The 288,358-nt window shown below is 37.4% G+C and overlaps 1 non-coding gene and 1 pseudogene across 1 annotated transcript; one reads left to right on the top strand and one right to left on the bottom strand.

The window, feature by feature from the left end:
• Positions 1-116,545: 116,545 nt before the first annotated feature.
• LOC113879593 lies at positions 116,546-252,328 on the bottom strand (annotated as a pseudogene).
• On the top strand, positions 251,057-251,158 carry LOC113880251. Its single transcript, XR_003507703.1, has one exon. It is a non-coding gene; the product is annotated as a U6 spliceosomal RNA (small nuclear RNA).
• Positions 252,329-288,358: the final 36,030 nt, after the last annotated feature.

Here is a 288,358-nt window from a genome sequence, read left to right as displayed (position 1 = left end):
ATATCACAGTAATCCAAGTCTATGCCCCAACCAGTAATGCTGAAAAAGCTGAAGTTGAACGGTTCTATGAAGACCTACAAGACCTTTTAGAACTAACACCCAAAAAAGATGTCCTTTTCATTATAGGAGACCGGAATGTAAAAGTAGGAAGTCAAGAAACACCTGGAGTAACAGGCAAATTTGGCCTTGGAATACAGAATGAAGTAGGGCAAGGACTAATCGAGTTTTGCCAAGAAAATGCACTGGTCATAACAAACACCCTCTTGCAACAATATAAGAGAAGACTCTACACATGGACATCACCAGATGGTCAACACTGAAATCAGATTGATTATATTCTTTGAACCAAAGATGGAGAAGCTCTCTACAATCAGCAAAAACAAGAATAGGAGCTGATGTGGCTCAGATCATGAACTCCTTATTGCCAAATTCAGACTTAAATTGAAGAAAGGAGGGAAAACCACTAGACCATTCAGTTATGACCTAAATCAAATCCCTTATGATTATACAGTGGAAGTGAGAAATATATTTTAGGGCCTAGATCTGATAGTTAGAGTGCCTGATGAACTGTGGAATGAGGTTCGTGACATTGTATAGGAGACAGGGATCAAGAACATTCCCATAGAAAAGAAATGCAAAAAAGCAAAATGGCTGTCTGGGGAGGCCTTACAAATAGCTGTGAAAAGAAGAGAAGTGAAAAGCAAAAGAGAAAAGGAAAGATATAAACATCTGAATGCAGAGTTCCAAAGAATAGCAAGAAGAGATAAGAAAGCCTTCTTCAGAGATTAATGCAAAGAAATAGAAGAAAACAATAGAATGGGAAAGACTAGGGATCTCTTCAAGAAAATCAGAGATACCAAAGGAATATTTCATGCAAAGATGAGCTCGATAAAGGACAGAAATGGTATGGACCTAACAGAAGCAGAAGATATTAAGAAGAGATGGCAAGAATACACAGAAGAACTGTACAAAAAGGTCTTTACGACCCAGATAATCACGATGGTGTATTCACTCACCTAGAGCAAGACCTCCTGGAATGTGAAGTCAAGTGGGCCTTAGAAAGCATCACTATGAACAAAGCTAGTGGAGGTGATGGAATTCCAGTTGAGCTATTCCAAATCCTTAAAGATGATGCTGTGAAAGTGCTACACTCAATATGCCAGCAAATTTGGAAAACTCAGCAGTGGCTACAAGACTGGAAAAGGTCAGTTTTCATTCCAATCCCAAAGAAAGGCAATGCCAAAGAATGCTCAAACTACCGCACAATTGCACTCATCTCACACGCTAGTAAAGTAATGCTCAAAATTCTTCAAGCCAGGCTTCAGCAATATGTGAACCGTGAACTTCCTGCTGTTCAAGCTGGTTTTACAAAAGGCAGAGGAACCAGAGATCAAATTGCCAACATCCACTGGATCATGGAAAAAGCAAAAGAGTTCCAGAAAAACATCTATTTCTGCTTTATTGACTATGCCAAAGCCTTTGACTATGTGGATCACAATCAACTGGAAAATTCTTCAAGAGATGGGAATACCAGACCACCTGATCTGCCTCTTGAGAAATTTGTATGCAGGTCAGGAAGCAACAGTTAGAACTGGACATGGGACAACAGACTGGTTCCAAATAGGAAAAGGAGTACGTCAAGGCTGTATATTATCACCCTGTTTATTTAACTTATATGCAGAGTACATCATGAGAAACGCTGGACTGGAAGAAACACAAGCTAGAATCAAGATTGCTGGGAGAAATATCAATAACCTCAGATATGCAGATGACACCACCCTTATGGCAGAAAGTGAAGAGGAACTCAAAAGCCTCTTGATGAAAGTGAAAGAGGAGAGTGAAAAGGTTGGCTTAAAGCTCAACATTCAGAAAACAAAGATCATGGCATCCGGTCCCACCACTTCATGGGAAATAGATGGGGAAACAGTGGAAACAGTGTCAGACTTTATTTTTCTGGGCTCCAAAATCACTACAGATGGTGACTGCAGCCATGAAATTAAAAGACACTTACTCCTTGGAAGGAAAGTTATGACCAACCTAGATAGCATATTCAAAAGCAGAGACATTACTTTGCCAACAAAGGTCTGTTTAGTCAAGGCTATGGTTTTTCCTGTGGTCATGTATGGATGTGAGAGTTGGACTGTGAAGAAGGCTGAGCGCTGAAGAATTGATGCTTTTGAACTGTGGTGTTGGAGAAGACTCTTGAGAGTCCCTTGGACTGCAAGGAGATCCAACCAGTCCGTTCTGAAGGAGATCAGCCCTGGGATTTCTTTGGAAGGAAAGATGCTGAAGCTGAAACTCCAGTACTTTGGCCACCTCATGTGAAGAGTTGACTCATCGGAAAAGACTCTGATGCTGGGAGGGATTGGGGGCAGGAAGAGAAGTGGACAACAGAGGATGAGATGGCTGGATGGCATCACTGACTCAATGGACGTGAGTCTGAGTGAACACTGGGAGTTGGTGATGGACAGGGAGGCCTGGCGTGCTGGGATTCATGGGGTAGCAAAGAGTTGGACATGACTGAGCGACTGATCTGATCTGATCTAATCTGATCACGTTGGTCAGAATCGCCATCATCAAAATGTCTACAAACAATGAATGCTGGAGAGGGCATGGAGAAAAGGGAATGCTCTTACACTGTTGGTGGGAATGTAAATTGATACAGCCACTATGGAAGATGGTATGGAGATTCCTTTAAAAACTAGGAATAAAACCACCATCAGTTCAATTCAGTTCAGTTCAGTCGCTCACTCATGTCTCTTTGCGACCCCATGAATCGCAGCAGCCCAGGCCTCCCTGTCCATCACCATCTCCTGGAGTTCACTCAAACTCACTTCCATTGAGTCGGTGATGCCATCCTGCCATCTCATCCTCTGTTGTCCCCTATCCATCTGCCCCCAATCCCTCCCAGCATCAAAGTCTTTTCCAATGAGTCAACACTTCGCGTGAGTTGGCCAAAGTACTGAAGTTTCAGCTTTAGCATCATTCCTTCCTAAGAACACCCATGGCTGATCTCCTTTAGAATGGACTGGTTGGATCTCCTTGCAGTCCAAGGGACTCTCAAGAGTCTTCTCCAACACCACAGTTCAAAAGCATCAATTCTTCAGCACTCAGCTTTCTTCACATGCATACATGACCAGTGGAAAAACCATAGCCTTAACTAGATGGACCTTTGTTGGCAAAGTAATGTCTCTGCTTTTGAATATGCCGTCTAGGTTGGTCATAACTTTTCTTCCAAGGAGTAAGCATCATTTAATTTCATGGCTGCAGTCACCATCTGCAGTGATTCTGGAGCCCCAAAAAATAAAGTCTGACACTGTTTCCACATCTATTTCCCATGAAGTGATGGGACCAGATGCCATGATCTTAGTTTCTGAATGTTGAGCTTTAAGCCAACCTTTTCACTCTCCACTTTTACTTTCATTAAGAGGCTTTTTAGTTCCTGTTTACTTTCTGCCATAAGGATGGTGTCATCTGCATCTGTGAGGTTATTGATATTTCTCTTGGCAATCTTGAATCCAGCTTGTGCTTCTTCCAGCCCAGCATTTCTCATGATGTACTCTGCACATAAGTTAAATAAGCAGAGTGACAATATACAGCCTTGAGGTACTCCTTTTCCTATTGCTGCTGCTGCAGCTAAGTCACGTCAGTCGTGTCTGACTCTGTTCGATCCGATAGACAGCAGCCCACCAGGCTCCAGTCCCTGGGATTCTCCAGGCAAGAACACTGGAGCAGGTTGCCATTTCCTTCTCCAATGCAGGAAAGTGAAAAGTGAAAGTGAAGTCATGCAGTCGTGTCCGACTTTTAGCGACCCCATGGACTGAAGTTGACCAGGCTCCTCCATCCATGGGATTTTCCAGGCAAGAGTACTGAAGTGGGGTGCCATTGCCTTCTCCGCCTTTTCCTATTATAACCCAGCAATTCCACTCCTAGGCATATACCCTGAGGAAACCAAAACTGAAAGAGGCACATGTATCCCAATGTTCACTGCAGCACTATTTACAATAGCTAGAACATGGAAGCAACCTAGATGTCCATCAACAAATGACTGGATAAAGAAGTTGTGGTACATATTCACAGTGGAATATTACTCACCCATAAAAAGGAACTCATTTGAATCAGTTCTAATAAGGTGATGAACATAGAACCTATTATACAGAGTGAAGTAAGTCAGAAAGAGAAAGATAAATATCGTATTCTAATGCATATATACAGAATCTAGAAAAATGGTACTGAAGAATGTATTTACAGGGCAAGAATGGAGAAACAGACAGAGAACAGACTTATGGACATAGGGAGAGGGGAGGAGAGGGTGAGATGTATAGAAAGAGTAACATGGAAACTTACATTACCATATGTAAAATAGATAGCCAATGGGAATTTGCTGTATGGCTTAGGAAACTCAAACAGGTGCTCTGTAACCACCTAGAGGGGTGGGATGGGGAGGGAGTTGGGAGGGAGGTTCAGGAGGAAGGGGATATATGTATACCTATTGCTGATTCATGTTGAGGTTTGACAGTAAACAACAAAATTTTGTAAAGCAATTATTCTTCAATAAAAATAAATAAATTTAAAAAAAGAATACACACATGGTTATTGTGAAAATGAAATATAAACAGGGGAAAAGTAAAGAATGAATCATTCACAACAGACCTCATTTGTTTCCGAAGGAAAGGTACAATCCATTTTGAAGTTAAAATCCTAAAATCTTCTGCAGGCTTTTTTTTGTTGTTGTTGTTGTTGCTAAACTCTATCTCAACCAAGCTGAGTGTATTCCAAATATGGATTCCAGAGATATGGGACTGAGGTGAGAAACGACAGTGGGAAGCCTCCAAATCAGCCCTATGTACAGATCATCAAACTACCACTTCCGAGAGCTTGTGATTCCTTTCAGTTATTGCTGCCATAAAGGTTGTGTGGCACGGGAATCACATGGCATGTGGATGACTGAGACAGTGTCCAACACAGCAGCCATCTATATTATTTCAAACTATTTATGCAAGACATGTCTCCTTGATAATGGACCAGACTTATGCTTCTCCCTTTTCCCTGGAATGTCAAAATGGATAAGCCAATATTTTCCAAGTTCTCTGAAATTATGAAACATTTTTTCTAGTCATATCCTTCACTTTAAAGAGAACACATGTATTTGAAAACAGTATTAATATTTTAGTTATTTAAAACTTTTCTCCCAATCCAAACTGATTATGGAAATTTACAATTAACAGACAAGAAATGGAAAAGATTTAGGCAATTTCCGACTTTCTGACAGCTCATTCTAAATTGACCCCAAATTGTTGTTTTTTTAACATATATTTATCACTTTTAAATGTGTTAATTGTGTTGCAAGCACTGCAGCTGGGATTAATTTAAGGCCTTTGAATTGCCTTCTCTGCAGCTGGTGAACACTGAAGCAAAACTGTGAAATAAGCTTTGCTAAAGAATTAGATAGTTTTCAGTGTTAATTATTCAATCCTTTCTTTCAGAATTCTTTCTAAGAAGTCTAATTCTAAATTATAAAATGAATTGTACTTTTCTCATACTATGATCAGGAATATGACATTTGGTTGCTGATGATGCTAATGTGTATCCTTCTCCTAGTTTAATGTCTAAAACTTGCAAGTATTTTGAAACAGTGCACTCCAGTAACAAAGTGACACAACAGAAAATCATCTATTATTTAAACATGACCCAAAAAAGAGGGGTTAGAACATTTTCAATATTTATTTACTTGTTTATTTATTAAAGACTCTTTTTTATGTTCATCTCTTTCCATAAGAGACACTATTCTGGAAATAATTATTTTAAAGCCTCGATCTTCTTCCTTTTACTCTGTTCCTATATATGTCTATGGATATATAAAGAGCATCACATTCTTGCTCCCTGAGCATAGATAAGTGTGATTAACTAGGTCAATTAATATTTCCTCTCTGTTTATATATATACATATACACAAATGAATATGTACATACATACATATATATATATAAGACACATATTTGTGTATACACTTCGAGTATAAATATAAATAAAGGAAAAACAGAAGGTAATTCTTACCTTAAAGGGCTCTTAAAGGATGGTCTTCTTTAAGTTAGAAATTGACCTCACAAGTAGTCTCTTCTGAAATTAAGTATTAATGACCCAGAGGAAAAATAGTCTATAAATACATCATTAGGTCTGGTCTAATCTCTTATTATCTCTTTTAATGGTTAGCAGTCCCAAAGAAATGCAATGCCGAAGAATGCTCAAACTACCACACAATTGCACTCATCTCGCACGCTAGTAAAGTAATGCTCAAAATTCTCCAAGCCAGGCTTCAGAAATACACGGACCGTGAACTTCCAGATGTTCAATCTGGTTTTAGAAAAGTCAGGGGAACCAGAGATCGAATTGCCAACATCCACTGGATCATGGAAAAAGCAAGAGAGTTCCAGAAAAACATCTATTTCTGCTTTATTGACTATGCCAAAGCATTTGACTGTGTGGATCATAATAAACCGTGGAAAATTCTGAATGAGATGGGAATACCAGACCACCTGACCTGCCTCTTGAGAAACCTACATGCAGGTCAGGAAGCAACAGTTAGAACTGGACATGGAACAACAGACTGGTTCCAAATAGGAATAGGAGTACGTCACTGCATATTGTCACTGTGCTTATTTAACTTCTATGCAGAGTACATCATGAGAAATGCTGGGCTGGAAGAACCACAAGCTGGAATCAAGATTGCCGGGAGAAATATCAATAACCTCAAATATGCATATAACACCACCCCTATGGCAGAAAGTGAAGAGGAATTGAAAAGCCTCTTGATAAAAGTGAAAGAGGAGAGTGAAAAAGTTGGCTTAAAGCTCAACATTCAGAAAATTAAGATCATGGCATCTGGCCCCATCACTTCATGGGAAATAGATGGGGAAACAGTGGAAACAGTGTCAGACTTTATTTTTGGGGGCTCCCAAATCACTGCAGATGGTGATTGCAGCTATGAAATTAAAAGATGCTTAGTCCTTGGATGGAAAGTTATGACTAACCTAGATAGCATATTGAAAAGCAGAGACATTACTTTGCCAACAAAGGTCTGTCTACTCAAGGCTATGGTTTTTCCTGTGGTCATGTATGGATGTGAGAGTTGGACTGTGAAGAAAGCTGAGCACCGAAGAATTGATGCTTTTATTTTTTTTTTATTTTTATTTTTTTTATAGATTTAAAAAAATACCAACACCACAGTTCAAAAGCATCAATTCTTCAGCGCTCAGCTTTTTTATAGTCCAACTCTCACATCTATACATGACTACTGAAAAAACCATAGCCTTGAGTAGATGGACCTTTGTTGACAAAGGAATGTCTCTGCTTTTTTTTTTTTTTTTCTTTTTTGTTCTTTAATAGAAAATTATTTAATTAGTATACATGTGTTCCCCATCCTGAACCCTCCTCCATCCTCCCTCCCCATACCATCCCTCTGGGTCGTCCCAGTGCACCAGCCCCAAGCATCCAGCATCGTGCATTGAACCTGGACTGGCATCTCGTTTCATACATGACGTTTCACATGTTTCACTGCCATTCTCCCAAATCTTCCCACCCTCTCCCTCTCCCACAGAGTCCATAAGACTATTCTATACATCAGTGTCTCTTTTGCTGTCTCGTATACAGGGTTATCGTTACCATCTTTCTAAATTCCATATATATGCGTTAGTATACTGTATTGGTTTTTTCCTTCTGGCTTACTTCACTCTGTATAATAGGCTCCAGTTTCATCCACCTCATTAGAACTGATTCAAATGTATTCTTTTTAATGGCTGAGTAATACTCCATTGTATATATGTACCACAGCTGTCTTATCCATTCATCTGCTGATGGACATCTAGGTTGCTTCCATGTCCTGGCTATTATAAACAGTGCTTCGATGAACATTGGGGTACACGTGTCTGTTTCCCTTCTGGTTTCCTCAGTGTGTATGCCCAGCAGTAGGATTGCTGGATCATAAGGCAGTTCTATTTCCAGTTTTTTAAGGAATCTCCACACTGTTCTCCATAGTGGCTGTGCTAGTTTTCATTCCCACCAACAGTGTAAGAGGGTTCCCTTTTCTCCACACCCTCTCCAGCATTTATTATTTGTAGACTTTTGGATCGTAGCCATTCTGACTGGTGTGAAATGGTACCTCATAGTGGTTTTGATTTGCATTTCTCTGATAATGAGTGATGTTGAGCATCTTTTCATGTGTTTGTTAGCCATCTGTATGTCTTCTTTGGAGAAATGTCTATTTAGATCTTTGGCCCATTTTTTGATTGGGTCATTTATTTTTCTGGAGTTGAGCTGTAGGAGTTGCTTGTATATTTTTGAGATTAGTTGTTTGTCGGTTGCTTCATTTGCTATTATTTTCTCCCATTCTGAAGGCTGTCTTTTCACCTTGCTAATAGTTTCCTTTGTTGTGAAGAAGCTTTTAAGTTTAATTAGGTCCCATTTGTTTATTTTTGCTTTTAAACTGTGGTGTTGGAGAAGACTCTTGAGAGTCCCTTGGACTGCAAGGAGATTCAACCAGTCCATTCTAATGGAGATCAGCCCTGGGTGTTCATTGAAAGAACTGATGCTAAAGCTGAAACTCCAATTCTTTGGCCACCTCATGCAAAGAGTTGACTCATTGGAAAAGACTGATACTGGGAGGGATTGGGGACAGGAGGAGAAGGGGACAACAGAGGATGAGATGGCTGGATGGCATGACTGACTGTTGGTGATGGACAGGGAGGCCTCATATTCTGTGATTCATGGGGTTGCAAAGAGTCGGACACGACTGAGCGACTGAACTGAACTGAACTGAACTGAGTGTAGTTGCTCAGTTGTGTCCAACTCTTCACAACTCCATGTACTGTAGCCCTCCAGGCTCCTCTGTCCATGGGATTCTCCAGATAAGAATACTGGAGTGTATTGCCATTCCCTTCTCCAGAGGATCTTCCCAACCTAGGGATCGAAATTGGGTCTCCTGCATTACGCTGTATTAGCTGTGACCACAGGCAATAACTTAATTATTTGAAATTGAAGAAAAAATACCTAAATTACAAGATAGTTTAATGATACAGTATACAAAGCCTGCTTTGCCAATAGCTTTGCCACAGACTCTTAATACATGCCTACTATTTTATATGTATATTTTTAAAATTTTTGCTGAGAAAAATTTCAAACAACCAAGAAGAGACATTAGCATAATTAACCATTATCCATCTTCAAAATCTACCAACTACTTTATTGGTAGATATAAAAGTAAGCCAATTACTTTTAAACTATATAAATTCTTTCCATCTCTTATTTTTCGTTACAAATTTTTTGTTGAAGATAATAAGTCCTTCAGCAAGTGGTTCTCTATAATCTGTATTTTGCTGGTGGCATAAATAAGATGATATTTAATATGTTTCTCTGTCCCACAGATTTTCTATAAATTGAAAGCTATAAATGGAGATGTGATACAAATACATATTTTAAAATATCTGACTCCCTACAGCTATGTGGTTTATGTGTTCTTATTCTACCAATCCTGTTTCTCCCTTTGCTTCAGTGACTTATTTCTGAAGTCTTCTCAAAATTACAGATTCTAATGATACATAAATCAAGGGGAGATGTACAGTTTTCATCAGAAATATTTGAACATTTTTTCAGTTTAAAGTTCAATTTAGGATTCATTATTTGGCTGGATTAGAATCTCAAAGGCTAGCTGATTAATTAGTGGTTTTTTTATGACCATTTGTAATAACTCAGAGATTCCACAAATAAGTATTAAGATTTTGTATATGGTGGCCATTGTTTAAATTGTTGGAGTTTTTAAAATGATGTATAATGAAAGTTCAAGGAGCTTACATTCTAGTGATACTCATGAGCTATCTTTAATTATCTGTCACTACTCACCAGGAGAAATATGTGGTATATAGACTAGCCTAAGTTAGAAGTGAAAACCAGGACTTCCCTGGTTGCTCAGTGGTAATTCAATGTAGGTTCAATCCCTGGGTTAGGAACAGCCCCTGGAGTAGGAAATGGCACCCACTCTAGTATTCTCGCCTGGAAAATCCCATGGACAGAGAAGTTTGGCAGGCTACATGGGGTTGCAAAAAATAGTTGGATACAACTTAGTCACTGAACAACAACTCACCAGGAAGAAAATCTGCTATATGGGCCTGCCTAAGTGAGAAGCAGTTAATAGGAAACCACACATGCAAATTCTAGATTCTAGCCTTAGGAATATTCAATTTGGAGTTTGTACGTAAATGTCTGACCTAGATATATTTGTTTCTTCTGATTAGTCAATTTGTCTATATTTAGGCAAGGGCTTCCCCTCATAGCTCAGTTGGTAAAGAATTTGCCTTCAGTGCACGATACCTGGTTTGATTCCTGGGTCACGAAGATGCCCTGGAGAAGGGATAGGCTACCTACACCAGTATTCTGGCCTGGATAATTCCATGGACTGTATAGTTCATGGGGTCCCAAAGAGTCGGACGCAACTGAGTCACTTTCATTTTCACTTCACAGGCAAGAAATAACTTCTGAGAACCAGCTCTTGGCTTTTTTGATAAACTCAATTGAATCTCTATGCTCAGTATTTTGGGGCTTTCCTGGTAGCTCAGAGGGCAAAGAATCTGCCTGCAGTGCAGAAGACGCAGGTTTGATGCCTAAGTTGGAAAGATCCCCTGGAGAAGGGGATGGCTGCCCACTCCAGTATTCTTGGCTAGAGAATCCCATGGACAGAGAAGCCTGGTGGGCTACACAGTCCACGGTGTTGCAGAGAGTCAAATACAACAGAGTGACTAACATTTTCATTTTCACTCATTATTTTTCTGCTTTATCAGTCTGACTTTTTTCCATTTCTATTATAATAAAATCACATAACATAAAATTACAAATGTAAAGTTTTACTTATTTCATTTTAATTTTTCTAGCCTATTGAGGTATAATTGACAAATAACATTGTAGTATCCTTAAAGTGTATGATGTGAATGTTTGATGTATGTATACATTGTGAAAGGAGATCTGCCATCAAGTTAATACATTAGTTGGTAAAGAATCTACCTGCAAAATTGCAGGTGACCTGGCTTTGATCCTTGGGTGAGGAAGATCTCTTGAAGAAGGAAGTGGCAATCCACTTAGCAGTCTTGCTTGGGAAATTCCATAGTCAAAGGAGCTTGGCAGGCTAAGTCCATGGGGTCACAAGAGTCAGACATGACTTAGTGACTAAACCACCACCATCTTATACAGTTTTCATTTATCTATGTTGAGAATGCTTTAAATCTATTCTCTTAGCAAATTTCTGCTATATAATACAGTATGATAAAAGAAATGTTCACATGTTGACTAAGGGGAACTCATTCTGTCTTAAATATTTTTTAATCTAAACTTTATGCTAGCTAGAGCCACAAGTCAGTTTTGTGGCCTATTAAATTTACACTGTACTTCTACTTTAACCACTAAAGAAGAGAATACATTTAAAAACAAGGTGGAGTACCTGGGATTCAGGCATCCGCTATGGAGCCAGGTGGCCACTGTGAAGGTGTTCTCAGACACATTCCTGCATCACTGAGAACTTAAATCTTCTGGACTGTATCACACTCAAGGATAGCACTAGCAGTTCTCAAAACAGTATCTACTAGCTGATTTGCTGCAACCTTATGGCCTCAAAGTTTCTTGTAACTGTATAACCATTTTGGACCTCACTCAATCCTTGCTGAACAATCACCCTTACTTCTAGCCAGCCCCAATCCTAATTCTTAACAATTAATATAATTATGTGGAGATATATATATATACACACACACATATATGCTGCTAAGTCACGTCAGTCGTGTCTGACTCTGTGCAACCCCATAGAGAGGAGCCCACCAGGCTCACATCCCTGGGATTCTCCAGGCAACAATACTGGTGTGGGTTGCCATTTTCTTCTCCAGTGCATGAAAGTGAAAAGTGAAAGTGAAGTCGCTCAGTCAAGTCTGACTCTTCGTGACCCCATGGACTGTAGCCTACCAGGCTCCTCCATCCATGGGATTTCCCATATGCACACAATTTCTTTATCAATTCAGATACACACACACACACACACACACACACACACACACACACATACACACATACACACACACACACGAACACCAGTATTCTTACCTGGAGAATTCCATGGACAGAGGAGCCTGGCGGGTTATAGTCCATATGGTCGCAAATAGTTGGACATGACTGAACAACTAAACAGCAGCAGCTTTTTAATACTCTATCTGGATTTGTCATAGCTTTTCTTCCAATGAGAAAGTGTCTTTTAATTTCAGGCCTGCATCACCATCTGCAGTGATTTTGGAACCCAAGAAAATAAAATCTATCACTTTTCCATTTTGTCCCTATCTATTTGCCATGAAATAGATGGGGAAACAGTGGAAACTGTGTCAGACTTTATTTTTCTGGGCTCCAAAATCACTACAGATGGTGACTGCAGCCATGAAATTAAAAGACGCTTACTCCTTGGAAGGAAAGTTATGACCAACCTAGACAGCATATTCAAAAGCAGAGACATTACTTTGCCAACAAAGGTTCGTCTTGTCAAGGCTATGGTTTTTCCTGTGGTCATGTATGGATGTGAGAGTTGGACTTCGAAGAAGGCTGAATGCTGAAGAATTGTTGCTTTTGAACTGTGGTGTTGGAGAAGACTCTTGAGAGTCCCTTGGACTGCAAGGAGATCCAACCAGTCCATTCTGAAGGATATCAGCCTTGGGATTTCTTTGGAAGGAATGATGCTAAAGCTGAAACTCCAGTACTTCGGCCACCTCATGCGAAGAGTTGACTCATTGGAAAAGACTCTGATGCTGGGAGAGATTGGGGGCAGGAGGAGAAGGGGACGACAGAGGATGAGATGGCTGGATGGCATCACTGACTCGATGGACGTGAGTCTGAGTGAACTCCAGGAGTTGGTGATGGACAGGGAGGCCTGGCATGCTGTGATTCATGGGGTCACAAAGAATCGGACACGACTGAGTGACTGATCTGATCTGATCTGATTTGCCATGAAGTGATGGGGCCAGATGCCATGAATTTAGTTTTCTCAAAACTTGAGTTTCAAGTCAGTTTTTCACTCTTTTCTGTCACCTTCTTCAAGAAGTTCTTTAGTTCTTCTATGCTTTCTGCCATTAGGCTAGTATCATCTGCATATCTGAGGTTTTTTATATTTTTCCCAGCAATCTTGATTCTGGTTTCTGATTCACCCAGTCCAGCATTTTGCATGATGTACTCTGTATATAAGTTAAATAATCAAGGTGACAATAAACAGCCTTGATGTACTCCTTTCCCAATTTGAAACCAGTCCCTTATTCTATGTCCAATTCTAACTGTTGCTTCTTGACCTGCATACAGGTTTCTCAGGAGGCAGATAGGATGGTCTGGTATTCCCATCTCTTCAAGAATTTTCTACAGTTTGCTGTGATCTACCCTGACAAACACAGATAAAGGAAGCACAGTTCAGACTCCTAGAGTACTATAGCTAAGATGATCATGCATTATTTGACAGAGAACAACCCTTGTACAAAGGGGAGCTCCTATGTTACTGTGCCCCAATAGAAACTACATGCATGGTCATAGGACATCAAGTAGATATATTAGTGGACCATCCTAGCATATATAACTTATTATCTGATGTGCCAAGTCATAAGGTCCAATATGCATAATGGCAATTTAGCACATGATTGAAGTGGTGCAGTCAGAAGAGAGCTCAAACAGATTTAGAGGATATGAATGAGTTACAAGAACAGATTGTCTTGATTTCTCTGCTACCTATGCCTATTATACCAAATTACTTCCCTCAGTCCATAACAATGGCCTTGAATAGGGAGGGGTGTTTCTACTTAACCAAATGATATATAAGGAAAAATTCTAGGCCTAGTTCAACTAAGGTACTAAACTAGGATGTTCAACTACAATATAAACAAGAAAAAAATGAATAACGGTATTATGCATTCTAAGTCACTTCAGCCATGTCTGACTCTTTGCAACCCCGGGGAATGTAGCCCACCAGGCTCCTCTGCCCCATGGGATTCTCAGCCAAAAATACTGGAAGGGGTTGCCATTATAAATAACAATAAAAACACAAACTGAGGTGGAAATGAAAATAATTCACCTCGGTAAAGTTGAAAATGTGATTTGGCCACTTTATCTAAGATGAAAGCCAAAACAAAAGACTATACACAAATACTGTGCCCTAGTTAGCAAATTTGTTTTTCATTAAGGTATAGGCTAGCAATTCTGAAATTAATTTATGTGTATTCTAGGACAGATTTTTGCAATAAGGAGTTCATGATCTGAGCCATAGTAAGCTCCTGGTCTGGTTTTTGTTGACCATATAGGGCTTCTCCATCTTCGGCTGCAAAGAATATAATCAATTTGATTTCGGTACGGATCATCTGGTGATGTTCATGTGTAGAGTCATCTCTTGTGTTGCTGGAAGAGTGTGTTTGCTATGATCCATGTGTTCTCTTGGCAAAACTCTGTTAGCTTTTGCCCTGCTTCATTTTGTACTCCAAGGCCAAATTTGCTTGTTACTTCAGATATCTCTTGACTTCCTACTTTGGCATTCCAGTCCCCTGTAATGAAAAGCACATCTTTTTTGGGATGTTAGTTCTAACAGGTCTTGTATGTCTTTATACAACCATTCAACTTCAGCTTCTTCGGCATTAGCAACTGGGGCATAGACTTGGATTACTGTGGTATTGAATGCTTTGCCTTAGAAACAGAGATCATTCTCATTTTTTAGATTGCACCCAAGTACTGCATTTAGGACTCTTTTATGACTATAAGGGCTACTCCATTTCTTCTAAGGGATTCTTGCCCACAGTAATAGATATAATAGTCTTCTGAATTAAATTCACCCATTCCAATCCATTTTAGATCACTGTTTTCTATAATATCAATGTTCACTCTTGTCATCTCCTATTTGACCACTTCCAAATTACCTTAATTCATGGACCTAACATTCCAGGTTCCTATACAATACTGTTCTCTACAGCATCAGACTTTATTTCCATCATTAGTCACATCCACAACTGGGCACTGTTTTCACTTTGGCTTTGGCTCCATCTCTTTATTCTTTCTGTAGTTATTTCTCTACTCTTCTCCAGTAGCACTGTGGGCACCTATCCATCATGGGAGTTCATCTTTCAGTGGCATACCTTTTTGCCTTTTCATACTGTTCATGGTTCTCAAGGCAAGAATACAAAGTGGTTTGCCATTCCCTTCTCCGGTGGACCGTGTTCTGTCAGATCTCTCCAATATGACCCATCCCTCTTGGGTGGCACCCATCATATGGCATGGCTCATAGTTTCATTGAGTTAGGCTGTGGTCCGTGTGGTCAGTTGGGTTAGTTTTCTGTGATTGTGATTTTAAAAAGCTAACTTATCCACCATACATTTACCATATCAGCGATTTGGCCTAATATAAACTTATTAACAGGTATACTGTTTACCAGGTATAAGATAAACTTATTATAAATAAATAACATATAAATATGAGTATATATTTATATGTAAATATAATATACACAAAATATAATATAAACTGATTAACAGGTATACTTTCTGAAATTGAAAAAAGTAGGGAAAAATAATAGATGATTCAGGTATGACCTAAATCAAATCCTTTACAATTATATAGTGGAAATGGCAAATGGAAATGACAAATAGATTTGAGGGATTAGATTTCATAGAGTACCTGAAGAACTATGGACAGAGGTTCCTGACTTTGTACAGCAGGCAGGGATCAAGACTATCCCCAAACAGAAGGAAATGAAAAATGACAAAATGCTTGTCTGAGGAGGCCTTACAAATAGCTGAGAAAAGAGAGAAGCCAAAGGCAAAGGAGAAAAGGAAATACATACCCATTTGAATGCAGAGTTCCAAAGAATAACAAGGAGAGATAAGAAAGCTTTCCTCAGTGATCAATGCAAATAAATAGAGGGAAACAATAGAATGGGAAAGACTAGAGATCTCTTCAAGAAAATTAGAGATATCAAGGGAACATATAATGAAAAGATGGCCACAATAAAGGACAGAAACAGTATGAACCAAAGAGAAGCAGAATATCTTAAGAAGAGGTGGCAAGAATATACAGAAAAACCATACAAAAAAAGATCTTAATAACCTACATACTTATGATGGTGCAATCACTCACTTAGAGCCAGACATTCTGGAATGTGAAGCCAAGTGGACCTTAGGAAGCATCACTACGGAACAAAGCTATTGGAGTTGATGGAATTCCAGTTGAGCTATTTCAAATCCTAAAAGATAATGCTGTGAAAGTGCCGCACTCAATACGCCAGCAAGTTTTGAAAACGCAACAGTGGCCACAGGACTGGAAAAGGTCAGTTTTCATCCTAATCCCAAAGAAAGGCAACACCAAAGAATGTTCAAACTACTGCACAACTACACTCATCTCACACGCTAGCAAGTGAAAGTTGCTCAGTCATGTCTAACTCTTCCATGGAATTCTCCAGGCCAGAATACTAGAGTGGGTAGCCTTTCCCTTCTCCAGAGGATCTTCCCAACCTAAAGATTGAACCCAGGTCTCCTACACTGTGGGTAGATTCTTTACCAGGTGAGACAGCAAAGTAATGTTCAAATGTCTCTAAGCAAGGCTTCATGAGTACGTGACCCAAGAACATCCAGATGTTCAAGCTAGAGTTAGAAAAGTCAAAGGAACCAGAGATCAAATTGTCAACATCTGTTGGATCACTGAAAACGCAAGAGAATTCCAGAAAAACATCTACCTCTTTTTATTAACTATGTCAAAGCCTTTGACTGTGTGGATCACAACAAACTGGAAAATTCTTCAAGAGATGGGAATACCAGAACACCTTACCCGCCTCCTGAGAAACCTGCACGCAGGTCAAGAAGCAACAGTTAGAACTAGACATGGAACAAGAGACTAGTTCCAAATTGGTAAAGGAGGACATCAAAGCTGTATATTTTCACCCTGCTTATTTAATCTGTATGCAGAGTACATCATGTGAAATGCCTGGCTGCATGAAGCACAAGCTGGAGTCAAGATTTCTGGGAGAAATATCAATAACCTCAGATATGCAGATGACACCACCTTTATGGTAGAAAGAGAAGAAGAACTAAAGAGCCTCTTGATGAAAGTGAAAGAGGAGAGTGAAAAAGCTGGTTTAAAACTCAACATTCAAAAAACAAAGACCATGGTAGCTGGTCCCATCACTTCATGGCAAATAGATGGGGAAACATTGGAAACAGTGACAGACTTTATTTTCTTGAGCTCCAAAATCACTGTAGATGGTGACTGCAGCCATGAAATTAAAAGACACTTGCTCCTTTCAAGAAAAGCTATGACTAACCTAGACAGCATATTAAAAAGCAGAGACATTACTTTGCCGACAAAGGTCAGTCTAGTCAAAGCTATGGTTTTTCCATTATGTGAAAGTTGCACTACAAAGAAGGCTGAGCACTGAAGAATTCATGCTTTTGAACTGTGGTGGTGGGGAAGACTCTTGAGAGTCCCTTGGACTGCAAGTAGATCAAACCAGTATATCCTAAAGGAAATCAGTCCTGAGTATTTATTGAAAGGACTGATGCTGAAGCTGAAGCCCTAATACTTTGGCTACCTGATGAGAAGAATTGACTCATTGGAAAAGACCCTGATGCTGGTAAAGATTGAATACAAGAGGATAAGCACGTGACCAATGATGAGATGGTTGGATGGCATCATCAACTCAATGGACATGAATCTGAGCAAGCTCCGGGAGTTGATGATTTCAGGGAGGCCTGGCATGCTGCAGTCCATGAGGTTGCAAAGAATCAGACACAACTGAGTGACTGATCTGAACTGATTCCAGGACTGAGCATGTAAGTAAATAAAATAAGCAAAAGGAGATGTGATTTTTTTTTCACTGTCAAAGAAAAGCTACAAATAGAAAAATAAGACAATCTAGAATGAACCTTATAGTGTTTGTTTAGAATTGGAGATCAGTACGATTTAATGGTTTTATGCATAAATACACACAAGCATACAAACTTAAAAGTAGGTGCAGAAACCTCCTTCTCTCCATATGTATGTTGTGTTCGTATATGTATGTGTGTGTGACAATAAATACATTAATTTTTGGAAGCTTTCAAACAGAATTTCAATTACTAGATACAGAAAACTTATGGAAATAGAAAACTGAAGCAAATCCTAGAGCCAATGTGCTAATGGAAGAAGGGGTTGGGTCCCAGGTCAAATGGGTTAAAAGCTTGCATAAGATGAACCCACTTTCCACTGTTTCTATTCTCTCAACATAAGATAGTTCTTTTAAGTCTCAGACAACTTTGTAACAAAAGAGGGGGAAAGATTAAATGACACAGAGGATACAAATAATCTACTTGCTCTGAAGCTATTTAAATCGATAAATTTAGGAAAAGTAGGTTCATCCAGTACAGTTAAGTGTCCCAAAGGTCACTAGAGTAGGACTTCATGACAAAGAATAAAGTGTTTCCCCTTTGCATCAATGTTTGTAACCTTACTGTCTCTGAATAGTTCATGAGGAGAAGCGATTGCTTTGTGGGCAGATTGCATCCCAATATATGCTAACTGAAAATATCTGGTATTCTTAGATGGTTGTTTTCAAGCTACCTAGGGTACATCAACAAATGAGTATATTTTTCCAGGCTGCATTGTTAGCACTAACATTGTTGACCCATGATTAGAAATAGGATTAAAAAAAAAAACACACAGAATTACATAGCTAATTTTCAAATTTTTATTTTTCTATTTGTTTTCCATAGTCTACTCATTACATTTTATTCTGATATATTTTTTATGGTTGTTAAAGATGACTAGTTCTGGGGTCAAGTAGATGTGGGCTTGAATCCAAGATGTTCCACTTATTTTTGATGTCCTATTTCTGCTTTATTGACTATGCCAAAGCCTTTGACTGTGTTCGGTTCAGTTCAGTTCAGTCACTCAGTTGTGTTCGACTCTTTACGACCCCATGAACTGCAGCACGCCAGGCCTCCCTGTCCATCACCAACTACCGGAGTTCACTCAGACTCATGTCCATCGAGTCAGTGATGCCATCCAGCCATCTCATCCTCTGTCATCCCCTTCTCCTCCTGCCCCCAATCCCTCCCAGCATCAGAGTCTTTTCCAATGAGTCAACTCTCCGCATGAGGTGGCCAAAGTACTGGAGTTTCAGCTTTAGCAGCATTCCTTCCAAAGAAATCCCAGGGTTGATCTCCTTCAGAACGGACTGGTTGGATCTCCTTGCAGTCCAAGGGTCTCTCAAGAGTCTTATTCAACACCACAGTTCAAAAGCATCAATTCTTCGGTGCTCAGCCTTCTTCACAGTCCAACTCTCACATCCATATGTGACAACTGGAAAAACCATAGCCTTGACTAGACGGACCTTTGTTGGCAAAGTAATGTCTCTGCTTTTGAATCTGCTATCTAGGTTGGACATAACTTTCCTTGTGGATCACAATAAACTGTGGAAAATTCTGAAAGAGACAGGAATACCAGACCACCTGACCTGCCTCTGGAGAAACCTATATGCAGGTCAGGAAGCAACAGTTCGAACTGGACATGGAACAACAGACTGGTTCCAAATAGGAAAAGGAGTATGTCAAGGCTGTGTATTGTCACCCTGCTTATTTAGCTTCTATGCAGAGTACATCATGAGAAATGCTGGGCTGGAAGAAGCACAAGCTGGAATCAAGATTGCCAGGAGAAATATCAATAACCTCAGATATGCAGAAGACACCACCCTTATGTCAGAAAGTGAAGAGGAACTAAAAAGCCTCTTGATGAAAGTGAATGAGGAGAGTGAAAAAGTTGGCTTAAAACTCAAGATTCAGAAAACTAAGAACATGGCATCTGGTCCCATGGGGAACAGTGGAAACAGTGTCAGACTTTATTTTTCTGGGCTCCAAAATCACTGCAGATGGTGATTGCAGCTGTGAAATTAAAAGACGCTTACTCCTTGGAAGAAAAGTTATGACCAACCTAGATAGCATATTAAAAAGCAGAGACATTACTTTGCCAACAAAGGTCCATCTAGTCAAGGCTATGGTTTTTCCACTGGTCATGTGTGCATGTGAGAGTTGGACTGTGAAGAAAGCTGAGCACCGAAGAATTGATGCTTTTGAACTGTGGTGTTGGAGAAGACTCTTGAGAGTCCCTTGGACTGCAAGGAGATCCAACCAGTCCATTCTGAAGGAGAACAGTCCTGAGTGTTCATTGGAAGGACTGATGCTAAAGCTGAAACTCCAATACTTTGGCCACCTCATGCGAAGAGTTGACTCATTGGAAAAGACTCTGGTGCTGGGAGGGATTGGGAGCAGGAGGAGAAGAGGACGACAGAGCATGAGATGGCTGGATGGCATCACCGACTTGATGGACTTGAGTTCGAGTGAACTCCGGAAGTTGGTGATGGACAGGGAGGCCTGGCGTGCTGCGATTCATGGGGTCGCAAAGAGTCGGACATGACTGAGCGACTGAACTGAACTGAACTGAAAGTTATTTGGAAAGAAAGAATTATTTCTCCTATTGTAATGATCAATGTGAAAAAGGGAGACCAATTTAGATTACTTCTATAATTGCTTTCAAATAAGAGCTAATATTTATTGAAATGTATTGTATGAAAGATATTTTGCTAATAATTTTAAGAGAAAAATTGCCCATAAATCCTAAAAGTACTCTAAACTAAATACTACTTTTAACCTCATTTAGCATAAAATGCTGATTATTAGAAACTGATGTAACTTACACAATGCCACATGCCTTGAAATTATAATGGAGTGTAGTTATGATTTTTTATCTAGGCCAGCGATGTATGTCCATACTTATTAATTTATTCATGCATTTGTTTACACTTGGAAAGAATATTATGTGTTAGAGCTGAAATGGATACCTTCCACAGACACATAGGACTTAGATTTGTGAGAGTATTCACCCTAGTAATAAACAAGAAAAGTTGTAACAATGTAAACTTAACATTACTAATTTGTATAAAGGTGAACTTACAAAGAAAAAACTAAAAGTGAATACCTTCTTCCTCATTCTTCAAATTTCAAATGACCCAGTGGTTAAAGTCAAAGACTTTTTTGCTTTTCAGCTTTGATGAAAGCATTACATGATTCCTTAAAAAATCAAATCAAAGAGTAAGTTGAGGAAATGACAAAATACACACACACACACACGTATATTATAATATTTCTTTAATGCTTCAAGCTTTGCAAATTCAATTTTAGATATTAGGTGATTAAAAAGAAAGCTAACTGCTGTTAGTGTCGCAAATGCAGAGAGGTCAAGATGACATTCTTTATAATTTTTGAAACAAATTTGAACACTGTGTATTCCCATGATCACCAAAAAGTTATTTCACTCATGCTTGTATATCTGAGATAATATATTCCTGTAATATGTCTTCTGTAATTCTGCTATTGACAAAATCATGGATTTTATGATATAGTAAAATGTGGATATTACTTGCTCAATAACTAAGTCAGCACGTTGTTCTATTGAGGGATAATGACCCACAATGAAAATAAGAACACCCACAAAGAACACATAAAAAGAAACTTTTAAACACTTTACAGCAAGCTCAACAAACAAATGAGGGCAATACTGAAGAGAGAAAGTTACTGCTTGTCCGAATAAAGAATATTTTAAAGTAGATTTCTAACATTTATTTATGAGAAAGGATGAATGAATTTTTTAAAATATCTAGATGTGAGGTGTGAAAATAAAAGATAAATATATAACATATATAATATGTATTAAATGATAATATATATGATCAGCTACCCAGGCTGACGTCCACCTGTGAGGCGTCACTTCAATTGCTCAGTCATGTCTGACTCTGCAATCCCACAGACTGCAGTACGGCAGACTTCCCAATCCATCACCAGCTCCCAAAGCTTACCTAAACTCATGTGCATTGAATCAGTGATGCCATCCAACCATCTCATCCTCTATGGTTCCCTTCTCCTCCTGCATTCAATCTTTCCCAGCATCAGGGTCTTTTCCAATGAGTCACTTCTTCGCATCAGGTGGTCAGGGTATTGGAGTTTCAGCTTCAGCATCAGTACTTCCAATGAATATTCAGGACTGATTTCCTTTAGGATGGACTGGTTGGATCTCCTTGCAGTCCAAGGGACTCTCAGGAGTCTTCTCCAACACCACAGTTCAAAAGCATCAATTCTTTGGTCCTCAGCTTTCTTAATGGCCCAACACTCACATTCATACATAAATACTGGAAAAACCACATCTTTGACTAGACAGACCTTTGTTGGCAAAGTCATGTCTCTGCTTTTTAATATGCTGTATAGGTTGGTCATAGCTTTTCTTCCAAGGAGCAAGTCTTTTAATTTCATGGCTGCAGTCATTATTTGCAGTAATTTTGGAGCCCCCAAAAATAAAGTCAGCCACTGTTTCCACCTTTTCCCCATCTATTTGCCATGAAGTGATGGGAATGGATACCATGATCCTAGTTTTCTGAATGTTGAGCTTTAAGCCAACTTTTTCACTCTCCTCTTTAATTTTCATTAACAGGCTCTTTAGTTCGTCTGCACATTCTGCCATAAGAGGTGGTGTCAACTGTGTATCTGAGGTTATTGATATTTCTCCCAGAAATCTTGATTCCAGCTTGTGCCTCATCCAGCCTGGCATTTCGCATGATGTACTCTGCATAGAGATTAAATAAGAAGGGTGAGGATATATAGCCTTGATGTATTTCGTTCCCAATTTGGAACTAGTCTGTTGTTCCATGTCCAGTTCTAACTGTTGCTTCTTGATTTGCATACAGGTTTCTCAGGAGGCAGGTAAGGTGTTCTGGTATTCCCATCTCTTGAAGAATTTTCCACAGTTTGTTGTGATCCACACAGTCAAAGGCTTTGATATAGTCAATAAAGCAGAAGTAGATACTTTTCTGGAACTCTCTTGATTTTTTGATGATTGAATGGATTTTGGCAATTTGATCTCTGGTTCCTTTGCCTTTTCAAAATCCAGCTCGAACATATGGAAGTTCACGGTTCATGTACTGTCAAAGCCTGGTTTGGAGAATTTTAAGTATTAACTTTCCTAGCGTGTGAGATGAGTGCAACTGTGCAGTAGTTTGAACATTCTTTAGCATTGCTTTTCTTTGGGACTGAAATTAAAACTGACCTTTTCCAGTCCTGTAGCCACTGCTGAGATTTTCAAGTTTCCTGGCATATTGAACACAGCACTTTCACAGCATTATCTTTTAGCATTTGAAATAGCTCAACTGGAATGTCATCACCTCCACTAGCTTTGTTCAATAGTGATGCTTCCTAAGGCCCACTTGATGTCACACTCCAGGATTTCTCACTCCAGGTGGGTAATCACACCATTGTGGTTATCTGAGTCATAAAGATCTTTTTTGCATAGTTCTTCTGTGTATTCTTGCCACCTCTTCTTAATATCTCTGCTTTTGTTAGGTCCATACCATTTCTGTTTTTTATTATGCCAATCTTTGCATGAAATGTTCCCTTGGTATCTCTAATTTTCTTGAAGACATCTCTAGTCTTTCCCATTCTATTATTTTCCTCTATTTCTTTGCATTGATCACTGAGGAAGACTTTCTTATCTGTCCTTGCTATTCTTTGGAACTCTGCATTCAAATGGGTGTATCTTTCCTTTTCTCCTTTGACTTTAGCTTCTCTTCTTTTTTCAGCTATTTATATTAATATGATTATATATATTTTCAGCTATCATATATGATACATAATCATACATAATATGATGTATAATCATATATATTACTCTGTGTATATATATATGAGTAAATGAAAATGAAACGTTTATAATTTTTCCCAATGAAAATTCAAAATTTCCTGAAATAATTTATGTAAGCAAAAATAAAGGGGTGCTAATGCTGATTGACATTTGTCTCTGCAACACAGGTTCTAAATGAACTTTGACCTCTTCTAAAATTCACCAACTGATGAAGCTTCATGGACTTTTAATAAATACCAAGGCTCAAGTGGCAGTATATCTGTGTATCCATCAAGTTTAAACATAGTATTCCTTATTATCTTAGGAAAGAAGCTCAATATACAATAGAGAAGAAATAGGGATGATCACTTCTACTATAGCTTTGCCTAAATTGCCATACACATTGCATACACATTGCCCTAAAATATCCTATGGTGAGCATAAACACTTGAGCACAGTGAGTAGTAAAACCAAACTAATTTAAGTCTTCAAAGACTCGATAAATTGGCTTGATAAAATAGAACCCCATAAACTTCCAGTTAAGATACTTAACATATCCCAATTTCAGTTCAATTCAGTTCAGTTCAGTTGCTCAGTCATGTTCGACTCTTTGCAATCCCATGAATTGCAGCATGCCAGGCCTCCCTGTCCATCACCAACTCCCGGAGTTCACTCAAACTCAAGTCCATCAAGTCGGTGATGCCATCCAGCCATCTCATCCTCTGTCGTTCCCATCTCCTCCTGCCGCCAACCCCTCCCAGCATCAGAGTCTTTTCCAAAGAGTCACTCTTCGCATGAGGTGGCCAAAGTACTGGAGTTTCAGCTTTAGCATCAGTCCTTCCAATGAACACCCAGGACTGATCTCCTTTGGACTGGTTGGATCTCCTTGCAGTCCAAGGGACTCTCAAGAGTCTTCTCCAACACCACAGTTCAAAACCATCAATTCTTCAGCTCTCAGCTTTCTTCACAGTCCAACTCTCACATGCATACATGAACACAGGAAAAACCATAGCCTTGACTAGACGGACCTTTGTTGGCAAAGTAATGTCTCTGCTTTTGAATATGCTGTCTAGGTTGGTCAAAACTTTCTTTCCAAAGAGTAAGCGTCTTTTAATTTCATGGCTGCAGTCACCATCTGCAGTGATTTTGAAGCCCCAACAAATAAAGTCTGACACTGTTTCCACTGTTTCCCCATCTACTTCCCATGAAGTGATGGGACCAGATGCCATGTTCTTAGTTTTCTGAATGTTGAGCTTTAAGCCAACTTTTTCACTCTCCACTTTCACTTGTATCAAGAAGTTTTTTAGTTCCTCTTCACTTTCTGACATAAAGGTGGTGTCATCTACATATCTGAGGTTATTGATATTTGTCCCAGCAATCTTGATTCCAGCTTGTGCTTCTTCCAGCCCAGGGTTTCTCATGATGTCCTCTGCATAGAACTTAAATAAGCAGGGTGATAATATACAGCCTTGATGTACTTCTTTTCCTATTTGGATCCAGCCTGTTGCTCCATGTCCAGTTCTAACTGTTGCTTCCTGATCTGCATATAGGTTTCTTAAGAGGCAGGTCAGGTGGTCTGGTATTCCCATCTCTTCAAAAATTTTCCACAGTTTATTGTGATCCACAGAGTCAAAGGCTTTGGCATAGTCAATAAAGAAGAAATAGATGTTTTTCTGGAACTCTCTTGCTTTTTCCATGATCCAGCGGATGTTGGCAATTCGATCTCTGGTTCCTCTGCCTTTTCTAAAACCACCTTGAACATCTGGAAGTTCATGGTTCATGTATTGCTGAAGCCTAGCTTGGAGAATTTTACTAGCGTGTGAGATGAGTGCAATTGTGTGGTAGTTTGAGCATTCTTTGTCATTGCCTTTCTTTGGGATTGGAATGAAAACTGACCTTTTGCAGTCCTGTGGCCACTGCTGAGTTTTCCAAATGTGCTGGCATATTGAGTGCAGCACTTTCACAGCATCATCTTTCAGGATTTGAAATAACTCAACTGGAATTCCATCACTTCCACTAGCTTTGTTCATAGTGATGCTTTCTAAGGCCCACTTGACTTCACATTCCAGGATGTCTGGCTCTAGGTGAGTGATCACACCATTGTTATTATCTGGGTCATGAAGATCTTTTTGTACAGTTCTTCTGTGTAATTTAAGTTAAATAAGCTAAAATATGGCTGCAAGTACTGGAATCTATTATGTGAGATCTAACTAGTAAGTAGGTGATTATCCCCACTGCTTCTCCACTTGATACCCCATTTTTTTCTGTTCTTACACATGGGAAGAATACATGGCACCTGATGGTGAGTTACTAAATGATATGGTCTTATTCATTGAATCCATTCCCTTCTCCAGGGGTCTTCCTGACCCAGAGATTGAACACAGTTCTCCTGCATTGCAGGTAGATTTTTTACCATCTGCACTACCAGAAAAGCCCCAAATCCTCTACATCTAATATCACATATTATTAAAAGTATCTACTCTATCCAAATGATAACTGCCAAATGTTTCACTATTACAGATTTGGCTAATATGTTCTTTCCAGTGCCTGTTTCAAAAGCTTCCCAGTTGCAGGTTTATCTTCACCCCCAAAGGACAGCGTACATTTTTCCAGGCTACCTATAGGAAACTTCAACAGTTTTGTCATTACAACCGATCTTTGAAGACAAGAAATTATTTGTATCCACCTTTCTCCGAAAGTACAGGTTTTGCATTAAAATGATGACCTCTCCCTTCTCCAAGGAGACTTGCTTGACACACTCAATAAAGATATAAAAATCCAATATAGTGTTGTCCTTTTTGAGTTCTGGTGGCAACATATTCCTCATTTATAAATTTTATTTAATTTCACAGATGCTGTGACTTTCAAATCAGTGTATCTTAAATGAGGGCCCCTCCAACCAAAGGCCATTCAATGTGTAAAACTTAAAATCAAGACACAATCCTATTATTGTCCTCAGAGACTTCACTCTAGAGATTTTGACAACCTCCTCTCAGGCATCCTGGAGACACTGGGCATATCTATATGGCTGTAAATCGTCCAAGGGCTTCATATGCAAGATTTTTGCCTCTCTCTTATCCTGTGCACCATTAAAAACAACAAAAATCTGGCTGACTGCATCCTAGGCTTTCTTGGAAACAGGCTCTCATAGACCTTGAACCTGTGACTCTTTATAACCAGCTGTTCATGCCTTCGATCATGGAAACAAGCTCAGCATGGTTAATAAAGCCTCCTTAATATAGAATGGAGATAAAACCTAGGCCCTCTGGCATAGTCTACCTACAGGAGATGGCCTCCCTTTCCTCAGTCTTTTGACAGATACCATAGTGTTAGAGGAGACTACCCGCTCCAGAGCCTTTGTCCACCTAAGGGCCCCTTTGTGATAAGATGAGTAAACAAAGGGAATCTCACAGTTTGTACTGATGGCATCAGCACCATTATTTACGCTGGAGCTCAGTGGAATGGTGTTGCTTTCTACCACTCAGCCAGGATGTCCCTAGTAAAGGATGAGACACAAAGCTCAACACAATTGCCCAAACTTCAGGCTGTCACCTTAGCTCTCGATGCTCTGATTAACAGATAGATGATCTTCACATTATTCTAAACGGTTGCTCCATTATCTAAGAGTATATTTTGCTTTAGGATAAAGAACTCACCAATCTCATGGGTCAGAGACAATTGTGAACTTAAATGTCTTCTTTTATTTTCTAAATTTATTTATTTTTAATTGGAAGATAACTCCAACTTACTGTAAATTGATTCATTTATCAACATGAATCGGCATAGGTATATATATTTCCCCTCCCTCCCACTTCCCACTCCATCCCACCCCTCTAGATTGTCACAGAGCACTGAGTTTGAGTTCCCTGCATCATACATATACAGCAAATTTCCACTGGCTATCTATTTTACATATGGTAATGTATATGTTTCAATGCTACTCTCTCGATTTGTCTTAACTTCTCCTTCCCCTACCATGTCCATAAGTCTGTTCTCTATGTCTGCGGCTCCACTGCTGCCCTGCAAACAGGTTCATCAGTACCATTTTCTAGATTCCATATATATGCATTAATATATGATATTTGTTTTTTATTTCTGACTTAATCCTGTATAATAGGCTCTAGGCTCAACCACATTAGAACTGACTCAAATGTGTTCCTTTTTATGGCCAAGTAATATTCCATTGTATATATGTAACCCTTCTTTATCCATTCATATGTCAGTGGAATTTAGGTTGCTTCCATGCCCTAGCTATTATAAAATATCTCCTTTTTAAACTGTCAAATGAACCCCTTAATGGATCTCTACCTTGCTCCAGGCCTTAATCTCTTTTAATTTAAGGCCCTTTGCGGACTTACACCTCATACCAACTTTAAAAATCTTTTCCACAGCCCTTTCCTACCTGTATTTAAAAGGAACATGCCTCCCCTACGTGCATGTGAAGGCTAATTATATATGAGATCCTTTAAAAATGTTTCCCCCAAAATTTCCCTCTTGCCCTTAACCTATAAGGGTTAGAGGCCACATCAAGTGCAAAAACTCCTGGGACTCTTAACCATAGCCTGTCACACAGCCTTGCAGCTGCCTATCTGATGTGGGGCCCTAAAGTTTCACTGTCCAAAAAACCTTCCTAATATTTTCATTATGAGAGGTGAATAATTAATATAGGTTCTCCCTCTAATTCCTTCCAGAAAATTAAAATGGTACTATAGAGCCATTCCCATAGACTGGGTGGGCTAACAAAAAGAGAGACAGAACTCTACTCAGTAAATAAAAATCATATTCAAAGATAATAAAAATCAATACTGTATCCCGTAATGATGAAAACAGACAATGTCTCCTTGGTAATAATAGATGCAGAAGGAAAATCAAAAGTAAACAGCAAAAGCCTACCAAGTACAGCTGCACACCATTCTACTGTGGGCTTCCCTTATCACTCAGTTGGTACAGAAACTGCCTGCAATGCAGGAGACCAGGCTTTGATCCCTGGGTCAGGCAGATCCCCTGGAGAAGGAAAGGGCAATCCACTCTGGTATTCTTGCCTGAAGAATCCCATGGACAGAGGAGCCTAGCAGGCTACAGTCCATGGGGTTTCAAGAGTAGGACACGACTTAGTGGCTAAACCACCATTCTACTGTCTCTCTTCTTGTTACTATCAGTGTGAGAGGCTTTACTGGCTTCCAATCAAGAGGTCCTAATCCTTTGAGTAAGCTACTGTTTCAACCAAAAATGGCAACTGTTGAGACCCTTGTGCCACCAAGTTTGGCTAATATAAGCCCTATAATCCAAAGAACTCTCTGGCTTGCCATCACCAATGAGGCAAAAGGGCCCTTCAGTTCAGTTCAGTCGCTCAGTCATGTCCAACTCTTTGTGACCCCATGAATCACAGCACTCTAGGCCTCCCTCTCCATCACCAACTACCGGAGTTCACTCAGACTCACATCCATCGAGTCAGTGATGCCATCCAACCATCTCATCCTCTGTTGTCCCCTTCTCCTCCTGCCCCCAATCCCTTCCAGCATCAGAGTCTTTTCCAATGAGTCAACTCTTTGCATGAGGTGGCCAAAGTACTGGAGTTTCAGCTTTAGCAGCATTCCTTCCAAAGAAATCCCAGGGCTGATCTTCTTCAGAATGAACTGGTTGGATCTCCTTGCAGTCCAAGGGACTCTCAAGAGTCTTCTCCAACGCCACAGTTCAAAAGCATCAATTCTTCGGTGCTCAGCTTTCTTCATAGTCCAACTCTCACATCCATACATGACCACTGGAAAAACCACAGCCTTGACTAGACGGACCTTTGTTGGCAAAGTAATGTCTCTGCTTTTGAATATGCTATCTAGGTTGGTCATAGCTTTCCTTCCAAGGAGTAAGCGTCTTTTAATTTCATGGCTGCACTCACCATCTGCAATGATTTTGGAGCCCCCAAAAATAAAGTCTGACACTGTTTCCACTGTTTCCCCATCTATTTGCCATGACGTGATGGGACCAGATGCCATGATCTTCATTTTCTGAATGTTGAAAAGGGCCCTTAGTATTTGGCTAAATTAGTGGGCCTGCCAACAACCTAATACAGGAGTTCTGACCTCGGCCTCATGGTACCAGAGCCATAAAAAAAAGACCCACCTCAATTTGAGTGGGTACTCACTTAGAAAGGATTCCTCAGTCCCATATGCTAGAAGACACTGCTCAGCCCGTGACTTTGAGATCTACCATTGGAAATGACTATCTTTTGTGTCAAAGACAACTTCACCCCAGACACTAAACCTTTCTCCCCAGTCACAGCCACAGGCTGACTCCCCAGAGATGGGGACAAATTGGACATGAGACAGTTACTGCTACTCTTCCTTTGATGTTAGGAAGACTTTTCTTGAGGTTGAGGTCTGCTTATCTAGTTGACCATGTTATACTTCTTGTTCTCACCAAAATTAACAACCCTATTCCTCTATGTTTTGTTGCGGTTCAGTCACTCAGTCATGTCCAACTCTCTGCAGCATGCCAGGCTTTCCTGTCCTTCACCATCTCCCAAGAGCTTGATCAAATTCATATCCATTGAATCAGTGATGCCATCCAACCACCTCATCCTGTCATCCCCTTCTCCTCCTGTCCTCAATCTTTCCCAACAATAGGGTCTTTTCTAATGAGTCAGTTCTTCACATCAGGTGGCCAAAGTATTAGTTTCAGCTTCAACATCAGTCCTTCCAGTGAACACCCAGGACTGATCTCCTTTAGGATTGACTGGTTGGATCTCCTTGCAGTCCAAGGGACTCTCAAGAGTCTTCTCCAACAGCACAATTCAAAAACATCAATTCTTCTGGAATCAGCTTTCTTCAATGTCCAACTCTCACATCCACACATGACTTCAGGAAAAATCATAGCCCCTACCTACAGAGAAATCTTGTAGAGGTTACTACTATCAGTCGCATTCTATAAAACAATGGAGATATACGGCTTTCCCCAGGAGGCACCCACCCCCATAGTCACCCTAGGAAGAGAATCATTCCCCAGGGCTTCCTCCTACTCACCCCACCTTCAGCTTTTCAGCCCAGTCTCCTGTCTGGGTCTCATCCACGGACATAATAATGAACCCCCCTTCAATTCTACACAAATACCACTAAGCTTTACATATACCTTACTAAACCATTAGTTTATCTCTTCCAACAACATGACTACAGGACCTACCAACTTGACTCAAGAAATATATCAAGATTTTGCTGTTAGCAAGGTGGACAGGAAGATAGGTAGGTAGGTGAATAGATAGACAGACAGATATAGGTATTATACTCTTAACACATTTTCCAACTCTGTATTATTAAAGATCCTGGAAATTTCAGATCTGTTTTCATGGCTAACATTATATAAATGAGAAATCACTTATGGGCCAGCCTATAACGATTCCTTAAAATTCTACCCATGTTTCTCTTTATTACTCTCATAATGAAATGTTTATTCTGTTTAGGCAACTAATGGCCTACTAAATAAAACTCTTTTACTATTCAGGCCACTCAGCTATTCCAAATAATCAAGCCTAAAAGTGATGTAAATGCATCAAGGGGTCAACTATAATATAATTTTTTAAAACATGCTATTTTCCATCCTTGGATAAAGTTATTTGCCTTTCTTGAAAAGCTTATTAAGTCCACAGGCTCAGTCATCTCCCTCCCGGGGCTTTCATGCTCTGGGTCTCTATATACCAATCCTAACTGTCCCAGAGTCAGTTACGGACAACCAGGAATAGTCCTTAAGCCCCAGAGTACACTGAAATGATTCAAATTAGCCAATCTTAATTCTACTTACCCTGCCTTGTCCTTTTTCCCTGCAGAAACCACAATAAAGGTGCTTGCCCACATTTCTCCCTTCTCTCTCTGGCTCATCATGGCCTAGATGCTCTCCTTGACTGGTCCTGCACAGCTCCAGAAATTCCTGAGCCTAGCAGCCAGAAAACCTGAGACCCACCTCAACCCACCAGTATGCCAGCACTAGCCCCAGGGTTCTGAAGCTAGCCTCATGATACAGCCTACCAACCAGCAACTGGAAGCCTCTACTCAAGGTAGAACCTGACAACCTATTGGACTAAGAGTCAGTCACACCTACCAGACCACCCACATTAGCCAGCCAGCCACAACAGAAGGAGCCACACAGCTCACAGAAGGGGCACCCGTAAAGTATACAGCTCTGTTAACCAAGGAGGGGTGTGGTGCTAAAAGATATAGGACATCTATATAAGGGCCATCGATACACAGAACATCTATATACAGGACATCTCCTACAAAGACCATTACTCCCAGACCAGAAAACCCAGAAAGATAGATAGAAATTTCAGATAGACAGAAATAAAAGCAGAAAATTAAGCAAAATGAGGCAACAGAGAAATATGTTTCGAACATGGATACATAAAACCCCAGGAGAAGAACTATGAACTGGAAATAGGCAATCTTCCCAATAAAGAGTTCAAAGTGATGATCTTAAAGATGATCAAAGAACTCAGGACAAGAATGGATGAACACAGTGGGAAGTTTAACAATCTTCTGGAATACTACTCAGTCATGAAAAATCATCAAAATTTGCCATTGTCAACAACATAAATGAACTTAGAAAGTATTATGCCAGGTGAAATAAGTCAGAAAGAGAAAGGAGAATACTGTATATTATCACTTATATGTGGATGCTAAAAAACAAAATAAACTAGTAAATATAACAAAAAAGAAATAGGCTCATGACTATGGAGAACAAACTAGTGGTTACTAGTGGGAAAGAAAAGAGGAAGAATGGCAAAATAGGGGCTGGAGATTAAGAGGTACAAACTACTATGCATAAAATAAATAAGCTACAAAAATATATTTTACAACACAGGGACCGTAGCCATTATTTCATAACTTTAAATGGAGAATAATCTATCAAAATTTTGAATCACTATGTTGTACACCTATAATGAATATAACACTGTAAATCAACTAGATTTCAATTAAAAATTAAAAAGAAAATGTGGCAGTGGGGATGATATTGCTTATAAAACAAAACACACTGTAAATCTAATTAAAATTATATATTGGTATAAAAACTGGGAAATCAATCACTGAAGAAATAGGCAATAATAAAGACCCACAAAAGTTCTGAAATGTAGCCTGCAATAAAATTGAAGATTTAAAGTAATTCAGAAAAGGAAACATTTTAAATAAATGGCATTGTGGCATCTGAACAGACATAATGAACAAAGTTTTAAATGGATATGTTCCCTCACCATCACACTGCAGGATTAATCCAGTTAGAACAGAATTCTAAAATTTAAATAGTGACATCTTTCAGGGTCTTAAATAAAGTATGAATAAATCCCTAGATTTCTTTAACAACTTCAGAATAGGTAAAACTTTCCTAATTATGACCTAGAATTTATAACCAGTAAAAGAAATAATCGATCAATTTGATTATATAATCTTAAGAGAAAGAAGAAAATACCTCTGTATATGGTAAATACATGAATGTACAACAATACATTCAGTATATAAATTCAAAAGAAAAAGGCCCACCTGGGGAAAATAGGCATCGTATTTTAGACAATGTCTACCATTCCTATTCTATGAAGATATTACAAAAAAAAAAAAAGTTAAAAAAAAAGAACAAAAACCACATGAAAAATAGCACAAACTATATAAACATATCACTGAGAAAATGCTAATATACTTTATGGGCATTTTCTAGTTCATTAATAATAAGAAAAACACAAATTTAAATATCACAATATCATTTTTTACCTATCCAAATGGCAAAGAATTCAGAAGCTTAACACCAAATTCTGTGGTTAAAACTGTAGTGAAATAGACACTTGTACAGTACTGGTAAGAATAAAAAATGGTGAAATCCTTGTCAAGAAGACTATGGGATTTTCTTGGAAACCTGCATATAGGTTTATCTTCTCACCATAACAATCTCACTAAGATTATTCCAAACATAACCTGTATAAAATTCAAAATGACATATGATAAACACTATTCACTGTAGTATCACTTGTAAACATGATTTCAGAAACAACCCAAAGGTCCACCATCAATGAATTGGTTAAACATAATCTCGTGAGCATCTCCTTTGCCCATTTTCTGTTTGTTCATCCCTGTTTTCCTTAGACTTTAATCATAAAGATGACTTCATTAGGCAAGATTTAACTTGACTCCTGATTTCTGCTTTTCTAAATAAATACAACACTTTACCTAACCTTTTGATTTCTTTCCTGAGTTAAAAGGAATAAGAATGAATTAAGTAGTTAAAGAATGACTCTACTCCTAGCTTTCCCTTAGTAAATCTGCAGGTAGACCCCACAGACCTAGGCAAACTATGTGAGCAAGAGAATTTCCAATTGTAGGTGGATCAGAGCAGCAAGACAGCATCCAAAGAAGATCGAGAGAAGTCAGCAGGCCTGTACATAAAGGAAAAATGACAAAGAATTTGACCTCCTGCCTTAATGATTAACTGAAATTATTTCCTCTTTTTCCATTTAAAAATTAATGGCTTGAGCAGAATATTTGGATATGGTCTCTGGATATAAATCCACCTTGTCACTAGATCGCCGGCTTTTCTGAATAAATTACCTTTCTTCTCGACTGAAGCTTGCCCCTCTATTTATTGACTTTTGGGGGCAAAGCTGTGAAACCTACATTCACTTACAATCCAGAATATATGCAGTATAAAACTGAATGAGACAGGATTGCTAGATACAACTATGCAGTGATCTCCAGCATACATATTTTAGATAGGAAGAATAAGGGTGAAAAAACTGTTTATGAGATCTCAATAATCTGAGAGGCGAATTTGTGGATCTTTGAGCAATCTGACATCATATCTTTTAAGTAGCTACTTTTCAAATAGGTATCTTCTCTGTTTCTCAGGTGCTTCCAGCAGAATTGAGCTCCTATATCCTATAGCTATGATCATAATAATACACCATCATATTGGCTTTCTTCTTTCCTTGTCACAGTCTTTCTACTTCCTCTTTCCAACTTCCTCGGTTCATCTCATAAATAATCAGTCCAAACCCAAGTCTTTGCCTCTGGCTCTGCTGTTGAGGATACTCAAATAAACTGCAACACCAAGCAACTGCAAAATCTCAGAAGTCTTTGGACATTTCTCCATAGTGGCTAATTCATATTAGTTCTCCATAAACAGTCTGTCGGTGAGGAATGTTTCTAAATCATGTCATCCATGATGGTCCTCTGTAGGACACATGGCCTTCCTAAGGTATAAAATGTTCACACTCATAGACCTGATTTTTGTGGCAAATCAAACCTTAATATTCTTACTTTACATTCATGTTGTATTACACCTGAAAGAGGATTATTATATGTTTTATAATTATAAAATCTCCAAACTACTAGCAGATATTATTTGCATTTTAAAAATATAAATAATCTTTAGCTGAAAATTTTAAATGACAGATGAAGAGATATATTTGGATGAAATTTAAACCAGTTATTTTCTAGAGTACTATTTGATTTTATTGTATTTTGTTTTCAAAGCAGTTTTAGGACTTCTTTTTTACACTCTATGATTTTATAGCAAACTTGAGACATCAGAAACAAGACAGTGTATACAAAATGTATATAATATGCAACTATGGACTGGGACATAATTTTTTTTTAATTAGCTACCCCAATTTATAGATGAAAAACCATGACTAGGATCTATGTCATGACCACTACCATGTACATAATTGATAGCTGAATGAATACTTGAATTATATTTCACAAATTGAAGTCCAAATCACTGTCCATTACACAGGCCAGAGATAACTATGTAAGAATTTGTGTATTTCTTGTTTAATGCAAAAATGTTAGCAGAATTACATAAGTACAGTCTTAATCTACTTTAGCATAAGATGACTGCATACGAAGAGCTGTTTTTCTAACAATTATTCTTCTCTTGAGTCATACATTTAGCTCTCATTTACTTCATTTCTTATTAATCATCTTATTTGCAGAAATACTTCTTTTATTAGAAAAGATCTTTGAAAATATTTATTCATATTTTCTGTGCCAGCAGGAATTAATTCTCTATTCCTTATTTTGAAAAATTATCCAATTTTTAGGCTGGACTATTGATAAATTTTGTTTCCCATAATGAGAAACACCCAGAGTTCCAATATTTTGTACCATCAAATAGGGTTTTTATTTATTTATCATTTTCCTTATGTGTAATCTTCATGCTCAATATTTTAGTCATTAAATAAACAGCAAAATTATACTCTACAATGTCATGAAAATGAGGTTAGTCTATGTACAAGTCAAGTAAAAAGACCATCTCTCATCTCAAATGAATTTGTGAACTAATAAATAATGTAAGAGGGAAAAGACTGGCTGATGAAAATCAATTTCACTATCTAAAGTATATCAATAAGTTGAGAATATATAGAAACTGTAATAACACAAGTCACTGCAGAAGTGGGAGGAAAAAGACTGTAGCAAGTTGCAAAGTAGAATTTTATTATATAAAATATTACCTACATCAAATTTGGTCAAAACATCAAGATCCAAGTAAAACTTCCTAAAACAAGACATGAATCTCTAGGAAGCATTGTTATAAATAAACCTGTCAAGTAAGATTTGCTGCTGCTGCTGCTGCTAAGTTGCTTCAGTGGTGTCTGACTCTGTGCGACCCCATGGACTGCAGCCCACCAGGCTCCTCCGTCCATGGGATTTTCCAGGCAAGAACACTGGAGTGGGTTGCCATTTCCTTCTCCAAAGTAAGATTTGAGGAGTCTTTAAAGATTGAATACAAACCCTCTTTAATTTTGTGTTTGAGTAGTCTATCTAACTGTAATTTTATGACATATTCTTATTAGAGTGACTCTCAAATGAAAAAAAAATTATGTTGTAATATTCTCAATGAAAAATGGATTCCATTATCTAATATTACCAAAATTACTTAAGAGGAACAAAAGTATCCGTATTTTGTCACAAAGCAAAATTGAAGTTTTTTAACATCTAATTGGTATCTGTGACAACAACCTGCCTCAGAATTAAAAGTAATGCCTCCTTCTTTGTTTTTTTCTCTCCTCTTAGGTTATGTTTGGCTATTCAGGGTCTTTTGTGGTTCCATATAAATTTTAGGTTTGTTTTATCTATTTCTTAAAAAAATGCCTTTGAAAACAGAGTCTTTTCAATAAATGGTGCTGGAATAATTGGATATTGACAAGTAGAAGAATAAAACTGAACCTATATCTTATGCCACCTACAAAATTTAACCCAAATGGATTAAAGATTTAAATTTAAGACTTAAAACTATGAAACTCCTAGAGAAAACATAGAACAGAGTTCCTTGATGTGGGTCTTGGTAATGAATTTTTAGATATGACACTTAAGAGTATAAACAACAAAATAAAAAATAAACAAGGAGTACATCAAACTTAAAAGCACTTACACAGCAAAAGAAACCATCAACAAAGTGAAAAGACAACCTAAAGATTGGAAAATACTTGAAAATCACATTTCTGAGAAGGGGTTAATTTCAAAATATAAAAATAAGTCATACAACTCAATAGCTATAAACCAAATAATTCAATTTAAAAATGGGCAAAGGGCCTGGATAGCCATTTCTCCAAAGAATGTACATGAAAGGTGAAAAGTTATCTAAAAAGATGCTCAACATCACTAGTCTTTAGGAAAATGCAATTTAGAATGACAATGAGCTGTCACCACACTCCTGTTAGACTGGCCATTATCAAAATGATAAGAGATAACAAATACTGGAGTAGATGCAGAGAAAAGGGAACCCTTGTATCTTGTTGGAAGGACTGTAAATTGGTACAACCACTATGGAAAAGAATATGGAGGATTTTCAAAAAATTAAAAGTGAAACTCTTCTATTATTCAGCAATTCCACTTCTGGAAATAAACACAAATGAAATGAAAACACTAACGGGGAAAAATATCTTTACGCCAATGTTCATAACAACTTATTTATAGTAGTCAAGACATGAAAACAATCTAAGCGTCCATTGATGGATGAATGGATAAAAAAGGTGTGAGATAATAAATATTCTACATGCTACCATTTGCAATAACATGAATGAACCCTGAAGGCATCAAATGAAATAAATCAGACAGAAAAAGGTAAATACGTATGAGCTCACTTATATGTGGGGGAAAAAGAACACCCAAATTCATAGAAAAAGAAATCAGATTTTCAGTTACCAGAGATGGAGGATCAGTTCAGTTCAGTTCAGTCCCTCAGTCGAGTCCGACTCTTTGCAACCCCATGGACTGCAGCACACCAGGCCTCCCTGTCCATCACCAACTCCTGGAGTTTGCTTAAACTCATGTCCATCGAGTCGGTGATGCCATCCAACCATCTCATCCTCTGTCAACCCCTTCTCCTGCTGCCTTTAATCTTTCCCAGTATCAGTGTTATTTCCAATGAGTCAGTTCTTCACATCAGGTGGCCAAAGTATTGGAGCTTCAGCTTCAGTATCAGTCCTTTCAATGAGTATTCAGAGTTGAGTTCCTTTAGGATTGACTGGTTTGATCTCTTACTGTTCAAGGGACCCTCGAGTCTTCTCCAGCACCACCATTCAAAAGCATCAATTCTTCAGCACTTAGGCTTCTTAATGGTTCAACTCTCACATCTGTATACAACTACTAGAAAAACCATAGCTTTGACTAGACAGACCTTTGTTGGCAAAGTGATGTCTAATTAAGTAGTTTGTATATATTTTGCATTTGAATTATTTCTTAGGATGAGGCTTACCTTCTCATACTATTGATGGTATCCTTTTATAAACAAAACTTCTTAATTATAATGTTACCCAATTTATCGATTTTTCCTTTGTAGTTAAATATTTTGTCTTTTTTTTTTGACTTCCAGAGCTGTAAAGATATTATCTTCCTTTATTTTTTATATTAGGTCTACAATATATATTGAAATTGATTTCTGTTCATGGCATGAGGCAGAAGTAAAGATATATTTTTTCAAATAAATATCCAAATAATCCAGCTTTTTTCATTTATGAAAAAATATTTTATCACTATACTGCAGTGTCATATTTATAATTCTAATTATACATATGTGTGGACTCTATACACTTCCATTGGTGAATTTATGTATCCTTACACAAATATAATCATTGGACTTGTGTGATGGGTATTTGGAGGTAGGGCCTTTTAGAGTTAATTAGCTTTAGATGACATCATCTGGGTGGAGCCCCAGTGATGTGATATCCTTATGCTGAATTTCCTTGAGCACTGAGCAAAAATCTGCTTATGCCTTATCCTGTGGGAGAGGGGAATGAGGGAGAGTAGCAAGAAATGAAAATCTCAATGAGTCCTTTTGTTTGTCTGATATAATGTAAATCCTTAGGATGCTATTCACATTAATTTCTAATATGGTACCATGATACTTTTTCATTAATATTTCTCACTCTATACCACTCAAGACTTAAAATTTTTGAGCAGCAGTATGCTATTTATTTTCCTATATTATGCACGAATTTTCATACGTCTATGCTTCTGCTGACACTATTACTATTGTCTCACATATTCTTTTAAAAACTTCTGAATCTAAAAAATTGTTTCCTTGCAACATCAAAGATATGATTCATGAAAAGAAACTGACAAGCTGGACTTCACTAAAATTAAAAATTTCTGCTCTGAAAGAGACACTGTCAAGAAGATGAAAATATAAGCCACAGACTGGAAGAAAATATTTTCAAAGGACATATCTGATAAAGGGCTGTCATCCAAAATATATAAAAACACTTTAAGTTTTCAATAAGAAAAAACAACCTGATTAAAAAATAGTCATATTATCTGAATAGTCTCTTCATCCAAGAAGATATATAAACAAAATAGATGTGTAAAAATATGCTGTACATCATGTCATCAGGGAAACTGCCAAAACTTGGAAGCAACCAAGATGTCATTCAGAAGATGAATGGATAAATAAACTGTGGTACTCCTAGACAACAGAATATTATTCAGTGCTTAAAAAAAGAGAGCTATAAAACCATGAAAAAACATAGAGGAGACTTAAATGCATATTTAAACTGAAATAAGCCAATCTGAAAAGGTTACATTCTGTATTATTCCAATTATATGACATTCTGGTAAAGGCAAAGATATGGGGACAGTTAAAAAGATCAGGGGTTAGAATGAAGGTGGGCTTCCCTGGTGGCTCAGATGATAAAAAATCTCCTGGAACACAGGAGGCCCAGGTTCAATACCTGGGTTGGGAAGATCTTCTGGAAAAGGGAATGGCAACCCACTCCAGTATTCTTGCATGGAGAATCCCATGGACAGACGAGCAGGGTGGGTTATAGCCCATGGCATCACAAAGAGCTGGACACAACTGAGCAACTAACATGCACCCATATAGATGGAAGGCAGAGATGAGTTGATAGAGCACATATTTTTAGAACAGTGAAAATATTATTTATGATAATGTAATTTTGGATACTTATCACTGTACATTTATCAAAACCCAGAGAATGCATAATACTAAGAGTGGACCCTAATACAAACTATGATCTTTGGGTAATACTGATTTTTCAATGTAGTTTCATCACTTGTAACAAGTGCACCTACTCTGGTGGGAGATGTTGATTCTTGCATATGTGAAGACATGCAATAACTTTCTGGACATTCTTTTGTATTACTTCAAGTAATTACAAAGTCCAGTTTCAGAAAAAAGTAGAAATCGCTTTCTCAGAGGAACTATAGTTTTATTGTTGTGTAACTAATTTCCTTTAAAATTTAATAATTATGTATGAAAGTAATTTTATATTCAGTAGAATGTGAAGAAAGTTGAGGTTTGGATCCTTTTTTCTACATCCAGCTGTGAAGTTTTTTTTTTACCTATTATGCCTTCCTGTATGATTTTTTAAAATTGTGGCTGTGGTTTTGCTTTGGGAAATTAAACAAGTGCTTGAACTGTGAGCAGTGGTTTTATCACAGAATTTTTAGAAGTGCGCAGCATAACACAGGAGCAGAGAGAATGCTGAATCTTGCTCTCTCCAAAAAACACTTTCTAAGAAATTAATATAAGAGACAAAAATTTAAAACAAACTGTAAAGCCTTGGCCTATGGGTGACCAGGATAATTCAAATGGCTAGAGCAGAAATAATATCTGATTGAATATCAGTGGCATGTAACTATAATAGCTGTGACCTTATAGACACCTCAATTGTTTTAAACATAAACAGTGATACTAATTTTGCTGAAGTTTATGATCCATTCATATGACTTTGCTTAAGAACAAAAAGCCAATAAAAAGGTCTCCAAGGGACATCGCAGAATCCAATCTATGAAAGAAAAAATAAATAGCATCTTGGGCCATGTATGAAATTTCTATCCAGGTAGTGTATACTGCCAGTGACAACTATAGGTCATAAGAAATGTTAAGTTAAAAATTCAAACATATTACCTAAACCAAAAACAACATTATACTCTTATATTTCAACATAGATTTATATGCTGAATATGTAAGCTTGAATGGAGAGGTACTGTCTTAATATGTCTGTAGTCACTGATCATATTGGATTAAATATTATTGTGAGGTTAAAAAATCTGCAATAATTTTCTCAAGTACTAAACTGTCAATTGTATACATATATGAAAATTCTGAAAGAGATGGGAATACCAGACCACCTGATCTGCCTCTTGAGAAATTTGTATGCAGGTCAGGAAGCAACAGTTAGAACTGGACATGGAACAACAGACTGGTTCCAAATAGGAAAAGGAGTTCATCAAGGCTCTATACTGTCACCCTGTTTATTTAACTTATATGCAGAGTACATCATGAGAAACGCTGGACTGGAAGAAACACAAGCTGGAATCAAGATTGCTGGGAGAAATATCAATAACCTCAGATATGCAGATGACACCACCCTTATGGCAGAAAGTGAAGAGGAACTCAAAAACCTCTTGATGAAAGTGAAAGTGGAGAGTGAAAAGGTTGGCTTAAAGCTCAACATTCAGAAAACGAAGATCATGGCATCCGGTCCCACCACTTCATGGGAAATAGATGGAGAAACAGTGGAAACAGTGTCAGACTTTATTTTTCTGGGCTCCAAAATCACTACAGATGGTGACTGCAGCCATGAAATTAAAAGACACTTACTCCTTGGAAGGAAAGTTATGACCAACCTAGATAGCATATTCAAAAGCAGAGACATTACTTTGCCAACAAAGGTCCGTCTAGTCAAGGCTATGGTTTTTCCTGTGGTCATGTATGGATGTGAGAGTTGGACTGTGAAGAAGGCTGAGCACTGAAGAATTGATGCTTTTGAACTGTGGTGTTGGAAAAGATTGTTGAGAGTCCCTTGGACTGCAAGGAGATCCAACCAGTCCATTCTGAAGAAGATCAGCCTTGGGATTTCTTTGGAAGGAATGATGCTATAGCTGAAACTCCAATACTTTGGCCACGTCATGCGAAGAGTTGACTCATTGGAAAAGACTCTGATGCTGCGAGGGATTGAGGGAAGGAGGAGAAGGGGACGACAGAGGATGAGATGGCTGGATGGCATCACTGACTCGATGGACGTGAGTCTGGGTGAACTCCGGGAGTTGGTGATGGACAGGGAGGCCTGGCGTCCTGTGATTCATGGGGTCACAAAGAGTCAGACACGACTGAGTGACTGATCTGATCTGATCTGATGATATTATTCTTATCAAAACACTGAATTTCAAAGTTACTAGCTAAAAGCACTTTCATCCTTGATTGATTATGGCTTATATTTAGTGCTGATAAATTTAACAAAAATATTTACAATACAGAAAAAAGAAAATATATTTGTAACACAACCAAAACTAGGTAGATTTTTTTAATAACTATTTCAGGATCTAAATTTTGCCAGACATTTAATAAATGTTCTGGGTAATTATAGTTAACTAATCATTTTGATGCTATTAAATTATTTGATTATAGAAAGCATCCCAGTTGTAAGAAAACTATATTTATATTATTAACAATATCAATAGACCATCCAAGATTTAACAGACAAATTTTTAAAAATTCAAACACATCTCTTGTATAAACAGCTGAAAAAATTTGGAAACATATTCAAAGGAGACTCAGTTTAGTTCAACAATTTAAAGTATGCTTTACTGGAAATACTGTGGAGAAGTATTTACTATTTTATGACAAAAAATTTTTTACTTTGTAAGTCAAACTTGCTCTAGAGTCTAGAACTTATGTATATTTTGAGTCAAAACTTGAATATACCTGTTTATGTGTATGTGTGTGTGTATATATATATATATATAATATATATATATATACACCTTAGCATTGATATATATCTATATGGCTTTATAACTCTATCTGCATCAGTATTTATATACAGAGCTCTCAAAACTCAATAGTTAAAAAAAATTAAAAATGAGCAAATAATTTGAAGAGACATTTCTCCAAATAAGACAAACAACTAAAAAAAAAAAAAAAAGACAAACAACTGCCAATAGGTGTATGAAAAAGTACTTAAAATCACTAATCATTGAAATGTAAGTCAAAACAAAAAATGGTTTTGCTAGGATGGTTATTATGAAAAAGACACAAGATAACAAGAGTGTGTGGATAAATAAAAGCCCTTGTACGATGTTGGTAGAAATGAAAAATTGTATAGCCACTATAGAAATCTGTATGGACTTTACTCAAAAAATTCAAAATAGAATAATCACATGATCAATCGATTCTGTTTCTGGGTATGCATCTAAGAGAACTGGTATTTGGATCCTGAAGAGATATATGCATTCTCATGCCCACTGCAGTATTATTCAAAATAGCCAAGACACAGAAATAACCTAAATATCCACTGAGAAATGAATGGATAAAGACATACATACACACAGAGGATGATTTTTTAACCTTAAAAAAAGGAGTTATTTCCATATGCAACAGCATTAATGAACTTGGAGTACATTATCCTAAGTGAAATAAGCCAGTCTTAAAGGAACAAATGGTACATGATCCCACTACATGAGGTATATTAAACAGTCAAACTCACAGACACATGGTGTGGAATGATGGTCGCTAAAGAGTGAAGAGAGGTGATTGCTTTTGAAAAGGTATAAAATTTCAGTTACACAAGATGAATATAGAGATCTGCTATACAACATTAGGCCTAAAGTTAACGACATTGTGTTGAGGACTTAGGTAGAGCTCAAGTTCAATGGTCTTATCACAGTAATTTTTAAATACTCAAGTTATGGTTAAGTATTATTCTATTACTGTCAAACAAAATAGTATTATGTGGGAAAATAAGAAAAAAATGTTACTGAAGATAAAAACACATGGGTGATATACCTGTGACTTTTAATGTGTATAATCATCACTTTGAAGTACATAAGCAAAGTTGAAATAATCAAACACATAAATCATATTTGAAAAATTTAACACACTCCTCTCAGAAATCAGTAAAACAAATGAGAAAAAATTAAGTATATAGAGAAACTGAATAAATCACATATAAATAGGCTTAATCTAATAGACAAATAATGAATACTGTACTCCACTTACATGGGTTACTCATTTTTAAGTAAAAACCTGTGCAGTATTAGTAATAGTGATCACATATAAATTCATAAAGATATTAACAAATTTCAAAGAGCAGCTTGTGTAACATTATATTCTCTAAATGCAATAAAACCAATTAGAAAATACTGAAGTAGTAATCAAAACATAAGCCTTTCAGTTAAATTTGAAGACAGACTCTACTAAATAACTTATTTGCAAATGAGACAATCTTATACTGTTTGTAAATAAGATTTACAAAAATTACGGATCTAAATATGTATAATAGTGATATATGGAACTGAAGTTTTTCAGGTAACAGTACTGAGTAGTATAAACAAAAGAAGGCAACTTTCAAATAATCATTCAAGACTCATGGGGGCTATGCTATTTTTTGCATGTGCTGAAGGTTTTTACTGATCAGCCCTGGATGTGGCACAAAAGCCTCTGCTCACACAGGGCCACCCTTGGAAGAAAAAAGACTATGAAAGCAGTTCCTGGCTGGCTGCCCACTCCAGTGTGAATTCTTTACCAATGGAAAAAATGGGGCCTGTTTTTCACTTGGTAAACTAGCCATCTCTTTTCAGAATACACTGGAAAACCCAGAACATAAACATTCCTGAGAGGCAACGCTATTTGTTTTCTGTGAAAAATAAGATCTTGCACTGACAACTCCATTAGAAAACAAAGATTTAACTGAATATATTAAACATTAAACTCAGTAATCTAAAAGAAGAGCAATGAGATAAACCTAAAGAATGTGGAGGAGAGGACTTAATATAACTAAAAGCAAAATTAATGACAGAAAACAAACAGTTAAAAATAGATGCTTGAGTTTCCAGTTCTAGGATAAAAAATACATCATTAATTTCTTCTGTTCCATGTTTCTGAATTCAACAAAATACCCTAGAAAAAATTCAGAAGGCAATCATAAAAAAGATTCTGCAAAGCAGACAGAAAGAAAGTAGACCGACTAGAGTCTACAAGACTAAAGGGACACCTGTGAGTTTCCTGGGCTTTACTTTTATATTCCATACTTGCTAAATAGGATGTCAGGGAGCCCTCCAACCTTGAACAGAAAGACTGATCAAAAATAAATAAATAAATAAAAAACAATGAACACAATGATGTTAATAACAACAAAAACAAAATATAAAATTTAAGAAAAGCCTGATCTCTCTGACCAAGGTTACCTGGAAAGAGGATGAATAGCACAAACCTGGCATTCAAACCCATATGTTATGATATTCTAGGCCAGCTTTTCTGTGGAATTATCACCAGTGAGGCCTTGACAGGCCAAACCAGCTCCTCCTGCACCTCCCCACAGCCACACCTTGTCTACTCACTGACAGAACTCAGTGCATCTTGTGACGGCCACCAGAGCCTGCAGACTAGACCTAAACAGGGCACTTGCTTGCTTGATACTTAAGGAGTATCAAGCACCTCCTAATATAACATCCAACATGTCCAGGATACAGTTGAAAATTGCTCATCAAACCAAGAATCAGGAAAAACAACTTGAATAAGAAGTGAAAATTGACACATCATCACTGAGATAAATCAGATTTGGGAATTCTCTATCAAATATTTTAGAGCAGTCATCAGAAACTTACTTCAAAATAGGTACTTTGACCTTTGTAAGACCAATAAATCTATAAAAGAGTATATTTTATTTATAGACACAAATATCCTTCACAAACACATTATACTAAGTGAAATTAATCAGGCAGAGAAAGACAAATGCTATATAATCTCTGATATATATATATATATATATATATATATATATATATGTATATATATATTATATATATATGGAATGTTTTACAAAATGGAGATAGAACAGACTGGTGGCTGCAAGAGGTGAGCGTGGATACAGAGAAATATTTGAAGTTCTTCTTTATTTTAAATAAATAAAAATTTTAAATGAGTATACAGCATCATCCAATATTTGTGTAATGATCAAATTATTTAATGAAAATAAGGTATTTATATATAACCTTCTATGTGTGTAAAGTCAAGAGTACGTAAAGAAAAACAACTGTACAGAAATATACCAAATCATGACCACACTGGATTGTAACTGAGAGGAACAGATAATGGATTTTATTTTACTCTTTATTAATTCTGCATTTTGAAATTTCAACTATATATATAAAGCTTGAGGAGGTTACTTAACAAAAGCAAGGTAAAAAGAGACAACCTACCTAGCTACCACAACCTACCTAGCTAACTGAGTTGAGCCAACAGCTCATGAGAAATAGGAAGATAGATATTTCTGGAACTCATTTCATGTAATAAGCTCTCTACTAAGTGGTAGATCTCATGGTGGGACTGTGGGATCAGTACTGTTCAATGATTAAGATTATATAAACTCACCATTACTTGATTCAAAGTGCAATATGTTATTCATTCCCTTAGTTTTCAAATGTCTCATTTTAAATTGAATACTGATGATAATAAACTCATAGGGCTATGAAGGGGATTTATAAGTTAATACATCAAAAAATTTCAGACATTTGCCTGCCATGTTTTACATGCTCAGTAATACTATTAGTCTCTCCATTTTATAGATAAGGAAATTGAGGTTAGAGAAGTTATCTTTTGCCAAAATAATTTGCAAATAATGATCTTTAAAAATGAAAGACAGGTTATAAACTCAGAGAGGAAATGATTGGTAATATTCTATTACACAAATAACAGTGTATCAACACAGTCATTTGTAAAAAGGAAAAATTATATAAAATTGTATGTGTTTGAATGAGGATCTGTGTCTTAATTGGCATTTGATGCAAATTATGCAAGTAGAGTAATCATGATGAGACATATTTTAACTAAAGAACAAATATAAACTAAGGGAGCTTTATATATCAGAAATTATTTTACAGTAAGAATATTAAATACTGTAACTACTTAATAATTAAAAGCAGTATTGACTCCTTATAACAGTTGTGGAAGTATTTGTAATAAACTTAGAATTATAAATATATCAAGAAATTGACAAGAGACATTTGTCAAATGGAGCAAAGGTTTCTGATACAAGAAGACAGCCCACATGGTTGCCCTTTTCCATTAGCCATTGCTCTAGCTCTAGGATTAATAAATACTTCCTACTATTTTATTTATGGATAATATCTGCCACTTCAATAGGCTTGATTTTAATATAATACTATAATAAACATTTAATTTATTAAATATAACTGCACCTTTTAAAATAACTTTTAAAAATTTCCTGTGTTAATCATCCATTGTCATAAAACATAATAAATATATGTTTTACAAATAAATGATGTAATTAAATATTTTGGTGTTCATATTAGGTTTTCTGGTTGATTTTAAAGTATTCTTACCCTGAGAGAGATGTTATACTTCTCTAGGAGAATGTGCTTGTCTCAATCTTGATTTCAATTTCAACTTTCTACAAAATATTTTTTCTTGGCATAAAAAATAGTTTATTTTGGTAATTCTCCTGTAAATTAACTTAAACAATGCAGAAAAAGAACAGGAGAGTGTATTAAGAAAAGTTCTGGCATGACATGCATATGTATGTGTGTGTGTTTAGCCAGCTTTTGTATGAAATGGTAACTACAAAGAGAGCCTTTATATATAGATGGAAAAAAAGTTGAGTGCATTGTATTGTGTAAGGAGCAACCATGTTGTGCCTATCAGAAGGCATCTTAATAAACCTTAACTGTTTTTGCTTTCTTAAATAATAATCTTATTTATCACAACATAGACTTTCCTTTTAGAAGGAAATGGCAACCCACTCCAGTATTCTGGCCTGGAAAATTCCATGGACAGAGGAACCTGGCATGCTACAGTCCATGGGGTCGCAAAGAGTCGGACACGACTGAGCGACTTCACTTTCACTTTTCACTTTCATGCATTGGAGAAGGAAATGGCAACCCATTCCAGTGTTCTTGCCTGGAGAATCCCAGGGACAGGGGAGCCTGGTGGGCTGCCATCCATGGGGCCACATAAAGTCGGACACGACTGAAGCAATTTAGTAGCACCAGCAGCAGCAGCAGACGTTCCTTATTTTCATATCCCTTCTTATCCATCTCAGATTCCTTTGACCATTAATACTATGCTTCCAATCTGTTACCTTTTGTTATCATTTAGCATATACCTGATAAAAACCCAATAGTATAGCAACATAAGTATATTAATCTATTGATTATATGCCAATATGAATGAACTATTGGAAAAGTTATACAATTACAGTCAAACTGGTGCCATTCTAAATCTGTGATAATAAATGTAGGACTCTCTTTTCATTTTATGGATTGTTTACCCATAGTGCTTACAATGACAATATCTGGTAAATAAAAGGTATATGAAATTATTTGCCAAATCAATGATGAAACTGACACATGAACAAATCCATCCCTTATCTACACCCTCTTAACAAAATCAATAAAAGGAGAAAAATTTCAAAGTCCATTCTCTTAGTCTTTCAAGCAGCTTGGTCTATATTCAATTTAATTAATCCCACATGCCAATGACAGACAGATCTCTCCAGCACATACCTCTGAGTTGCAATCCTATAAATCTAGTACATTATATTTTCACTTGCCTATATCAAAAATACTGCTACTAATTTAAAGTTCGAACTATAGTCCTCTCCTTACAACCTCTCAGTTTTTTCCAGTCTAGTTCCTTTCTAGAATTTCTTATTTCAGTGAATGTAGGAAAAGGAGTACTTCAAGGCTGTATATTGTCACCCTGCTTATTTAACTTATATGTAGAGTACATCATGAGAAACGCTGGACTGGAAGAAGCACAAGCTGGAATTAAGACTGCCAGGAGAAATATCAATAACCTCAGATATGCAGATGACACCACCCTTATGGCAGAAAGTAAAGAGGAACTCAAAAGCCTCTTGATGAAAGTGAAAGAGGAGAGTGAAAATATTGGCTTAAAGCTCAACATTCAGAAAATGAAGATCATGGCATCTGGTCCCACCACTTCATGGGAAATAGATGGGGAAACAGTGGAAACAGTGTCAGACTTTATTTTGGGGGGCTCCAAAATCACTGCAGATGGTGACTGCAGCCATGAAATTAAAAGACGCTTACTCCTTGGAAGGAAAGTTATGACCAACCTAGATAGCATATTCAAAAGCAGAGACATTACTTTGCCAACAAAGGTCCGTCTAGTCAAGGCTGTGGTTTTCCCAGTGGTCATGTATGGATGTGGGAGTTGGACTGTGAAGAAAGCTGAGTGCTGAAGAATTGATGCTTTTGAACTGTGGTGTTGGAGAAGACTCTTGAGAGCCCCTTGGAAAAGGAGATCCAACCAGTCCATTCTGAAGGAGATCAGCCCTGGGATTTCTTTGGAAGGAATGATGCTAAAGCTGAAACTCCAGTACTTTGGCCACCTGATGCAAAGATTTGACTCATTGGAAAAGACTCTGAAGCTGGGAGGGATTGGGGGAAGGAAGAGAAGGGAATGACAGAGGATGAGATGGCTGGATGGCATCACTGACTCGATGGATGTGAGTCTGAGTGAACTCTGGGAGTTGGTGATGGACAGGGAGGCCTGGCGTGCAGCAATTCATGGGGTCGCAAAGAGTCGGACACCATTGAGCAACTGAACTGAACTGAACTGATGCTTATTCAACCCAAGAAACAGAGTCACTCTTGAAATCTTCCTATCTCTCCTCTTTCACTTTTATTTCTATCACTAATTCCTGCCTGTTTTAACCACCTAAAGTTTCTAAATTCAAATTCTTCATTCCATCTCTATAAGCCTTCACACTGGTCTAAGCTACCTTTTATTAAAAAAATGTATTTAAGGTTAATTTACAGGCTGTGGGGTCACCAGTTCAACAAGATAAAATTCTCCATCATTCTAAAAAGATCTTTCATGGACCTTAGTGTTCAATTTCCCCACCCCACCCCCTAGGCAACAACCAATCTAATTTCTATCACTACGGGGTTTCTCTTTGTTTGTTCGTTTTTTGTTTGTTTTTAGAATTTCACATGACTGGAATGATAGAGCTTCTACTTTTTTGTTTGAAAAAAAAATTTTTTTTTTTTTTACAGCAGAATGTTTTTGAAATTCTTCCATGTAACATGTATCAGTGGTATGTCCTTATATTGACAGTTATCATCCTTTATGGGCTTCCCTGTTGGCTCAGATGGTAAAGCATCTGCCTGCAATGCGGGAGACCCGGGTTCGATCCCTGGGTGGGGAAGATTCCCTGGAAAAGGAAATGGCAACCCACTCCAGTACTATTGCCTGGAAAATTCCAGGGACAGAGGAGCCTTGTAGGCTACAGTCCATGGGGTTGGAAAGAGTCGGACACGGCTGAGTGACTTCACTTCTTCTTCATCATCCTTTATATAAATATATGAAAGTTTCTTAATCCAATCAAGATTTTAAATAATCCAAAAGCCTAACAAACTTATCTGTTATAAATAAAGATGCTATGACTATTTGTGTATAGATTGCTTTATAGACGTGATTTAATTTCTTTTTGGTAAATGTCCAGGTGTAGAATTGCTATTTTATATGTTAAGTGTGAAAGTGTTAGTCACTCAGTCATGTCTGATTCTGTGACCTCAATGACCTGTAGCCGGCCAGGATCCTCCATCCAAGGGATTCTCCAAGCAGGAAAATTGGAGAGGGTGGCCATTACTTTCTCTAGGGGATCTTCTCAACTCAGGGATCAAACCCAGGTCTCCTGCATTGTAGGCAGACTCTTTACCATCTGAACCACCAGGGAGGCCATTTTATATGTTAAGCTTATGTTTAATTTCATAAGAAACTAGCAACCTGATTTCAGTTTTGGCTCATGAAGAAATGCCTACCAAGAGAGTGATTGTCCTGCTCTAAACAACTAAAAAACAAGAGGAGAAGAAAAAATGAAACAACGGTTACAGACACCGGACAATAGGCAGTACAGGACTGTGATTCCTGAGAGAAAAGAATACAAATGAGATGAGCCCGAAAGTTATGCCATTTCCTGCTACTGGAATGGTCTCCAGGTCTCAGCATTGGAAATGAACTCCAATCCTCTGGCTTTTACTGAGTTCAGGAGGCAAAGTTCAGAATTTAGGGAAACTGAGGTGACCAAAATTTGTAGCATAGAGCAGCACTTGGGTGGGGAGGGGTTACTAAGAGATGAAGAAGAGTCTCTTCGAGACTTTAGTTGTATTCAATTTGTACATAGGTGGATTAAAATTCCACAAGGCTAATATTAGAACTAAAGAAAAATGTCAAACAATTCCCAGAGCCTATAGCAACCACCTTGGAAAGACCTTTTATTTAGGATAATGAGTAGTGCCCTCAAAGAGTCTTGACTAAGACTGAAGCCTTCTCTGTAACAACTCTAGAAATGCTAGAAAACAAACTCTACATGGACCAATCTATTTGGTGAAAATTTAACTGAGTGCCAGGACAAAAATCTTTTGCTTTTCAAAATAGTACAGTTGATTAATAATGAATGAAGGAAGAATACTGAAACAATTCTGTATTTTTCTCTTCCATTAGAAATAAGATACAATACATAAATTAAGCCAATGAGGAATTATACAAATCAAAGGGAATCCCTAGAAGTCAGAGTGAGTAACTACCCTTGTGATATCACAGGACATTAAACACACACACACATACATGTGAGATTATAATTATTTAGCAAAGAAGACACTAAGAACCTCAAATGGAGGAGTTATACACCACTCTCCTACATCAAATGATCTCGTGTGTGTGTGTGTGTGCATGCACATGGGCATGTGCTCAATTGCATCTGACTCTTTGGGACCCATGGGCAGTAGCCTGCCAGATTCCTCTGTGCATGGAATTTTCAAGGCAAGAATACTGGAGTGGGTTGCATTTCCTACTCCAGACAATCTTCCTAACTCAGAAATCAAACCTTTGTCTCTTATGTCTCTTGGATTGGCAGGCAGATTCTTTACCACTGAGCCACCTGGAAAGCTCCAAAGAAGCTCTTACTTCCTGCCCAATTAACTGACATTGAGGAAAATGAGTTATTTGAAGAATTTCAGCAGCTCTGATCATAAATTGTTATACTGACTGAAATCTATCAGTGCTAATCATATTTTCAAGGATAATTTATCCACAATGCATAGCTTGTAAAAATTCTACTGATGGACTTATTGTGACTTGACAAGATGGGTCAAGCACTTCCCAAATATGTGTAACAAAGGAAGTATAAAGTCAAACCAACTCAAGAATCTTAAATATAAATTATAAAAAGATACAGTAATTGATAGCATAACAGTAAGAAAATTTTGTGAAATTTAGATTTTTTTTCCTTAAAGTTTGCCTCTTGATTTATTTTTATGAAGATAATGTACTAAAATTCACATTAGAAATGTGGAGAACTTGAATTTGCAAAGAGAATTAAAAGAAAAAGTTTTGAAGATGGATGAATTCAAAGACTTGCAACTTTTTTCTCCACAGGCATTAAAATTCTTCTATTTCTAATTAAATATTTCACATATGCAACAAAGTATATAATATGAAAATGACAATGTATATATTGTGTTCACATTTAATTTAAATCAAAATTAAATTTGATTTGAAAATTACATTTCCTCCAGTTCAGATTACAGACTTCTTATTTTCTAAACTTAATACGCCAGTCAGATAACTTGTTCTAAAGGACAAGTACTTGTTTTCTTCTACTTTTTTAGTTTAAAACTTTTAATTCACTTTCTGTATAGTACTCAACAACTCTGAAGTAGCAGAAAATTTAAAGTTAGTTCTCCTTAGAGAGAACATTAAGCACAGCTTTCTGACTTCACAGATAGCAAGTTCCTAACTAAACCAATATTTTAATTCACCATTAAGAGAGTGCACTGCTCTACAGGAAGGTATGCTGAATCAGTTCTCTAGACTATAATATTTATCTGTTTCTGCTGTGCATTTGTAACCCATTCTTGGCAGCAATTCCAAGACAAAAGTTCTAAATAAGTCCTTGAACAAGTCATTTGATGAAGTTTATGGAAAAATCTTTCCCAACTACCAAATTAGAACCAGGTTACACAGTTAGAGCTCCACTGGTCAAAAGCTAAATGTGGATGATAAATGTATGCATGTGTCCCTGTGCAAATGTGTTTCTCTGGGTGTACATAGCTCGATGGAAAAGACAAGGAAAGAGGATCTCCAGGAAACATAAGATTCAGTATTATTCAGTGTCTATTGTATGTTAGGCACTGTGAAATGCTCCATATTTATTATATAATTTGATTTTTCTACAACACTTAGGAATTATTATTATTATTAATTTACAGATAAGAGAACTGAGTTGAAGTTAATTAAACAATGCCCAATCTCAGCAACACAATGGAGTAAGAGAATTGAATGCCGGTAACCTAACTTTGGAGTCCATTTCCTTAGCTTTTTTTTTTACTGCACTTCAAAACTAAAGATGAACATTTTTAGTTAATAGTATCTCAACACTATTTTCTCTCACTTCTCCTACTTAGTGGAAAGAAAAATAAAAACACCTCTGTACACAATTTTGAATAATACTGAAACTTAAAAATACTATTTATGAGACTAATATTTTATTATTCAGTTCAGTTCAGTCACTCAGTCATGTCTGACTCTATGCGACCCCATGAATTGCAGCACGCCAGGCCTCCCTGTCCATCACCAACTCCCGGAGTTCACCCAAACTCATGTCCATTGAGTCGGTGATGCCATCCAGCCATCTCATCCTCTGTCATCCCCTTCTCCTGCCCTAAATCCATCCCAGCATCAGAGTCTTTTCCAATGAGTCAACTCTTCGCATGACATGGCCAAAGTATTAGAGTTTCAGCTTTAGCCATCAGTCCTTCCAATGAACACCCAGAACTGATCTCCTTTAGGACTGGTTGGATCTCCTTGCAGTCCAAGGGATTCTCAAGAGTCTTCTCCAACACCACAGTTCAAAAGCATCAATTCTTTGGCACTCAGCTTTGTTCACAGTCCAACTCTCACATCTATACATGACCACTGGAAAAACCATAGCCTTGACTAGACAGACCTTTGTTGGCAAAGTAATGTCTCTGCTTTTGAATATGCTATCTAGGTTGGTCATAACTTTCCTTACAAGGAGTAAGTGTCTTTTAATTTTATTATTAATATTATGGAAATAATAAATATTCATATAACAAATGTAGAGGCAGAAAAGTTCTAAATCTGTGTCTTTATTTATATCATCAATACCTATATCTGTATCATGTCAAGGGATATCTGGCTAGAATACAACTCAAGACTATGTAATAGCTCATTTTAATAAAATAACAAGAATGATATTTACAACACTAAAAGTACATCTGCACTAAGCCCAGAGAAGTTCTGCATCCAAATTAGTAGCTTTACTCCAAAGAAAACATTCCTCATTTGTGCAAATTGAAACAACTTGGGGAGTCAGGAAAGTCAATAGATATTTAACTCAGGGTTTTACATTTGTTGGGGAAATGAAAGAACAGAAACACAAGGACTTTTGAGACATGTTTCCTTGTATACCAATTTCTACAAGATTTTGGATTTTAAATACACAGCTTCATTTATTAAGAAAAGGAAGCCAAAATATCAGCTATACCCCCAAACAATGGAATGCAGAAGTCTAAGCAATGCTTCATAATGAAATCACAAAAATCCTGTCATCTGCAATTGTTCTTCAGTTGCTGAGTCATGTCCAACTCTTTGCAATCCCATGGACTGCAGCACACCAGCCCTCCCTGTTCTTCACCATCTCCCGGAGCTTGTTCAAATTCATGTTCATTGAGTCAGTGATGCCATCCAACCATCTCATCCTCTGTTGTCCCTTTCTCCTCCTGCCTTCAATCTTTCCCAGCATCACAGTCTTTACTAATGAGTCAGCTCTTCGCATCAGGTGACCAAAGTATTGGAGCTTCAGTTTCAGCATCACTTGTTCCAATAAATATTCAGGATTTATTTCCTTTAGGATTGACTGGTTTGATGCCCCTGCTGTCCAAGGGACTCGCAAAAGTCTTGTCCAACACCACAGTTCAAAAGCATCAATGCTTCGATGCTCAGCCTTCTTTATGTTCCAACTCTCACATCCATACATGACTACTGAAAAACCGTAGCTTGCTATACAGACCTATTTCTGCAAAGTGATGTCTCTGCTTTTTAATATGCTGTCTAGGTTAGTCACAGCTTTTCTTCCAGGAACAAGTGTCTTTTAATTTCATGGCGGCAGTTACCATCTGCAGTGATTTGGGAGCCCAAGAAAATAAAGTCTGTCACTGTTTCCATTGTTTCCCCATCTATTTGCCATGAAGAGATGGGATTCAATGCCATGATCTTAGTTTCTTGATTGTTGGGTTTTAAGCCAGCTTTTTCACTCTCCTCTTTCACTTTAATCAAGAGGCTCTTTAGTTCCTCTTTGCTTTCTGCCATAAAGGTGGTGTCATCTGCATAACTGAGGTTATTCATATTTCTCCCTGCAATCTTAATTCCAGTTTATGCTTCATCCAGCCTGACATTTCACATGAAGGATTCTGCATATAAATTAAAAGAGCAAGATTACAATATATATCCCTGATGTACTCCTTTCCCAATCTGCAACCAGTCCATTGTTCCATGTCCAGTTCTAACTATTGCTTCTTGACCTGTATATAGATTTCTCAGGAGACATGTCAGGTGGTCTGATATTCCATCTCTTTAAGAATTTTTCACGTTTTGTTGTGATCCACACAGTCAAAGGCTTTAGCATACTCAATGAGGAAGAAGTAGATATTCTTCTGGAATTCTCTTACTTTTTCTATGATCCAGTGGATGTGGGCAACTTATCTCTGGTTCCTCTGCCTTTTCTAAATCCAGCTTGAACATCTAGAAGTCTTGGTTCACATACTGTTCAAGCCTGGCTTAGAGAATTTTGAGCATTACTTTACTAGTGTGAGAGATGAATGCAATTGTGCGGTAGTTTGAACATTCTTTGGCATTGCCTTTCTTTGGGATTGGAACAAAAACTGACCTCCAGTCCTGTGGCCCCTGCTGAGTTTTCCAAATTTGCTGGCATATTGAGTGCAGCACTTTCACAGCATCATATTTTAGGATTTGAAATAGGTCAACTGGAATTCCATCTCCTCCACTAGCTTTGTTCATAGTGATGCTTCCTAAGGTCCACTTGACTTCACATTCCAGGATGTCTGGCTCTAGGAGAGTGATCACACCATTGTGATAATCTGAGTCATGAAGATCTTTTTTTGTACAATTCTTCTGTGTATTCTTGCCACCTCTTCTTAATATCTTCTGCTTCTGTTAGGTCCATACCATTTCTGTCCTTTAATGAACCCATCTTTGCATGAAATGTTCCCTTGGTATATAATCATGATGGTGTGATCACTCACCTAGAGCCAGACACCCTGGAATGTGAAGTCAAATGGGCCTGAGGAAGCATCACTACAAACAAAGCTAGTGGAGGTGATGGAATTTCAGTTGAGCTATCAAATCCTAAAAGATGATGCTGTGAAAGTGTTGCACTCAATATGCCAGCAAATTTGGAAAACTCAGCAGTGGCCACAGGACTGGAAAAAATCAGTTTTCATTCCAATCCCAAAGATAGGCAATGCCAAAGAATGCTCAAACTACTGCACGATTGCACCTATGATGAAAAGGATATCTTTTTCGGATGTTAGTTCTTGAAGGTCTTATAGGTCACAACAGAACCATTCAACTTCAGCTTCTTCAGCATTAGTGTTTGGGGCATCGACTTGGATACTGTGATATTGAATTGTTTGACTTGGAAACGAACAGTGATCATTCTGTCATTTTTGAGATTGCATCCAAGTACTGCATAGCTAATTTCATGGATGTTTTACATTTATTACACTTCCTCAGTGTTTGAATTTTTCTTTAGGACACCAAGAAATAGAATTGGGACCATGACCTTAGGGTCACTATTACAAAACCAATACACTTTCCGTCCTTTTGCTGAACAATTCTGAGACAAAACAGATGTACTCTTCCCTAGGCTAAGCAAGGCTGGTAAAGATTCCACCTACAATGCAGGAGACCCCAGTTTGATTCCTGCATCTAGAAGATCCCCTGGAGAAGGGATAGGCTACCCACTCCAGTATTCATGGGCTTCCCTGGTGGCTCAGATGTTGAAGAATCTGCCTGAAATGCAGGAGACCTGGGTTCAATCCCTGGGTTGGGAAGATCCTCTGAAGGAGGTATGGTAACCCAATCTAGTATTCATGCCTGGAGAATTCCCATGGACAGACAAGCCTGGTGGGCTACAGTCCATGGTGTTGCAAAGAGTTGGACATGACCGTCCGACTAAGCACCCACTCACGTGCTAAGCAAGGCTGTGAACCAAAGTAAATATCTTGCTTATTAGGACAATACTTTGCTGATTAAGGGTCTCTTCAAGACCATCACTATATCCGGCCTACCAAGACAAAGAAAACTTGTAATAAACCCTGTCCATTCTACCTGTTCACCATCCTAAAATCACTGAATCCATGTCCTAAAACACTATAGACATCCCCTCACTACTCTTCCTATTTTGAGACAATGTTAAAATGTTCTCAAGGTTGGTTCACCCTTCCTGGAGTTAGTCTAATAAATTCAGCTTTGCCACATCCACAAGTTTTTTTTCCTGGTGATCTTTAAGAGAACTGACTATCAGCAATAAAGCTTTCTATCTACTAATTACACAGGTTGCTCTCTTTTCTACACATTTCAGTTTGTTAGTGTCCCTTGTAAAGAACACAGTGAGAAAAAAATACACACAATATTGCAGGTACAGCACAAATTCAAAAGAATCAAATGAATCGCAGAACAGAACCAACAACCTTCCTAGTCTCAAATTATGTTTTCAAAGTAAATTTTCTAATACTGAAATATATTCTCTAAATTTATAATTTTGAAATAGAAGTAAAAATTGACTACTAAATTTATTTCTAGTATAATTTTATTTATTAACACCTATAATCATAGGAATAAGGTAATTTTCTATTGATATAAAAGTTCCTTTACACATAGTAGATAGCTAATAAATGTCTCTATAATCAAACAACAAAATGAAAATACAATAGTAGCAAGTAAAATACAAAGATGTATTTTATAAGAAGAACTGAATTCACTAGCCCTAAGGAATGCTGTCAATAAATTACATGTTGATTTTTCATTTTATTCCATTTTCTATGAAAAGAAACTATCTTAACCATTATATGTTGTTCATATGCTTTGACTTAAGTGAATATTCTGTTTTATGGATTCTAAGAGCTTCTGCTCATCTAGAAGATATGCCCATGTTTTAAACATTTTTATTGTATTAAGATTTATCACTGCTGACCCCTGTGTATCAGTTTGTAGCATACTGAAAGAACAAATGATATTTGGTAATATTTTCTTCCATTATTATACTAAAAAATTATATGCTTGAAATACTATCCAGTAAATCATTTTTACTGTGATGTTTTGAAGATTATCTCTATACATTCAATATGCAGTAAACTATGAGTCATGATTCAATTCCTAGCCTTAATTTTAAAAATGTGTACATTTACTGGGTGTCTCCTTTGTTCCAGGAATGGTACTAGATTCTAGGATATAAAGAAAACATATAATAAAAAAAAAATAGGTTCATTCACTTGATTCAAAAAAATAGGTTCATTCACTTAATTCAAAATTCAAAAGGAGAGGACTTCCCTGGTAATCCAGTGGATAAGACTCCCCTTTTCCACTGCAGTGGGTATTGGTTAGATCCTTGGTTAGGGAACTAAGATCCCACATGCCACATCACACTACCAAAAAAAAAAAAAAACCAAAATGCATACTATATAAAATGACCCTCTTAAAACATTGCCCTCTACAGGAAGAGACAGTGTTTGCAATTTCTCGGTATAAACAGAAACAATAGTTGCATATGCAAATAAAATACACATTACACATCCTCTTTTTAAAGTTAAATGTACTGAGGTATAACTTACAAATAATATACTCATCTAGTTAAGTATAAACTTCAAATGAACATGACAAATGTACACAGTATGGCCATACTAACAAAAATCAAGATATAGAATATTTCCATCATCACCAAAAGTTCATTTTGTACCACTTTACAATCAGCACCTGTACCCTCTTGTCAAAGCAAGAAATCACTGATTTTTTTCTGCCATATAAACTTTTCCATTTCTAGAATTTGATGTGTAAGGAATCATACAGTTCATATACTGTTTATGTCTGATTATTTTCTCCTTTCATAATATTTCTGACTTTTATCCATATAGTTTTTATGCATTGGTATTAATAGTTTATTGCTTTTTACTGCTAACTATATCATATTGATATAGTACATTTTATTTATCTGTTCACCTATTGATACAAATTAACATTCTTTCTAGTTTTTGGTTCATATGAGTAAAGCTGCTATGAACATTTATATATAAGTTTTACCTGTCCACATGCTTTTATTTTCCTTGAATACATTTTAAGTAATAGAATTTCTAAATCACAGAATAAGTATATAATATTTTCTATAAGAAACTGCCAAGCATTTTCCAAAGTAGCCATATTATTTAAGTTCACAAAGGCAATAAATGAAGCTAAAAGTTATATATTTTCTTCATCACTTGATATTGTTAATATTTGTAAAGCTGTTTTAGTGGTTATTTATCAGTATCTCATTGTAGTATGAATTTACATTTCCTTAACTAACAATTGTTCACAATCTTTTCAAATTCTAGCTGGCCATTTGTTTGTTTTGTTTCATCTTCGAAACAGAAGTGCCTGTGTCCAAATTTTTTTACCCTTTTCAGGGTTTCTTATTGAGTCATTGGGGTTCTTTGAAAGTGAAAGAGAAAGTCGCTCAGTTGTGTCCAATTCTTTGCTACCCCGCGGACTGTAGTTTACGGAATTCTCCAGGCCAGAATAGTGCAGTGGGTAGCCTTTCCCTTCTCCAGGGGATCTTTCCAACCCAGGGACTGAATCCAGGTCTCCCGCATTACAGGCAGATTCTTTACCAGCTGAGCCACAAGGGAAGCCCAAGAATACTAGAGTGGCCTATCCCTTCTCCAGGGGATCCTCCCAAACCAGGAATCAAATGGGTTCGAGGAATAGAACCGGGGTCTCTTGCATTGTAGGCAAATTTTTTACCAACTGAGCTATCAGGGAAACCCTTTATTCTGGATATAATTCCTGTGTCATCTGATTAGCCACCTCAGCTGTTACAACAAAACACTACAGACCGCATGGTTTAAACTACAGGATTTTATTTTCTCACAGTTAGAGAGGCTGGGAAGTCCAAGATCAAGTTGCTGGCTGACTGGATTCCTAGTGACTTCTTGGCTTGCAGATGACTGCCTTCTTGTTTTGTCTTCATATAGCAGAGAGAGAAAGAGTGAATTCCTGGTATCTCTTCTTGTAAAATACTAATCCTATACTGGATCAAGGCCTAAACTCTATGACCTCATTTAACTATAACTACTTCCTTATTGCTCAGTTGGTAAAGAATCCGTCTGCAATGCAAGAGACCCCTGTTTGATTCCTGGGTCAGGAAGATCCCCTGGAGGAGGGATAGCCTACCCACTCCAGTGTTCTTGAGCTTCCCTTGTGGCTCAGCTGGTAAAGAATCCAGCTGCAGTGCAGAAGACCTGGATTTGATCCCTGGGTTGGGAAGATCCCCTGGAGAAGGGACAGGCTACCCACTGCATGCCACAAGACCCAGGACAGCAAAATAAATAAAAATATTAAACAATAAAAATACCTTTTAGTTGAACTTTGTATTATATTAGCTATTATGCTTTTTTCTAGAGGATGCAAAAATAATATATTCTTGTTCTTATAAAACAGAAGCTATGTATTAAGTAAACTATTCATTTAGGGAGACATTCATTTATATTTTTAAAACCTGTACCCACTGATTAAGTGGTTCTTTGAATTTTCTGGAACTAGATATTTTCCCATAAAGGAATAGGTTCAAACTCTCTATTACTTCAAACTAATTAGAAATAAATTGGTAAACTTAGTAAAATGTTCTTGGAATTATCAGAATAGAAATGTTGAAAACACTCAAGAAAATATAGTTTGGAAACACCAACTGCTAACCAATAATATGCCCAATTCTAAGCTATATTTGTTTATTTATGTTATCATTAATCATAGATCCAAACACTATACCTCAAAAAGTGAATCTTTGTTGGTATTTTGTGTGTGTATCTGAGAAGATACCGTAATGATTGATTTCATTTCTACTGTGAACATGCTTTATTTTACTCCATGTCTGGCATTAAGTTAGTTTTTCTCAGATTCTTCAAAAATAAGTTGGAGGTGGGGTCAATAATACTTTCTCATTCCCACTTTATAGTAGATTGCAAATACAAAAAAATAGTTGCTTTTTTTATTCAGTCGCTAAGTCATGTCCAATTCTTTGAGACCCTATGGACTTCAGTGCATCAGATTTCCTTGTCCTTCACTATCTCCCAGAGTTTGTTCACACTCATGTACACTGCATTGCCGATGCTATCCAACCATCTTATCTTCTGTCTCACCCTTCTCCTCCTGTTCTCAATCTTTCCCAGCATCAGGGTCTTTTCCAATGAGTCAGCTCTTTGCATCAGGTGGCCAAAACATTGGAGCTTCAGTCTAAGCATTAGTCCCTCCAATAAATATTCAGGGTTGATTTCCTTTAGAATTGACTGGTTTGATCTCCTTGTAGTCCAGGGGATTCTCAAGAGCCTTTGGGGATAAATATCCAAGGAAAGTCTAAAAGAATAACTCTCAAGTTCTTTTCATATATAATTAAAATGTATATGCAGGTGTACTTAAATATAAGCTATGTGAAGAAGAGGAAGAGTAATGAAGCCACTCTCATTTATGTACTCTACTTAGACAAGTAAGGGATCATATAGTTTATATATATAAACATCCTAGTTATAAAGAGAGGCTAAATTACAAGCCTTATGAAGGGTCTATCATCGTGAGAACACACTTCTTTTGATTCACTTAGTTATGGAGAGGAGATGATCAAAGTTAGAAGGAAGAAGTTGTAAAAATTGTCTTTTCTTCCTGATTCATTCAAAAGTTTAAGAATTTGCTATAGATTACACATGTGTTTGTGGAGAAGGCAATGGCACCCCACTCCGGTACTCCTGCCTGGAAAATCCCATGGATGGAGGAGCCTGGTAGGCTTCAGACCCTGGGGTCGCGAAGAGTCGGACATGACTGAGCGACTTCTCTTTCACTTTTCACTTTCATGCATTGGAGAAGGAAATGGCAACCCGCTCCAGTGTTCTTGCCTGGAGAATCCCAGGGACGGGGGAGCCTGGCGGGCTGCCGTCTATGGGGTCACATAGAGTCGGACACAACTGAAGTGACGCAGCAGCAGCAGCAACACATGTGTTTGAGGGCTGACTCTAGCATTGTTCAACAGTATGATCTTACTACACATCTGTCCTTAAAAGTTATGAAACTCATTACATAATGAGCAACAAAGTAACCATCTGGAAGTTTGAGACAAATGCACATGATAATGATTTTTACTTTAACTTCTACACTTTACTTTTTTCCTAATTTACTTTTCATGTAATTTCTATTTCACTTTAACATTATAAGACCACGGTGAGTAGATAGTAGTTGTAATTGTTTTATTATTGATAAAATCACTAGGATTTAGTGATCATCAGAAAATATATATATTTTTAATTAATTTATTTATTTTAATTCAAGGCTAATTACTTTACAATACATGTATCAGCCATGGGTATACCTGTGCTCCCCATTCTGAACCCCTCTCCCACCTCCCTCCCCATCCCATCCCTCAGGGTCATCCCAGTGCACCAGCCCTGAGCACCCTGTCTCATGCATCAAACCTGGACTGGCAATTCATTTCACATATGATATTTTACATGTTTCAATGCCATTCTCCCATATCATCCCACCCTCATCGAGCCTGGACTGGCGATCTATTTCACATATGGTAATATACATGTTTCAATGCTATTCTCTCAAATCAATGTATTTTGAACATCTGATATATGTAAGATACTGTAAGGATGGGATAGAGGATAATATATATTCAAAACAGAATGCTTGTTCCAAAGGTGCATATGATATTCTAAGATACAAGATATTCTATGAATATCAAAATATAATAAATAAGTATACGAGTGACATGAGCAAGGTATAGAAAAATCTCTCTAGAGTTCAGCAAATTAAAATCATTTTAGCTATAATTATATGTGAATATTTTATAGACAATCTAGAATTTGAGCTAAGATTTGATGATAAAATTTGTGCTGGAATAGGAATAACTAAGAAAAGATATGACATCTCATTATAATCCTGCAGTAGTTACTATTTGTTTAGCACTTACTCTATGCCAAGTCTTGTGCTAAGTATTTTTACTGTACTAATTAGTATATTAATAATCACATCAGCTCTATGAGATGGACAGTATATTCCCTTTATTTAGATGTGGGAACTATGTTAGGTCTTTTATAATATACCTAAGCCACAGAGCTGATAAGCCACAAATTCAGGATTTAAGTTCACCTTGACTACAGAGCCTCCAGACTATAGTCAACAGAATCAGGCTCCCTCTTAGTGAATCAAGTTTGAACAATTAGGAAAGCATATGATACATCATCACTTAAAAGATATTAAAGTTTTAAAAACATTTAGATTGGTGTTTCTTGAGTAACCCAAAACAGAGTTTACTTTCATACCATGATAGTTTATAGCAAACATTACCAAACAAGTGAATTCCATCTTCAGAAAGATAGAAAAAACAATTGCTATATAGAAAGGAAATCAATTAAAAAGAACAATGAATAAGTTTTTAGTATCATATATATAAAAGGAAAGCAGAAAATAATGAATAAGAGGCATTAATTTGTTCCTAGAGATTGATATCTATCAATTATCCGATTTTAATTCCAGCTCAATATTTCTCAGTTAGCATATGGTGGGTCCAACAGAAAGGAAAGAGATGATATTCTGAAGATGATGCAAGTATTGGCTAGCAAGCACAGGTAAGAGCCTGGGGAGTATCTATGTGTAAGACAGAATTCTGTTTCATCAAAGAGGGCAGAGAGTAAGACTGAATATTTATAATGTTATTAATGGGGAGGTACCTTCTAAAGATATGGGGCTTCACTGAGGTGACTCAGTGGTAAAGAATCCCCCTACCAATGCAGGAGACACAGGAGATGCAGGTTCAATCTCTGGGTTGGAAAGATACACTGGAGGAGGATATAGCAACGCACTCCAGTATCCTTGCCTGAAAAATCCCATGGACAGAATAGCCTGGCAGGCTACAGTCCATGGGGTTACTAAAATCAGAAATGACTGAGCACAGACTAATAATTCTAAAGATATGAGATGTAATACCTAACAAGGACCCCAACCGATAGGGCAAGCTTGCTGCTAGGATGAATCTAGAAGCTGAAGTAAGAATTGCCTATACGAAGTAAAACTGAAATACTTAATTTTTCCTCTAAGAAGATAGAAAAAAAAATAGGGTTCAGGCAGGTGGGCATATGGAAAGGACATCGATGGTAAGGCCAGAAGACCCAGGGTTATGTTCCACAGGAGAGTCCAGGGGACACATCATCCACCTGAAGCAGTCAGTACTGTGCTGCCGAGAGGGACACTTGCATCAGTAAGAAATTCAGAGGTCACTCTCCTCTGCGGCCCAGCAGTAACTCAGCCACAAAAGAGCTGGTCTCAATGGGGGAATGGGGACCATGGGACACAGAAATGATAAAGACTAAGTGGTGGTGCTTCAACCTAAGACTCCAGGAGACTGCAATTAGTATAAGGACAGGAGGGCACAGATGGAAGGGTGGGCAATAGGAGTGAACCCTGAGGGAGATAGAAGCATGGTAATACTGGGGGAAAATAGATAGCCAATGAGGGTGCTCCCTAATCTCCACAATAAAAAGGCACAAATGGAATTACAGGAAGCTGAGTTTGAGTGCATGGATAAAATACAACGACACATTGCTCAGCTCTAGGATCTGAGTCGATATGAAATCTGGAACAAACTGAAAAAAGAAGTGGACCCTGCAATACCATGGAAAGTATATGCTTCGACAATTCCCCTGTCCATTCCCAGGGTTACTCAGTAACTGTGTAGTGGGTATATGTGTGCTAAGTCGCTTCAGTTATGTTTGACTCTTTGTGACCCTATGGACTGTAGCCCGCCAGGGTCCTCTCTCCATGGGATTCTCCAGGCAATTTAATCCAGGGATTAAACCTGTATCTCTTATGTCTCTTTAGACTTCCCTGGTGGCTCAGATGGTAAAGCGTCTGCCTACAGTACGGGAGACTGGGGTTCAATCCCTGGGTCAGGCAGATCCCCTGGAGAAGGAAATGGCAACCCACCCCAGTATTCTTGCCTGGAAAATCCCATGGACGGAAGAGCCTGGTAGGCTACAGTCCATGGGGTCGCAAAGAGTCGGACACGACTGAGTGACTTTGTTCTTCTTTTCTTTCTTATGTCTCTTGCATTGGTAGGTGGGTTCTTTACTACTAGCGCCACCTGTGAGGACTACTGGGCACAGCAACTGAGTTGATACTGACACCTAGACACCTGAGTATCATTATGGCTCCCAGTGGGAATGAAGCACATGTTGGGGCATAAAGATCTAGTGGTAATACAAGGAACAGGTCCTAAGCACCACTTGGCTAAGGTCTGGTTTAAAATGCATCCACGGGGTCTACAAGCTTTCCCAGTGGACATTTTTCCAGTCTGTGAGGGAAATTCTGAAGGACATACATAGTTGTTGGAGTAACCCCCAAACTGAGTAAAGGCCTGGGACATCAGAGTTAGTATAGTAAGGGGAAGCCAGTAGAGTTCTCTGAAACAGCCCTATTTTCCTACCAATAATACAATAAATTGGCTCTACAACTCCATTTATTTAGGTGAGAAAAATAGCATGTTCTGCACTGAATGCTAGACAAATAACTGGAATCCCACAACTCAAATGGCATTCTCTATCAAGCTACAGATTCAGGGAATTTCTCACTGGTAGCACTTGTATAATTTTTTAAAAAAAGCAACTTGTGAACTTGGTTCTTTGTTCCTATTCTGCCATTGATCCAATAAAACTCAGATTTATAATACACTACATGAGCAAATTAATCATCAAATATGGCAACAGTAATTTATTGCTCCCCTCAGGGTCAGAGACAACACAGATAAATGAAATATATAATAATGTTTAAATATCACTTTAATAATTCCATTAACATTGCTGGTAGTACTAATAATACTATCACTGTGAATGTCATCATTGATATGATGACACACACATATATATATGAACACACTCAGTGTGTTCTAGGTAGTCAATAAATGTCAACATGTGAATTCTCCCAGCAGTACTCATACACAGGTACTATTATTTGTCCCCAATTTAAAGAAACAGCCTCAGAGAAATCAAGATTCCTGTCTAAAGATACACAACTATCAATGGAAGACCAATTTTAAACTCATGCCAAGATTTTTAGATGTTTTTTTTTTTTTTCCTCTTCTATTTCAGGGCTAAGACATTGGTTCTCTCAATGCTTGATCCATTTAATATGTGTTTTAGGTACTGTCTGTGGGAAGAAGAGCTTCTAAGGTAACAACTTCCATGACCAAATAAATATGCAAAACACTGTGTACTATTACTCTTTGCTTAGGGAATTCAAAATGTATCTTACCAGAGTAAAGGCTTAGTAAAGTTTTGCAGTAAACAAACAAAAAAATTAAAACTAACTCTCTAAACAAGCAGGATTATTTAATATTGTTAAATATAGTGTTTTCTAGAGTTAGAATATTCTATCAGTTAGGACACTTTGGCTTAAAAGTAACAGCAATTTCAAGTCAAAGTCATTTAACCAATATGGCCACTTATCATCTTGCATAATAAGAAATCATAAGTAAATTAGCTTCTGAATTGGGTAATTCAATGGATTGACTCAATTAGGAAACATTCAGAATCTTTCTTCTTTTCACTTTGCCAGCAGCAACTTTTAAATTATTTTTCAATTTTATACCATAAAATCTTGTATTGAAATATGCTTGGAAATACTTTCTCCTGACATGCGAATTGACCTATGCAATTCTGTAAAGTGGTATTAAGGGGAATTTCCCATTTAAAAAAAAAAATAGATTTCACTTAGATGCATCTTAATTTTCAAACTTTTAATTTGATGTCTAATCTCTCCTAATTCAAGTAAATATAAAGTTAATTTTCTTTAAGAATTTTAAAATACACTGTGTCAGCTGTACATGAAATGAATAAGGTTTCTAAATGACCAGGGGCAAGCATTACTTAAACATTTAGTAATAGGATTTATCTCGTATCCTGATTAAAAATTTACAACTACTTTTGCATTTCTTAGAAAACAGCAGAATCATGAAATTAGAATTTCATAATTAATATCTATATTTTGAGGATTTTATCATAACTGACAGTTTTTAGTTCTCTTTAATTTCTCCCAGAAGTTGAAGAATGATGGAATTCTGGCCATATCATTTACAATTACATTAATGGTTCCCAATAACACTGACTTAAATTGCCATTTATTTTTCTACAAGTAGTTCAGTTATTCTATGATGCCATAGGAATCTAGGCTTTTTTCTTTCTAAGTCACCAACTTCGAATATAGGGCATTCTAAAATCGTCTTTTCTTTCATAATAATGGCAAGATGGCCACTGTAGCTCCAGCCATCATGAAGGCTCAATGTGGACATAAGGGGAAGACATGAGACAGAGATAGTGCAAATCACATTGGTCTCTTAATTGGGAAGGAAACATTTTCCAGAGAGATTCATAGCAAACCTGTACCTCATTCATTGTCCAGAGTCAGACCACGCATATCTGGAAGTGATGCTGGAGGAGTGAGGAATCGAATTGTGATATTTGTATTAGATCAATTACAATTGAATGCCTAGATGTGTGCACATCTGTACCACAAAAATAACCGAGGTTCTATTAATAAAGGAGTTTTTTTTTTTTTTTAATCTTTTCTTGGCAATATTGTCTTTAATACCTGCCTACACTTGGGTGCTACAATGTTCACAGGAAAAACATACCAATGCTGCTGCTGCTGCTGCATCGCTTCAGTCATGTCCGACTCTGCACGACCCCATAGACGGCAGCCCACCAGGCTTCCCGTCTCTGGGATTCTCCAGGCAAGAACACTGGAGTGGGTTGCCATTTCCTTCTCCAATGCATGAAAGTGAAAAGTGAAAGGGAAGTCGCTCAGTCGTGTCCAACTCTAGCGACCCCATGGACTACAGCCTACCAGGCTCCTCCATCCATGGGATTTTCTAGGCAAAAGTACTAGAGTGGGGTGCCATTGCCTTCTCCTAAAACATACAATAGATTCCTGCAATTTAATCTGTTTCTTCCCTTTATGAGTGATGTGACCTTGAACAAATTATTAAAAATACAGTACTCCAGAAACTGAAAAAATTAAAAGAAAGCTTTCAAGATTCCCACCACTAAATACTCTCACCTATTCTCATTCAAAATGTGGTCCACTGGAGAAGGGAATGGCAAACCATTTCAGTATTCTTGCCTTGAGAACCCCATGAACAGTATGAAAAGGCAAAATGACAGGATACTGAAAGAGGAATTCCCCAGGTCGGTAGGAACCCAATATGCTACTGGAGTTCAGTGGAGAAATAACTCCAGAAAGAATGAAGGGATGGAACCAAAGCAAAAACAATACCTGGTTGTGGATGTGACCAGTGACAGAAGTCCAATGCTGTGAAGAGCAATATTGCATAGGAACCTGGAATGTCAGGTCCATGAATCAAGGCAAATTAGAAGTGGTCAAACAGAAGAGGGCAAGAGTGAATGTCGACATTCTAGGAATCAGCGAACTGAAATGGACTGGAATGGGTGAATTTAACTCAGATGACCATTATATCTACTACTGTGGGCAGGAATCCCTTAGAAGAAATGGAGGAGCCATCATGGACAACAAAAGAGTCTTAAATGCAGTACTTGGATGCAATCTCAAAAACGACAGAATGATTTCTGTTCATTTCCAAGGCAAACCATTCAATATCAGAGTAATCCAAGCCTATGCCCCAACCAGTAAAACTGAAGAAGCTGAAGTTGAACTGTTCTATGAAGACCTACAAGACCTTTTAGAACTAACACCCCAAAAAGATGTCCTTTTCATTATAGGAGCCTGGAATGCAAAAGTAGGAAGTCAAGAAACACCTGGAGTAACAGGCAAATTTGGCCTTGGAATATGGAATGAAGCAGGGCAAACACTAATAGAGTTTTGCCAAGAAAACGCACTGGTCATAGCAAAGACCCTCTTCCAACAACACAAGAGAAGACTCTACACATGGACATCACCAGATGGTCAACACCGAAATCAGATTGATTATATTCTTTGCAGCCAAAGATGGAGAAGCTCTGTACAGTCAGCAAAAACAAGACTGGGATCTGACTGTGGCTCAGATCATGAGCTCCTTATTGCCAAATTCCAACTTAAATTGAAGAAAGTAGGGAAAACCACTAGCCCATTCAAGTATGACCTAAATCAAATCCTTTAGGATTATACAGTAGAAGTGTGAAATAGATATAAGGAACTAGATCTGATAGATAGAATGCCTGATGAACAGGAGACAGGGATCAAGACCATCCCCATGGAAAAGAAATGCAAAAAAGCAAAATGGCTGTCTGAGGAGGCCTTACAAATAGCTGTGAAAAGAAGAGAAGCGAAAAGCAAAGGAGAAAAGGAAAGATATAAGCATCTGAATGCAGAGTTTCAAAGAATAGCAAGGAGAGATAAGAAAGGCTTCCTCAGCTATCAGTGTAAAGAAATAGAGAAAAACAATAGAATGGGAAAGACTAGAGATCTCTTCAAGAAAATGAGAGATACCAAGGGAACATTTCATGCAAAGATGGGCTTGATAAAGGAAAGAAACGGTATGGACCTAACAGAAGCAGAAGGTATTAAGAAGAGGTGGCAGGAATACAAGAAAAACTGTACAAAAAAGATCTTCACAACCCAGATAATCACGATGGTGTAATCACTTACCTAGAGCCAGACATCCTGGAATGTGAAGTCAAGTGAGCCTTAGAAAGTATCACTACGAACAAAGCTAGTGGAGGTGATGGAATTCCAGTTGAGTTATTTCAAATCCTGAAAGATGGTGCTGTGAAAGTGCTGCGCTCAATATGCCAGCAAAGTTGGAAAACTCAGCAGTGGCCACAGGACTGGAAAAGGTCAGTTTTCATTCCAATCCCAAAAATAGGCACTGCCAAAGAATGCTCAACTACCACACAATTGCACTCATCTCACACACTAGTAAAGTAATGCTCAAAATTCTCCAAGCCAGGCTTTCACAATACGTGAACCATGAACTCCCAGCTGTTCAAGCTGGTTTTAGAAAAAGCAGAGGAACCAGAGATCAAATCATCAACCACTGCTGCATCATCGAAAAAGCAAGAGAGTTCCAGAAAAACATTTATTTCTGCTTTATTGACTATGCCAAAGCCTTTGACTGTGTGGATCACAATAAACTGTGGAAAATTCTGAAAGAGATGGGAATACCAGACCACCTGACTTGCCTCTGGAGAAACCTGTATGCAGGTCAGGAAGCACCAGTTAGAATTTGACATGGAACAACAGACTGGTTCCAAATAGGAAAAGGAGTATGTCAAGGCTGTATACTGTTACCCTGCTTATTTAGCTTCTATGCAGAGTACATCATGAGAAATGCTGGACTGGAAGAAGCACAAACTGGAATCAAGATTTCTGGGAGAAATATCAATAATCTCAGAGATGCAGATGACACCACCCTTATGGCAGAAAGTGAAGAGGAAATAAGAGCCTCTTGATGAAAGTGAAAGAGGAGAGTGAAAAGTTGGTTTAAAGCTCAACATTCAGAAAACGAAGATCATGGCATCTGGTCCCATTACTTCATGGGAAATAGATGGGGAAACAGTGGAAACAGTGTCAGACTTTATTTTGGGGGGCTCCAAAATGACTGCAGATGGTGACTGCAGCCATGAAATTAAGACACTTACTCCTTGGAAGGAAAGTTATGACCAACCTAGATAGCATATTCAAAAGCAGAGATATTTTCTTTGCCAACAAAGGTCCGTCTAGGCAAGGCTATGGTTTTTCCAGTGCTCATGTATGGATTTGAGAGTGGGACTGTGAAGAAAGCTGAGCACTGAAGAATTGATGCTTTTGAACTGTGGTGTTGGAGAAGACTGTTGAGAGTCCCTTGGACTGCAAGGAGATCCAACCAGTCCATCCTAAAGGAGTCCAGTCCTGGGTGTTCATTGGAAAGACTGATGCTGAGGCTGAAATTCCAATTCTTTGGCCACCTCATGTGAAGAGTTGACTCATTGAAAAGACCCTGATGCTGGGAGGGTTTGGGGGCAGGAGGAGAAGGGGACGACAGAGGATGAGATGGCTGGATGGCATCACTGACTCGATGCACATGAGTTTGGGTGAACTCCGGGAGTTGGTGATGGACAGGGAGGCCTGGTGTGCTGCAATTCATGGGGTCGCAAACAGTCGGACACAACTGAGTGACTGAAGTGAACTGAACTGAACTGGAAGAGAAACTATGACAAACCTAAACAGTGTACTAAAATGCAGAGATATCACTTGGCCAACAATGGTCTGAATAGTCAAAGTGACTATAGGTTTTCCAGTAGTCATGTACAGATGTGAGAGCTGGACCATAAGGAAGGTTGAGCACTGAAGATCTTATGCTTTCCAACTGTGATGCTGGAGAAGACTCTTGAGAGTCCCTTGGACTGCAAGAAGATCAAATCAGTCAATCCTAAAGAAAACAAACCTTGAGTATTCATTGGAAGGACTGATGGTAAAGCTGAAACTCCAATGTTTTGACACCTGATGAGAAGAGCTAACACACTGGAAAAGACTCTGATGTTGAGAAAGACTGAAGACAGGAGAAGGGGATGACAGAGGTGGAGATCGTTGGATGGCATCACTGAATCTCTGGACCTAACTTCAAGCATGCTCTGTGAGATGGTGAAGAACAGGCAAGTCTGGTGTGCTCCTGTTCATGGGATTGCAAAGAGCTGAACATGACTTAGCGATTGAACAACAACAAAAAAAAGAGGCAGAGGTATATATGACTTGAGTAAATCTCTAAGGAATAATCAGTTTAAGTTAAACATTAATATATTTCAGAATTGAAAATGCAGTGAACACTTAAATAAGAATTAAATATACTAGGAAGAAAATACATTTTAAAAAGTAACAGAAACTTCTCTACCTGAGAAGCAAACAGTTTCACGGCCTTTTAAAAGCAACTCATACCAGTAAGCATTGGATGTCACTTATAATAACAATAATTAAAAAAAAAAAACTATTTCTTTTTGCAGTATTTAAAAGAGTTGTTGAGATAATCACGGATTCACATCAGTGTAGTTAGAGACTAATTCATTTCTAACCTTACAATGAGATGTAATTTGCCATCACAGCCATCCTTTCTCATATGCTAATTCACACAGAATTTGCTAGAAGGGAAGAACTGTTATAGCATAAATGAAGATCTTTAAAAAAGAGATGTGATCCTATGATGTTTCTGCTTCTGGCTTAATCAGAGATAAGATTTACTTCCAGTTTTCTGATCTCTTGTTAGCTATGAACAAGCTACGAGGTACATACTCACCTAGCAAAAAATAAGAAAAGAAAAATAGATGAGCAGAGAACCAGAATCTTTAATCAGCAATCCTCCTCATGAATATTGATCACATGGACTTCTTGACTGTCTAGATACATACTTCCTTTTCCTTGTTTTACCACCCTCAGAGTATATATCCTAGCAATACCAACTGGCGGGGGGGGGGGGGGGGGAATGAAATAAAGGAGCCTGAACTCAAACATTCTTCTCCAAAGCTTCTGCTGGTAAACGTACTGCTTCAAGGAAAAAAATCTTCTTGATAATGCAGGAGACACAAGTCCAATCCTTGGGTTGGGAAGATCCCCTGGAGGAGCAAATGGCTACCTACTTCAGTATTCTTGCCTGGGAAATCCCATGGACAGAGAAGCCTGGTGGGCTACAGTTCATGGGTCACAAAGAGTCAGTCACAACTGAGTACACACACGCATGCAAGGAACCACACATTCTTCACTGGAGAAGGTATAAATAGTATCCCTCTAAAATGTAAACATATTTTGGCTATTATTTTCAGAAATAAAGTGGAGTGCAACCAGAGAGAACTAGAGTAGTTAAAATGATACATTTTCTTTCCCAAATCAATTGGGAAATAAATATATGGTGGCTAGTAAAACAGAATTCGAGCATTATTTCTAGAGAATCAGATAAGAAAATATGAGAGAAACCAGGTTCCAAAGTTGTTGCTGTTGTTGTTGTCATTTTTGACTCTGTGCGACCCCATGGCCCCCCTGTCCCTCACCATCTCCCAAAGCTCACCCAAATTCATGTCAATTGCATCAGTGATGCCATCCATCCATCTCATCCTCTGATGCCCTCTTCTCCTCCTGCCCTCAATCTTTCCTAATATAAGGGATTTTTCCAATGTGTCAGCTGTTTGCATAAGATGACCAAAATACTGGAGCTTCAGCTTCAGCATCAGTCTTTCCAAGGAGTATTCAGAGTTTATTTCCCTTAAGATTGACTGGTTTTATCTCCTTGCTGTCCAACGGACTCCCAGAAGTCTTCTCCAGCACCACAGTTCGAAGCCATCAATTCTTGGTTCCAAAGTAGGGTTTCTTATTCTCTGATACCCTGAACAGAAAATAAGTTAAAGTGCAGAGCAAGACCAAACTGATTATCCATTCATTTCCACGTTTCAAAGCTAGCATAAAAATAGTGTGACTATTTCATAAGACTAGACTGTGAATGAGATGTCCACCTAATTTAAGGATGTTCCTAACTATGGTGAAAGGGAGAGAGAGAGAGAAAGAAAATAAATGTCTTCCAGTAGAGTATAACCTCCACAGAGGATCTCTGTTTTGCCCACTGCTGTATTTCAAGTTCCTTAAACACAGAGGATGCTTGGTGAATAGTTACAGAGTGAACTTCATAAAATTATCACCGCCATATGTAAATACACCTCAAGTTTGTAAGGACAGGGTCTGTTAAGATTTGTTAGTTAAATAAGAAAAGACTGTTCCTCAACTGAACATCAAAGAATATTCTGCAAGTTTCCATTTTAATAATGAGCAGCAACCCTCTGCTGCTGCTGCTGCTAAGTTGCTTCAGTCATGTCCAACTCTGTGCAACCCCATAGACGGCAGCCCACCAGGCTCCCCCATCCCTGGGATTCTCCAGGCAAGAACACTGGAGTGGGTTGCCATTTCCTTCTCTGATGCGTGAAAGTGAAGTTGCTCAGTCGTGTCCGACTCCCAGTGACCCCGTGGACTGCAGCCTACCAGGCCCCTCCATCCATGAGATTTTCCAGGCAAGAGTACTGGCGTGGGTTGCCATTGCCTTCTCCAGCAGCAACCCTCACTGAGGGTTAATTCTCTTTCTAGTTAACTCCAACTTACAGAGTGTGTCCTCTGGCAGCAGAAATCCACAATTCTGAGCTAGCCCAGAATAAGGATTGCTACACCTGGAAACAATTAAGCTCCAAGGCCATTTGACAAGCACAGGTGTTCTGGCAAGCAGAATACTCCCATTCTCTGTAACCAGCTGAAGCTCCTGATTAATTGACTTGATTTTAACCTCAAGTAATGTCCACTGAGTTGCTGAAGAGAAATGAGATGACAATGAACCTTAGTCACAGGGGAGAAGTAAGAGCTTTTACATGTTTGTGTGAAAAATAAACCTAATTCATCTCAACAGGACAGGTAAAAAGACATTAGTATTAATAATTATTTAGATTTTATGGATATGCTTCTCTCCAATTCTCAGTATATGTAAATGAAAATAATGGCTCTTATAGTGGAGTGGTGAAAATTTCATTTATTGGAGGGAAATATAATAATTTCAAAAATCTCCTCTTGAGGAAACTATATTTCACTATACCCTGGATTCAAGTTTCTGCTTTTCTCTTGTAAACTATGGAAAGGAATTGAGGATAATATTTCTAGATACAGGAGATTAATGCAGATCTGTGATATTAGTTCATCATTATTTCCCTTTCTAGACAACATTATGTTTAGATTATATATGCACATGCTAAAAAGAGTGACATTCCAAAATTGTGGCTGCTGGTAGATGCAAAGTCTACTAACGTAACCCATGATGGCTGATTATTTGAATGATACAACATTTGAATTTTTCATTTGTGTTTAATTTTTTTTTTCTTGTTAACAGGTCTGGATATGATAGCTTTCCAGAGCTATTGAGACTACTAAGAACCAGTTCCTGCAAATTAATTGGCAAGCTTTTGTTCACATGCAACATACTTTTAAAATGTATCTATGGACCACTTTCTATTTTTCTCCTTTTCTTTTTCCTCCAATGGTCAACTACTTTTGTAATATTATAATAATATTCAAGTCTTATTTTTGAATAATCTAGATGCTACCAACTAACAAGGAGACAAGGTTATGCCATAAAAATGTTTCAGAGCACAAAAACAAAATTATTCAAAGGTTGTCTGTTACTTGAAATAAAAAATGTAATTTCTATGGAAAAAAAAACAACAACTCTGTCTCTATCAGCGCAGAGATGTATTCTAATGACCAATATATTTCCTGTGACTTCATCTCTGAAATCATAAAGTATATACACGTTGCTTTCTGTCTATATCATGTAAGTAGGGTAGTGACAGTAAGGAAATGTTCTAAATATAAATAAATCAATATGAAAGATACAAGGTATTAATTTTAAAAGTTCCCTATTCTTTATAGTGGCTCTGTGTGTCTTTGGTTGAGCTGCCTTGGTTTATTCATAACTCTGATGCCAAAATATTTCTTTCTCTACTTCCCATCATCCTTGTCACTTGACTTTCTAAACTACTATCTATTTTCCAGAGAATTCCAGAAAAACATCTACTTTTGCTTCATTGACTCCACTAAAGCCTTTGACTGTGTGGATCACAACAAACTGGAAAATTCTGAAAGAGACAGGAATATCAGACCACCTTACCTGCCTCCTGAGAAACCTTTTCACAGGTCAAGAAGCAACAGTTAGAACCAGACATGGAACAATGCACTGGTTCCTAACTTGGAAAGGAGTACGTCAAGGCTGTATATTGTCACCCTGCTTATTTAACTTACATGGAGAGTACATCATGAGAAATGATGGACTGGATGAAGCACAAGCTGGAATCAAGATTGCCAGGAGAAATATCAATAACTTCAGATATGCTGATGACACCATCATTATGGCAGGAAACAAAGAACTAAAGAGCCTCTTGAAAGTGAAAGAGGAGAGTGAAAAAGTTGGCTTAAAACTCAACATTCAAAAAACTAGGATTATAGCATCAGATCCCATCACTTCATGGCAAATAGATGGGGAAACAATGGAAACAGTGACAGACTTAATTTTCCGGGGCTCCAAAATCACTGCAGATGGTGACTGTAGCCATGAAATTAAAAGGCACTTGCTCTTTGAAAGAAAAGCTATGGCAAATCTAGACAACCTATTAAAAAGCAGAGACATTCTTTTGCCAACAAAGGTCCACCTAGTCAAAGCTATGGTTTCTCCAGTAGTCATGTATGTATGTGAGAACTGGGTCATAAAAAAGGCTGAGTGCTAAAGAACTGATGCTTTTGAACTGTGGTGTTGGATAAGACTCTTGAGAGTCCCTTGGACTGCAAGGGAGATCAAGCCAATCAATCCTAAAAGAAATCAATCCTGAATATTCATTGGAAGGACTGATGCTGAAGCTGAAGCTCCAATACTTTGGTCACCTGATGCATAGAGCCAATTCATTGGAAAAGACCCTGATGCTGGAGGAGATTGAAGGCGGAAGAAGAGGGTAATAGAGGACGAGATGGTGAATGGCACCACCAACTCAATGGACATGACTTTGAGCATGCTCCAGGAGATGCTTAAGCACAGGGAAGCCTGGTGTGTTGCAGTCCATGGGGTTGCAAAGAGTCAGACACAACTGAGCAACTGAACAACAAATCTATTTTCTACATTTTTTACCATTCCTTTTATTTTTTCCCTCTCTTTTTTCTTGAATCTAAGCTTATTTCTTGTATAAGTAACTGCATGAATTATATGCCAAAGCATATGAATTATATGCTCATCCTTATAGTGCCATTTACTAGTTATAAGACAATCAACAAGCCATTTAATATTTTTGAGTTACAACTGCTATCCAAGGAATGAAAATAGCAGCTATATTATTTTTATTATTAATTACAGCTGTCATCTAGTAATAGGAATCAGAAAACATACATTTTTATATAATGATGGCTTAATACTGTTAGGGATATCATTAAGGTCTTCAGACTTATTTTGAAGGTATGAAAACAGAAAGATATTATTCAAGTAACTTTGAATAAATCACATAATTAAAAAAAAAATGGTAGATGTGCAATTTGAAGCCTGATCTACATTGGCTGTGCACTTCTAATGCAACTTCTAAGTTGTCGGAAACATAAACACGAATACATTTTGCAAACTAAAAGCAACATGCAAGTGTAAGAGAACAAATCAACTTCTTCCCATATTCTTTTTGATGACTCAGAATGAAAACAACAGACAATGTACTTTAATAAATAAATGTAATATAAGCATATCTATTTCCAATGCTTCCAATGTTCTACTGACTTCCTAAGGAGGAAAACTATACCATGAAATACAAGTATAACTTTATTCCTTCCCCACCTAGAGCTAGGGATCAACTAGGGGTCATAACTCTCTAGTGCTGATAAGAGAAGGGGTTGATGATAAACAGAAGTGCAGTGAAGAGAGGGTAAGGAAAACAAAGTGAATGAAGAGACTCAGTCACTTTCCTTTCTATCCTTTGGTGAGATATGGTTCCTCAAGTGTGATTGTTGCTTAGAAAATAATTATGAGGAGTTGGTCAAGTCACTGAAACCTGCTAGCAGCTTCTTAGTGTAGTGAACATATCAAAAAATAGTACTACAAAAACTAAAATTTATTTGGGGTTCCAGGTGTATAGTTCTCTACATAAAATTAATTTTTGTTTGTAGTATTTACAATAGTTAAGCATTTTATGAAGGAGTTTCATATTATACATTGAGATTTTCTTGTTTGGTGCTTTCTTTGTGTGTGTATGTGTTAGTCGCTCAGTCGTGTCCAACTCTTTGTGAATCCATGGACTGTAGCCCGTCTGGCTCCTCTGACCATGGAATTCTCCAGGCAAGAAACACTGGCCTGGGTTGCCATTTCTCTCTCCAGGAGATCTTCCTGACCCAGGGATCAAATTCGGTCTCTTACAGTAAGGGCAGATTCTTTACCAGCTGAGCCAACCAGGGAAGCCTGCTTTCTTCATAATCTTCCTTATATATTTACTGAGTTTAAAGCCACAGAAAAGATCTGGAGATGGAAAATGATCAAATACTATCCTAGTTCCCAGACATTTAAAATATAGACTTTTAAAATTTTTAGCAACATTTACAGAAAAATTATAGACAGTAAATGGAGCTCCCATACATGCCACACTGAATTTCCTCTCTTAATAGCATCTTACATTGAGTACGAACTATGTGCTACAATTAATGAACCAATATTGATACATTTAATAAAGTCCATATTTTATTCAGATTTTCTAATGTATATGCTCATCTTTTGTCTGGTCCAGGATCCCATCCAGGATATGACATTACATTTAGTTGTCATGTCTACTTAAATTCTTCATGACTCTCAGTGTTTCTCAGACTTTCCTTGCTTCTAATAACCTTGACAGTTCTGAGGGGTATTGACCAGGTATTTTGTAGAATATCCCACAGTTGGGATTTATCTGGTGCTTTCCTCATGATTATCCTGAGGTTATGTGTTTTTGAGAGGAAAATCATAGATATAAAATGTCACTTTCATCACATCATACCAAGGATACATACCATCAGGATGACTGTGCACCATTGTTACTGACTTTTATCACATGGATGAAGTAGCATTGTCAGATTTCTGACTATAAGGTTACTCTTTTATCCCCCTTCTTTCTATACTATATTCTTTGAGAGGAAGTCTCTATATGCAGCTTACATCAAAGGACTGAAAAATAAATATCTTGCCTCAATGGCAGAGGATCTACATAAACGATTTGGAATTCTTCTGCCACAAGTTTTGTCTATTCTCCCCACTCATTTATCAAATTATTTATTATATCAGTATGGACTCATTGGTTCCTGGACATTTTGTGACAAAGATTTTATTTGATTTCACTTAAAAATATAGGCTTATTACCACTAGGGAAATTATTCTTAATTATTCTTAATTTTCTTTCATCCTTTTTCCTTTAACAAAATTGAGGTCACCAATTTTTTTTTTTTTCTCTAAGAGGTCAATAATAAATAGTTTTGGCTTTGCAGGCCACACGGTCTTGATTGTAACTATGTGAGAGCAGCCAGAGGCAAAGTGTTAAAGAACAAATTAATTGTGGCTGTGTCCAATAAAACTTTATTTACAATAACAGGTAGGACAGAACTGGTTCAGAAGCCATAGACTGCTGACACACACCTTAGGATAATGACTTATTGTCTGTAAGAACTTTACTCCCAGATACTTTTCCTAAGTTCTAAAGACCTCTTTCCAAAAAGTAACTTCTAGTCTTGTGAGACTTAACTGTCTTCCTGGTAAACAGGCATTTTTTTTAATATGTAATTTATAGCTTTAATGGAATAGAAATGGCATACAATTAAAAGAATATTCATTTTGAATTCAGGCATTTTGAGAATAAAGAATATAGACTTTTTGCCTTCACAGACTTTGATTTAAAGACAGAGGTAAACACTCTGAATGAGTGTTCAGAGAATGGGATGGTTGGATGGCATCACCAACTCTATGGACTTATGGAGTCTGAGTAAAGCTCCAGGATTTGGTGATGGACAGGGAAGCCTGGTGTGCTGCAGTCCATGGGGTTGTAAGGAGTTGGGCATGACTGAGCAACTGAACTGACTGAACTGAAATATTCTGGGGATGGGAAGAGGGGTAAATGGAAAACACCATGTCTCTGGAAACTGAGTAAATTGGTCAGTACTCAATGGACTAAGTGATACTTGAACATTAGCTGCAGGGTGCCTACCACATTGTGACACTCACATTTATTCAAAATAAAATCAAAACAAAAATGAAAAAGATTTAGAATGCAAACAATTTAAGGAAAACTTTTCCTCTTTTTCATACAAAAACTGCATAATGCTCCACTTAACATAAACATTGTATTAATGATAAAGCGCCTACAATACAAGTTGATTAGCTACAATAGCTCCTGTCTATTCAAATGCATTAGTTCTGAAGGGACATTGCTGCACCTAATTTGATTTCCCCCTGAGCAGTACATGATGTGTTATTTGATGCCCTTCAAAGGACACGATTAGCCGAGCTATAAAGTGTCTGATTTTATTAGCTTTGCTGGGTTTTATCAGTTTGTAAATGTGTTATTTTCTCCATTTATTGTGCCTATGGGATCCAGAGATAGAGTAAGCATCAAGTTAATATGTTTTGGGGAGGCAGCAATGGCCATACTTTAACACTTACGCTGTGTTGTGATGACATTGAAGGTGGAGTCGTGGAAACTGTAATGTCAGGGCCATTTATCAAGGCAATTCTTCAATGCTATAAACCTCAGCTCTGACATTGAATTAAACAGTAGGCTTTTGTTTTAAATAGAACTGAGTGTTCCTGGGCTGCTGGGCTGCACAGCTAACAATCCTCCTTAACTGAATAACAAATAGTCAATAATAAGAAAATAGGTCGGGCAGGTGGTCAGAGGAGAAAAGGAAGCAAAGGTGTTGGCCTAAGATACTGCGATTAAGATTTTTTTGATGAGAGAAAAACTAAATTCACTTTTAGGTATTTAAATAAAAAAGGAAGTGCTCCATAAGGATATAAAAACACCACCAACCCTTCGCTTTTAATTGGGATAGAAAACACAGTACACTCATTTAACTAGATTGCTTGGCAGGAAACCGTTTCGATGCCATGTATTCAAAGGGTGCCAAACCAAAGGACATAATCAGCATTGAAGTTGCTCAGAGTAGTTAACAGGTGTTTGTGGCTTCCAGTTCCTGTATTCTTTTCAGGTTGCCTCCCATTTACTTTTCTCAGTGCTTATTCAAACCATTTGCCAGTGCATCAAAGCTGGTTACTGTCCTCACTGTTCAAGCAATTAATTCATTAAGATAATGCCTACTCACACAATGTTTTTATTTTTTGCAATCCTATAATCAGTGTTTTCTTTTAGTCTGAAATCTAAAAGAAAATCAAAGGTTTCCCTCCTCCCCTTTCCCTATCAGGGAAAATGGTTCCCTTCAATTGATTATTTCTACCCATTTACTTACAGAGATATGAATACGGCTGGTAAGTGATGTGTTTTAAGTGATATGGACTAACAGATGACAACTTAAAAAAATAGTCAAAACCTAAAAGTTGAATTATGTTTTATTCAGTAGGAATTTTGAGGACTTCAAGCCCAAGAGACAGCATCTCAAGTAACTCTGAGAAAATTGCTCCAGGAGATGAGGGGAGGAGCCAAGTTACCCAGAGGTTATTTTACAACAAAGGGCAGGTAGCTTGAACATCAAAGGATTATTATTAAAGAAAACCAGGTACCCCAAGTTAAGGAATTTAGTGCTTTTATGTGCTGGGAAGATGTAAGAATCTGGGCTCACTGGAATCATTCCTTTAATATGCATCTCAGCTATCCTGGGCCAGTATTCTGTGTTTGTTGGTTTGTTTGTTTTTCACATCCTGAGCTCCCTTGGGGCTCAGGAGGAAGTGGAATGCAGCCTGATGGCTGTTCAGTTCAGTTCAGTCACTCAGTCACATCTGACTCTTTGTGACCCCATGGACCAGCACACCAGGCCTCCCTGTCCATCACTGACTCCCAGAGTTTACTCAAACTCATGTCCATTGAGTCGGTGATGCCATCCAACCATTTCATTCTCTGTTGTCCCCTTCTCCACCCACCTTCAATCTTTCCCAGCATCAGGGTCTTTTCAAATGAGTCGGCTCTTCACATCAGGTGGCCAAAGTATTGGAGTTTCAGCTTCAACATCAGTCCTTCCAATGAACACCCAGGACTGATCTCTTTTAGGATGGACTGGTTGGATCTCCTTGCCAGCTTACACTGGAGGGCTGCAGTCACTGAGTCACTAATGATCCTGACATCCTTATTTATCAATATGACAGGAAATACTTCATTTTTCACAGAGATAAAAATTGTTATTAAGCATTATTTTATAAAATTTAGGAACTTGAAAGCAACCTGGGCTGTACGCTATATGTGTTAGAAGAGAAAAGATATAAAATGTATGTGTGTAATACAGATTATTGTGTAATATTGTGTAATATTATCTCCTTAACTCCATACTACAACTTTATGAAACTGAAACCATTCTTATCCCAAATTCACTGATTCATGAAAACTAAGATTGAGAGGTTAAGTGATTTGCCCCCAAAATCCCATTAGTAAATAGTGGAATAGGAATAAGGCCACTGTGAGATAAGGTCTAAGACAAAGCAAAGGAACTTTTTGAATGTTGTATCCAAGATACTCTGTGAATTTTTCAGTTGAAATTTCTAAATCAGAAATTATACATTCCTCCTAGGTTTTCTTCCCCTGTACACACATCTCACCTTCAATTCAGTTCAGTCACTCTGTCGTGTCCGACTACTCTTTGCGACCCCATGAATTGCAGCACACCAGGCCTCCCTGTCCATCACCAACTCCCGGAGTTCACTCAGACTCACGTCCATCGAGTCAATGATGCCATCCAGTCATCTCATCCTCTGTCGTCCCCTTGTCCTCCTGCCCCCAATCCCTCCCAGCATCAGAGTCTTTTCCAATGAGTCAACTCTTCACATGAGGTGGCCAAAGTACTGGAGTTTCAGCTTTAGCATCAGTCCTTCCAATGAACACCCAGGACTGATCTCCTTTAGAATGGACTGGTTGGATCTGCTTGCAGTCCAAGGGACTCTCAAGAGTCTTCTCCAACACCACAGTTCCAAAGCATCAATTCTTTGGCACTCAGCTTTCTTCACAGTCCAACTCTCACATCCATACACGATCACTGGAAAAACCATAGCCTTGACTAGACGGACCTTTGTTGGCAAAGTAATGTCCCTGCTTTTGAATATGCTGTCTTATATATAATCTCTACCTTGTGGTGTCCCAAGGACTAAACAACAGGGGAAAAAAAAAAAAAAAAAAAACAAAGAGGGCCTTGGAATCCAGGAATGGAAAAAAAAACAGAACCTTATCGTCCTTCCCTCCCCGCATGTTGTAACTATTAATGAATTTCAGGTCCTCCTGAGCCATATAATCTGTCTCCCCTCCTACCCCATAGGGAGAAGATATTTGCCTTACTCTTTTTCCACCCAGTATAAGTGCCCCATCAAATCAGCAAATGACCTACAAGACCCCTATCTCATTCCTTGAACCCTGGGTATAAAAATGGACTAAGGACCCTGGTTCAACATTGGCTCTCCCTTGAACTGGCCCAGTATTTTCACAGTGTCTCCCACTCTAATAAACTTTATTTCCCTCTCATTCTGTCTCATGTCTGGAAATTCTTTTCCAACCCTCACACCAGCAAGATGCAAATTTTGACTTCTACTAGACAATAGGTGAAGAAGGCTGAGCGCCGAAGAATTGATGCTTTTGAACTGTGGTGTTGGAGAAGACTCTTGAGAGTCCCTTGGACTGCAAGGAGATCCAACCAGTCCATTCTGAAGGAGATCAGTCTTGGGATTTCTTTGGAAGGAATGATGCTGAAGCTGAAACTCCAGTACTTTGGCCACCTCATGCGAAGAGCTGACTCATTGGAAAAGACTCTGATGCTGGGAGGGATTGGGGGCAGGAGCAAAAGGGGACGACAGAGGATGAGGTGGCTAGATGGCATCACTGAATCGATGGACGTGAGTCTGGGTGAGCTCCGGGAGTTGGTGATGGACAGGAAGGCCTGGCGTGCTGCAATTCATGGGGTCGCAAAGAGTCGGACATGACTGAGCGACTGAACTGAACTGAACTGAGACAATAGGTAGGTAAATCAGTACTCAATGTGTGTGTGTGTGTGTGTGTGTGTGGGTGCACGTGCAAATGCTCAGTCATGTCCAACTCTTTGCAACTCTATGGACTTTAGCCCACCAGGCTACTCTGCCAATAGAATCTTTCAGGCATGAATACTGGAGTGAGTTGCCATTTCCCACTCCAAGGCATCTTCCCAACCCAGGGATCAAACCTGCATTTCTTGACTCTTGCAGCACCTGGGAAGCCACAGTACCCAGTATCACACATAGTTCAACTGAAGGAGAGGGCTGTGTGCTTATGCTAGTTCAGTATATCTTCATTCCACTAAAATGAAAGCAATTAAGCTAGATATAATTGTTTTTCTGTTCCCTGAAGCCAGGGTATAATGTCTTCCTCAGTAGATTTTCATAAACGTTAATCATTATATAACTTATTATTTTTAATTTTATATAACATTTGACTATGTAATAAAGTATATATATTTGAAATTTTCAAAACCGCATGAAGTTTGGATAAATTATTTGAATGTGAAAGAATACATCATTATCTACTCTTTATCCACCTTTGTCTTGGGCATGGCCTGATTTATTGTATCTTTCAAGCTCATATTCAAATATGAGCAGATTGACATTAAGTTGCAAAAAATTATTCTCTGCTATAAAATATTTTATTGTATTCTGAAGCAAAGTTATTCAGCACACATGCATGATGTATGCATGAGCACACATACATACAGACTCAATTATAATGGTTCAGTTCACTTCTTTAAAATGTTGCTTTTCATATATAACCAAAGGTAAGATGAAAATAGGAGTTACCAAGTTACATGTGGTACCACAGAGAAATGTGGGCATTTAAAACAATGCATGTGTTTTAGAAAAAAATCTACATCTCTTCCTTTTTTTCTAATTGATGCTATATTCTTAAATCCTCAAAACATTCAAATGGTCTGGGAAAGTAGCACCCAAGGCATATACAAGATGAAATATTTTTTGGTAGACTCTTCTGTTTCTACAGACAGGTTAGCCATCTATAAGACTCTAATTCTTATTTTCCTGGACTTGCATTTAATATATATTACTGAAGTCTAATAATAGTATAAATCCTAGCATTCCTATTCTAATGTGCTGTTCTATTAAAAGGGAAGAGTAACGTATGAGTACTGACTTTTCAAAGGAGGTTACTTCACTGCTGAAATAATCACAGAAAACCAAACTGTGGGTCTCTAAGATATTTTGCTTTAACAATGGAACTCGGTTCACTAATGACGAAAGTCTGGAGAAGGCAATGGCACTCCACTCCAGTACTCTTGCCTGGAAAATCCCATGGACAGAGGAGCCTGGTAGGCTGCAGTCCATGGGGTCGCTAAGAGTCGGACACGACTGTGCAACTTCACTTTCACCTTTCACTTTCATGCATTAGAGAAGGAAATGGCAACCCACTCCAGTATTCTTGCCTGGAGAATCTCAGGGATGGGGGAGCCTGGTGGGCTGTCGTCTATGGGGTTGCATAGAGTCGGATACAACTGAAGTGACTTAGCATAGCATAGCATAGCAATGATGAAAGTCACAAAACTCTCTCATTATTTACTTTTCTTTCTTTTTTTTCTTTTTTACTATTTTCTCTTTTAAAAATCAATCAACTACAATTGTATGTTCATTGTTTTACTGTAATCATTAAGTATATATTCCCTATATTAGGGATCCTTTTAGATGTCTCACTTCTCTATTGGCTAACAAATGTGTGTTTATATGTACATGATAATTTTGGACTCATGTATATATAATACATATGCATGCAGTTATGCATGCAGTATATGTGTGAAATATGTAGACTGTATATATGTAAAATATGAAATTTATTATATTCTTTTATTATAAACACCATTATATATTTTATAGTTTTTATTCATAAAGCAATGATAGGGGAAAATATGCAGTGAAATAAGAAATTACAAGTGAAATAAGAAACTTCAAAGTTTTAACATATAAAAATAGTTCAAATTCCTTTAACAGGAAATAACATAAAACTTTGACTTTGCAAATAATCTTAAAGGAATTAAGTTTAAGCAGTGAGCTGATTCTCATTGCAAACAATAACTACTATTATTTTGAAATAATTTTAGACTTACAAAAAATAAAAACAAAATTAACCCTAGATTTTCTGTTACACTTAACTTTCAGGTTTGCCAAATTTTAACCTTTCCCCCATTTGTTATGATTCTATTTTCTTCCTGAAATGCTTTAAAATAGGTTTTCAGCAAACCCCATTTTATTTGCAAATACTTCAAAATGTGTCTCCTAAGATTAGTGGCATTCACTTACAGAATGATGATGTGTTACATAATGGTATTATGTAACTCAATAATATCATTACAAAAACAAGAAAATTAACATTACAGCAATACAAAGCATTTAAATGTCAACAATTATTAATTAATATCCTATAGGGCAAAAGAAAAAAGAAACAATGACCTGGCCTGAATTCAATTAAGCTTGCTACCAAGTCCAAGGTTGCTCTTCTTGCCACACGATAGGCCAATGAATTCAAAAGACAAGGTATTGAGGCAAGGAACAGAATTTAATTGAGGAGCCAGAAGACTGAGAAAATGGCAGGCTAGTGCCTCAAAATAACCACCTTATCAGTGTCTGGTGCCAGGTTCCTTTATAGACCAGAAAGAAACAATGAGGAAGAAGCAGTCAAAAGCCTGACTAGAGAGGGAGAGGCAGTGGGGAAGTAAAGTGAAAGGGTCTTCAGTCTTGCAAAACATCTCCAAGGGAATGGCCAGCCTTTGAAAGGAGCCTGTGAAACTCTTCTATTCATAGGTGGGTTGGAACAAATTATCTCTGTATGAACTGGTCAACCTGGAGTAACAGGCAAATTTGACCTTGGAGTACAGAATGAAACAGGGCAAAGGCTAATAGAGTTTTGTCAAGAGAATGCACTGGTCATAGCAAACACTCTGTTCCAACAACACAAAAGAAGACTCTACACATGGACAAAATCAGATGATCAATACCAAAATCAGATTGATTATATTCTTTGCAGCCAAAGATGGAGATGCTTTATATAGTCAGCAAATACAAGACTGGGAGCTGACTGTGGCTCAGATCATGGACTCCTTACTGCCAAATTCAGACTTAAATTGAAGAAAGTAAGGAAAACCACTAGATCATTCAGGTATGACCTAAATCAAATCCCTTACAATTGTACAGTGGAAGTCACAAATATATTCAAGGGATCTGATAGACAGAGTCCTGAAGAACTATGGACAGAAGTTTGTGACATTGTTCAGGAGGCAAGGATCATGACCATCTTCAAAAAAAAAAAAAAAAAAGGCAAAATGGTTGTCTGAAGAGGCCTTACAAATAGCTGTGAAAAAAGTGAAAGGCAAAGGAGAAAAGGAAAGATATACCCATTTGAATGCAGAGTTCCAAAGAATAGCAAGGAGAGAAAGGCTTCCTCGCTGACCAATGCAAAGAAATGGAGGAAAAAGGGAATACTTCATGCAAAGATGGTCACAAAAAAGGACAAAAATGGTATGGACCAAACGGTAGCAAAAGATACTAGGAAGAGTTGGCAAGAATACACTTAAATATACAAAAGAGATCTTCATGACCCAGATAACCACGATGGTGTGGTCACTCACCTAGAGCCAGACATCCTGGAATGCGAAGTCAAGTGGTCCTTAGAAAGCATCACTACAAACAAAGCTAGTGGAGGTGATGGAATTCCAGTTGAGCTATTTCAAATCCTAAATGATGATGCTGTGAAAGTGCTACACTTATTATGCCAGCAAATTTGGAAAACTCAGCAGTGGCCACAGGACTGGAAAAGGTCAGTTTTCATTGAATCCCAAAGAGAGGCACTGCCAAAGAATGTTCAAACTACTGCACAATTGAACTCATCTTACATGTTAGCAAAGTAATGCTCAAAATTCTCCAAGCCAGGCTTCAACAGTACGTGAACTGTGAACTTCCAGACGTGCAAGCTGGATTTAGAAAAGGCAGAGGAACCAGAGATCAAATTGCCAACATCCACTGGATCATCTAAAAAGCGAGAGAGTTCCAGAAAAACATCTACTCCTTCTTTATTGACTATGCCAAAGCCTTTGATCTTGTGGATTACAACAAACTGTGGAAAGTTCTTGAAGAGATGTGACCTACCTCTTAAGAAAGCTGTATGCAGGTCAGGAAGCAACAGTTAGAACTGGACATGGAACAACAGACTGGTTCCAAAGGAAAAGGGTCTGTCAAATCTGTATATTGTCACCCTGCTTATTTAACTTATATGCAGAGTACATCATATGAAATGATGGACTGCTTGAAACACAAGCTGGAATGAACATTGCCAGGAGAAATAGTAATAACCTCAGTAATGCAGATGACACCACTCTTATGGCAGACAGGTAAGAACTAAAGAGCCGAGAGTGAAAAAGTTGGCTTAAAACTCAACATTCAGAAAACTAATATCATGACATCTGGTCCCATCACTTCATGGCAAATAGATGGGAAAACAATGGAAACAATGACAGACTTTTTGGGGGGAGATCTCCAAAATCACTGCAGATGGTGACTGCAGCCATGAAATTAAAAGATGCTTGCTCCTTGGAAGAAAAGTTATGACCAATCTAGACAGCATATTAAAAAGCAGAGACATTACTTTGCCAACAAAGGTCAGTCTAGTCAAAACTTTTGTTTTTCCAGTAGTCATGCATGGATGTGAAAGTTGGCCTATAAAGAAAGCTGAGCACTGAAGAATTGATGCTTTTGAACTGTGGTGTTGAAGAAGACTGTCGAGAGTCCTTTGGACAGCAGGGAGATCCAACCAGTCCACCCTAAAGGAAATAAGTCCTGAGCATTCATTGGAAGGGCTGATGCTGAAGCTGAGATTCCAATACTTTGGCCACCTGATGGGAAGAACTGACTCATTAGAAAAGACCCTGATGCTGGGAATGATTGAAGGCGGGAGGATAAGTGGATGACAGAAGATGAGATGGTTGGATTGCATCACTGACTCAGTGGACATGAGACTGAGTAAGCTCCAGGAGTTGGTGATGGGAAGGGAAGCCTGGCATACTGCAGTCCATGGGGTCGCAAAGAGTTGGACATGACTGAGGGACTAAACTGAACTGATCTAAGCTGAACAATGGCACTTTAGTTTACAGTCAAGCAGAGGGGCAGGGTCCTCCAGGCAAGCCATTGAGTTTGATTTTAATAATAAAGCAACAAAAAGCAAGCCAAAGAAACCGTTTCCAACACAGAGTCAGAATTGACTTTCTCCTTGCAACATAATCACATTTGATACATAGTTTTCAGATCTCTTTATTCTTAAGATGGAACAGTCCTTAAGTATCCTCCATGACCTAGACATTTTAAAGAATATAGGGCCACTTTGTACAATGTCCCTCATTTTAGCTTTCTCTGATGGTTCACCTTGATTTGATACAGGTTATGGATTTCTGGCAGATAGAGGACAGAAGTGATGCTGTAGACCCCGAGGTGCACCATATGAAGAGGCATATGACCTTGATTTGTCCCATTGCAGGTGATGTACACACTGCTCGCTTCATTGAGGTGCTGTCAGCTTCTCTATTTTCTCTTTGAATTAACAAATACCTTATGGGGATATATGTTGAAAATAAGTAAATATCTTGTTTAGGATATTTTTGCTCCTTAAATGTAACATCCATTGATGAATCTTGCCTGAAGCACTGAAGCAAGTACTGTTATGGCAATTTCTGAAGAGTGATTTTTCTAATTCCATCATGCTTTCTACATTTATTATCTGAAAGTATACTTTAAGGAAGAGTTTTCCATTTATACTTATTTACTCATTAATGTATATTAAGACTAGTCATGGAACCTTATTTTATTCTATAATTTCAATTCTTAAATAACATGTATTCTCTTGTCAAAATTGTCTCCGATTTGGCCAGTGGGATTCCTTTCAAGTTGATCCTTGTGTCCTCTGTGTTAGGCCTCCATCATTTTTCAAGGACTTCCTTACTTTATACCACAAGAATATCTTTGAGGCATAGTGTGTACTCTTTCAGTTTCAGAATTTCCTGTATACATCATGCCCTCTCTTATTTCTAAGATTTTAAAGTCTCATGGATCTCTTCCTGCTTGCCTCTCTTACTCCCTATTTTTCCTTACAACACCTACTCCACACCCACTTGAATTCCACATGCATACAAGTCTTAGCTCAAAACTGCCTTTTTTGGAAAAACTCAAGCACTAACATTTCTTTATACTAAGCCAAGCACTAAATAAATCATGCTGGCTGGGATAACCTCTATCTATACTTTGTCACTGCATTTGACAAATTGGCTTTTTAAAATTAAATTAGTTTTTTCCCTATTACTTTGTACTGAACTGTTAACTCATTGAGGACAAGGACTGTCTGCCTTGCTCACCAGTATAATACCATCAAAAAAGAAAACCAACCCCATCAAAATATGGGTAAAAGACCTAAAGAGACACTTCTTCAAAAAAGACATACAGATGGCCAAGAGGCACATGAAAAGATGTTCAACATCACTAATTATTAGAGAACTGCAAATGAAAACTATGATGAAGTATCCTCACACCAGTCAGAGGGCTATCATCAAAAAAATCCACAAATAGTAAATACTGGAAAGAGTGTGGAGAGAAGGGAACCCTCCTACACTGTGGGAATGTAAATTGGTGCAGCTATTATAGAGAATAATATGGAGGTTACTTAAGAAACTAAAAATATAACTACCATGTGATCTTGCAGTCCCACTCTCCTGAACATACACCTGGAGAAACAGACGGTCAGAAAGGATATATGCATCCCAGTGTCCATTGCAGTGCAGTTTATAATAGCCAAGACATGGAAGCAACCTAAATGTCCATCAACAGAAGAATAGATAATGAAGATGTGACACATATATACAATGGAATATTATATAGCCATAAAAATAATGACATAATGTCATTTGCATCATCATGGACAGACTTAGAGACTGTCATACTGAGTTAATACATCAAAAGAAATATTATATGATAAAACTCGTATGTGGCATATTAAAAAATGATACATATGAACTTATTTACAAACCAGAAACAGACTCACAGACAGAGGATGAACTTACAGTTATGGGGTGGGGGAGGGGTATTTAGGGAATTTGGGATTGACATTTACACACTGCTACATTTAAAACGGTTAACCAAAAAGGACCTACTGCATAGTACAGAGAACTCTGCTTGATATTCTGTAGCAGTCTAATTGGGAAAAGAATCTGAAAAAGAATAGATACATATACCTGTACAACTGAATCACTTAGTTGTACACCTGAAACTAACACAACATTGTTAATTAACCATCCTCCAATATAAAATGAAAACTTAAAAAACAACAAAGTTCATGTCTAGGAGTTATAGACATAAAATGGATGGGCTGTGAAACTTGATTTAGGAGAATCCCAGGGACAGAGGAGCCTGGTGGGCTGCCGTCTATGGGGTCGCATAGAGTCGGACACAACTGAAGCGACGCAGCAGCAGCAGCTAGTAAACCAGTTACTTGATCTATTAGTAACTTGTTAGTGTAAACCATAATTATAAAATAATGTATTTAAGTGTATTTAGATGTGCTTACTCAAGGTGTTTGAATATTAAGTGTAGCTTCTCCAATCATCTTACTAAGCAGAGTTCTAGAATGGTGGCTAATGTATAATTGCCTGTGCTCAAATCTCAGGATTATAATCCCACACAAGGATTTTTTGTTGTTTTTGCTCCTTAGTCCTTTCGACTGCAGGAAGGGTATATAATAGTGATCATCCCATAGGGTGGGACTAAATGAGTTAATGTATAACAACTACCTAGAACAAAGTCTATCTCAGTGCAAGCTTCACACAAAATTGTTTTTATTATTATGACTACTGCTACTACTGACTATTTATTACCTTCAATATTTGTATAGCCCTATAGGTCAGTTCGGAGAAGGAAGTGGCAACCCACTCCAGCATTCTTGCTTGGAAAATCCCATGGATGGAGAAGCCTGGAGAGCCATGGTCCATGGGGTTGCAGAGAGTTGGACACGACTGAAGTGACTGAGCACACACACATGCACAGCTCAGTTGGTAAAGAATCCGCCTGCAATGCAGAAGACCCTGGTTCAATTCCTTGGTCAGGAACATCCTCTGGAAAAGGATCTTCTCCAGATACTTCAGTGATACTTCTCCAGAGGATCTCCAGGAAGATCTCTGGAGAAGGATCTTCTCCAGATACTTCAATGATACTGAAGTATCACTCCAGTATTCCTGGGCTTCCTTTGTGGCTCAGCTGGTAAAAAATCCACCTACAATGAGGGAAACCTGGGTTTGATCCCTAGGTTGGGAAGATCCCCTGGAGAAGGGAAAAGCTACCCACTCCAGTATTCTGGCCTGGAGAACTCCAAGGACTATACAGTCCAAAGAATCCAAAGGGTCACAAAGAGTTGGACAGGACAGAGCGACTTCCACTTTCCTTTCAAGCCTATAAAACTTATTAACACAAACTACATTTTAGGAAGTTAACATAAAGTGGTACATTCTATAAAGCTACTGTCCAACTCTGAACCCTGTGGCTGTTCAGCTCTGTTAGACTGGCATTATACTATGTTGTCTCTGCCTCCTCTGTACTTCAACTGCTTCCATATTTGTAGGCATCTACTGCTGGAACTAAACCCAAAGTTCTCCAATAGCAGGAATTTCATTTTAATCAGTTTGGGTCCTGACTACATGCCACACACCTTGTGAAGTGCCTGCCACCAGGCTAGCATGTGTTGAAACCTCAGCGAACAACAGAATCACTCTCAGTTCACTTCAGTTCAGTCGCTCAGTCGTGTCCAACTCTTTGCGACCCCATGAATTGCAGCACACCCGCCTCTCTGTTCTTCACCAACTCCAGGAGTTCACCCAGACTCACATTCATCGAGTCAGTGATACCATCCAGCCATCTCATCCTCTGGTGTCCCCTTCTCCTCCTGCCCCCAATCCCTCCCAGCATCAGAGTCTTTTCCAATGAGTCAACTCTTTGCATCAGGTGGCCAAAGTACTGGAGTTTCAGCTTTAGCATCATTCCTTCCAAAGAAATCCCAGGGCTGATCTCCTTCAGAATGGACTGGTTGGATCTCCTTGCAGTCCAAGGGACTCTCAAGAGTCTTCTCCAACACCACAGTTCAAAAGCATCAATTCTTCAGCACTCAGCTTTCTTCATAGTCCAACTCTCACATCCATACATGACCACTGGAAAAACCATAGCCTCAACTAGACGGACCTTTTTTGGCAAAGTAATGTCTCTGCTTTTCAACGCAGCCGAGAGGAGCTAATCCAGGTCCGAGGCCAGGGGCAGTAGCCGGGAGGAGCAATCCCATGACCAAGAAGAGGTGGCTGCACAGGTGCAGGAGGGCCTAGAGGAGCTATTCCACGTTCAAGGTCAGGAGGGGCAGCGGTGAGGAGATATCCCTCGTCCAAGGTAAGGAGCAGTGGCTGCACTTTGCTGGAGCAGCCGTGAAGAGATACCCTACGTCAAAGGTAAGAGAAACCCAAGTAAGATGGTAGGTGTTGCAAGAGGGCATCAGAGGGCAGACACACTGAAACCATAATCACAGAAAACTAGTCAATCTAATCACACTAGGACCACAGCCTTGTCTTACTCAATGAAACTAAGCCATGCCCGTTGGGCCACCCAAGACAGGCGGGCATGGTGGAGAGGGCTGACAGAATGCAGTCCCCTGGAGAAGGAAATGGCAAACCATTTCAGTATTCTTGCCTTGAGAACCCCATGAACAGAATCACTCTATGTACATTACATATTAATCAATTTTTTCTTTTTACACATCTACCCTAGTGAACTACATAACAATATGGCTGATATAAAGTGTTAATTATATGCCTAACTTAAAAATTTCAGAAAACTGGAGCTAATTTAAAAATGAAATCAGTCATAACTACAACATATCTTTTTCTATTTATTAACTAGAAGGTAGAATCGTAAATATTTGATTATTTTTTCTTGCAAAGACACAAGCTCTTTGTTGCTCCAATATAACATTCTTTTTTTTCCTCGCAATATGTTGTGTAATGAAGGAAAGTGATTTATATTTTCTTTTCCTTAATCAAACCACACAGAGTTAATGAGAGATCTTAATACCATTCCTCCCTGTTTACCTACACCTGTCCCAGTGTAACCATAATATTATAGAAATAAGGAAAAGAATGTGAACCACTTAATTCCATGAAAAATTCAGTAATGAAGACATGTTATTATTTTTTTCCCATTCTGCTTCAACTACTTTTTGATCAGTTTGAACTCTGGTTAGGCTCTATCAACCAGTTTGACTAGTGAGGTAAGAATGCCCACCTCTGAAAAGAAAACAAAATGGACTGACTTTATCAGTTTGTAGGGTGGCCAGTCTCTCATAGACACTGAAGGATTCTATAAAGAGCTCTTTGTCAATTTTTTTTTTTTTTAACGCACAAAAGCTTGAAATGTGCCTGTAGTGATTTATTTATGTATTAGTTAAGCCTGTTTGGTAGTAATGACTCAGTTTACTTCAAAATTTGGATGAGAAAGTTTATATAATAAAGAAACTTGGAGAAATTTGGACAATGGAAAACAGAAGAACTACTTCTGCTCAGAAATATTCCTTGTTTGGTACAATCCTTTTCTCTTAAGGTTTCCTGATTTTTAAAATAAAATGTTCCTGGAGCTTATATCTTCTCATATCTTATCAAAAGTGAGTTTATTAGAAAGAGAAAGCACCAACTGATTGAGTAGGAAAGATGCTGAATTTGGTAATTGGAAAATGAAGGTAAATCCATGTCAAACATGTTTTTTAGATTTAATATACTGTACAATATTTCTGTAGAAGTGAGAGACCATTTTATGATGTTCTTGAAACATGACCTCTTCCTTAAAATGACTGCCAAAAAAAGAGTTCAGAAAGGTCTACAAAGAAATATGTACATAACATCCCCCAGTGGTATGTGATACTTTTAACAACACTGCATTATATTGAGGACTGTATCAAAATTAGGCCTTCAAAGCCTTGAATTACTTGGTTCATTTCCATCCATATCTCCAAACACTAACTGACTGTTTAAACTTCCAGAGATCAGACTCCTTTCCCTGTTCTCCATATCCCTCTTTATATTCCTCAATATTTGGCAGACAGTACTTCTTAAATGAATACTTAAGTTGATTAGCTATTTATGTAAGCAAGTTTGTTTTGCTTTATAATTTCCATGCATACTTACTTTCTAAAAGGAAGCTTCCTAAAGATTTATGAAAACATAAAATCTATTTTGGGGCTTCCCAAGTGGGGTTAGTGGTAAAGAATCTGCCTGCCAACACAGGAGACACAAAAGATGCGAGTTTGACCCCTGGGACAGGGGAAGATCCCCCAGAGTAGGAAATGGAAACCCACTCCAGTATTCTTGCCTGAAAAATTGCACGGACAAAGGAAGGTGGCAGGCTACAGTCCATGGGGCTACGGAGAGTCAGATACCACTGAGTGACGGAGCATGCACAAAGTCTACTTCGGGTAAGAATTCTAAAAGTTATTTCTTCAGTCAATTTAGGGTTATAGAGTCAGGAAAACATATGTCTTCTTCTTTTTTTTTATCACTAGCCATTTTTATTATCCTAAAGAAGGTATTCACTTAGTGGCGGCGGTGGTGGTGTAGTTGCTAAGTGTGTCCAATTCTTGCGACCCCATGGACTGTAGCTTGCCAGGTTCCTCTGTCCATGGGATTCTCCAAGCAAGAATACTGGAGCAGGTTGCCATTTCCTTCTCCAAGGGAGAGGGTGATTTTTTTTTTTAATTAATTTGGTTTCAATACAATTATTTTAAAAACTATACGCATATACATATCCAGAATAATTTTTAAATGTTCATCTATTTCCAAACATTTAAATGTTAACCAGATACCCCTATTCTGCATGGTTGCTTTTTGAAATCTTAAAAAATTAAATGAAATAATAGGAAATACTGAAAATATAATTATTTTCCCATGCACTTTCCATATTAAAATGTATATTAAAATAGTTACAAAGTTTATAAGGATTTCATTGTTTAAAATCTAAAGCATAAATCACGTTCTTTTTTTAAAGAAATGCTTATTCTTGTGTACATTATTTTTTACATAGTTACTTTGAATTTGGAAGAACTGCCTATGCAATTGCTCAGAAATTCAATGTCTTAAAGTAAAAACATGTAATGTTGCAACCATGGTGGCTAGCCTTTAATTTTTCTATTTTCTGCCTCTGTGGGTTTTAAGTTTTGGCCTAAAAGTTTCTTCAATGCATCAGCATACCTATTATTTCAATATATTATTTTTTTATGTTCTCTAACAGAAGCAGTCACTTATGCAGAAGTAATAAATTATAAGTATTCTTCCTGGCTGTTTACAAGGAATTATTGGGAACGCAACTGGGAAAATGTGTTCTTTGAGTTAAAAATAGAGACTTTCACTATAACTACTGCTATGGAAATAGGTGTTTATTTCTAATTGAGTATAACATATTATTGCTTGAAAATAAGTATATGATATCAGCTAAACATTGTGTGCCTGAATGTTTACAGATGTCTGTATGCTAAACACGATGCATAGTATTATATAAGCCAGAATAACAGTGACTGCGTAAGAAGGCAGATTTGGAGATGGAGGCTGCGTAAGTTGGAAGAAAGATGAAGAAAGCAATAGAAGGAAAAAGATTATTTAAAAAAACACAAAGACTCATACAAATGCATGTTTATGACATTTAAAAATAAAAAAAGAGAAATGGGTAAAAAAGTAATACATAAAATAAAGCTTAAAATTAATTAAGAAACATTAAGTGCTCACAAAGAATTTTAACCTTATATTGCATAAAGAACACCATATGTGGGAAATAATAACATAAGACGTGATGTTTTACATGTACTCAAACACATGAAGAAAATGGTGAGAGTTAAGACTATAAAAAATTATTACATCTATGCATTATATTTTAAATTAACAGAAAATAATCATTATGCCAAATGTGTATATTAGGAAAACTGAACGTGCAACTGGCAATGTCAAAATTCTCAAAGAAGTAAATTATGAATTCAGATGAAAAATTATGGTAAACAAATAGAACTTAGTGATATTTATCAGAAAATCCTAAGATAATTAAAATGTTAATTGTAATAAATAGTTGAAAATATCAGTATTATGAAAGAAAGTAATGCATTGCTAGTCTTTACAAAGTTATTATCCTTGAAGCTCTGAAAAAAAAAAACTGCTAAATTTTAAAATCTATTTATTTATTTATTGGCTGCACCATGAGGCATGAAGAATCATATTTCCTTGACCAGGGACTGAACCCATGCCCCCTGCAGGAAGCAGAGTCTTAACCACTGGACAGCCAGGGAAGTCCCTATAATTTGCTGCTTTTAAACACAATGCCACGATACTTTGCTACTGAGGTTGACAGAAGTTTTAATATATTTTTCATTTATCCATAACTTTAACCAATGTTTACCAACCACATTTTATGTTCCAGAAAAATAAAACACTCTGTATCAGTACAACTAGAATGGATGAATGATGCCCATTAAGATCTTTATAATCTGAGTATTGGCATATTACAGATTATTTATAATATTTTAAGTGCTATTATATGGTTTGCCATAGATATGAATGCCAAAGTAAAATGATTATTTTTAAATGGCAGAGAAAACAAAAATTACAGAATTCTTTGCACTACAATTATATACATTATGTAAGTGCAATGAAATTTCTAGTAGAAAAAAACAAAATCTTAAACAAGGAGTGTAGAAATACTGTAATTCTGATGTAATAATGCATCAAAATCATGTTTTCAAGTGTTTATTTTGAGTAAAATTTCATTTTCAGGTACACATGTCAGGTACACATTTCATTTCAAGGTATCTGCCTAGACTCTTAATTAATACTAGTATAAAAAGAAGTTGGGGGCGGGGGGGACACAAACAGAATCTCTAAGCCAAAAACCCTCTAGTACCTAAACAGGAAACACATCACAAAATCTATTCACTAGACCTTGCTATATATATTGGCCATAGAAAAATCAAGAGTGTGAAATACTAGCATGTCTCAAGAGATTTGCATGTCAGTTAGACCACCACATTAACAGTGAATATGAACGATTCTAAATAGAAGGCAACATTGAGCAGACAGCCAAAAAATTGTAGATAAAACCCTACCATTTGAACAAGAGATCAAACAAACAAAGTCTTGATTAATACCAGCAAAAGTATAATTGGGAATTACAGAAGGCAGGCAAACCAGGGGAGGCCTCAGCACAACATCAAAAATATATTTACATACATATTCAAATATTTACTGAGCAAGTTCTCTATGAACAATACTTTGTGTGTTTCTTAAAGGAATCTAACATCTTCAGTGGAACTGGGGACAGAGATACAAATTAATCTAACTTTTCTGAAAGAGATGGGAATACCAGACCACCTGATCTGCCTCTTGAGAAATTTGTATGCAGGTCAGGAAGCAACAGTTATAACTGGACATGGAACAACAGACTGGTTCCAAATGGGAAAAGGAGTACGTCAAGGCTGTATATTGTCACCCTGTTTATTTAACTTATATGCAGAGTACATCATGAAAAACGCTGGACTGGAAGAAACACAAGCTGGAATCAAGATTGCCGGGAGAAATATCAATAACCTCAGATATGCAGATGACACCACCCTTATGGCAGAAAGTGAAGAGGAACTCAAAAGCCTCTTGATGAAAGTGAAAGTGGAGAGTGAAAAAGTTGGCTTAAAACTCAACATTCAGAAAACGAAGATTATGGCATCCGGTCCCACCACTTCATGGGAAATAGATGGGGAAACAGTGTCAGACTTTATTTTTGGGGGCTCCAAAATCACTGCAGATGGGGACTGCAGCCATGAAATTAAAAGACACTTACTCCTTGGAAGGAAAGTTATGACCAACCTGATAGCATATTCAAAAGCAGAGACATTACTTTGCCAACAAAGGTCTGTCTAGTCAAGGCTATGGTTTTTCCTGTGGTCATGCATGGATGTGAGAGTTGGACTGTGAAGAAGGCTGAGTGCCAAAGAATTGATGCTTTTGAACTGTGGTGTTGGAGAAGACTCTTGAGAGTCCCTTGGACTGCAAGGAGATCCAACCAGTCCATTCTGAAGGAGATCAGCCCTGGGATTTCTTTGGAAGGAATGATGCTGAAGCTGAAACTCCAGTACTTTGGCCACCTCATGCGAAGAGTTGACTCATTGGAAAAGACTCTGATGCTGGGAGGGATTGGGGGCAGGAGGAGAAGGGGACGACAGAGGATGAGATGGCTGGATGGCATCACTGACTCAATGGACATGAGTCTGAATGAACTCCGGGAGCTGGTGATGGACAGCGAGGCCTGGCGTGCTGCGGTTCATGGGGTCGCAAAGAGTCGGACACGACTGAGTGACTGATCTGATCTGATCTGAAGGTTGATTTTCTATTCTTCTTTCAGTAGTGGAGTTACTTATACTATGCACTCAAAGAATTTGTAGATATTTTTACTATGTAATTCGCCCATACTTTTCTCTGCACCTAAATTTGTAATACCTTTACTATGCAATTTACCATGTGACTTTTTCTTCTACATTGTAATATTCTAAAGGGTATATTGTATCACATATGTTTAGCTATAATAAACTTTTATGGAATGCATAAAACAATGACCTAGTAGTTCAGTATCTAATAATAGTAAATTTTACGAAAACCATATGCCCTTATTTGGGCAGGGAGGGAGCCAGCATTTTTGGATAAGTACTAGAATACACCAACAAGCTTATTGGCATGATGCATGGATATTGTTCATGACAAACAGATGGGTAAATAGTGAAAGATTTTACTTTTGAGGGCTCCAAAATCACTGCAGACAGTGACATCAGCCATGAAATGAAAAGACACTTGCTCCTTGGAGGAAAAGCTATAGCAAACCTAGGCAGTGCATTAAAAAGCAGAGACATCACTTTGCTGACAAAGGTCTGTAAAGTCAAAGCTATGGTTTTTCCAGTAGTCATGTATGGATGTATGGATGTGAGAGTTGGACCATAAAGAAGGCTGAGAGCTGAAGAATTGATGCTTTTGAACTGTGGCACTGGAGAAGACTCTTCAGAGTCCCTTGGACAGAAAGAAGATTAAACCAGTCAATCCTAAAAGAAATCTACCCTGAATATTTATTGGAAGGACTGATGCTGAAGTTTCAATATTTTGACCACCTGAAGCGAAAAGCTACTCACTGGAAAAGATCCTGATGCTGGGAAAGACTGAGGGCAGGAGGAGAAGAGGGCAACAGAGGATAAGATAGTTGAATGGCATCACTGACTCAATGGACCTGAGTTTGAGCAAACTCTAGGAGATAATGAAGTATAGGGAAGCTGGCATGATGCAGTCCATGGGGTTGCAAAGAGTTAAAAAAGACTTAGTAACCTAACAACAACTGAACAACCAATTAGAAAGAAACCCAAACACCTTATAACCACTAAGAAGACTTCTCAAAATATGTCTCCGATCCCTTTAATTTCATCTCCTGCTAAGATTTCTTCCCTCATTTTGTTCTGAACAAAGAGGTTCTTCTGGACAGAGAGGTTTTTCCTACTCCTTATCGAGATAGTGAAAGTGAAGTCGTTAAGTCGTGTCCGACTCTTTGCGACCCCATGGACTGTAGCCTACCAGGCTCCTCCCTTCATGGGATTCTCCAGGCAACAGTACTGGAGTGGGTTGCCATTTCCTTCTCCAGGGGATCTTCCTGACCCAGGGATCTAACCCAGGTCTCCCACATTGCAGGCAGACGCTTTAACCTCTGAGCCACCAGGTCATCTTTATTTCACCGGCATCACTAAGTGTTCCATTTGCCTGGAAGGCTCAGCCCAGATACTCAGATGACCAGACCTATCTCATTAATCAGTTCTCAGTTCAAATTTTCCCACTCCAGTGTTCTTGCCTGGAGAATCCCACAGACTGGGGAGCCTGGTGGGCTGCCATCTATGGAGTCACACAGAGTCAGAAACAACTGAAGCGACTTAGCAGCAGCAGCAGCAGCAGCAGTTCAAATGTCATCTCCTCAAAGAAACCTGACCTAAACTCTATTAAAGCAAACTCTCCTTTCTCCCTCTTTCTATCCAGTCACCCTCTCTGACATCTTTCATGTACTCATCACCCTCTAAAACACTCTTATTTATGATCTGCCTGTATACTTATTAACTCTGTCTTCTGAGAAGACAGGGAGCTTGTTTTGGTTGGTGTTGTTTCCAGATGTATCTGCAATATGCTTAACAGTACCTAGCATATAACAGATGGTAAAAAACAAATTGCTGAATAAGTGAATAACATAGTGAATAGTCATATCTGCTTCTTTATATCCATGTATCCTCACAAGGTACACTATTCATTTGAACTTTGTAAATTAGTATTCATTCCATTTGCAAGCTTCTAATTGCAATGCATACCCAGGAAATCAATGAGCTGATAGCTTGGACATAAAAATTAATGCCTTACCACAACCAAACTATAGATCCTAAGGTCCCAGAGTAATATAAATTAAAACAGACTGTTTTTAGCTGACGGAGTGTTAAAAAAGTTGAATGACCAATGATTTAAAAAATATGATGGGAATGAGAATATATCCAGATGTAATACTCACTCGGATAAGTTTTTTAAAGACTCCCATGATACCTGCCAGTTTCAAAAATAGGAAACAGGAGGAAAAATTGCAGGATAAACAAGGTATATTACTAATACTTCATCCTTTGTGAGATACCTTACCATCATCTCTTTGTGGATTTTATGACTTTCAATTTCCAACAATATTATGGAAGAATGTGGGGTTTCAGTTGACACATGTGGTCTCGCCCTATGTCCAGTGGTATATATGTATATACTTGAATATATACGATATATATCCTATCCTCACCCTCTGTTGCATATATGTGTGCCTTCACACACAGGAAAAGGGAAATATAAGGATATAAGCACCACACGGCTCTTTTTTACAGATCAGGGACTATTGCCTGAAGAGCTTGATGCAAAGCAGATCCTAACCCTGGTGCAACTGTGTATTGACTCATTGTACTTCCTCAATTTACTGAAGATATTTTTTACCAAGTATATGAGAAACTGTACCGGAATATTTGTATGCACTGATTCAACTAATGTCCGTAAAAGCACTGTAAAAGAAAGAGTACAATCACTATTCAACAAAGGAGTAAACAGTGCTGGGAAAGATTACATATCTTGCTCACTGTCATAGCTATTATGTGGAGGAGCTAGGATCTCTCTATTTCCAAGATGATGCTCTATCCAGAGTAGGAGGTGTTTATGTGAATAATGTTCAGTACTAAATCACGAGTAATTTGCACCTACTAGTTTATTATTTCTCTTACTTTCTTATCGTGGGACAAACATCTTTTTTTTTTTTTTTTTTGCTGTTAGATATTTCTATATGACCAATTTGCTGTTGTTCAGTTGGTCAATTGTGTCTTTGACCATCTCCCAGAGTTTGCTCAAACACATTCCCATGGAGTTAGTGATGCTATCCAACCAGCTTATCCTGTGTCGCCCCCTTCTCCTCCTGCCTTCAGTCTTTCCCAGTGTCAGGGTGTTTTCCAATGAAATGTTGCAAATATCATTTTAGAAGTAAACAATTTAGTTTCCAGTTCTTAGCAATCATGTTCCCATATTGCATGCCATTCTGACAAAAGATGTCACATATTCTCAATAGTGCACCCACAGAATAGCAAAGCCTCCACCAAAGTAGGTATAAAATAGCATATACTAGTTTATATTCAACAATATCACTATACAGTTTGAGTAACATTTTTTTCTAGCTGAGTAACATTTTTTTCTAGCTGATCTTTTTTTTTTTTTTTTAATATGTCCTTACTTTTTGACCCTACAAGAAATTCCAGGCTTGTCTAGAATTTTCTCTGCTCTAGATATCAATCACTAGAATCAACCATTTTTCCAAAGGAACTTGTTCCTTTCATTTAAGAATGGTGTTTAGAAATTAAGATGTAGGGAATAAGTGTGCCTTTATTACTATGGTGTCATTGTTTCAAGTCTCTCCTAATGAACAGAGCTATTAAACATGTGAATGTTTAATAACTAGTGCATATATTTTGTATATCTCCATTTTTCTATACTTTTCATAGTATGTAATTAAAAATTATTGTTTCTTACAGATGGTGGCTCAGACAGCAAAGAATCTGCTTGCAGTGCAGGAGACCTGGGTCTGATCCCTGGTTCAGGAAGCTCCCTGGGGAGGGTAATGGCTACCCATTCCAGTATACTTGCTTGGAGAATTCCACAGACGGAGAAGCCTGGTGGGCTACAGTCCATGACATCACAAACAGTTGGACATGATTGAGTGACTAAATCACGTATTTCTTACAGGTAGCTCAAATTCAGAAAACTTTGACTGAGATATGTAAATCCACTCCATTGTCAATCCGATCATTAAAAATCATGTCCATCATAATTATTATCTATTCATTTATATTTATTTTTGCAGAAATACAAAAAAAACATGTTTTATAACAGAGAGGATAAAAATAAGTAAGGTATGAGTTCTGCCCTCGAAGTTTATACAATTTAATGAGAGATAAGCAGATTTTGATAGAGCCATCAAAGCCAAATCTTTTGGAGTAAAGAATTATATAGGTGAGTAAATAATACTTGACCATTTATCATTACATGATAGCAATTATACAGACCAAGAATATTACTTAACAAACAGCTGGAAATGGAGTCTAGAATAATAATACCATTCAATGGCACCCCACTCCAGTACTCTTGCCTGGAAAATCCCATGGACAGAGGAGCCTGGTAGGCTGCAGTCCATGGGGTCGCTAAGAGTCGGACAGGACTGAGTGACTTCACTTTCACTTTTCACTTTCACGCACTGGAAAAGGAAATGGCAACCCACTCCAGTGTTCTTGCCTGGAGAATGCCAAGGATGGGGGAGCCTGGTGGGCTGCCGTCCATGGGGTCGCACAGAGTCAGACATGGCTGAAGCGACTTAGCAGCAGCAGCAGCAATGAGTACCTAGTATATGCTGTGCACTTTGCTAAGTTCTTTATGCATATTATTTCGTTTAATGTTCATAACCAACTTATTAGTTAGTGTCTGAGCCCATTAGAACTGCCAGAACTAAATATCACTGACTGTGCATTTTATAAACAACAGAAATTTATTGCTCACAGTTCTGGAGTCTTAAAAGTCCCAGGATCAAGTCAGCAGCACGTCTGCCTCTAGTGAGAGTCCCCTTCCTGGCTTCCTGCCTTCTCACTGTGCCCTCACATGGTAGAAGCAACAAGAGATCCCACTGGAGCCTGTTTTTAAGGCACGGAATCCACCCATGAAGGTTCCACCATCATGACTTACGCACTTCTCACCTAAAGGCCCCACCTCCTAATACCATCATCTTTGGGAATTGTGATTTCAACACATGAATTTTGAGGAAGACACAAAAATTCAAATATAGCAGCTAGACACCACTGTCATCTCCTTCTTACAAATAGGAAAGCTGAGATGCAGAGAAATTAAGTAAAACACCAAAAGTCAAACAGCTATTAAGAGGCAGATAAGAGATTTGAACAAGGGAAGTCTAACAGGGTTTCAGCTCAACAATGGTAGTTCAGGGAATAGACTGGGCACTGACTGAGACATAGTTAAAAAACATAGCACAGATGAGATAATTGGTGATTGGGATATATCCATGGTAATTCCATAACAAATAGACTTCAGATACTGACAATTCAGTATCAACTTTTAAAGCTCATTCTACAAGGAACTGATGCCTCTCTTGGGAAAGAAGGAAGAAAACCATAAAAGCTTATTTTTCTTTTCTTTGGTTATTGTATAAGTTTATCAGGAAATGACAAGGACCTTTTAAGTCTGGGCCAATCATAAGGTAAGTGGATTCCTCTAATTCTCTATAGTTGTCATTTTATATGCTATTAATTGAGATCTAGGTTGAGATCCTTATTAAATATGTCAGGAATTGTTAACAATACATGGCAGTCACAAACAAGTATCACACACTGAAGTGCTGCATATAATCTGAAACACTTTTGCCACGGCTGCTACTTTGATTTTAAGGAAGAAGAGTATTTGGATGATATTACACATAATGGTTCTTAAGTGATTAATTCATCCCACAGAGTAGTTAGACTTAACTTTAATGCTTTGTAAAATGTGAGCTATACCATGAAGCACCTTAAAATATGAGGTTTAGTGGATTTACTGAAACTATGGTATATTACAATTTTAACAGTATTAAATACAAAATCCTTACTAAATATCATTTGTTTTGCTCAGTTAATTACAAAGTGAATTTTTGTATCAGCGTATATTTGAAAATAATGTTATTCTAAGTGTTCTTAGTTTAAAGAGGAAATAATTATAAAATCATATTGCTATTTTTTAAATGCATATGAAACCCTGTTTAAAGGTACATGTAAACACGGGCATATTTATGGTGATTAAATAAATCCTTGTCCATATACTTACATATTATATAAGAGCTCACTCATTATTTCTTAGCAAATATTTGTATCTTTCATATGAGAAGGGAAATTCATATGGGTTATCTCCATATGGAAAATAAAACAGGATGAGAATACGAAAACAACGGCTAGGCAAAAAGTAAACAAGAAAAATAAAAAAAATCAAAAGATAGTAATTCACAACTCATTATGATTAATAGTACTACCATATCCTCAACTGTAGTCTTTCGTAAAATATTAAATGGATTTAGATGTACTTGATAATTATTTATCTTTCCTATACTTTTATAACTGACTAAAAATTTTCTTGAACTAATTGTCTCCTATTATAAGTTAGTCTTTAGATTGTAAATCTAAAGCATATATTTAATGTCATTTACTTTGCATTGTCATAACGCAATACAACCCCTTTTTTTCTTAAATGAAAAAGTTTAATTTATGAACACTGAATCATAATTTTGAATCTAGTTAAAATGCTGCTTATCCTAAAATTTATTCTTCTATTGCTTTAATATTTATATTTAATGGTTTATCAGCAATTCTTAAATTAGACAGTGGCAATACAAACAGTAAATAAAATACAGTTTGAATAGGTTATGGTTTTTATAATGAAAAGAAAATAAGTAATGTTTACTATATACTATTTTTCATTATTGGGATTGCAAAGGAGATTCAAAGAAAGCAGGGCATCCTATTTAAATCCCAGTTAGAATAAGCAGCAGGTACTTAAGTTTAAACAGAAAGCAAATCAGAAACCTAATACAAGTGAACTGGGTTAGTAAAATGGTAAAAACTACAAGTATCAAGATCCTATACCAATGCAGCTGCTCAAAATATGTAAAACAATTTGTAATTATTTTGTTCCAATCTGAGACAAATTTATAAAAGAGGAAGAACACTATAAGTTTCTCTTTGGCATCTGCCTTTGCAGATAAAACATCAATGAGCAAAAAAAAAAAAAGTCAGTGTATATAATTTCATCCATTACATATATATACACATATATATATGTGTATATATATGTAATTGATGTGTATATATATCAGAATTTCATGCTAAGATGTTAAAACTGACTTGAGCGAAGTATCAAAACATAGCTCCGTACATGATTTTGTGAAGTACTGATAATCAATCCAATTTCCCAGCAGGCATTCCTTAATTTGGCAGTCCTCTACCTACACTGTAAAAACATAAAGTCTTTTACAGGATCTGGGCCTTTTAAAGCATCTTGTGTTTTCCACTGGCATCCATTAAATAGTAACAGGTCCCAGACTCTTCACAGATCCTGAAACCTCTCATCCATCTAAGAGAATCTTGACATTATTGGCATAATTGCCACTCTCCCCATGCCTTCCCTCCCATGGAAAGAAGCTGAAAGAGGACATGATTCAAGTAGCGTGATAAACATCTGAGAAGTTTGTCCATTATCAAACATAATTTTGCAGTTTTACTTATAGCAGTTTGGATCCATTCAAAAAGCAAATAAACCGCTGCTGAGCAATTACCGATGGCCTACAAGAGTACCAGGCACTGTTTTACAGTGCTGGGAGCACACAGAATAAAATTCCTTGAAAATTTACAGTCAATATAAATATTGGTTTTGTTAAAAAAAAAAAATGTAACTCAACTGATTCAATTTTCACCAAGCTGAAACTTGAAAAATAAAGCAGTTTGGTACCTTGAATCTACAAAGCAGAATATTCTTTGATGTTAAGGCAGCTCAGCACTGTGTATTGAAAGCAGTGTATTGTATGCAACTACAGTTCATTCTTCATGTTTGGTATTTTTTAGTTTCCTGCCTAATATATGGAACCATGAAGGCCTCATTAATACTGGATTCTTCAATTTAAATGTTTAAAAATGAAATAGACTTTGGCCTTGTATAACTTCCCTTAGAGATAACATATTTAAGTTACAGACCTCACTCATGATATCATCCAAAGCTCCCAAAGAGACCTAGATTATTAATGTTCTAGCAAATGTAGAGGTTTAGAAGATAGAAATATAGCCACCAACATTAGGTCGGCAATGTGCAAATAAATACTGGGGAAACAATGTCTACCCTCTAACTCTTGTTTATTAGTAAAAGGAAAAGCAATCTTCCTTTTACAGAAGCAGGGAGAATATTGTTTTTGTATATTCTTATTACACATCTCTTCCACCTGTTATATTTCACTAGCTCTTCTCAGTGTGGCTATTCTAATGTTTTACCTGGTGTGACTTTTTCCTATTTACCCCAGGACCAAAATTCCAGCCCTAATCCAATCATTGGTCTTGTCAAAGTATGCCTTTTCATTGCAACCAATCATTCATTCAAATTTAACAATAAATATTAAAAAACAACACATGGTGGGCACTATCTTAGGTGCCAGGGACACAGCTAAGAACAAGGGTCCTGTTTATGAGGAGTTTACATTCTACTGGGTGCTGTGGGTGTTCTTTGGAAGGAATGATGCTAAAGCTGAAACTCCAGTACTTTGGCCACCCACACGGCATGGCTTAGTTTCATTGAGTTAGACAAGGCTGTGGTCCATGTGATTCTCTTTGGAACATGCTAAATTTGAGATAAGTAACATACACGACCTACTATATAGCTGGATATATGCATCTGTAATTCCAGAAAGAAATTAGAGCCAAAGACATAGATTTGTGAAGCTCTCTGTTACTTTTGCTCTCTCTTTACTCTTTCTTAGTCCCCACCCCACCCCAATCTGGAGATGCATCACTATGCCAATTTCTACTTTTAGCTTTGAAGCAGATCAATCTTTTCAACAATCATATTCTCTTCTTTGCCAATACTGTCTTAATCACAATAGTTTTGTAATTAGTTTTGGTATCTGACAGTGTAGGTCCTCCAGTTTTTGCCCTTTTCAAATCCACCTTTGCTGTTTTGCTCCTTTGGAATTCCATACCAATATTATAATTAGCTTGTCAGTCTCTACAAATTCACTGTACAGGTTTTGCACAGGGTTTGTTATTAATTCCTAGATACTGATATATTTTATATCATCTTAAATGATACAGTTTATCAATGAATACATTAAAAGAAATTGTTTTTTTTTTAAACTAAAACTTTAGCTGGTAAATACATTACTAGAAGATGTTTAAATAAAGCTTATTAAAAATAAGCAAAAAAAAAACCAACAACAACAACAAAGACCCTAAAGCATGTAGCAAAGGTACTCAGTGACATTATTTTAATATGTTTTCCCTCTTCTTTCATTGAGCAGAACACACTTTGGGCTTAATTTGTGTGGTGTCAGGAGCTGCATATTCTTTTACTTCAACTTAGAACTTGTAAAAATGCAGTCTCATTACCGATAATTTGCAAAAGCCAAGAAAGTTGATAACAATTCTTATAATATCATCAATCATAGATAGTAATATTTAACTGTATTTCTAAGGTTTTTTTTTTTTTCTACTTATCTCTTATTTTCCTTCTGATGAATTCTTATGTATTTCTATCATTACTAAAGTAAAATATTTTCAAATTAATGTGTGAACATTCTAATTTTCCTATTATACTTAGGAATAAATACTTGAAAAAAATCAGTCTAGGAACTATACAACTGGCTTACTAGGAAATGAAATAAAAATACAAATGCCTCTCAACTTTATAGACTTCCCTGCATTATCTGATTTCAACTCACAGTTGCAATGTGTATGTATGACTCTATCCAAAACATCCTAAAACCCTCTTATTTCTCAATATCCTTTTCATTATCCATGACTATGTGAAGGTATCCATTTTCATGAGAAGTAGGTATAGCATATTACCCAGAGAATAGACAAAATAAACATTAAACTTTTTGAAAGTCAGCAAGCATTAAATCAGAAACCAATCAAAACTCAGAACCTAGAAGTATGTAAAATTAGTTGGTTAATTGGAAAGACTGTTCTGCAGGGAAAAGAGAAGTTTGGCAGTGCCATTTCAAACTTTTACCTTCATCCAACCACCATGCCGCTAGCTGGTTGCCTTGATGCCTGTCATTTGGTTTTGATCTTGACCCAGTTAGTGTACAGAGTAGATCAAATTCAGGCCACATTCCATTTGGAATTTGTTGGATCAGTTTATTCAATGTGGAGATTCAATGGTAAAGACTTGGCAATAACATTGACATAATATGAGAAGCTTTACATCTTTGACTGGATTTCAGCCATCCCAGCAACACCCTCCACCACTGTTCTGTAAATTTTGGATGCAGCTATCTCATAGAAGGCTATCTGAGATTATGAAGAGACAACTGTTTGGCTCATTATAAAGTCAGATGTGTTCTTTGGCATTTGAGTGGACAGCAGAGACTTTGACATTAACACATGGCTCATTAGGAATGAATTTGAGCTTGGCCTTTTGCTGCACTTAAAACAAAATACCTAATATAGAGAAGCAACTCCTTGAAAATGCCGATACAATCTCTTAAACATACATAGCTGTAATTTAAAACAAAGGCACCATTCCTCTAGGCATTTGCCATTAAGAGCACAGTGCGTGTCTTAAAACTGTGAGGCAAACAACGAACAGACGGGATCATGTTCCTTTTATCTTTCTTGTTCCTAGTGACAAATACACAGACTTTTCCTGTTCTTCCTAACTGTTTGTCATGTTCTAGAACAGGCTGTCTTGTAGTTTCATGACAGGGTCATGTTTACAGCATTACATAGTAGTTAGTGGTCAGTTACCACTTTTATGATAAATTTGATTTTGCAACTCAGCTGATTCAATTTGCACCCAGCTGAAACTTGAAACATAAAGCAGTTTACTACCTTGAATCTACAAAGCAGAATACTCTTTGATGTTAAGGCAGCTTAGCACCATGCATTGAAACCAGTATGTACACTATTAGCTCAAAGTGTTGTTTTTAACTTACAGTGTTTATCAGCTTCGCATTTCGACTAACCTTCATCATTCTCCTTGCTTCAAGTACTTTCAACAATAAAGTGCAAAGTGTTTCATTCTAAAATAATTTAAATATTATTTTCATTTAATTTTCAAAAAGTCTATATTAGAATCTGTTTTGCTTCTCTGAGCATGTAAAATTGTAAAGAAATAAATGCTACTTTCATAATTTATGTATAACAAAATATACACCCAGTCAATTGAGAGAAGTGTGTCTGCCAGTCCTGTCAGTTATGATGAAAATTACAAATCCCTTATACTTTGAGATATGTTTGCAGAAGCAAATACAATGCTCAGGAAAAGAGCACATCTATCAAACATCTCATGGACAACATGACATGACTAAAAGCTTCAGAACTTGAGTAATGCTGAAAAGCACAAAATGGGTTCACATATTTTTAAACCTTCAAGATTTTAAATGATAAAAAGCCAGTACAAAGAGTCCATAAAAAAAAACAAACAAAAGAACTGATCAAGCAAACTTCTCTAAGCAAACAAGTTTAGTTTGAGACTGAACCAGCATCCACAACATGCTCTTCTGCTACCTACTTATGGTAGTTCCTGAACCAAGGCATATTTCATGCTGCCAATGGTGGAATATCCTGCTAGATAAAAATATGGCAAAATTTCCTAAAGGGTCTCTGTCTTGTGTTTAACTGAAATATATCCTAACCAGAATGAATCTATATTCTGTTCTGTTTACTTATGTCTTCATGGTTCTCATAAGAAGCACTTAAACAGATGTTTTTAATTGATTTTAAATCATTTTATCTTTGTATAAGCTATCTAAAAGAAAAACATGCATGGGTGAACCCAAATAAATAAGATCTGAGAAAAGACAATAACTACATAATTAATAGCATTGACTAGGAATCAGAATAAGTAATTCCTAGCTATAACCAACAATAAACTATTTAAGTTATGCCTCATTTTTTAAATCTGTAAAATAGAAAGAATGACACTTGCCTTTACAAATTCCAAACCTGTGAAGAACAGAATAGAAAACCTATGATAACACTTTACAAAAATAACAGACCTATAGGACTTGGGGAAATGACATGCAATAAGAAGCCTCAACTTTGAAAATAAAATCTTGAGAGGTTTTATGTTGTTGCTATTTAGCAACTCAATTGTGTGTGACTCGTTAAGACTCCAAAGCCAGGCTCCCCTGTCCTTCACTATCTCCTGGAGTTTAGTCAGATTCATGTCCGTTAAGTCAGTGACGCGATCTAACCATCTCATCCTCTGCTGCCCTCTTCTCCTTTTGTCCTCAATCTTTCCCAGCATCAGGGTCTTTTCTAATGAGCTGGCTCTTTGTATCAGGTGGCTAAAGTACTGGAGCTTCAGCTTCACCATCAGTCCTACAATGAATATCCAAGGCTGATTTCCTTTAGGATTGACTGGTTTGATCTCCTTCCCATCCAAAGGACTCTCAAGAGACTTCTCCAGCACCACAATTCATAAGTATCGATTCTTCAGCACTTACTCTCACTCCCAACACTCACGTCCTTACATGACTACAGGAAAAACCATAGCTTTGACTATAGTAATTTTGTCAGCAGTGATATCTATGCTTCTTAATATGTGGTCTAGATTTGTCATAATTTTCCTTCCAAGGAGCAAGCATCTTCTAATTTCATGGCTGCAATCACTATCAGCAGTGATTTTGGAGCCCAAGAAAAGAAAATCTGTCACTACTCCCAATGTTTCCCCTTCTATTTGCATGAAATGATGGGACCAAATGCCATGATCTTAGTTTTTTGAATGCTATTTTTTTTTTAATTTTTAAACTTTACATAATTGTATTTAAGCCTGCTTTTTCACTCTCCTCTTTCACTCTCATCAAGAGGCTCCGTAGTTCCTCTTTACTTTCTGCCATTAGAGTGGTATCATCTGCATATCTGATGTTGTTGATATTTTTCTTGATTCCAGCTTGTGAGTCATCCAGCCCAGCATTTTTCATATTATTCTGAATATAAGTTAAATAAGCAGTGTGACATTATTTCCAAACTGTCTAAATTTCCAATAAAAAGTGCACCTTTTACAAATATGAATTTAGATTTCAGGAGTAAGGAATGATATGTTGATTAAGTCAGTAAAATTTCTCCATGTTTATTAAAGGATCATCATCACTCAGTAACTCCGTGAAGTCTATGCCATATTTCTTTTCTGAGCTGAAGATCAAAGTGCTCCTGACCACAGATAAGTGCTCGGGTACAAAAGAATTTGGAATTACCTGAAGAACTATTCATTCTGTGTGATTTCTGGGTCCTTCTGACCAACTTAAATCACATTTTATTGAATGAATAAATCTTTTTACAAAGGAAGCATTCTTATTTAAGCCTGTTTTGTATAGACAATGTGTCTAAGTTGCTTGTTCTGCATAAAGTGTACAGAGAGAATCAACAGTTTGGAAATGTGCCTGGCCCAGGTATTTTAAATCACTTCACTTGGGTTTGGAGAACATAGCATAATGCAGTCAACAGCAAATATGAGAATGGGAGAGAAAGAGAAAGTAGAATTGAAGATGGGTCTTATAACTGTGATCAGTAAACCAAGTAAAAGATTATGTACTATCATAGATAAATTTAAGGATATTTGTACTAAAAATATAATATTCTGCTGTGTACTTAGTCACTTAGTCGTGTCTTGACTCTTTGTAATTCCATGACTATAGCCCGTCAGGCTCTTCTTCCACATGGATTCTCCAGGCCAGAGCATTGCAGTGTGTTGCCATGCCCTTCTCCAGGGGATCTTCCCAACCCAGGGATCAAACCCAGGTCTCCTGAATTGCAGGCAGCTTCTTTACAGTGTGACCCACCAGGGAAGCCCAATAATACTGGAGAAGGTAGCCTATCCCTTCTCCAGGGGATCTTCCTGACCCAGGAATGGAACCAAGTCTCCTGCACTGCAGGTGGATTCTTTACCAGCTGAACTACCAGAGAAGCCCAATATGCTGCTGCTACCTGGCAAATACTCATTCAGTCCTCAGCATGTAAGTGGAAGGAACACAAAGTAAAATGTCTTATTTGTAATAATTCCAGAGTTAAAGGAAATATGAATTTGAGGAATGATGCTTAGAAACTGCTATTCTGAACCTTCCCTCGAGGTCTAGTAGCTAAGACTCCATGCTTCCAATGTAAAAGGAACCAGGGTTCAGTCCCTAGTTGGGGAACTAAGATTCTGCATGCTGGATGGTGTGTCCAAAAACATAAAGAAAATAAAGTAAAATTAGGAACACCTAAAAATATTTTAAAAACTGCTATTCTGTCAAGTACAGCAGATAATAGCATTCAATTCAAAATGTCTTTTGTTAATGATTTTAGAGACCCTGCCACACACATGCACACATACTTTTGTCCATCAAAAATTTTCCAATTAACATCCACTTAAAAATTAAACTGTATTTTAATTTTTATGTGAATGTTATTTTATACTCTGTATTTTATGTATAAACAAGGCAAATGTTACCTGTACAGCAGTAAGAAAAATGAGGTCCTCAACTAAAACACTTCCTGAAAAAGACTGTTCAAATTTTGTATAATATTACTGGTGAACTCACTACTGTATCTACCTACTTTAAAACAGCTCCACATTTACCTCACTCCTTACTGAGCCCTCTTCCTGATCTTCAGCTCCAAAAATGCACATAATCATCTTCTAATAAGCTTTAGAAAAAAGAATCTTGTTTATCCCAGAGTTCCCCAAGGTATGCATGTAAGGTAAGCAACTCCACAAATGATCTGGGATTATGTGTACATGTGAATCTTGGGAACAGTAAGGTTTTTCAACATCATTATTACTAGTGTTTATTGTCCCAAAATTTACACTATACACATCCTCTTACTTATCACCAGTTCCATACATCAATAATCCAAAGTCTGAATTACGAGAACAAGGAAGGAGAATTGAAAAATAATACTTCAGAATTATGCCACATGAATGACCACTTCTAGAAGTGAAAGGGTGGAGACGATTCTCAGCACACAGGACATTTTTGGTTTTAAGCTCTATGGCCTGATTTCTACTTGATTACCATAATTTCCATTTGTGAAGATGTTAGAGGTATACAGCAGAAGAACTTGCGCTCAGTTTTATACTTTCACATACATTTACCACATTTTTTTTTACTTGTTTTTGACAGTACTTCCTATATTTTGGAATTAATTTTGAGGAGAATCTATATCACTATCATTTCTCTAATAAGGGACACTTTAAATAGACATTGGTTACTGGTAAAACTGTAAGCACTGACCTCTGCACATTCTGAAGGAAAAGGCTTTCATCCATTGCCAGAAAAGGCCTCTCAGGGATATTCCTACTTGTATTTGGCTGGATTTCTGAGCCTGAGAATCTTCATGTACCACAGAGAAGGTTACTCCTTCTGGTATAATCAACCTATCAAACAGTCATTTATCCTGAACAATACTGTGCTGCTGCCTACATTTAGTCTCATAGTGAGAATAAAGTCATTTCTCATGAAATCTCTTAATAGATACCTCTACAACTCATTATTCTTTATTGTAAATAAGGTGCTAGGCAGTAATAAAACATGATAAAATGGAAAATGCAGTAACGTTTTTGTTAAATCTCAAGTTGGTGGTTTACCTTAAAGCATATTTTTCAGAAAATATTTCTTACATTTAAACAGATAGGACTCAAAACCATCTTATTAAATAATGCTAGTTTCATGGGTATGTGAAATAACTGACAAAGAAAGGAGTAAGACAGGAAATGGGGCATTTAAGCATCAAGTATGCTGACTGCAATGACAATACACTACCATAAGGAGAGCTGAAGAGAAAGAATCGTGTCCTGACAAAATAAGTTCCATTTAGTTAGGGATCAAACCTGATATCTGGAGCTCCCAGGTGTCTCAGTGGTAAAAGAATTCGCCCACCAATGCAGGAAACACGGGAAACATGGGTTCGATCCCTGGGTTGGGAAGAGACCCTGGAGAAGGAAACTGCAGCCCACTCCAGTATTCTCACCCAGGAAATCCCATGGACAGAGGAACCTGGTGGCCTACAGTCCATGGGGTCACAAGGAGTTAGACACGACTGAGCACGCACACAGCTAAATCTGATATTTGAACACAGCACTTGAAAAACCTATCCACAAGAGGAAAATCAAGGGTAAATAAAGACTGTTTTATCATTTGAATATGGAGAAGGTGATGGCACCCAACTCCAGTACTCTTGCCTGGAGAATCCCATGGATGGAGGAGTCTGGTGGGCTGCAGTCCATGGGGTCACTAAGAGTCAGACATGACTGAGCGACTTCACTTTCACTTTTCACTTTCATGCATTGGAGAAGGAAATGGCAACCCACTCCAGTGTTCTTGCCTGGAGAATCCCAGGGACAGGGGAGCCTGGTGGACTGCCATCTATGGGGTCTCACAGAGTTGGACACGACTGAAGCGACTCAGCAGCAGCAGCAGCAGCGTTTGAATATAAATACAGATTTGGATCAATTTCAATGTCTTTATTTCAGAATTTTGTTTGTGCTATGCAAAGGGTCAAGCATCTCCTTCCTCGTATAGCCAAATGATGGAGCTCATTCACAAAGTTATGTATATTTAATAGTCTAAGGTATTTGAAAGATACTTTTATTCTTTGATCAGATCTGGATAAAACTGACGAACGGGTGAGATTATTTCAATTGTTGTTTAGACTTTATTTTATAATCATAAACTCTTCCATCTAGCTAGACTTGGAGGGGGATAAAGAAAATATACAACCAGGAAAGTCATTGAGAGCACAAAATTTATAGGATAATGAGAGCAGATAGATGGGTGCTCTTCTGAGCTACGAAAGAAATGGTCTGGTGATTGAGATTAAAACCTAAGTCAAATTTATTAGAGTTGTTCACAGTGGGACATAGTCATTCTGCTGGTTTTGCCATTCCTGGACCCAAAGTGCCCATGGCTTCTAAATCATTTATACATTCTTTTACCTTCTCAAAGATCACATCTGCTATACAATCGATTAAGTCTTGACAATGTCAATAAAAAAGTAGGAACTGTTTGTGTTGGGCTTAGAATTTGGCATGGACAAGATACCAGGAGTGTGCTTCAAGATGAATCTGTGATCATCAAACGTTTCTCCTATATGGACTTGCAGCCAGTGTCATTATGGAATAGGAAGTATTCAGCCTAGCATATAAAGCCCAGAATACTTCTGTGAAAGCAGGAATCTTTATAACCTTCACTCCCAGTGCTAAAAGCACAAAAAATTTCTCCTGTCTTTGGAACTCTGTATTCAAAAAGCTCAAAGGAGACACTGTCCAGGGGCTCAATGTTGATGACGAGTGGAAAAAATACGGTGAGGCTGACTAAGGCTACTGGTAAAAAAATTCACTGCCAATGCAAGAGATAAAAGAGATACTGAGTTTGATCCTTGGGCAGATCCCCTAGAGTAGGAAATGGTAAATTTTTCCAGTATTGTTGTCTGGAAAATTCCATGGACAAAGAAGCCTGTCAGGCCACAGACCATTGGGTCACAAAGAGTCGGACATGACTGAGCACACACAAAAAATGACTAAGGCTAGTAGGTCTCCCAGTGGCAGCAAGAGCATCAACAAAACCCAGAACAGATAAATTTTAATTGAACTCTCTGTTCATTTTTTTCCTTTTCATGTGTTCTATCACATCTCCCAGAACAGGACCCTTCATGTATCCTTGGGCCTTAATATTCTCTTCTCCTCAAACCATTTATTAAAAGAAGAGTTTATAAACATTTTGATCAGATTTCAATATTTCAATATTTTTATCATCAAGGTATTTCCTCATTTATTTATACTGAACACTTTGGAAGAAACTGACATGCTCTGCTGCATTCTCTCTACTTCTAAGGTGCACATCCTAGTTTCCACTGAAGGTATGTGCAGCTACATGACTTATTACTATTGAGAAATGGTGATGGAAGTGTGGTGTGTCACCTTCAGGCCATAGACCATAAAGCTACTTGGTATACTCTGTGCTACTTTTTCTCTGCCAGGTTAGGGTAGAAAGGTTTATGTTGACCATGGAGAACATACACTGAGAAAGGTAAAGACACTATTAGTCTGCTTCCTTTAATGACCATGTAGAAAAGAACCCTTTCTGTTGAACAGTTCTACAGAAAACCGTAAAGTTATGTACGGTTTGGTTCATGAGCTGCATTCTGCACTAGTATGTTGCAGTAAGTGGATTATGTCACTTTGGGTGCGTGTGTGCTATTGCTTCTGTCGTGGCCAACTCATTGCGACCTCATGGACTGTAGCCCACCAGGCTCCTCTGTCCATGGGATTTCCCAGGCAAGAATACTGAAGTGGGTTTTCATGCCCTCCTCCAGGAAATCTTCCCCACCCAGGGATTGAACCTGCGTCTCTCATGTCTCCAGCATTGGCAGGTGGGTTCTTTACCACTGAGCCACCTGGGAAGCCCTACATCACTTTACATATGTTTATAAAGATGACTTACATATGGTGGAGTATCACACATGTATCCTCACAGGTAACAGATAGAGGAAATTTTGCTTAGCTATTCATCCTAAATATCTTCCAATACTTGTGTGAAAAAAGTAATTTCATTGTTGTAAAGGTTGTATGATATTTCATTTTGCCATATTTTATTTAACTAGTTTCCCATTGACAGGATGTATCATATTTCATTCTGCTATACATTTAAATGTAGTCAGTGCTTACTGAAGGTTCTTTCATAAAATAGTTTTATCATCCCTGATTTATTTTCATATATATTACATCAGTTAGCTGAATATCAGCAATTTCATTTTTTTCAGGAATGCTTGGATGTTATCATCTCCAAGCACTGTATGTGTTTGAGATTCTTCTATCTTCTTTACATTTGAATGAGAACTTGGTGAGGACAAAACAAAAATAATTATTGGTTTATGGGATTATGATTATTTTCTCAAGATTTGTAAGACATTGCTACTGAGTCATCTTACGCTGAATATTTTGTGCAGAGTACTTAGACAAATTATACAATGTTTTCCTATATTTTTTGTAATGTGTCTTCATCTGAATACCCAAAGAACTTTATCTTGGTGATAACTGAAACCAGAGACCCCTCCACCAAAATGTCCATACATTATTTTATTCTATTACTTCAATACTAAATACAGATGTAGTAAATATTTACAGCACTCTATTAGTTCCTCTTGCATCCATGTGCCATTTGACCTGGAGGTTCAAATTTTTATCTAATATCTCCATTCTGAAGGAGATCAGCCCTGGGATTTCTTTGGAGGGAATGATGCAGAAGCCGAAACTCCAGTACATTGGCCACCTCATGCGAAGAGTTGATTCATTGGAAAAGACTCTGATGCTGGGAGGGATTGGGGGCAGGAGGAGAAGGGGACGACAGAGGATAAGATGGCTGGATGGCATCACTGACTCGATGGACGTGAGTCTGAGTGCACTCCGGGAGTTGGTAATGGACAGGGAGGCCTGGCGTGCTGTGATTCATGGGGTCGCAAAGAGTCGGACACGACTGAGCGACTGAACTGAACTGAACTGATACTTTTCTTTCATAGTGTCAATAATTTTAAGAAGCATCAATTGTGTCTAAATTGTATCAGAAGCTGTATCATCTTTGCCTAACTTTATACCTCATCATTTCTTGGGTTTCATTCATTCATTATCTACTGCAAATTACACAATTTTTCAAACTTGACTTTCCTTTCCCTAACTCAGTTTTAAGATGTATCCTTTATAATCCTTACTGCTTTTAATTTGTTTCACTTATTTTATGTCTTTATTTAAACTTTAGGAATCTTTCATAAAAGTGAAAATATTTATTATTTCCTAATATATTCTTTGCCAACAAAGGTCCGTCTAGTCAAGGCTATGGTTTTTCCAGTGGTCATGTAGGGATGTGAGAGTTGGACTGTGAAGAAAGCTGAGTGCCAAAGAATTGATGCTTTTGAAATGTGGTGTTGGAGAAGACTCTTGAGAGTCGCTTGGAGTGCAAGGAGATCCAACCAGTCCTTTAGATCAGGGCTGATCTAAAGGAGATCTGCTGCGATTCATGGGGTCGCAAAGAGTCGGACATGACTGAGCGACTGAACTGAACTGAATATATTCTTTCTTCTTGGTTATCAAATATTTTTCATTGCCTTTATTTTCTTAGGAGTCATATTCTCTATTTTATAATAGGGAGTAATATTTACCTATTATATAAAAATTTCATGAATCTTACTTTTACCATTTTGCTACCTTTTATTCATTATATTTATCTTATCTATTAACCCCTCCATGGATACATTTCATGCTTTGCTATCTTAATTTTCTTTATTTTCAATAATACTTAGATAGCAAGGTTTACCAAGAGCAACAATTTGTCTAAGGATAATGTGATAAAGGAAACTGGAAAATAACCTGGAGGCAATAAAAAGTAAGGAACATACTTCCAAAATATGGAACTGGAGGACAGATGTAACTAAAGAATGTTCGAAACAGACAAATCATCTTTGTTTTCTTCAGCATGGATCCCTAACTCATAGTAATGGTCTGAAGTTAATGTGGGATTAGAAAAATATATGGTGTAGTACTCTATTTCACAAGATCCAAGGCCCACATACCATTCTTCATGTAAGATTCCTGCAATATTTATTCCATTAATTCTGCTGATATGACTCATTCAGGAAGAATATCTTTATTTTTCAATTAGGTATCTTAGAAGACAAGAAGAGTAAAATGCAATTGTTGTAAAGAACATAGATAAACAATATGTTTTATGAAATAACAGAGGGAAAAACATTTCAAGAATTTAGGACATGCAAAATTTTTCCAAGTTGAAAGTGAAATCATGAAGAGCATTGAATAAGAGAGACCATAAATGCTGAGTCATTAAAGAGCTTTTAATAGCTCAGAAACATTTTTGAACATCACAAGACATAAAAGTGGGCAGGGTATGTGATGCATGGGAATAAATTAGGAGAACAATTATGTAGGGCCTCTTGACTAAGCTAAAAGAACTTAAATGTTATCTTTTATGGCATGGATAATTGTATAAGTTAAACCTGGTTGGTATACACACCTCTAAGTTTTTGTTGTTGTTTGTTTTTTTTAAGAAGAAATCTTGCAATACAGTACATGGTAAGCCAGTTTGAATAGACATTATTGGTAGAGAGACCTGATAATTCTCTTGGAATAGTCCAAGTAAATTCTAATTAGTGATCATTTAAACAATGGCAGTTATAGTACACAGGGCTCTCTATATTCAAGAGCAAGTTCATAAAATAGACTTGATGAAATGACTATAAAAATATCAGTAAAGTTGTACTATGATAAGGAAAAAGAAGACAAAAAGTGATAATGGAACTTGTTGACAAGAGAAATCACTTATATAGTATCTCGGGAGGATAAGTCATAAATTCAATAAAATAGTTTGAGTTAAAACAAGTCTAAATAGGAATTCTATATGGAAATACTTGTGTGAACTTTCATTATTAATCATTCTGAAATTCAGTATACTTTAGCAAAAGAGATATTAATTTGAGAGTGCCCAACTTTGAAATGATAAATAAAATTTATTAGAGTTAATGATGTCATCAATCATTTTTCAAGTAAGAGTTTACATAAAATAAAAAAGTAATCAAATTGAAAATGACTAGGAAGCCTGTCATTTAATGTGTAGGTAGAGAAGGATGACAAGCAAAGGCAAGGACTATGAGAAATGTAGTAGGAGAATTAGCTACTATGAGAAGAAATGAATTGTAGAAGCCAAGGGAGAACATATTATAAAATTCAGAGTATAGATAACACTATCAAAAACTGTAGAGATAAAATATGGTGAACATTTTCTATAAACAAGTGTAAATTTATGAAAGCCAACACTCAGAAGTTGATACGGAATATAATTTAAAAGATACTGAGTAAAACAGTTTGTGCAATGGCCAGACACTAATGTCTTAAGAAGTGTATACCACTGAGTAGTTTGAGAAAGCTGAGAAAATAAGCACAAAAATTACTTCAAGATAATGCTGTGGTACAGGAAAGATGCATTTTGTTAGGAAATGGATTTCTATAGGCTTTTTCTTGTTTGGTTATTTTCCTTATGAAGCATGCTTATACCAAAGCACTGGAACAAAGAGAAAACGGAGAACAAGGGTGCAGGGAGAAAGAAAGGAGAGCAGCAACGGGAAAGGAGGGAACGGAAAGAGAGAGGGAGGGAGTATCAGAATGGGATGAGAACGAATGAATAAGAATGAATGAATAATGGAATACTGGACACAAATTAGGGGCATAAGTTTCCTGACAAACATTTGTAGGAGACAGAAATTAAGGAAATGTGAGTTTTGGAAAATGAGAAATAGTACAGTCTATGACAATGAAAAGTAGAATAGGTATGATTAGGAACTAAAGGAGATAGAAGTTGTTGTTTTTTCTTTTCCTGACATTATTTTTTAATCTCTAAAATAATCAGCTCACTCCAGAAAAATAAATGACCCAATCAAAAAATGGGCCAAAGAACTAAATAGACATTTCTCCAAAGAAGACATACAGATGGCTAACACACACATGAAAAGATGCTCAACATCACTCATTATCAGAGAAATGCAAATCAAAACCACTATGAGGTACCATTTCACGCCAGTCAGAATGGCTGCGATCCAAAAATCTACAAATAACAAATGCTGGAGAGGGTGTGGAGAAAAGGGAACCCTCTTACACTGTTGGTGGGAATGCAAACTAGTACAGCCACTATGGAGAACAGTGTGGAGATTCCTTTAAAAACTGGAAATAGAACTGCCTTATGATCCAGCAATCCCACTGCTAGGCATACACACTGAGGAAACCAGAAGGGAAAGAGACACATGTACCCCAATGTTCATCGCAGCACTGTTTATAATAGCCAGGACATGGAAGCAACCTAGATGCCCATCAGCAGATGAATGGATAAGAAAGCTGTGGTACATATACACAATGGAGTATTACTCAGCAATTAAAAAGAATACATTTGAATCAGTTCTAATGAGGTGGATGAAACTGGAGCCTATTATACAGAGTGAAGCAAGCCAGAAGGAAAAACACCAATACAGTATACTAACGCATATATATGGAATTTAGAAAGATGGTAACAATAACCCTGTGAACGAGACAGCAAAAGAGACACTGATGTATAGAACAGTCTTATGGACTCTGTGGGAGAGGGAGAGGGTGGGAAGATTTGGGAGAATGGCATTGAAACACGTAAAATATCATGTATGAAACGAGATGCCAGTCCAGGTTCGATGCACGATACTGGACGCTTGGGGCTAGTGCACTGGGACGACCCAGAGGGATGGTATGGGGAGGGAGGAGGGAGGAGGGTTCAGGATGGGGAACACATGTATATCTGTGGTGGATTCATTTTGATATTTGGCAAAACTAATACAATTATGTACAGTTTAAAAATTAAATAAAATTTAAAAAAAAAGAAAAACCATGATAAAAAAAAAAAGAAATAAATATCTTTATGTATAGCAGATAGAACTATAAAAAATAAAATAAAATAAAATATGAAGTATGAATATTGCCTTTATAGAAGGCAAGCAGAGTTTCTAGAGACTTAAAAATGGTGTCAACAGATTTTACAAAGACACAACTGAAGCAACTTAGCACACATGCGCAGCACTACAAAGACCTGCACGACTGGGCTTAGATCCCAGGTGTGCCTGGTAAGTACAGATTTACAACTTCATCTCAAGGTTGTGCACTTTTTGCTAGCAATGTCAACAACATTAAAATACTAAAGGTGAAAACAGATGACTTGTTTTAGTCCATGCTTGGACTAGTCAGAGTTTTAGGATAAACGTGAAGTTGAGACTGCTGGTAGTCCTGGGGGAGAAGTGGTATTGTTGCTATTAAGTCTGGAACCCAGGTTTAGAAGGCTTTGACTCGGAGAGTTCTTCCTTCACTTGACAATCATTTTATATAAATTCTTGCATAAATCTCTTTTTCAATACTGAAACATCTTAGTCTGTGTCTGTCCTCCCTGCATTCACGCAGGCAGTCGTACCCATCTTTCCATACATACCTAAATGTTTTATCTCCGTCTTCTCTTGAATTGTCTCCCTTCTCCACACCTAGCTCCCAAATAACCACCTCCATTTTGCTCTAATTCATGTGCTGGCAGGTAACTGCACAGTATTCACTTTCTAGATCTCACAAGCTGAAAGAAGAGGAAACTGCTTTCCATGCCTCCACCTCAATATCTCCCCCAAGTCAGTTTTAATGCTTGATGTCTAGATGTGGCTTGATTCTATGAGTCTTCCAGTAGATTCAATCCATAAAGTGTTCCACAAGTGAAAACTTCTGATCTATTGAAGCTTTTAGCAGTCAACAAAATTTGAAACTACTAATACACATTATAATTTGTTGAACCGTTTAAATTATTGTTAAATTATGTTCATTATTATTATGCTTGAGTATTTTTCAAAATATTAATTGCATACTTACACTTTTAAATAAAATTTTTACCATTATTGCTTTGGGGCTCTTAGAATTTCAGAAGAAACTTTTACATATGCATTCAAATATATTTACTAAGTAAAAGCAAGTCTTCAACATCTGCTTCTACAAAATTTGCTGAGGTCCAGCTATATAACAAAAATGCTGCCACTGAACCACAAGGTAAAAACCATTCCAGAAGAGACAAGCTCAAGTAGTCTATGAAATATGTGGAATATTTCTAAGATAAATAATTAATAGATAAATAAGAATTAAGATAAATTAAATAAATAAATATTTCTAAGATAAATAATTAATATTTCTAAGATAAGTAATAAATATGAAGTATAATCATTTATAATCTCTTCATCAGATTGAAGTCCAGGAATCAGAAACTAACTATATAAATAATTTTTATAGTTGTATAAATTAAATTAACAACAGAAAGCATAATTTACAAATACTCATTAAGATTTTTGAAAATATAGAATGAAAGGGTCTGTTTAAAGCTTCTAAATGCACAGTATCACACTGTCTCCAAATTTTTTTTAAGTGCCTTCTCCTTTTGTTCTATATCATTCACTCTTTAATCGGTGTTTAGGTTTCAATTACTCTGCTTTCTCCATAGAGTTACTGGCACCCTTTATAATAACTATATTATTACATTCATATTATTTAAGCCCACTCACAATGCCAGAACTAGTAATTCGGTAGCACTTATACTTGTATCGCAACATGAGTTCCATTTGGATGTGTATGTTCCAAAGTCATTTTTTAGGGCTTAATCAATTGAATCATATACCTTTCAGAAATGAATCTGGATACTACAGCCAAATTTCTACCAAAATATTAAGATTGGCTTTATATAATTTAGAAGTGATTTCACAGCTTCCACATAATTAATTCTGCTACTATTCTTTGATCTTTAATCAACATTTCACATTCGTCTGTTTATTTCTAATGGTACCCTGCAGCTTTTAAATTTACTTTGTTCCCACTTTATTTTCAAGGCCTAAAAGCAAAGCTTAATTTTCTAGATGTAACAACAGGAACAAAACACCTGTGCCTCATTTCCAATAGTGAAAATAAAATGAGAATTAAATAAATAAAAATAATTGAAACTAAAAAAAAAAAAAAATACTTTCTGTCAAGTCCTTAGACTCTCATGTGCTGTTCTTACAGTTTTTCTAATCTTTAACATATATTTGCTATAAATTTGTCAATTTAAAAATCATACATATTTAAGACCTTAACATAATAAATATATTGATGTATCTTGAGAAAAAAAGTTGTGACGTCTAAAACATATATGATGGTTTCAGGCATGTTTTATCTCAGAAGACCCATAAAGCTCACAAAACGTACCTATATCCCAAGCACTGGTGCTATTTTGTGAGGTGCTGTGTATTGAGTATATACAATACATACTGATTGTCAGAATAAGAAATATCACAATAAACATTTGATTTTCTGCTGTAAGTTATAATTGATTCTATTTAACACAATCAAACATTCTCTAAAGGAGCACACAAAAAAATTATACATGAATTAAATTAAAAAAAAGAGGTGATATGATTCTATATGTAGAAAATGGAATCTGTTAAGTTATAAATATGAAATATATTTCAATTTTAGATATGAGAAGATTCTACTTGCAAAATATTTTACTAAATGGTAATAAAAATAAGCTATTTTTCATAAACAACTTAATTTTAACATAAGGTGATTTATTCACTAACCTTCAAGATAATAAAATACAGTGTAAAAATACTCTAAATATATTGGTAACATCTGACTGGAGATAATGCTCTTTGCAACCCCAGGGACTGTAGCCTGCCAGGCTCCTCTGTCCATGGAATTTTCCAGGCAAGAGTCCTAGTCGGTTGCCATTTTCCTACTCCAAGGGATCTTCCCAATCCAAGGATGGAATTTGTGTCCCTTGCATTTCCTGCATTGGCAGGTAGATTCTTTACCATTAAGCCTACTGGGAAACCCAATTTAATATTTACTTTTATACAAGTTTGTATTTTGGAATTTTCTCTTACACTTTTTAAATGTATTTAATATTTACTTTTTCATAGTAAATGTGAATGCTTACTATGATCAATATTTTTTAAATTAATCGGTTTGATAGATTTGCATAAATGTTTAGTGGATGTCTAAAATGTTCTTTTCCCAAATTATTAAGAGAAACAAATATCAGAATAATTACAAAAACGTCAATGACAATTGCTTTAGGAAATATACACATTGGTAGTTAAAAGTTATTTGCCTGAACAAGATTTAGGAGATGGAATTGAGTAAATTAAAGAAAGGACGATATAATGGCTTGGTAATTGCCATGTAAATACCCCATCATTACACTGTGAATATGTGATTGCTTCTGTTCTTTAAAGAAGACTCCAGTTTACATGGTATTTACTTAGGAACTATTAAATGTAATTACAGGGTGCATGTCAGGAGAATGGAAACAAAATGGAATTTGGCTTTGCATATCTATATCCTCTAAGAATTAATAGCTATTCTGCAAAAGTCACTCTGTTTGGATATGAGTACATTGCTTGTCCCCGTCATTGTCTGAGAGTGTACTTGCTCAATTGTGTCTGACTCTTTGTGACACTTTGGACTGTAGCCCACCAGGCTCCTCAGTCCATGGGACAAAAAAACTGGAGTGGGTTGCCATGCCCTCCTCCAGGGGATCTTCCCAACTCAGGGATGGAACTTGCGTTTCCTTTGTCTCCTGCATTGCAGGTGGATTATTTACCAGCTGAGTCATCAGGGAAGCATGTCCCTGCCCTTAACCAATTGATAAAGTTACACAGTGATGCCAGAAGAAGTTTTTAACATGATATAACTTTCTCAATATGTTGCACATCTTATTTTAAAGGTATAAAAATATTGCAGCTGAGGAACAAAATGGGTGCTCAAGAAATTTGTCAATGATGCCACATGATGATCTTTGTTCCACAGTTTTCATTACAATGCTCTTTAGAACACAGGTGATAATACATAGACAGTAAGACTCTGTAGCAGACATTCTGTTTATGAAACATGTTTCCACTGCCTTTTGGGGAAACCAAAATATATTTCCTAGTCTTCCCTACACTTAGATGTGGCTATATGACCTAGGTGTGGCCAAAGGTCACACAGCTCTGGCCTGTCTGACCAAGTCCAACACTGTGTAAATACTGAAAATATCTGCATTGTACTTTGTGTGAGTAAGAAATAAACATTTGTGTTAAACCACTGAAATTCAGAGGTATTTGTTATTTATGCATTGACCATAAACAATTATTTACCCTAAATTACACCCCCCAAAAAATTTGACTGTAATTGATGTGCTGCCACTTAAAAACTGAACTGTGTGGCATTTGTTTAGTTACCAAGGAATGGGCAATCAGAAAATAGAAACCTAGAGATTTATGTTGAGTTGTACCAAAATTTGCATCTGCCATAACTTGGAAGACAAGTCTTATACATAATGAGACAACTGTTCTAGAGAAAGTGATTGGGAAGATGAAGAATAAAAAGGTGCGTTGACTTTAAGCTGCCTTTACCAAAATGTTTTTAGAAAGATATAGTACAAAGTTTAAAAAGAATTGGAGGATGTCCAGAAATCAAAAGTCATTAAGGATTGGCAAGTCAACTATTTTAGACTCTCCTTTCAGTTCAGTCGCTCATTTGTGTCCAACTCTTTGTGACCCCATGAATTGCAGCACGCCAGGCCTCCCTGTCCATCACCATCTCCCAGAGTTCACTCAAACTCATATCCATCGAGTCGGTGATGCCATCCAGCCATCTCATCCTCTGTCGTCCCCTTTTCCTCCTGCCCCCAATCCCTCCCAACATCAGAGTCTTTTCCAATGAGTCAACTCTTCGCATGAGGTGGCCAAAATATTGGAGTTTCAGCTTTAGCATCATTCTTTCCAAAGAACACCCAGGGCTGATCTCCTTTAGAATGGACTAGTTGGATCTCCTTGCAGTCCAAGGGACTCTCAAGACTCTTCTCCAACACCACAGTTCAAAAGCATCAATTCTTCGGCACTCAGCTTTCTTCACAGTCCAATTCTCTCAAACATACATGACTACTGGAAAAACCATAGCCTTGACTAAACGAACCTTTGTTGGCAAAGTAATGTCTCTGCTTTTGAACATGTTATCTATGTTGGTCATAACTTTTCTTCCAAGGAGTAAGCGTCTTTTAATTTCATGGCTGCAGTCACCATCTGCAGTGATTTTGGAGCCCAAAAAGTTAAAGTCTGACACTGTTTCCACTGTTTCCCCATGAAGTGATGGGACCAGATGCCATGATCTTCGTTTCTGAATGTTGAGCTTTAAGCCAACTTTTTCACTCTCCTCTTTCACTTTCATCAAGAAGCTTTTTAGTTCCTCTTCACTTTCTGCCATAAGGGTGGTGTAATCTGTGAAGCGTGAACTTCCAGATGTTCTAGCTGGTTTTAAAAAAGGCAGAGGAACCAGAGATCAAATGGCCAACATCCACTGGATCATCAAAAAAGCAAGAGAGTTCCAGAAAATCATCTGCTTTATTGACTATGCCAAAGCCTTTGACTTTATGGATCACAATAAACTGGAAAATTCTGAAAGAGATGGGAATACCAGACCACCTGACCTGCCTCTTGAGAAACCTGTATGCAGGTCAGGAAGCAAGAGTTAGAACTGGACATGGAACAACAGACTGGTTCCAAATAGGAAAAGGAGTACGTCAAGGCTGTATATTATCATCCTGCTTATTTAACTTCTCTGCAGAGTACATCATGAGAAATGCTGGGCTGGAAGAAGCACAATCTGGAATCAAGATTGCTGGAAGAAATATCAATAACCTCAGATATGCAGACTCTCCTTTAGAAAGTGCCAAGTATGGGGAGAAAAAAACCACCAACAGTTCAGTGAAAATGAAATAGGTAAAAGAACTAAACAGCTGACAGAGAGAGAAAAATAGAGAGTAAGATAACTCAAAACTAAGTGCAGTTTGGAGGTTCCTTAAAAAATTAAAAACAGAATTGCCTTATGACCCAGCAACCCCATGGTTGAGAATATATCTGGAGAAAACTCTAATTTGAAAAGATACATGCATCCCAATGTTCATGGCAGCACTACTTACAACAGCCAAGACACACTAACAACCTAAATGTCCACTGATGAATGAATGGATAAAGACGCGGTATATATACCTACACATACACAGACAATGGAATATTACTCGGCCATGAGAAGGCACAAAATAATGTCATTTGTGGCAACATGGATGACATAGAGATCATCATATTAATAAGTGAAGTAAGTCAGACAGATAAAAGCCAAATAGCATACATCACTTATATGTGGAATTTAAAACAATGGTACAAATTAACTTATTTACAAAACAGAAGCAGAACCACAGACATAGAAAACAAACTTATGGTTATTATCAAAGGGGATAACCAGAGCCCAGGGGAGAAATAAATTAGGAGTTTGGGATTAATAAATACATACTACTATATTATAAAAAAAGGTAATTAACAAGGGCCTACTGTATAGCACAGGGAACTATACTCAATATCTTGTCACAACTTATAATGTTGAAGAATCTGAACAAGACTATAAAACTAAAGTGTATTTAAAACCTTTGGGAAAGAACTGGGTGATCTTATTGACCCATGGAACTGATTGGATTCATATAGATCAGAAGGTTAGCAAGTTTTTTTCATGAATTATACAACCCAAAGAAACTAAGAGTAAAATCTAAAAATACTAGTGGCTTTTCAAGCCTTAAAAAAAAAACCTTCACCAGTAAGCACACTGCAAGCACATGTAGACTCCAATCAGGACATACTTCATTCACATAAGATATGATCACAGAGAATAACAAGAAAGGCTCTACATGCATGGTGAAGCCAAGGCCCTAGGAGAACTATGGAAAGAAAGAATAAGGATGTTTGTCCCCAAAATCAAAATCAGTCTAATGAAGAAATCTTCCTAATCAACTTCCACCATGCAAGAGTCTTCATAAAACATGCCTAGCAGGATATCAAACACTGAAAGGTATCTGCAATCCTGTGTCCTCCAGTTTCCATATTTTCTTTTGTCATTCTGGACCTTCTACCTCACTGTGTATTTGATGTATTAGGGACAGATAACTTGTCTTTTCCAGTTCATTGATGTCTGGACCAGAAAAATATAGCTGGACTTGATGGAAAGGATAGAGTATCATCAGAAAAGCTTTAAGATGGATGGAACAGAAAGACAAAACGTTGGCTTTTCTCCAAGGGTTAGTGCATCAAATATGTGGGAGACAAGTACACATATTTGTTGATGAAAAAGTCAGACAAGCTATGCAGAGATTGCTTTCCCTGCTACCTTTGTCTGAGACTTAGTTCCTCCAAATCCGACTCGGGGATGCAGATTTATAAATGAGTTTGTATACCCGTGCACAGGAATGGAGGAGGTAGGATTCTGTAAAAGAAGTCGTCAAACTGTTATGAATTCACTACAAAAGTCCCAGTCATCCCATGGGGAACGCTGAACTGAGAGGGCCCTTAACAGTTGCCCTGCCTGTGGCAAGTTGGCCAGGTCTTTATAGACCACACTGACCACTCATAGAAGGGGTAGCCTCTGAGGATCAGACAAGAACTACTGTGTCGGATCTCTTCATTTGAGGGCAACTTCTAAAGAAAGAATTAGTTGAAAGCTATCCCCTACCAGCAATTCAAGCAACTGGAGAAATAAGCACCTCAGTCCTGATGGGGGATCTGAAGGACAACGACTATGCAGTCAGGTATGGTGACACAATGAATGGATACATCCAATTCCCAAGCCTGGTTAATAAAATTCCCCTGAATGATCCTCAACATTCTAACCACCCCACATTCCCCGCCCCCCTCCACAAACACACACATCCTGCATGTTACAGATGATACAGCAAAGGACAAGGCTCCATAGTGAATCTAGAAGGTCAAACAAACTTTGGATCCTAAATGACTGGGATGAATATTGTCACTTGACAAGAAATATCTAAGTCTGAATTTTTCTATAAGGAAAAAAAAAATGAACCTGTTTTGTGTTAAGGGACAGAGATTTAGGAGTTACTCCTTTTTTATTTTATTTTTTAACTTTACAATATTGTATTGGTTCCTCCTTATAGACAGACATATTATTTATGATGGGCTTCCCTGGCAGCACAGGCAGTAAAGAATCCACCCACAGTGCAGGAGACCCAGGTTCAATTCCTGGGTCAGGAAAGATCCCCTGGAGAAGGGAATGGCAACCCACTCCAGTATTCTTGCCTGGAGAATCCCATGTCAGAGGAGCCTGGCAGGCTATAGTCCATGAAAGAAAGTGAAAAATGAAAGTGAAGTTGCTCAGTCGTGTACAACTCTTTGCGACCCCATAGACTGTAGCCTACCAGGCCTCTCCGTCCATGGGATTTTCCAGGCAAGAGCACTGGAATGCGTTGCCATTTCCTTCTCCAGGGGATCTCCCGACCCAGGGATCGAACCTGGGTCTACTGCGTTGTGGGCAGACACTTTGCCCTCTGAACCACCAGAGATAGCCCATGAGATTGCAAAAAAGTTGGACGTCATCTTTGGAATAAAGATCCATATTATGACAATAAATCATATATATGTGACAATATATAATTTTATCCAAAGTTCAAAATAACAGTAGTGGTGATATAATAACAAGAAAAAAATTACAAAAAGAAATAGACTCTGCATATTAGTAATTCAAATTGAGCTCCCACAGTTTGTTTGTTTGTTCACTGGTTAATTAAAGAATTGGATGGGATCATCCAGGTTCTTTCCAGCATTAAAATCAATGATTTTATGACATTCTCTCCAGGATAGAATGGTGGCAAACAATCATTTTTTTTAAACTTCATAATTCTATAAAGCTGCGTGGGTCACCCAGTGTGAAATCTGATATTTAGAATTCACGCCAAAACCCATGTAATTCATTTACCGTAAGCCCTATGCTTTATCACTGGCCAAGATTCTGACTTAGATGCTACATGTTCATGATTAATGTGCTTCTTTGGGGATGTTCAATGCCTTTTATGCCAGAAACTAACTTTGCTATTGACTGAATGAACTATCACACTTTTCTCTTAGGACTGGGTGCTTCACACTCAGGTTATCCTAATATGTAGACGATTTATACCCTAGTAGAAGGAATCTGCTCTTGCCTGGAGAATCCCAGGGACGGGGAAGCCTGATGGGCTTCCGTCTATGGGGTCACAGAGAGTCAGACACGACTGAAGTGACTTAGCAGCAGCAGCAGCAGCAGCAGAAGGAATCTGCAGAAAAAAATGTTCCCTCTTTCCTTCTAGAAACTGGTGTTTCTTGTGCTACTAGAAAATATTTCTATGATTAAGTTCATCATAATAATAAAGGTGCTTTCTCCTCAAAAGGTGTCTTTCCTGGCTATTCATAGTTGTTTGGCCAGTCACAGTGTCAGATTATGAGAGAATCCACTGGTATAATGTGTATTCTAGGTGTAAGTACTACTTAACAGCAAATGCACAGGGCTTCCAAAACTGTGTGCAGACAATAATCAGGAGGGAGAGCTTCACGTAAAATTAATAGCCACCTTGTGCTTTAAAAAAAAAAAAAAATCAATGTATTATTGAAACGGTACTCCTTCAAGGTTGCACACAGCTGGTTTAATGCTGATTATGCTTTAAGACAGAGAGAATAATTAAATAGGATAGAAAATGGTATAAGGTTATTCATGACAGAAAAGATGCCAAGAACACTACAACAAAGGCCAGTGCCTGATAAAAGAAACTAAGATAAATTTAATGAAAAACTACTAGTTTACAAGTTTTTTTCCCCCTCATCTAGAGTTAGCTTGGTAAAAATACTGTACACACTTGAAGAGTTGTACACTTTAAAAACCACTCTAATACACATTCTTGTTCTCATTTCTAGGTTTATATGCAGTGAATAGGGCACATAAAACCCAATCAAGCTTTTTCAGATATATGTTAATCAAAATAAAACAATGTTTTTAAAGCAAAGAACTCTTAGGGGCTAAATTAAAACATAAATGAAATAAAAATTTAAGAAATACAATCCTATCACAATTATTTTAATGAGTATTCATGAAATAAACCTATATCATTAGGTAATTTTAGGGAACTTCGGTTTCATTGCTAATGTTTTTAAAAAATTTATTAGCACTTGATTTTTTCTGTCATGCCCTTTTGTTAATGATGCATTGATACTAATCTTTTAAATATTGATGCTTCTTTAAGCATAATAATTAAAATTACTCAAATATTCCAATATCATTTTAAAAAAGCAATATTAAACCCATTCATGTTGTAATTCTTGTTCTCATATTTTAGAGAGTTAACATTATGATATTTTTCACTTGAAATGACTTGTCTCATTTAAATTAGGTTATTTTAAATGTTATTCCCTTGCTGAATCCATTTCAAAAATGTACTAGCTTTGTTATTATTGGTTAATATCTGAGATCTTTAAACTATTTAGTACACAGATGCCTTGACTTAAAGGACTTCAGAATCTTTTAAGAAACAATTTAAATGTATCCATTACACATATACACACACACATTCACCGAGGCTGAGGTTTGGGGTAATTCTACTCGTCTCTGATGAAATCACTACAATTTACAAATTAAAGCCCTAACTATAATGGCTCTGATAAGTATATAGAAAACATCTAGTTCTTTAGTCGGATGGTTGCACAAAAACATTTCATAGAGGAATCACAACTATTTGCTACATTCTCTTCTATGAATTTTAAACTCTCTAAGCAATGATGTATCTCCCTGAGCATCTTCATTCTCATTACATCAGATAAGGCAAGAGCAGGATTAAAATGTCTCTTTAAAGAGGAAACAAAAGTTTGGGCTGGGAATTACTATTTTAAAGAAAGAATTATTTCTGCAGATTTTGCATTGGTTCAGTGGCAAAATTGCTTCTACACTGTTTAGCTCAGCATCCCGCTGGTTGTTCAGTCTGTCACAATATATAAAATATCATTGCTCTGATACCACTGCAAGCTTTCCAAGTGATTGCATTCCAGACATAATTAAGAATAAACTAATGCCTTCAGACATGCTACTTTCTCCATTTCAAATGATCATTTTACAGAAGAATGCATTATATTTTTCCATCAGAGTTTGATTTACTACTCATAGCTGAAGGATAAATTTGATCTCTTTTATCTATTGGATATTTTAGAATAAATGCCTCCTTTCATTTAAAAATTTAGTAATTTAAAGTTATATTACCTCTTCTTATCAATTCATGTTCTCCCATAATTTTCAACTCTTTTTGAAAAAAGCATCTTACAACTTTTTCATATTACTTAAACTGATTTCCAAAGATAAGGTAATAAGAACTCAAAAGGAAAACCTCATTTTAGTTGCCCTTTAATAATGTGCTTCTAAGAGATATACTGGAGTTTTATAATTCTTAGCTGACTTAACAAAATGGAAAATTTCCCAGATATTATCTTGGTATTTCAGGCATCAGTGAAACAGGGATATGAATGTTTTGATTTTTAAGTCAAACAAAAAGGTGCTTTTTGAAAAGTACTCAGATGTGACCTCAGAAAAGCCTAGTTTAGAGATTTTGGGACTTCATTCTCATTGCCAAGAGCACAGATATCATATTTCATCCTTCTCACCAATTCTTGAGATACCACATTTCATAGTAAATACTTTGCAGAAATTGTCAGTCACTCTTCCCATTGGGCTCCTTACTGTAAAAAACACTTCATTCTCAAATTAACAATTTTGAATAGATAACTTCTAATGGTGTTAAATGCAGAGACATTACTTTGTCAACAAAGGTCCATCTAGTCAAGGCTATGGTTTTTCCTGTGGTCATGTACGGATGTGAGAGTTGGACTGTGAAGAAGGCTGAGCGCCGAAGAATTGATGCTTTTGAACTGTGGTGTTGGAGAAGACTCTTGAGAGTCCCTTGGACTGCAAGGAGATCCACCCAGTCCATTCTGAAGGAGATCAGCCCTGGGATTTCTTTGGAAGGAATGATGCTAAAGCTGAAACTCCAGTACTTTGGCCACCTCATGTGAAGAGTTGACTCATTGGAAAAGACTCTGATACTGGGAGGGATTGGGGGCAGGAGGAAAAGGGGACGACAGAGGATGAGATGGCTGGATGGCATCACTGACTCGATGGACGTGAGTCTGAGTGAACTCCGGGAGTTGGTGATGGACAGGGAGGCCTGGCGTGCTGCGATTCATGGGGTCACAAAGAGTTGGACACGACTGAGCGACTGAACTGAACTGAACTGAATGGTGTTAAAAATGCCTCTAATTCAATTCACCCAGAATATTCATTACCACCACATTTCTATTCTCAAACTTGATTATTTTGGTTAATAGGACTTTTACAAGATCCCACTCAACTATTTGCCTTGTTTGAACCCCCTCTGTACATCTGATAAATGATGCCCCTGACTATGCTGTATAAGAGGATATATGTAAATGTCTTTTCCCAGCTTCACAATGTGAGATCTAAGGAATTCCTTTTGCAATACTCCAGTCAATGGACCTCACACATTCTATTGCTTTATCTTGATCATGGGTAGGTTTCTTGAAAAATCAAGCAGAAACAAGTTACCTCTGAAGCATTGAACTATCTACTGTAGCAAGTACAACTGAAATTATTTTCTTTTAAACCAGTTGATTTCACATGTTTTACCTTCTAAATACATCAGATCAGATCAGATCAGTCGCTCAGTCGTGTCCGACTCTTTGTGACCCCATGAATCGCAGCACGCCAGGCCTCCCTGTCCATCACCAACTCCCGGAGTTCACTCAGACTCACGTCCATCGAGTCAGTGATGCCATCCAGCCATCTCATCCTCTGTCGTCCCCTTCTCCTCTTGCCCCCAATCCCTCCCAGCATCAGAGTCTTTTCCAATGAGTCAACTCTTCACATGAGGTGGCCAAAGTACTGGAGTTTCAGCTTTAGCATTATTCCTTCCAAAGAAATCCCAGGGCTGATCTCCTTCAGAATGGACTGGGTGGATCTCCTTGCAGTCCAAGGGACTCTCAAGAGTCTTCTCCAACTGCTGCTGCTAAGTCGCTTCAGTCGTGTCCGACTCTGTGCGACCCCATAGACAGCAGCCCACCAGGCTTCCCTGTCCCTGGGATTCTCCAGGCAAGAACACCACCACAGTTCAAAAGCATCAATTCTTCAGCGCTCAGGCTTCTTCACAGTCCAACTTTCACATCCATACATGACCACAGGAAAAACCATAGCCTTGACTAGACGGATCTTTGTTGGCAAAGTAATGTCTCTGCTTTTGAATATGCTATCTAGGTTGGTCATAACTTTCCTTCCACAAGCATTTAAAAATATTTTTGTATGTGTTTAAGACAAATTTATAGCTACCCTCATATAGAATACCTGTATCTATCACATTTTAGCTGAAATGAACAGCCCAGTCAAAAGACAGTACTTCAGTGGAATGACTTTTTAAACTAATTTTCATTAAGGCATCAAATATTTTATTCAAAGTTCACTTCTAATAAATAAAATTGTTCTAGCAATACAAAGATAAATTTGGTATGTCTAATACTGAATATATAAAGAAATTATTTAATTTTGAAAATTATGTAATTGAAGTACTTGGCTTACTCACATGTTATATCCAATCCCTAAGAAATCAATATTCCATCAACAGAAAAAAAAAGTGCATTTATTTGAGCAGCTGTTGCATCAATTGCCAGATTCACCCTGATTCATCTTTGTTTCAGTTTCTCTCCCCCTCAGCAGCAGTTCCACAGATAAACATACACTGACCTTTGGTAAGTTATAATCAAACCACTTCTGCTTTATATTCGTTAGAACCTATAGGCTTTTATAGGATAGCTTTGAGTAAAAAAAAAAAACAAACAAAAAAACATTAAATTGTTTCATTTCTCAGAGTGAGGTATGACTGGAACCACTTGGGTTCATGAAAAAGCATGCTGAATCCAGTGAGAGATGGCTGCTTTTAAAGGCACAGGATGTGATTCCCCTGTCACTTCATGTAGCTAGATTGCCTCTAGACTACCCGATATGAAGAGCTGACTCATTGGAAAAGACCCTGATGTTGGGAAAGACTGAAGGCAGGAGGAGAAGGGGACGACAGAGGATGAGATGGCTGGATGGCATCACTGACCTGAGTGTGAGCAAGCTCCAGGAGAGAGCGAAGGACAGGGAAACCTGGCATGCAGCAGTCCACTGGGTGGCAAACAGCTGGACATGACTGAGTGACTGAGCAACAACAAAACCTGGCCAACTTGTTTTTAAATTCCTGATTATGCCATGTTTGTTCTGATCTGAAGGCCTTCATGAATACTATTCCCTCCATCTGAAATTATCCAATCCCACCTCTCCAATTCCACTCCCTGGAGGACATGTACTCAATGTAGCATGTCTAGCTGACCTCATTCTCCTTTTCACCCCACCTATTCTTGGTCACATGCTTTCCCAAACACATGAAACTGCTCCTTCACTCCACTTTCACAACTATGATAAACTTACTTTTACTGTTTTATTTTTCACTCTGTCAGCCTTACCATATGTTTTAATTGCCAATAACACTGCACCTGTGTCTATTTTATAATCACTTCATTACCAATAAATGGACATTTGATAAATGTTTAGCAAAAATCTATTCAAATAATACAGATACATTTACAGAAGTATTTGGAATATAGACTTTTTTTTTCCAACAAGAATAATTCTAAGTAAGTATTAGTGGAGTAAGTATTACTATTGTAATTAACAAAATACTTAGTAGGTGCCTTACTAGTTAGGATACATTCTGCTGCAAGAAAAAAAATGATTAAGAATTCAAATTTTTAACAGTAAGGAAACTTATGACGATCAGGCATAGGAAGAACCTAGACTTCTTTTACTCAGTGCTCAAACATACGCTGAGGGCTCCGGGTTGTATTCATTTTAGAATCATAGGTGTTTTCTCACACTAGACCACTCTGACAAATCTATATGCCACTTCCAGAAATAAAAAAGAAAAATCAGAGAAACAAGTTTAATTTGTCTATTTCTCTTTGAAGCAGAATCTTTTTTTTGTCAGCTGGAGTGATATTATACACCTTCAGTTTAACCATTCACTAACAAGAAGAAAGGGATCACCACGATTAGCTTAGAGAAGCCAGGACCTACTCGGACAGCAAAAAACTGTGCCAATCACCCCTGAGGCACAAACTATCAGGAAAGAGATAAAACAAATTCGTTTTCTCTTAGGAATGAGGAAATCGTTTGGGGGGATTAAAATTAGGTAGGTAGCAAACAGTGTCAGAATTAGTGACTAAAACTGTAAGGTACTCAGGAAAATAAGAATTTTTTTTTTAAGTGATACAATTTCTTCTGGCATTTTATATTTTTGCTAAAGAAAACATTAAAAAGCACATTGTAGTGTGTCTTTTTTTTAATTTCCCCAGAACATTACACAATTTTCACCTCATAATTTGTGTAAGCTCTTTTCTTCCATTTTAAAATATAAGATATTATAGGCTTGAGGTTTGGATAGGGTTGTGCAAGAAGCAGGGGGAGGAACAACAGCAAATATGAACAAAAGTGATTGTCCTACTGTAAAATTACAAAAGTGAAAAGAGGCAATGTGTTCCATCTATATTATAGGACAAAGTTAGGGCAATGAAGTGTCTTTTATCTTGGGAAAAATATAGATAGAGATAATGTCTGTATTATCTGCATTTTCTTCTAATATCAAATAAAAGCATTAAAAAGTGACATGGAATGAGGAAATATTTCTTCTGAGGTGACTTTAATTATAAATTTTTTATGACTCCATAATAAGGGTTCTAATTTTTTCTTTATTTTCCTTTGTCTTTAAATGAGCTAATATTCTACTAATGAATTTAGTTGAAATTGGATATAAGGTCAATTAACATGTGTTCCTTGCAGTCAAGAATATCGTGAAAAGTATCCTACTGCTGCTGCTGCTAAGTCTCTTCAGTCGTGTCCAATTCTGTGCGACCCCATAGACGGCAGCCCACCACACTCCCCTGTCCCTGGGATTCTCCAGGCAAGAACACTGGAGTGGGTTTCCATTTCCTTCTCCAGTGCATGAAAGTGAAAAGTGAAAATGAAGTAGCTCAGTCATGTCCAACCCTTAGCGACCCCATGGACTGAAGCCTACCAGGTTCCTCCACCCATGGGATCTTCCAGGCAAGAGTACTGGAGTGGGGTGCCATTGCCTTCTCTGAAAAATATCCTAGCATGATACTAAAACCTCAATATATATAAGGAGGAAAGTTAATCACCATCATTACCACTTATACCTCATTCTGATAACTGCTGAGTCTTATAGCAGTAAATTACATAGACACTATAAAACAGCAAAACATAATTATATTCAGCAGAGAACTCAAAATACCATATACAGTAACAGTCTTAGATTTAGTGATTATTTATAAAAAAAATAAAGAAAAAAAAACACTAAGTAACACTGGTTTTATCATAGCAAAAGAGATTTCAAAAAGCTCTCTAGTTTCATACTGGATATAAGCAGCCTCTTCTATCCTAGTATCACAATGTTTTACAATTGCTCTGACCAAAGTTAATCATTGATTATTCAAGGAAAACATACCACTATGGGCACTTTTCAGGCCCCTTTGCTTCAACTTTATTGCTCTCTTCCTAATTTTGATTATTTCATCCCTCATTAACATAACCCCTAAAGGATAACAGAAGGAATGAAGCTGAACACAGTACAAATAAATCGGTCAAAGGGATGCTGGTAGAGGAAAGGACTGAAGACTTTAGTTGAATATCAACTACTGATTATAGTGCAGTATTCAGAATACATTACTGAAAGAGTTAAAATGTCAAAAATATTACTTAAGTCAAGCACAAAGTATTTGAGTGGTATATTCCCTTGAAAATTTCAGAGCACTTAACAGCATGATAAAGTAACACTGCATTAAAAGAAATCAGGAGTTTGATTATAGGAGTATCCTATAAAAAAATGATGTTTTGATACTCAAGTAAACTCCCTATCTGGTCATTCCTACATTTTGGGACACAAAGAAAAAAATATGTTCACTTTTAGCATCTTTATTGAGATACAATTGAGGTAAAATGCGTTATATCTGTTTACGTTTTCACACGTGTATTATCACCACCAACATGGTAGTGAAGACATCTATCACCCTAAGTTTCCAATGAATTTTAGAGTCAGATTTTTGTTTTTAATTGCTCAACAAACTGCATTAGAATTTTGATAGGGGTTGAATCGAATCTGTAGATCACTTTGGGAGAGTATGCCACCTTAACAATATTTAAGTCTTCTGATCCATGAATACAAGATCTTTCTATTTATTTAGATCTTTAATTTCTTTTAGAAATTACAGTCTCAGTGTATAAGTTTTATACCTCCTAGGTTAAATTTATTCTTAAGGGTTTAATTCTTTGTGATGCTATTGTGAAAGGAAATGATTTTAAAATTTATTTTCAGAAATTTATTGTTCATCGCTAATCCACATAAATACAACTGATTTATGTATGTCCACCTTGTACCCAGTAACCTTGTTGGATTTACTTAATAATTCTAGTAGTTTTTCATGGATTTCTTAGTATTTTTTTATATATAAGATCATGTTATCTGAAAATAAAGGTAGTTTTACATCTTTCTTTCTAATTGGAATGCCTTTCTTTCTTTTTCTAACCTGACTGGTTGGTTTAGATGGAAACTCCAGTGCAATGCTGTATATCAGAGGTAAAAGTATTCATCCTTGTCTTCCTCTTAATCTTATGAGGAAAGCCTTCAGGTTTTCACCATTGAGTAACAGTGGATTTTTCATAAACATTCAGTCATGTTGAGAAATCCTCTTTATTCCTAGTTTTTTGTTTTTCTACTTGAAAATATATATATATATATCATGAAATTGTTAGGTTGAAATGACTTTTCTGCATCAGTGGACATGGCCATGCCTGTTTTTCCTTCCTTCATTCTACATTGATTATTTTTCATACTATGAACTACCCGTTCATTCATATATAAGTTCTACTCAGTCATAGTATATATAGTCCTTTTAATATGTTGCTGAATTTCATTTGCTAGGCAATGGCACCCCACTCCAGTACTTTTGCCTAGAAAATCCCATGGATGGAGGAGCCTGGTAGGCTGCAGTCCATGGGGTCCCTAGAGTCAGACACGACTGAGTGACTTCACTTTCACTTTTCACTTTCATGCATTGGAGAAGGAAATGGCAACCCACTCCAGTGTTCTTGCCTAGAGAATCCCAGGGACCAGAAGGAAGCCTGGTTGGCTGCCGCCTATGGGGTCGCACAGAGTCGGACACAACTGAAGTGACGCAGCAGCAGCAACAGCAGTGTTTAATTGAGGAGTTTTACATTTATATTCATAAAGATACTGAAAAGATAAAGAGATCTGCTTTCTTGTAATGCCTTCAATAATGGCTTCTTGTAATCGTTTCATTATCACGTTAATGAGTTAGGAAGTGTTCTCTCATATTTTTTTGTTAGATTTTGAGCAGAATTGGTAATTCTTCTTTAAATGTTTGGTGGAATTAACCAGTGAGGCCATCTCACTCTGGACTTTTCTTGGTTGGGAGGTTTTTTATTTATTCAGACTCTTCTGTTATATCTATTCAGTTTCTAATTTTTGAGTCAGTTTCAATATTTGTTTTGGTTCAGGAACAAGCCTGTCTCATGTTGGCTAATTTATTGGTATATAGCTTTTCACAGTACTATCTAAAAATCCTTTTAAGTAAGGTGATTAGTAATGTCCCCAATTTTACTTCTGACTTTAGTATTTTGAGTTATATCTCTTTAATTCTTGGTCAGTCTAGGTAAGAACAATCAATATTTTGATCTTTTTAAAGAACTAATTTGGTTGTACTGATATTTCTGTAGTTTTTATATACTCTGTTTCATTGATCTCCATCTTTTATTCTGCTTGCTAGTTCCTTTGGTTGCAAAATTTAGGCCACAGATTTGGTACCTTCCTTTATTAATATAGACATTTATACCTATAAATTTTTCTCTAAGCAATGCTTTCACTGCATCCCATAAATTTTGGTATGTTTGTTTTCACTCATATCTAATTTCCTTTGTGATTTCTTCTTTAATGCTTTGGTTGTTTGAGTGATTTTTACATTTTAAAATTATTTCCACAAATTTGTAAATGTTCCAGGTTTCCTTCTGTTACCAATTTCTAGCTGTTTCCAATGTGGTTGGCAAAGGAACTTTGCATATTTAGTCTTTTATTATTTATTGATGCTTGTTTTTTGACTTAATATGAGATCTATCCTAGGTAATGTTTCATGTGTACTTGAGAAGAATATGTAAATTTCTGTTGTTTGACAGAATGTTCCATATAGGTATAAAAGAGTCTCCTTAGTGTATAGTGTATTTCAAGTTCTTTATATTCTAGTTGCTATTCTATTTCTTTTCTTCATTATTGAAAGTGGGATCCCAAAGTCCCAACTATTATTATAAAAAAAAACCTATTTATCCTTTCAATTCCATCAATTTTTATTTCATATATTTGGAGACTGCATTGTTAGATATAGAAAAGGTACACGAATACACTGAAGAACTCTACAAAAAAGGTCTTAATGACCCAGATAACCATGATGGCGTGGTCACTCACCTACAGCTACACATCCTGGGGTATCAAGTCAAGTAGGCCTTAGGAAGCATTACTACAAATAAAGCCTAGTGAAGGTGATGGAATTCAGCTGAGCTATTTCATATTCTAAAAGATGATAATGTTAAAATACTACACTCAATATGCCAGAAAATTTGGAAAACTCAGCAGTGGCCACAGGACTGAAAAAGGTCAGTTTTCATTCCAATTCCAAAGAAGGGCAATGCCAAAGAATGTTCAGACTACTGTACAATTGTGCTCATTACACATGCTAGCAAGGGTATGCTCAAAATCCTTCAAGCTAGGCTTCAGTAGTACATGAATGGAGAACTTCCAGATGTTCAGTCTGGATTTAGACAAGTCAGAGGAACCAGAGATCAAATTGCCAACATTTGTTGGGTCATGCAGAAAGCAAGGGAATTACAAAAAAAAACATCTACTTGTGCTTCACTGGACTACACTAAAGCCTTTGACTGTGTGGATCACAACAAATTGTGGAGAAAATTCTTAAAGAGATGTGAATACCAGACCACCTTACCTGTCTCCTGAGAAACCTGTATGTGGGTCAAAAAGCAACACTTAGAACCAGACATGGAACAACAGACTAATTCCAAATTGGGAAAAGAGTACAACAAGGTTGTATACCGTCACCCTGCTTGTTTAATTTATATGCAGATTACATAATGCTAATGCAAGGCTGAATGAATCCCAAATGGAATCAAGATTGCTAGGAGGAATATTAACAACCTCAGACATGCAGATGATACCACTCACATGGCAGAAATTGAAAAGGAACTAAAGAGCCTCTTGATGACGGTGAAAGAGGAGAGTGAAAAGCTGACTTAAAACTCAACATTCAAAAAAATGAAGATCACAGCACCTAGTCCCATCACTTCATAGCAAATAGATGGGGAAAAAGTGCAAACAATGGCAGATTTTATTCTCTTGGGCTCCAAAATCACTGTGAATGGTGACTAGAGCCATGAAATTAAAGAGGCTTGATCCTTGGAAAGAAAGCTATGACAAAACTAGACAGCATGTTAAAAAGCAGAGACTAGTTTGCCAACAAAGGTCTGTCTAGTCAAAGCTATGGTTTTTCCAGTAGTCATGTATGGATGTGAGAGTTGGACTGTGAAGAAGGCTGAACGCCGAAGAACTGATGCTTTCAAATTGTGGTGCTGGAGAAGACTCTTGAGATTCCTTTGTACTGCAAAGAGATCAAACCAGTCAATCCTAAAGGAAATCAACCCTAAATATTTATTGGAAGGACTGATGCTGATGATGAAGCTCCAATACTTCAGCCATCTAATACACAGAGCCAACTCATTGGAAAAGACCCTGATGCTGAAAAAGATTGAAGGCAAAAAAGAGAAGTGGGTGTTAGAGCTGCTGCTGCTGCTGCTCCTAAATCGCTTCAGTCATGTCCAACTCTGTGCGACCCCGTAGATGGCAGCCCACCAGGCTCCCCCTTCCCTGGGATTCTCCAGGCAAGAACACTGGAGTGGGTTGCCATTTCCTTCTCCAGTGCATGAAAGTGAAAAGTGAAAGTGAAGTTGCTCAGGCATGTCTGACTCTTAGCGACCCCATGGACTGTAGCCTACCAGGTTCCTCCATCCATGGGATTTTCCAGGCAAGAGTACTGGAGTGGGGTGCCATTGCCTTCTCCAGGGTGTTAGAGGATAGGATGATTAGATAGCACCACCAACTCAACGGACATGAATTTGAGCAAACTCTGGGAGATAGTGAAGGACAGGGGAGCCTTGCCTACTACAATCCATGGGGTTGCAAAGAGTTGGACGTGGCTTAACAACTAAACGGAGAAGGCAATGGCACCTCACTCCAGTACTGTTGCCCAGAAAATCCCATGGATGGAGGAGCCTGGTAGGCTGCAGTCCATGGGATCCCTGGGAGTCAGACATGACTGAGCGACTTCACTTTCACTTTCCACTTTCATGCACTGGAGAAGGAAATGGCAACCCACACCAGCGTTCTTGCCTGGAGAATCCCATGGATGGAGAAGCCTGGTAGGCTGCAGTCCATGGGGTCACAGAGAGTTGGACACGACTGAATCGACTTAGTGGTGGTAATAGTAGTAACAACTAAACAACAGCTGAAGAATTGATGCTTTTGAACTGTGGTGTTGGAGAAGACTCTTGAGAGTCCCTTGGACTGCAAGGAGATCCAACCAGTCCATTCTGAAGGAGATCAGCCCTGGGATTTCTTTGGAAGGAATGATGCTACAGCTGAAACTCCAGTACTTTGGCCATCTCATGCAAAGAGTTGACTCCTTGGAAAAGACTCTGATGCTGGGAGGGACTGGGGGCAGGAGGAGAAGGGGACGACAGAGGATGAGATGGCTGGATGGCATCACCGACTCGATGGACGTGAGTCTGGGTGAACTCTGGGAGTTGGTGATGGACAGGGAGGCCTGGCATGCTGTGATTCATGGGGTTTCAATGACTCGGACACGACTGAGTGACTGAGAGAGTGACTGAACAACACAATTTCATAACTGTATGTTCAAAATGGATTCATTCTATCACTTTGTCACATAAAAGTTTTGCTTTTAATATACAAATGCATTTTATCTGCATATAGTATTATTCTCCATATTTTATTTCCAAAGTATTCATGTTTCATTTTTAAGTAGATGTCTTGTAGATAGCGATAGTTCAATTATGTTTGTTTGTTTGTTTTGTCAGCTTCTTTTAAGGGGAGAATGTATTTATCTTTAATATAACTATTATTAAGGAAATACTTCTCTCATTTGTTTTCTATTATTTATGTCTTTTACTGTTGTTGCTAATCAATTTTTCTATTAAAGTTTGTTTAATATCTCTTTTTGTATACATATCTTGATTCCTTTCTTCTTTTACTGTGTAGTCTTATTTTATTAGTGGGTACTCTGGGGATTGTAATTATCCTAAATTCTAATTATCTTGTTAAAATTAACAATTTTGTTTCAATAGTATACAAAAAGTTGCTCATATGTAGCTTCTTACCACCCCCCTCCACATTATATGGTTATTGTCACAAATTATACTTTTTATATAGATTGTGAGCCCTCTGAGGTAACTTTATAGTTAATATTTTATGCATGTCTTTTAAATCATATGGTTATAAAGAAGAATCTTGAGGGTAGCCTTGCCAGTTATAGAACTATTATTTACCAGTTTTCCTGTCTCAGGAATTTAAAGATTCCATTCACTATTTCTTCAGGACAAATGTGGAAGTGCAAGGTGTCTCAGGTCTTTTCTAAGGATGTGTCAGATTTATGCATGGCCTTCTAAATTTCACACAACATGCAGGAGCTTTTCAAAACTGACATTTCTCCATTAATCTCCTTTCCAAGATTCTTCCTTGTCAAACTTTTTGTTCTGCTTGTTGTTTGCCCCAAATGTTACCAGGCCCTATGTGTTAATGGTTAATTTCACTTGTCTTTAAATTCTTTCAACAAATGCTGCCCTGGAAGTGATCTCAGTTCTGGGGAAGGTCCAAGGCAGATGAAATAAAGGCAAACCCAAATTCATCCTCTATGTGCATCTCCATTCCTGCCACGCAAGTAGGTTCATCAGTACCATTTTTCTACATTCCATATATGTGTTAGTATATAATATTTGTGTTTCTCTTTCTGACTTACTTCACTCTGTATAACAGGCTACAGGTTCATCCATCTTGCTACAAATGACTCAAATTTGTTCCTAGAGCAAGAAAAAGAGAGAGTGCAAAGAGGAGATATATATATATATATATATATATATATATACACACACACACACACATATACATACACATACATACACACACACACATATATATATATGTATATAACACACATACACACACATACATACATATAAGACCAATTCACATTGTATGGCAATATAATGTTATAAAGTAATTATCTTCCAATTATAATTAAAAGATAAATTCAAAAAATATTAAGTAAATAAAGGCAAACTCTTCAGGGAACCAACAAACATGTAATGAGATACAACCACAATTTTTGGAAAATAAGATCTGTTATTCCTTCTGTAACAGCAACCAGTACCAGGGATGCAGGCTGCTGTCTTCATGGTTTCCCCAAGCTGAGGAGTGAGAGAGGATATTCAGTTCAGTTCAGGTGCTCAGTCATGTCCAACTCTTTGCGACCCCATGGACTACAGCATGCCAGGCTTTCCTGTCCATCACCAACTCCTGGAGCTTGCTCAAACTCATGTCCATCGAGTCTGTGATGCTATCCAACCACTGCATCCACTATTGTCCCCTTCTCTTCCTGCCTTCAATCTTTCCCAGCATTAGGGTCTTCTCTAGTAAGTCAGTTGTTCCCATTAGGTGGCCAAAGTATTGGAGCTTCAGCTTCAGCATCAATCCTTTCAGTGAATATTCAGGACTAGTTTCCTTTAGGATTGACTGGTCTGATCTCCTTGAAGTCCAACTGACTCTCAAGAGTCTTCTCTAACACCACAGTTCAAAAGCATCAATTCTTCAGTGTTCAGCTTTCTTTATGGTCCAACTCTCATATCCATACATGACTACTGGAAAAACCATAGCCTTGACTAGACAGACCTTTGTCAGCAAAGGAATGTCTCTGCTCTTTAATATACTGTCTAGGCTTGTCATAGCTTTTCTTCCAAGTAGCAAGTGTTTTTTAATTTCATGGCTGCGGTCACCATCTGCAGTGATTTTGAAGCCCAAGAAAATAAACTCTATCAGTGTTTCCATTGTTTCCCCATCTACTTGCCATGAACTGATGGGACTGGATGCCATGATCTTTTTTTGAATGTTGAGTTTTAAGCCAGCTTTTTCAATCTCCTCTTTCACTTTCATCAAGAGGGTCTTTAATTCCTCTTCACTTTCTACCATAAGGGTGGTGTCATCTGCATATCTCCGGTTATTGATATTTTTCCCAATAATCTTGATTCCACCTTGTTGATTCATCCAGCTCAGTATTTCACATGATGTACTCTGCATAGAAGTTAAATAAGCAGGGTGACAATACACAGCCTTGACATACTCCTTTTCCAATTAGGAACCAGTCCGTTGTACCATGTCCAGTTCTGTTGTTTCTTGACCTACATACATATTTCTCAAGAGGCAGGTGGTCTGGTATTCCCATCTCTTTAAGAATGTTCCACAGTTTGTCATGATCCACACAGTCAATAGCTTTACTGCTGCTGCTAAGTCGCTTCAGTCGTGTCCAACTCTGTGCGACCCCATAGATGGCGGCAGCCTGCTAGGCTGCCCCGTCCCTGGGATTCTCCAGGCAAGAACACTGGAGTGGGTTGCCATTTCCTTCTCCAATGCATGAAAGTGAAAAGTCAAAGTGAAGTCGCCCAGTCCTGTCTGACTCTTAGCACCCCATGGACTGCAGCCTACCAGGCTCCTCCGTCCATGGGAGTTTCAAGGTAAGAGTACTGGAGTGGGGTACCATTGCCTTCTCCAGTCAATAGCTTTAGCATAATCATAAACCAGAAGTAGATGTTCTTCTGGAACTCTCTTGCTTTTTCGATGATCCAAACGATGTTGGCAATTTGATCTCTGGTTCCTCTGCCTTTTCTAAAACCAGCTTATACATATGGAAATTCTTAGTTCAAGTACTGTTGAAGCTAACTTGGAGAATTTTATCATTACCTTGCTAGCATGTGAAATGAATGCAATTGTGAAGTAGTTTGAGCATTCTTTGGCCTCACCTTTCTTTGGGATTGGAATGAAAACTGACCTTTTCCAGTCCTGTGGCCATAGCTGATAATAGAGTATGTTAAAATTACAGAGTTCTCATCAAAATTCATGTTTCATTTTTTTCTTTGTTAAGCATTCTCTTGCTTGTGTTAAGTTTTTGATTAAATGTTAGAATTGAAATAGTTTATCCTGACAGTTTTGCAAACTTATTCATTCTTATTTGGAGGCAAGGAGTTTGAGATTTCCCAAGGTTATCATTTTTACTGATCTAATTCTAATCATGCCATTTTTAAAACAGTTGATATTTTATTTCTTCTATTTGAGCCCTTATGTTTTATTTTTCTTGCACAATTGCAATGCTTACAATTTCTAGTAATATTACAGTGTAGCATAAACGAGGTGATAGAAGTTATCTTTATCATGTGAACTAACAGGGAAAATTTAAGTGGATCACTTTTTAAATATTTATTTAAGAATAATTTGAATACTATAAAAATTACATTCAAGTGACTTTTTACAAAGTTGCAGAGCTGTGCACCCAAAACCATATTCCAACTTTAGAACATTTCCCTTGACCTCTACCCACTTGCAATTACTCTCCATTCCCATCCACAGCCACAAGGAATCACTAATCCATGTCACATCTCTATAGATTGCCTTTTCTAGAGACTGCATATTAAGAAAGCATAGCATATGTCATTATTTTGTATCTAATATCTTTCAGTTGTCATATTGTTTTAAGTTCATCTACCATGTGGAATGTATCAGCACTATTTTCTTTTATATTGTTGAAAAACTTGCCAGCATATGAATATATCCCAGTTTATGTATCCATTCACCAATCAATATACATTTGGATTGTTTTCAGTTTCTGATTATTATAAATAATGCTGCTATAAAAATTAATATAATAATTTATGTTAATATATGCTTTAATTTCTCTTGATAGATACCTAGATATAGAATTACTGGCTTGTATGATCTGCCTCTTGAGAAATTTGTATGCAGGTCAGGAAGCAACAGTTAGAACCGGACATGGAACAACAGACTGGTTCCAAATAGGAAAAGGAGTTCTTCAAGGCTGTATATTGTCACCCTGTTTATTTAACTTATATGCAGAGTACATCATGAGAAATGCTGGGCTGGAAGAAACACAAGCTGGAATCAAGATTGCCGGGAGAAATATCAATAACCTCAGATATGCAGATGACACCACCCTTATGGCAGAAAGTGAAGAGGGACTCAAAAGCCTCTTGACAAAAGTGAAAGAGGAGAGTGAAAAAGTTGGCTTAAAGCTCAACGTTCAGAAAATGAAGATCATGGCATCCGGTCCCACCACTTCATAAGAAATAGATGGTGAAACAGTGGAAACAGTGTCAGACTTTATTTTGGGGGGCTCCAAAATCACTGCAGATGGTGACTGCAGCCATGAAATTAAAAGACGCTTACTCCTTGGAAGGAAAGTTATGACCAACCTAGGTAGCATATTCAAAAGCAGAGACATTACTTTGCCAACAAAGGTTCGTCTAGTCAAGGCTATGGTTTTTCCTGTGGTCATGTATGGATGTGAGGTTGGACTGTGAAGAAGGCTGAGTGCCGAAGAATTGATGCCTTTGAACTGTGGTGTTGGAGATGACTCTTGAAAGTCCCTTGGATTGCAAGGAGATCCAACCAGTCCATTCTGAAGGAGATCAGTCCTAGGTGTTCTTTGGAAGGACTGATGCTAAAGCTGAAACTCCAGTACTTTGGCCACCTCATGCGAAGAGCTGACTCATTGGAAAAGACTCTGATGGTGGGAGGGATTGGGGGCAGGAGGAGAAGGGGATGACAGAGGATGAGATGGCTGGATGGCATCACCGACTCAATGGACGTGAGTCTGAGTGAACTCTGGGAGTTGGTGATGGACAGGGAGGCCTGGCGTGCTGCGATTCATGGGGTCACAAAGAGTCGGACACAACTGAGCGACTGATCTTATCTGATGATAAATTTGTGTTTACTTTTCCACAAAACTACCAAATTATGCTCGAAGTGGCTGGTACATCTGACATTCCCCTAAGGATGAGAATTCCAGATTCTTCATAATCTGGTCAATATTTATGAAGTGGTGTCTTATTGTCATTTTAGTTTGCATTTCCCTAATAAATAATGATGTTGATCACTTTTATGTCCTTGATTACCATTTGAATACCTTTTCTGCTGAAATATCTAATAAAAATCTTTGAATTTTTAAATCTTTACATTTTAATTGGGTTGTTATATTAATTGCAAAGTTATTTAAATTTCTGAGATACACATACTTTAAGAGACATGATTTGTAATTATTTTCTCAAAGTCTCTTAGTTGTCTTTCCATTGGCTCACTGGTATCTCTCAAAGTGCGAAAGTTTTTAATTCTCATGTAGTCCAATTTAATTTTTTTTAATTTATGGATTATAGTTTTGCTATTGGGATTAAGAAACATTTGCTGACTTCAAGTTCACAAAAATTATTGCTGCATTTTCTTCCAAGAATTTTATAGCTTTAGCTCCTACATTTAGTTCTATCGTCCATCTTAGTTAATCTTTGTATATGCTGAATTCATTATTCTACATGTGGTTATCTGAATGTCTCCGCATAATTTCTTAAAAAGACAATCCTTTCTCCACTGAATAGCCATAACATTTCTATAGAATTGCCTTGGCATCACTGGTAAGCACTTTAACCACCTTTAAAGTAATCAAGCACATATTTTTGTTGTGGTAATTGACATTGTTATTAGAATTACTCTTATTATTATTACACCCAGCTTTTGTTAGAATGTAGAATCCTACATTATGTTAGCACAGGGACCTTATCCAGACTCATTGTCACCAGTTGTTTCTATTTAAAAAGCACAAAGCCATCTGAACAGCTGAATCACCTACACAATCTTTTCCAGAGTTAGAATAATCTTCAATTCATAAATATTTTATAATCAAAAGATATTCATCTGACACAAACACTATTCCCTAAGTATTTAAATGTTATACATTCAAATTATAAATAATGGTGAAATAAATGCCCAAATTAAGTATATGTCAATATACACAGACACACGGACCTTACTGCTATATACTGGATACACAACAGGATATACTGCTGTGTATCCTGATATTATTTCACTCAAAAATAAATATGAATGTATTTATGTGTCACTGGTATTCATAGACATTTTTTTATAGCTTCACAGTGTTCTATAATGTGCAGCTTGTAATATAATCTTATTAATTTTCTATTATAGAGTATTTCTCTGGCATCAGTGCCTACATGCCACTCTTTTAAAATAGATTATGCTCTGATATCTCTTCAGTCTTCAAGTCCATATCCAGGTTATAATTTCATAAAGTCTAGAAATCTGAACAGGATGCCTTTACCTTGCTGTTGTTTTATAATTGCTTTACCTATCTTGAAATTCAATTATCATATTTTCTTGTGTTCAGGCCAAGTTGAACAAACTACTACCTAAATTATAACTCAGAAATAATGGAGTGTGCATCAGTTAGTTCATACCTATCTTATACATTTTTAAAGTGATTTTTTTTTTGTGGGGGGACTGAAAAGTAACATGTTAGACTATTAGAAGTAACTTGTGTTAGTATTACTACTGCTCTGTTGTATTCAACACAAGTTTTCAGAGTAAATTCTTACCTCCTCTATGTCTCAAGCTTAGACACTTAGGCACCAGTCAAAATGAATTGGTTATTACCTAGTCACCTGATTTCCTGAGTTACACATCATAGGTCATGTGTAGAAATACGTACAATAAACATTTAAATCTTAGTTCGCTGAATAATTGTGCAGGATGGATTCAACCTCAACTGATAGCTACAGCTCGAAATGTTCTTTAAAACTTACTCTTTAAAAGAAGTTTATATATATATATATATAATTTATTTATATTTATAGACATGTATATGTTTATCATATGCACATACACAGAATAACAATGAAAACCAGTCATATTTTTCATTTCTTCAAGACTGCTCATTGGATTTTAGAAAAATATGGCAGAGCAGCTATTACAAGACATCTAAAAAACACTTTAAAGACATTAGTTTTAAGGAACATTATGAAAGTGTCCTCTTGGGAAGATAAGCAGCAGCTTATAACATTAAAGCCCTAAGAACTGGGCAGAGCTGGTATTTCTCTATGTTAATGACTATACAAAGTAACAATTATACAGTTATAGCACCCAGATCACTGCATCAAAATTTTTCATTTTTATGTCAGTGTTTTCACTCTTTTTCTGTTCATTTTGGGTTGCCTTAGAAGAGAACAGTTATTCTTTGTCAGGTTGAGGGCATTCAAGTGAACCAAAAGGTCAATCTAATTAAAAAAAGGAAAGAACTTCAAACCACAAGGGGAAAAAAGATCCAGCTAAATGCCAAGGAATTTATATTACTGAATGCATGAGGTAAACAGTCAAACAATGAGATGAATGCACAAAGGTGTCAAAGAGAAAATAAAAGAGTCTGTGACCTTTAAATTATTATTATTTTTTGTAAATTAAATGATATTTACTCCTTGAAAGAGAAACACTGCACATCAGAAACATTTAAAAATACAATTAATTTTTACCATGTCTTAGTTTTGAAAAGCTTTATTTTCCTCCAATGATTCACAACAATATTTATAAACTATTGAATACAGAAATTATTCCCAAGGATACACTTAATAATTTTAATTTTTATTCTTTGCAAAAACTATCCATCATTTGCAACTGCCCTCCCCAAAGTGCTGTTCAAAACACATTGTTAAAGTTGAGTTAAACCTTTACAAGAACCAATTTTAACTCTGTGGTATTAATGGCTTACAAATCAAAATAGAGAAAATAATAGTATCTGGATTTTTTCACTGTATTCCCCCCTCTCTCCCCAAGCCATCCATGTGATTTTAACCAACATGGAGCCATACACTAGTGAGTATATAGTACTCATAGAATTTAAAAGTTTAATAAAGGGTGAGGGTGCATTAACTGTTAGACTGACTACATTGCAATCTGTCACCCAGTGATTTTTAATGCATTTTAAACATATAGCTAGATGCTTTATAGTAGAAGTCTTTTGCCAACTACTAAGGACTTCGTGTCACCAAGAACTTTCGTGTCATGGTGGATGGGAAGTGAGACATTCCATTAATAATTTCATCTCTTGTTAAATTTACTGGCCCAAGCATATCATACCTTGGGTCAATCTTGTTTTTTGGGTCTATACTTTAGAAAATTACTTGGGGAAAAAAAAAGCACAATGCCTCTGCAAATTGATGGGTTTTGGTATTACCTGGCTTGTCAATAACCTAAAATGTTTACATTTTCCTTAGCCAAATCATTTTTATTTTTAGAGAAAACCTAGGCTCCATTGCCCAGGTGGTAGTCCGGCTCTGGAATAGATTTGAGGCAAAACATTTCTCCTACGGCTTTCCTCCTTTACCTCAGCAGTTAATTCTGACTGTAATTATCCTAATTTCCTAGGCTAATATCACAGTCCTCCACTCTGATAGCACTCAAGCCCTCAGCACGCACACTTGGTTAGACCCTGGCAAACTAGGTAGATCTTGCCTGGTTTCTTTGCCTTTGGTGGTTCCAGCACCACATACAGCTGCATCTGTTCCTTCTTTTTACAAAACACCACTCAAAATCCTGGGCACTGTCCACTGAGTTGTTCCTTATTTGACAGGACCACGGATTTGCCTCTAGTCTGACTCACACCCTGGATAAATCCTAAAGTTGTTTATGATGGCCTGAATTACAGTGGAGCCCACTGTATCTTTAGTTATTTGTCCCTTGGAGCTACTGATCACCAGGAAGGACCAGCCTCTATAATGAGATTAATTAGCCCCAAACTAGCCATATATTTAAGGAGTGGGTTTTGGCTGAGTCCTATCTATCATGTCATGTACTCGCTGGATTAGCAAGTAATGTCAAAGTGTTAGTATATCTTCCGTTGATGATTTCAGTTTTAAGGCATACCCAACTGTCATTTTCACTAAAAACAGAAGATCAATCATAATGTGGTTAACTGTGTGTCTGCACATAGACCTTGTCAGTTACCCTCTGTACCACCTACCTTATATGAAAACATTTCTGAAGGAGCATTTACTATAAATGACGAATAGGATGATTTACTATTCATGATTCCAACAGGCAAAATCAAAATCAGAATTCAAAAAATAATTTAAATAGTGATATAAAGAAAGCTGAGTGCAGAAGAATTGATGCTTTTGAACTGCGGTGTTGGAGAAGACTCTTGAGAGTCCCTTGGACTGCAGGAGATCCAACCAATTCGTCTTAAAGGAGATCAGTCCTGGGTGTTCATTGGAAGGACTGATGTTGAAGTTGAAACTCCAATACTTTAGCCACCTGATGTGAAGAGCTGATTCATTCGAAAAGACCCTGATGATGGGAAAGATTGAGGGTAGGAGGAGAAGGGGACGACAGAGGATGAGATGGTTGGATGGCATCACCGACTCAACGGACATGAGTTTGGGTAGACTCTGGGAGTTGGTGATGGACAGGGACGCCTGGGGTCCTGCGATTCATGGAGTCGCAAAGAGTCAGACTCGATTGAGTGACTGAACTGAACTGATATTGTCCATGTTCCTTTCTTACTTTGGAATTAAAATCCCTTTATCTTTGATAACATAAAGTTGAGGACATGTATAATTTTCAAAGATAGAACCATGTCTGTAAAACTGTATTATATATAAACTAATATAAACATGGGAAAACATGATAAATGGTTATAATCTCAATAAAGTTCTCAGACACAGAATATTTTCTTTTAATGGAAATCCACTGATATTCACTTGTCAAGTCCTCTGGAGAGCTTCTAGAGACTGTTCTTTGCTATGAAAGTGCTGAGATATTTAGATTTCCTTTCTGAACAGGATAAAGTCAGTGGAGGCCTCCAAAAAAAAAAAAAGCAAAATAAATACGAAGGCAGACATCAGTGGATCTGATTTGTGGTAAAGTAGAAGGATTTTTTTTTTTTTTTTTACACTGGAGTACTTGTGCTTAAGTAGTGATTTTCTATAAATCTTTATTGATGGTCTAAGGATTCACTATGACTTGTGAATTGTAAAACTGTCCTAGAGAATTAAAAGGCTTGATGACTTAGAACATAATGTTACTCTATCTTCACTCACTGTGGCTTGTCTTATGATCCTTCCTTGAAGAAATTCTTACTGGCTATAACAGTATTCACTGACTACAATTCACAATACAAATACAGTTATGAATCCATGATGTTATTAATGAGATAAAAATATAGTTTAAATTTTCAAGAGATCCTAATTTTTGGAAGGATTCTGAACACGAAGCAGGAATAGAAAGACACAAAATATCAACTTCTCTTGGATATCTCCTCTCATTTTTTATCTCTAATACCACACACACATTAGGCAGCCAATATTTATTTTTTGCATGAATTGATTATTAATGTTTTGAACTGACCCTTCGACTTAATGCTCACAAGCTCCAGACTTCACTATTCTTGGAAATTCGACTCATGTTGCTAGTAAACAAAAGCTAGAATGTATAGCAATGTTAATTTGTACTTTAAAATCTACCTTCTGAAGGGCACTAACGTTCAGTTTAGACAAGGCACTGGGAGAACAGAATTATAAAGTCAGTCTTTTGATGAGTAAGAGCCAGAGTAGAAGGAATTGATATTTTAGCACACCAGACTTGTGTACATCATTTTTTTTTGTTTTTTTTTCCATATCCCTCATGGCATGTGGGATCTTAGTTCTCTAAGGATGGAACTCGAGCCCCCTGTGCAGTCTTAACCACTGAACCATCAAGGAGGTCCCTAGAATGTGTTTCTCATATTAGATACAATTGATTCTTGGGGCACAGAAGAAAGGCACTCCTAATGATGCTTTTCCCTTAAACTTCTACACCATTGTGCTTCCTTCCCCCTGAATCAACCCCCACAACCATCATGTACATATCCTTTCTTTACATGTGTCAACACTTTAAGATTGGATCTAACTCTTTCCTTATCTGGTCATGGCACAATTTAGCCTCCTAAAAAGGTTGCCTCTCCCTATGATTATCATTTGTTGCATGATTATAATTTAATTCTTACATCAAGTATACTGATGGTCTCCCTAACATCTTATTACCACCCTACATCTATAATCTTGTATATAAATATATGCATTGTGAGCATCTGATATCATGATTTCTTATCCCAGGTGGTTAGTTCTAAGCTGAATGCAGGAAAAAGCAGGAAAAATTTCCCCTTTTCCTCACTTCTGTTCCAAAAGCAAGATGAGGATATTCAATCCTAAAACATTTATTGTTGAGAAAAACATTCCTTTATATCTATAGGAAGCTACCATGTAACATTGAATATTTTAAAAAGTTATACTTATTACATACAAGTTATTTCTTCCTGACCTTTGCTAAATACACACACACAGCACCCCTCAAGAGATCCAATTTTTTTCTCACTTAAGATCTGATTTTTCTTTACTATATAGCTACATTTCTATGTTTACTACATATTTTGTCACACAGTGGGTATAAGTGTTTTACAGTTATAGGAGACACTGACATTTTACAAATGGAGAAATTGAGGCACAGGAGAACTGAAGAACTTTCTAGGGTTGACAATTTGCCAATAGTTCAACAGTAACATATTTATTTGTGTTACTCCAAGGTTACAGCTAATTAAAATAGAGTTATAAACTGGATCTGCGTATGTCAAAAGAAGTTAACTTTGAGCCATATTTTTGAAGTACTGTATACATTATTTTTTACCACATACAAAAATTAACTCAAAACAGATCATAGACTTAAATATAAAATCTAAAACTATAAAACTTCTAGATGAAAATAAAATAATTGAGTTCTAGTAGTATATTCTCTAATTTATAGAATGGCATATTTAACTTTTCTTTTTCAACCTTTATCTAATTTCAGCCTGCAGAAATATTGTGGAAATGCTTTAATAGATAATAAAGAATTATCATTCATTATACTCCTACACCCGCTATTTCTCTGGAATTTTAACTAACCTACAATCCTTGTTTGTTTTTCTTGCCATAAGCTCTACAAATAACAGCCAATCTTTGACTTTACTTATTGACATTCACATGTTTGCACTGATGTTAAAGCCTTTTTGAGGGATACCAGTCTAGGTGTACAGAAACTGCAAAACTGAACTCAAACTCTCTGGGATCTCTGGATAAAAGGACTGTAGAACCACACATCTCTTCTCTAAAATGTGTGCCAGTTTCTAAACCCCTTTCTGAGTTTTTCACAAGTGATGAGTCACAAGGCTGATCATTACAAAATCAAGAAGAGGAAAATGATATTTTATTTTCCAAGGGCCTATAAACCAGAATTCTAAATGTACTAGTTTTATCCCTATTGCAGCAAATGTAAAACACATTGAAACCAGCATACATTATTTCATTTATGTTAGCATGGCATGGAATTATTACTATTGTAATATTAATACCCTTTCACAGTATACACTGAATGACACTCTAACTTTTGGAAAAGTGAAAGTGTTAGTCACTCAGTAATGTCCTATTCTTTGAAACCCCATGGACTGTAGCCTGCCAGGTCCCTCTGTCCATGGATTTCTCCAGGCAAGAATACTGGAGTGAGTAGCCATTCCCTTCTCTAGGGGATCTTCCCAACTCAGGGATTGAACCTGGGTCTCCTGCATTGCAGGCAGACTATTCTTTACCATCTGAACTGTGGCTGACTACAAGAAGCTTTTGGAACTTTCCTAAAAATGGTATAAAGGATATATGATTTTAAATTCTATGCTGCTGCTACTGCCAAGTCACGTCAGTCATGTCCGACTCTGTGCAACCCCACAGACGGCAGCCCACCAGGCTCCCCCATCCCTGGGATTCTCCAGGCAAGAACACTGGAGTGGGTTGCCATTTCCTTCTCCAATGCATGAAAGTGAAAAGTCAAAGTGAAGTCACTCAGTCGTGTCCAACTCTTAGCGACCCCATGGACTGCAGCCTACCAGGCTCCTCCATCCATGGGAGTTTCCAGGCAAGAGTACTGGAGTGGGGTGCCATATACAGTACACTTATTTTACTTATACTAGCATTTTAAGATCAGAGTAATCCAATGATTACAGAAATTTTTAAAGTAGAAAAAAATGTTCAAAGAAATAGGAAAAAATATGTAAAATGTTTCAATTCAAACTTGTATTATTTTTCTAAGTATGTTTTCTTTAGGAAAGCAGCAAATAATAAAAAGATGAAGAGTGGCGAGAGCATTCATACTTTTAATAATTTACTTTGATTTAAAGAATTAATGCTGGCATTGTGGTAACAAAATGTCACATCGTATTACATACACATACCTTGCTTTGTCAAAGATAGACAATAAGACTATTGTCTAAGAATATTGACTATCTTTTTTTAAAAGATAGTGAGACTGAGCTATAAAACTAACTTGGTATAATGAAAAAACAAAGGAAGAGAATAAAATCAATTAATAAAACTTTCACAATATTGCACTAAATTTGTGACTTAAAAATCTCAAAGGTTTACGTTATGACACCCAAATTTCTGGGCCAGACATTGCAGATAGAGGATGACAAAGAGTAATCTAAGCTTCCATACAATAATCCACAATTTCTATTCATCTATAGCAAACTTAAAGTAATATGATATAGGGGCAAAACTCAGCTTAAAGCTCTTAAAATTAATAATACAACTGACTAAAAACAAAAAGGCTTAAAAGGAAAAGCCTTCATAATTTAATCAGAATGACAGCAAATGTGGCAAATAGTTGTACATGTAAAAAAGTGAATTTTCAATTGTTCTTTAGTACATGAGACAATCAAGAGATTTTTATAACTGATGATTAACATAATTGGCAAGTTCCAATTTCTCTGTTTGCAAACAAGCAGCTTGCATTTTCAATTAGAGATGCTGGTAGAGAAATAACAGTTTTGACTGTGAAAATCTGCTAATGAAAGCTGCTACTTCATGCTCAATGCATAGAAACTGCATAACTACTGCAGTGAATTGATATTCTTATACCACAGAACTTCACAAAGATATCAAAGGATGTAATTCATAGCTTAGGACTTCTCAAACAACTAGTGCTGAATGAGAAAGTGGCTGATCAAGATGAAAGACATGTCATGAGTGAATATGTACAAAGAATGCAAAACTAGGTGCTTTTAATTTATGATAAAAATTTCAACTACATAAGATTTCTCCTCCTAGATAAATATAATTAATAACCAAACCAACAGTAATATATTAAAAAGCAGCCCTATACCAGATCAAAAATAGACATAAACTATTAAATGATAAATGGAAATGTTAACACAAAATGTTGGTTAGGGTGAAAGTATATATCTATACAAGTATTAAAAAATTATCTACGGAAATTAGCTGCCATAACAGTGGTTCTAGTATTAACACTTGTACTTAGTATGTTGTTGGTGTTTAGTTGCTAAGTTGTATCCAACTCTTTGCAACCCTATGAACCATAGCTCACCAGGCTTCTCTGTCCATGGGATTTCCCAGGCAAGAATACTGGAGTGGATTGCCATTTCCTTCTCCAGGGGTCTTCCTGACCCAGGGATTGAACCTGCGTCTCTTTACCTTCTGAGCCATCAGGGAAGTATAGTTATATATAACTATTAATACACAATAATACACAACTATCTCCTACAGGATAATATTAACTTTATTTTCTGTATATGATATCAATAGCAGTTAATATCTTAGTTATAATATCATCAAAATCAAAATAGTTGATAACATAGATTGAATAATTTATCATAAAATAACAAGATATAAAAAATTACTATCATCCCTAATCAAAATCTGGGTAAACTGAGACACAGAGACATTTAGCAAGTTGATCAAGGTCCTAGAACTAAATAAATAATAGACCCAAAATATAAACTTGGTAGTTTGGAGCTATAAATGATTTAGCACAAAACCCCATTATTTGAAATAGCAGGTACAGCAAGGCAAAGAATCTGCAAATGGTTCCTTTTGTTTCCCTCTTAGTCAGGGACTTTTTCAGCCAACCATAAACTTGTGTGGCAAAGTAAAAGAAAAAAAAAGAAAGAATGAGGACAGATTTGCTTAAAACTCACGTATGATTGAGTACAGATTTCGGCTTTCAAGTATGGTTAATAAAGAAATATTTTGCTTCAGACCAACATTATTAGCTAGAAAACGTAAAAAGGAGTACATCAAGGCTGTATATTGTCACCCTGCTTATTTAACTTATATGCAGAGTACATCATGAGAAACGCTGGACTGGAGGAAACACAAGCTGGAATCAAGATTGCCGGGAGAAATATCAATCACCTCAGATATGCAGATAACACCACCCTTATGGCAGAAAGTGAAGAGGAACTTAAAAGCCTCTTGATGAAAGTGAAAGTGGAGAGTGAAAAAGTTGGCTTAAAGCTCAACATTCAGAAAACGAAGATCATGGCATCCAGTCCCATCACTTCATGGGAAATAGATGGGGAAACAGTGTCCGACTTTATTTTTTGGGGCTCCAAAATCACTGCAGATGGTGACTGCAGCCATGAAATTAAAAGACGCTTAGTCCTTGGAAGGAAAGTTATGACCAACCTAGATAGCATATTCAAAAGCAGAGACATTACTTTGCCAACAAAGGTTCGTCTAGTCAAGGCTATGGTTTTTCCTGTGGTCATGTATGGATGTGAGAGTTGGACTTTGAAGAAGGCTGAGTGCCGAAGAATTGATGCTTTTGAACTGTGGTGTTGGAGAAGACTCTTGAGAGTCCCTTGGACTGCAAGGAGATCCAACCAGTCCATTCTGAAGGAGATCAGCCCTGGGATTTCTTTGGAAGGAATGATGCTAAAGTTGAAACTCCAGTACTTTGGCCACCTCATGCAAAGAGCTGACTCACTGGAAAAGACTCTGATGCTGGGAGGGATTGGGGGCAGGAGGAGAAGGGGACGACAGAGGATGAGATGGCTGGATGGCATCACTGACTCGATGGACTTGAGTCTGGGTGAATTCCGGGAGTTGGTGATGGACAGGGAGGCCTGGCATGCTGCGATTCATGGGGTTGCAAAGAGTCGGACACGACTGAGTGAATGAACTGAACTGAATGAAACAAAAAGAAATATCTGGGAGGAAATCAGGAATGAGAGATCAAAATCAAAGAGAGAAAGCAACCACAAACAGGTTAATTGATACTCTGTTCACCATCCTGCCCCTTTGCATAATATAATTCTTTGTACAAAGCAATAGGCTAAAATCCACATTCAGCATGTATGCAGAAACCAGATGAATCAATAATCTTGCAAAAACAGACTTATAGTTGACCTTTAAGAGTAATAACCAAATCTAGTGAACAATGGAGTAACAGCTTTATAATGCTGAAATGAAATCATTGCAAGTATAGACTTCTGTAGCCAGTAAAAATATTCTTCAAAAGTGACAACTAAACAAAAATACTTGCAGATGATTAAAAACCAAGAAGATTCACTACCAGAAACCTGATATTACACAAATACTAAATCAACATCTTCACACAAAAGAGCAATGGTCCCAAAGTACAGAAATGCAGCAAGTGAATAGAGCGAAGAAAATAATACTATAAATAACAAATATAATAATGTTTAAAATATATGCATAATTTAATCCATATATGTTTAACATATATGCATGTTGTTGTTGTTTAGCCACTAAGTTGTGTCTGACTCTGCAACCCCATGGATTGGAGCCCACCAGGCTCCTTTGTGCGTGGGATTTCCCAGGCAAGAATACTGGAGTGGGTTGCCATTTCCTTCTCCAGGTTATCTGAACCTACGTTTCCTGCATTGGCAGGAGGATTCTTTACCACTGAACCACCAAGGAAGTCCTAAAATGTTCCAAGGCCATCTGATAAATGGTATCATTACATTATTATAAGTTAAGGATGCATATTATCATATATGGGTTCACTACCACTGTATGCACTAATACCATTAGCAAGATCTTTGTGTGAACAGAGTATCCTATCTCAGACTTATCTTCAAAGGATGATAGATGACAGAAGCTTAAGGATACCAATGGGGTACCATCAGTAGTGTCTCTTCAGTGGGAATTTTTACAAAACGTAAGCTAAATGTTTAGGTAAAACTTGTAGAGTGAGTTAGAAAATACCAATACCTGTAGGTCACGGATCAAGTTGGCAAAGTAAGGACACAGATCTCACCTCCCTGCCTGAACACATCAAAAATACATCTATATGTTGAACAATTCTCACTGAACACAAACTTGCAGAAGGACCCCTGCACAACCAAGGCTATAACCCATCTTGGTAAGGGAAGAAAGACATCAGGGACAGTCCCCTGAGGGGGAACTCAGAGGAAAAGGGAGATTACAGGGATGATCACCTCCCTGGGAAGTGAGCAATTCAATCCAAAGACTGCACATTGCAATCACTGAGTTCTACTTAGGGGAGACACAGGATTCCTCTTGACTGGTTGGAGGATCACTGGGACTAATAGAAGGAGAAGTCTAGATTCTACTCGTGAGGAGTATACACACAGACTTGCCCCCAAGGCAAGGTGGACAGAGATCTCCTCTAGTGGTTGCAGGGTTTCCTATGACTGCCTCCCGATCTGTGCCCCAGTCCAAGCTGACCAATGCTTTAGACCTACTCACTCTGTGTCACAGTGCAGCTCTGGATGTGGGGCAGTCAAGACTGGAAAAAAACACCTCACTGTGAGACAAAGAGGAGATCCAGTTCCAAGGCAGATCTGGTGGGTGAGTCAGCAGCCATCATTGGCCCTTATGTAAGCAGCTGTCAGCCAATAGGGTAGGAGGTCCCTGTAGAAAGAAAATCATGTGTGACTTTCTTAAGAGAAGCCATTTTGGGCCTATGTCATTTTGTGACCTAAGCCTGGCAAGAGAGCTTGCCTTTGAATAGGTCTCGATAATGCATGATTTTAAGGGAACAAAAAAAAAGAGAGAGAGAGAGAAAGAAATTACCATTGTCAGGAAAGAGAAATCACAATAGCAAAGATAAAAATATCATTTGTAAAACTCCCAGATCTCTTTCAGTGGTAAAGATTAGACTGAAGTACTCAATCACCAGATCAATGAGAACCTAAGGGATGTTGTTGACCTTTTTCTGACCCTTGTGACTTCAGTCAACTAAAGCTTAGACTGTCAACCACCCAAGCAACTTCATGAATACAGTCTTAGATTAAAATTTCCCGGATTGTGCTGTTTGGAGAGAAACTGCCTTGGGAAAGATCCGCAGTGTTCTCCTTATTCACTGCAAGTAATAAATTCTTTCTTCTCCCAGTCTTTGGCTTGGTTGTGTCTCTTGGCTTGACAATCAACAAGAAACAAATGCAGTTTTCAAGTAACAGCTTCTCAGAAGCAGCCAAGATTTCTGATACTGGCCACTCCACCACAACTCACAGACACATTTCAAGAGGCCATGTGGGCACCACCACCTGTACTGCAGAGGTCTCACACCAGGACGGGGGCAGCAGAGGCTGGAGGTAGTTCTGTGAAGAACAAAAGGGACTTACAATAGAGGTTGCATCTGTGCAGAGGTGTGGATGCCTGCACATTCAGTTCATTAGAACTGTCTGCAGGGGACACAAGACAAGAGCCCATACAAACCTCACTTACATCAGCAATCCCCCTCTTTCTAGCAAAGATCCTTGTGTGGGGAAAAAAAGAAAACACACACTTAAAGGAACAGAGCCAGCTTGGGTCTGATCCTCAGGGTTTCTGCTCGAGCAACTTGGGGTCAGACCCCACTTCCCAAAGGGCAGTGATGGCCACTGACCAGTCCAGCCTCACACCAAACATCAGCTCTAGGACCTCCATCTCCAGTTCTATCCCTTAACAAGGTGAGAGCTGCCAGCACGCTCTCAGGAAAGAGGTAAATTGCACCCACGTCAAATCTAGTTTTTCCTCCAAAGGCTTTAGGGACATGAAGTCTATATAAGGAAACTCCCACATAAGGTCACCCTTTTGAGATCACAAGAGGTCAATGTTTCACCCAAAGTCATAAAAGCAGAGAAAGTAAAGCAAAAATGAAAAGGCAGAGGAATGACTTTCAATTGAAAGCAAGATAAAATCCCTAAAAATTAATGAAACAGAAATAAACAGGTTTCCAGATAAAGAATTCAAAGTATTGGTTTAAAAAAAAAAACTGAATTGGGGAAAAAAACTGATGCACACAATGAACACATGAATAAGCAAATATAAAAAATATTTTAAAAGAACCAATCAGAAATTAATAATTCAGCAGTGGAAATAAAAAACACAATACAAGGAATGAAGAGCACATTAAGTGAAATAGGAGAACGCAGTAAGTGACTGAAAGATAGAATAATGGAAATGTCCCATCAGAACATTTTTTCTTTTCAAAAATAAAAGCAAGTTAAAAAAAAGAGAACAGTCTAAGACATCTATCAGATAAGAGTAAGCATGAATAATATTCATGTATAGTAGTCCTAGAACAAGAAGAGAGAGAGAGAAGGGAATTGAAAACATGAGGAAACTCTGGCTGAATTTCCAAAACCTGAAGGAAGAAATGATATGCAGATACACAAGCACAGAGTACAAAACAAGATGAACCCAAAGAAACCCACACCAAGACATATAGTTAAAATGACAAAGGTTAAAGACAGAGAATTTTACAGGCAGCAAGAGAGAAACAAAAAGTCATATATAAGGGGACCCCCATAAGGCTGGGCTAGCCTGGTGGCTCAGTGGTAAAAAATTCACCTGCAGTGTAGCTGACTCAGGAGACATGGGTTCAATCTCTGGGTCAGGAAGATCCCCTGAAGGAGAGCATGGCAACCCACTACAATATTCTTGCCAGAAAAATCCCATGGACAGATGAACCCAGTGGGCTACAGTCCACAGGGCCAAAGAGTTAAGACCCAATTGAAGCAATTGAGCATACATGCACATTATAAGGTTACCAACTGATTTCTCTGCAGAAACTTTACAGATCAGAAGGGAGTGGAAGTATCTACTTAAAGTCCTGGAAGGAAAAAATATGCAACCTAGGACACTCAGCAAAACTGTCAATTAGAGTAAGAGGAGACATAAACAGTTCATCAGACAAGCAAAAACTAGAAGAACTCAGCAACAATACACCTACTCTGAAAGAAATATTGAAGGTACTTTGCTAAATGGAAAAGAATCAAGAATTTATAGGAAAGGGAAAATTCCAATAGGAAAGGCTATATTAGAGATTGAAGGTCATTTAAATAAGCCAGCATAAAGACTTAAAGAAAACTGTAAAAGCAACTACTAACTAAAATAAACAGTAAAAGGATAACCATGAAGATGTAAAATATTACATCAAAAACAGAATCTGGGGGAAGAAAATAAAAATATATATAATATTTTAGTATGCATTTGAACTTGCTGCTGCTGCTAAGTCACTTCAGTCGTGTCTGACTCTGTGAGACCCCATAGACGGCAGCCCACCAGGCTGCTCCCCCGTCCCTGGGATTCTCCAGGCAAGAACACTGGAGTGGGTTGCCATTTCCTTCTCCAATGCATGAAAGTGAAAAGTGAAAGTGAAGTCGCTCAGTCGTCTCCGACTGTTAGTGACCCCATGGACTGCAGCCTAACAGGCTCCTCCGTCCATGGGATTTTCCAAGCAAGAGTACTGGAGTGGGGTGCCATTGCCTTCTCCGGTACCCAATATAGGAGCACCTAAATATATAAAGTGAATATTAACAAACAGAAAGGGAGAAGTTGACAATAGCAGTAGGGAGTTTTAACAGCCCACTTACAGCAATGGACAGATCATCCAGACACAAAATCAATTAAGGTAAAAGCAGTTTTAAATGATACAACAGACCAGTTGGACATTCTTATTTTCTAAATAGGAAAAGGGGTACATCAAGGCTGTATATTGCCACCCTGCTTATCTAACTTATATGCAGTGTACATAATGAGACACTCTGGACTGGATGAAGCACAAGCTGGAATCAAGATTGCTGGAAGAAATATCAATAACCTCAGGTATGCAGATGACACCACCCTTATGACAGAAAGTGAAGAAGTACTAAGGAACCTCTTGATGAAAGTGAAAGAGGAGAGTGAAAAAGTTGGCTTAAAAATCAACATTTAGAAAACTAAGATAGTGGCATCTGGTCTCATCACTTCATGGCAAATAGATGGGGAAACAGTGGAAACATTGGCTGACTTTATTTTTGGGGGCTCCAAAATCACTGCAGATGGTGACTGCAGCCATGAAATTAAAAGATGCTTGTTCCTTGGAAGAAATGCTATGACCAATATAGATAGCATATTGAGGAGGAGAGACTTTACTTTTCCAAAAAAGGTATGTCTAGTCAAGGCTATGGTTTTCCAGTGGTCATGTATGGAAGTGAGAGCTGGACTGTAAAGAAAGCTGAGCACAAAAGAATTGATGCTTTTGAACTGGGGAGTTGGAGAAGACTCTTGAGCAAGGAGATCCAACCAGTCCATCCTAAAGGAAATCAGTCCTGAATATTCATTGGAAGGACTGATGCTAAAGCTGAAACTCCAATTCTTTGGCCACCTCATGTAAAGAGATGACTCATTTGAAAAGACTCTGATGCTGAGAAAGATTGAAGGTGGGAGGAGAAGGGAACAGCAGAGGATGAGACGGTCGGATGGCATCACGGACTCAATGGACATGAGTTTGAGTAAACTCTGGGAGTTGGTGATGGACAGTTAGGCCCAGCGTGCTGCAGTCCATGGGGTCACAAAGAGTCAGATGCAACTGAGTGGCTGGACTGAACTGAAATTATGTCCTAGAGGAATTAGGAAAAGAAGAACAAACATAGCCTAACATCAGCAGATGAAAGGAACAAAGATCAGAGGGGAAACAGAGATAAAACAACAGGAAAGATCAATGAAACTAAGCACTAGATTTTTTAAAACATAAATAAAATTGATAAACCTTTAGTTAGGCTTACCAATAAAAAAAAGGATCCAAATAAAATAAGGAATGAAAGAGAAGAAATAGCAACTGATACTACAGAGATATAAGAAATCATAAGTGAATACTATGAAGTTCCATCCTAACAAATCAGACAATCTAGAAGCAATGAACAAATTTCTAGAAACATACAAGCTGACAATACTGAATCAAGAAGAAACAGACAATTTGAACAGAATGACTAATAGCAGTGAAATTAAATTTGTAATAAATTAAACAAAATTAACTTCCCAACAAACACAAGTCCAGGATCAGATGCCTTCACAGAGGAATTCTACAGAAGATATAAAATAAGTACTAATACCTATCCTTTTCAAAATACTCCAAAAACCAGGAGAGGATGGAACATACTCAAATTAATTGTATTAGGCCATCAATACCCTGACATGAAAACCAAAGCATTACAAATAAATAAAACTGCAGGCCAATATCTTTAATGAATATAGATGTAAACATCCTAAATAAAATATTAGCAAACTGACTCAATCCATAATATAGAAAAAGGATCATACACAATCATCAAGTGGGATTTATTCCAGGGACACAATTACTCAACACTCACAAATCAGTATGATACACCACATGAACAAAATGAAGGATAAAAATCACAAGAGCATCTGAACAGATGCAGGAAAACCACTGAAAAAATTCAATACCTGTTCATGATAAAAACAAAAACCAAGCCTCTTAACGTGTGCATGGAGGGGACATATCACAATATAGTAAGGACTATTTACAATAAACTCATAGTTAACATCATACTCAATGGTGAAAAGCTAAAAGCATGTAATCTAAATTCAGGAAAAAGACAAGGATGCCCACTTCTGTCACTTCTATTTAATACAGTACTGGAAATAATATGCACATCAGTCAGACAAGAAAATGAAATAAAAGGCCTTCAAATTGGAAGGGAAGAAGTAAACCTGTCATATTTCCAGATGACATGATATTTCATATAAAAATCCTTGAAGTCTACCCCAAAACTCTTTATAACTAACAAATGAATTCAACAAAGTTGCAGGATACAAGATTAATATACAGAAATCTGTTGCAGTTCTATACACTAATACTGAATTACCAAAAAGACAAAGTTAAAAAAAAAAAACTCATTTAAAATCATATCTAAAAGAATAAAATACCTAGCAATAAACTTGAGACAAAACACCTATGCTGTAAAATCTATAAAACATTCACAAAGGAAACTGAAGATGATACAAAAATGGAAAGAAAATGACTGTACTACTCACACACCTACAGATTTAATGCAATCCCTATCAAAATACCAATGACATCATACACAGCGGCTGACTCTTTGTGATCCCATGGACTGCAGCACACCAGAATTCCCTGCCCTTCACCATTTTCTGAAATTCACTCAAAGCAAAGTGATGTCTCTTTTTTAATAGGCTGTCTAGGTTTGTCATAGCTTTCATTCCAAGGAGCAAGCGTCTTTTAATTTTGTGGCTGTAGTCACTGCAGAGATTTTAGAGCCCCCCAAAATAAAATTTGTTACTGTTTCCATTTTTTCCCCCATCTATTTGCCATGATATGATGGGACCTTAGTGATGGGATGCCATAATCTTAGCTTTTTTTTGTTTGTTTGTTTGTTTTTTGGCTTTCTCTAGGTTTATTAGGGAGATTATTACAAATGTGTGACTGAGATTTACAGGCATGATTTCATGGGTTCAAACAGGAAATGGAGAGTTAACACTGATACGCAGCCTTCTCAATACACATAGAAGTAACACTTCTACAGACTGCAATGGAGAAAATCTTGTTTCAGATGGCTTGGTTTGGGGCTTTGCCGCAATGTCTCATTATATAATGAAAGCACCAATTTGAGGGTTTCTCACAGTGATTTGAATTTCAGAACATTGCAGAACATGACTTGGTAACTTTATTCTTCATATAAATAAGGCATAACCGGATGTATGTACTAATGCTGAAAATAACATCCTACCAAAAGCATAAATACAAGTATTTGGGCAGATGCTGGAAGTTAAGATGTACTCATTTCTGCTTACAAACAATTATGGAACCCATGATTTCTGCATTTTTTCCCCCATCTATTTGCCATGATGTGATGGGACCTTAGTGATGGGATGCCATAATCTTAGCTTTTTAAATGCTGAGTTTTAAGCCAGCTTTTTCATTCTCCTCTTTCATCCTTATCAAGAGACTCTTTAGTTCCTCTTTGCTTTCTGCCATTAGAGTGGTATCATTGGCATATCTGAGGTTGTTGATATTTCTCCCAGCAATCTTGATTCTAGCTTGGGATTCATCCAGCCTGGCATTTCACATGATGTACTCTGCACAAAAGTTTAACAAGCAAAGTGACAATATACATAGTCCTTTCCCAGTATTGAACCAGCCCATTGTTCTATGTCCAGTTCTAACCATTGCTTATTGATCTGCATACAGGTTTCTTAGGAGTCAGGGAACGTGGTCTGGTATTCCCATTTATTTGAGAATTTTCCACATTTTTTTGTGATCCACACAATCAAAGGCTTTAGTGTAGTCAATGAAGCAGAAACAGATGTTTTTTTCCTGAAATCCCTTTGCTTTCTCTATGATCCAACATGTGTTAGCAACTTGATCTCTGGTCCCTCTTCTGTTTTAAATCCAGCTTGTACATCTGGAAGTTCTTAGTTCACGTACTGCTGAAGCCTAGCTTGAAGGATTTTGAGCATTACCTTGCTAGCATGTGAAATTAGCACAACTGTGTGGTAGTTTCAACTCTCTTTGCATTGGTTTCTTCGGGATTGGAATGAAAACTGACCTTTTCTAGTCCTGTAGTCATTGCTGAGATTTCCAAATTTTCTGACATATTGAATGCAGCATTTTGACAGCATCATCTTTTAGGATTTGAAATGCTCAGCTGGAATTCTATCACCTCCACCAGCTTCATAGCAATGCTTCCTGAGATCCATTTGACTTCACAGTCCAGGATGTCTGGCTCTAGGTGAGTGACCAAACCATTGTGGTTATCCAGGTTATTAAGACATTTTTTCATACAGTTCTTCTGTGTATTCTTGCTGCTTCTCCTTAATCTTCTGCTTCTTTTAGGTCTTTGCTGTTTCTATCCTTTATTGTGCCCATCTTTGAATGAAATATTCTCCTGATACCTCCAACTTTCTTGAAGATATCTCTAGTTTTTTCCATCCTATTATTTTCCTCTATTTATTTGCATTGTTCACTCCAGAATTTCTGATTTCCTGCTAAATTCTCTGAACTGTGAACTATTTAAAAGAGCCAAAAGAAACAAGCAACCTACATAAACAGAAATGGATATAGAAGAAGTGGTATATATGCACAACGGAATACTACTCAGCCATAAAAAGATGAAATTCTGCCATTTGCAGCTACATGGATTTACCTAGTGATTATTATACTTAGTGAAATCAGTCTCAGAAAGTCAGATACTGAATAATATTGCTTATAGGTGGTATGTAAATTATAATACAAACAAAGGCATATAGCAAAACAGAAACATAAAGATATAGAAAATAATCAGTGGTAACCAGTGGTAAGAAGAAAGTGGAAGGCATATGTTAAACAGACAGGATTAAGAGATAGAACCTACTAGAAATAAAGTTGATAACCAACAAGGGTACACTGTATAGCATAGGGAATGATAGCAATTATTTTGTAATAACATTTAATAGAATATAAACTATAAATCTCAAAAAATCTCAAAAATGACAGAATGATCTGTTTGTTTTCCAAGGCAAACCATTCAGTGTCACAGCAATCCAAGTCTATGCCCTGACCTGTAATGCTGAAGAAGCTGAATTTGAATGGTCCTATGAAGACCTACAAGACCTTCTAGAACTAACACCCAGAAAATATGTCCTTTTCATTATAGGGGACTGGAATGCAAAAGTAGGAAGTCAAGAAATACCTGGAGTAACAGGAAAATTAGGCCATGGGTACAGAATGAAGCAGGTCAAAGGCTAACAGAGTTTTGCCAAGAGAACACACTGGTCATAGCAAACACCCTCTTCGACAACATAAGAGTAGATCCTACACATGGACATCACCAGATGGTCAACACCAAAGTCAGACTGATTATATTCTTTGCAGCCAAAGATGGAGAAGCTCTATACAGTCAGCAAAAACAAGACTGGGAGCTGACTGTGGCTCAGATCATGAACTCCTTATTGCCAAATTCAGACTTAAATTGAAGAAAGTAGGGAAAACCACTAGACCATTCAGGTATGACCTAAATCAAATCCCTTATGATTATACAGTGGAAATGACAAATAGATTCAAAGGATTAGATCTGATAGAGTGCCTGAAGAACTATGGACGTATGTTCGTAACAATGTACAGGAGGCAGTGATCAAGACCATTTCCAAGAAAAAGAAATGCAAAAAGGCAAAATGGTTGTCTGAAGAAGCCTTACAATAGTTGTGAAAATAAGAGAAGTGACAGGCAAAGGAGAAAAGGAAAGACATACCCATTTGAATGCAGAGTTCCAAAGAAGAGACACGAAAGTCTTCCTCAGTGATCAGTGCAAAGAAATGGAGGAAAACAATAGAATGGAAAGACTAGAGATCTCATCAAGAAAATTAAAGATACCAAGGGAAATTTTCATCCAAAGATGGGCACAATAAAGGACAGAAATGGTATGGACATAAGAGAAGCAGAAATTAAGAAGAGGTGGCAAGAATACACAGAAGAACAATAAAATAGATCTTCACAACCCAGATAATCATGAAGGTGTGATCACTCACCTAGAGTCAGACATCCTGGAATATGAAGTCAAGTGGGCCTTAGGAAGCATCACTACAAACAAAGCTAGTGGAGGTGATAGAATTCCAGTTGAGCTATTTCAAATTCTTAAAGAAAATGCTTTGAAAGTGCTGCACTCAATATGTCTGCAAATATGGAAAACTCAGCAGTGGCCACAGGACTGGAAAAGGCTGGTGTTCATTCCAATCCCAAAGAAAGGCAATGCCAACAAATCATTAAACTACTGTATAATTGCACTCCTCTCACATGTTAACAAGGTAATGCTCAAAATTCAAGATGGGCTTCAACAGTACATGAACCATGAACTTCCAGATGTTCAAGGTGAATTTAGAAAAGGCAGAGGAACAAGAGATCAAACTGCCAACATTCGCTGGATCATCAAAAAAGCAAGAGAGTTCCAGAAAAACATCTACTTCTGCTGCATGATTATGCTAAAGCCGACTGTGTGGATCACAGCACATTGTGGAGAATTCTTCAAGAGATGGGAATACCAAACCACTTGACCTGCCTCCTGAGAAATCTGTATGCAGGTCAAGAAGCAACAGTTGGAACTGGACATGGTACAACTGACTGGTTCCAAATCAGTAAAGGAGTACGTCAAGGCTGTATATTGTCACCCTGTTTATTTAACTTATATGCAGAGTACATGATGAGAAACTCTGGGCTGGGTGAAGTACAAGCTGGAATCAAGATTCCCAGGGGAAATATCAATAACCTCAGATATGCAGATGATAGCACCCTTATGGCAGAAAGCAAAGAAGAACTAAGGAGCCTCTTCATGAATGTCAAAGAGAAGAGTGAAAAGATTGACTTGAAACTCAACATTCTGAAAACTAAGATCATGGCATCCAGTCTCATCACTTCATGGCAAATAGATGGGGAAACAGTGGAAACGTTACAGACTTTATTTTTCTGGGCTGCAAAATCACTGCAGATGGTGACTGCAGCCATGAAATTAAAAGACACTTGTTTCTTGAAAGAAAAGGTATGACCAACACAGACAGCTTATTAAAAAGCAGAGATATTACTTTGCCAACAAAGGTCTGTCCAATCAAAGCTATGGTTTTTCCAGCGGTCATGTATGGATGTGAGAGTTGGACTATAAAGAAAGCTGAGCACTGAAGAATTGATGCTTTTGAACTGTGGTGTTGGAGAAGACTCTTGAGAGTCCCTTGGACTGCAAGGAGATCCAAACAATCCATCCTAAAGGAAATCAGTCCTGAATATTTATTGGAGGGACTGATGATGAAGCAGAAACTCCAATACTTTGGCCACATGGCGTGAAGAACTGACTCATTAGAAGAGACCCTGATGCTGGGAAAGATTGAAGGTGGGAGGAGAAGGGGATGACAGAGGATGAGACAGTTGGATAGCATCACTAAATCAATGGACATGAGTTTGAGCAAACTCCGGAAGTTGGTGATGGACAAGGAGGCCTAGCATGCTGCAGTCCATGTGGTCACAAACATTTGGACACGACTGAGTGACTGAACTGAACTGAACTGAAACTATAAACGTACTGAATCACTATGTGAAGTGAAGTGAAAGTCACTCAGTTGTGTCCTCCTCTTGCGACCCCATGAACTATATATACAGTCCATGGAATTCTCTAGGCCAGAATACTGGAGTGGATAGCCTTTCCCTTTTCCATAGCATCTTTCCAACCTAGTTATCAAACCCAGGTCTCCCACATTGCAGGCAGATTCTTTACCAGCTGTGCCACAAGGGAAGCCCAAGAATACTGGAGTGAGTCACCTATCCCTTCTCCAGCAGATCTTCCCAACCCAGGAATCGAATGGAGGTCTGTGGCATTGCAGGCAGATTCTTTACCAACTGTGCTATCAGGGAAGCCTATTGAATCACCATGCTATAGTTCTAAAACTAGTATTGTAAATCAACTATACTTGAAAGAAAACAAAGAAACATCAATTTATATAGTGCCTACTAAAAATCACACTTTTAGTGTAAGAAACGATAAATTAAAATGTAAGGATAAAATATACATTGTAAGTACAGTAAACTAAAGAAGGTAATTTTTAAAAGGCAATTTTATTTGATAAATAGGTTAAAATTAGAAATTAAGAGGAATTTATGACCATTAGAAAATAGGAATTTAGAAATAATATATATTCAAATTATAAGAATTTAAAACTGTAAAATATGAAAAAAATCCAAATCTGAATTACAGTAAGAAATTTTTAAATTATTTTCACAATAACTGTTAGTACATGCAAACAAAAATATAAAAATATAAAGAAAAACTGAACAATGCAATTATCAAGCTTGACCTATTCAATATACCTAAATCTGCATAATCAAGAAAAAACAATGCTCATTGTTTCAAAATGTGCATGAAAAATTGACTATATAGAAGCCACAAATTAGATCTCTAAAAGCTTCAGTATAAACTGAAACACCAAGAAGAAGAAAATTAGATAATCTCCAAAAGAAAGGATGTTAGCAATATATATTAAAATAATCCTTGGATGAAAAAAACTTTTCATTGGTAGTTATAAGACATTATGTAAAGAATAATAAAAAAGTATATATTAAAACTTATTGATTATATCAAAGTTATTATAGTAATACTGTATAGCCTTAAAAGCACACAATAGCAAAAAATGAAAAGATGAAATAAGTGATACTTCAGGAAATTAGACTAGGATGACATATTAAAGCCAAAATATAGAAAGAAGTTAACACAAAGTTGGAGTTAGTAAAGGAAAAAATTTACTGTAAACAACATCAAACCAAAATTTTGTTTGATGAAAATATTAATACAACAAATAAACTCTTTAGAAGTCTGATTTTTTTAAAGGGTGAGAGGAAGAGGAGGCACAAATTTCTAATATCAGGAATAAAGAAGAAACATCATATAGCCTATACAAAGCTGATGCTCAGTCGTATCTAACTTTTTGTGATGGCATGGACTGCAGCACACCAGGCTTCCCTGTCCATCACGATCTCCGAAAGTTTGCTGGAACTCATATCCATTGAGTCCGTGATGCCATCCAACTACCTCATTCTCTGTCATCCCCTTCTCCTCCCACCTTCAGTCTTTCCCAGTATCAGGGTCTTTTCTATTGAGTTGGCTCTTCGCATCAGTGGCCAAACTATTAAAGCTTCAGCTTCAGTCCTTCGAATGAATATTCAGGAGTGATTTCCTTTAGGACTGACTGGTTTGATCTCCCTGCAGTCCAAGGGACTCTCAAGAGTCTTCTCCAACACCACAGTTCAAAGGGATCGATTTTTCAGCACTCAGCCTTCTTTATGGTCCAGCTCTCATATCCATACATGATACTGGAAAAATTATAGCACTAACTAGACATTTGTTGGCAAAGTAATAACTCTATTTTTATGCTGTTTAGGTTTGTCTTAGCTTTTCTTTCAAGGAGCAAGAGTCTTTTAATATCATGGCTGCAGTCACCATTTGCAGTAATCTTGGAGCCCAAGAAAATTGTTTGTCATTGTTTCCCCATCTATTTGTTATGAAGTGATGGGACTGGATGCCATGACCTTTGTTTTTGAATTTTTAAAAATTAATTAATTGTTTTAATAGGAGGCTAATTACTTTACAATACTGTGGTGGTTTTGCCATACACAGACATGAATCAGCCAGAGGTGTACAAGTTACCCCACCCCGATCCTGAACCCCTTCCCACCTCCCTCCCCACCCCATCACTCTGGGTTATTCCAGAGCACCGGCTTTGATTGCCCTGCTTCTTGCATGGAACTTACACTGGTCATCTATTTTACATATGGTAATATACATGTTTCAATGCTATTCTCTCAAATCATCCCAACCTCGCCTTCTCCCACAGAGTCCAAAAGTCTGTTCTTTACATCCGTGTCTCTTTTCTTGTCTTGCATATAGGGTTGTCATTACTGTCTTTCTAAATTCCATATATATGCGTTAATATACTGTATTGATGTTTCTGACTTACTTCACTCTGTATAACAGGCTCCAGTTTCATCCACCTCATGAGGACTGACTCAAATGTGTTCTTTCTTATAGCTGACTAATATTCCATTGTGTATAAGCCAGCCTTTTCACTCTTCTCTTTCATCTTCATCAAGAGGCTCTTTATTTCCTCTTTGCTTTCTGCCATAAGAGTAGTGTCATCTGCATATCTGAGGTTATCTGGCAATCTTGATTCGGCTTGAGCTTCATCCATCCTAGCATTTCACATGATGTACTCTACATATAAGTTAAATAAGCAGAGTGACAATATACAGCCTTGATATACTCCTTTCCTAATTTGGAACTAATCTGATGTTGCATGCGCAGTTCTAACTGTTGCTTCTTGACCTGCATACAGGTTTTTCAGGAGGCAGGGAAGGTGGTCTGGTATTCCCATCTCTTTAAGAATTTTCCACAATTTTTTGTGATCCACACAGTCAAAGGCTTTAGCATTGTCAATGAAGCTGAAGTAGGTGTTTATCTGGAATTCTCTTGCTTTTTCTGTGATCCAACAGATGTTGGTAATTTGATTTATGGTTCTTCTGCCTTTTCTAAATCCAGCCTGAACATCTGGAACTTCTTGGTTTACATACTGTTGAAGCCGAGCTTGGACAATTGTGAGTATTATTTTGCTCAAATTGTGTTTAGAATCAAAATTCATACCCATCAGAGATGCTCAGAGGGCACAAACAAAACCCTTGTGTGCACCAGGACATTAAAGTTAATATGATACTAACATTTTCATAAAATTAGAAAATGTACTAGGAAAATCTAAAATTGCTTAAAGAATCAATCTGAATAATTCTGTATTTAGTATAAAATTTTCTAAAGGTAATCAGTCCTGAATATTCATTGGATGGACTGATGCTGAAGCAGAAACTCTAATACTTTGGTCACCTGATGCTAAGAACTGACTCAATGGAAAAGACTCTGGTGCTGGGAAAGGTTGAAGGCAGGAGGAGAAGGGGACGACAGAGGATGAGATGGTTGGATGGCATCACCAACTTGATGGACCTGAGTTTAAGCAAGCTCCAGGAGTGGGTAATGGACAGGGAAGCCTGGTGCACTGCAGTCCATGGGATTGCAAAGAGTTAGACACAACTGAGCGACTGAACTGAATTTAGTGTAAAATTATATTTGTAAATAATTTAAAATATTCCTACAGAGTCTATCTTAGCCACAAATGTCTCTACCAAAGTCTTTTTAACCACAGATGTTTTTTCCAATTATTTTATGAAAGTATTAAAGAGATAAGAAAAATCACATACGTTATACTATAATATCAAAAAATGTGGAATATTTGCTAGTTATTTTATGAAGTGAGGACAACAATGACAAACAAAATTCACAAGTTCATTACAATAAAGAAAAACCACAGTTTAATCACTATGGTGAATATGCAAGGAAATTATAAAACAAAGTATAAACAAATTAATTCCAGGTGCATATGAAGAGGATAATATAGTATGACTTGGTACATATTTTCCCCACAGACAAGATTAATTTAACATTCAATAAATCAAACAATTTGGCACATTAATTTTATATAGGATTAAAAAAACATAATTTTATTTATTTATTTATTTTTTTTACAAACATCCTGCCTTTTTCCCAGTCTTATGGAGAAAGCATTCAATATCTCACCATTAAGTATAATTTTGTCTGTAGGATTTTTTGTTGTTGCTGTTTATCAAATTGAAGAAGTTCTGACTAATTCTATTTTTCTAAGAGTTTTTTCCTAAATAGAGGTTGAATTTTGTCAAGTACTTTTTCTGCATTCATGTATATTATTGTGTGATTTTTATTTTTTACCTTGCTAATATGGTACATTAATTACATTAATTGATTTTTGAATATTAAACCAATATGACATCCCTAAAATAAACTCCATTTAGTTGCAGTGTATAATTTGCTTTATACTATAGAATTCATTTGCTAATATTTTAAGGATTTTTGTCACCATCCGCAGTGATTTTGGAGCCCAAGAAAATAAAGTCTGTCACTGTTTCCATTGTTTCCCCATCTATTTGCCATTTAATTTGTCTTTAAATAGTTAATAAAAATTTCCAGTAAAACCATCTAGACTTATAGATTTATGGATTAAAAAAACATAACTTTAATAGATATAGAAAAGGCATATTATAAAAGTCAACACATTTAATATTATAAAAACTTTTAGTCAACTATAATTAAAAAGGTGCTTTAACTGAAAAGAATAACTATAGAAATACATATATCAAGTTTTATATTTAGTTGGTGAAATTTGGAAAGATTTTCCATAAATGATATGAAAACGTCCAGAATCTCCATGAACACTGTCTTGGGAAATACTAAAAAAAGAGTTATAATATAGGAAAAAGAAAAAAAAAAAGTAGAAATTGGGGGAAAAGATGCTACCATCTTTCATAGGTAGCAATTTTGTATATGTAGAAAACCTTAAGTAGATTATAATTAATAAATGCAAAAAGACTTCTGGACAAAAGATGAATAACATCCATTTGTTTATGCATACAAACATACTTATACACACTAACATGAGCAACTCACTATTTTCAGCCTCAAATCTGCTCTGCATAAAACAAGATATTTAACTGTTTAGGGCCTCCATATCAAGGCTGGGAATTCCAGGTCACCGTGAGAGCGTCACCCACAGGGGCAAAGCAGGAAAAAGTGTGGTTTAGTCGAACATCTGTCTCATTGACAGCCTCTAGCATGCAAGGAGTGTAAATTTCCACAGCTGCCACTGGCCAAAGAGCTGTGAACTGTGTGCCAAGGAGAAAAAGCACAGCACGTGTAGGGCTCTTGCCATACATGAGGGAAACACAGCCCTGGCCCCAGAGACCAGACCGGGCAGACCGAGCCCTCCAGCAACCTGCCAAGGCCTCTCCTGGTGGAGAGAGCACTGCATTTTTCCAGAGAAAGGAGTCTGTCCCTCACCTGTGGGAACCTGAGCACCCATGCCTGTCTGGAAATTTTCTTTTCTTCATCTTTGTATCCTGAATCTTTATCAATACATGATTTGAGAAAAAGGACTATGTCTTAGTCATCATTTTATATACAAAACACAGTATTTGAAAAGAAAAATGTTCAATAAATACTAAATGAATAACAACAACAACAAAAAAAAACAAGATATTTAACTATTCTCTGATCCTCTGGTCCTCTTGTATACACATCACTTAAATATCTGAAGAAAACTCTCCTTAGAAATGTAGAAACCCATATACTCTTGCTTCATAGAACTTCAGAGGTCTCTTTTACCTTTCTACAGTTGGTTTCTAAATTTCTTAAAAGCTCCAAACATCTGTGATTTCACGATTATGATATAGTCAGATCTATACACTCTCATGTATATATGTATATATGTGAACATTCACCATTCATTTCGGGCCTCCTATAACACCCTAATACATCATGGTCACCCTATATTCCTAGAACATGGAAGTAGCGTTTCACTCCTTTCAGACTTACTGAAATATTATATTGTTTACAAAAGTATCTAATTAAATGAGTGCTAATAATTTCTTCCAATAATTTACAATATCTCATGAGGATAAATCTATCTACTCGTGTTATTATGCATGATAATTGCATATTATACTGTATTATGTGTACGTATACATTTTAAAAATTTCTACCTATTTCCCTTTTAAGATTCTATTTGTTGTTCTGTGTCACCTAATGTATATTTACTACATATCTTACTGAAACTTGGCTTTTTAAAAGCAATAGTGTTACACATAAATCAAGGATTTAAAATAAATACGACATTTCCTTACACAGAGGGAAAATATGTTTAAGAAGGTAAAATGGATTCATTAACCAGGATACAGGTTTTTAAGTAAAGCATGACTGAGTTGTTTAATAGAGTAAAGCCATATTTGTAGTACCATAGAAGCTCCTGGTGTTAAGAAGGATTAATGTACTTAAACATACTATCCGTTAAACTCCTGCTTTTAGGATATTTCTTCTTTCTCTTTTTTTATTACTTGGAGTACAGGTACCCTACACATCTACCATGGGCTTTGAAAGAAATGTAGAATTATCTTCTCATTTTGCAAATGAAGTCAGAAACCATCTCCAACTGATTAATAACAGTAAAATGCATGGGGACTCAGAGGGATGCAAACACGAACTGCATCTGAGAAGGTGTGGCCCCTCTACCGCCCTTGTGACATGGGATCGTTTTGAAAGGTGATAGAATCTTTTGTCACTGACAGACATCAGGTACCATCAGTAAACTCACCTTGAGTTTAAGAAGGTTTTATCCTTTACATGGATGGTTAGATAAAGTAAACTTTTAACTCACTATTTCAAAGTCCATCTACCTCTGAGGATGTAAGTTTCCACATCTGCAAAGTGAGGGCACTGCACCAGAAAGGCTCTAATATTTCTGCAAATTATAATTTTCTATGAGTCTAAGTATTTGTTAAGAAAAAAAAGTACTTTTCTCAACTTTAAATTCATGTTTATGTTAAGATACCCAATTATTTCTTTACTTTCAAGTGAATTTTAGCATAAAGCAAAATGACACGTTGTCATCAAACAAAACGCAGTGCTTCACTTTAAAGTTATATCAAAACAGCCATTGTATATAAAATTAATCATTTTATGTAGGATCAGAAATCATTTTATTTCCATTCTGCTACACAATGTAGAAGTCAAATGTAACATATATGATACTGCCCAGACAATATTCCTAATATTCATAAAGCCAACTGTTTTCTGCTCCAGTGGTGCAATGAATTAATTTAAATTGAGTGTATCTTAACATAAATTTTGAAATGCCTTTGCTATGTTCCTTCTATTAAAATTTGCACGTATTAAAAATTCATTAGAAACCAAGTGAGTTCCTGAAAATCCTCTTAAACCTGTTATTTTATATAGTTTATATCCATTCACCTTGATTTATACAAATTATTGATATGTGGATTAATGAGTCATCACATCCTATATAAGATCATATTTCCCCTTATTGTATTATTCCTTTATGATTAAAACATTATATTCTGAAAGAGGAAAATATTACTGGCGATGTGGGTTTTGATGTATACATCTTATTAAGACCAGAGGATGTCAAGGCATTTTATTGTGCTGCCAAGAGAATAAAAGACATGAAAAGGTCAAATATGAGCAAACTAATAAAAGAAATTATCTTTGTGTCCCTTTAGGAATTAACTTATTTTCACTTTCATTCCTTTTAACAGTCTTCAATTTTTACCTTAATCAGATGTTTTTGTACTAAGATTCAGTTTTAGCTCTTATGATAGACTATTACTTCAATTTATAATCAAATAGCCGAATATCTATTTTCTATCTCAGTTCAGTTCAGTTGCTGAGTCATGTCCGACTCTTTGTAACCTCATGGACTGCAGCACATCAGGCTTCCCTGTCCATCACCAACTCCTAGAGCTTACTCAAACTTACGTCCATCGAGTTGGTGATGCCATCCAACCATCTCATCCTCTGTCATCCCCCTCTCTTCCCTCCTTCAATCTTTCCCAGCATCAGGGTCTTTTCTAAGGAATCAGTTCTTCACATCAGGTGGCCAAAGTATTGGAGTTTCAGCTTCAGCATCAGTCCTTCCAATGAATATTCAGGACTGATTTCCTTTAGGATGGAATGGCTTGATCTCCTTACAGTCCAAGGGACTCTCAAAGAGTCTTCTCAACAGCACAGCTCAAAGCATCAATTCTTCCATGCTCAGCTTTCTTTATGGTCCAACTATCACATCCATACATGAATACTGGAAAACCATAGATTTGACTAGACAGACCTTTGTTGGAAAGTTTTTAATATGCTGTCTAGGTAGGTCATAGCTTTTCTTCAAGGAGCAAGCGTCTTTTAATTTCATGGCTGCAGTCACCATCTGCAGTGATTGTGAAGCCTCCCAAAATAAAGCCCCTCAGGGTTGCCATTGTTTCCCCATCTATTTGCCATGAAGTGATGGGACTGGATGCCATGATCCTTGTTTTTTCAATGTTGAGTTTTAAGCCAGCTTTTTAACTTCCCTCTTTCACCAAGAGGCTCTTTAGTTCTTTTTCACTTCCTGCCATAAGGGTGGTGTTATCTGCATATCCAAGGTTATTGATATTTCTCCCAGAAATACTGATTCCAGCTTGTGCTTTATCTAGCCTGGCATTTCATATGATGTACTCTGCATGTAAGTTAAATAAACAGTGTGACAATATACAGCCTTGTCACATTCCTTTCCCAATTTGGAACCAGTTCATTGTTTCATGTTGGGTTCTAACTGTTGCTTCTTAATCTGCATACAGATTTCTCAGGAGGCAGGGAAGCTGGTCTGGTATTCCCATCTCTTTAAGAATGTTCCACAGTTTGTTGTGATCCACATAGTAAAAGGCTTTGGTGTAGTCAATAAAGCAGAGGTAGATGTTTTTCTGGAATTTTCTTGCTTTTTCCATGATCCAGCGGATGTTGGCAATTTGGTCTCTGGTTCCTCTGCCTTTTCTAAATACATCTTGAACATGTGGAAGTTCTCAGTTCACTTACTGTAGAGGCCTAGCTTGGAGACTTTTGAGCATTACTTTGCTGGCGTGTGAGATGAGTGCAATTGTTCAGTAGTCTGAACATTCTTTGGCATTACCTTTCTTTAGGATTAGAATGAAAAATGGCCTTTTTTTCATTTTCTATTTAGTTAGCTATTAATCCAAATGAACTTGTATCCCTTATTGTTTAATTATAATCCTAAAAACATCATATATTGTTCTGTTTAATCTTTAGACACTCTGTCCATGTTTTTCCTTTTTAAAGACACAAACATTCTAGACTAAAACTGATGGGTAAATCTTCACTATTTTCTGAGAAACCTTATTTTATGGAATATATTAAAAATCAGACAATCTGACTCATAGGTTTTAAATTTTGGTTTATTACTAGATTTTTACCTAAAATTATAGAATTTAGAAATTTAAGATTTGTATTTGACTCACTTTTTATTAATATTTGATAACCTAATTAAGATAACATTTATATTTATGTTTTTCATCATTTATCTCATTGTTTTGCACAATGTAAATGTAGTAATGTTTTAAAATTCATCCTCTTTTTAAAATTTCCCACAGGTAAGTCAAATTCCACATGTTCAAATATGAGTTTTTAATCCTTCTTGTACTTGAATGATTCATGTCGCCATTAAAGTCATTAGCTTTCACTAGAAACTTGAAATCATCTTTCAATCCCATTTCCCTTTAATCCCCATGGCTATTCAACTTATAGTCCTAGAAACTTCAAATCTTAATTATCTCTTTAGTCTACATTTTCTTCAACCTTTATTGCTAACATGCTAGTCCACGTGCCATTATTTCTTCAGTGTTTATTTTCAAATAAACTCCACCAAAGTCCCAGCAGTATTCTAAAAACTGAAAATTCACTTTTTACACAAGTACTAGAATGATCTTCGCACACATATTATTCCCAGGTTTAAAAACTTTTACATCTGACAGTGCCCCTGACATAAGGATCAAAATACAACCCTGGACAATCACATCCAAGCTCACCTCATTCATCTCCTGGAATGGTACTCTTCACTTCTCTCTCTGCCCTCCAGCCACATAGGCATTGCTTATTTGTTTCCAATAGAAGATGTGTTTTTTGTTGTTGTTGTTGTTGTTGTTTCTGAGTCTTTGTACTTATTTTTTCCACTGTCTCACATGCTATCTATCAAGCTGACTCCTTATTAATAAACTATAGTTACCAAGGTTTATTGCTAATCACAGGAAGCTCCCTAGGTACCTATATCAAGAAGAGATTAAGCATCAGCAAAAGTAAATTGAAAGAATAGGAGTTTCAAAATGTGGCCACAGAGGAAAACTTTCTCTGAACAAAACAGAATCAACCCATTAGGAAAACTACTGCCTTTGAGGCCAGTCCCGGAACGAAGAACTTAAGAGTAGTACTATATCCTTGCCTGGAGAATCCCATGGACAGAGGAGCCTGGTAGGCTATGTCCACGGGGTCGCAAAGAGTGAGACAGATCTGAGCAACTTTTTACTTTTACTTTAAACTAATTAGGTCTTCCCAGGTGGCACAGTGGTAAAGAATACACTGCCAATGCAGGAGATGCAAGAGACATGGGTTTGATCCCTGGGTCAGGAAGATCCTCTGAAGTAGGAAATGGCAACTCACTCCAGTATTCTTTGCTGGAGAATTCCATGGACAGATAAGCCTGGCAGGCCACAGTCCATGAAGCCACAAAAAGTCAGACCTGGCTAAGCAACTAAGCACATTGTTAAACTAATTAAGGTGTCAAGAATCCTCAATCAAGCCAATGCAATTATTGTCTCTACTGTGAATGACTCTTGGCTCTCAATAAGCTTACCAAACCTTCTATGACTCCATTTAAAGGGTGGAACTAATTCACATTTAAACCCAAAAAAGTCCATGGAATTATCACCTGCTCTCTGTTTTTCTACTTAGTAAAGAACCACATCTGGGACCTCTGTGGTGCCTGATTCTAAGCCCTCAATGCAGGGGACCCAGATTCCATCCTTTGTCAGGGAACTAGATCCCACATGCTACAACTAAGCGTTGGCATGTGACAACAAAGACTGAAGATCCAATGTGCCGCAACTAAGACCCGGAGCAGCCAAATAATCAGTTCAGTTCAATGGTTCAGTTGTGTCCCACTCTTTGCGACCCATGGACTGCAGCACACCAGGCTTCCCTGTCCGTTACCCACTGCCAGAGTTTACTCAAACTCATGTCCACTGAGTCAGTGATGCCAGCCAGCCATCTCATCCCTGTCATCCCCTTCTTCTGCCTTCAATCTTGCCCAGCATCAGGGTCTTTTCCAGCGAGTCAGTTCTTCACACCAGGTGGCCAAAGTATTGAAGTTTCAGCTTCAACATCAGTCCTTCCAATGAATTTTCAGGACTGATTTCGTTTAGGATGGACTGGTTGGATCTCCTTGCAGTCCAAGGGACTCTCAACAGTCTTCTCCAACACCACAGTTCAAAAGCATCAATTCTTCAGCCCCCAGCTTTCTTTACAGTCCAACTCTCACATGCATACATGACTACAGGAAAAACCATAGCTTTGACTAGATGGACCTTTGTTGGCAAAATAATGTCTCTGCCTTTTTAATACACTGTCTAGGTTGGTCATAACTTTTCTTTCAATAAATAAACAAATAAATAAATATTAAAAACAACACTGTATAAGAAGTGTGGAATGTGGACAACCCAACCCACAGTATTCATCAAGTTATCTTCCAGAGATCAACACAAATATCACTTACTTGATAGGTCAGATCTTTGACATGATATGAGGCTAATCTAAAGTCACAATTGTAGTTTAATGAGTACTTGAGTAATTACTTGCTAAACATCTGGCTTTCTCACTAGAATAGATAGAATGCAAGTTCCACAAAGGCAGGGACCAGGTTTGCTTTGTTCATTGCTGCATGAACAAATGAACAACACCAAATGAACAACTCTGTGTATGGCAAACACTCCACAGATAATTTATTGAATCAACTGCCATGAGTTCATAAATTATGAGTATTATCTTTATCATGGAAATAAAGATTTTTCTCAAGTATTATATCAGGATTAGATGAAGAATTTTGATAAAACCAGCTTTGTATAATCAGGACAGTTATTGGTACATTGCAGCAATTTTTTATAGAAAAGCCAACTGAACCCAGTATTCCTATTTTAACCTGACTAGTTTAGTAATGCAAGTGATCCAGAAGCAGAAATAAGAGGGAAAAAAGAAAAGAAAAAAACTAAATAACACTGTTGGTTTCTGCAAATATCTTTAAAAACTGTCTCAATTTGGAAATGAACATTCTGGGTTCTAAGTTTAAATAAAATAGCACAATAAAATAAATAACAGAAGCATAAAAAAATCTCTATGAATTTGACCTACATAGAATGCGTAAACCAACATGCAGACATATACCAAAAAAAAGTTTTGATGTATGGAAAATGTCATACACTAATTTCAAAAGTTGATAATTTAATTTTAAAAGTTCACCCATTTATTTTTTATTTTCTTCAGTTACTTTTACAAGACAAATCATACAAAGCAAATATAAAATATACAAAAAGAAAACCCTCACAAAGAACAAAAAAATGAAATAGAAGAAATGAGGGAGTATTGCATAATTTTCTAACCCATCCTTGCCAATGTCTTACCAAGTAATTGGTAAGACCGACTATGACCTTCCCGATGTCTTACCAAATAATTCATTACATTGTATATTAGAACTAATTTTAGTATAGGTTTCAGTATGGCCACTATGTAATATGTAAGTTTCACATATTTTTTTTCAGTGTTAAAAGGTAGATACCCATTTTTATTGGGAGAGGCACTGACTTAAAATTTTACTTAAATTTATAGTAAAACCTCATTTATTATCACATTTAACACTCGCACAGATCTTCAAATTAGATACCAAAATCTGTATGTTCAGGGAACACAGATAAATGTTACTCAACAAGGAAACTTCTGGCAAACATGCAAAGTCAGGCTGGAAAGTTCCTCTACACTCTGTCAGGTAACTGTCTATGAATTTTTGCTGTAAGGATCTCATAAAACATAACTGACAAGAAATCACTAGTGTAAAAATTCAAAGCATGTAGTTTAAAATTGTATATTTGGTGAGCTATACTGCAGACTTTGGGAATAATGTTGACAAACAGTATCAGGGACAAAGCACAAGTTAGATTTTAGAACCCAGAGGTCTGAGTACTATAGTTACTCCAGGTGGATTTGAACTTCATCTTGGAGTCTAATTCCCTCTTCTCTCTAAAAATACTTATCAGAGATTTTGTCTCACGTAAATAACTCTGCTAAAAAGAAGAAATTAACAAAACATTGTAAATGAACTGAATTTCAATAAATTGTTTACATGTTTAAATTAATTAATGAATAGTACTTCATGAAGAAAGGAGAAATTATGGAAGTTGCAGATGTTAAACTTAGATTTACCAGTGGTACCTTAAGTCATTAATTTTAAACAGCTCTGATGGTCATATCTCATAATAAAATGATGGTAATGTTGTACACCTTCGGGGATTGCTTGGCAGATTAAAGTTATTTAGATGACTAATGAATGGTAACCGTTATTATTTCAATCAGTGAAACAAATCACTGAAACATAAATTTTGGCATTAAAAAGAATAAAACACTATGATCAGTTAGTCTAGTTCCTGTTGTATGGTAAAATGCAATTCTAGCCCAGATATCTGCAAAGCATCACCAGATGTATTTCACCAAGATCATTTTTCTTTAAAAAGACTTCAAAAGTAATACCAGGAATGTAAAACCTATTATGGATAGGCCTTGAAATACTGTCTTAACCAAGTGATAAAGGCTAAAATCAACAGTAAACATTCATGTAGGCATTATAGGAAAGTCACTAGTCCCTGTGGTATCCTTCCCCAAAACCCCAAGTCTAATTATGAGACACAGCAGACAAACCCACGCCAAGAGACATTCTGCCATATCAGTATGTTTTAAAGTTACAAGGTAAAATAAATACATAAATAATAAAACAAGGAAAGATTGACAAACAAGGACAGATTGAAGAAGACTAAGAAAGTTGATCAAGTGAATCATGGTACCCTACATTGAATCCTGGGTCAGAAAAACAGTATTACTGAAAACATTTGTGAAATACAAGTTTGTAGTTAGCTAACAGCATTGCATCAGTGTTAATGGCAGTTTTGAGAAGTACCAGATATAAAAGCTGTTGACATTAGGGATGACTGTATGGAGAGCATATGGGACCTCTTTGTACTATTTCAGCAACCTTTCAGTAAATCTGAGGGCTTTCCCAGTGGCTCAGATGGTAAAGAATTCACTTGCAATGCAGGAGATCCAGGTTCCATGCCCAGGTTGGGAAGATCCTCTGGAGAAGGGTATGGCAATTCCCATTCCAGTACTCTTGCCTGAAGCATTCCATGGACAGAGAAGCCTAGGGACTACAGCCCATGGGGTTGCAAGAGTCAGACTTTTTTTTTTTTTTTTCACTTTCAGTAAATCTAAAATTATTTCAAAATGGAAAGTAAAAAACCAAAAACATAAAACAAGTTCCTCTTTACCACTAATTGTGACCTGAAGTTCAGCTTGTCTTTTGTTTTGTCTTACTTCGTACTGTTTCCATTTTTCTAGAACATAACTGCATTTGACAAACCTTTCTTTAGATTCTTTATAAGATTTCTGACTTTTAAAAATTGACTGGCAAAGTTCAAGAAAACTTATTCCCTGATCATTTCTTTATGCTGCCAATGTCATTCACATCCAAGATCTTTGACCTACAATTTTTCTAACTAAATTTCTACAGTGTTGACTGCCATTCAAAGAAACATAAATACCATCCTCTGAGAATTGTATATGCTATATGGAGAGAGAAACACCATCTCTCAAATGTTCAGTTTGTTTTAAATTCATCATAAAATAAGTATGGGGGAAAAGTCTGATATTCAGGCTGAAATAATATATTTATTTAATCAATACAGTTCCCACTTCTGGCTTCATGCCTTACTGTTCACTGTACATAGAGGAGTAGGACATAATACAGCAGAACTGAAAAAGTAGCCATCCTATTCTCAAGTAAATTACAGAATAAGATCACACATGAGTACCAACTTCAATATGTCATGAGTAGAGTTATCCTGGTAGACACAAATATCCAATAACTGTATCAAATTATGCTTTTACATTAGTCCCTTAGCTACTAATACTAGTTGTATTAGTAGGAGGGCACTGAAGAGAACTAGACCAGTTTTCACTTTCCTATAAATCAGTTTCCCCTGAGGTTCACTCTTATCTCTGATCTATACACCAAGCACTAAATGAACCCCTGACTTAGACAACTTCCCCCCCCCCCAAATGTTCACTAATAGCTTCCATTTACACAAAACTGTTACCAAGAAGTGAAACGACCTTAGCAACTAATCCAGAACGATGATTTCTATCTTAATGCTACTTTCATGCCTCTTTATTCATAAATCATAGTTATCTAAGAGTGAGGGATAAGCCCTATTTCTGGGTCAGAGGCAATGGTAGGTGAAGGATAAAAGGATGAAATCCAGAACCAGAACAAGCAAGACAGATACAGTGGTGAGATGGCAGCAAATGGTAAATCAGTAGGGTGGTAACAGATTAGGGAGTTTGAAAAAGCAGACATCAAGAAGGAGATACGGCTCAAAAACCATCCAACATTTAGGTATCAAGAAGTATGTCTAAAACGGAGATTAATTTGTTTAGTCAGACAAGGTTTTGGACAAGAGAATCAGATATAGCACACAAGAGATTAGAGGACCTTCAGTTCAAGAAAAATCTGACCTGACAACTGTATAGAATTTTTACCATTTCCTGCTGGAATAAGATGTACTGAGTATGGCTAATCAGGTAAAGCAAAGTCCAGTCTACTTGCTGAACCAAAGTGATTCTCTTTTCCAAACCCATATTCTGAAATATATGAAGCTAAATTCATGACATTCTATCCACAAAATGTAGTGCTTTTATCTTTATCTTTGACAAAGCCACCAGAAACACCTGCTCATTTATTCAATTGACAATTCTTTTAATTTTTCATACCCTTCTATAGTAAACAGATAAATACATCTACTCACAAATGTCTTTGACATTCATCCCCTTTATGTTATTAATTTGATTGTACTGCTCATCACTTCTCATAAGAAAATTTCAACAACCTCTTAAATGTTTTCCTTACTGAATTTCTTTTCCATACTTAATTAGTTTGCACAGAGCCTGGCATGATCACGTCACCCACAGCCCAGGAATCATTGACTGCTTCCAGGATGAGCTTACCCTTTAGATGAAAAGTGTAGGTCATTCCTGAACAGGCTGTAACATATACTTTACAGAAAATTTGTCTTCTCAAGCAGACTTAATTGACCTGCATGAGACTCTGTCCACTGTATTTGATCACAATCTTCCCAACACTCTAAACATATCCCGATATCTACACATTTCCCTCATTACTGCTCTAAGTAATTATCTTTGCTCCCACCTCTGCTTGTGAAAAATCTCACCATCCTTTAGAGTTCAGCTTATGTTACACCATGCCTTTTTTTTTTTTTTGCATCTAAGTATTTTAATTTTTTAATTAAATTTATTTATTTTAATTGCAGGTTAATTACTTTACAATATTCTATTGGTTTTGCCATACATCAGCATGAATCCACCACGGGTATACACATGCTTCCCATCCTGAACCCCTCTCCCACCTCCCTCCCTGTACCATCTCTCTGGGTCATACCAGTGCACCAGCCCCAAGCATCCTGTATCCTGCATAGAACCTGGACTGGCGATTCGTTTCTTATATGATATTATACATGCTTCAATGCCATTCTCCCAAATCATCCCACCTTCTCCCTCTCCCACAGAGTCCAAAAGACTGTTCTATACATCTGTGTCTCTTTTGCTGTCTCACATACAGGATTATTGTTACCATCTTTCTAAATTCCATAGATATGTGGTAGTATACTGTATTGGTGTCTTTCTTTCTGGCTTACTTCACTCTGTATAATAGGCTCCAGTTTCATCCACCTCATTAGAACTGATTCAAATGTATTCTTTTTAATGGTTGAGTAATACTCCATCATGTATATGTACCACAGTTTTCTTATCCATTCATTTGCTGATGGACATCTAGATTGCTTTCATGTCCTGGCTATTATAAACAGTGCTGTGATGAACATCGGGGTACACCTGTCTCTTTCAATTCTGGTTTCCTCAGTGTGTATGCCCAGCAGCGGGATTGCTGCGTCAAAAGACAGTTCTATTTCCAGTTTTTTAAAGAATCTCCACACTGTTCTCCATAGTGGCTCCATAGTTTGCATTCCCACCAACAGTGTAAGAGGGTTCCCTTTTCTCCACACCCTCTCCAGCATTTATTGCTTGTAGACTTTTGGATCACAGCCATTCTGACTGGCGTGAAATGGTACCTCATAGTGGTTTTGATTTGCATTTCTCTGATAATGAGTGATGTTGAGCATCTTTTCATGTGTTTGTTAGCCATCTGTATGTCTTCTTTGGTGAAATGTCTATTTAGTTCTTTGGCCCATTTTTTGATTGGGTCATTTATTTTTCTGGAATTGAGCTGTAGGAGTTGCTTGTATATTTTTGACATTAGTTGTTTGTCAGTTGCTTTATTTGCTATTATTTTCTCCCATTCTGAAGGCTGTCTTTTCACCTTGCTTATAGTTTCCTTTGTTGTGCAGAAGCTTTTAAGTTTAATTACTTCTCATTGTTTACTTTTGCTTTTATTTCCAATACTCTGGGAGGTGGGTCATAGAGGATCCTGCTGTGATTTATGTCGGAGAGTGTGTTGCTTATGTTCTCCTCTAGCAGTTTTATAGTTTTTGGTCTTACATTTAGATCTTTAATCCATTTTGAGTTTATTTTGGTGTATGGTGTTAGAAAGTGTTCTAGTTTCATTCTTTTACAAGTGGTTGACCAGTTTTCCCACCACCACTTGTTAAAGAGATTGTCTTTAATCCATTGTATATTCTTGTCTCCTTTGTCAAAGACAAGGTGTCCACAGGTGCAGGGATTTATCTCTGGGCTTTCTATTTTGTTCCATTGATCTATATTTCTGTCTTTGTGCCAGTACCATACTGTCTTGATGACTGTGGCTTTGTAGTAGAGCCTGAAGTCAGGCAGGTTGATTCCTCCAGTTCCATTCTTCTTTCTCAAGATAGCTTTGGCTATTCGAGGTTTTTTGTATTTCCATACAAATTCTGAAATTATTTGTTCTCGCTCTGTGAAAAAATACCATTGATAGCTTGATAGGGATTGCATTGAATCTATAGATTGCTTTGGGTAGTATACCCATTTTCACTATATTGATTCTTCAGACCCATGAACATGGTATATTTCTCCATCTATTAGTATCCTCTTTGATTTCTTTCACCAGTGTTTTATAGTTTTCTATATATAGGTCTTTTGTTTCTTTAGGTAGATGTATTCCTAAGTATTTTATTATTTTCGTTGCAATGGTGAATGGAATTGTTTCCTTAATTTCTCTATTTTCTCATTATTAGTGTATAGGAATGCAAGGGATTTCTGTGTGTTGATTTTATATCCGGCAACTCTGATATATTCATTGATTAGCTCTAGTAATTTTCTGGTGGAGTCTTTAGAGTTTTCTATGTAGAGGATCATGTCATCTGCAAACAGTGAGAGTTTTACTTCTTCTTTTCCAATTTGGATTCTTTGTATTTCTTTTTCTGCTCTGATTTCTGTGGCCAAAACTTCCAAAACTGTGTTGAATAGTAGTGGTGAGAGTGGGCACCCTTGTCTTGTTCCTGACTTTAGGAGAAATGTTTTCAATTTTTCACCATTGAGGATAATGTTTACTGTGGGTTTGTCATATATAGCTTTTATTATGTTGAAGTATGTTCCTTCTATTCCTGCTTTCTGGAGAGTTTTTATCATAAATGGATGGTGAATTTTGTCAAAGGCTTTCTTTCATCTGTTGAGATAATCATATGGCTTTTATTTTTCAATTTGTTAATGTGGTGTATTACATTGATAGATTTGAGGATATTGAAGAATCCTTGCATTCCTGGGATAAACCCCACTTGGTCATGGTGTATTATCTTTTTAATGTGTTGTTGGATTCTGATTGCTAGAATTTTGTTAAGGATTTTGCATCTATGTTCATCAGTGATATTGGCCTGTAGTTTTCTTTTTTTGTGGCATCTTTATCATGTTTTGGTATTAGGGTGATGGTGGCCTCATAGAATGAGTTTAGAAGTTTACCTTCCTCTGCAATTTTCTGGAAGAGTTTGAGTAGGATAGGTGTTAGCTCTTCTCTAAATTTTTGGTAGAATTCAGCTGTGAAGTCGTCTGGACCTGTGCTTTTGTTTGCTGGAAGACTTCTGATTACAGTTTCAATTTCCATGCTTGTGATGGGTCTGTTAAGATTTTCTATTTCTTCCTGGTTCAGTTTTGGAAAATTGTACTTTTCTAAGAATTTGTGCATTTCTTCCATGTTGTCCATTTTATTGGCATATAATTGCTGATAGTTGTCTCTTATGATCCTTTGTATTTCTGTGTTGTCTGTTGTGATCTCTCCATTTTCCTTTCTAATTTTATTGATTTGATTTTTCTCCCTTTGTTTCTTGATGAGTCTGGCTAATAGTTTGTCAATTTTATTTATCCTTTCAAAGAACCAGCTTTTGGCTTTATTGATTTTTGCTATGGTCTCTTCTGTTTCTTTTGCATTTATTTCTGCCCTAATTTTTAAGATTTCTTTCCTTCTACTAACCCTGGGGTTCTTCATTTCTTCCTTTTCTAGTTGCTTTAGGTGTAGAGTTACGTTATTTATTTGACTTTTTTCTTGTTTCTTGAGGTATGCCTGTATTGCCATGAACTTTCCCCTTAGCACTGCTTTTACAGTATCCCACAGGTTTTGTGTTGTTGTGTTTTCATTTTCATTCGTTTCTATGCAAATTTTGATTTCTTTTTTTATTTCTTCTGTGATTTGTTGGTTATTCAGCAGCATGTTGTTCAGCCTCTATATGTTGGAATATTTAATAGTTTTTCTCCTGTAATTGAGATCTAATCTTACTGCACTGTGGTCAGAAAAGATGCTTGGAATGATTTCAATTTTTTTTAATTTACCAAGGCTAGATTTATGGTCCAGGATGTGATTTATCCTGGAGAAGGTTCTGTGTGCACTTGAGAAAAACGTGAAATTCATTGTTTTGGGGTGAAATGTCTTATAGATATCAATTAGGTCTAACTGGTCTATTGTATCATTTAAATTTTGTGTTTCCTTGTTAATTTTCTGTTAGTTGATCTATCCATAGGTGTGAGTGGGGTATTAAAGTCTCCCACTATTATTGTGTTATTGTTCATTTCCCCTTTCATACTTGTTAGCATTTGTCTTACATATAGTGGTGCTCCTATGTTGGGTGCATATATATGTATAATTGTTATCTCTTCTTCTTGGATTAATCCCTTGATCATTATGTAGTGTCCTTCTTTGTCTCTTTTCACAGCCTTTAAAGTCTATTTTATCTGATATGAGTATTGCTACTCCTGCTTTCTTTTGGTCTCTATTTGCGTGGAATATCTTTTTCCAGCCCTTCACTTTCAGTCTGTATGTGTCCCCTGTTTTGAGGTGGGTCTCTTGTAGACAACGTATATATGGGCCTTGTTTTTGTATCCATTCAGCCAGTCTTTGTCTTTTGGTTGGGGCATTCAACCCATTTATGTTTAAGGTAATTGTTGTTAAGTATGATCCCGTTGCCATTTACTTTATTGTTCTGGGTTTGAGTTTATACACCATTTTTGTGTTTCCAGTCTAGAGAAGATCCTTTAGCATTTGTTGGAGAGCTGGTTTGGTGGTGCTGAATTCTCTCAGCTTTTGCTTGTCTGTAAAGCTTTTGATTTCTCCTTCATACGTGAATAAGATCCTTGCTGTGTACAGTAATCTGGGCTGTAGGTTATTTTCTTTCATCACTTTAAGTATGTCTTGCCATTTCCTCCTGGCCTGAAGAGTTTCTATTGAAAGATCAGCTGTTATCCTTATGGGAATCCCCTTGTGTGTTATTTTTTTTTTTCCCCTTGCTGCTTTTAATATTTGTTCTTTGTGTTTGATCTTTGTTCATTTGATTAATATGTGCCTTGGGGGTGTTTCACCTTGGGTTTATCCTGTTTGGGACTCTCTGGGTTTCTTAGACTTGGGTGATTATTTCCTTCCCCATTTTAGGGAAGTTTTCAACTATTATCTCCTCAAGTATTTTCTCATGGTCTTTCTTTTTGTCTTCTGCTTCTGGGATTCCTATGATTCGAATGTTGGGGTGTTTAATATTGTCCTGGAGGTCTCTGAGATTGTCCTCAATTCTTTTAATTCGTTTTTCTGTTTTCTTCTCTGATTCATTAATTTCTACCATTCTATCTTCTACTTCACTAATCCTATCTTCTGCCTCCTTTATTCTACTATTTGTTGCCTCCAGAGTGTTTTTGATGTCATTTATTGCATTATTCATTATATATTGACTCTTTTTTATTTCTTCTAGGTCCTTGTTAAGCCTTTCTTGCATATTCTCAATCCTTGTCTCCAGGCTATATATCTGTGATTCCATTTTGATTTCAAGATTTTGGATTATTTTCACTATCATTATTTGGAATTCTTTATCAGGTAGATTCCCTATCTCTTCCTCTTTTGTTTGGTTTGGTGGACATTTATCCTGTTCCTTTAACTGCTGGGTATTCCTCTGTCTCTTCATCTTGTTTATATTGCTGAGTTTGGGGTGGTCTTTCTGTATTCCGGCAGTTTGCAGAGTTTTCTTTGTCGTGGTGTTTCCTCACTGTGGGTGAGGTTGTACGGGAGGCTTGTCAAGGTTTCTTGGTTAGGGAAGCCTGTGTCGGTGTTCTGGTGGGTGGAGCTGGATTTTTTCTCTCTGGAACGCAGTGAAGTGTCCAGTAATGAGTTTAAAGATGTCAATGAGTTTGGAGTAATTTTGGGCAGCCTGTATATTGAAGTTCAGGGCTGTGTTCCTGTGTTGCTGGAGAATTTGCATGGTATGTCTTGCTCTGGAACTTGTTGGCCCTCGGTTGGTGCTTGGTTTCAGTGTAGGTACGAAGGCGTTTGATGAGCTCCTGTCGATTAATGTTCCCTGGAGTCAGGAGTTCTCTGGAGTTCTCGGATTTGGATTTTAGCCTCCTGCTTCTGGTTTTCAGTCTTATTTTTACAGTAGTCTCAAGACTTCTCCTTCTATACAGCACCACTGATAAAACATCTAGGTTAAAGATGAAAAGTTTCTCCACAATGAGGGCCACCCAGAGAGGTTCACAGAGTTACGTGGAGAAGAGAAGAGGGAGGATGGAGTTAGAGGTGACCTGAATAAGATGAGTTGGAATCAAAAGAGGAGAGAGAAAGCTAGCAAATTATCACTTCCTTATGTGCGCTCCAGAGTCTGGACCACTCAGAGATATTCATGGAGTTATACAGAGAAGAGAAGAGGGAGGAAGGAGACAGAGGTGGCCAGGAGTATAAAAGGGGGAATCAAAAGGAGTGAGACAGATCCAGCCAGTAATCAGTTCCCTAAGTGTTCTCCACCGTCTGGAACACACAGAGATTCACAGAGTTGGGTAGAGAAGAGAAGGGGGAGGGAGGAGACAGAGGCAACCTGGTGGAGAAAAAAGGAGAGTCCAAAGGGGGAGATAACAGTCAAGCCAGTAATCTCACTCCCAAGTAAAAATGGGTACTGACAATTGGGTTCTTAAAGGTACAAAATTGATAACAAATACCAAAAAGTGAAGATTAAAAATCTAGAGTAGAGGTTGGATTTTCAAAAATACAATATTAAGGAAAAGAAGAAGAAAAAAAAGTCACAAAAATTATTTAAAAAGTATGTATATGAAGTTTGCTTTAAAAAATAGGGTCTTTTTTTTTTTTTTTTTGCAAAGTAATAGTAGTTTATAATGGAAAAGGAAATGGCAACCCACTCCAGTGTTCTTGCCTGGAGAATCCCAGGGATAGGGGAGCCTGGTGGGCTGCCATCTATGGGGTCACACAGAGTTGGACACAACTGAAGTGACTTAGCAGTAGTTTAAAAAAATGAAAATTAAAGGAGTAATAGAGGACTTAATTTTTTTTTAATTAGAAAAAACAATGATCATAAAAATAGTAAAAATATATCTAGGACTTTCTCTGGTGTTGTTGTGGGCAGTGTGGGGTCAGTTCATTTTTGGATAGTTCCTTGTTCCGATTTATATTTCTCAAGATCTACAGGCCCCTTCCTATGTAGTCAGTACTAACTACAGGGTTTTAACCTATTGCACGTGTCACTTCCAAGGCGGTTCCCTCTGTTTTAGTTTCTTCTGTTTGCTGGTCTCTTCAGTGTCTGATTTCTGCCCTGACACAAGGTGGGGCGGTGGTGGACACTTTTTTTAGGTTCACTTGTTCAGTTGCACTGTGGGGAGGGAGGGACACTGCAAACAAATAACACTGGCGTGTGCTCGCAATGCTTCAACCACACTGGGCCTGCCCCTGCTCACGGCACTTGTACTCTCCCTGCCCAGACTGCTCAGGCTCTAGGTTGTTCTGCCAGGAACCGTCCGAGGCCTGCCCTGAGCTGCATGCACCTCCCAGGTCTAAGCCGTTCAGGTTCAGGCACTCGGATAGTCCTCAGAGGCACAGACTCGGTTGGGCCTGCGTTTTGTGCCCTTCCCAGGTCTGAGCAGCTCAGGTGATGAGGTGTTTGGTGAGCACGGTCACAGGGACTTTTCACCTCCCCCATCCTTGCTGCTCGGTTTTCTGGGTGTACAAACGGTGCACCTTCTCAGGCAGATGTTGACTGTCCAGAACCCCAAGAAGTCTTAGCTAACAAAGAAGCCTGCTTGCAGTTTGGTAGATAATGTCTGTCTGGGGCTGAGATTGCCTCCTTCCAGCTCTGGCTGCCTGTCACAGGAGGGGGATGGTCTGCATCCATCTAGTTCTGTTCAGTCCTTTGTTCTGTGCTTAGGCCTGGTGGTTTCTTAGGTTAGGGCTTTTTATGTGGTAGCTATCCCGCAGTCTGGTTTGCTAGCCCAAGTTAGTTCCCTCAGATTTCCCTTGGGGCATTCAGGCCCTGGTCCTTACTCTAATCAATGCAGCCCACGCCTCCCCACCCAGCCACTGCTTGCTAGTGGCCGGTACAGGCATCTGTGCTGCTTCTCCGCTGGGGCAGTTACCGTTGGGCTCATAATCTGTGGGTTTTGATTACTTATTTATTTTTCCTCCCTGACTGCCAGAAGAAATATCAATAACCTCAGATATGCAGATGACACCACCCTTATGGCAGAAAGTGAAGAGGAACTCAAAAGCCTCTTGATGAAAGTGGACAGTGAAAAAGTTGGCTTAAAACTCAACATTCAGAAAACGAAGATCATGGCATCCTGTCCCATCACTTCATGGTAAATAGATGGGGAAACAGTGGAAACAGTGTCAGACTTTATTTTCTGGGGCTCCAAAATCACTGCAGATCACGGTGACTGCAGCCATGAAATTAATAGATGCTTACTCCTTGGAAAGAAAGTTATGACCAACCTAGATAGCATATTCAAAAGCAGAGACATTACTTTGCCAACAAAGGTCCGTCTAGTCAAGGCTATGGTTTTTCCAGTAGTCATGTATGGATGTGAGAGTTGGACTGTGAAGAAGGCTGAGCGCCGAAGAATTGATGATTTTGAACTGTGGTGTTGGAGAAGACTGTTGAGAGTCCCTTGGACTGCAAGGAGACCCAACCAGTCCATTCTGAAGGAGATCAGCCCTGGGATTTCTTTGGAGGGAATGATGCTAAAGCTGAAACTCCAGTACTTTGCCACCTCATACGAAGAGTTGACTCATTGGAAAAGACTCTGATGCTGGGAGGGATTGGGGTCAGGAAGAGAAAGGGACAACAGAGGATGAGATGGCTGGATGGCATCACTGACTCGATGGACGTGAGTCTCAGTGAACTCCAGGAGTTGGTGATGGACAGGGAGGCCTGGCGTGCTGCGATTCATGGGGTCGCAAAGAGTCAGACACTACTGAGCGACTGAACTGAACTGAACTGATGTTGCCCTCTGTGCTTGCAAGGCTCACCACAGACTCAGCAGTGAGAGTGTTTCCTATTGTTTGTAAACTTCTCTCTTTTTAAGACTCCCTTCCCTGGATGGAGCTCCTTCCGTATCTCTTTTGTCTCTTTTTGTCTTTTATATTTTTTCCTACCTCCTTTCAAAGACAATGGGCTGCTTTTCTGGGTGTCTGATGTCCTCTGCTGGCATTCAGAAGTTGTTTTGTGGAATTTACTCAGCGTTTAAATGTTCTCTTGATGAATTTGTGGGGGAGAAAGTGGTCTCCCCACCCTATTCCTCCGCCATCTTAGGACCACCCCCTCCACTATGCCTTTCAATCACTAAATGCTGCTGCTGCTGCTGCTAAGTCACTTCAGTCGTGGCTGACTCTGCATGACCCTATGGTCAGCAGCCCACCAGGCTCCCCCATCCCTGGGATTTTCCAGGCAAGAGTACTGGAGTGGGGTGCCATTGCCTTCTCCGCGATCACTTAATAGCTCCTATTAAATATTTTATCAGCCTCCATGTTACTATACATGATATTTACCATCTTACTTCACACTGATCATATTGGCTTTCTTCATCAATCGATTATCAACCATCAAGGTGAAGAGGTATCTTTGGTTAAGCTCTGTATAACTCAATAGCCATCTGAATTGAATGACTATTAAGAATAAGGTTGACCAGTTTAGAAGGACATTAGAATTTGGATAGAGAACCAAGAGAAAAGCATAATAAGGAATGCATATAAGGCAAGATTTTATAAAAAGAACAACCCTGAGACTAGAGTAGCCCATAAAACACACCTAACATTAGCAGAGAAAACAAACTTCTAACAGATAAAACAATAGATTTTGAATATCTGACACTGAAAAAAAAAATGTGCTTCTTCCTGTTGCTCAAAATGATGCTCCTCATTAGACTAGCCAAAGATTCTCCATATGTGACTCATAGTAAAAGTTATAAACTGTCGTTAACCATTATATAGAGAAAACTACCTAAAGGTGCTGCTCTTAACAATAAATTACTTGGATGAATCATCTGCTTCTGTATATATTTTCATAGGTATGAGCCAAAGTAACCAGGATAGGAAAAACATAAACATTCCACGTGTTCAGAACTTTCAATTGTAACATTACTTTCATCTAATGGGTACTAAATAGGAGATCCAAATTCACTCATCTCCATCATCACAGGCAGTCACATTGGAATAATGTCAAACAAACTGACTTTCATCCCCATGTGTGTGACATGTACCATTTTTTCCATCTGACTCATGTTGTGTTTGTTGGGCTATACTGCCAATGCAAGAAGGAAACTTCTTGCTTCATTTCACTCTAACATAGATAGATACAATTCAACATTTTTGACTGATAATTTTTCAAGAAAGAAAACAGGAACATAAGTAGCAGCCCACTCAAGGGGAAAATTAAAAAAAAACATTGCCTGGAAACCTGTATTTTGGGGAGAGAGAAGCTATATAGGACATTTAAATTATATTGCCAGTACTACTATCTACAGCCTTCCAACACCTGAACATCTACCTAGCTCCGCTCCTGCATACTCTCTCTAATTAAAACCAAATGAACCTGTCCCTTTAGTTCAGTTACTGTGGTAGAGACAATACAGTCAACCACACAGTCCATGTGCTTCACTACATTACCCAGACTCCCTGAAATTATGTGAGGACTTGTGAATAGTTCAAACAAATGGCCTATGAAGAATACACATCCATTCTCACAAACAGCAGAGCTCTATCCCTGTGATTCCTTCCATCACCTCAGGGACTATAAAAGGCAACAAGAAGTGATGAGGATCATTTTGTCATTATATAAAACTTGGAAAGGTATTGGGAATCACAGTGGATTTTGCACCTGTGAGAAACGAACCACTGCATTCAGCTGCTTAGAGGTTGAGGCTGTTACTGCACACAGCCTAGCCTACTCTGATGTAGTTAGGTTTTGAGCTTTCAGGACATAGGGAAGAATCAACAAATGCTGTTCATATGTGTACGGTGCTTACAGATAATAGTGAACACTTTGGAAAATCTACTCTGAAAACAGACCATATGAAGAATCTTTATAAAAGTCCTTTTCCAAATTACATTGTGTGCACATTTGTATTACATATGCTGCTGCTGCTGCTGCTAAGTCGTATCAGTTGTGTCTGACTCTGTGCGACCCCGTACACAGAAGCCCACCAGACTCCTCTGTCCCTGGGATTCTCCAGGCAAGAACACTGGAATGGGTTGCCATTTCCTTCTCCAATGCATGAAAGTGAAGTCGCGCAGTCATGCAGTGGCTCTCAATTCTGGTAATTAAATATGAAATATAAATTTAATATAAATTAAATATTAAATATGCATGGTTTTATTATATGATAATAACAATAATGTAATTAAGTAAACATCAACAATTCCTCTTTATTTCTAATATACCATCTAATTTTTAGAAAAAATCGTCTGAATCCAGAAAGCAATCAAAACAGTAAAAAGAACATTAGATTTGGAGGGAAAAAAAAGAAAGCAACTATGTTCTAATATGACTCCTTCACTTTTTTTTACCTGTGTGATCTCAGGCAAATTTTTTATCTCTTTGATGTCAGTTTCTTCTAGAAACTTGTGACAATACCTTTCTTATAGTATTGCTCCAGGATTTCATGAAATTGTGTAAAGCAACAGTCACACTATCTTAAAGCTGCTCAACAAAACTAGATAATTTTATATAAAATTGAGGATGCCAAATTGGTATCATGACTCAAGAATACACTTCACACTAGTTTGCTGAAACTTACAAAATCGGAGGCCTGTTTTTGTGGTTAAGGATATACCCCCTGCTTGAGTTTCACATCTACTTTAGAATGGTAACACATTATCCTTATCAAGAGTGTATTCCCTTCCAACAGTGCCTCCCTGTTCTCTGCAGGATTCTACCTTGAAAACAGACCTTGAGAGAAAAAACATTAAGGAAAGTATGTGGTCACCAGCCTCCTAGAAACAGAGATTGAAATGGTACTGCAGGAGAGAAATAACCTAGAAAAAGGCAAACTTTTATATTTATCTTTTAAAATTACATTTATAGAAATTTGGCCTCCAATGAAAGTGTTCTTGAGGCAATTTGAACATTTTTGGTATTATTCATTCTCCTTATGTCCTTGAGTCTTCTTTGGGCAAGTCTCTGTTTCATCTGAGATCCTTGTGTAGTGCCAAGTACCAAAACTAAATGGATTTGAAAAATACTGTGCCTTGAGAGAACTTTTGCTATAATTGTTGGGAGAGGGTCAATATAAAATTAGTTACAAAAATATGATGAGAATAGAGGAAATATGAACCAACACTGTAATAGAGGTAAGAGCATTGTACTATCAACACTTTAATAGAGGTATCAGCATTGTATCAGAAAGAAAAACTGATAATGACATTCATCACTTAAAGGAATAAATTCCCAACAAATAAATTTCCATTTTTTATGACTCTACAACATAAGAAAACAAAGTATTTACAGGGAGAAGAGTGGGTAAGAGAGAAGGATGGAAGAGAAATATTGTTTTGGCTCCTCCACATTCTGAACGTCATTAACATTAACACAGGTAACTGACTCCACAAGATCATGCAAAGATCTAAGCCAGTGGCTCCATTCATAGTAGATGTTCAAACTTTTCAAAGAATGATTCAGTGAGTAAATGAGTGTCCTGAGTCACCTAGCATTGACTTTGTCAGTCTCCCTAAGTCTGGCCAATAATTATTTGCCCCCAATTCTCAGGCAGTTTTGTGAATTTATGGATTATTGAATTGAATCTGACAGACTCTGGAAAACTGACTCTAGAAACAACTTTGTAAAATAATGTTCTCAAAATAGGAACATTGTAAAGATAGGAAAAATTTTGAGAAATACAGTACAAATAACAGGGTAAGTGTAAGTCCCAAAAAGGCAGTTAAAATTTACAAACACACACACACATTCCATCCAAATTAAGTAAAAAACTACGAACATTTAAGAAAAGTTATTTAGGTATTTGACAGCGTATGAAAAAAATTTTTCTAGTCTGTTTCCACGTCCTAGTAAAGTCACTACACTCTTTGCAGGGCATAGTACAAAATCAGCGCTACACTGAATATTCTTATGAAGTGCCAAGTGGCTCCAAGAGTACTAGTGAAGGTAGAAAAGACATGTGCTGAAGGAAATGGAGATGTTACTCATTTTGTTTGTCTGGTATACACTTTGCACTACAAGTGCACAGAAACAGCATTAGACATGAAGGCGTATTTAGGTTGATACATTTATATTCATTTAATTTTTTTTCATAGGAAACTTTTCTCCAAGAAACTTCAACTGCTGCTTTTTGAGGAAGTCGAGTGATTAAAAGAGCCTAATGAGGAAAAGAATCAATGGCCCAGAAGAACGGAAATTAGAATTAAGAATTAATTGATTTTGAAAAATCAGATTCAAAGGGAATATTAAATGCAGTTCCTCTAGAACCATTAAGCTTATAGTAATAAAATGAGTGGGTATTGCTTCTAAAGTGGGATATTTTGATTAGATAAGTTTCAAATTTCAAGGAGTTGGTTTTGAAGAAAGTTTCTCTGAAAGACATCAATAATGTCTTCCTTCATTAGTGAAAATAACATGAAGCCAATGAAGGGAAGCTCCTTCACTAGAAGAAAAGCAAACTCATGATTTGATATAATCACTATTTTCATATAAAAGTATGCATATTGTCATGTATTATAGGTACAGACACATTCTAATTATAAATATAAAATGATTAATTTAGCCTCTCAACCTCTCTTCCCATCTTGTCTTTGCTTTGACATGTAAATTAGATTTTCATATTTTGCCTTTGCATTAAGAATCAGTCAGTTATAATCTAGTATATTACTGTTAAAAGACTGAAACAAAGAGTAGAGCTGTTCTGCAAATACTTTCAAATTATTTCCTACTGGAAAGTATAATCTTGCTCTTGTGCTCTAAAATCAGAGACTATTCTGCAATTACTGTTGGGAAATTAGCCATCCTATTATAACCATCTTTACTGTTTATGAAATATCTTAGATGAACAGATATGTTTATGTAATTTGGCTTGAAAATTTACAGAAAATATAAAACTCCACACAAGTATCAAAAATTTATATTTAAAAAAATTTTAAAAATGTATAATGAGAAATTTACCATAAAAAAAAAACAACAGGTGTGGCATAGAAGGACTCTAAGGAAGTTTTATTCAGTTTTATAGATTAATGATTTAAAAGCCAAGAGTACATAATAGGATAAAACTATAGGCATTAGCAAATGCTAAGAAGCTTGATCATTATACATTCCAAAGTGAAAGAACAACTTACCTGGATAAAACTGAATCCTATGGTGAACTCATGGTTAACAGGAAGGAAGGATGTGGAGAAAGGATAGTTAGGGATTTGGGGAAATGGATAACCAACAAGGACCTAGAGTATGGTACAGGGAACTCTGCTCAGTGGCAGCTGGGATGGGAGGGAAGTTTGGGGGAGAATGGTTACATGTAAGACTGACTCACTTTGATCTCTACCTGAAACTATCACAACACTGTTAATTGGTTATACTCCAATATAAAATTAAAAGTAAATAAATAAATAAATAAACGTGTATCCTATGGAGTCACTCCTCCCGCCTCTATCCCTTCCATTTGCTTCTCTTTCCTTACCTTCTCTCCTTATTCCTCTTGTGTGCACAATAGACTATCTGAGTGCCTTGTTGATTAAATCTAACCAAAATCATGACTGGTATACAATAAAGGCAATATAACAATAGTTCATGAAAATTAAATCACTATACACTTAAAATATACAGCTAATATGTTTTCAAATTATATATGGTTATATTAAATCTTGAGGGCATCCAGAGTGTAACTCAACATTATTATCTCTATGAAAATCCCTGTCTGAACTTTCCACAACTACATTATTTACATTAACACCACCTACTATAGCACATGATATCAAGAAAATAATAGTAATAGGAAGGACCTTCCTTCTCATCTCAAACTTATCATCCCAACAAGAAAAACTATAGTTAACACATCTGTAAATGGTATGTTTAGAATATCAATTTTACATGGTATATTTACAAGTCATATGCAATATGCTACCAATGGATATCAAGTTTTTAAAAATAGCCCTTTGCTAAGTTATGAAATCTTTTCCACAAGTTTAAGTAGAAATTTATGATACTGCTTTGCCTCAGAGCAATCATTATGATTATCAGTTATCAATACAGTAGGTCAGTTTTCACTAAATCTAGGTCCTATATAAATAAAGGGCTCCCCAGGTAGCTCAGCTGGTAAAGAATTTTCCTGCAATGCAAGAGACCCCGGTTCAATTCCTGGGTTGGGAAGATCCCCTGGAGAAGGGATAGGCTACCCACTCCAGTATTCTTGGGCTCCCCTGTTGACTCAGACGGTAAAGAGTCTGCCTGCAATGCAGGAGACCTGGCACTATTGTGGCAATATTGAATTAGTAACAGAGAATAATGGATATTTCCAGCCAATTTTGAGTACGAGAAAGATGATATCAAATTACTGGATAAACAAAGCAATTCAGTATACTTTCGATTGGAATTTCTGAAATTGTATATACTTGTGTGCATATTATTTGCTTGAGGCTGGAATTAATTCTTCTGTTGCCTGAATTCAAAAAAGGGTTTTCGGGCTATTTCTACCAGTCCCATCATGAGTAACCCTATCTAAAATCTCCCCTGTCACGGGCTGAGACTTTCACTGCTCCCACAATACCCATGCTCAATCATACTATTGCTTTGCTCTGGCTATTTGCCATACATAAATTAACTTAAGCCTCCTCTGGTTATATAACCTCCTCCTTTGGTTATATAGGCAAAAAAAAAAAAAGAATGAAAGAAAAAAGTTATATTTTGTGATTATTAAGAACATTAGCTCTTGATTTAGACTCCCTGTCTTTCAAATCTTACTCAGTAACTGAGTGACTCTGGACAAGACAATTAGCCTTCCTAAGCTTTAATTCCCATTTTTGTAAATTAAGAACTCATATTTCAGCTTTATTCCTTTGAGTCTTTCAGTGTGATAATATATGTTGCTGTTGTTTTTTAGTCACTCAGTCATGTCTGACTCTTTGTGATTCCATGGACTGTAGCCTGCTGGGCTCCTCTGTCCATAGGATTTCTCAGGCAAGAATACTGGACGGGGTTGCCATTTCCTTCTTCAGGGTGTCTTCCCATCTCAGGGATTGAACTCGCATCTCCTGCATTGGCAGGTGGATTCTTTACTGTTGAGCCACCAGGGGAAGCCCATGAAAATATAGAGAGAGTTCTTAATGTTAGCTATTATTATTATCTTACTCTTCAGACTCACAATGATCTACTCTCTTCTCTTAATCTCTATGTTGGTTTTTCCTGTGTCACTTGACATACAGATATTTACTTGTGTCATGACTGGATTATAGATTTACTGAGAGCATTGACTGTACTTTGTATTTCATACACATTACTCTTAGTGACAGTTGCTCCACTGCAAAAATAGAAAATATACAGCATCTCAGCACTTTCTTGTAGTATCATTGTGGCTATAGTGGAAGAGAATGGCTTCAATAATTGGCAACAATAGCAATAGCTACAGTTATGTGAGTAAAATATAAAAAATGTATGCCAGGCAATATAGAATATTATAAAAATTTTTCTTTTTGTAGTCACACAGCTAGTATATTGAAAATACAGTAGGAATATACATTTCTGTCATTCACAGACCAAAACACTGTCTACAAAGATATTAGAAAATCAAAATATATAAGATAATTTCCTTTTTAGAATTATATAGAATTATTTATCTTTAACTCCAATTATGATAATTTTAGAGCATATTAGCCATGCCTTATAACTGAGCCATATCAGTTAAAGTTACTAATCTGTGTTTTTATTTACATAAAGAGAATCAAAGACTAAGTTTTGTTTTGTTTTGTTTTGTTTTAATTTTGTAAAACAATTGTCAGAGCAGGAGTCTCATTTTCTTTGAAAGCAATTAGGATAGATAAAAGAAACAGGTTAAAATTATGTGGTTCAATTCTCAATATATTGGCTGAAATGAGGGCTCTGTTTATAGAAGAATATGAAAGGTTTTTTTTATACCTTAGTTACACCATTTAATGTCTATTATTAAAGGAATAAAGAATAGATGTACTTTTAAGAACACTAACAAATGCATATAGGTTACTTTGCATCTCTGAAAGACACCTATATCGAGATTGAGTTTAAAAAGCAAGCAGTCATTGGAAAAAAGAGATGCATGGCATAGATTTGTAGAGAAATTTTATATTTGTCACCAAAGGACAATTGGCTTTGTAACCAACATGATTAATCATAGAACGACACGGTGGGGATGAGGTGGAGATTCCATGAAGTCCAATATTTTGTTCTCCAAATAGAATCCAGACTAATTTATCTGAAGCAGACAGAAGTATTTCAGAGTAACCAAAAGATTATAATATGAGCAGCTACACTGAGTACTGCACGATAAGACTGTTAGAGAGTGAATTGGTAACTGATGCCATGACATGAAAAATTGGTTAGTATAAGAACCCCTTCCGGGGGAGTAAGTCTTCATTCTACACAAAATGCCCATCACTGGTGTGATTTAACACATCACTTGCTCAATACAAAGCAACCATTTTTATACTGAAAATCAAAAGCAAAATAAAAATATTGACTTCAATGAGCAAAATAAAAGTTTCAAAGAATCCATGTTTCTACCCAACAGTCAAACTATTTTCTGCTCAGAGCCTATTCAGGAACTTCCTCTTTCTTACCAAAGTAAATAAAGCAAGACTCTACTCCTTAATCACTGTGCACAAACATAGAACCCAGCATGCTCAGTTCAAAGGCAATTAGTAAAAAGCAAAAATCAAAAAAATTGCACGTGTACCCCAATGTTCATCGCAGCACTGTTTATAATAGCCAGGACATGGAAGCACCCTAGATGTCTATCAGCAGATTAATGGATAAGAAAGCTGTGGTACATATACACAATGGAGTATTACTCAGCCATTAAAAAGAATGCATTTGAATCAGTTCTAATGAGGTGGATGAAACTGGAGCCTATTATACAGAGTGAAGTAAGCCAGAAAGAAAAGCATCAATACAGTATACTAGTGCATACATATGGAATTTAGAAAGATGATAACAATAACCCTGTATGCGAGACAGCAAGAGAGACATTGATGTATAGAACAGTCTTTTGGACTCTGTGGGAGAGGGAGAGGGTGGGATGATTTGGGAGAATGGCATTGAAACATGTATAATATCATATATGAACTGAGTCACCAGTCCAGGTTCGATGCACGATACTGGATGCTTGGGGCTGGTGCACTGGGACGACCCAGAGGGATGGTACGGGGAGGGAAGAGGGAGGAGGGTTCAGGATGGGGAACACGTGTATACCTGTGGCGGATTCATGTTGATATATGGCAAAACCAATACAATATTGTCAAGTTAAAAAATAAATAAATAAATAAAAAAGCCAAGCCCAAAGAAACCAAAAAAAAAAAAAAAAAAGTGCAAACTCTAGCCAAAGAAAATTGCATATTTAAACTCATTTACTTAATTCCTTGCAAAAAGATAGAATACTAACTTATATACTGAGTATGAAGTGACAAGCATTTTGCAGAGATTAAAATTCCTTAGGAATCTTAGATATAAAAACCAAGTTATTTAATACATTTTGAATAATTATGGATCAAATAACTGAGAACATACTACTTTCAGTATATACCTGTGGCGGATTCATCTTGATATATGGCAAAACCAATACAATATTGTAAAGTTAAAAAATAAAATAAAATATTTAAAAAAATAAATAAATAAAAAGTAATACCCACTTCCAAATTTGAATTTGTCACCCAACCATATTTACAAAGAGCAGTCTATATTCCAGGTTTTCTATCAAGTACTGGTGATTCAACAGCGAACCAGAGAGGTATGAAGAATGTACACACTGCTCAGGACTCTCAGAAGTTAATGAGCAGAACACAGAAGACCCAAACTGAAGAAATATCATTTCCTTGCTCTTCTTATATTAGTGTTTTAAATGATTTATGTAAAATGACAGAAAACTAAAAATTCATATCAGAATCTATCATTTTTAGTTTGTAAACATAATTATGGTATGTCAAATATATAGAAACATATGTATTATTATTATAGCTTGAGCTTAAAAGTTTGAGTTTAAAAGGTTGAATTTGAAGGGCTTCCCTGATGGTTCAGTGATGAATCTGCCTGCCAGTGAAGGAGACACAGGTATGATCCCTAATCCAGGAAGCCACAGGTTGCAGATTTAACTAAGCCCGTGAGGCACAACTACTGAGCCTGTGCTCTACAGCCTGGAAGCATCACTGCTGAGTCCATGTGCCACAGGCACGAAAGCTCACACGCCCTAGAGCCCGTGCTCCCCAACAACAGAAGCTGCCACAGTGAAAAGCCCACATGCTGCAGCTAGAGAGTAACTCCTGCTTGCCACGGCTAGAGAAAAGCCTATGGAGCAGTGAAGGCCAAGCACAGCCAAAAATAAATAAATTAAAAAAAAAAAACTGAGTTTGAATTTTAAAAATGTAATTTACAACATTTCTTTGTTTTACAGACATTTCTTTATAATTGTCAGGTGTGTCGTGTGAAAGCCTCTACCACAGTAAATATTATCATCTCCAGAAATGTTACTTTTTAAAAGTTTTCTGCTAACTAATTTGTGTTTTTATTTCTGTCTTCAAAAGTACACACTTGTGCTTTGAGTCATCAGATCACATTTAGCTCTCAAAATTTCTGAAATTAATGAGTATTAATTATAATAAAATACATAATTCGACTCTTTGTGACCCCATGGACCATAGCCCACAAGGTTCCTCTGTCCATGGACTTCTCCAGGCAAGATACTGGAAGAGGATAGCCATTCCCTTCTTCGGGGCAAAATTTTTCAACCCATTGATATAACCCGGGTCTCTTGCATTGCAGGTGGATTCATTAAAGTCTGAGCCACTAGGGAAGTCCAATATTGACAGAAAATGTCCCAATTTTATGACAGAGTCTTATTTTATCTACATGTATTTCCTGATAAATAGGGTTAGGGATCAAGAAAGAGAGCATCATAAGGCGGTGCTTCTACTTGAGCAAAAAGTGCTAGCACATAGGTTGGACTGGCCATTTACTAGAAATCCCATCAGTGATATAGCTTCACAGTGAGATTTCTAAGATCTTGACAAAAAGAGTTAAAGATGTGTAAAACACAGTAATATGGACATCTAATTAATCAGTTTGCACCTCTTAAACTGCTCTTTCTAAATCTTTAGTTTTCAAAACTGCTATATCAGACTACTGGACAGAGGATCCTGGCGGGCTACAGTCCATGGGGTCACAAAGAGTCAGATATCATTGAACAACTGAGCACACACACACACGTATCTGACTATGATAGAGTAAAGATACATTTGTATGGAAGAAATAGCATATTTCACTCTACAGATTAGAGGCACATTAGATAGTTTTGAATATAAATATTCATATTGATAAATATTTGAATATATAGCACTTTCAGGAAGAGGAAAAGCCTATCCCCCCAAATGGAGTTATTTCAATAAGATTCAGAGACAGTCTTCTAACAATGATCTCTAAGTGACATGACATTCACTAGGATAAGACATAAACGAGTAAATTGAAGAGGTAGTTTGACACAATTGTAGAAAGTATTTGTAGAAATTCAAACATTTTCCTTATAAAGTTAAAGATGATACTGAATTGTGATTGGAAGGCAAAGGAAGTCACAGTATTACTCCATATGAAAACAAATCTAAAGTTTGAGGGAGCTTCCTTGCTGATCCAGTGGTGAAGTCTCTGTGCTTCAATGTAGAGGGCACAGGTGCCACCCGGGTCAGGGAACTAGGATCCCAAAATAAAAGAAAAGGAAACAAGCTTAAAAAAAACACTTAAGTTTGATTTGTGTTTCTCCTTATATCTATTTTGGTCCTTTATTTTACTCATAAAACAAAATTACATACTATTGTAGTTAGTTGCTCATGTAACTAGGTTATTTAAGATTGCTAGTTAATGTGTATGTTTCTAATATACACAGAGACAGGATAATGAACTTTTTTCTAATGTGATCTCAGATTTTAACTCTCAATTTGGAACAATTTGTAAGAACATCTACTTCCACTGAAGGTCAAACTTTAAACTCCATGACTACCAAGGGAAATCTACTGACGAATTGACAGCTTAAACCCTTGATTTTCATTCAGCTACCTCATTTCTATTGATTGTTCTCTTCATTTCTGCCTTCCACTTTCACTCTCATGTTAATATGTAACCACTTTTTGCCTGCTTCCAAGAAAAGTAATGCTTGCCAAAAGAGTTTAGAAAATTTAATTCTGAAAATAGTGTTCCTAATGTAACACTATTCTTAATGCTGACTCTCTTTTATTAGACAGATTGACATCTACCTATTCAACTCACTGGCCTAGACAGAACTGTAAATTATAGTGAGAAATATCAGCAAATTGGGGGCCAAAATTTGGCCTAATCTTTAAGTTGTCAAACAGAAGAATTACAGTGCTTACCCTGAAAATATTCTCATATGGGTTATTTTTTTCAACTTTTCAATCTACAGAATGCAATTATTTTCTACTAAGTTAATGCATATATTGATCCCAAGGAGAATACAACACCAGATTCTTGAAATATTATAACCACATTTGGATTTTTGACACGAGTTAATTAACAACCTCTCATACATGATATTAGGTGTCAAATACCTCCCATATGCTTTCTGCTAACAACCTGAATTGGCTATCCAAATAAACAGATTTAATGAGCTATATATAGTTATTATAAAACTAAGTAAAATTTAATTTTAAACATCTCCAACTAATAAAATGGATCAGTATGAATTTGCATAAATACTGAATTATGTATTTCCTTTGGAAATGAAATTTTATGAATACAGCTAAGTAGTAAAACTAAGCTAAATATTATTTATGAAACATTTATAGATCACTTTTCAGATAATAAGAATAGCTAGTGACTTTTTAATAAGCCTTAGTATAGAAATTTATTTGGGGGGGTTAACATCAATATTTTAAATATTCTTCCTTAAAAACCTATGGGTTTATTCAACTTTAAAAAATTAATAAAAATGTCAATGATGTGTTTCTACTCACTCATGTACAAATTTTCACCAAAAAAAATAAATAAAGTCTTAAGGAGATTTTACTTTACTCTTAGATATTCTGTGGAAAATAGAATGTTTTTGTATCCGTGAGTAAAAAGACAAAAAATCAAAGAATAATGTTTGTTTGTGATATACAAATATTTAAATGATTAAGAAAGTCTTCACAATGACTTCATGTACCAAATTAGATTGAATGTCTAGAAGTATAACTGAGTATCCTGTGAGACCTTTCAAGTTAGAATTGTTTTCTTTCTGAATGTTTTGCTGTAATTGTGATGAATGGCCAACTAGAGCAAAGGCTCAAAAATAGAACTTAAATTTAATTAGCCAATGAAAAGTCTAAGTGCTGCCATCATATTTCATGACTACAGTCAATTCCTAATTTATAGCACAGATAGGGAAGGAGACTTTTACTCATAGATAAATTAATCTGCACTATTTTAAGAGGCAATCAACGTGTCCTGTGTATAGTGATTTTTTTCATAAAACAAATATACCAATAGCAAGATACAAGTTGCTGACACACTTATAACACAAACCTGTGATGATGTTTTTAATTCATGAGCCTTGAATCCATCTATTCCATTCCAGCTGGAAAACATCCAGCTGTAGTTTCACATCATATACAGGACAAAGTCTAAGAGCTTTAAAGTGGCAACACAGCTCTACATGACCTCGGCCCAGCATCCTCTCTTACCACTCTAAAATATCCCTGCAACATCAAAACCCGTGCCGTTCTCATATATGAGGTGCCTCTTCCTTCAATGCCACACTTCTCATAGTCTTCCTCTACTGAGGCCTTCTTTAAATTCTCGATCAATTCTTAGTCATACAGTAAGACTTAGCTTAACCTCACATCGAATAAACCCCCCTGATACCTCTTAACTAGAGTATTCTAGCAACTGTAGACTGAAAAAAAAAAAAAAAAAAAAGCACCATGTGAGAGCTGTGAATTGTTTTATTTGGGGCAAAATGAGGATGTATCTCAGAGCTGAATGCTGTCTCCCAGGCCATAGTCCTCATTTTGTCCCAAATAAAACTTAACTCACAACTCATATACTACATTTTTTTTCCTGTCAACACTGGTTTTATCTTGTCAATCACAGAACCTAGGCATACTTCTAACATGGCATTATAATTTTTCTCTATTCATAACATACTATGAATTAACTGAATGTATAAATAATCCATCTTCCACAGTACCTTTACTCTGGCTATATATAAATACACACACACACACACACACATATGTATATACATTGGTGGATAATACATATATATGCTACATATATATGTGTAGTATAAATATTGTTGTTTATTCAGTAAGTCATATGCAACCCTTTGTAACCCCACTGTAGCCTGCCAGCCTCCTCTGTCCATGGGATTTCCCAGGCAAGAATGTGTATGCATATTAATATATATTGATCAGCTGTATTAATCAGGAATATTCAGGAAAACAGAAATCACTCTATGCCACACATATAGAACAAAACTCAGAAAATTAGGAAACTTAAGAACGACCAGAAAATGAAGATCAGGAAGCCTGATCCACTTGGTTTTGATAAAACTGGGGAGTTTTAGTAGTCACAAGAAAATCACTAGTTAGGTCAGAGCTACCTGAAGAACTAAAGTAGGTAAATTTTAGGAAGTTCTCATCAGATGCATGCCCATCAGTGCTCAGGAACATGCCTGCCACTGATAGTGGTTACGCTTACACAGTTTTGCTTCTTTTCTCCTTTCAAATCTCAAATAAATATCTTGCAGAATCTAACCTAGATTCTTACTAGCAAGGATCCTGAAAGCATAATTTCCAATTTTTCATTTTTTGTGTGTGATAATATAGACAGCACAGAAGAAGGACTTTGCTGCCGAGCTGCCATAGAACAATCAGGCACAGTCCATCTCCTTGGTTATAAGCATCCTTATACCTCCTATCCATATTTACATTCCAATAACTAAGTTTTGGGCTTTCCTAGTGGCTCTTGAAGAGGGACTAAAAAGCCTCTTGATGAAGGTGAAAGAGGAGAATGAAAAAGTTGGCTTAAAACTCAACATTCAGAAAATGAAGATCATGGCATCTGGCCCCATCACTTCATGGGAAATAGATGGGGAAACAGTGGAAACAGTGTCAGACTTTATTTTTGGGGGCTCCAAAATCACTGCAGATGGTGACTGCAGCCATGAAATTAAAAGACGCTTACTCCTTGGAAGAAAAGTTATGACCAACCTAGATAGCATATTCAAAAGCAGAGACATCACTTTGCCAACAAAGGTCCGTCTAGTCAAGGCTATGGTTTTTCCAGTGGTCATGTATGGATATGAGAGTTGGACTGTGAAGAAGGCTGAGCACCGAAGAATTGATGCTTTTGAACTGTGGTGTTGGAGAAGACTCTTGAGAGTCCCTTGGACTGGAGGGAGATCCAACCAGTCCATTCTGAAGGAGATCAGCCCTGGGATTTCTTTGGAAGGAATGATGCTAAAGCTGAAACTCCAGTACTTTGGGCACCTCATGCAAAGAGTTGACTCATTGGAAAAGACTCTGATGCTGGGAGGGATTGGGGGCAGGAGGAGAAGGGGACGACAGAGGATGAGATGGCTGGATGACATCACTGACTCCATGGACGTGAGTCTGAGTGAACTCCGGGAGTTGGTGATGGACAGGGAGGCCTGGCGTGCTGCGATTCATGGGGTTGCAAAGAGTTGGACACGACTGAGAGACTGAACTGAACTGAATTGAACTGAGTGGCTCTGATGGTAAAGAATTGGCCTGCAATGCGGGAGACCTTGGTTCAATCCGTTGGTTGGGAAGATTCCCTGGAGAAGGGAATGGCAATCCACTCTAGTATTCTTGCCTGGAGAACTCCATGGACAGATGACCCAGGCGAGTTACAGTCAATGAGGTCTCAGAGTCAGACACATCTGAGTGACTCACACACACACACATGCACAAAAATTACCTTCCAAATAACAATTACAATATCAGCATTTCTCAATATTATGATGTAATCACCCTTCAACAAAATATCCTTAAGCAAATGAAGACATGCTTCCCCTTGCCTGACTACTCCAAGTAGAATAGTGCATTAACCTAAGGTTCAATAGCAACTGAGCTATGACCATGCTCCTATCAAGAGGACAAAAGAATGTAATGAATAAAAAACTGAAGGGGATCTGCAAGATCATGCATCTCCAAAGAAGTAGTGACCTTTAGTACAGGAGAGTAGTTAGCATGAGCCAAATTTAACAGTATAGTTCAGGAACAAAAATACTTTCACCTCACTCTCTCCCCTCCTTCCAATCTCTTCCAGGATTCTTCTATTAGATTAGTTCAGTTCAGTCACTCAGTCGTGTGTGACTCTTGGCAACCCCATGGACTACAGTACACCAGGCTTCCCTTTCCATCACCAACTCCGAGTTTATTCAAACTCATGTCCATTGAGTTGGTGACACCATCCAACCATTTCATCCTCTGTCATCCCCTTCTCTTCCTGTCTTCATCTTTCGCGGCATCAGGGTCTTTTCAAATGAGTCAGTTCTTCGTATCAAGGGGCCAAAGTATTGGAGCTTCAGCATCAGTCCTTCCAATGAATATTCTGGATTGACTTCCTTTAGGATGGAGTAGTTGGATCTCCATGATATCCACGGGACTCTCAAAGAGTCTTCTCCAACAACATAGTTCAAAAGCATCAATTCTTCAGCCTCAGCTTTCCTTATATAGTCCAACTTTAACATCCATACACGACTACTGGAAAAACCAGAGCTTTAAATAGATGGACCTTTGTTGGCAAAGTAATGTCTGTGATTTTTAACATGCTGTCTAGGTTGGTCATAACTTTTCTTCCAAGGAGCAAACATCTTTTAATTTCATACTGCAGTAACCATCTGCAGTGATTTTGGAGCCCCCCAAAATAAAGTCTGTCACTGTATCCACTATTACCCCATCTATTTGCCATGCAGTGATGGGACCAGATGCCATAATCTTAGTTTTCTGAATGTTGTATTTTAACCCAACTTTTTTACTCTCCTCTTTCACTTTCATCAAGAGTCTCTTTAGTTCTTCTTTGCTTTCTTCCATAAGGGTTGTATCAACTACATATGTGAGGTTATTTATATTTTTCCTGGCAATCTTGATTCCAGATTGTGCTTCATCCAGCCCAACCTTTATCATGATGTACTATACATATAAGTTAAATAAGCAGGGTGACAATAAATAGCCTTGACAGATTCCTTTACTGATTTGGAACCAGTCTGATGTTCCATGTCCAGTTCTAACTATTGCGTCTTTACCTGAATACATATTTCTCAGGAGGCAGGTCAGGTGGTCTGGTATTCCCATCTTTCAGAATTTTCCACAGTTTGCTGTGATCTACACAGTCAAGGGCTTTGGCATAGTCAATAAAACAGAAGTAGATGTTTTTCTGGAATTCTCTTGCTTTTTTGATGATCCAACAGATGTCAGCAATTTGATTTCTGGCTCCTCTGCCTTTTCTAAATCCAGCTTCAACATCTGGAAGTTCACAGATCATGTACTGTTGAAGTCTGGCTTGGAGAATTTTGAGCACTACTTTACTAGTGTGTGAGATGAGTGCAACTGTGCGGTAGTTTGAGCATTCTTTGGCACTGACTTTCTTTGGGATTGGAATGAAAACTGACCTTTTCTAGTCCTGTGGTCACTGCTGAGTTTTCCAAATTTGCTGATATATTGAGTGCAGCACTTTCACAGCATCATCTTTCCGGATTTGAAATAGCTCAACTGGAATTCCATCAATCACCTCCACTAGCTTTGTTCTTAGAGATGCTTCCTAAGGCACACTTGACTTCACATTTCAGGATGTCTGGCTCTAGGTGAGTGATCACACCATCATAATTAACTGGGTCATGAATATCTTTTTTGTACAGTGTTTTCTGTGTATTCTTGTCACCTCTTCTTAATATCTTCTGCTTCTCTTACGTCCAAACCATTTTTGTCCTTTATTGTGCCCATCTTTGCATGTAAAGATCCCTTGGTATCTCTAATTTTCTTGAAGAGATCTGTGGCCTTTTCCATTGTATTATTTTCCTCTATTTCTTTGCATTGATCTCTGAGGAAGGCTTTTTTATCTCTCCTTGCTATTCTTTGGAACTCTGCATTCAATGGGTATATCTTTCCTTTTCTGCTCTGCCTTTCACTTCTCTTCTTTTGATAGCTGTTTGTAAGGCCTCCTCAGACAACCATTTTGCCTTTTTGCATTTCTTTTCCTTGGAAATGGTCTTGATCGTTGCTGCCCGTACAGTGTCATGAACCTCTGTCCATAGTTCTCAGGTGCAATATCTATCAGATCTAATCCCTTGAATCTATTTCTCATTTCCATTGTATAATCGTAAGGGGTTTGATTTAGGTCTTACCTGAATGGTCTAGTGGTTTTCCCCACTTTCTTTTTATCTGATTTGGCAATAAGGAGTTCATGATCTGAGCCACAGTCAGCTCCCAGTCTTATTTTTGCTGACTGTATGGAGCTTCTCCATCTTTGGCTACAAATATAACTATTTTTATTTCAGTATGGACCATCTGGTGATGCCCACGTGTAGAGTCTGCTCTTGTGTTGTTGGAAGAGGGTGTTTGCTATGACCAGTGAATTCTCTTGGCAGAACTCTATTAGCCTTTGCCCTGCTTCATTCTGTACTCCAAGGCCAAATTTGCCTGTTACTCCAGGTGTTTCTTGACTTCCTACTTTTGCATTCCAGTCCCCTGTAATGAAAAGGACATCTTTTTTGGGTATTAGTTCTAGAAGGTCTTGTAGGTCTTCATAGAACCATTCAATTTCAGCTTAAGCATTATTGGTCAGGGCATAGACTTGGATTACTGTGATATTGAATGGTTTGCCTTGGAAATGAACAGAGATCATTCTGTCATTTTTGAGATTGCATCCAAGTACTGCATTTCAGACTCTTTTGTTGACTATGATGGCTACTCCATTTCTTCTAAGGGATTCTTGCCCACAGTAGTAGATATAATGGTCATCTGAGTTAAATTCACCCATGCCAGTCTATCTTAGTTCACTGATTCCTAGAATGTCAATGTTCATCCTTGCCATCTCATGTTTGACCACTTCCAATTTGCCTTGATTCATGGACCTAACATTCCAGGTTCCTATGCAATATTGCTCTTTATAGCATGGGACTTTGCTTCTGTCACTAGTCACATCCACAACTGGGCATTATTTTTGCTTTAGCTCTGTCTCTTCATTCTTTCTGGAGTTATTTTTCCACTGATCTCCAGTAGCATACTGGGCACCTGTTGACATGGGGAGTTCATCTCTCAGTGTCCTATCTTTTTGCCTTTCATACTGTTCATAGGGTTCTCAAGGCAAGAATATTGAAGTGATTTGCCATTCCCTTCTCACGTTTTGTCAGAACTCTCCACCACGACCCATCCATCTTGTGTGGCCCTACATGGCATGGCTCATAGTTTCATTGAGTCTAACAAGGCTGTGGTCCACGTGTTCAAATTGGTTAGTTTTCTGTGACTTTCAGACTGTCTGCCCTCTGATGGAATAGGATAAGGTGCTTATGGAAGCTTCCTGATGGCACTGACTGTGGGGGGAAACTGGGTCTTGTTCTGATGGGCAGGGCCATGCTCAGTAAATCTTTAATCCAATCTTCTGTTGGTGGGCTGTGTTCCCTCCTTGTTATTTGACCTGAGGCTAAACTATGGTGGAGATAATGAAGATAATGACTGACCTCCTTCAAAGGGTCCCATGCATACACTGGTACACTCAGTGCCCCCAACGCTGCAGAGGGCACCACCCACCGATGCCTCTACCAGAGACTCTTGGACACTCATAGGCAAGTCTGGGTCAGTCTCTTATGGGGTCAGTGCTCCTTTCTCCTTGGTCCTGGTGTGCACAAGGTTCTATTTGTGCCCTCCCAGAGTCTGTTTCCCCAGTCCTAAGTAAGTTTTGGTGGCTCTGTGGTGGGGTTAATGGTGACCTCCTCCAAGAGGGCTTATGCCATACCCAAGTCTGCTGCACCCAGAGCCCCTGCTCCCTCCTCAGGAGACACCCAAGCACAGTTCTGTCTCAGTTCCTGTGGTGTCTCTGGGTCCTGGTGCACATAGGTATATTTAAGCCCTCTGAGCATCTCTGGCAGGTATGGGGTTTGATTCTAAATGTGATTTTGCCCCTCCTGCCATCTTGCTGGGGCTTCTCTGCCCTTGGAGGTAGGGTATCTCCTCACAGTCGTTCCAGTGCAGGCTTAAACCAAACTGAAATCAGAGACTGTTGATGTGGTTTATACCATTCAGCATCTCAGAAAAGAGTGAAGAATGGGGATATTAAAGAGACCAGGGAAGGGGAGTAAATGAAGATAAACTTTGGTGGTGGTAGTTTAGTTACCATACATGTCCAACTCTTGCAACTGTCTGACTACAGTCCATGGATTGTAGACCAGCAGGCTCCTCTATACATGGGATTTCCCAGGCAAGAATACTGGAGTGGGTTGCCATTTCCTTCTCCAGGAGACCTTCCCAGCTCAGAGACTGAACCCACATCTCCTGCATTGCAGGCGGATTCTCTACTGAATCTTTACTGAGCCACCAGGGAAGCCCTGATGACACACTTTAAAATAAACTAACCTAAGGATAATCACTGACAGGAGTACTAGAATACAGTGTACCTCTGTATTAGTTCAGTGTATAAGGAATCAGTTGGTAGTCTCAGCATTGAGTCTGGTGAAAACATTGTTCATATTAGTGAATATATTATTCTGTGTAAACTAAAAATTTTAGACTGATAGTATTTAACCCTGTAAATTTGGAAAGTAACATTGGTGATTGTTGTTGTTTAGTTGCTCAGTACGTCCGACTCTTCGTGACCCCACCAACTGTAACATGCCAGGCTTTCCTGTCCTTCACCCTCTCCCAGAGATTGCTCAAACTCATATCCATTGAATCAGCAATGCCTCCAACCACCTCATGCTCTGTCTTCCCCTTCTCCTCCTGCACTCAATCTTTCCCAGCTTCAGAGTCTTTTCCAATGAGTCAGCACTTCACATCAGGTGTCCAAAGTATTGGAGCTTCAGCATCAATTCATCCAGTGAATATTCAAGGCTGATTTCCTTTAGGATTGACTGGTTTGATCTCCCTGCTTTATAAGGGACTCTTAAGAGTCTTCTCCAGCACCACAGTTTGAAAGCATCAATTCTTTGGCACTCAGCCTTCTTTATGGTCCAGCTCTCACATTCAAACATGACTACTGGAAATCCATAGCTTTGACTATATGGATCATGGTCGGCAAAGTGATGTCTCTCCATTTTAATACAGTATCTAGGTTTGTCTTAGCTTTTCTTCAAAGGAGCAAGTGTCTTTTAATTTCAAGGCTACAGTCACCTACAAGAGTGATCTTAGAGCCCAGAAAAATAAAGTCTGTCATTGTTTCCTTTAACCTCATTTCTATGCCATGAAGTGATGGGACCAAATGCCATGATCTTCTTTTTTTGAATGCTGAGTTTTAAGCCAGCTTTTTCACTTTCATCTTTCAACTTCATCAAAAGGCTCTTTAGTTCCACTTCACTTTCTGCCATTAGCGTGGTTATCACCTGAATATCTGAGGTTACTGAATTTTTTCCCAGGAAGCTCTATTCCAGCTTGAGCTTCCTCAGTCCAGCATTTCACATGATGTACTCTGCATATAAGTTAAATAAGCAGGGTGAAAATATACAGCCTTGACATACTCCTTTCTCAATTTTGAACCTGTCTGTTGTTGCATATCTGGTTCTAACTGTTGCTTCTTGACCTGAATACAGGTTTCTCAGGAGGCTGGTAAGGTGGTCCAGTAGTCCTGTCTCCTTAAGAATTTTCCACAGTTTGTTGTGATCCAAACAGTCAAAGGCTTTAGTGTGGCCAATGAAAGAGAAGTAGATGTTTTTCTGGAATCTCCTTCCTTCTTCTACGATCCAGCAGATGTTGGCAGTTTGATCTCTGGTTCCTCTGCCTTTTCTAAATCCAACTTGAACATTTGGAAGTTCTCGGTTCCATACTGTTGAAACCAAGTTTGAAGGATTTTGAGCATTACTCTGCTAATATGTGAAATGACTTCAATTTTGCAGCGGTTTGAACATTCTCTGGCATTGCCTTTCTTTGGGATTGGAATGAAAACTGACCTTTTCCAGTCCTGTGGCCACTGCTGAGTTTTCCAAATTTGCTGCTGTATTGAATGCAGCACTTTTATAGCGTTGTCTTTTAGGATTTGAAATAGCTCAGCTGAATTCTCTCACTTCCACTAGCTTTGTCAGTAGTAGTGCTTCCTAAGGCCCACTTGACTTCACATTCCAGGATGTGTGACTCTAGGTGAGTGATCACACCATCACAGTTGTCCAGGTCATTAAAACTTTTTTTTTAATTTTTTTTCTTTAATAGAAAATTATTTAATTAGTATACATGTGTTCCCCATCCTGAACCCTCCTCCCTCCTCCCTCTCCACACCATCCCTCTGGGTCGTCCCAGTGCATCAGCCCCAAGCATCCAGCATCGTGCATTGAACCTGGACTGGCATCTCGTTTCATACATGACGTTTCACATGTTTCAATGCCATTCTCCCAAATCTTCCCACCCTCTCCCTCTTTTTTTTTTTTTTTAAATAGGTCTTCTGTGTATTCCTGCCACCTCATCTCAATACCTTCTGCTTCTGTTAGCAAAAACAAGACTTGGAGCTGACTATGTCTCAGATTATGAACTTCTTACTGGCAAATTCATACTTAAATGGAAGAAAGTAGGGGAAACTACTAGGCCATTCAGGTATTACCTAAATCAAATCCCTTATGATTACAGTGGAAGTGACAAATAGATTCAAGGGATTAGATCTGCTGGAGTGCCAGATCTATGGATGGAGGTTCATAATATTGTATAGAAGGTGGTGATCAAAGCCATCCTGAAGAAAAAGAATTGCAAAAAGGCAAAATGGTTGTCTGAGGAGGCCTTACAAATAGCTAAGAAAAGAAGAGAAGTGAAAGGTAAAGGAGAAAAGGAAAGGTATACCCATCTGAATGCAGAGTTTCAAAGAATAGCAAGGAGAGATAAGAAAGCCTCCATGATCAGTTCAAAGAAATATTGTAAAGTTTAAAAATAAAATAAAAATTTTAAAAAATGCCAGCAAAAAATAAAATAAAATAAAGAAATAAAGGAAAACAATAGAATGGGAAAGACTAGAGATCTCTTCAAGAAAATTAGAGATACCAAGGGAACATTTCATGCAAAGATGGGCACAATAAAGAACACATTGGTGATTAATAGAATCAACAGAGAGCCAATCCCACATTCACGCTTAGTTCCTGAACTCACACTTTACACTTAGAGGAGAAAGAAAACTATTTACTGGCTGCTGGCTCAAAACATACACTGAATTTTGTACAACATTCCTCCACCATCAGTAAGCATATTAATAGAGCCTTTAGTAGGCCAATCCACCTTTCTGTAAGGTCAACCATTTCTGCTTGATAGGATATGTGCATAGTGGTAAAATCTCTGAAACTTAGAGAGTGAACCAATTACCGAAATATTTTTCCTTATGATTACCTCTTTGGTTGGGAGTATATTGTATAGGATTCACTTATCTTCTGCCTACACCTTAGGCTTAGTTTAACAGAAAACAAAGAACATATTTCTTACAAATGTGTATAATAACTCTGGAGATTTACTGGGCCCCAGGCTCTTCATAAGAAATATAAGAATACAGTATAATGTCTAGTTTGTATTGCAGGTTTATAAATCATCCATCAATGTATGTGTGTGCTGCCAAGATAAAAATTCAGTGATTTTAGACTTAGGCTCTCTATTCAGATTTTTACCATGAGAGGAATTGGTCTCATGACTGAGCTTACCATTTCTCAGGTCTGTCCACAGTGTACTGGCTTCTGTGCAGAATGCTACAGAATATCTCAGTGAGAGAAAACTTGTCACTGCACAGTGGTTTATGGGTGAGCAGCTGAAGGACTTATCAGCCCCTACAGCTTGCTGAGATGGAAAAGTTCCTTTTAGATCATAAATATACCTTAATGTAAGGTTTTCTCCCCATATAGCTGAGTAAAATGGATAGAATATAACTAGATACACTATGCCACCCTAGTTTACAGCAGTCAAGATGGGAAATGGATTGGATTAAGCTTAATTTATACAATTGATTTTTTTCTATAAAATGAAAAGGGAACTTGAAGATGAAACAAATAACTGTGGACAGTTAAATTTTGGCACTGGTTCATATCCTGAAATATCATCCCACTGTTCTTACTAAAGGGAATTTAAAAAAAAAATAGAGAAATCAGTCTCAGTTTCTCTTTAATATTCTTTGGAGCTAGGAGGCCTATTGGCAAAATGATAAGATGTAAAGATACTGAAAGATTAAGCAACTGATTTTTATACAAAATTAATAAATTAATATACAACCTTCACTATATAAACTTAGATTATATCCAGATGAAGGTCAACTATCTGAAATATTTTTTTTTTAAATTAAGTGGAAAAAAAATAGTATAACTGACACCAAAAGAATTAATTACATTCAAACAGTCCATTTTAATTACAATAGTAGTTATTAAATAGAATCAAACTGGTTTGATTATTAACACACATGCCTTTGTAAAATTTACTGTAGCTATAACAACTTATTTTTTTAACTAAGTAGAAAAAAACACACAGGCCTCAAGCTCTAGTTATTATTCTTGTTAGCTATATTAATTCCATTCTAAAAGAAGAAAAGATTAAGACAAACTTCTGGATAAGAGGCAATGTCAACACACATGATTCAGTTACAACAAATAAATACTTGCAAACTGTCATGCTCACCATACACTCAATACAATTTCACTGGAAAAAAAGAGTGCTTCATAAAGGGATTAAGTTATCATTAAATAGTCATTACTATACTAAAATTAAAACTTGCAAAATTTGGAGAAGCTAACCAGGAGAAAACTGGATTCAAGAGAAGGAGGTCAGCTTCTGGCAGAAGACAAGCAGCTAAAGACATGCCTTTCCTTCTACTTCTTTCTGATTACTCTAATAAAATACAGCACAGGTATAAAGTGCAAGCGCAAAAGGGTAAAGGCAAAACATAAAATAAAAAGTGTCAATAAAAGTAGTCTATTTTTTATCCTTTGCCTTTTGCAAAGACTGAAAACAGGTGTATGAGAAATTACTGATTTTTCAGAGCAAATAACTTCCAAGAACTTTTGAGAATACTTCAATTCCTACACAGGCATAAACTGATAGAAAGTAAACAAATTTACTTGTAGAACCCCAGAGGCCAGGAAGTGCAGGAAAGTGGTAGTTTGAGGTTAAAATTCAGATTTTGATTAGGATGTGGAAAAGAAGTTCCATCTACAATTATATACTCTCTCTCTCTTTCATCATGCAGAAAATCTGACTTTGTGGTATTGGAGAAGACTCTTGAGAGTCCCTTGGACTGCAAGGAGATCCAACCAGTCCATGCTGAAAGAGATCAACCCTGGGATTTCTTTCTTATCTTTTCTTTTTCTTTTTTCTTTTTTTTTAAGCAGCAGGGTTTTTAATCTATAAGAAAATTCTAGAAATTTGGCTGGAATACTTTGTATGTGCTGGTCTAATAAATGAAGATGATAATTATATATATATATATATATATATATATATATATATATATATATAAAGCAGGTTTACAGAAATACAAAGGATCATAAGACACTACTATCAACAATTATATGCCAATAAAATGGACAACGTGGAAGAAATGGACAAATTCTTAGAAAAATACAACTTTCCAAAACTGGACCAGGAAGAAATAGAAAATCTTAACAGACCCATCACAAGCACGGAAATTGAAACTGTAATCAAAAATCTTCCAGCAAACAAAAACCCAGGTCCAGACGGCTTCACAGCTGAATTCTACCAAAAATTTAGAGAAGAGCTAACACCTATCCTGCTCAAACTCTTCCAGAAAATTGCAGAGGAAGGTAAACTTCCAAACTCATTCTATGAGGCCACCATCACGCTAATACCAAAACCTGACAAAGATCCCACAAAAAAAAGAAAACTACAGGCCAATATCACTGATGAACATAGATGCAAAAATCCTTAAGAAAATTCTAGCAATCAGAATCCAACAACACATTAAAAAGATCATACACCATGACCAAGTGGGCTTTATCCCAGGGATGCAAGGATTCTTCAATATCTGCAAATCAATCAATGTAATACACCACATTAACAAATTGAAAAATAAAAACCATATGATTATCTCAATAGATGCAGAGAAAGCCTTTGACAAAATTCAACATCCGTTTATGATAAGAACTCTCAGAAAGCAGGAATAGAAGGAACATACCTCAACATAATAAAAGCTATATATGACAAACCCACAGCAAACATTATCCTCAATGGTGAAAAATTGAAAGCATTTCCTCTAAAGTCAGGAACAAGACAAGGGTGCCCACTTTCACCATTACTATTCAACATAGTTTTGGAAGTTTTGGCCACAGAAATCAGAGCAGAAAAAGAAATACAAGGAATCCAAATTGGAAAAGAAGAAGTAAAACTCTGACTATTTGCAGATGACATGATCCTCTACATAGAAAACCCTAAAGACTCCACCAGAAAATTATTAGAATTAATTAATGAATATAATAAAGTTGCAGGATATAAAATCAACACACAGAAATCCCTTGCATTCCTATACACTAATAATGAGAAAACAGAAAGAGAAATTAAGGAAACAATTCCATTCACCATTGCAATGAAAATAATAAAATACTTAGGAATATATCTACCTAAAGAAACTAAAGACCTATGTATAGAAAACTATAAAACCCTGGTGAAAGAAATCAAAGAGGACATTAATAGATGGAGAAATATACCATGTTCATGGATTGGAAGAATCAATATAGTGAAAATGAGTATACTACCCAAAGCAATTTATAGATTCAATGCAATCCCTATCAAGCTACCAATGGTATTCTTCACAGAGCTAGAACAAATAATTTCACAATTTGTATGGAAATACAAAAAACCTGGGATTTCTTTGGAGGGAATGATGCTGAAGCTGAAACTCCAGTACTTTGGCTACCTCATGTGAAGAGTTGACTCATTGGAAAAGACTCTGATGCTGAGAGGGATTGGGGGCAGGAAGAGAAGGGGACGACAGAGGATGAGATGCCTGGATGGCATCACTGACTCAATGCACACGTGAGTCTGAGTGAACTCCGGGAGTTGGTGATGGACAGGGAGGCCTGGCATGCTGATTCATGGGGTCGCAGAGTCGGACACGACTGAGACTGAACTGACTGACTGAACTGATACTGTAGATCATAAGTCAGAGAACTGCAACCTCCTGGTCATATCTATCCTGCCACTGATTTTGTAAATAACTAGTGAAACACAGCTATGTCTGTTCCTTTACATTTTTTCTACAACTGCTTGTGTATGGAGGTGAATACAGCTGACCATTAAACAATGCAGGGGTTGGGGTGCTGACATTCTGTGCCATCAAAAATTCACATAAAACATACAGCTGGCCCACTGTAATCATAGTTCCTCCATATCCACAGTCCCACATCAATCAAACTATGGATTATGTAGTATTGTGTTATTTATATTGAAAAAAAAAGAAAAATGTGTGTACAGTGGATGGCTGCAGTTCATACACGTGTTGTTCAAGGGTCAACTGCAGTTGTAAAAGGGACCATGTGTTCCACAAGGTCAAAAATACATACCATCTGACTCTTTAAGGAAAAAGTATGTCAACTTTCAGTCTAAATAAATGAACTAGAGGGACCCAGACTCAGATCTACCTAAAAGAGGGATGAAAGCAACAAAGGGACACTGAATATAAGGACATAATGTGCAATTCTGGGCTTCCCTGGTGGCTCAGATGGTCAAGAATTCGCCTGCTATGTGGGAGACCTGGATTTGATTCCTGGGTTGAGAAGATCCCCTGGAGGAGGGCATGGCAACCCACTCCAGTATTCTTGCCTGGAGAATTCCCAAGGACAGAGAAGCCTGGAGGGCTGCAGTACATGGGGTTGCAAAGAGTTGGATACAACTGAGCAACTAAGCACAGCACAGCACAAAGTGCAATTCTACACACTATACAGTGAGTTTCCAAATTCCTCTCCCTCTTCCCTGCTGAAAACACCAATCTAAGCTAATATTCCTAGGCAGGGATGTGTGTACATGTGTGCCTGTGTTATGTATATTTTTGTCGTTCAGTAGCTAAGTCATGTCCAACTCTTTGTGACTCCATGGACTATAGCCCACCAGACTCCCTCTCGTCCATGGGATTTCTCAGGCAAGAACACTGGAATGGGTTGCCATTTCCTCTTCCAGGGGATCTTCCTGACCCAGGGATCGAACCCACTTCTCCTGCATTGGCAGGTGGATTCTTAACCACTGATACAAACATATATATATATATATATATATATATGTATGTAATTTTCTGTTTGTGACAAAATTAGTACTCCACATTTTATTTTTTAATAAAACAAATTATTCCTTAATCAGTTTTGAACTGCGTAATTTGTGCTTAGTCACTCAGCCGTGTCTGGCTCTTTGCAACCCCATAGACTGTAGCCTGCCAGGCTCCTCTGTCCATGGGGAGTCTCCAGGCAAGGTACTGGAGTGGGTTGCCATGCCCTCCTCCAGGGGATCTTCCCAACCCAGGGATCGAACCCAGGTCTCCCACATTGCAGGCAGATTTTTTACTATCTGAGCCACCAGGGAATCACACAAATCAATCCTTCCTCAGGGGAACAGTCTCCTTGCTGATGCTCTCTTTGATCACACTGCAGATCCCAAGGGAGTCCCCAGTGTACATGTCTCTCTCTCAGCTGTAGAAATGAAAAGCCACATGGCTCTAAGGACATTGGGATGTGCTCCATGTTCTGCATGTTCTTAAAACCCACCTGGCTGTCAAGCAGGGTGGTACCACGGTATTTGCTGAGCCTCCAGATTTGAAGGAAACTCTCTGCTAAGACCCTGTTGGAGAAGACCATTGAGATCATCAAGAGGATGTGACTGTCAGATGACCTTCTAGCTGGTCTTAGGAAAACATAGGCAACTTGCCTCCTCCCCTGTCTTTGGAATGTATAGCCTGCACACCGTTCCTGCACTAGGAGCTGCTTCAAGGACACACCTTTGAGAGAGTACTGTGTTCCTGGAATCATCTGGACTATGTATGTGACTCAACCCAATTAAGGTCTCTGTATAAAACTCAGAGAATATGGCGAGTGGGTGCAGAGATCAATTCATCTTGCAGTACCCGATCCCTTGCTTATTAAAACTGCACCATATCCATCTGAAAATAAGTTCTTAATATGCATCAGAAGCACTGATGCTGAAGCTTCAATACTTTGGTCACCTGATGCAAAGATGTGGGTCATTGGAAAAAGACCCCGAGGCTGGGAAAAATTGAGGGCAGAAGGGGGCGACATAGGAGGAGATGGTTGGATGGCTTCATTGGCTCAATGGACATTGGTTTGAGCAAACTCAGGGAGAAAATGAAGGACAAGGAAGCCTAACGTGCTGCAGTCCATAGGGTTGCAAAGAATCAGACATGACTTAGCTACTGACAACAACAAAATCAACCTTGAATGGTCTGCCTCTTTATTTGGTCTCTTCTTGTATCCAGGCCGTTGTTGAATTTCCCCCAGGGAACTCTTGAGGTTGTGAACCAGCAACTGGTAAACCAAGCAAGAGACTGAAGAAATAGGTCTTGTGAAAGACATCCAAGAGGTGAAATCCTAGGTCGGCTTTGACCTCCACATGGGGAGAGGTTGCCTGAATATTAGATGCTCATGAATCACCATATGAATTCAGGGATGCCCCCCAAATGCCAATTGGTTTAATATATTTGTTTGAAGAACTACACACAGCACACTATAGCAAAGAAGGGAAACCAATGGCTCCCACGGTGGGCTGGCAGTTCACTGGACACCCAATGCCCAATGAGAGGCTAAAAGCTCAAGTTAGAAAGTTGGAAGAGCTGAAGTAAGAGAAGGACTTAAAGTTTTCCACTACTCTGCCAGCTTCAAGGCTGGCAGACAAAGTGGGAGAGAAGGATAATAAATGTGTCATTTTACAAAACTAGGATGGTACAGACTCCCTTAGATTAAGGTCTGAGCACCTGTTACAAAGCCTGATTGGGATGTTAAGAGGTGGAGTCTCTGGGAAAGTCAGGAGAACAAGGAGAAAGATGCTGTGGTGATTGACAGTGAAACAAATGGAGCAACCCCTGCCATCTGATCCCTAAAACAAAGGAAAGAAAAGACCAGCAGCAACAACCCCAGCCAGCAGGGCAGCCTCAGATTCAGGAAGCATTCATGGTGAGAAAAGGTACATGTGCTGAGCTACTGATATTGCTGCCGAGTTCCAACAAAGGCATGAGTACCAGGCATGGCTAGTGCTGCTGTGGGATACAGGAAGCCGTGACATTTCTCAGGCAGGAGACAGAGGAGGAGCAATATCACCACACACTCTGCCCTCCAGCACCTGTGTGGCACTTAGGGGGTTCAAGGGACTCTCTCCCTTATTGATTGGATTATTCTAACCTGCAGTGCAACCCAGTCCAGTGATCGGGGATGTGTGGCCCTCAAAATCTATTGATGAGGTACAAAAAACTCTAAGGGAGTTGGGACTAAGACAGACTACCTATATCCCTGTCTCTGAAAGCCTTTCTGGGCCACATTCACTACAGGGATGAAAGGTAAAATACTCCAGCTCATTCCAGCACTTTGTACGGGATGCTGATATCCCCATACTGAGCCCAGTTGTGGGACAAGATATTTATGATGTTGGGCAATTCATTGGTGATCCGGGGAAAATGGATGAATCCTGGGGATGGATACAGGTGGCCACGGGAAAGACCCAAGACAGAGACAGCTTGAGAAGCCGAAAGTCTATGCAAATTCACCGTAAAGGGTCCAGTAAAAATACTGAGGAAGTCAAATGTGATTTGACCTCATTCCTACTGGAACCCAATCTAAAAAGATAAACCAACAATTCAATGCTGTGTTGGTCAGCCTATGGAAAGCCTTACAACCTGAACAACAGTTCAGAACCGCCTGCCTCTGCCACTCCTACCATACTGAGTGCCCCACCTTGTTCTAGCAGAGTCTTCAGCAATGCAGCCTTGTTTGGCTAGCTGCCTTCCATGCCCCGGGTATCTGATACAGGCCAAGATTTCCTTCAGTGAGAGCTGCTGAGGAGACCAGAGGCCTCAGACAGAGCTCACTATTAAATTATTAAATGTTTATAATCTATCCCACTTAAGAATATACTAAAACAAGAATAAAATAGAAAAGTATAAACACTAGTTAATTTTATGTAATGTAGGATGTGGGTAAGAAATTCTAGAGCTTCTCTGGAAGATGAAAAATAGAGGTGAGTGGACAGAAAAATCAAAACAAGGGTTAAAAAAATGTTAACAGTAGCAGAAGATACAGTATAATGGCCCTGAAGAATACCAAGGATGATTGGGTTCCAGGAATATAATGACAGCAGAGGTAGAGATGAGAAGTGATGGGAAGTGGAGGCACTGAGTTCATGTCATTGCAACTTTTCCTTCACTCATGACCCACTTTTTCTAGTCCAGTTACAGAAAATAGCACACAGATCTAAAATAAGTCACGTCTAAAGAGTTTGAACAAACAGTCTTAGAAAAAATAGAGTGATGAGATATCTGTCACAGTGATGTGTCTCCATGCTTGTTTGATGTTACGGGTTTCGGTAAACCTAAATAGCTAAATTCCTGCCAGTACATTCTTAGCTGAAGTCTGCCGGCCTGAAAATCCCATCCACTATGAGAAAGTGGATATTCAAAGCATAACCTAATATGTGAAAGAAGCTTTCAATACAAATAAGAAAGCTAACCCCTGGTCTCAGATGAAAGAATGTTATTTCAAATATTGGAGGGAGAAAAGAAAAAACCTATATCTAACTGATACCCTTAGAAAAATTCTCAAGTTTTTATTCATTAGAAAAAAAAACCCAGAGTGACATTCTATGAAATATCAGGGGAAAAAAAGATGGAATGCAAAATAGCCCCTGAAAATTAGGAACACTGAGAAAATGATAGAAGAACTGAGAAAGTCTTGGATAACTTAGAGCAAAACAAACTGAAGATGTGGGAGACATAAAGGTATACTCTATATTGTCAAATAGACAATAATAGAATTCCTAAAGAGAGAAAATATAGATTGTAAAAAAAAAAAAAAAAAAAACTAATAACAGAAAATTTTACAGTAATAAAAAGTGACAGGAGCCTTAAAATTGGCAGGGCCCTGTGAACATAGAAAAGGATTAAGTATATACACACATGAACACACATAGCTACAAATGACTTCAAATAAACATCTCAACATTATTTTTCCCATATGCCAAGGATGAAGAATAGGTTACAGAAAGCAAAGAAAAAACAACCACCACCAAAACAAATACCAAAATCTAAAACAAAAACTGAACATAAGTTAAAATGGAGTTTGCATCAGAAAAAATTACATAGTGGAAGATAACAGAAAATGGAAAATTACTCCAAAGCTTTCAGTTCAGTTCAGTTCAGTTCAGTCGCTCAGTCGTGTCCGACTCTTTGCGAATCCTTGAATCACAGCACGCCAGGCCTCCCTGTCCATCACCAACACCCGGAGTTCACTCAGATTCACATCCATCAAGTCAGTGATGCCATCCAGCCATCTCATCCTCTGTCGTCCCCTTCTCCTCCTGCCCCCAATCCCTCCCAGCATCAGAGTCTTTTCCAATGAGTCAACTCTTCGCATGAGGTGGCCAAAGTATTGGAGTTTCAGCTTTAATATCATTCCTTCCAAAGAAATCCTAGGGCTGAGCTCCTTCAGAATGGACTGGTTGGATCTCCTTGCAGTCCAAGGGACTCTCAAGGGTCTTCTCCAACACCACAGTTCAAAAGCATCAATTCTTAAGTGCTCAGCCTTCTTCACAGTCCAACTCTCACATCCATACATGACCATAGGAAAAACCATAGCCTTGACTAGACGGACCTTTGTTGGCAAAGTAATGTCTCTGCTTTTGAATATGCTATCTAGGTTGGTCATAACTTTCCTTCCAAGTTGGAAGCAATTTTCTCTATGAGTTATATGTCCATTAAATTAAAATTTTAAAGTATGAATACAGAATTAAACATAAGAAATTTTATCTCTTATCCATCTCCATCTAGGAAGTTACATGCAGATGTACAGAAGCAAACTAAAAGAGTAAATCAAAAAGAGGAAGAAGACAGAATACCCAGGGAAAAGCAAATAGGCAGGAGATATTGAAGGGACATGCACAATGACATTAATAATTATGCACCAAGAGTCCAGGGTAAACATTACAACTGAAAGCAGGAGAAAATAGTGTCCTGATGGTAAAGACAAAGTGTTAGAAGATCATTAGGGCAGTAAAGGCTAAAATACAATTTAAAATAAAGCATTAGAAACTATGAAAAAAATCATTACAAAAAAATAAAATAACATAATTAGTTATAAATTACTTTGCTTTGTGATGAACCACATATACAATATCATACCATAAATGAAGTAAATTTGGTATTAAAAACCTTTCAAAATCATCTTTCCTGATGGTGATCGATAGATTCTTTCTACATGTTTGCTCTCAAGGTAAATTTCATGACTAGTAATTGTTGCACAATAAATGCTTATTCTTGCCTTTTAAAGAAGATTTTCCTTTGGGGGAATGTCCTCTCACATTCATGTCCTATGAGCACACTGAAATTCTATTTCTTCAAACCACCATGGGTCCAATACAGACAAATGGCTTCATTCACAGGCATATGTGTTATACTGGAGGAGTTACTTTCTGAAATCTCTCTTGATTTGCATGAGTTTTCTTCCTCCTTTTTATCTCAATTGCACCTTGATTTACGTCTCTACTGATGTTTATCATCTCCCACATACAGATTTTCAAGTATTTGTTTCATCCTCCCTACGGGACTGAATATTTTCTAGGAACAGATATTCTCACTTACTTCTACATTCAGCACCTTGGCCACAACAGGTACTTCCTTGATATGTCTTGAATTAAGACAACAGATTAAACCTCCTTAAGCCTTGCTTAGATACAAATCTTGGACAGAAGTTGTTAAGACAAAGTTCTAGGGAGTGCCTTTTCACAAAGCTCAGAGATTGTTTTCATATACACTTGATAAAAACGAAATTTTAAAATGCTAGGTTGCAGCTTTTATTATTTCACCCCCAATTTAAGCCCTTCCAGGGCCCCCACTATGTAATATATCCATTAACAAAAGAGCCTAATATTCAAGACTTTTCTCTGTTAGATTGTAGCTTTCAGGGCCTTCATTTTAATAATTATATAATGTACATTTGCACTCAATAACTACTGAAAGTAGGATTTAATAAATTAATGAAGTATTTTAGAATAGGAAATCTAAGCCTACCACTTCTTAGTTCAAGCAGTCATGAATATGCCACAGAGAAAACACCTGGAAGTTAAAAGTTTTTATTTCACTAAGAAAAATCCATAAAAGAGAAATAAAATTCCTGCCACCCTCACTCAGTAGGATACCACAAAGATTAATGAGGTAATGCAATAAAAAGTGCTTTGAGCTATTCATATGAATGGTGCTTTACAAATGTACTTCATTGTAATTATTCTCTGCATCTACCTTTAATGCCGTATCTAAAGGATTTTGAATTAGAAAGGACAGTAACTTTCCATTATACAAAAGTTTTTTCAAAGTCATCTATTCCAATCTTGACCCCTAGGTAATTTTTTCCTAAATTAAAATAGTCACCTTATACAATTTGTAGTGTAGATTAGTTTAATGAATTAGGCCAGATGATATATATAAAGTTCCTGGTTCTGGGAAAGATCCTAGTAAATACATATTTTTGTTATTGTCTATAATCAAAATAGTTAAGAGTAGAAATTAATTTAAAAGTTCTATCCGTGAAAATTTCAGGTGCATCTGGAACAAGAGGGACGCCATTTAAAGTTGGAACACTGACATCTGATAGACTCTCAGAATAAACTGGGCTTCCCTGGTGGCTCAGATGGTAAAAGTGTCTGCCTGCAATGTGGGAGACCCGGGTTTGATCCCTGGGTCAGGAAGATGCCCTGGAGAAGGAAATGGCAACCCACTCCAGTACTCTTGCCTGGGAAATTCCATGGATGGAGGAGCCTGGTGGGCTACAATCCATGGCGTCACAAAGAATCAGACACAACTGAGAGGCTTCATTTTCACTTTCAGAATAAATTATTTGAGATTAAATTCTTGGATGATGATTGGTTGCTTGTTTGTATATTTTTGTGCAACCTGTTGCCAAATCATATTACATTTTAAAATTGAACTTCAACAGAATAGAGAACCTAGAAATAAACCCACACACCTATAGTCAATTGATCTTCAACAAAAGAGACAAGAACACACAATGGGGAAAAGACAGTCTTTTCAGCAAGTGGTGTTGATAAAGTTGGACAGCCTCATTTAAATCAGTGAAGTTAGAACAAACCTTCAACATCATACACAAAAATAAACACAAACTGGCTTAAAGGCTTAAATAAAGACAGGGCACCACAAAACTCCTACAAGAGAATAGAAGGGAAACATTCACTGACATAAATTGTACCATTGTTTTCCTAGATCAGTCTACCAAGGCAATATAAATAAAATCAAAAATAAACAAATAGGACCTAATCAAACATAAACTTTTGCAAAACAAAGGAAATCATAAACAAAACAAAAGACAACCAGTGATTGGATGACCAAGCAGGGCTTAATTTCCAAAATATGCAGATGGATCACACAAGCCAATAACAGAAAAACAAACAATCCAGCTAAAAATAGGCAGAAGACCTAAACAGACTTTTCTCCACAAAGACATACAGATAGTCAACAGGAACATGAAAAGATGGTCAACATGGCTAATTATTAGAGAAATGCAGACCAAATTTACAATGAGGTACCATCTCACACCAGTAAGAATGACCAACATTAAAATGTCTACAACTGACAAATGCTGAAGAGGGTGTGGGCAAAAGGGAACTCTCCTACACTGTTGGTAGGAATGTAAATTGGTACAGCCACTATGGAGAACAGTATGGAAGTTCCTCAAAAATCTAAAAATAGAGTTGCCATATGATCCAGAAATCCCACTCCTGGACGGATACCTGAACAAAATTATAATTTAAAAAGATACATGCACCTCTATGTTCATATCGGCACTATTTACAATAGCCAGCACATGGAAACAACCTACATTCCATTAACAAATGAATGGAAAAAGAAACTGTGAGATATATATACATACACACACACACACACACACACACACACACACACACACACACACACATATATATATGACAAAGGATGAGATGGTTGGATGATACCACTGACTCAAAGGACATGAGTCTGAGCAAACTCCATGATAGTGAAGGACAGGGAAGCCAGAATGTGTGTGTTAAGCTGCTTCAGTCATGATTGACTCTTTGTGATACTATGGACTGTAGCTCACCAAGCTCCTCTGTCCATGGGATTCTCCAGGCATGAATCCATGGGTTGCCATGGAATTGCTGTGGGTTGCCATGTGGAGATCCTCGTCCAGGGGATCTTCTTGACCCAGGGATTGAACTCTCATCTTTTACATCTCCTTCATTGGCAGGTGGGTTCTGTACCACTAGAGCCACCTGGGAAGCCCCATAGGAGAATATATGTATATTTAAATAAAGTGTATACACTGTATATCAACTATACTTCCAAAAATAAAAAAAATAAAACTGAATTTTGCAAAACTGTTCACAACGACAGCTTAACAGGCCAAGTTGTCAAAGAAGCAATTCACTAAGTGATCATTATTAAAACATGTTATTTTTTGGAATACAGGAGACATAATCCAGAGACAGACTGCTTTCAATGTAGCAGTAAATGTATCTATTAATATCCAATATTAAATAACATCCTATGTTGAACAAAAATCATGATGATAAACCTATGTGCAGTTATGTAAGCCTATAAGCATCATACTTCCTGATTTCAAAATATATTACAAGTTACAGTATTCAAACTTGTTCAGTTCAGTCACTCAGTCGTGTCCGACTCTTCATGACCCCTTGAATCGCAACACACAAGGCCTCCCTGTCCATCACCAACTCCTGGAGTTCACTCAGACTCACGTCCATCAAGTTAGTGATGCCATCCAGCCATCTCATCCTCTGTCGTCCCCTTCTCCTCCTGCCCCCAATCCCTCCCACCATCAGAGTCTTTTCCAATGAGTCAACTCTTCGCACGAGGTGGCCAAAGTACTGGAGTTTCAGCTTCAGCATCATTCCCTCCAAAGAAATCCCAGAGCTGATCTCCTTCAGAATGGACTGGTTGGACCTCCCTGCAGTCCAAGGGACTCTCAAGAGCCTTCTCCAACACCACATGTCAAAAGCATCAATTCTTCGGTGCTCAGCCTTTTTCACAGTCCAACTCCCACATCCATACATGACCAGTGGAAAAACCATAGCCTTGACTAGACGGACCTTTGTTGGCAAAGTAATGTCTCTGCTTTTCAATATGCTGTCTAGGTTGGTCATAACTTTCCTTCCAAGGAGTAAGCATCTTTTAATTTCATGGCTGCAGTTACCATCTGCACTGATTTTGGAGCCCCCAAAAATAAAGTCTGACACTGTTTCCCCATCTATTTCCCATGAAGTGATGGGACCCGATGCCATGATCTTTGTTTTCTGAATGTTGAGCTTTAAGCCAACTTTTTCACTCTCCTCTTTCAGTTTTATCAAGAGGCTTTTTAGTTCCTCTTCACTTTCTGCCATAAGGGTGATGTCATCCACATATCTGAGGTTATTGATATTTCTCCCGGCAATCTTGATTCCAGCTTGTGTTTCTTCCAGTCCAGGGTTTCTCATGATGTACTCTGCATATAAGTTAAATAAGCAGGATGATAATATACAGCCTTGACGTATTCCTTTTCCTATTTGGAAAAAGTCTGTTGTTCCGTGTCCATTTCTAACTGTTGCTTCCTGACCTGCATACAGATTTCTCAAGAGGCAGGTCAGGTGGTCTGGTATTCCCATCTCTCATAATTCTCCACAGTTTCCTGTGATCCACACAGTCAAAGGTTTTGGCATAGTCAATAAAGCAGAAATAGATGTTTTTCTGGAACTATCTTGCTTTTTCCATGATCCAGAGGATGCTGGCAATTTGATCTCTAGTTCCTCTGCCTTTTCTAAAACCAGCTTGAACATCATAAAAACATACATATTAATGAATTAATTATAGAGCCCAGAAATAAACCCATGTATGTAAAATCAACAGATTTTCAGCAAGAGTGTCAAGAGTATACAATGGGAAAAGGATAGTCTCTTCAACAATGGTATTGGGAAAAATGGATATTCACACGCAAAAGAATGAAACTAAACCTCTATTTTAGACCACTCAGAAAAATTAACATAAAATGGATTCAAGACTGAAATGTAAGACTTGAAACTATATAGCTCCCAGAAGAAAACAGAGGGAGAACCTCTTTGACACTGGTCTTAGCAAGGATTTTATGTACATGATAGCAAATGCAAATCAAAACCATAGTGAGACATTACCCCACACATGTTACAATAGCTATTATCAAAAAGTCAAAAGTTAACTATTGCTGCTGAAGATGCAGGGAAAAGGAAACTCTTGTTCACAGTTGGTGTGAATATAAATTGGTACAGCAATTATTGGAAAAAATAGTATGGAGATTCTTTAAAAAATGAAATAAAGAACTACCATATGAACTCACAATTCCACTTCTGGGTATACATTCAAGGAAATAAAACCATTATCTCAAAGAGGTATCTGTACTCCCTTGTTACTGCAGCATTATTCACAATAGCCAAGACATGGAAACAACCAAAGTGTCATACAAATACATGGATAAAGAAAATGTGGTATATATACAGGAGAATATTATTCAACCACAAGAGTAAGGAAGTCTTGCCACTTGCCATAACATGGATGACCCTGAGGACACTATGTTAAGTGAAATAATTCAGAGAAAGACAAATATTTTATGATCTAATTTTTATGTGAAACTAAAAAAAAATCTTAAACTTATAGAAACAGAGAACGGATTGGTAAATGCCAGGGGTGTGTGTGTGTGTGTGTGTGGATGGGGGTGGGTGGTAATAAATGGGTGTAGGTTGTCAAAGGGTATAAACTTCTAGCTATGGGATAAATAAGATGTAGACATCATGTGCAGTATGAAGACTTAATAATACTGTATTACACATCTGAAAGGCTTCCCAGATAGCTCAGTTGGCAAAGAATCTGCCCGCAACGCAGAAAACCCCAGTTCGATTCCTGGGTCAGGAAGAACCCCTGGAGGGGAATAGGCTACCCACTCCAGTATTCTTGGACTTCCCTTGTGGCTCAGCTGGTAAAGAATCCACCTGCACATATGAAAGTTACTAAATCTTCAAAAAATCCTCATTGCAGAAAAAAAAAATATTGTAACTATGTGAGGTGATGGATGCATAAACTTAACTTTATCATGGTAAACACTTCACAACATCATACACATATCAAATTATAATATTGTATACTTTAAACTTGCACATATTATATGTCAATTATACCTAAATAAATCTGAAAAAAAAGTTTAAAAATAGAAAACATAAAGATAAAACTAAGGAAATGTGATAGGTTGACATCTACAATGGTCCCCAATGCTTTCTATCTCTCAGTACTCATGTCTTATATACTCTGGGTTTTGGTGGAACACATGATTTGTTTTCCACCAACAGAATGCGACATAGAGACGGATTTCATTTCTGTGATTGTATTATAAAAGACTGTGACTTCTTTACTGCTGGCAGGTTTCACTATTGCTTTCTTGGTTTACATGGTTGATGGAGGAAACTGCCAGGCAGTTAAAGCCAACATGGCAATGAACTACAGGGGCTCTGACCAACAGTCAATGAGAAACTGCAGTCCTCAGTCCAACAACACTTAGGAACCAAACGCTGTCAACAACTACTTTCTGAGCTTGAAATTAGATCCTTTTCTAGTTGAGCTATCAGATAAAACCATAGACTTTGGCCTTGGTGATAGGCTAAACAGAGAACTTTGGCAAGCCACACCTGGATGCCTGAGCCATAGAAACTATAACAGATAAGTTGTTTGTAAGTCATTAATTTTTGGTGTGATGTGTTAAGCAGCAACAGAGATCTGTTGTGTATTTTACATTTGGAAGCTTGTATGGAATTGATTTTTTCTTTTTTTTTTTTTTTATGAGTATGTGACAAGTAAGTATTTGAAGAAGTTTTGCAAAAATTTAATGGAATCAAGCCAATACACATGAGTTGTAATACTATTAAGATCTTTTTTCTAAAATGAAAAAAGGTATGTAATTTGCAATATTAAAAGTTTACAACCTGCCTATATAGCTGTAGGACAAGGGTTTTCAAAGTTTTGTAAGATTCAGATAACAATGTTTGCTTAACTTATAAAAGAACATAGAGTTGAAACTTATTTTCTTATAAAAATAACCTTAGAAGGTCAGTAAAAATGTAGAGGAAAAAGTCTAAGACATGCCTTGATTTCCTGAGTACATTCAAAGTTGCTATGAGTAACTTCAAACAATAACATCTCTCTGAGGCAGATTTTTTCCAGTAGAGAAACTCTGTTTGGACTGGCTCTTTGATGACCATCTGTATTAAACTCCTTGTGTTACCCTTGTGTATTTATCCACTGTGTTTTTCTGCCTTTCTGTATGTTTTGCAGTTTTCCTGATAGTCAGACAAGATGTCCTGGGTAAAAGGAACGGCTATAAATAGATCTTCGGAGAAGGCAAAGGCACCCCACTCCAGTACTCTTGCCTGGAAAATCCCAAGGATGGAGGAGCCTGGTAGGTTGCAGTCCATGGGGTCACTAAGAGTCAGACAGGACTAAGCGACTTCACTTTTCACTTTCATGCACTGGAGAAGGAAATGGCAACCACTCCAGTGTTCTTGCCTGGAGAATCCCAGGGACAGCAGGGCCTGGTGGGCTGCCGTCTATGGGGTCGCACAGAGTCGGACATGACTGAAGCGACTTAGCAGCAGCAGCAGCAGCATAAATAGATCTTTAGTACTATGGTGGTGATGTGTGGTAGGAGAGGAAGGGTTCTATAGTCCTATGATTGGGTCTCCGTCTTTTAGTGAGCCTATGCTTCTGGACTTTGAACTTCACAATTGTTTAATTATTTTTCTACCCCTTAGGTGGAAGAGGATGACTAGAATGGGCTAGAGTTGGATATTTTCCTTCCCCAGGTAAGGCAGTCTGTGATAATATCCTAGCCATTCAGGCTTTGGTTTCCCCTGAGGACAGGCCTTGTTGAGAAGAGACAAGTGCCCTGGCTTTTTACTGTCTGCCCTCCCCACCCCCTGCCCTCCCTATATCCACCTGACCCCAACCCCTACCTCATTCCACACCAACCTCCAACTCCCCAACCCGCCCCCCAAGCAAGCCATAAAAAAGAAAAAAAAAAGGTTCCTTTTTGCCTCCTCCAGTACAATTTGAGGCAATTTTTCTCTGATATTTATTGTGCAAATTTCATTGAGCTAGACATAAACCACACAAGACTGCAGGGGAACATCTATCAGTGGGTGCCCATGGATTATTTAAACTCTCAGATTTCTCCACACCTAACTTCTAGCAATTCATCGATTACAGTTATGGCTTTCTCATGCAGGTACTGGTTGCTGGTGCTGATTCCCACAGCAATTTCTGCTCATGAGTCTCTGCTCTGGTAAGGTGAGACTTGGTGTATTTGCCAGTCTATCTATCCATTCTTAGGGCAGTAGCTTGCCCTGTGTCCTCCCCTCTCTTAAGGATCCACAAAGTTATTAATTTTCCAGTCTGTTTAGCTTTTTACTTGTTGTTAGGACAGAGTGGAGACTTTCAAGCTAATTTGCAGAAAATGAAAACTAAAGTCCTCAATATCTGCTCTACATTTAGATATGCATTTACCCTCAAGGCTACTCCTCCACTTTTTTTGAAATTTCTGGAATTTCACTGACTTATTTTCCCCCCACTGTTCTCATGATTAAATTAGATATTTTCAACATTAATATGGTGACAATCCTAAATTCTATTCACACAAATACCCCTCCAAGCTATAATAAAATCCACCACTATCCTACTATTTAAGCAACATTTATCAAGACCTCAATCTAGACCTTCTGTCGGAGGGTAGCTGAAGTTTCTACAGTAGACCACTTAGCATCAGTGCAAAGGTCTAGAATGTAGCCTACCTCGGAAACTTTAGCAACTATCCATTAAAAATCTGAGCTGCCTCAGTCCTTTCTTCTCTTTAACTTGTTACTGTTTTAATCTTCAATCCCTTTCCATTTCATTTTATTTTAACCCATAAATTACCACTAAGCCATACATTTTTTCCAGTTCAATGTGATACATTTTATTATTCTTCCAAGTATCCACTCCCTTCCCTGAATAGTTTTATATTTCTTAATCTTCCAGGCCTCCCTATAGGATGCATGTATTAACATATCCCATGATCAGGCTTGACCATGTGAAATGGCTTGCTTTGGCCAATGAGATGTCAGTGGCCACAACAAGTGCAATATTAGAAAAGATTATTTTAAGAAGACAAAGAAGAAGACACTTTCTAACACCATACACAAAAATAAACTCAAAATGGATTAAAGATCTGAACGTAAGACCAGAAACTATAAAACTGCTAGAGGAGAACATAGGCAAAACACTCTCCGACATACAAATGGGATCTAATTAAAATTAAAAGCTTCTGCACAAAAAAAGAAATTATAAGCAAGGTGAAAAGACAGCCTTTGGAATGGGAGAGAATAATAGCAAATGAAGCAACTGACAAACAACTTATCTCAAAAATATAAAAGCAACTCCTACAGCTCAATTCCAGAAAAATAAATGACCCAATCAAAAAATGGGCCAAAGAACTAAATAGACATTTCTCCAAAGAAGACATACAGATGGCTAACACACACATGAAAAGATGCTCAACATCACTCATTATCAGAGAAATGCAAATCAAAACCACTATGAGGTACCATTTCATGCCAGTCAGAATGGCTGCGATCCAAAAGTCTACAAGCAATAAATGCTGGAGAGGGTGTGGAGAAAAGGGAACCCTCTTACACTGTTGGTGGGAATGCAAAGTAGTACAGCCACTATGGAGAACAGTGTGGAGATTGGAAATAGAACTGCCTTATGACCCAGCAATCCCACTGCTGGGCATACACACTGAGGAAACCAGAATTGAAAGAGATACGTGTACCCCAATGTTCATCGCAGCACTGTTTATAATAGCCAGGACATGGAAGCAACCTATATGTCCATCAGCAGATGAATGGATAAGAAAGCTGTGGTACATATACACAATGGAGTATTACTCAGCCATTAAAAAGAATATATTTGAATCAGTTCTAATGAGGTGGATGAAACTGGAGCCGATAATACAGAGTGAAGTAAGCCAGAAAGAAAAATACCAATAGAGTATACTAATACATATATATGGAATTTAGAAAGATAGTAACGATAACCCTGTATGCGAGACAGCAAAAGAGACACAGATGTATAGAACAGTCTTTTGGACTCTGTGGGGGGGGGATGCTTTTGGAGAATGGCATTGAAACATGTATAATATCATATAAGAAATGAATCGCCAGTCCAGGTTCGATGCAGGACACAGGATGCTTGGGGCTGGTGCACTGGGATGACCCAGAGGGATGGTACGGGGAGGGAGGTGGGAGGCCAGTTCAGGATGGCGAGCACGTGTACACCTGTGGCAGATTCATGTTGATGTATGGAAAAACCAATACAATATTGTAAAGTAATCAGTCTCTAATTAAAAAAATAAATAAATAAAAAAAATCCAGGCTTTCTCCACGTATAAAAAAAAAAGAAGACAAAGAGTAGAATGGAGCCAAACCTAGGCTGACCTGAAGATCTGTCATCAAAACTTAAAAGCTTTTTGCCATTATCCACTAAGATTTTAGGGTTGTTGGTTGCCACAGGGAGAGCTGACTCATGTACCCAAATTAAGCCCCACTGGCCAAGTATCTGTCACCAGCATTCTCTTCTCCTCCTTGACTTTCTGCATCATGTGCAAAAAGTCCTCAAAAAGATCTCCATCTTTAAATATGGTTCCCTGTTGCTGCTAAGTCGCTTCAGTCATGTCCAACTCTGTGTGACCCCACAGACAGCAGCCCACCAGGCTCCCCCGTCCTTGGGATTCTCCAGGCAAGAACACTGGAGTGGGTTGCCATTTCCTTCCCCAATGCATGAAAGTGAAAAGTGAAAATGAAGTTGCTCAGGTGTGTCTGACTCTTAGCGACCCCATGGACTGCAGCCTACTAGGCTCCTCTGTCCATGAGATTTTCCAGGCAAGAGTACTGAAGTGGGGTGCCATTGCTTTCTCTGATGGTCTTCCCTGACACCAATTCACGTTCTAAGAGCTTCTGATAAAAATTATAGAAATATGTACTTGGTTGCCATTATAAATTCTAAGTTTCCAAACTCAGACCTCTCAAATAATTTATTAATCTTTTTAGTTATCCATGGTGAGCAACTTTTATTATTGTAATTGCTATTCCAGACCTCCTTCCCTCAAGTCTCCTACTCATACAGCACACCCTTCTTTTTCAGATTCCTTTGCATCCATCCTCATATACACATTAATCTTGATTTAGGCACTTATTTACATCTGTAGCCATTCTTTCCTTCTTTCTCCCCATCTCTGTAACCTATACCACTTTTCCACTTCAAGAGAAATACTACTACTCATGTTTTACCTCATTACTACCTTATTTGACATCTTCTTGGATTTTGATACAATTTTACCTTCTTTCTAAGTTATAAATGTTCCATCTATTATTTGTCCATCCTACAAAGCAAAAGAGCTCCCAGTCCCAACTATGGGCCCTTCCTTTATCTAATTTCTCTCCACTATCATGCCCAATCTTTTGAGTATGGACTATAATTGTTCCTCCCTTCTCAATTACATTTCAGCCCCTTAAACCCAACTTTTATCTCCACCCTTACATTTAAGCTACTTTGACAAACTTATTACCTCAAATTTCTTAAAACTTTATGTTTAATTCACTGTCACTGTACTTTTCTATTCTGCATTTTTTGACACTTTGCAAAATGGTTTTCTTTAGGTTTCATTTATTTCAATGCAGCTTTCTACCTTTGGTTTCTGTGATACCACCTTTTCCCTTCTCTGCTTTATCTTTGATGAAGGAATACATTTTTAAATATATTTTTGCCATTGTTTGTATTGTCAATAAATGTATCTCATGATTATTATTTTCCAAAACTGTGTATAGTGCATTAATTAGGGAAAATTAAATAAAATTAAATGGCCCTAAGCCATTAGAAGTTTTCCCTAAAAATGAAAATGCTTGCAGTCAGTCTTGAAGGATAACAAAGCACTAACTAGGTGCACAAAGAAAGAAGGGAACTTCATGAAGAGAGAAAAACATAGATAAAAATATATCCAGTAATGTTGAATTTATTTGTCAGGACTGACTCACCATAGATGAAACATGTAGGATTGAAAGTGAAAGTGAATTTTCTCAGTTGTGTCCGACTTTTTGTGACCCCATGGACTATAGCCTCTCAGACTCCTCCGTCCATGGGATTTTCCAGGCAAGAGTACTGGAGTGGGTTTCCATTTCCTTCCAAAACTGTGTATAGTGCATTAATTAGGGAAAATTAAATAAAATTAAATGGCCTGAAGCCATTAGAAGCTTTCCCTAAGAAATAAAAGAATTTGATAGTAGTAAGGCTGTAGAACCTCTGTTACAATATTGTGGAAAGACCTCCCCCTGCAGAACTAAAACAAGAAGGAAAATCATCAAATCACAAAAATAATATTTGTACATTATGTATTATGCAGTATTATATATGTATGTGTGTATATGTATGTATGTGTGTGTGTACATATATATATATATATATATATATATATATGTTGCTCAGTCATGTCCAACTCTTTGTGACCCCATGGACTATGCTGTCCATGGAGTTCTCTAGGCCAGAATACTGAAGTGGGTAGCCTTTCCCCTCTCCAGGGAATCTTCCCAACCCAGGAATCTAAACCAGATCTCCAGCATTGCAGCAGATTCTTTACCAGCTGAGCCACAAGGGAAGCCCAAGAAAACTGGAGTGGGTAGCCTATCCTTTCTCCAGCAGATCTGCCTGACCCAAATATCGAACTGGGGTCTCCCGCATTGCAGGTGGATTCTTTACCACATATATCATCAGCTTCTTGAGAGAATATATATATATATATATATATATATATATATATAAATAAAATTCTTAATCGGGCCTTCCCAGGTGGCACTAGTGGTAAAGAACCTGCCTGCCAATGCAAGAGGCATAAGAGACTCAGGTTAGATCCCTGGGTCAGGAAGATCCCCTGGAGGAGGAAATGGCAACCCTCTACAGAGCTTGGCGGGCTACAGTCCATGGGGTTGCAAAGAGTTGGACACAACTGAAGTGATTTAACATGCAATAGTTCCTGTATCACTAAAGTATATAGTAAAAAATCTTCAAAGGAAAAATCTATCATAATGAAAAGTTTTACAAAAATGCCTCACTAAAAATGTTCTAAGAACCTTCTAATATGTTATTTTCCTAAGTGAGCCAAAAACTGAAACAACATAATTTGAATCCTATATTATATGAAACTGATATTGGGAATACACTACTTTTCCTAGGCTAAATAATACTGAAAATAATCACAAATAACTTAGCTATCTGCTCCATGAAGTACATACTCCTGTAAAACTATGAAGCAACCAAAAAACCTTACTTATAAAAAAATGACTTTTCAAGTCTTGCTTAAAGACACTTGCTCTCCAATCCAAAGCTATTAGCTCGCAAACTCTATCAATACCAACCAGTTTCCTAACTTAGAAGTCACCATGTAATCATCTATCCTTGGCTTTAAGAATCCTATAAATATCCTTTCCTGAATTCTCTCTTCTGAGACACCACTAAAACTGTTAAAATGGTACTCTATCTTACTGTGCTAAGTGTAACAAACTTAGATTTGCTTCAATATATTTTTCTGGAGGTCTTTTGGGGAGCTCATCATACAGTTAATTTATTGATACACTGCTAAATAACAGTGAATTTAACAGTACTATGATTTATTTATATTTAACTGGTGCTGGGAAATATTCACGAGCTATATTAAAATTTCAGCTGAAGCTCACTGGCTCTGGAATCATCCATTTTTAGGACACTGGAAGCTAAATCACCAGAAGGATACAGCTTTGAGAAAGATCTAACTTTTCTGTTAGTGAACACTATGAGAGATATTCTGTGTTTTTTTGTATACATTACTATAATCTTAGGGTCTCATATTTTGACTGGCACATAGCAGGACCTAAATTTTTAAAAAATGTACCACTGAAGTCATCAGCATTCTAATATGTGAATTAGCAAAATTCCTTTGGTGGCATTCCCATACATTTGAGGTTAGCAGAAAACTTATTTCAGGATAATAATTAATCACATGCTATTTGGTGATGGAACAACCAGTGACAACTTTCTGAGTGGTTACCAGGTTCTTATATTCTTGGGAAAAGATGTGATCTTAACCAACTGGATGGTATATGGGTAACAGATTTCACCGTCTCACATTTTATCTATATAAATATTTACAGTATTGAAAAATGGAACAATAATTTGTCCTGAGGGTTAACTTTCCTTGCTTAAAAATGTCTTTGATGGAGAAAAGGGCTATCGTCATAGTCTACATGGAAAGAGGAAAATGAGGGAGTACTAAATTACTTTGCCTCAGAAATACATAGAATCTTTTTGTTTCTTTAATGCTTTCTCCATAATGAAAAGGGAAAAGAAAAAAAACAATGTCCTTATGTCTGTGTCATGAGGACAGACATTATCTGAGCAGCATGACAAATGAATAATTACTAGCAAAAAAAAGTTGGGGGGGGAAACCCTACTTTTAGAACAAAAGCTATTATTTAGTCAGAAATAGACAATGTGAGGGATGTCGTTACTGTTCCCTAAACTGTTCAGTAAATTATGCAGCACACACAAATACCTCGTGAGACTGTATGTGTAATTTTATGAGTGGACAGTTCATATCCAAGTGTGTGTGTAATGGGAAACAAGGATATAATACTCAGCTGATCCATGAAATTAACGTGTTGAAGAAAAAGCTTTAAACAGAGAAGATGTATGCTGATGTATAAGCCACAAAAGTAACTATCCTAATTTTGAGGCACAGGTGAGTGGGTATAGATTGTCATTGATTTATTTTGTACAACATAAAATGTGGATGAGCCAATATCATAGATAATTTAAGGCAGAGTGACAATAGCTAAGAGCTAAACTCATTTAAATAAGAACAAAATTCTAAAACAAAGACCACCACAAAAGTAACTCCACATATGGAACATACTAAAAATAAGTGTTTCCATACATTTATCTGTAGGTGACATTAATATTTTTACACATCCTATAAAATCTCAGTCAAAACTGAAGAAGAGTACATAGAGTATATTATTAGTTATCATTTAGATGGTTTCATATTATACAATGTAGTCTCTGCTAATCTGATTTCATATTTAACATTAATAATATTTTTCCATAGATATAGACTGTCTTTTGAGATGCAGATTTGATGAAAGAATGTAAAATAATGAATTACACATTGAAATCATCACATCAATTAAAGTATGATCTTTATACATTTTACTAATTTCAAACTCTACCATTAAATATGAAATTCAAATCATCACAATAATCTAATTTGTTATGAGCTTAGGCTCTTCAGCTATATAATTTATTGACATCAACCTGCTTGTAATGCCATATATTTAAATTCTACTTTCACATTCTATAGGATGTCTATCATATAGTCTCCTTCCAAAACTGAAGCCAAAATGGAAAAGTTAAAAGTATAATATGCTGATTTCCTTTTAAACATGAAAGAGAATGAAGGAGAGAGAGAGAAGAAAGAGAATAAAAAAGGTAAGGAGGGAGAAAAGGTCCGAATACTGGAGACTGAAGAAATGAGAGGCTTAGACTCATTTTGAATATATCATCCCATTAGTTTCCATTATAAATTATTAAAATAACACCTTCCAGGTTCTCTTCAAAATGGCTTGGAATTTGCATGCCATCCATCTGTAGGCCTCTGAGTGGATTATTTACAAATCTGAAATGGCCAATAATAATTCATTTTCCATTTTAAAGCCAGCAAGTTTCTCTATAATTTGTAGAGAGAAGGAAAAAAAAAAAAAAACACTTTTTGAACCATGTCATCTTGAATTCAAAATAAAATAAATAATCCTGGATTTATTCACTGCAAGATTTTTGTTTTATCTGTTTGTTTTAGCACTTTTCTATAGCCTTCGAGATCCAACCAGTCCATCCTAAAGGAGATCAGTCCTGGGTGTTCACTAGAAGGACTGATGCTGAAGCTGAAACTTCAAATACTTTGGCCACCTGATGAGAAGAGCTGACTCATTTGAAAAGAACCTGATGCTGGGAAAGATTGAGGGCAGGAGGAGAAGGGGACGACAGAGGATGAGATGGTTGGATGGCATCTCCGACTCAATGGACATGAGTTTGGGTAAACTCTGGGAGTTGGTGATGGACAGGGAGGCCTGGCGTGATGCGATTCATGGGGTCGCAAACAGTTGGACACAACTGAGCAACTGAACTGAACTGAATAGCCTTCCTCAAGAAAAATAAAACAATTCTCTGTACCAGAGAGTTCATAGCCTGATTCTTTGAATAACAGGTATTCATTGAATAAAAGGACTGATCACTGAACAGTCCCATCTGATGCTTTTAAAACCAAGATGCCTTGATAAGATATTTCTGTAATACAATAATTCCCTGAATTCAATAACTTGAAAGCAAGACAGGGATGACTGGTTATTGAGCACACAAGAACCTCTCAGGTTCTCTTCAAAATATCTTGGAATTTCCATGCCACCGATTTGTATGGATGCTTTATGTTGATAGATGTTTTAAAATTAAATTCCAAAAGGAAGCACTTAACCAAAACCAAAAATCTTACTGGCCATAATAGTGGAGAAACATAACTACCCAAATTATGAAAATGGAAGAGAAAATGCTATCTGTATATTCTTATTTGTCTTGTTACTTTTGTCTGCTAAAAGGATGAGGAAGACAGTGGATTTAGAAATAAGAATTAAGCTTTGTTTTTATTAATGCAATTTATTTCCACAGGATAATACTGAAGCAAATAGTTCAAAGCATTAAAAATGGATTTGATTTAGTTAATGGAAAGAGAACCTGTAGTTATTTTAGCTGGGGATAAAACAATTTAAGGCTTTATGTTTGCATGCTTCAGTAATAAAATTGAAATGCTAAGCTGGGGAGAATGTTGCCTTTTACTCTGGTTTGTGATAAGTCAATATATTCTAACAACTAGCATAGCCTTACAGCTTTGGAAATTATATTAAATGATCTATGATAGACTCCTATCCAGGAATCCAAGGGTTTCTATCTCAATGAAAATCTTATGACTACTCCTTAAATGACCACAGTGAAACAGAATGAAAAGAATTATGATCACTTTAAACCTGGGTGGCATTCATCAAATGGTAACACAAGGGTGAAAGGTCCTATATCCCATTTCCAGTTCTTTAACCTATCTACTGAAGTAATGTATTTTTCTCTTTAAAATGTCCCAAAAGATATAAGATGTCACTGTGCTTATAGGGTTTCGAAATTTTATTTTAAAGAATCAAAAGAAATTTGCTCTGTGAGCAGGTTTTTAAATTTGGCTTGAGGCCTCTGATTCAGGGAACAAGCAATCTTCCAACTCTCTCTTCTCCTGGAGAGATGTCCCCTTTCAACCTGTGCCTTTTGGTCCAGTACAAATCAATGAACTCAAGACCCAATATACCATGTCTTAAAAACCCATTTAGAAAACAACTGCTCCATTCAAAGTTCAGCTCCTTCTTTTATCAGAAATTGCTGGAAATGTAATTTTGCAGCAAGCATTTCATTTCTTGTCTTGAAATAGATTGAGATAAATGTGAAGTCAATGATTAGATAAACGTAATGTCTTGGTTTGATGCCATGATGCAATATTAGATGTTGTGGTCAGTACTGATGGATGTTTTGTATAGTTACTCAGCTGTATAATGGGAAAAACTCCCATGACTATATTTAAAATACCATGTGGTTCCCTTTCAATTAATATTACCAAAAGTACTTTGGCACAAATACAAAAAGCATGAGGGATTAGTGCTGAGCATGCAAATGTAGTTATCTTTGCTCTGGATAGAGTTCTTCTTTATACAATAAACTATATCTATGTACAGTTTATTTACTGGGCTGCGCTGCATGCAGTACATAAAATTATTCCTTCTTCAAAAATCTCTTTCATGAGGTTATAAAAATAAATCTCAATAATCTCCTATACTTCAGTTAAGGATTAAAGGTTGATGAGGTTAACACACATACACCAGCACAAACACAGGTACTATGGCCATAGAAACAGTGTTTATGAAAGCCTCTTCTATGTTAATAGCAAAGAAATATATTTCTCCCCTCCATTCCCTGATACCGAGGTGCATACCATGCAAAATAAAAGAGAAGGAAAAGGAAGAGATGACTTTCTTTGAGAAGGAACACAAACCAGAATATCCACAGTGCCTATCAAAATGTTTTTTGGAAATGTAGAGGCTAAATTTTCTGGCACACTGGTACCAAGATTGCCTAACATAGGAATGAATCAAGGGATAAAATATTAAATACCTTTATTCAACTTTTGCTTTTTATAATGGCTGTTCGTTGGTAACTGTATTTCATTGTTACATAAAAACTAATGATTATCAGGGATGATACCCAGTCATTATCATTTGCTGCAGTGATCAAAATAGTAAATTTCCACAATTTACCTTTTTAAAAATTAAAATGCTTAATATTTTCTAAACATCTAACACTTAAATAATGGTCAATACATCAACATTTTACTTTCTAGCACCCTTAGGTCAAACACAAGGTACTTAGTAATTTAGAAAGATTTGTTGTCTCTCCTACTGAAGTAATATGTGATCACTATTTGCAACACATAGAATAATTTTTCTGATTATTTTCGTTATTAGTATTTATATTAATCAAAATCCTAAATGTGTACTTACTTCAGCAGCACATATACTAAAACTGGAATGATACAGATATTAGCATGCCCCACAAAAAGATGACATGTAAATTCATGAAGCATTCCATACACACACACACACACACACACTTGCTAAAACTATATAACACCTTGCTTCATATCATGAAAAAGAATCTTGATATACATAGGGAGGCACATGCCTATGCCCAAGACTTACAAATACAGATATGTTTTGAAATTTTTGTAATTTTCTAATTTTTTAAGTCAGTCTTTGTAAATAACTTAAAAAAATTTCATCAGAAATATTTTAGATTTTTTTTTTTTTCTGTAATGCTTGAATTCTACAATCACACAATCTGATGTTTTGGTGTCTTTTCCTTTTTCCCTGTAAAAACTTCTCTCCGTATTTCTGATATTACAAAATTGCATGATAATGGTATATTTTGGTTGGGACCATTTTAATTCATGGGGCTGGTACTTAGTGAATGACTTTTCAATATGGAGCCATTTCTTCTTCCTGTTCTAGGGACTTCATGAATTATTTCTTTGTCAATTTTCCCCCACCTCATTTTCTGTGATATTCTAAAACTTCCATTAGACAATAGTTAAGCATATGGATCTTTTCTTTACTATTTTCCATTGCTTTGCATTTTTTCCCCTTTTTAGGTTTCCTCTCTCTTCCAAACTTTCTACAATTTTTTTTTCAAATAACCTTTAAATTTATTGTTTTGTACACAATAAGCAAACACCTTTTCTTCTTGAGGTTATGAGTTAGAGATTTTTTTTTTTTTCCCTCTGCATTCCCTCAGGTTCTGAATTTTTTGGTTTACTTATTTTTGTTCTTCGTTTTTGTTGTTGGAAGCTTTACTAATGGTGGCAATCAAACAAGTTTCAGTTGCTAAAAAGCTCTCTCAGGACTCGCATTAAAACGCTTCAGAACCTGCAAGTTACTGCCAGGAAGGAATACAAAATAGCAGCGGCACAGAGGTCAGGAAACGCATCTCAAAGAAAGGCTGCCTCACAGCACAGGTCAGAAGATAGGTACTCCTTCCAACCTTGCTCCACCTGCAGGACTGCCCTGAACGCCCTTTCTCAAACCCCAAACCACCCAGTAGGCAGAGAGCAACTAAAAACCCGGGGCCCTAGTCTAGGCATGTTCCTGTTAACCAGCCCCAGTGGCAGAACCCTTCGAGAAGTCTCACTTACACCAGGTGTAAACCATCCGCACCGCTATCCATAAACGACGCCTCACAAGCCTCGATAAAGCACCAGAAACTCGCCATGGCCCCTCAGTCGAAAAGCAACGCTATTAAATCACTACCATTCAGCCTTGACTAGGAGTCAACACTGTCTTGGTCCGTCTCTTTTCACCAAAACATTCCAGGCGTGCTGGAACTAACTTTCACAGCAGAGGCTTTCCATAAATAAAAATATGCCACCGAAATATCGACAAATTCTGAATACACATGCATCACTTACCTCTAAATCCTGGTGAAGAGTTTGGAGAATACCAAGTGGAAACTTGGAGAATTGTTATCTGAGGCAATTCAGATTCTCCAGAGAAGACTATGATCTGAAAGCAGTTAAAAATGGCTCCGGCTGGACTCTAACCAGACAGCAGAAGCCAGGGAGGGTAGCCTGGCCCATACCGCCCTCCCTCCTCACAGCTCTGGGCTCCTCCGTGGAATCTCAGCCGCGCATGCTCCGAGCAACTACGCTCCTCACCCCACGTTTGCAACGGAATTACTATATTGGCAATTGCTGGGGAATATTTTCAATTGTTGCTCCTGATACCGACTGAGTGGGTTCTCAATTCACACCTGGAGCAGCCCCAAATGTTACAAATCAACAAAACATTCCTTGGAGGCAGAGGTTTTCTTGGAGACTGTTATGCTGACAAACATTATTGAAGCAGGACTAAAGATGTAGAAGCTTTCCAATATGAAGGCCATGACCTTAGGGGCCATTGCTGCAATGCTGTTTACAATCCTCTATTCAAGGTGCTTCTTTTTATACTATGTTTACAGAATCCTCGGGGTGCCGAAGGAAAGGAAGCCCTGTACAGCTTTGATCTGGTGGCATTAGCATCTCTGAGATTTTCCAGGTGAAATTCACAACTGATCCATATATGTGAAAGGCAAGGAGATGCAAGAGAAAGAGGGGTGGGGGCGGGGGCGACACTCCAGATTGGTAGACAGTTTTAATAAACGAGGGAACTTATATATGAGGCTTGTTTTGGGTGGCCACAAGAGGAGTGGGTCACTACACGTGCCCAACAGAATCTTAAGAGATTATATGGAGGCCTTAAGAGTGTTGTCTCCTCTATGGTCCAGAAGGTCTCAGTAACCCAGTACTCTCTCAAGGCTGCCTCCTGAAGTACTTTCTAGTGCAGAGCATACATCTTAAGGACACAGGAGGGGGTAAGGAGCCTCCGATTATTGCCCGGCTCCTACTACGGGATCAACCGGCTGTTGGCCATATCTTTTTGATGATCTTCTCCATCATGCCACCCCTGGTGACAAGTTCTTACAAGCTTACCTGCCCCACCTTCCATAAGGTGCCCTGAGCAGTCAGAAGGTTTTACTTCCATGGAGGTGGCTCACTTGGCTATTTGGTTGTCCGGCAGGCACATGCAAGAGAAAAAACAAGATTAAGGTAATAATTCCCAAAATAAGTAATAATTTTTTCCACCCTGGATCTGAACCACTGATTTATTAAGTCCTCTAGGCTGGGAGTCAGGACACTCACCGCGTTCACCTGTGTTCTGCAGACAACCGAACTGTCAGCGCAAAAATCTAATGGCCACGGCTCCTGAGTGATGACCAGCAGAACCTCAGGGTTCAGTCCACCGGCTGCTTCACTTCATTCCTCTTTCCACCCAGATGGTGTCAGTGTTGGGCTGAATAGTGACTGCAGTTCATATGCATGGGTTGCCCTGATTAGACTCATTTGTGGAATGTCCCACTCTGTGGGAATGTCCCCTCTTTCCTCTCTACAGACCACAGAGGCTGCCATAGGAATATAGGTGGGGGTGCCGGAAGAGCCTAGTAGAACCTGTAGTTATAGAGACAGCAGGCTGGCAGACAGGGTACCCCTCTGATGCAAATAGGCACACTGCTTAGTCAAAGTGAGAAGTTGAACCTTGGTAGAAGTGGGCTAAGGGGACCCATTCTCCATCTACCCTTTGTTAAGAAAGGATGTTCTTACCATGATATGCTTGCTGTTCCTTCATGAGAGGCTCTACCTGGAGGGGTGCTGTGTTAGTGGAGAGGAACAGTTGCTCCACAGGAATATACCAGGTTTCTGCCCCCTTTCAGAGCTGGGGCCAAAATTCAAAGGGTTCTCTCTCCTTCTGTTGTCTCTGCCACAGCCCGCAACCCATACCTTCCAGAGTCATGGACACATTTAACTCAAATGGTCGCCCTACTTGGGAGATGCCCAGAGCTTTCATCTGCTTCACTGGTATTTTTGCTTTCTCAGAGGCGGCTGTTGCTCTGATTCCCTATGCATCCTTGAAGGAACTATTCTGCATTTATCAAGTGAATGTAAAACTGATATGGTCATGTTATTTTATTCATTTATATATTTCACTGGTTTCAAAAGTTAGCTTAAGCAACAAAATGCATGCAGTGAAAGAAAAGAAAAGAAGAAAAGCAAAATAAGGAGAAATAGAGACAGTGGATCTATACAGAAGCCATTATTAATGTGGCTAATGTCTGCACATGCTGTAATATCAAAATTCTGAAACTTGTGAGAATTTACTGTTGTTACATGATGAGATTTGTGTTCTTACAGCCATGTCTAACCACTCTTCAGTGTAATCACTTGGAAAAGTTCAATTAATATTTGAGGGAGATTTTCCCAAATTTTCTTGAAACCAAAAGACTTTCATTAAATACACGAGTGTCAAAGTTCCTAGCTCTGTTGTTGCTACACTAGATTTTATAAGATAACATCAACATATTATATATTTCTCATACACATGTATACATGTGTATTGTATACAATATTGTATATTGTATATTTCTCCCACTGTCCTAGTAGTACTAAGATTATCATATATTTAAAAGTAGTATGTGGGAAGTGTGGACATAAATTTTCATTAGCAGGTAATGAAAACTCTGCTTGTATGGTGTTCTAGTCTATATGTATTAATATTAAAAATTATCCCTGTATTTGGGAGAGTTTATATAAGGGCTCAGCATAGACACAGCCTATGTCCATTGTTATAAATGTGATTTAATTATGTAACTGAAATAGGATGTCAGCAGCCTATGAACATTTTAAAAGAAGGTAATATTTTTTTCTCTCAATAAGGTTTCTATAAATTTTAGATTAAAATGGCACTAGAATGATCTACCTGAAATGCTTCCTTTTGTCAAATAAAGGATGATTTTCTTCTTTCTACTCCTGATCCATTGGGCTTTATGTTTTTCAGCATTCCCTCTGAGATCTTGCCTAGTTAATTATATCCCCTCTTTCTGATAGCTGCAATCTCCTCTGGCTTCCCTAGCTAAAAAAAGAAAAGAAAGAAATTAAAAGGCTAGATTCTCCTATGAAAATGAAAACAAAACAAGCACACAAAACACCCCTTTGATTCTTAATCTACTATCATATTTATTTATTCCTTTCTCATTCAACTATCTAAATGCTCACTGACTCCTCAACAAATTAAATTCTGAGTTCTTCCACTCTTGCTTTATTCTAAACATGTTTTTGCTAAAGAAACTAAGGGTTTATTAATTGTCCAGAACTAATCTCACCTTTTTTATTTACTGTAATATTTCTCACTCTAACATTGGTCCCTAGTGAATATTTCATATTTTTCCAACTCTTTCCTAGACATCTATCAGAATACTCATTTTTGGCTACTTCATACCATTTTAACTATTTTCCCCCCTCTCCCTCCAGAGCATACCCCCCTCAATTATGGCCTTCTCTTGGGAATCTGCTTATAGCCCTCAGGTTTTTCTCTTCCTATATATTCCCCAAGGTGACTTGCTTCCATTCCCATAATTCAGTACATCATCTCCCAAATGTAAGCTATCTCCACTCATTTTGTTGAACTAAAAACTGTCATACTAAAACTGACAGCTTTTAGTATCCTAGAAATGACATCTCTCCATGTGACACACCAATACATTAAACACATGCCTATGTCAACTGTTTCATCTTTCTCTAAAGGCCCATTTTTCTGTCACTGTATGCATCTGTGATAAGTTGCTTCAGTCGTGTCTGACTCTTTGAGGCCCTGTGGACCGTGGCTTGGTAGACTCCTCTGTCCATGGGATTCTCCCAGCAAGAACCCTCCTCTAGGAAATCTTCCTGACCCAGGGATCCAGCCCACATCTCTTATGTCTCCTGCATTTGCAGGTGGGTTCTTTGCCACTAGCGCCACCTGGGAAGTCTTTTTCTGTCATTAGTGCATTGTTAAAAATTATGATTTATTTAATTGTAAATTATTTCCTGTTTTTTTTTTTCTAATTCTTCCCCCCAAGCCATACCCACACTCTCTTTCTCTATTACTAGGACCTGAAATATCTATTTCAAAATATCTCAGAGTAAACAACTCATGTATTAAATTCAAAATTCTATCCTATTGCCCAGTATAGTAAATAGCTCACATTAGACTCACTCTCAATAACTTGAGTAAATGAATGAAATATTACGTTTTTCCCCCAAACTCATTGTCACTGCTTATATTCAGGCCTTCAGAGCCACTTCACTATACATCACCATAAATATTCTCACTGTTCTCTTCGCTCCTACGCACCATAGTTAATGCTCTGTACTCTATCAAGATTGCTCTTCATATATATATACACACACACACACATTAATATTTATGCATGTTCTCCAGTAGGTGAAGAGTTCTCCCTAATTCCCAAATTCTAAGAGCTTATGATAGGGTACATTAAACGTTTTCTTCACTATTTTAACCAATTATCAAAACTTTCATATGATATTTTTAAAGATTTTTTGATATTGACCATTTTTTTAAATCTTTACTGAATTTGTTACAATATTACTTATGTTTACTTTTGGTCATTTGGCTGGGAAATATGTAGGATCTTAGGTCCCCAGACAGGAACCAAACCTGCATGCTCTGGCAAGTCTTAACCACTAGACTGCCAGGGAAGTCCCATGTCTTACATATGCTTTTAAAGTGCATGATATAAACCATGTTGGTATTGGCTTAGACAAAGAAATCAGGGAAATATCTATTAGCATAGTCCTTGGTTTCTAAAAGTTTCAAAAAGGTAGAAAAAGTAGACTTTAGGAAAGAAAGAAGTACTGGGGAAAAAGTAACATTTTTATGTTTTCCCAATTTTAAATATATATCACGTTGAAGTTTTAATTAGCAAATTATGTTTTTATAATTGATTGCATTATTTTTTTCTAAGCAAGTGGTACTGAACGTAAAGTACTATTGTTCCTCAAAGCCCTAAAGATGTCTATACTGTAGAGTTCAGCAATGTAGGATTCTATGAATGGCAAATGTATATTATCATTGTTTCATGAGTCAGTATTCAGAATAAGAGCTTCCCTTGTAGCTCAGCTGGTAAAGAATCTGGCTGCAATGCAGGAGACCTGGATTTGATCCCTGGGTTGGGAAGATCCCCTGGAGAAGGGAACAGCTACCCACTCCAGTATTCTGGTCTGGAGAATTCCACGGACAGAGGAGCCTGGCAGGCTACAGTCCATGGGGTTGCAAAGAGTCAGACATGACTGACAGACTTTCACACACAGACACACTCAGAATAAAGTAAAATTTATCATAGTATGTTAAGGCTTGGAGGCTCTAGATATGTATGTATGAACAAAGAATCTTAGTCAAAGTGATATTTCCTCATGTCAATGCCAATATGTGGAGTCAGTGATTTTTTTTTTTTTTTTTTTGGTTATCCAAAGCTGTCTTATTATGATGCCAAGAAAGTCCCCTATTTCAGGCCCACACCTAATATTCTGAGATCTGGGGCCAGAGTACAAATCAAGATGCATACTCCAAATATTTAATGTGCAAATCCAGGTATACTTATGACTTAGCTGGCATTCCTACCAAGGGCTCAGAGCCCATTCAACATGAATTCCATTCCAATCCAAAGGATCTGTTTTTCCCCAAGGCTAGAGATTTCATGGAGCAGGGCTGGGTAGGGCATTGTATAAAGTGACACTGAGCCCACGACTGCTGGACAGTGACTGTACTAGCCCCAGTCCAGATGTTAGTGAAGTCGGCCAAGCTTCCCAACTAGCCAGGTTGAACTAGGTCCCCTCCACCTGCTCCACTTCCCCAATTCAGAATTTCCAGGGCAGTTTTAAGGGCTTCTCTAAACTACCTCAACCAAAAAGAAGTAGCACAAACCTAGAAAACACTTTAGGCATCTTTGGACAGTGAACTTTTAACAAAATCACCACCTTTTCATGTGTTTCCCAGGGCATAAGCTTGAATACTTTCCTTTCCCTTCACTTGCAAGTGAACACTTAGAAATGCACAATCCCTTATCCTCTTGCCTGTGGACAGCAGTTTGGTTCAAGTGACTTTTTAACACAATTGGAATTTGTTAGCAAACATTAAAATTTTTTTAATTGGGCATAATAGGAAAAAATGACGTATTTCAGTGTAAGTGATTTGCAGAGGATCTGTAAAGAGCTACTGATGCTTGTAGCTAAGAATGGACCTGCCTTGATTTCTAAAATTTGCAATCTTGATATACATTTATTATAACAGTATTCAGAATAAAGTCTTAAAAGATCTCAGGCTTTTGGCATGCCTAGCAGGGGAGGGTTCACATTGATTTTACACTGTGTATAATCTGCTGAGAAGATGGATAAGGTACATCAAGATTTTCTAACCTTCTTAAGTATATGATTATATGCCAAAGAGATTTGTATTTACAGATTTCCCTATGTTTTCCAAGCTAGTAAAGAATTCACGTAAGAATAACTATAATTATAAAACACTCATAAATCAAAGCAATGTCTGTCACATTTTAAAATTGTTTGTGGTACTGTAAATATGTTAGAAAAAAGCTCTCTAGCAGTTCAGTCAGTTTTCATTCCAATCCCAAAGAAAGCCAATGCCAAAGAATGCTCAAACTACCACATAACTGCACTTACCTCACACACTAGCAAAGTAATGCTCAAGATTCTCCAAGCCAGGATTCAATAGTACGTGAACCATGAATTTCCAGATGTTCAAGCTGGATTTAGAAAAGGCAGAGAAACCAAAGATCAAATTGCCAACATCCATGGGATCATCAAAAAAGCAAGAGAGTTCCAGAAAAACATCTACTTCTGCTTTATTGACTATGCCAAAGCAGTTGATTGTGTGGATCACAACAAACTGTGCAAAATTCTTCAAGAGAAGGAAATACTAGACCATTTGACCTGCCTCCTGAGAAATCTGTCTGCAGGTCAGGAAGCAACAATTAGAACTGAACATGGAACAACAGACTGGTTCCAAATCAGGAAAGGAGTATGTTAAGGCTATATATTGTCACCTTGCTTATTTAACTTATATGCAGAGTACATAATGAGAAACGCTGGGCTGGATGAAGCACAAGTTGGATCAATATTGACGGGAGAAATATCAATAACCTCAGATATGCAGATGACACCACCCTTATGGCAGAAAGCAAATAAGAACTAAAGAGCCTCTTGATGAAAGTGAAAGAGGAGAGTGACAAAGTTGGCTTAAAACTCAACATTCAGAAAACAAAGATCATGGCATCCCGTCCCATCACTTCATGGCTAATAGATGGGGAAACAATGAAAACAGTGACAGAGTTAATTTTTTGGGCTCCAAAATCACTGCAGATAGTGACTGCAGCCATGAAATTAAAAGATGCTTGCTGCTTGGAAGAAAAGTTATGACCAACCTACACAGCATATTAAAAAGAAGAGACATTACTTTGCCAACAAAAGTCCATCTATTCAAAGTTCTGGTTTCCAGTAGTCATATATGTATGTGAGAGTTGGGTTATAGAGAAAGCTGAGCGCTGAAGAATTCACACTTTTGAACTGTGGTGTTGGATAAGACTCTTGAGAGTCCCTTGGACTGGAAGGAGATCCAACCAGTCCATCCTAAAGGAAATCAGTTCTGAATATTCATTGGAAGGACTGATGCTAAAGCTGAAACTCCAATACTTTGGCCACCTGATGCAAAGAACTGACTCATTGGAAAAGACCCTGATGCTGGGAAAGATTTAAGGCCAGAGGAGAAGGGGATGACAGAGGATGAGATGGTTGGATGGCATCCCCAACTCAATGGACATGAGCTTGAGTAAACTCCGGGAGTTGGTGATGGACAGGGAGGCGTGGCATGCTGTGATCCACAGGGTCACAAAGAGTTGCACATGACTGAGCGACTAAACTAGAGTGAACACTGAAGTTCAGTATACAAAATGCAGTGCACACATGAACACTTTGACATTAGGTTTCCATTGTTAATGCCTGTAATTTCTATAAAATTTACTATATTTGGACTAATTATTTTAAAGGTAAAAATAAAGACACATTGTTCCTTCAAACTGTAGAAGTTGGACTTCGAATAACCATTTTTAGCCTTGGTTCCAGTTATGATAAATACCATTAAGTTGTCTGTCCTTGAAATTTAGACTCAATTTCATTCACTGTTTAAACCTAATTTTACAAATCAAACTCAAGTAAGGAAACAAATGGAAATGCATCTGATTTCAGCAGCATCTTCTGTCAGTATAGGATAAACAACATCATTTGCAGGACATGCATTATACCATTTACATACAGAGGAAGAAAAATGCTGATTAAGCTGCCATTTGGTCCAGGCCTTCAATACATAGTGTTAGGCAATTTAATCTTTGTAGTTTTAAAACCACACACATCTCTAATCATAACATGCCAGAAGCAATAAAGCTGCCAGAATGAGTGGGGCTGTTTGCTTCTGACACATTATAACATCTTTGAGCCAGCAGTATTCCAAAAACATGTGTTATTATCATCTTTGGATTGACAGCTCAGCACCCAAGGGTCTCCTTCTTTCCCCAAGGTTTGTTTTTAAAACCCACAAAGGGCTCCCTTAAAATAAGGGTAAAATTTTATTTCCCTTTCAGTGACTCATTCACTTGTTTAAAAGAAAAAAAAATCATCTGTTTTACAGTCAAATAACCTCTATGTTTGGAGCAGGGTTAAACAGTAACAAGAAAACTGCTAAACGTTTTGAAGTTTTGTTATCAGATTTGGTGAAAGAGTTGTGCATGCATCAAAATTGTTCATGTTTGTTTTTTAACATATTAGATATGGTGATATGCCTAGAGGAATACCATGGGTTTACAGCATAAAGATAAAAATACAAAGAAGAAACCTCACTACTTTATGATTTCAAATGATAAAATAAATGCCTGAGTTGACACTGATCTTTTCACTAATTATGAAAGAAATATCCCCTATGTATTTATGACAGTAGGAAAAAAATTTTAAAAACCTGCAGACTATTAGATCCAAATCATCTGTTATTTGAAAAACTGTTTTTAAGTACTCTCTAGTATTCTGAAGTAATTTTTATCTTATCATGTGTTTACTTATAAATCATTCATCTGTTCCTTAAAGCAATTTCCAACACATAGTCCTGACATTCAATTTTACTTATCCAATGTTGTTAAAAAAGTAAAATATACATTTTTAAAATGGCTTGCAATTTAGACTGGCTTTAAATTAGTCCAAAATACTCAGTTTGGGCTTTTTTTTCTTTTCATTTTAGAAACTCTTGGTTGGCAGCTATATTCTTTCTTTATTATGCCCCATTTACTTTAATTACCTTGAAAAAAATCTAAGATGGGAAAGGAGAATACTCATGCCTTAAATTATCCCTTATTAAAATTCAGAAAGAAGACAATGTGGACAATCAGTTCTCATAAATAAAGATTGTAAAATAGGGAATTGACAAAATTAGGCTCTATCTGAATATGAATAACATATTTTATATCAGTAAAATCTGGAATTAGCTAAGAAATTTTATTTTTGTTAGTTATAGTATTTTAGACTTTCCATGCTGAGTTGTGGTAAATGTTGGGGTTGGGGGGTGGTGCGGGCCGGGGGGTGGGGTGCATGTCTGCACGCGTGCACGGACTGAGCAGGGAGAGAAAGACTGCATGCTAATCTGGATTGCCTTTAAATTCATTACTAGTGTGATATTCTGACCATAACTTATTGTCTTGATCTGAAACAAAGAAGGGCTCAAATATAAGCTTAGACTACTCCTAGACATTCTGTTTTCTCTTATTAAAATCTACCTCTATTATATTATGGTATGTGCATTTATCACACACTGCCTTGTAGACTGTGTGTGCGCATCTGTATATGTGTATTTAATTTATCTGTATATTTAATGTTTTGCTTACTCATGCATCTTTCAGGTACAATACACGTTTAAATGTCACTTCCTCTTTAAAATCTACACACATGACTCCCAAAGTGGGTCAAATCTATTAATTATATACGCTCACAATGCTACACTTGTCTTTTAACACCTTTTTTAAAACTATGCTTGAATAAGTATTTGTGTGTTGACATATACAGTTTTCTACTCTTGACTCCATGAGGGAGTGACCTTCTCTGCTATTCCATGCCTGTCTCACCAGGACCTAGTGCAATGCTCGGTCACAGAATGGGAGTAGCTCCATGATGAATCAATAGAAGTATGAATAAGCACACAAATGAGTAATATTGTAAGATTCTCGAGAATCACAGAATCATAGTTTCGTATCTGGGTGCATATTCCTTGCAATTACTAATAGAATAGAGTTCCAAAATCTGTGCTAGGTAGTGAGTAAGGTATCTGCCCCAGTAGACCTATGGTATAAGAAGAGAGAGAGGTTAATCAAATAACTACATAAATGAATATTAAACATCATGGCGATTACTGTGTGATAGTAAAGAAAAGATACATGATATGTGGTAGATGGCACAATGAAAGGTGTATTAGGCTGATTTCCCTAAGTCAGGAGGAGATTACATCAGGCTTTCTTGACTGAGCTGAGGTCAGGAGGAGGCTTTGGGTAAGATTGATTTAATATAATCAGATTTCAGTTAACAAAACTAGAACCTAGGAATGTTTATAAACTGTCCATATATGCAGCTAATCTGTGGAAGGGCCAAGGCTAGATCTTAGGGAGAAGTATAAGCAACATTTATTGAGGCATTATCAAGTATTGGGAACAGTTTTGAAAAAAAATTTTTTTTCATACCTTATTTAAAGTGTCTTTCCCCTCTTCTCTCTCTCTCTCTGGAAGGAGTTTCAGTCTTTTTTATTCTACTCCTTGGCTTCCCATACAGGGATGGAGAATTAATCATCTGAATGATTAATACCTAATGATTGATTAGTCTATAGTCACTACTAATTATGATCACCATTCTCTGAAAAGCAAATTCATACTAATTCATGGATGATATCTTTTATACTTTCTCTGGGTATCTAGCTATCTCATTAAATTAAACTGTGGCCAGTTCTGGAGTTGGAACTGCTTCATTCCATCCATCCCTACTATATCCAGCATGGGTGCTTGCTTAGTGGGTGCTCAACTGCCTTCAGAGCCACACCAACACTCTTCACCTCTACCTGATTGTCACTGTTACTCTTTTTTGTGGGATATGACCAGAAAAAGATCAATAATATCCAAATAGTCAGATTCTCTTTTGATGTAGACAGAAAAGAAACCCCCATTTTGGCCCATATGCTTATCCATGTGATTCAGCCAGGTAGAGCCATAGCTTAGCATTGGAATTTGCTTGATTTCAACCCTCCTAAATTGGTATTTAATTTCCCATATGACTCCTGCTATTGTGTGTATTCTTCTTGGGGACTACTTAGGAAGTGGTAGATATAAGATTCAGTCACCTCTGATTACTTAGTTATAAAATCTTCTAATCCAGGGTGTCAGCAAATTCCTGCCCATAAGCCACATTCCATTGGCTCCCTGTTTTGTGAAGAAAGGCTTTTTGGAACATAGCCACACCTATTCATTTGTGTATCATTTCTGGCTGCTTTTATGCTACAATGGCAGTGTTGAGTAGTTGTCAGAGACTGTATGGCCTGCAAAACTGAAAATATTTACTAACTGATCCTTTATAGAAGAAGATTTAAGACCTTAATCTAAGCTAACCTTTACTTCTAATAATGAGTACTGTCTACTGAATATTTCCTATTATTAAAGAAACAAAAAACCTTGACTGAATCATCTGATAGAAATACTGAAGACTTATGGCAACCTAATTTTGTCAAGAAGAAATTGTGTGCTTCCAAATAAAAATAAACATTCTTACCAATAATTGATATATCTTGGAGAGACTACAGGGTTTAGATATATTAAAACTTGAATTTCCCTCTGCAAGAAGTGGGGGGTAAAAAGATGTGTGGTATACAAAGGAACACTTAGATACCTTGTATTCCCCTATTTTTGTACATCGGCCCTTTTGTGATTTATTTCTTTGTTTGAATTTCTCCTTAGTATGTATTTCAACTATATTTCTTCTGTACTACCAAAGTAGACTCTGAAACTCACCTTACCCTAGGGAGTTTCTGCCTGAGGAGCCTTGATAAACAGCATCTTTCTGGACTGATGATAAGCAAAGTGCTGTATAGCAGGGATATAGGAGGATCAAGGTTGACCCTTGGCTAGTTGGCTTTGCCAACAGCAGTCATCTAGTTATGAGCTGGCAGACTAACATAACTATGACATGTCAAAACAAAACAAAACAAAACAAAAATACATCAGAAATATACTTTTTAAATTCTTTATGAATCAAAGATTTTTCATGCTGACACTTTCAAATTAATGGAACTATCATGCAGTATGATATATTTATGAAATGCTCCAGGATATTCCTATAGAGAAGCTGCTTCAATTTTTTGTGAAAGCAATCTGAATTAAAACAAGTATAGCCTCTCTCTCACTCTCTCTTTTATTTTTTTTTGGTGTGAACTAGAGAAGAAAAATGTTATAATTGGATGCTTCTGTTAAGCACATAACAATACTAAAGAATTTCCCTGTTATTATGATTATTTGCCAATAGAAATTTCTCATGCAAGTCATTAACCTCCAATGGTCTCATGTATTTCTCCTCTCAACATTGATCAAATAATATACAACATTTAAATTACCTACAGTTGATCTAAACAGATTATACTTCTATCTTCTGGTATATCAAGTATCCTCAGAACATTCATGCAAGTAATATAAGACTGCATACAACTGTATTATTTTATAGGTAGAGAAACCAAGAAGGTTCAAATAAACCAAGAAGGTTCAAATAAGGTTCAAGAAGGTTCAAATATACTTTTAGCTCATTTGATTATTAAGGATACAAGATTACAATAAAAATGCAACATAGACTATCAGTACTTCAAGTACTCTTCTGGGAGAATATTAAATTTATGGAAATTTTATGCCATTTCTTTTGATTTTATTTTTACTTCTAACTAGTAGTTATATATAGTTTAAAGACTCAAATAATACTATATGACTTATAACAAAAATCAACAATTAATCCTTACTTCAATTTACCTGAAGAGGTGACCACTTTGATCTTTTAAAATTTATTATATATATATAAAATATATTCTATATAAATTTATTATATATATATATATGTATATGTATATACATGTATGTAAATAATGGGGCTTCCCTGGTAGCTCAGCTGGTAAAAATTCTACCTGCAATGCAGGAGATCCCAGTTTGATTCCTGGGTCAGGAAGATCTCCTGGAGAAGGAATAGGCTACCCACACCAGTATTCTTGGGCTTCCTTGGTGGCTCAGCTGGTAAAGAATCCACCTGCAAGGTGGGAGACCTGGGTTCAATCCTTAGGTTGGGAAGATACCTTGGAAAAAGGAATAACTACCACTCCAGTATTCTGGTCAGAAAATTCCATGGACTGTATAGTCCATGGCATGGCAAACAGTTGGACACGAATGAGCAACTTTCACTTTCTTTTCATGTAAATAACATTATTATTTAAAAATATTTGATTTCTAGGCATTCTCTGTTGGCATCCCTTCATGGAGAATGAGTATCTAGATGTCATTTGCACACTACCACCTCTCCCTCATAACCCCTCCCCCTACACCAATACACACTTCCTAAACCCTCCTCCTTCTGATATAGTTATATTGTCATTGTAATTTAGGTTACATAAATGTTCCCTATATGTGATTTGTAAATATGTAAACGTATTGATAATTGAGTACTGGCTCACTACAGGTGTATGATATGCCTGCAACTTAATATTCTTCTCTCTCTTAATCTCTCTCTCCCTCTCCCTCCTGTAATTTCATTCTTTATTTGTTTCTGCATATAATAATTATTATAAGTAATTCAAGTCTATGCCCCTACCACCAATGCCAAAGAAGCTAAAGTTGATCAGTTCTCTGAAGACCTAGAAGACTTCCTAGAACTAACACCAGAAAAAGTATTCAACACTGGGGATTAGAATGCAAAAGTAGGAAGTCAAGAGATACCCAGAATAACAGGAAAGTTTGGCCTTGGAGAACCAAATGAAGTGGAACAAAGGTTAACTGAATTCTGCCAAGAGAATGCACTGGTCATATTAAATACCCTTTTTCAACAACACAAGAGACAATTTTACACATGGACATCACCAAATGGCCAATATCGAAATCAAATTGATTACATTCTTTGTAGCCAAAGATGGAAAAGCTGTATACAGCCAGCAAAACAAGACCCAGAGCTGACTGTGGTGCATATCATCAGCTTCTAATAACAAAACTCAAGCTTAAACTAAAGACAGTGGGGAAAACCACTAAACCAGTCAGGTACAACTTAAATCAAATCCCCTATGAATATGCATTGGAAGTAATGAATAGATTCAAGGAATTAGATCTAGTTAACAGTGTGCCTGAAGGACTATAGACAGAGGTCTATAATATTGTATATCTGTAATATTGCACAAAAGGCAGCAAACAAAACCATCACAAAGAAAAAGAAAGTGATTATCTGAGGAGGAGTTATAAATAGCTGAAGAAAGAAAAGATGCAAAAAGAAGAGCGAAAGGGAAAGGTAAATCTAACGAAATGCAGTGTTCCAAAGAAAAGCATGGCGAGAAAAGAAGGCCTTCTTCAATGAACAGTGCATAAAAGTAGAAGAAAACAACAGAACAGGGAAGACTAGAGATCTCTTCAGGAAAATTAGAGATATCAAGGGAACATTTTGCCCAAAGATGAGCATAATACAGGACAGAAACACTAGACATCTAGTAGATGCTTAAGAGATCAAGAAGAAATGGAAAGAATACATGGAAGAACAGCACACACACACAAAAAGATCTTAATGAACTGGATTACTACAATGGTGTGGTCAGTCACACAGAGCCTGACATTCTGGAGTGTGAAGTCAAGTGGGCCTTAGGAAGCACTGCTGTTAATAAAGCTAGTGGATGTAATGGAATTCCAGTAGAACTATTCAAAACCCCAAAAGATCATGCCATCAAGGTGTTTCATTCAATTTGTCAGGAAATCTGGAAGGCCCAGCAGTGGCCACAGGACTGGAAAAGGTCGATCTTCATCCCAATTGCCAAGAAGAGTAGTACTACAGCATGTGCTAACCATTGGACAATTGCACCCATCTTCCATGCTAGTAAGGTCATGCTTAAAATCTTGCATGCTAGGCTTCAGCATTATGTGAACCAAGAACTTCCAGATTTCTAAGCTGGGTTTAGAAAAGGAAGAGAAACCAGGGATCAAACAGCCAACATTTGCTGGATTATAGAGACAGCAAGGGAATTCCAGAAAAACATCTACCTCTGTTTAATCGACTATGCTAATGCTTTTGACTATGTGGATCATAAAAACCTGTGGAAAACTTACAGAAATGGGAATATCAGACCATCTTACCTGTCTCCTGAGAAACCTGTATGCAGGTCAAGAAGCAACAGTTAGAACTCTGTATAGAACAACTGATTGGTTCAAGATTGAGAAAGGAGTACGACAGGGCTGTCTGCTGTCACCCTGTTTAACCTATAGGCTGAGCACATCATGAGAAATGCTGGGCTGGATGAGTTACTACCTGGAATCAATATAGGCAGGAGAAACATCAACAACCTCAGATATGCAAATTATATCACTCTAATGGCAGAAGGTGAAGAGGAACTAAAGAGCCTCTTGATGAAAGTGAAAGAGGAGAGTAAAAATGTTGGCTTAAAACTCACCATTCAGAAAACTAAGATAATGGCATCTGGACCCATCAATTCATGGCAAATAGATGAGGAAACAATGAAAACAGTGACAGACTTTATTTTTTGGGCTCCAAAATCACTGCAGATGGTGACTGCAGCCATGAAATTAAAAGATGCTTGCTGCTTGGAAGAAAAGTTATGACCAACCTAGGCAGCATATTAAAGAGCAGAGACATTACTTTGTCAAAAAAGGTCCATCTCGCCAAGGTTATGGTTTTTCCAGCAGTCATGTATGGATGTGAGAGTTCAACTATAAAGAAAGCTGAGCGCCAAAGAATTGATACTTTTGAACTGTGTTGTTGGAAAAGACTCTTGAGAGTCCCTTGGACTGCAAGGAGATCCAACCAGTCCATCTTAAAAGAAATTAGTCCTGAATGTTCATTGGAAGGACTGATGTTGAAGCTGAAACTTCAATACTTTGGCCACCTGATGGCTAGAACTGACACATTTGAAAAGATACTGATGCTGGTAAAGGTTGAAGGCAGAAGGAGAAGGGGATGACAGAGGATGAGATGGTTGGATGACATCACCGACTCAATGGACATGAGTTTGAGTAAGCTCTGGGAATTGGTGATGGAGAGGGAGGCCTGGTGTGCTGCAGACCATGGGGTCACAAAGAGTCAGACATGACTGAGCGACTGAACTGAACTGAACTGAAGGAGAGTAAAAGAGACAGCTTAAAAGTAAATATTAAAAAACTAAGGTCATGGTATTCTGCCCCATTACTTCATAGCAAATAGAAGGGGAATAGGTGGAAGTAGTGACAGATTTCCTCTTTTGGGGTTCTAAAATCACTGCTGATGGTGATTAGATTGCAGCCATGAAATCGGAAGGCAATTGCTTCTTGACAGGAAAGATACAACAAACCTAGACAGTGTGGGGAAAAGCAGAGACATAAGTCTGCCAACAAAGGTCCGTATAGTCAAGGCTATTGTTTTCCCAGTGGTCACGTAGGGTTGTAAGAGCTGGACCATAAAGAAGGTAGAGTGCCAAAGAATCGATTTTCTTGAACTGTGTTGCTGGAGAAGACTCCTGAGAGTCCTTTGGACAGCAAGGCGATCAAACTAGTCAATCTTAAGGGAAAGCAATCCTGAAAACTCATTTGAAGGACTGATGTGAAGCTCAAACTCAAGTATTTTGGTCATCTGATGCAAACAGCCAACTCATTGGAAAAGTCCCTGAAGCTGGGAAAGATTGAGAGCAGAAGAAGAAGGCATCAGAGGATGAGGAGGCTGGATGGCATCATCAATGCCATGGACATGAACTTGGGCAAACTTCGAAAGATGGTTAGGGACAGAAAGGCCTGGCATGCTGCAGTCCATGTGTTCACAGAGACTCAGATACAACTGGGTGACTGACCAACAACATAATGATTATTGAAGATTGTGGTGACTTTGACAATTTCTTTAAAAAGGACAACAATGAAGTTGGCTACGTCTGTTGACTCTTCGTTTCATGAAACATTTCTCTGTACCATACAGTTCTGCTTGATAGCATTATACCCAGGGTAGAACTTCTTTCAAAACTGGAGTCAATCTTCTGAAACACTGCTGCTGTTTCGTCAACTAAGTTTATCAAAACTGATAAATTATAACTAGGGACATCTGAGAAATATTAAATGTGTTCCAAATCAAGGCTAATGTAGGCAAAGCAGTTGATTAGAAGTCAGGAAATTTGAACTATATTGATATGCCAGGAAACAGGAAGAGGCTTTGGCCAATTTAGAAGAGCTAAATCCTTTATCTCAAAAAAAAAAAAAAAAAACAAACAGAAAACTGCGGTCACTAAGCGTTCTTTTATTCTCAAAAGGAGACTCTGCATAACGGAAAGTAAGTTTTCACTTCCACAAAATTGGGTGTTATATTGTGTTCACAAGTGTAGTAATATCACAGATGTCTACAAGACTGTTGAAATGCACAGAACTGTATTATGGATTGACTTTCTGAAAATTTCAGAGAACAGGCTGGCAAATTGGCAACATGAAATACAACATGAGTTAAATATATACTAAAATGGAGATAAGCAGGGAAAAGATAAAATAAAATGAATGAAACATTTTCCTGAAATCTTAACACATTCTTTACCATCCCACATCAAGAAACAGAATGAAGAAAAACAAGGATGTCTAAGAGGAACGGGTCATTATAACTCTTCCCAATCAGATCTCCACGAATTCAGTACTGCCTCTGTTAACCTTGGATTAAGAGCCAAACACGTTATAGAAGCCAGATTCAACTCTTTACCCCCTTGACAATTACAATATCAATGATACAATTACAATGTCAATGATATATTTGCTTTGGAATTGTAAGCTCTGGATTTTTCACTTATTTGGAAAGATTAGAGAAAGGGGCTTAGGAAAGAACCCTCTCTGAGACCAGAATATCATTTAGATTGGAATGGGGGAGGGGTGGAGAATAAGATGGAGAATATTCTGTTCTCTCTGAAAAAAAAAATAAGGAACAGAAAAAAAAACAAAAAACAGAGTACCTTCTTGAAATGCCTTGTTCTGAGGTAATCTGAGCAATTGTTGTTTTTAACTTCCCCTCAGTTAAATATGTTTCTCTCATGCTGCCTGCACAGAGCAATGATTTGTTTTGCTGTCTCTGTTGGCAAAGCAAAAGGTGTAAATATGTTTTTCAAATCCTCCAGGGGACTGTTGAGGTCTTCCCTACCCCCACTTGAAGATTAATTTAAACTACAGCCTTTCCCTCTTTGGCGGGTTTCCATGCATGAGGCAGAAAGCAGTCCTCCCAGTCTGGAATTCTCAGTGTAGCAACTCTAGCAAGCCCTTAGGGGGGAAAAAAAGCAATCTTAAAATTCAATGTTTTGCTGCCACTAATAGTACTGAGATTTGAAGCTGAATGTGATAATGCACATATATTGTCTAGATAGTGAACCAAATTTTCACAACTAGAGCCCTAGTGCCAGCACATGCACAGATAGATGTGCCTACCAATTTTCAAAAATAGAGATCACAAATGTGAAAGAAGGGAAATCATATGTACTATGATAGGGAGTTTTGAGCATTACTTTACTAGCATGTGAGATGAGTGCAATTGTGCAGTAGTCTGAGCATTCTTTAGCATTGCCTTTCTTTGGGATTGGAATGAAAACTGACCTTTTCCAGTCCTGTGGCCACTGCTGAGTTTTCCAAATTTGCTGGCATATTGAGTGCAGCACTTTCACAGCATCATCTTTCAGGGAAGGATTGGGGGCAGGAGGAGAAGGGGACGACAGAGGATGAGATGGCTGGATGGCATCACCGACTCGATGGATGTGAGTCTAAGTGAACTTCGGGAGTTGGTGATGGACAGGGAGGCCTGGTGTGCTGTGATTCATGGGGTCACAAAGAGTCGGACACGACTGAGCGACTGAACTGAACTGAACTGATGATAGGGAAGGCATCCTATCCTATTCTGTATCCTTGTGTATTTCATGCATGGCTTTGAATAGCCATTAGATAAAGCTAGTTAAATAGCCATGATTACCCTGAAGAAGGAATAGGCTACCCACTACAGTATTCTTGGGCTTCCTGGTGGCTCAGATGGTAAAGAACCTGCTTGTGATATGGGAGACCTGGGTTTGATCCGTGTGTTAGGAAGATCCTCTGATGGAGAGCATGGCAACCCACTCTAGTATTCTTGCCTGGAGAATCTCCATGGACAGAGAGAAGCCTGGCAGGCTACAGTCCAAGGGGTCGCAAAGAGTTGGACTGGCCAGGGTAACTAAACACAGCACAGCACCACTGCTTCTAGTTTTGTCAGCTACAAAGAGAATTTAAAACTTCAGTCTACCAGAAAAGGTCACCTGGAAACAATGATGTAAAGATACATTCTCCCTTTCATAAGTGGATAATTCCTAAACACTGCATTTCCTCCATTACAAAATAGGCATAACCTTTTCTTTAAAACAAGCTGGAAAAATCCTTCAGTGACTGAAGAAATGTTACAAATATATGGTTGATACCAAGCCAAAAATATTTTCATACACAGGACTTGATCAGAATTAAGGTCTGTTTTATAATAAATCATAAATCAAGGACATGCTTTAACCAGAAATGAATGGCATTCACAAAAGGAACTTCACAGCCAATGGAAAGCAGAGAAGGAAGTGGTAAGAAAGTGAATGCATAAGATGACAGTGGGTTGGTGAGGCAGTCAAGCCTTAAAAGCAATTTTCCCTGCAGCACTGGAATGTATTAGACCTGACATAGAAATTCTACATCAGGGGCTTGGTAGGATCATACTTAGGTTTCAAGAAGATTACTCTGAGGATGTCCCTGCTGGTCCAGTGTTTAAGACTCCAATTTTCCAAAGCAGGGGGTATAGGTTCCATCCCTGGTCAGAGAATTAAGATTCCATGTGCCATGCAGTGCGGCTTAAAAAAAAATTATTCTAGTAATTAAGCTACGGAAGAGGACTGGAAAGAAAAGATCAGTTAAAGTATGGTTTCAAAAGCCTTACGAGAAATGATACCAATAGGAAGCAAAAGACGGAAATGAATAAAAGGGTAAGGCTTAGAGAAGTAACTTACTCCATGTGGAAAGCAAGTAAGAGGAATTAGAAACAATACAAGGTTTGTATGCTTAAGTGATACAGAAGATGACAATGGAAATAAAGGTGGTAAAGACAATGGACAAAACAAACATGAAGATAAAATTATGAATTTGGTTTTAGAAATATGTTTTTAGAGATATTAATGGAATGTGGAGCTGGTAATTATAGGCAAGGATTGAGAATCCATAGCAAAATCTGCATTAAAAAGGGCTGAAACACATTTCTACATGTGGCTAGCTCTAAGATCCTTTCTTCACTCGTCTCATTATTAGTTGGGATTATTTCTCCTTTCCATTAAACTGCATTACTCATGACATTGAATCAGTCTACGCTACTATAACAGCAGAGACTAAGAGTGTGATATTCTTAGAGTAATTGTAGATACTAAGTGACAATATATGTCAGTGCATAATAAAATGACTACTACCCAGCAGTAGACAACAGAAGTTAGTTTCTGTCCTGGGGAAATAAGAGAGAGAGAAGTCTTTCAAATATGACTTTAGGAATTATTTACTTGAGTGTGATAATGAAAATAACTTAGTTGAATGATATTCCATGGAGGAAAGTGAAGAGACACAATAGAGGCAAGACATAGACTTGGGAGAAGTTATTTTTCAGCAGATGGAGAACAAATGTGGAAGTAAATAACAGATTAAAGATTTTGGAGGAGAATCAGCAAAACTCAACATGATGAACACAAACAAAAAAGAATGAAGGGGTAGCAGCAGTCGTTTCTTCAGTGTTACACTGAAGTGTATATATATTCATATATACATATATTCATATATATATATATATATATATATATATATATATATATATATATATATATAAAGAACCACTAAGTTTTACTATTAGGAACTTATACCTATGAGCATTATGAAAGAAAATTCAATTGAAAGGCCAAGAAATATCAGAATTTCAGAGTTTTGTCTGTGGATACCAAAAAATAAATTGTATGCTCTATTAGTCTGCTAGGGCTGTTATAATAACATACCATAGTTGGGGTGGCTAAAAACAACAGATTTCTTATAGTTCTGGAGGCTGTAAGTCCAAGCTCAAAATGTTGACTGGTTTATTTTCTCCCGACTTTTCTCTCCTTAATTTTAAGAAGCCTGCCTTCTTTCTGCGACATCTTTATGTCCTTTGTGTGCACTTTTACCACGACTTCCGCGTACTTTCTGTTCTCATAAGGACACTAGTTTTCCTGGATAGGGCACCACTCTTATGATATCTTGTTGTCATTTAGTCCCTCAATCAGGTCCAACTCATTGAGACCTCATGGATGTAGCCCACCACACTCCTCTGTCCATGGAATTTTCCAGGAAGGAATATTGGAGCGGGTTGCCACTTCCTACTCTGGGGATCTTCCCAACCCTGGAATCAAACCCAGGGCTCCTGCAGGCAAATTCTTTACCATGCCTGACAATGCAGGAGCCACAGGAGACACAGTTTCAATCCCTAGGTCAGGAAGATCCCCTGGAGGAGGGCATGGCAACTCACTCCAGTATTCTTGCCTGGAGAATCCCATGGTAGAGGAGCCTGATGGGCTATAGTTCATGAAGTCGCAAAGAGTAGGACAGGGTTGAAGCAACTTAGCATGTACGCACACATACTATTACAGAGAAAGACAGTTCATGGGGTCACAAAGAGTAGGACACGACTAAAGCGACTTAGCACACTCTCATGGATACTATTACAGAGAAACTGTGGTGAACATTCTGGTACATGTCTCCAGGTGCAATTCCCTAGAATGATTTATTTTAGGATGGAATTCCTGGTTCACGAGAATGTACATCTTCAACTTTAATTAGATATATTGTTGAATTGTTTTCTGAAGGGGCCAACAATTCACATATCCATTGGTTATGTACAAGAATTGCTTGTGAGCCAAAGTTTTAACACAGAGTTGTCAGACTTAAGTTTTTCAATCTGTATGCTACATGGTATCTAATTCTGATATAATTTGCATGTAAGAATATATTCTTATTCTTTCTTATGCTCTGTCTTCCTAGAGTCTCACCCTTATGGACTACCTTGCTGGGATTCCATACTATTTGACTTCTGATAGAGGTTGTCTAATGAAAGGCACAGGGAGAATATGAAAGAGGTGGAAGGAAGGGAAATACGAATATTTCTTCCTCCTTTCCTCTACTTTGGCACAGGGATTCTGCCAGTTACTGAGTCCCACTCCAGCTACAGATCTGATCAGGTGGCCTTTTCTTACTGAATTACTGCAAATCTATTTCCTCCCCTTTTCTATGGGTAGTATGATAATGGCTTCCAACAGTTGTTAATCTCTAGGTGCCTCAACCTTTCTTGTTAATTTTTTTAAACTTGCCTAATACTTAGTAAAAACCTCTGGATTGAAAATACCTTCAGTTTAACCAACTATTGGATTGACCTTCCCAATATGACCATGAACAATACAAAGATATACTATGAAAACTCTTCTGACCCTCATTCACCTAATTCCCATCACTTACTGTTAATATAATATGTTTGTTGATGCTTTTGGAACTAACATAGAGATATTTTTATACCTATTGAAGAAATTAACCTATCTGTTCTCATTTTTTATCACAATTGGTGATAAATATTATCACTATTTACATATACAATACTGATATAAAATACACGATACACAATATTGATATACAAGTGTCACTTCTTTAACTTGGCTTCTTATCTTTAGTTATTATAACATACTAAACTTGTGATCTTGTCAGTACATAGATGCAAAGCAGTCCATTTTATTAATATTTTTCCCTTTATTTTTCAGTCTTCTAATAGTGCATATTTAGATTATTTATATCATGTTATTGGGCTTTCCTGGTGGTAAAGAATTTGCCTGCAATGCGAGAGACACAGATTCCATCCCTAGGTTGGGAAGATCCCCTGCAGAAGGGAGTGGATACCCACTCCAGTATTCTTGCCTGGAGAATTCCATAGGCAGGGGAGCCTGGCAGGCTATAGTCCATGGGGTCACAAAGAGTTGGACATGACTGAGCGACTAACACTATCATGTGATTACTAGCAATCTTTAAATAAATAACTAAATATATAAATTAATGTTCATGTAGATTTTCTGATCAAAGTTACATGAATCTGTTGTAAAAATTCTGTTAAATTCCATTCTTTAAGGATTGCAGCCATTTGTAGTTCCATTTGCAATGTATGTTAGAGTCTAGTAAACTACAGTATAAATAGTAAAATGTATCATCAGACATTTGCAATATTATTAATCTGATACCTGAGATATGCTTTTTACTAGTTGTTTTATTGGCATTGACCTTGAATTCGTGTTTGAAAGGCATTTTCATGTTTAAGAGATATTTACATTTCTGTTACTGAGAACTACATGTTCATATCCTATACTCATATTATGCTGAATTTTAATCTATTTTTAATTTGTAGACATACTTTATTAATACATGGGAAGAATTTATGCACCATGAGGTTATGAAATATTCTTCCATGATTCCTCCTTGTACTTTCATCATTTCATATTTTATGTGGAAATCTTTGGTCCAGTTGGAATATTTTTCTGAAGTGTGGATGCAACTCTTCTTCAATGAACAACGCTACGTACGTTTTCAAAGTTTCTTATTTCCTTATTTCTTCAAGTACGATCTTTTACCATATATTCTGTTTTCAAATTTTCATTATCTGTAGCTTTTAGAATTTCTCATTTTTCTGCTTCTTATTTCTAGTAATTCTTAGTTGTGGTGGCTTATTTGTGCTTTTTGGAAATTTTGTATTGTGAGCTCAAGTTTGGCAGGGATTTACATGTGGGAATCTATGTGCTCTGAATTGAGGTTGAATCCCTTCAGAGAATATTTGTATTTCTTTCTGCTAGGCACCACTAGGCAATAGCAGTTTTAAATTCATGCTTCAACTTAGGGTTTCTTGGACCATAAGGTTAAGTGAAGTCACTCAGTCATGTCCAACTCTTTGCGACCCCATGGACTGTAGCCTACCAGGCTCCTACATCCATGGGATTTTCCAGGCAAGAGTTCTGGAGTGGGTTGCCATTTCCTTCTCCAGGGGATCTTCCCGACTCAGGGATCGAACTCAGGTGTCCCGTATTGTAGGCAGATGCTTTACTGTCTGAGCCACCAAAGAAGTCCTTCTTGAACCATATAGGTAATATAAATAGCTAATTTCAATCTCCAGTGAAAGGATAAAGACCTTCATATGGAAACCATAGAAAAGGTTTTATTTTCCCAAGATTCTAGGCTAATGAGATCTGTAAACAGCCTCAAGGCACCTGTAGTTCCAACATCCTCATAACAGACTTGAGTTCTACTTTATCACTCTCATCACCTGTAGACTTCACTTACTTTCTTGAGAGCAGGTTATATATTACTCAGCATTTTTAGAAATCTACTGTTGGAGGAATACTTTTTTTTTTAGGAGATCTAGTCAACTATCTTGCTGGCAGTAATGCTATAAGATGATTTGGGGTATAGATGAAAGATAGGGGAAAAATTTAGAACAAGAACTGCATTTACGACATATTTATTTTAGGACAAAAACATTTTACTGTGATTCTAGGCAGAATATAAGGTGTAAAACTTAAGGAAAATTGAAGTATTCCAGCAAGTGATATCAGTTAAAGGGTATTCCAGACAAAAAGATCAGAAGTGTTCAAAATGGATAGGACCTCCTAGACTAAAATAAAAGTATATATTTTGGCTGGAGTACAAAATAAAAAGTAATATACATAAGATTAGAAAAATATAGTATGTCTAGATGGTTGGAAATTTGGAATAAAACTCTCAAGATTTGGGAATTTTGTCTGAATCTGAATGAGAATTTTAACTGAATGCTGGCCTTTGAAAGAGCTGGGTTCAGTAATATTGTTTGGAGTCTCATATATAGACTCTATATTCCTTTTATTCTAATCTACAGATATTTGACATGTTCAGTTCTTTCTCTAGGACCAGGGTGACCTGAGACAGGGAGTCCTATTGTGATAAAATAATCTGAAGTTGTTTTTCTCCATCTAGATATGCCTGCATGCTTGTACTGCTTATGCATGCTCTTGATATTATGAGATGATTTAAAAATGAGTTTACATTGAGAATTCCTCAGCAAACATTTAATAACTTGTATAACTATTTCTTACCATTTCTTACAATCCCTTATGAGGTAAATGTGTATCTAAGAGAAGCAGAGAAAATCTAGGATTGCTGCTCTTTGAATAAAGGCAAAGAGAGATGTGGATTTGTTAGACAATTGAGGGGAAAAAAAATAAAGTTAAAAAGAGTGCCAAATGTTTCATGGACTGATTCAGTTTGGATTGAGGTAACCTATGACCAACTGTTAATACTTTTCATTAAATCATCTTGTGCAGAGAGTTTGGATTGCTGCTGTGGATGTTTTCTGAACATTATCAGAGGCAAGGGCTTGGGTCCAAATCTGTCTTTTAGTACAAACTTTCCTCCACTCTGGGTTCAATTCAGTTCAGTCACTCAGTCAGCTCTGACTCTTTGTGATCCTGTGGACTGCAGCACACAAGGCTTCCTTGTCCATCAACACTCCTGGAGTTTACTCAAATTCATGTCCATCGAATGGGTGATACCATCCAACCATCTCATCCTCTGTTGTCCCCTCCTCCTGCCTTCAATCTTTCCCAGCATCAGGGTCTTTTCCAATGAGTCAGTTCTTTGTATCAGATGGCCAAAGTATTGGAGTTTCAGCTTCAACATCAGTCCTTCCAATGAATATTCAGGATTGATTTCCTTTAGGATGGACTGGTTGGATCTCCTTGCAGTCCAAGGGTCTCTCAAGAGTCTTCTTCAACACCACAGTTCAAAAGCATCAATTCTTTGGTGCTCAGCTTTCTTTATGGGCCAACTCTCAATTCCATCCATGAATACTGGAAAAACCATAGCTTTGACTAGCCGGACCTTTGTTGGCAAAGTAGTGTCTTGGCTTTTTAATATGCAGTGTAGGTTGGTCATAGTGCTTCTTCCAAGGGGCAAGCATCTTTCAGTTTCAGAACTGCAGTCATCATCTGCATTGATTTTGGAGCCCAAAATTTGGATACTTGGTGAGTATCCAAGTATACTCTAGAACCTCTCAAGGCAGTCCTTATCATTTAAGATCTGTAGGTTACTGTGCAGAATAAAAGGGTCATTTTATGTATTTATGTGTTTGTATTCTAGTTTGCACTTTAGTACAAAGATCTTTACCTTAATTATTTAGATGCCAATGATATTTATTTTGTCACAGATGAGTAAGAAATCTAGAACTCTCTGAATTAAACTCAACCAAAAGTAACTTGATGAAAGTCAAAGAAGAGAGTGAAAAAGTTGGCTTAAAGCTCAACATTCAGAAAACTAAGATCATGGCATCCAGTCCCATCATTTCATGCAAATAGATGGGGAAACAGTGGAAACAGTGGCTGACTTTATTTTGGGGGGGGCTCCAAAATCACTGCAGATGGTGATTGCAGCCATGAACTTAAAAGACCTGCTTACTCCTTGGAAGGAAAGTTATGACCAGCCTAGATAGCATATTCAAAAGCAGAGACATTACTTTGCCAACAAATGTTCGTCTAGTCAAGGCTATGGTTTTTCCAGTGGCCATGTATGGATGTGAGAGTTGGACTATAAAGAAAGCTGAGTGCTGAAGAATTGATGCTTTTGAACTGTGGTGTTGGAGAAGATTCTTGAGAGTTCCTTGGACTGCAAGGAAATCCAACCAGTCCATCCTAAAGGAGATCAGTTCTGGGTGTTCATTGGAAGGACTGATGGTGAAGCTGAAACTCCAATACTTTGCCACCTGATGTGAAGAGTTGATTCATTCCCAGCATCAGAAAAGACTCTGATGCTGGGAAAGATTGAGGGCATGAGGAGAAGGGGACAACAGAAAATGAGATGGTTGGATGGCATCATTGACTCAATGGACATGGGTTTGGGTGGACTCCAGGAGTTGGTGATGGTCAGGGAGGCCTAGTGTGCTGCGGTTCATGGGCTCGCAAAGAGTCGGACACGACTGAGCAACTGAACTGAACTGAACTGAAAAGTAACTATATTACAGATACCTGAGTTTCAGAATTTCTCACATGTAATCCAGTTCTCATAAGTGAGAAATTGTCTTATTAACAGCCCTAAATTCTTTTCCTGCTTAGGTTGCTGGCTTTCATTAGTATAGAGTCTTGCCTTTGTGTAGTTTCTCTGAGGTAATTGGGTGTTGGGACTGGAAGCCAAACCCCTGCAATGGTTTTACAAACTTGGCAACATAAGGTGTCTGCTTAGATATCAAAATATGCCTATTCTTTTATCCCCATACTGTACTTGAATACATTTTCCACTTACTGCCAACACGCTTTTGCTCTGTGCTAAATTTCTGAGTCAAATCTTGACTGTTTTCAGATTGGAATTTTTTTTAGTCATGCCTCTGCACTGGTCTCAATTCTCAATCCAATTTTTGGACCTTCTACATTGCCCTAGTAAGTTATAATGAAATGCAATTTGCCTATCCACTTTTCAAAATATGGTTAGAATAGTTTTTAATGTTAAGGTTAGAGGAGAGTTTGACAATAGGAATATTACATAATTATTCTGCTGTTTAACAATTATTACAAACTTAGAGGCTAAAAACAACATACATTTATTATCTCACCATTTTGATGAATCAGCACTCGAGGCATGGTTAAACTGGGCACCTCTGTTTAACATCTCATAGCTTGCAATCTAGTTGTTTGCCAGGCTGCAGTTGTTGAATTTTAATTTCTTATGGTTGTGGAACTGAAGTTGCTGCTTGACTGATGGCTGTTAGCAGCTTTCAGCAACTAGAGGCCCTGGCAGTTCTTTGTGAGTTAGTACACTCATAATATTGCAAATTACTTCTTCAAAATCAATAGCAGAAACTCTTATTCCAGTCTGCTAAGACAGAATAGCATCCAGTATTGACAACAAGAGAAGGACTTTCCCATTACTGTTGCCATATTCTGTTGGCTAGAAGCAAGTCACAAGTTCAATTCACACTCAAGGTCAATTCACACTCACATTAGTACTAGAAACCAGTAGGATGCCTATGGAATCTTGATCTCTGCATGACTAACTTTGAGCAGACATAGGCTTATGGAGTCTGACCTGTCTGACCAAAATAAGCTTTTGATCTTAGAGGGGAAGAATACAGTTATTTTTTAAAAGAAAATCCAAATTCTTATTTACCCTTCAAGCAATATGATGCTGTGAAAATGTATTTATATCACTATATTAAGCATAAATGAATTATTGAAATTATTATGTATTGTTTAAATGAAAAATAAGGATGCCTGTTAAGACTCAGATATTCAGTAGTTAGAAATGCACCTAAAGGGATGGTCCTACTATAATGACTACCAAAGTATCAGTTTTGCAATATCATAAATATAGAATACAAATTCGGATAAAACTTCCCTAAGGAAAAGTAATATTTTATAGGAAAAATGTTCAGCTTTTTAGCTTCATTAATTAAAACTATTATTAAAGCCATCATCAAGAAGACTATTCACACTGGAGTGAGCTCATTTATTGATGCTTTCATTCAGCAAATATATATTTTGTTACATCTAATATTGGGAATGAAAAGGGGACTAGAAGAGACAGTTTCAACCTTCATACATTTTTCAGTGTAGTGGGAAAGGCAGAAAATCAAACAAGGAATTATATTCAAGTATGGTAACTTATATGGTATCTTATAGAAAACCATAAGTTTACCGTACTTAAGATACCATATAAGTTACCATAATGAAAAATCTATGAAGGCATGTCTCTTCTGGTCTGCTTTTCATATGTAACAAAATATGAGCTGGAGACCAAATTGTCAACATCCATTGGATCAAAGAAAAAGCAAGAGAATTCCAGAAAAACATCTACTCCTGATTATTGCTTACGCCAAAGCCTTTGACTGTGTTGATCACAACAAACTGTGGAAAATTCTTAAAGAGACGGGCATACTAAACCACCTTACCTGCCTCCTGAGAAATCCGTATGCAGGTCAGGAAGCAACAGTTAGAACTGGACATGGAACAACAGCCTGGTTCCCAACTGGGAAAGGAGTATGTCAAGGCTGTATATTGTCACCCTGCTTATTTAACTTCTATGCAGAGTACATCATGCAAAATGCTGGGCAGGATAAAGCACAAGCTGGAATCAATATTGCCGGGAAAAATATCAATAACCTCAGTTATGCAGACAATACCACTCTTATGGCAGAAAGTAAAGATGAACTAAAGAACCTCTTGATGAAAGTGAAAGAGACAGTGAAAAAGTTGGCTTAAAGCTCAACATTCAGAAAACTAACATCCTGGCATCTGGTCCCATCACTTCATGGCAAATAGTTGGGAAAACAGTAATCAGTGACAGACTTTATTTTCCTGGGCTCCAAAATCACTGCAGATGGTGATTGCAGCCAGGAAATTAAAAAACACTTACTCCTTGGAAGGAAAGTTATGACCAACCTAGATAGCATATTAAAAAGCAGAGACATTACTTTGCCAACAAAGGTCCGTCTAGTCAAGGCTATGGTTTTTCCAGTGGTCATGTATAGATGTGAGAGTTGGACTGCGAAGAAAGCTGAGCGCCAAAGAATTGATGCTTTTGAACTGTGGTGTTGGAGAAGACTCTTGAGAGTCCCTTGGACTGCAAGGAGATCCAACCAGTCCATCCTAAAGGAGATCAGTCCAGGGTGTTCACTGGAAGGATGGGTGCTGAGGCTGAAACTCCAATACTTTGGCCACCTCATGTGAAGAGTTGACTCATTGGAAAAGACCCTGATGCTGCGAGGGATTGGGGGCAGGAGGAGAAGGGGACAACAGAGGATGAGATAGCTGCATGGCATCATGGACTTGATGGACATGAGTTTGGGTAACTCTGGGATTTGGTGATGGACAGGGAGGCCTGGCGTGCTGCGATTCATGGGGTGGCATAGTCGGACACAACTGAGCGACTGAACTGATCTGAATTGAATCATAGCTGTGGTTTAGTGGTAAAGAATCTGCCTGAAATGTAGGAGCCACAGGGGATGCAGGTTTGATCCCTGGGGTGGGAATATCCCTTGGAGCAGGGCATGGCAACCCACTCCAGTATTCTTGCCTGGAGAATCCCATGGGCACAGGAGCCAGGTGGGCTATAGCCCATAGGGTTGCAAGGAGTTGTACAGGAGCGAAGCAACTTAACAATCATGTACGCAAGTATAATAGCTATGGATTTAACAATTAGAGGAACAAATTGCCTCAAAATGGCTACATTATTTAACTTACCATTAACAATGTATGAGGGTTATCATTTCTCCACAGCTTTGCCATCTTTGTTATTTTATATCTTTAAAAGGTTTTAAACCTTCTTGGGGTGGTTACCTCATTGTGAGCTATCTCACGACACGGTATCTCATTGTGATTTTGGTTTGCATTTCTCTGATGACTAATTATATTGGACATCATTCTTGTGCTTTTAATTATTTCTATATTTTCTTTAAGAATTATCATTTCAAGTGTTTTCCTACTTTAAAAATTGGGTTATTTGTCTTTTTATTGTTGAAATAATATTATATTCTCAAGTCTAGTCTCAAGTATTTTTACTTTCTTGACTTTACTTTGAAGAATAAAACTCTTTGATTTTGATGAGGTCCAGCTTATACCCTTTTTGTCACTTATTCTTTTGTTATTGTATATAAGAAATCATTGCATGATCCAAGGTCACAATAATATTCCTCTCTGTTCCAGTCTAAGAATTATATAGGTTTAGGTCTTACGTATCAGAGAAGGCAATGGCACCCCACTCCAGTACTCTTGCCTGGAAAATCCCATGGACGGAGGAGCCTGGTAGGCTGCAGTCCATGAAGTTGCTAAGAGTCGGACACGACTGAGCGACTTCACTTTCACTTTTCACTTCATTGGAGAAGGAAATGGCAACCCACTCCAGTGTTCTTACCTGGAGAATCCCAGGGACAGGGGAGCCTGATGGGATGCCATCTATGGGGTTGCAGAGTTGGACAAGACTGAAGTGACTTAGCAGCAGCAACAGCTCTTACGTATAGGTTTTATATCCATTCTGAATTTATGTTTTTATATGAGGTGAGATGTGAGATCTAGCTTCATTCTTGGGCAAGAAGACATTCCATTGTTCCAGCACTATTTGTTGAAAAGACTATTTTCCCCATTAAATGGTTTTAGAATCCTTTTTGAACATCATTTGCTATATTGTATGGGTTTATTTCTGGAGTCTCAATTAAATTCCATTGCTATATATGTCTATTCTTATACCAGTACCACAGAGTTTTGATAGTTGACACTTTGTAAAATGTTTTGAAATCAGGAAGTGTAAGTCCTTCAACTTTCTTTTTGAGATGGTATTGGTTATTAGGATCAATATATAAATTTCTGCAAAAAGCTGAAACTGGGATTTTTTAAAATAAGAATTGTGGTAAATCTGTAGATCAAATCTGAGTTGTATTGCTCTCCCAACAATATTAAGTCTCCCAATCTATAAACATAAGATATTTACTCCATTTATTTACGGCTTCTTTATTTTGTTTCAATGATGATTTTTAGTCTGAAGTGTACAAGTCTTACATTTCTTTGTTAAATATATCCCTGAGTTTTAAATTATTTTGGATCCTATTATAAATAGAATTAATTTATTAATATAATTTCCAAGTTGTTTATTGCTAATATATAGAAATACATGGATTTTCTATATTGGTCTTATATCCTAGAACCTTACTGAACTCCTCTGAACTCCTCTATTAGTTCTAAAAGTTGTTTTGTGGATTACTCTGAATTTTACATATACAAATCATGTCACTCATGTTGCATAAGTGAGACAGGCTAGAACCCTGGACCCATCACTGCAGTGCTTGCACCTGGACTAATATCTCCTTGAGCAACAAAATACAAAGAAACTGTTAAGAGACTAAAGATAACTGCAGACATGCACAGTTGGGGCATATTATGAAGAAAAGGATACAAAAAGACTAAAATTAAATTGCCATTTCTGAGGCCTAGGGAGCAAAAATAGGGCACTATGCAAGATCCCTGCACACAGCACTACCAAGGATGTGGGCAGACCACCTAAATCACCCCTCCACCCCAACCCACCGATCTCCCCCACCCTCATTCCATTTAAGGGAACAGTTGCCTCCCTCGGGAGTGAGCAAGGACACCTATCACTTGTTTTCACTCCCTCATGATGCACCATGAGCCCCAGTAAAGCTTTGCCTGAATTCATCTGGCCTCGTATCAATTTCTATTGATTAAGGAGTCCAAGGACCCTGGTCGGTAACATAAATAGAGATACTTTTACTTCTTGTGAATTTTGATACCCGTTTATTTCTTCTTCTTGACAAATTGCTCTGGCTAGAAATCCAATACAATATTAAATAAAAGTAGCAAGAGTGAAAAGCTTTTACTTTTCCTGATCTTAGAGGGAAAATGTATTTGCTCATTCATATTACTCAGTATTTGTGAGTTTTCAATAGATGTCCTTATAAAGTTGAGGAAGTTCCCCTCTATTTCTAGTTTGTCAAGTGTTCTTATCATGAGAGGATGTTGAATTTTGTCAGATGCTTTCTCTACATCAGTAGAGATGGCCATGTTGTCTTGTCCTTTATCCTAATAGTATGGGCTACCTTGGTGGACTTTCATATACTAAACCAGTGCGTCTTACCAAGGGATATATATATACCACTTGGTAATGATGTATAACCCTTCTCATATGTTGTTAAACTCAGTGTGCTAGTATTTTGACAAGGATTTCTGCCTCTGTATTCCTAAGAGAAAACTAATGCAATTTAATTTTTTTGTGATGTGTCTGGTTTTGGTACCAAGATAATACTGGCCTCATGGAATGAATTATTTGAGGTTAAAGAATGAATTGAAGAGAAAAAGACAGTGACAAGTGGATCAATGGAAGATTTGTTGCAATAACTCAGGTGTATATGATTAATATATAACTTAGACTAACGATAATAAAAGTGGAAATGAAGAAAGACATCAACATTCAGTATCAGGAACAAAAACATAATTTTTTCTTGGTAATCAAGGGAGAGCTGTGCATGTGAGACATAGTGTCTGTTAGCAAAGCAAATTTCTGATCTTACATAGGCTGTGAGAAACAAAAACAGAACAAAATAAAATGTTCAGAACTTGGCAGACTTTCAGGAGAGAGGGGGATGGGGACTGTGGCAGTGGTAACTGTCTGCTACTAACTGGCTAGTTTCTGGATGCATGGTTACTAATATGAAGTTATAATTGATCAACTTGCATGGGTTTAGGTCTTCCCAAGTGTCTCAGTGGTAAAGAATAGCATGCCAATGCAGGAGACGCAAGAGACACAAGCTCAGTCCCTGGGTCGGGAAGATTCCCTGGAGTAGGAGATGGCAACCCACTCCAGTATACTTGCCTGGAAAATCCCATGGACAGAGGAACCTGGCGGGCTATAGTCCATAGGGTTGCAAAGAGTCAGACACGACTGAGCACACATGCACGGCATGGGTTTAAACTTGGCATGAGATTAAAACTGATTCTCATGATTACTTAATATTATAGACAAAGGAGAACAGGAATATTTTATTCTCAGAGAGAAATGAACAGATTAAAAGCGAATTGAGAGTATATCTGATTTGATGGGACAGTGAAGCAGAGGATTACATTAAACATGCCTTTCAGATTTCTGGTCTGAACAATTAAATGTAAGCTCTGCCAGGTCAAGAATCTCTCTGTTTTGTTGTCTGATGAATACAAGCTCTGGGAAAGAACCTGATGTGTAATAGGCATTTTATAAATATTTTGAATTAAAAAAAATTCTATTACCATATAGTGCTTTAATGGAATTACATAATCTGGACATGTTCAATCTCAGATATCTACAAAACATCCAAAAGAAAAGAGCTTAAAGTCAACAGGAAATAAAAGCTTTGAATTAGTATATATGTTTGATCTGCTTAGATTCTGTAGCCTCCAGCATATAGACGGCTATTGAAAAAATAAGATCAGATGAAATACTTAATAGATATTATAGGATGAAAAAAATTAAAAAACACCTCTAGAACAGACATCTGTCAAAACAAACAGTTAAGGAACCAGGGCCGTTACAGAACCTGCAAAGGAGACTGATAATAAAAGACCTAAAATGATGAAAGCAATGTGGAAGCTAGGGGAAGTTTCTTTTTCTTATTCTCTTTGCTTTTTTCCCTTCTGAAGGAGAAAGAAATTAACCTTGCTAAATGATCTCTAGGGAGTGAGCAAGAAAAAAAAAAAAAAAGGACTGCCAGGTATTCATCAGATCAAACAACTGTTGAGTCATTGGTGTCCTTGACAAAAGCTGTGTCAGTAGAGTGGTGAGTGGTGTGCATGGAAAGGGTCTCAGGTGAGGAGAGGAACTGATGGTTTACATATGAAGAAGGAGAGCAGGCAAAGTGGCATCTGGAGGTAGGCTTTGGATATAGAAAAGGAGGTAATGTTTATTTTTTAAGTTGAGGGAAATTAGAGCATGTTAAATGCAGAATGGAAGAGAAAAACAAATGGAGAGAGTTTTAAGACACAGGAAAGAGAAAACTTGATAAAAAGGCTAACATACAGTTAGTGGGAATTTATAATTCTATAATTTACTCTCTTGAAACCCTTACAGCTCTAAATTTCTCTGGTGATTTGAATTGTCTATATAAATTACTATATTTGAGAATTAGACATCATTTTAGAAGTAATATAAAGATTTTTTTTCTAATTTTATTTTATTTTTAAACTTTACATAATTGTATTAGTTTTGCCAAATATCAAAATGAATCCGCCACAGGTATACATGTGTTCCCCATCCCGAACCCTCCTCCCTCCTCCCTCCCCATACCATCCCTCTGGGCCGTCCCAGTGCACCAGCCCCAAGCATCCAGCATCGTGCATCGAACCTGGACTGGCAACTCGTTTCCGTAATATAAAGATTTAATGTAACACATGAACAGTCTTTATTCTTTTTGTGGGGAGATATATATATATATATATAAACTTTAAATTTATCAAAAGGTTACAACAACTTTTTAATGTTTCAGTTCAGTTCAGTTCAGTTGCTCATTGTCTCCGACTCTTTGTGACACCATGAACTGCAGCACGCCAGGCCTCTTGTCCATCACCAACTTCCAGAGTTCACTCAAAGTCATGTCCATTGAGTCAGTGATGCCATCCAACCATCTCATCCTCTGTCATCCCCTTCTCCTGCCCTCAATCCCTCCCAGCATCAGAGTCTTTTCCAATGAGTCAACTCTTTGCATCAGGTGGCCAAAGTACTGGAGTTTCAGCTTTAGCGTCAGTCCTTCCAAAGAATACCCAGGACTGATCTCCTTTAGAATGTACTGATTGGATCTCCTTGCAGTCCAAGGGACTCTCAAGAGTCTTCTCCAACACCACAGTTCAAAAGCATCAATTCTTTGGCGCTCAGCTTTCTTCACAGTCCAACTCTCACATCCATACATAACCACTGCAAAAACCATAGCCTTGACTAGACAGACCTTTGTTGGCAAAGTAATGTCTCTGCTTT

This window comes from Bos indicus x Bos taurus, chromosome 21 (genome assembly GCF_003369695.1).
Source record: "Bos indicus x Bos taurus breed Angus x Brahman F1 hybrid chromosome 21, Bos_hybrid_MaternalHap_v2.0, whole genome shotgun sequence".
NCBI lineage: Eukaryota > Metazoa > Chordata > Mammalia > Artiodactyla > Bovidae > Bos > Bos indicus x Bos taurus.
Note: the sequence above shows the minus strand (reverse complement) of the source record. Positions and strands in the feature narration are given on the sequence as shown.